Source organism: Carcharodon carcharias, chromosome 17, assembly GCF_017639515.1.
Source record: "Carcharodon carcharias isolate sCarCar2 chromosome 17, sCarCar2.pri, whole genome shotgun sequence".
In the NCBI taxonomy this organism is placed as follows: domain Eukaryota; kingdom Metazoa; phylum Chordata; class Chondrichthyes; order Lamniformes; family Lamnidae; genus Carcharodon; species Carcharodon carcharias.
The window spans coordinates 103,119,792-103,386,899 of record NC_054483.1 but is presented as its reverse complement, the minus strand read 5'-3'; the positions used below and the strand labels follow the sequence as shown (position 1 = coordinate 103,386,899).

Below are 267,108 nucleotides of genomic sequence, written 5' to 3'. Positions count from 1 at the left end.
CTGTTCATTTTTGGACCAAGGCAGTAATGCGATCTAGAGCTGAGTACCTCTAGCAGAATCCAAACTGTGCATTGCTGAGCAGGTTATTGGTGAATAAGTGAATAAGTACCACTTAACAGCACTGTTAACAACTTCCATCACCTCACTGATGACTGAGAATAGACAATGGGGCAATTATTGGCCATAATGGATTTGTTCTGCATTTTGTACCTGAGCAATTTTCCACATTCTCAGCCAGATGCCAGTGTCATAGCTGTACTGGAACAGTTTGACTAGAAGTGAGGCTAGTTCTGGAGCAGAAGCCTCTAGCATCAAAACTGGGAATCTGTCGGACACATTACTTATCCTGTGCGCTCAGCCAATTCTTGATATGGCCTGGGGTTAGTCAAAGTGGGTTTCCGTTAAAAGTGTTTTAGCACAGTGTGTGGTGCTGTGGTAGTCCAGAGGTGGAGGTAGGAGGATCCATCAACAGCTAAACCAGATTGGCTCCATCTGCAAAAGTCCCTGTGAAAGTTATTTCAAAATTGTTTATTAGTAAACCAGTTGGGAAAGGAAACCTTGAAAATTGCTAGAAACATAGAAACTAGGAGCAGGGGGAGGCCATTCAGCCCTTCGAGCCTGCTCCACCATTCATTATGATCATGGATTATCAACCAACTCAATAGCCTGCTCCTGCTTTCTCCCCATACCCTTTGATCCTTTTCACCCCAAGAGCTATATCTAACTCTTTCTTGACGACATACAATATTTTGGTCTCAACTACTTTCTGTTGTAACAAATTCCACAGGCTCACCACTCTCTGGGTGAAGAAATTTCTCCTCATCTCAGTCCTAAACGGTCTACTCCATAACCTCAGACTGTGACCCCTGGTTCTGGACTCCTCCACCATCGGGAACATCCTTTCTGCATCTACCCTGTCTAGTCCTGTTAGAATTTTATAAGTTTCTATGGGATCCCCCCTCATTCTTCTGAACTCCAGCGAATATAATTCCAATCGACTCAATCTCTCTTCATATGTCAGTCCCACCATCCCAGGAATCAGTCGGCTAAACCTTCGCTGCACTCCCTCTATAGCAAGTACATCCTTCCTCAGATAAGGAGACAAAAACTGCACACAATATTCCAGGTGTGGTCTCACCAAGGCTCTGTACAATTGCAGCAAGACATCTCTGTTCCATACTCGAATCCTCTGGCTATGAAGGCCAACATACCATTTGCCTTCTTTGCCTCCTGCTGCACCTGCATGCTTACCTTCAGCGACTGGTGTACAAAGACACCCAGGTCTTGTTGCACATTCCCCTCTCTCAATTTATAGACATTCAAATAATAACCTGCCTTCCTGTTTTTGCTACCAAAATGGATAACCTCACATTTATCCATATTACACTGTATCTGCCATGCATTTGCCCACTCACTCAGCTTGTCCAAATCACACTGAAGCATCTCTGCATCCTCCTCACAGCTCACCCTCCCACCCAGCTTTGTATTATCTGCAAATTTGGAGATATTACATTTAATTCCCTCATCTAAATCATTAATATATATTGTGAATAACTGGGGTCCCAGCACCAATCCCTGCGGTACCCCACTAGTCACTGCCTGCCATTCAGAAAAAGACCCGTTTATTCCTTCTCTTTGTTTCCTGTCTGTCAACCAGTTTTCTATCCATCTCTATACACTACCTCCAATCCCATGCACTTTAATTTTACACGCCAATCTCTTATGTGGGACTTTGTCGAAAGCCTTCTGAAAGTCCAAATAAACCACACCCACTGGCTCCCCCTCATCAACTCAACTAGTTACATCCTTGAAAAATTCCAGTAGATTTGTCAAGCATGATTTCCCTTTCATAAATCCATGCTGACTCTGTCCGATTCTGCCATTGTTTTCCATGTGCTCAGCTATTAAATCTTTTATAATGGACTCTAGAATTTTCCCCACTACTGACATCAGGCTGACTGGTCTATAATTCCCTGTTTTCTCTCTGCCTCCCTTTTTAAATAGTGGGGTTATATTTGCCACCCTCCAATCTATAGGAACTGTTCCAGAGTCTATAGAATCTCGGAAGAGGACCACCAATGCATCTATTATCTCTAGGGCCACCTCCTTAAGTACTCTGGGATTCAGATTATCGGGCTCTGGGGATTTATCAGCCTTCAATCCCATCAATTTCCCCAACACCATTTCCCTACTAATACTGGTTTCTTTCAGTTCCTCCCTCTCTCTAAACCCTGTGTTCCCCAACATTCCTGGTATATTATTAGTGTCCTCCTTTGTGAATACAGAACCAAAGTATGTATTTAGTTGGTCAGCCATTTCTTTGTTCCCCATTATAAATTCCCCTGTTTCTGACTGTAAGGGACCTACATTTATCTTCACCAATCTTTTTCTCTTCACATACCTATAGAAACTTTTACAGTCCATTTTTATGTTCCCTGCAAGTTTACTCTCGTACTCAATTTTCCCTTTCTTGATCAATCCCTTGGTCCTCCTTTGCTGAATTCTAAACTGCTCCCAATCCTCAGGTCTGTTGTTTTTTCTGGCCAATTTGTATGCCTCTTCCTTGCATCTAATACTATCTCTAATTTCCCTTGTAAGCCATGGTATGGCCACCTTTCCTGTTTTACTTTTGCACCAGACAGGAATAAACAATTGTTGCAGTTCACCCATGCGCTCTTTGAATGTTTGCCATTGCCTATCCACCATCATCTCTTTAAGTAACGTTTCCCAATGCATCATAGCCAACTCATGCCTCATACCATCGTAGTTTCCTTTATTAAGATTCAGGACCCAAGTCTCAGAATCAACTTCGTCACTCTCCATCTTGATGAAGAATTCTGTCATATTATGGTCGATCATCTCCAAGGGGCCTTGCACAACTAGATTGCCAATTATTCCTTTCTCATTACACAATACCAAGTCGAGGTACCTGTTCTCTCATTGGTTCCTCAATGTATTGGTCCAGAAAAACATCCTGTATACACTCCAGGGATTCCTCCTCTACGGTATTACTAATTTGATTTGCCCAATCTATAACCAGATTAAAGTCATCCATAATTACAGATGTTCCTTTATTACATGCGTCTCTAATTTCCTGTTTAATGCAATTCCTAACATCACCACTACAGTTTGGGGGTCTATATACAACCCCCACTAACATTTTTTGCCCCTTAGTGTTTCTCAGCTCTACCCATACAGATTCCACATCGTCGGAGCTAATATCTTTCTTCACTATTGTGTTAATTTCCTCATTAACCAGCAATGCAACTCCACCTCCTTTTCCTTTTTGTCTGTCCTTCCTAAATACTGAATACCCCTGGATGTTCAGTTCCCATCCCTGGTCACCCTGCAGCCATGTCTCTGTAATGCAGACTATTTCATACCTGTTTACATCGATTTGCATGGTTAATTCATCCACTTTATTGCGAATGCTCCTTCCGTTAAGGCACAAAGCCTTAAGGCTTGTCTTTTTAACATTACTTGTCCCTTTCCCACTATTTTTCACTGAGGCCCTGTTTGATTCTTGCCCTTGATTTCTCTGTCACTTTTCTTATTCCGCTTTCCGTCTTTTATTCTTGTCTTTGATTCCCCTTCCTCTGATTTCTTGCATAGGTTCCCATCCCCCTGCCATTTTAGTTTAAATCCTCCCCAACTACTCTCGCAAATGTCCCCCCGGAACATCAGTCCCGGTCCTGCCCAGGTGTAACCCGTCCAGTTTGTACTGGTCTCACTTCCCCCAGAACCAGTCCCAGTGCCCCAGGAATCTGAAACTCTCTCCCTCATACCATCCCTTCAGCCACGTATTCATCCAATATATCCTGCTATTTCTACTCTGACTGGCACGTGGCACTGGTAGTAATCCTGAGGTCCTACGTTTCAAGTAGGTGAAGGATTTAAAGTTAACACTTGTGAAGACAAATTCTGAACTGAAACCACAAAGTATTTTGTCACACAAAGACCAATCAGTCTATAGAATGGAATTTAAGAATGCAATGAGGCAAGATTCCCTGGAATCATTTATGACTCAATTATGAGCTGCATGGGTGAATGTTGGAGTACTGCTGGATGGGTGAACTGAGAAGAACCAAACAGCTTTCTGTATCTGTATCTGTAATATTTTATGATCATGATTAGAATGTCTCTATGCAATCTTGTGTGAATTAAAAAGCGAAACCGAGCTTCTGTATTATACACTTGATACAAACAGCCTACTGGAATTTACTCACTTGGGAAATCAGCCAGTGCTTCCTGTTTACTCCAGACTGCAGCAAAGATGAATAAACCTTCACGAACACATTCTCCTTGGTAACAGCTGATTCTATTCTGTAGTTTTGTTATCATTGGTCAATGGCAGTGAATTAATCCTTGGTTGCTATATTCCCAAATTAATTGTTCTATTTAGGGGACAAGTTTAGAGACAGAGGGCGGAATTTTCCAAGCCCACTGACGGCAGGCGGGTAGATGGTGTGCGTGGGAAATATGGCAGGACCCACTTCCACTCAGCTCGCTGACAGCTGGCCGCGTTTCCCGCCTCACTCAGCAGGGAGCTAATTGTAATACATTAGCATATAATTAAAAGGCCATCCCGCCAGCCTCTTGGAACCCCGCCATGTCATCCATCCACGTCAGCGGGAAAGCACACCAACGTGATTCACAACAGCACGCAAGCAACATGCACTTAGCGGCCTTCACTTTGGGGGAACTGAGGTGACTGAGCAGCAGCGTTCTCCACAGCTCGCCCGTTGTTTACAGGCCTCGGGGCGCTGGGGAAGGGGACGGGATGGTGGGGGCAACTGATGCCTGTCCCCGCAGGTGTCCGGGGGCAAGTGCTGGCCAGCCTCGGAGGTGACTGCTGAGTGGGAGTTGTCTGGGGGCAAGTGCTGGCCAGCCTTGGAGGCAACTGCTGAAGTGGGGGGGGGGTGGTGGTCAATGTTATCCTGGCGCTGCATGGCGTGCACAGACAATCAAAGTGGGGGGCAGGGTAAGCGAGGGAAGTGGCCACACATTAGGGACATGTGTATAAACTGACCACGCCTCTGCAACTAAGTGAGATCAGGAGCAGCCACGGTGATATGATTGGGGTCAGGCTCCTAGCCTGCCTGTCCATGCAAGCATCACAGAGGCACCAAAGGACCACCAAGCACTCCATACTTTACCACCCCCCCACCGCACCACCCCCCCCACCCCCCCCCCCCACCCCCCCAACTCCAGACACAGACTTCGAGTCCACCACCACTTTATTGGACTGCGGAGCAGTTGGACTGCACACGTTGTACAATCTCCTCACCAACGCTGGCCATGTAGCAGTCACTGCTGGAGACGCTCACAGCACCTTGCAATCTCAGCATCCTGGTTTGGACCAGTGTCCCCCACGTGGCAAGTTGACAGGGCAGCCATGCACTCACTTCCGGCCATCCAAGGGGGTGGCCAGCACACTCCGGGAAGTGTTAAGGGGCAGTCACACAGGGCAAGGAAAGGTACTAAATACACCCATGATAACTATGTCTCTCTCTCTCTCTCTCTCTCTTACATGCTGCAGGAGGACTGCGTCAGGATCATGGATCCTGGTGAACTAGCTGTATGCCTGATGGTGTACCTAGACGTGGAAGGCAGAGGAGAGAGTGACTGAGGCACCTGACCACACAAAGGCAGGAGCAGTAGCCTCATGAAGACGAGGGCAGCAGGGGCTCCTGCACACTTTACCCAGGAGCGACCATGTGCAGTGGCTGGTCTGCGCCTAGTGACACCCAGGGTCCATAGACACCGCCTGCCATTCCTGCAGATGACTGAGAACCAGTGTCGCTGACAACTGGTCATGTCCAAGGGCCTGGTGGCTTACATCTGCCATTAATACAGGATTTGGCGCCAAGGGCACATGGAGGGCATCCAGTGCCAGTGGCTGTGAAAGTGACCATGGTGCTCAATTTCTATGCCAATGGCTCCTTTCAGGGTTCCACAGGTGACCTCTGTGGGATTTCACAATCCACCACTCACAAATGCATCCATGAGGTAATGGGTGCCATCTTCTCCAAGGCACACAACTTTGTGCATTTGTTTCTTTTGGATTATATCATTCACAGCCAGTTGCTTGCTCTGCACTGCCACCTGCTATTGCAGTTCATGTAATGTTTCAGGATTACTGAAAATATATTTTTTGAAGGTTCCAGAAAGTTCCCTGCCTCTCTGGTGCACTTGTGTGATATATTCGAGTATTTTTCCCTTTTGGTGCTTTACTGGGGTTTTCTGTGACTCTTTTAAAGCTCTGTGCGCTCCGCAACATGAAGATTAAAATACTTGTCAAAGGCCTTTAATATCTAATCAAAGCAGGTTGAAAATTCATCGATGCCTTCCATTAGGATTATTTCATCTTGCCACAAAACTATCTTACTTTTCATAATATTATTGTGGAGTATTTTGAAGTAGCTTATGTTTGCCTGTGTGTGGATGTTTCTGTCTGTGTGACAGATTTAATTAAACTATAGATGGATAGACTGCAAGGGTATTTGAAATGCTAATGAGTGAACTAGGGTAAAGTCTCAGCAGATAGGGTGTGAATGAAATTTGGATTTTAGGATAAGAGGAGAGGTGTTTGGTTTTTAAAGAGCCATGGTAGGATGTTTACAACTAACAAGATAAATAAGGCATAATTATAATTATGATTAAATAAGGATAATTATGACATTGATTTTTCCCTAAAGTGCTGACCATAATGACAACATAAAAGATGTTTATATTATGAGAAAAGTAAATTCCAAAGACATGGGGAAGCAACTGGATTTACAGATTAAAGATGAAGAAATATATTTAAAGAAGGTTTGGAAGGCCATGGGGTGTGACAGGTACTCCATGTGAAATAGACCTGGGGAAAAGCCTCTAGCCGCTTTGCAGAAATCTGCTTTTACAGTAACTGAAGTTGTGTTAAAAGCCTTTAGAATTCCATTGTCGAGTGGGTGTTTGTGGTAACCTTGCTGGATTGTTGCTATAAATTTAAAATCTATTTTGGACTGTTGCCTTAAAGTGAGTGTGTAGTTGGGCGTCTGGTGAAAGAGGAAATTTGGGAATTGTTATAATATTAAGTAACCATGTAATTGGTAATCTTGTGTATGTGTTTTACTCTTTTATTTAGTTAATAAATATTTTAATCTAATGTTTTAAATCTCCAAAGGTGTTAGTAGACTCATTATTTCTGAATTCGGTACACAAATCTTCTTGCAACAAATAGAAATTGCAAAACTGTTGTGATAGCATGGCCAAGTTTGACTTGTGGATTTGATCAGCCTGGCAAATACCATCAGGTGTATCATAACAATCTGCAACTACACCAAACAAGCATTAAAATCTATTAACTTGTACTACTTCTGATTTCTGACTTAATCCTAATTTATTCCCGCAATTTATATTTTTTCTCCATAATGCCCAATTTTGTGTCTGGTTTGGCCCTTGCATGAGCTCAAATTGGTTTCATAGTTTTAATTTAATGCCCGTAGCTGTTTTTTAAAACAGAGGAGTTCCTCTTTAATTTTTCTTTCTCTTCAACATGGCTCCCCAGAAGCCAAATACTTTCTAACCATGTTTGCTGGCTTTCGATGGGCTCCCATTGCCCTGATGGGGTCGTTTTTAAAAATTCATTCTTTCTGCAGAAAACCTTCAAAACAAGTCGCCTGGGCCAGTTACTTGCCTTTTTAAGCCTGGGGATCAAATGGATGGCGATTTTCAGCTCTGCCAGCAATTTGAAAAAACTTTTTCTTTATTCAGGTGAGCACGGCCGCCAAATGTGTCGGCTGTGGACCCATTGCTGCAGCTGTCTTATAGCTGTGCTCGAGTTTGCTATTGCTGATCCTGATTGCTGCTGATTTTAAAAGGTAAATTCTGTTTTTTTACTGGATTTTGCTCACCCTTTTGTGATCCAGCCAGCTCCCTTGCCTCTGTGTTTGCTCAGGTTCTCCTTTTTATCTGCACAGTGGATTATTCTTCTGCCTTTCAGCCTTTTTTAATTTTTTTGAATTTTGCTCAGCCTTTTGTGACCCGGCCAAGTCTCTTGACTCTGCGTTTACCCACATCTGGCAATGCAGCTTTTTAGGCGATATCCAGCTGTGTCTTCGATTCAGGCACACTTCTCACAGGTCAGCCTGCAGTTTCTTTACTTTATCATGCTTTCAGGATTTCAGAATCCATCCTTCACTACCACTACGTTGTTTGGTGTCTCACTAGGAAGTTGGGAGGCTCAAATTGTTAAACAACAACTTATAAACAGCATATAACTATATACATCCCCAAGATACGGCCCTAAATGGGTGCTTTCACTATGCTGGCTCCTTCCAGACTCTCGATATCATATTGTGGGTGGTACTGTTCTCCAGTCCCACATTAAACCTTGCTCTGCCTGAACAGCCTAATATTACATCTTAGAGGCAAAGTGGGCTTTGCTTCCCTATTCTGGAGACCTATTCCCTATTCTGGTTGACTGCATTAACCTGTATCGTTTATTCATTTATCCAGTGCAGATAAAGTGAAAATCGCCAAAGTCCCAGAGGGCTGCTCTCTGATCACGACTGGGGTTGAGTTTAACCTGAGGGTCACCAAAGGGAGAGGTTGAGAAGACGGAGCCTTCATGGTGACCTCAGTACAGGGATTGAACCTGTGCTTTTAGTGTCACTCTGCACCAGACAACTGAGCTAACCAACCCCCCAGATAAAGTACTTATTGATTTAAGGCCTATGTGAAAATCAAACTGACTGTTTTTATTTTATTCTTTGGATGTGGGCATCGCTGGTTCAGAGGGCATTTAAGAATCAATCACATTGCTGTGAGTCTGGAGTGACATGTAGACTAGGCCAGGTAAGGATGGCTGATTTCCTTCCCTAAAGGGCATGAGTGAACCACATGGTTTTTAACAATAGTGTCATGGTCATCATTAGACTTTTATTTATATCGAATTGAAATTCCATCATCTGCCATGGCAGGATTTCATCCCAGTTCCCCAGGGCATTACCCTGGGTCTCTAGATTACTAGTCCAGCGATAATACCACGTTGCCTCCCCAGCTTGTCCAGTATATGGTCCAAAACAAAGTATTTTCTGACAATGTGTGGCATTTTCTTGTAGCAAGTTTACAGAGTAATCTCTCTTACTTTGGATCTCGGGGTCATGCGATCATTCCCATGAGGAATGAAACAGAGAAGGACGCACTCCAAATCATAGGGGTCATGAGGTCGATTTACACAAGGGACCTGTGGCAATGAACCCAAAAAATTCCAAATACTGACAGCATGGCTAATCCAAACTGTATATAGTATTTACAGCACAGAAACAGGCCCTTCAACCTACCAGCTACTGAATGGTTCTTTGAAAGCTCTCCAATCACAGTGTGATGTAATTTTTGTGACATTGCAACATCAAAACACTGAACAGCCTTGGTTTGTACCTGCCAATTGCCACTAATCGTACCAATTCTAATAACCTTCACTGGGTGTGGAGTGGTGCATGCAAATCACAGTTAAGTGTCTCCATGTAATATTATGTGAATCAAAAAGTCATTTCATCACACTTTTGAAAAATGGAGGCTCCAGGAATTTCCCATTCCTCAGTTTTGTCAAACAGTTGAATGATCTAGTGCTTCCTGTTCACTCTGCATTGCAGCACAGACGAACAAACCTGAACTAACACAATCTTCCTGGTAACAGCTGATTCTATTTCACAGCTTTGGTCACTGGTTCCACATTTATTCCTGGTTGCTACATTCCCCAGGTTATTTGTGTTGAGGAATCCTGTGTGAAACAAACAAGAAGTTAAAGAAAAGGAGAGAAGAAATCACACTGGAGCCAGTCTGACTAAGCTCGGTTTAGGCTACCTGCCAGAATAACACTTCAACCATCACCTTACTTCATAAGACCACAAGACATAGGAGCAGAAGTAGGTCGTTCAGCCCATCAAGTCTGCTCTGCCATTCAATAAGATCATGACTGATCTGATAATCCCCAGCTCCACTTTACTGCCTTTTCCCCATAAACCTTGATTCCCTTACCGATTAAAAATCTGTCTGTCACAACCTTGAATATGTTTAACGACTAAGCCTCTACAGTCCACTGTGGTAAAGAATGCCACACATTAACCATCCTCTGAGAAAAGAAATTCCTCCTCATCTCTATTTTAAATTGGCGACCCTTAATCTGAGATTATGCCCTCTGGTCCTAGGCTCTCCCACAAGGGTAAACAGCCTCCCAGCATACACCTTGTCTAGTGCCTAAGAATCTTATATGTTTCAAAAAGGTCTTCTAAGCTCCAATGAGTACAAGACCAACCAACACAACTTCTCCTCATAAGAAAATCTTTCCATGCCCGGGATCAACCTAATGAAACTTCTCTGGGCTGCCACCAATGCCAGTATATCACCCCTTAGATAAATAAGAGCATCAAAATTGTTCACAGTATTCTAGGTGTGGCCTAATTAGTGCCTTCTATAATTTCAGCAAGACTTCCCTATTATTATACTCCATTCTCTTTGAAATAAAGGTCAACATTTTATTTGCCTTACCTATTACCTGCTCAACTTGAATGCCAGCTTTTTGTGATTCATGCATGAGAGCCTCCACGTCCCACTGTGCTGCAGCTTTCTGCAGTCTTTCTCTATTTAAATAACATTCAGCCTCTATTCTTTCTGCCAAAGTGCATAACCTCACATTTTCCCACATTATATTCAATTTGCCAAGTTTTTGCCCACACACTTAACCTGTCTACATCCCTCTGTAGACCCTTTGTGTCACTTGCCTTCCCACCTATTTTTGTGTCATCTGCAAACTTGGCGATAGTACATTCACTTCCCTCATCCAAGTCATTAATATATATTGTAAATAATTGTGGCCCCAGCACTAATCCCTGTGGCACTCAACTTGTTATAGGTTGTCATCCTAAAAATGCCGCCCTTATCCCAACTCTCTATCTTCTATTAGTTAGCCAATCCTCTACCCATGCTAATAAATTACCCCCAACACCATGGGCTCTTATCTTTTTAAGTAGCCTTATGTGCAGTACCTTATCAAACGCCTTTTGGAAATCCAAATATGTTATGTCTACTGGTTCCCCTTTATCTATCCTACTTGTTACCTCTTCAAAGGATTCTAATAAATTTGTCAGGCATGATTTCACCTACTTGAAGCCTTGCTGACTCCGCTTGATTATATTATGTATTTCTAGATGCTCTGCTATTACGTTCTTTATAATAGACTCTAACATTTTCCCAATGATGGATGGTAAGCTAACTGGCCCATAGTTTTTTTTTATATGTTTTTACCTTTTTTTTAATCTCCCTCCCTTTTTGAATCATGGGGTTACATTGGCAGCTTTCCAATCCTCTGGGACTTCTCCACAACCTAAGGATTCTTGGAATATTAGCACCAGTGTATCCACTATCTCTTTACCTACTTCCTTTGATATCCTAGGATACAACCCATCAGCTCCAGGGGACTTATCAGCCATTAGCCTCATCAGTTTCTCTAACAATAGTTATTGTATTTATTTCCTCCCCACCTTTCGCCCCTTGATTATTTTGTATTTTTGGAATGCTATTTGTGTCTTCTACCGTGAAGACTGATGCAAAGTATTTATTCAACTCCTCTGCCATTTCCTGATACCCCATTATTATTTCCCCAGCCTCATTCTCCAAGGGGCCTATGTTCACTTTGGCCTTTCTCTTCCTTTTTATATATTTAAAGGAGCTCTTACTGTCCGTTTTGATATTACTTACTAGATTACCCTCAAAGTTTATTTTCTCCCTCTTTATTGTTTTTTTGGTCAGCAGCAATGACCAGCCAGAAATGCAATCACATTGACTTGCTGACAAAGTGTCCAATGGGAATTTAACTTTGCAGCTGCATTGATGCTATCTCTGAATGTTACAAGACAAAGGAACATTAAGAACAGGACTGGGTCAATCAGCCTCTTGGGTCTGCTCCACCAATTAGTTCATTTATGGATACTCTGATAATTGACCCACCTGCCATAGATCAACATTCTCTTCCCAACAAAACTCCATCAATCTCAGGATTGAAAGCTTCAACTGACCTAGAATCCATTGCCTATGGAAATAAAGTTACAAATTTCCACGACACTTTGTGGTTTGGTTTGCATGACCCAGGTCTAATTGTTTCCCATAGAGGAAATAGTTCCTGCATATCCACCCTATCAAATCATGTTAGGGATTTAAACACCACAATCAAATCATTCCTCAAGCTTCTGTACTCAGGGGAATAGAAGCCAAGTTTTTGAAACCCGCCCTTATAATTTAACTCTCTGCCACTGTATTGTTGGGAGATTTCAAACCTACTCTGGAGGCAGAGATGTGTAGAATATCAAAGTTTATTCAAACCTATGCAAGGGAGAAGATTTTGATGACCCAAAGCACCTCTCAGTGATAGAGTTTACAACGCACATTTACAGTTCTTATCTTCCTGCTTTCACTACAATATTTCACGACAGTCATTAATCCTTAACCATGCTATTCCATCAGTGAACTAGATCATGGAGGCTCAGAAGACGTTCCCCTCAGCTCAACCTTCAGCATTAGGTCTGCTAGTTTCTATGGTCACTCGAAGATACTTGCCACTTGTCAGCCCAAACCTGGATATTGTCCAGGTCTTATTGCATTTGGACATGAACTGCTTCAGTATCTGAGGAGTCGTGAATGGTGCTGAACATTGTGCAAACCAGCGGAGAGTTTTCCCCCGGTTCCCATTGACTCATTTTGCGAGGGCTCATTAATGCCACACTCGATCAAATGCTGCCCTGATGTCAAGGGCAATGAAGGGGAGGTGGTGGCTTTTTGGAATTGTCAATGGAGTGGCAATCCAGAGACCTATGGCTGAATTTTCCCAGAATTTCACTAAGTGAGATAGCAGGTGGGTAAAATGCAGTATAAGCTGCCGATGAAAATGGCGGGTTTTCACGCCGTATCTTTCCTAGCCCGCCTCATTATATATTCACTCCCGCGAAACATGCTGTTTCCATGTCGGGCAGGTTCTGATTCATCCGCTCGCCATCACCCCGCTGTGGCATCACACTGGCCGTCATCTTTAAAAGGCAGCTGCCAGCAAAGCACTCATCACCACCACCTCACCACCGCTGCCTGGGGGAACATGGCCAGCAAAGTGCAAAAGACTGCAGCCCCTCCACTTCAACAACGGGTCCCTCGAGCGACTGCTGGATGCTGTGGAGCCCCATCGAGATGTGCTCTACCCCCACTGTGGCCACAGGATGGGTAGCAATGTCACCAACCCAGCTTGGGAGGTGGGGGCAGCAGTGATCAGCGTGAACACCCTGCAGAGGAGGACAGCTACCCACTGCCACAGAAGGAAGAATGATCTCTGTTCTGCCCAGGGTAAGTCACTCTTTTCATCACTCCCAGCTCACACACTCACAAGCCCATCACACATTCACAGGGCCCTCACTCACTGCCAGTGCTAGGGTCATCACCATTCACTCTTTCACACACACAGTCATTCTCCTCATCCCATCCATGGGACCACTCACCACCCGCACAGGCCAGGCATACTTATCATCTGGCCCGGCAGGCGTCCGGATACACTCTGCCCATCTCTATCCATGCAGGACAAACTGCCTCACAACAGGAGGGGGAGGTCGCAGACAGGTGGAGGGAAGCGGGAAATCAATGTTCTGACAGAATTTGAAAACAGAGCCATCCATCTGGCCGGCGATGACCAGGACAAGTCCTGTTCTGACGGTGAGGTCGGTGCTGCTCTACCACGTGAGGACCCACAGCGCAACATCCATCACACAACCATGCTGTGAGTGATGTGTCCTCTTTCACAGGCCACTGTCATGTACTAATCATTTCCCCTTACTTTCACAGGCACATCCGGGAAGCAGCCGATGGAATCCACAACCCAGGGCCTCCGAGCAAGTTCTGAAGAAACATTTGACGAGGCATCTGAAGGCACACTCCCTGAAGTCCCATCACGGTGCTCACCCACCACCGAGGACCCCCTTACCCTCTTCCCCATCAGTGTCCTCCTCATTGGAGGAGATCTCCATCTCCTCCATCTCCTCCTCTGTCAGCTCCTCTCCCCGTTGCAGTATTGGGTTGTAAAGGGTGCAGCAGACGACGACGATGTGTGACACACTCTGCGGACTGTATTCCGGGCTCCACCAGACCGGTCCAGGCACCGGAACTGCATCTTCAGCGCAAGATGTCAGGGGTCTGCAATCGACTCAGGGTGTAGGCATTGTGCACTCTCACTAGAAACCGTGCACATATCTGCAGGATGCCTTTCTGGTGGTTGCATACCAACTGCATGTTCAGTGAGTGGAAGCCCTCGCGGTTGATGAAATCCACTGAGCGTAGTGATGAAGAACTGAGCGGCACATGAGTGCAGTCAATCGCACCCTGCACCTGTGGAAATCCCGGGATCAGTGCGAACCCAATGGTCCTTGCATCCTGACTGTCCCAGTCCCGGGCGAAATGCACAAAGTTCTGTGCCATGGAGATGGCATCCGTGAACTCATGGATGCACTTGTGGGTGGCAGATTGTGAAATTCCACAGAGATCATTCTGTGGAGCCTAAAAGGAGCCACTGGCATGGAAATTGAGCGCCACAGTCACTTTCACACCCACTGGCACTGGATGCCCTACATGTCCCTTGGCGCCATGTCCTGCAGTAAGTGGCAGATGTCAGCCACCCTAGACATGTTCAGTCATCAGCGATACTGGTTCTCAGACATCTGCAGAAATGGCAGGCTGTGTCTATAGACCCTGTGTGTCACTAGGCGCCGACCAGTCATGGCTCGCTGTCGCTCCTGGGCAGTGTGTGCAGGAGCCCCTTCATGAGGTTGATGCTTTGTGTGGTGAAGAGCCTCAGTCGCTCTCTCCTCCCTCTTCTATGGTCTCTGTAGGCCATCAGGCATACAGCTAGTCCACCAGGATCCATGATCCTGACATGGTCCTCCTGCAGCATGAAAGACAGAGAGAGACATAGTTATCATGGCTGTATTTAGCACCTTTCCTGGCTCTGAGCTGGTCACCCCTCGGATGGCCAGAGATGAGTGCACTGCATGGCTGCCCTGTCAACCTGCAACATGGGGAAAACTGGTCCAAACCAGGATGCTGAGATCGCAAGGGGCTGTGAGCGACTCCAGCAGTGACTGCTACATGGCCAGCATTGGCGAGGAGGTTGTACAACTTGTGCAGCCCAACTGCTCCACGGTCCAGTAAAGTGGTGGCGGACTCGAAGTCTGTGCCGGGGGGTGGGGGTATTGGCGGTAAGGTGTGGAGCGCTTGGTGACCCTTTGGTGCCTCTGCTTTGCTTGCATGGGTGGGCAGGCTAGGAGCCTGAACCCAATCATATCACTGTGGCTGCGCCCGATCTGTCTCCGTTGTGGGGCATGGTCAGTGTATACAGGTGTCCCTAATGTGTGGCCACTTCCCTCACTTACCCTGCCTCCCACGTTGATTGCCTGTGCGCGGGAGACAGCGCCAGGGCAGCACTTGACCTCCCCCCACTCAGCAGTCCCCTCCGAGGCTGGCCAGCACATGCCCCAGGACAACCCCCACCCCTCAGCAGTCACCTGTGGGGCCAGGCGTTAGTTTCCCCTGCCACCCCCGGCGCTCCTGAGGCCTGTAAACAACGGGCGAGCTGTGGAGAACGCTGCTGCTCACTCACCTCAGTTCTCCCAAAAGTGAAGGCCGCTAAGTGCATGTCACCTGCATGCTGTTGTGAAACATGTTAAAGTGTCCCAAGACGATTCACAGGGCCAAGTACAAAATTTGACATTCAGTCACATAAAGAGATTTTAGGGCATGTGACCAAAAGCTTGGCCTGTAAATATTGCAGATCTCCTCCCTATCTCTGCAATCTCCTCCAGCCCTGCAACCCTCTGAGATATCTGCAAGAAGTCCAGTTTCTTGGGCATCCCTCATTTTCATCTTTGGTCACCATGCCTTCAGCTGCTTGGGCCCTAAGCTCTAAGCTCTGGACTATGCTCCCTAAACCCCACTGCCTCAGTATCTCGCTTTCCTCCCTTAAGACCTTCATTAACATCTACCTCTTTGACCAAGGTTTTGATCATCCAGTTACTCGTTATGAGGCTCTCTGTGTCATATTTTCTACAATGCTTCCTTGAATTGCCTTGGGACATTGTTATTATGTTAAATGCGCTACATAAATAGAAGTTTGTTGTTCAAAATCATGAGGGGTTTTGATAAAACAACCTTAAATACCAAGGCTGAATCATTTCCAAAAATCTTCAGCCAGAAGTGTGGAGTGGATGAACAATCTCGGCCTCCTCCTGAGATCCCCAGCATCACAGATGCTAATCTTTAGCCAATTCAATTCACTCCACGTGATATCAAGAAACAATTGAAGGCACTAGATACTGCAAAGGCCATAGGTCCTGACAATATTCCAGCAATAGTACTGAAGAATTGTTCTCTTGAACTAGCTATGCCCCTAGCCAAGTTGTTCCAGTACAGCTACAAAACAGGCATCTACCCGGCTATGTGGATAATCGCCCAGGCATAGAGTAGATACTAGAAGGATGTTTCTACATGTGGGGGAGATTAGAACTAGGGAATATAGTTTAGGGATAAGACGTCTCCCTTATTTTTCTTTCAGAAGGTTGTTAGTCTGTGGAATTCTCTTCCCCAGAAAATAATGGATGCTGGGTCATTGAACATATTCAAGGCTGAGTTAAACAGATTTTAGATAGACAAGGGAGTCAAGGGTTGTGGGGGACAGACAGGAAAGTGGAGTTGAGACCACAATCGGATCAGCCATGATCTTATTGAATAGGATGTGGGTGTCGCTGGCTGGACTATCATTTATTGCCCATCGCTAATTGCCTTTGTTTAGAGGGCATTTGGGAGTTAACCACATTGCTGCACATTGGAGTGACATGTAGGCCAGGCCAGGTAAAGACGATAAAAACAAAAAAACTGCGGATGCTGGAAATCCAAAACAAAAACAGAATTACCTGGAAAAACTCAGCAGGTCTGGCAGCATCGGCTGAGAAGAAAAGAGTTGACGTTTCGAGTCCTAATGACCCTTCGACAGAACTTGAGTGAATCCAAGAAAGGGGTGAAATATAAGCTGGTTTAAGGTGTGTTGGGGGGGGGGTTTGGGTGCGGGGAGAGAAGTGGAGGGGGGTGGTGTGGCTGTAGGGACAAACAAGCATTAATAGAAGCAGATCATCAAAAGATGTCAGACAACAGAACAAAAGAACACATAGGTGTTAAAGTTGTTAACACCTATGTGTTCTTTTGTTCTGTTGTCTGTGACATCTTTTGATGATCCGCTTCTATTACTGCTTGTTTGTCCCTACAACCACACCAACCCCCTCCACTTCTCTCCCCCCACCCAAACCCCCCACCAACACACCTTAAACCAGCTTATATTTCACCCCTTTCTTGGATTCACTCAAGTTCTGTCGAAGGGTCATGAGGACTCGAAACGTCAACTCTTTTCTTCTCCGCCGATGCTGCCAGACCTGCTGAGTTTTTCCAGGTAATTCTGTTTTTGTTTCAGGTAAAGACGGCAGATTTCCTTCCCTAAAGGGCATTAGTGAACCAGATGGGTTTTTACGACAATCAACAATGGTTTCATGGTCATCAACAAAATTTTAATTCCAGATTCTTATTGAATTCAAATTGCACCATCTGCCATGGTGGGATTCAAACCCAGGTTCCCGGAGCATTACCCTCGGGGTGGAATTTTCCGAGCCCGCTGGCGGAGGGCATGATAGGTGGCGAGCGCGGGAAATATGGTGGGACCCACCACGACTGCATGAAGGCAGGTCGCGATCTTCCACTCAGCCCACATTTCCCAACATGAGTCAGCAGGGAGCTAATTGTAATATATTAGCATATAATTAAAAGGCCATCCCGCCAGCCTCTTGGAACCCTGCCTTTTCGTCCATCCATGTCAGTGGAAAAGCAAATGATTCAGCCTTGTCTTTTAGTTTGTTTTATCAAAACCCCTCATGATTTTGAACAACAAACTTCTATATGTAGCGCATTTAACATAATAACAATGTCCCAACACAATTCAAGGAAGCATTGTAGAAAATATGACACAGTGAGCCTCATTACGAGTAACCGGATGATCAAAACCTTGGTCAAAGAGGTAGATGTTAATGAAGGTCTTAAGGGAGGAAAGCGAGATACTGAGGCAGAGGGGTTTAGGGAGCTTTTTCCAGAGCTTAGGGCCCAAGCAGCTGAATGCATGGTAACCAAAGATTAAAATGAGGGATGCCCAAGAAACTGGAATTAGTGCAGATATCTCGGAGTGTTGCAGGGCTGGAGGAGATTGCAGAGATAGGGAGGAGATGTGCAATATTTACAGGCCAAGCTTTTGGTCACATGCCCTAAAATCTCTTTATGTGACTGAATGTCAAATTTCGTACTTGGCCCTGTGAATCGTCTTGGGACACTTCATTATTTTACAAGTTACCGAAAAGGTGTAAGTTATGATGTTAAACAAAAACAGAATTACCTGGAAAAACTCAGCAGGTCTGGCAGCATCGGCGGAGAACAAAGTTGACGTTTCGAGTCCTCATGACCCTTCAACAGAACTGAGTAAAATTAGGAGAGGGGTGAAATATAAGCTGGTTTAAGGTGGGGAGGGGTGGGTTGAGAGAAGTGGGGGGTGGGGGTCGGTCGTTGGTTGTAAGGACAAGCAAGCAGTGATAGGAGCAGATAATCAAAAGGTGTCACAGACAAAAGAACAAAGAGGTGTTGAAGGTGGTGATATTATCTAAACGAATGTGCTAATTAAGAATGGATGGCAGGACACACAAGGTACAGCTCTAATGGGAGTGGGGTGAAATAAGACTAACGGCATAAAAGGTATAGATTTAAAAATAATAGAAATAGATGGGAAAAGAAAAATCTATATAAATTATTGGGAAAAAAGGGGCGGGATCGGAAAGGGGTGGGGATGGAGGAGGGAGTTCAAGACCTAAAGTTGTTGAATTCAATATTCAGTCCGGAAGGCTGTAAAGTGCCTAGTCGGAAGATGAGGTGCTGTTCCTCCAGTTTGCGTTGAGCTTCACTGGAACAATGCAGCAAGCCAAGGACAGATATGTGGGCAAAAGAGCAGAGTGGAGTGTTAAAATGGCAAGCGACAGGGAGGTTTGGGTCATTGTTGCGGACAGACCACAGGTGTTCTGCAAAGCGGTCGCCCAGTTTGCGTTTGGTCTCTCCAATGTAGAGGAGACCAAATTGGGAGCAAAAAATGCAGTAGACTAAGTTGGGGGAAATGCAAGTGAAATGCTGCTTCACTTGAAAGGAGTGCTTGGGCCCTGGGACAGTGAGGAGAGAGGAAGTAAAGGGCAGGTGTTGCATCTTTTGCGTATGCATGGGGAGATGCCGCAGGTGGGGGTTGAGGAGTAGGGCGTGATGGAGGAATGGACCAGGGTGTCCCAAAGGGAACGATCCCTACGGAATGCTGCCGGGGGTGGGGGGTTGGTGGTGAAGGGAAGATGTGTTTGGTGGCATCATGCTGGAATTGGCGGTTTGTCCGCAACAATGGCCCAAACCTCCCTGTCGCTTGCCATTTTAACACTCCACCCTGCTCTCTTCCCCACATATCTGTCCTTGGCTTGCTGCATTGTTCCAGTGAAGCTCAACGCAAACTGGAGGAACAGTACCTCATCTTACGACTAGGCACTTTACAGCCTTCCGGACTGAATATTGAATTCAACAACTTTAGATCTTGAACTCCCTCCTCCATCCCCACCCCCTTTCCGTTTCTTCCCCCTCCCTTTTGTTTTTTCCAATAATTTATATAATTTTCTTTTCCCACCTATTTCCATTATTTTTAAATCTATACCTTTTATGCCGTCAGTCTTATTTCACCCCACTCCCACTAGAGCTGTACCTTGTGTCCTGCCATCCATTCTTAATTAGCACATTCTTTTAGATAATATCACCACCTTCAACACCTCTTTGTTCTTTTGTCTGTGACATCTTTTGATTATCTGCTCCTATCACTGCTTGCTTGTCCCTACACCCACCCCCCCACTCCATCCCCACCTTAAACCAGCTTATATTTCACCCCTCTCCTAATTTTACTCGGTTCTGTTGAAGGGTCATGAGGACTTGAAACGTCAACTTTGTTCTTCTCCGCCGATGCTGCCAGACCGGCTGAGTTTTTCCAAGTAATTCTGTTTTTGTTTTGGATTTCCAGCATCCGCAGTTTTTTCTTTTTATCTAAGTTATGATGTTGTTGCCCCTCCATCTTAGCATACCTGTGAACATGGATGTACAACTCTATAGTCATTCATCTAAGTCATGAATGGATATGGCGAAAAGTTGAAGCCATCAAAATAGATCCATAGTGAGTGCCACTTACCAGATTCTGCCAGAGATAACATTCCCCTTGATCCCTACTCTCTGTCTCCTACCTTGCAACCAATTTCCACCCCAAGTCACAAGGCTCCATTTAGTTTTGTGCATTTGTGCATTTTTTCTCATCTCTTTAACGAGGAAAAGAAAAACCAGAGGCATTTGTTGTAAGTTTTACAATACGTTTAATGACAGCAATACAGATTGTTAAGTACTAGCGTTTAATATACAAGCAGAGATACACAGAACAAGGAAAGGCTTCAAAACAAAGAAAATAAAACACATTTCCCCTACACGAGTTAACATTAAAAAACATTACAAACAATTCTGAGGGGAAATTGTTCAGCATTCCGCCTTTTTAATTATTTTTTCCAGATTGTTTTTTGCTGTATAAAACAAGACAATGTGCATCTTATAATATTACTGTCTCTCTACAGATTTACAGCCAAGTAAAAAATCATGTCAAGCAGCCAAGAATTCTCTGTCTTCGTCTCGCTCTCTCTGTTCAAAGAGGTACCAGGGGTTAGATGTGGCAGGTAAAGTTCACTCAGGCAAAATTTAAATTTTGAAAAACCTTTTCAAAAAGGTACTAGCAAAGATATACATATTTCAGTAGCTATGTCCCCTTCACAGGGGTGGGGAGTGAGGGGCAAGCCCAACTGACAGTGGTATGATCAAAGTTTGTGAATGCATACAGCGACTGTCTCCATCAACAAATGGCTCAGTTAAGCCCCTCCCAAGATCACTAACACAATCTAACTGCGCAAGATTGACTTTTTGATTGATCTTGAGCATGTCAGCAGCAGACAGTAGTTTAATCCGTAGTTTTAAAGCTTTTGCAGCAATCTCTAAGTTTTGAATCTATAAGCCAATTATTCCACTGACTGTCACTTAGAGTCCTTCTGACACACCCTGACCAGAGACAGATATTGGGCAAATTGATAGGCCACATGTCCTCTGTCTGGAAAATAACCCAAGCTGATTCCTTTCTCAAACCCAAAGGTGCTGGGCTCCCCATAATCAATGTCCCAAGCTGAGCTCAGCTAACTCAGTACAGAGCAGGCACACCAGAGTTCAGAATCCTTGTGAGATACAGTGACTAAGCTTAGTGATTCCTTCTCCTAATATTTTACAGGTGGGCAGGATAATGCTGGAATTCTGATTGTGTCCCCGGCACAAAATCTCATTGCCAGAGATTCCCCACCCTCCTCTGCCTCCCACCGCCCAACCCCTTACACCTCAGTACCATTCATAAAATCAGCCTCACTGCGCGACTGCAAACTCTGTGCCAGGTTTCATCATCATGGCGCTGCCTTTTGAGTCTGGCAAGGTTACAGCACTGACGTAACTCAACTGGATCCACAGTGCAAGGGTTCAGGGCTGGTTCTAAATTGTCCCACTTGGGATGCATTGTGACTGGTACACAGAAACAAAAGACACGAGAGATGCACTGTGGGGATCTCTCAGTGCCTGAAAAGAGAAAGGGCAAGTTAATATTTTGGGTTTGGACCCTTCCTCAGAATCTAATACCACTCCATGCCAGAAACTGGATTTTGGATATCCAGAACATTGACTTGTACTTTCTACTAAATCTGCTATGTACTTCCTACATTTCCTGTTTTTATGTCTGATTTTCATTTATTACCTGTTTGAATATTACTGAAAAGGGAGACATAATGCTGAAGTTTTTCATATTGTACCTATCAGGACAAACACAATAATGCCAAATTTCAAACAATCACAACAATTTATACTACCCCTGTGATATAAGCAGTTGTGATTGTTTGAAACTTGGTATTCTTGTGTTTGTCCTGATGAGTACAAGATGAAAAGTTTTGACAACATGCCTCTCTTTTCAGCAATATTCAAGTTCTGTTCTACCAAGTGACTGTATGAACTGTTTCTTTCTTTTGTATTAATAATTGAAATCCAGTTAAAGATTCATTTTGTCCAGTATAGACCTGCACACTCTGCAATGATTGAGACTTACTTCCCTACATTTCAATAGTGATTACACTTCAAAAGTACTTAAGAGTAATTGGCTGTGAAACTCTTTGGGATGCCCTGAGGTCATGAAAGGCGCTATATAAATGCAAGTTCTTTTTTTAATATAACCCCAGAGTTTTCAAGTGCAGGCTGGAGTCAAGGCTGAGCGATCTTCCCAAGAGTGTGTGCTGCACTCTACGGAGTAGCACGTTGGGATCCCAGATGCCAACTCACAGGGTCAACGACACTGCATTCAATGTAATGTCCCAATCGAGTCAGGTCAAGAACTTGTGTGATCCTTGACCAGTTTTACAATGCACATTAAAAAGAGAACTAGTTTGTTGTGTTAGTTAAAGAGCAGATTTGAAAATATTTGCACTCCAAATGCTGAGAGGCATCCTGTATTAAAACAAAGCTTAACAAGATACCTACCTCACAGACTATAATGTTCAAGTACTGCCAAAGGCCAACAATCGCAAGGAAAATCTGTTATGTATTGAAATCTGAAATATCAGAAAGCAGTGGAAGACCTGTCAGCATCAGTCAGAACTTGGAGGGTTATCCAACACCTTGTCCAGATGGCCAGTCTTCACATATGTGCCAAGACAGTGAGTGGTAGTAGGGTATTTAACCGAGGGAGTAATCAAAGCCAAGACTGATCCTGTCCTCACATTACATCCGCACATATACACTTTCCAGTATTAATCACTGAATACAAGCCATGACCAGATGCCTTTTTTCCCTCCAGCCCAAGGGTGCTGAGGTCAAGTGTAGCACCTAAGACATTGTCCTGAGCCAGATGCCAAGCTCAGCTTGGCCCAGGAATGATACTCGAGACCTGCCTGGTCTACGTAACTCAGCTATTTAATTGCTGAAGCTCTGGAGAGTATCATCACTATTTCTATGAATACTAGCAAAAAAAAAAAGCTTAAATGTTTTTTTGAATACCATGCAATAAAATCACCAACATCCTTTGAAAGAATATGCAAGCCGTGAAGTCCATCGCTGCTGTAAAAATGCAGGGGTTTGGCAGATTCAGAAGCATGTCACTGTAGACTTCTGTCTTGTTAACTCCCTCTAAGGAGGTTCTCTGGGAATGTGGCGTTAGCAGTCTTTTTGAGGGAGAAGTAGAAAATCTGGATTCCAAGAATCAACACACCGCCCCCACCCCACACCACACCCCCCCGCCAACCCCCCACCTCTCCATCCCCAGTGTTTTCCCCCTTTCTCACTTGTCACTTAAGGTCCCATAAGCACCAGCTGCCCAGACATATGTTCCATTCTTCATGTGATCTAAGACAGTAAGTGACTGTGTGCTATTCAACCACATGGGGCATCACAATCCTGTCTTCACTCAACACCCATGCATGGGTACTTTTTTATGTAATGCATCACTGGACAGTGATCACAAAAGGAACCCCTAGCTGAGTCCAAGTGTAGGAATCTATCCCCTCCCCCAACCATATTCTCGCCCCTGCTGAATGCAGCACAGTCCAGGAAATCGAACTTTGGAACGTCCTGGTCCATACAGCTCAGTACTGCACAGGTGGCCCATTTGCCTACTGCGCCAGCTGTGGAACCTTCTAGAACAGCAATTTCTTTTCCCGCCTAGATCCAAAGTGAGAGAACGCTTGGCAGGAACGGACAGAATCTAGAATTGGGGTGAGTTTTAAATCTCCTCAGCAACAAGCTGTTGGTTTAACACTTTTTTAAAAGAGAGAGTTAAAAGGAAAATACTTTGTAGTAGCTAAAAAACAATAGAAGCGGGCATTACATCCAATAATTAGTGATAGGTTGGGAAGGAGAGACCAATGATGCTTGCGTTATTGGCTGCACAAGTTGGTTGCGCAGTGACAAACCAGCCCCCGGTACCTCCACTTGTGTTTACTTTGACAGGTAGATTTATTTTGGGTTTTGGAACAGCGCTGGCCATTTTGTGCATCTTTACTGTGAGGCCTGCGATGTTGGGTTCTCCGACTTGCTCTCTTGGCTTGATGGAGGCTTGCTGTTCCAGGGGCTGTTGGCCCCCAGCGCGGGGGAGTTGTTGAAGCTGTCCTCGTCGTCGATGCCGTTGGTCGCATCGTACTGCGTGTTCTCCAAGCGTGTGATGAGCCGCTCGTCCTCGTCGCCAAACTCGCCCCCCATCAGAGTGGGCTCACCCACCACCATCACGTCCTGTAACAGGGAGGTGACCTCAGCTCATTTAAAGAACAATTCGCGACAGGATAGACAAACAGACCCATACAAACACGCACATGCACAGAAACACCTGAACACAACAATGACTTGCATTTATATAGCGCCTTTAACATAGTAAAAACATTCTAAGATGCTTGACAGAGGGCAAATCAGAAAAAAAATTGATTCTGAGCCACATAAGGCAGCATTAGTGCAGGTGGCCAAACACTTGGTCAAAGGGGTAGATTTTAATGGGGAGAGTCTTAAAGAGAGAGGTAGAGAGGCAAGAGATTGAGGAAGGGAATTCCAGACACCCTTTGAAATCTACTCTTTGAATACGATTTGGATCGCCTGTCCAATTCTTTCCTGTGTGGCTCAGTGTCATTTTTTGCCTTTTATGCTCTTGTGATGTACTTTTGGATTTGGACAGCAGAGAGATTTAGGGAGGAAATTCCCTGAACAGCTAAAGGCACATCGCCAATGGTGAGGCAACAAAAATTAAGGATGCACAAGAGAACAGGAGTGGAGGAACGGCGAGATCTCGGGAGACGGTATGGCTGAGGTAGCGAGGGGCGAGGCCATGGAAGGATTTGAACACACAAATGAGAATTTTAAATTCGAGGAATACCAGTGTAAACATTCAAAACACAGACAGTCAAACTCAACCCAGCCACACACATAACTCCGGACACACTCCTAGATACACTGACAACAGAGAAATAACATGCCCATGGTTTTTACATGAGTCCACAGTTGACCATAGGGTTGGAGCCCATGTGCCAATTTGTTACTGTGTTCTACCCACCATTAACATCCATTTCCATCAACCCCTCGTGACCAACCCGCCTCTCACAACTCCATGCACACAACACGTTGTCAAGAAGGAAGGCGGACAATCTATTCCCAAATCTCTGCTGGTACCACCCTATAATTAGCTTGAGATGGGACCAGGTCTGCTGGACATTCTTTCTCCCTCCCATGTAGACTTTCCAATTCACTCCAGCAAACCCAGATGGTCTGAAACTCATCCCATTGGGTGACTTTTGGATCTGAGGTCAATCACCAATGCATCTCATAAGCCAACTCTTTTCTATTTATTATTTTCCCCCTAGCACCACGCCCGTCTTAAATTCTCACTCCTGTCCAGATCCTGAAGGTGTGACTCTTGCTGGGTGTAGTTCGAGGGGTGCTTGACCCCATCATCACGCCCTTGGGTGAGGTGCCTGAGTGGTCATCCCAGACCAAGGGTGCGAGAGTCTGTCATTAGTTCAAAGTTCAAAGCTGACACTGGATGGAAAGAGTGAAACAAAGTGACAAAAACAACATTAAATCCAAAGAAAATTTCCCAGAAAAAGAGGAAACTCTGGTCATTTCCTGTCCTTGTATGGTTCAGTGAGTGAAGGGCAAAGAAACGTGGATGCTTACAGGTACCTGACTGGACAGCGCAAAGCTACTGGCCGGACTCTTCTTTTTGCTGTTGCTGTTGGTGTTGGAGTTTGGGCCACTGCTGATGGTGCTGCCCCCGGACATTTTCCTTTTCCTGCGTTTGCTCGGCGCCTGTCTGGCTGGTTCAGCTGACAAAACAAGCAATCAATATCAATTGACAATTAGTAATTTTGTCAGAACTCCTTAAACCTGCCTAACAGGTACGTCCGCCTCAGCTCATCATTCTTCCCATGAGTCAGCATCCATTTATCACCCTGAGAGATGCTTGTTTTGGGAAATGAAACCAAACCACTCACTGCCAGTGACAGGTTTTTATTTCAACATCAGCCATCCTGGTGCTTCCTTGAGAACCCAGGACTTTCTAGTCTGCCTGGCTTAGAAATTGTACAGAATTGGTGTGAATATCCACAGAGGCCAATACGAACAAGGAGCAGGAGTAGGCCATTCAGCCCCTCGAGACTACTCTGCCATTTAATAAAATCATGGCTGATCTGAGAGTAACCTGAAATCTGCATTCCAACCACCCCCAATAACCTTTCACCCACTTGCTTACCAAGAATCTATCCACTTCTGCCTTAAAAATATTCAAAGACTCCGCTCCCACCAGCTATTCAGGAAAAGATTATCAAAGACTCATGAACCTGAGTGAAAAAAATTTCGCCTCATCTCTGTTTTGAATGTGCGACCCCTTATTTTTAAAAAGTGACCCCTGGTTCTAGATTCTTCCACAAGAGGATACATCCTCTCCACCCTGTCAAGACCCTTCAGGAACTTATATGTTTCTCATTATTAAAAATGGAAGGAAGGGATAGGCCAAGAAATTACAGGCCAGTCAGTCTAACCTCAGTGGTGGAGACGTTACATGAAAGAATTGTGAGGGACAGAATAAAACTGCACTTGGAGAGACACAGATTAATCAGGGACAGTTAGCATGGATTTGTTAAGGGAAGGTCATGTTTGACAAATTTGATAAAATTTTTTGAGGAGGTAACTAAGAGGGTTGATGAGGGTTTGATGTGGTCTACATGGACTTTAGCAAGGCTTTTGATAAGGTCCCTCATGACAAACTGGTCAAGAAAGTAAGAGCCCATGGGATCCAAGGCAAAGTGGCACATTGAATCCAAAATTGGCTGAGAGACAGGAAGCAGAAGGTGATGGTAGAGTGATGTTTCTGTGACTGGGAGTCTGTTTCCAGTGGGGCTTCACATGGGTTGGTGCTGGGGCCCTTGCTGTTTGTGATGTACATAATTGATTTGGACTGAAATGTAGGGGGAATGATCAAGAAGTTCGCAATTGACATGAAATTAGTAAGGCGGTACATAGTGAGGAAGATTGCCGTAAACTGCAGGGGGACATCAATGGACTGATCAGGTGAGCAGAGCAGTGGCAAATGGAATTCAACCCGGAAATGTGTGAGGTAATGCACTTGGGGAGGGCTAACAAGGCAAGGGATTACACTATGAATGGTAGGACTCTGGAAAGTACTGAAGATCAGAGAGACCTTGGTGTGCATATCCACAGATCCCTGAAGGTAGCAGGACAGGTAGGTAAGGTGGTTAAGAAAGCATATGGGATACTTGCCTTTATTAGTTGAGGCATGGAAAACAAGAGCAGGGAGGTTATGCTGGAACTATGAAAGACGCTGGTTAGGCCACAACTGGAGTATTGCTTGCAGTTCTGGTCACCACACTATAGGAAGGATGTGATTGCACTGGAGATGGTGTAGTGCAGATTTACCAGAATGCTGCCAGAACTGGAGGCTGTGAGCTATGAGGAAAGATTGTACAGGCTGGGGTTGTTTTCATTGGAGCAGCAAAGGGTAGAGAGGGAACCTGATAGAGGTGTATTAGATTATGAGGGACAGAGATAGGGTGGAAAGGCAGGCACTTTTTCCATTAGTAAAGGGGTCAACAACCAAGGGACATAGATTTATGGTAAGAGGTAGAAGGCTGAGGCGGGAGTTAAGGAGAATTTTTTTCATCCAGAGTGGTGGGAGTCTGGAACTCACTGCCTGAAAGAGTGGTTGAGTCAGTAACTCTCATAACATTTCAGAAGTATTTAGACATTCACTTGCGTTGCTAAAGCCTCCAGGGCTACGGGCCAAGTGCTGAAAAATGGGATTAGGATAGTCAGGCCATTGTTGACCAGCATGGACATGATGGGCCAAATGGCCTCATCCTGTGCTGTAAGCATCTATGAGTTTCAATCAAGTCGCCTCTTACTCTTCTAAACTTCAATGGATACAAGCCTAATCTGTCCAACCTTTCCTCATAAGGCAACCTACCCATTCCTGGTAATTAGTCTGGTAAACCTTCTCTGAACTGCCTATACAACTGAAGCATAACCTTTCTACTTTTGTATTCAATTCCCCTCACAATAAATGGTAACATTCTATTAGTTTTTCTAATTCCTTGCTGTACTTTCATTCTAGCCTTTTGTGATTCACGTACTAGGACACCCAGATCTCTCTGCACCTCAGAGTTCTGCAATCTCTCACATTTAGATAATATGCTTCTCTCTTATTCTTCCTGCCAAAATGGACAATTTCACATTTTCCCACATTATACTCCATCTGCCAGTCATTTATATAAATTATTAACAATTGAGGTCCCAGCACTGATCCCTGTGGCACACCATTCAATACATCTTGTTAACCTGAAATAGACCCATTTATGCCTACTCTCTGTTTCCTGTTAGCCAGCTAATGGGAATAATTTTTTTATTCCTCACCAGTTTTCTCTGACACTGTTCCAGAAGGAATTGACTTATTCCTGAGTTATGGCATTTACTGTAAGGAGAATGGAATATAAAATTAGGGAAATTTTACTGCAGCTGTACAGGGCCTTGGTGACACATTGAGAATACAGTGTACAGTTATAGTCTCCTTGAAAAAGGATACAAATGTGTTAGAAGCAGTTGAGAGAAGGCTCACTCAACTCATTCATGGGATGAAGGGCTTCTCCTATGAAGAAAGGTTGAACAGGTTGGGCCCATACCCACTGGAGTTTAGAAGAGTGAGAGATGATCTTATTGAAACATATAAAATCCTGAGGCGGCTTGATAGGGTGGATACTGGGAGGATGTTTCCCCTTGTGGGAAAGACTAGACCCAAGGGACACAGTTTAAGAATAAGGGTTAAGACGGAGATGAAGAAACATTTTTCTCTCAGAGGGTCATTAGTCTGTGGAATTCTCTTTCCCAGAGAGCAGTAGAGGCTGGATCACTGAATATATTCAAGGCTGAGTTAGACACATCTTTGATAGACAAGGGAGTCAAGGGTCACAGGGGGCAGACAGGAGTTGGGACCACAACCAGATCAGCCATGAACTTATAGAATGGTAGAGCAGGCTCAAAGGGCTGAATGGCCTAGTCCTGTTCCTCAGTCCTATGTTCTGTTACAGAGGTGCCAGTCACCCTGTAGCAGCATGTCTTAGTGCCAGGAATCATGTGAGTGTTGATGGTTAATGTCACCAGGTTGCATGCATTTTATAAAAGCAAAATCCTGCAGGTGCTGGAGATCTCAAATAAAAACAGAAAGTGCTGGAAAAACTCAGCAGATCTGGCAGCATCTGTGGAGAGGGAAACAGAGTTAACGTTTTGAGTACAATATGACTCTTCCTCAGAACATATTGGACTCAAAACGTTCACTCTCTTTCTCTCTCCGCAGATGTTGCCAGACCTGCTGAGATTTTCCAACACCTTTTCTTGATATTACACCAAATATTGACATGTGCAGCAGGGCTCAGGGGAGCAGGGAGCTTTCCTTTTCCTTCCCTCTCTCCTTTAAAGTTGTAGACATCAGTTACAATATGAACTCATGAAGAACTGAACCTAGATCTTTGTGGTCTATGACTCAGCTTCTCACAGAAGCATCAGGGGAACTCAAGTAGCGTTCTTTATACTTTGTGGTGGGCATTCCCTTATGCCTCTTTTCAAGCCGGAGGCTAGCCCAAAATTAGGCTTCGAGCCTCCTTCTCTTATTTGGGCAAACTGCCGGGGCCTGTCGAACCTCCACGTGCACCTTATCCATTTTGGAAAAGTCAATGTCAGGACCCTTGCCTTGCTGGTAACAGTGAGTGCAGGGATGATGGCTGGAGCAGCAACTGGAGGCAGGTTTGTGGTGGTACTGATCAAAAGTGTTGTGGGGTCAGGGAACCGCACCTCCCACCCCCCCCACCCCCACCACACCACCACCACCGACTCTGGCCACCCACCCTCCCACTCCCCACCCCCCACTTTTTCCTGGTTTCACAGGGACAGCTTTGAAAAAAGTTTTCCTTTGTCGACAGTCACTGCCGCAGCCTGATTTCAGCAGCTGTCATTAGGACCCTCATTTACAATATGTAAGTGAAGGGAGCACAACGTCTTTTATAGATGGCTGCCAGGGACACCTGACAAACGACCAGACCCAATCTTTCTATGGTCCTTTGGGTGCAGGCCACTGGTCCCTAAAATAATCTCTCATTATGCCCGCTATACGAGGCAAAAAGGTCTAATTACCCCCGTGGAAGTTTTTTTTAATGTCTAAATAGTACTTTGCTCATTTACTTTTGCTGTTACAGGCACGCAGAAACTAAAGATTCACAAAGCCTCTCATAAACTCACCAGGGGGAGCAACCATCCGCTGCCATTTTTGGAACAGGCATGTCTTGAGGCAATCCCTGGGGCTTAAGCTGTAGGTTTTATGCCTGGACATCAGCTCCTGCATTGGCTCTAAAATAACACAGAGCTGCAAGAGAGAGGAGGGAGTAAGGGGTGGCATGAAGAGGAAAATATGTATTTGTAGGAGGAGGAAGAAGAGGGGTTGATGAGCAAGAAGCAGATTTGGATAAAGGAGGGGAGTAAGGAGACAAAAGAGGAGAAGAACCAGTCATGCACCTTGATTCACAGATGATTGCTCATGACACTGATATTCTACCGTGGAGACGCAGAGGCTCTTTCCGGCCATTGAGAGTTATCATCCCAGGTCTTTCCAAATCTTAAAGGGGTAAAAATTTGTTTTGTTCTGCACAGCCGATGACAAGCTTGCATCTAACCTGGGTCTAAACAAGGCTCACACAAATTTGGCCTTCGGCCCCATGTTATTCAGGGTGAGCTGCCAATCCCATTCTACCTCCAGGGGCAGCTGATGCCACTGGTCTGAGTTTGGGTCACTTGGCTTGCCACCAGTGGCTCTTGGTGAGACCTTGAAAGTGGGAGAAGGAGAACGTGAAGAGAGATGATTGCAGCCAACAGCAGTCCATGGGAGCACTGCGGAGACCGGATCATTGATCCTGCTGGTCCCAGCTCCACAGGAGGAAAGTCTCCTGTAGGCTACAGCAATCCCACCAAAACTAGAGAGGATCAGCCCTGGATGCTGTTCTGTTCAGCACTGGTGAATCCTGCTGACGAGACCTTAAAGCAGGGTTAGGCCTCTCATTAGTATATGCAAGGAGCCTAACACCTCTTTAAGAAGCTTGTAACTCATCTGAGGCGAGTATGACATTGGACATATTTCAGGCATCATGGGACCCAGTGCATTTCCGAGAAAGACTGATCAGTGTTCCCCTGTTTGACCGCTGGGGAAAGGGACAAACAAAGATCAAACTCTACCCAAAGTCTGAAAGGGTAGAATTTGAACTCAGCGAAATGAGCCAAGAATCCATCATCATATATTCTAGCACTTTAGATAGTGTAAATTCTATTCTAAAACATTTTACTTCACATGAACATACTTTACAAACCTCCCACAACCTCCCTCCAACACAATAAGATTCTGAATCAGCTGTCCTGGCAACCAAGCTCCCAGTATTGCATTGCCCACGTCTATCGCTCCATTGGCCAATTAGGCAGGAAAGTTTTCCTACAACAAGAGGAGCTTGTGCAAATCAGCCAGAATCCCTGCCACTAAGTGTGGAAGCTGTTGAAAGAAAGCTAACAACTTATCACTGCATTATATGCAGATAAAGGAATTAGCTCTCTGCACTGAGTCCAACACCACCATCTGTTCTAGAAACCTCAAAGCTTTGTCAGTGACATCCACATTCCAAAGGACGATGAATTAAAACACTGTAGGACTACAATAATCCAGGGTATTAATGCTGTCACATCCCAAGAACAAATTAAAATAAATTGGAGCAAAGGAATCTGCTTTTTTTAATCTTTCTACCTTGACATCAGTGAGGTCACTTATAAAATCTAAATAAAGTTTCTTAATAATTGCATATATTTCTAATTGCAGATACTATGAGGTTCTGATGTTTTGATTCTTGATTTTTTTTTTGTAAATTATCACAAGTGAGTGGTTGGCTCGGCAACATTAAAGCCCAGTTGGAACTAGATTGGCCTTCTTTTCACTGTCATTGGGTCAAAATCCTGGAACTCCCTTCCTAACAGCACTGTGGGTGTACCCACACCACATGGACTGCAGCAGTTCAAGAAGGCAGCTCACCACCACCTTCTCAAGGGCAATTAGGAATGGGCATTAATAGCAACACTCTCATTCTAGGAATGTATATTAAAATCATGTACTGTGTGACCAGAGATACCTGAAGATGAGATAGGTTCCCTTCCCAGCAGGACATTTCATTTTTTAAAAAATTATAATTAAGCAGCTTTGTAGTCATTTCTTCCTGGTACCAAACCAGATTTACCAAATTCAATTTTATAATTTGTCCATGCTAGGATTTGAACTCAAACAGGTCCAGTACCACAAACACTACACCACTCTAACCAGAAATGAAACACCTATGTTTGGGACAGCCCATTCTAAACTCCCAGACCCCCAGGTTCAAACGAGTGAGAAGTATAAGTAAAATTGTGCTTTGCTTCCTGGGCAATGAGGACAAAAGCTCAGGAGCCACAGTTTGGCAACCCTTGCTGTAGGATATCGCAGTTAGCACAGTGCTCAACAAATACTATTAAAATCTGTCACTCTCTGTTAAAAAGTTCTCGAACTGCATTCCCTGGTGTTCTCTCATGCACAACAGTGGGAGAACAGCACTGGAATCGAGCAGTAGCTAAGGACCACAGGAGGAAATCCAAAGCACTTGGTTCTTTGGGGCTGTGCCTTTCTGCAGCTACAATCAGTAGCCGCATCCCAATTTGGTGCCTTCCCCAGTCTAATAGTTGGCTGGCTCCACATTGTTCAAGGCTCACACTTGAAGTGTGGCCATCTTGGTGAAGTACCCAGAAAGTACGTGAGCCCAAGAAATATGGCAAACAATTTTACTGCTAAATGATGGGAAACCCACTGCTATAAATATTTAATATATTCAGCAAAAGTTGAAATTTCCTTTCAATTGTCATCTTCTAAAGAACACGTAGGGTTTAGTAGTTGATATGGAGTAAAGAGTCACCAAGGGACAGTGATGTCTTGTTTCTACATGGCAGATTTTTAAACTAGAACACTTTACTTTAAACTGTCCTTACTCGGAGGTAGTTGAGAGTAGAGTTGGACAGACCACATCTTGTGATGTTCTTTGACAGCTGATCCAACATCTGTGGGTCCTGGGACTGTTTAAAAACAAGGAATATAGATTAATAAGCAGGTTGTTGAGGCTCAGCTGTATAAATGCAAAACCTCAGATTCTCCCACATTACCAGAAACTCGGAGCAGGGTCATGAGTTTATTGTCAAAATTTGAGTTTGTGGTTTTTGGGGGTGGGTGCAGTGGGGAGTGTTATTGATTCATTCTTACTGACCATTATCATCAAGGCATCAATGGCCTCTAATTACTTTAAAAACGCAGCATGTATCAGTACAAGGAAGAGTTTTACATCTTTACTGATGATATGACAGTGAGCTGCTTCCTCATTGGAAACATTTCCATTTTTGAGTTAGAAGATGAGTGATTTAAGGCCCACTATAGACAGCGCGGATGAATGGAAATGGAATGTGGTCTCTAATTCCTGGGTTGACATCCAGGAGGACTCATCACATCCAGACAAAATGACCTCTTGCTCCGGGGTAGCGTTCCCGCCTTCGAGTTAGAAGGGTTGGCTTTGGATCCCACTCTAGATAGCCCAGTGGGAACACAGGAGTCTGATGGGCTTAGGTGAGCCCCTGCCATTGTAAAGGATAGGAGGGGATCTTGGTCTTACTTAGAACCCATCTTGGAGTAAGTCCTCTGAAGATAAAAACTATGAGGAAGGCATGGGGAAACCACCTCAGCTATTGCTTCCCTAGAAAGTGGCTCAATCATCTCAAAATTTTGGAGTCTTAGGATTCATGAACATAAGAAATAGGAGCAGGAGGACGTCATAGGACCCCTTCAGCCTGCTCCACTATTCAATAAGATCATGACTGATCTTTGACCTCAACTCCACCTGCCTCACAACACACAACAGAATAAATTGAGAATGTAATGTTCCATTTATGGAGGTTAAATCACACATTAAATACAGTAAGAGTTTTTAATCGAAATATTAATTGAAGAGAATGTTCAAGTATGAAAACATTCCAAAGACACAACAATAGCACTGAAACTGAGTGAACCTACTTAATCGAGCTTTTCACCCCTCAAATCAAATCAATTACTTCATTCACTTCTGTCCAATTAGCTCATTGAGACCAATGGGAAATAATTTTATCAAACTTGAGGCATCAACCAAAATTCATTCACAAATTTGGTATTTGTGAGTTACCAGTTTAATTCATTTCTTGCACACAAAGTAGCTCAAATCACTTTACAAGAAGCAGATACTTTTTTAAAAAAGGATCGCTCCCTGCAAACAATGTTGGGGTTTTCTCTCAAAGCATCTGAAGTGGAACTGGAAGAGCCAAATCTCTGGAGGAAGCTTCCTTCTGGGTTTTGGCATTTGTTAAGTTGAGGGTTGGAGAGTTGAACATTTGCTCATTTTAACAGACCAGTGTCAACAGTGAGTGTTCCAACCCACTGAGTTTAGAGATCTGAGTGAGTGAAGGAGTCCGGGCTCGGGAAGAAGATACTCACATTCATTGCGAGGATGCTGCGTGGGATCAGCTCACGGTGCTGCCGAATATTAAAATGCCAGGTCTTGATCCTCATCATATCATCAAACATGAACTCCAGATATAACCGTCCCTCCACACATACCTAACAACAACCATCAAGTTAAATTACAATGGTACTTCATTACGTGTGTCAATTCTAACATTACTGTATCTCATAGTTAACAGTCCATACATCCCAGCTTCATTATAAATCTGTTAACACACCCCACCCTCAGTTTCTTTCATTCTTGAGATGTTACAGGAGTATTTATAGCCATCCGGAGTCTCTGTGGGAAAATAGTGCTGGGCCTTCTTCTTGAAAAAACTTTGTGCCGTTGTTTGTCAGGATGTCGGCCTCCAAAAATGGCAGGTTGCCACAATGAGTTAGTGGAATAACACAATAGTGCCCCGAGTGTCAGACAACACCCAGCAAAGTGGAGGGAAGCACAGAACTGGTTGAACTGTTAACCCTGGACAACTCATGTGCTTTTTAATGTTTAGTGTCAGCGCAGCAACTGTCTGGAAATAATTGCCCCCCCTTCCACTCTTTCACAAGGATGTTGGTATGCCAGAGAGAGAGCAAAAAAAGGGGCAGAAAAATTACACAGACCCCCATCTCTACAAATTTAACTACGGGACCAGGGTTTAACTCCAGCCTCACCTGATGGGTGCAAGTCTCACTTGTTTATTTGCTGTAAATAGAGTTGCCAACTCTGGTGGAGGTTTCATCATGTTTACCTGCCTCCAGTTTCCCTCCTTTGACCCCCCACCCCCCAAATCTTCCCCCATCTAGTCGAGCTACTTATTTTGTTTATATTAGAGATGGGGGGGGGGATGCATTCAAAGTTTTTTTTTTCAAATCCTCTATGATTTTTCTCCCCTGAGTTGCTTGCAGCAGTGTCCAGGAGATTAACCCCTTAACTGCTAGGGATTCCAGGGCAATCCTGCAGGGGCAGCAAGCTTAACCATAACGGTCCTGTGTAATGAGTTTAGGTTAGTTTCAATGAAGTTATGAGTGTGAATGGTTTCATGACATGGAACAGATCTTAATTTGGCAATCCCTCTCAGGAAGACCACAATTTTGGAAGACCACAATATGGCAATAGGGAATATCCCAGCCATAAAGGAGATTCCCTGAGCTCTTGCAGTACCACATAAATCAACATGCCTCATTTCACAGGGCGGAATCCCTACAGAGAGCCACAGCAGAGACACAAACCCCTGCACCCTGCCTGTGATAAATGTCAAACGGGGATTCATCTTCCCCATGAGTGAGAGCCCTGGGGCAGCAACATGTACTTGGTGTGTTTCCCGATTCAGGCCATACCTTCGTGAACATGGGCTTCCCATGCTGTGTCACCATTGTGCACTGGTCACAGTCCAAGGACACAAAATTATTGTGGAATGACTCCTTTGGGTGCTTGAGGACATAATACAGGTCAGTTGCCCCTCCCTCGAAGATACTGCGAAAATAGCGTGGGATCAAAGTCCGGCCAATAGCTGTGGGAGAGACGGAGCAAATGGGAAATTATTATTTGATTTGAAGGTACCTATCTTGCTCCAACAGAAGTTCCTCTGGTGCCAGTCTTCCTCCAGCACTTTCCCCCAATCACCATGAGAGAGTCTGGGCAATGAGTGTCAGCAGGGTTGTCAAGAAAGAACTTGCATTTCTGTACAGCCGTTCATGTCCTCATGACATCCCAAAGCACCTACAGCTGATTAACTTCACTTTTGAAATGTAGTCACTGCAATAAGAAATTGGTACCAATTTGCGCACAGCCAGGTCCCACAAAGAGCAATGAAATCTCTGACACTACATAATGTATTTTTAGTGATGTTGGTTGGAGACAAATATTGGCCAGGATACCAGAGAGATCTCCTTGCTCTTCCATGAAATAGCGCCATGGGATCTTTAACATCCGCCTGAGAGGGCAGACAGAGCCTCAGATTAACAATCCACCCAACAAACAGCACCTCTGACACGGCGGCACTCCCTCAGTACTGGGCTGAAATGTGAGATTAAATTGTGTATTCCAGTCTCGGGAGTGAGGCTTGAACCCACGAACTTCAGACTTGGCGGCAACAGTGTGATGGAATGAGCTAAACTGGCAGCTTCAACCACTGGGAAGGCATCGGGGTTGAATCTGATCCTGTCTCGTTCAAACTTTGCATCTCCCTGAAGGGACCATGGGATGGTGGTCAGCACCTAAAACCTTGTGGGATTTCCTCCCTCCCGCCACCCAAATGCAAATCATTGAATTCAATGCAGACCAGGAACTGAACCTGGGAGATCTATCTCTGGGAGTTGGTGGATCATTGAGTTCTTTATCAGATAGTACATCAAATAGCTCTCAGGAGAGGGCTCAGCTCTGAAGAAGTCACATGGACTCGAAACGTTACCTCTGTTTGTCTCCCCATAAATGCTGTCAGACCTGCTGAGTTTTTCCAGCATTTTCTGTTTTCATTTATGAGGGCTCAACTACACCGGCTTCATATCTGACAATTCTGCGGGAGCTCACTGCTGGTGTAGTGAACGGTTGGGAGCATGACACCAGGAAGAGAGGAAATGGAGAGTTTATTGGGAAATAGAATAATGGAACTGCTGTACTTACTGTATCGCTTCGGCCCATCTTCCAAACAGAAGGTGATGGTTAACATGGCATCATCTTCAAAAAACTCTGTGGTAAAGGCATCCCACCAGAGATTGTCGCATTCCTAAAGAAAGCAAGATTCAGTTAGAGGACTGGAATGTGAGAATGAAGAGAGAGAGTGAATGAAAATGTGTAAATGAAAAACATCAATGAGGTGGAAACCAAATGAAAGAATAAGAGAACAAGTAAGAGCGCAACAGAATGAGAGTAAGAATGAGAAAGATTGAGTGAAAGATGAGAGGAAACAAAAGAAGGATTGAGAGATGTAGCAATCAAGCAAGATCGTACAAGAGAGATTGAGAGAGAGGACAAGAGAGAGCGGGACAGAGGAAGGATAAGAAATACTGTGTTTGAGAGACAGTACGAGACAATGTGATAGAGTGGGAGAAAGAATGTGGGTAAGAAAGGCAGGTGCATTACTTCATCCCAAGTTACTTAAAAACTATAGCCAGACTGCATTAATGTTCACAATCCTCACTAGTGTTCTAATGTCTCTGCCTGCTGATTGATGTAGTTCATTGAAACAAATAAAATTCTAAAGATGATGAAAGAATGTTATCCCTGGCTTGGGAGTGTTGACCTAGGGGGTCACAGTCTCAGACTGAGGAGTCGTCAATTAAGACTGAGATAAGGAGGTTTCTTCACTCGTCTATGATCCTTTTACAAGCTAGATGGGCTGAATGGCCTGCTCCTGTTTCTTACATTCTTATCTGGTTCTTGACCCATTGTTATTCTTCAATTCCTGATGTCCACACACAAAACCAGCTACTAGGCGGTGGTCTCTGATAGTCTTTATCCAGCTGGGGCACATTCCATCGCCTTCAATGTGTCAGATTTCATTAATATGTTTTCCAAACGTCTTCTTAAATAAACCCCTTCACCAAAAATAGAGACCGAACAGCCAGGAGTTTGCAGTCAGTCCGTGGGAAGTGTGGCGAAGTGTACTGAACAACATCCTCCTGATCCACAACAAGCTGGCACCATTGTCACTATATTTCACTTTGACAAGTTTCAAACTGATCTGATCATTCAGGTGATTTAGGGGAAGCTGGATAAACACATGAGGGAGAAAGGAATCAAAGGGTGATGGGGTGGGGGGAGGCTCTTGTGGAGCGTAAACGCCAGCACAAAGCAGAGGGGCCAAATGGCCTGTTTCTAAGCTGTAAATATTCTAACTTCCAAATGAGGCATACTGAGCAGGTTGGTTCCAGTTCATTCCAGGTCTGAACTGAGTCAATCTCAACAGGGCAAGGGTGAAAGTAAAATAACTGATCTCAACACCCATGGATTAGAAACCAGAGAGGAAAAAAAATCAGACAGAGTTTGTATTCCTGCTTTTTGCAGTCCAGAGATAGATGGGACAGTGTAAAGGGAGCTTTACTCTGTATCTAACCCCGTGCTGTACCTGTCCTGGGATTGTTTGATGGGGACAGTGTAGAGGGAGCTTTACTCTGTATCTAACCCTGTGTTGTACCTACCCTGGGAGTGTTTGATGGAGACAGTGTAGAGGGAGCTTTACACTGTATCTAACCCCGTGCTGTACCTGTCCTGGGAGTGTTTGATGGGGACAGTGTAGAGGGAGCTTTACACTGTATCTAACCCCGTGCTGTACCTGTCCTGGGAGTGGTTGATGGGGACAGTGTAGAGGGAGCTTGACTCTGTATCTAATCCTGTTCTGTACCTGTCCTGGGAGTGTTTGATGGGGACAGTGTAGAGGGAGCTTTACTCTGTATCTAACCCCGTGCTGTACCTGTCCTGGGAGTGTTTGATGGGACAGTGTAGAGGGAGCTTTACTCTGTACGTAACCCTGTGTTGTACCTGCCCTGGGAGTGTTTGATGGGGACAGTGTAGAGGGAGCTTTACTCTGCATCTATCTCGGTGCTGTACCTGTCCTGAGAATGTTTGATGGGGACAGTGTACAGGGAGCTTTGCTCTGTATCTAACCCCGTGCTGTACCTGTCCTGGGAGTGTTTGATGGGGACAGTGCACACAAGATCATACGCACAAGCATACACATTAGGAGCAGGAGTAGGCCATTCGGCTTCGTGAACCTGCTCTGCCATTCAATAAGATCATGGCTCATCTGACTGTGGCCTCAACTCTCACTTTCCTTCCTAACCCCTATACCCGTTGACCCCACTTGTCAATCAAGAATCTAACTCAGCCTTAAAAATATTCAATGACCCAGCCTCCACCGCTCTCTGAGGGAGAGAGTTCCACAGGCTCTCCTCTGGGAGAAAAAATTTCTCCTCATCCCTGTCTTAAATGGGCAGCCCCTTATTTTTAAATTGTGTCCCCTAGTTCTAGTCTCTCCCACAAGGTGAGACATCCTTTCAGCATCCACCCTGTCAAGTCCCCTCAGGATCTTAAAAGTTTCAATAAGATCATCTCTCAATCTCCTAAACCCCAATGGATACAGGCCCAGTCTGTCCAACCTTTTCTCATAAGGTAATACCCTCATCCTAGGAATCAGTCGAGTGAACCTTCTCGGGACTACTTCTGATGCAGTTGTGTTTCTTCTTAAGTAAGGAGACCAAAACTGTACTCAGTCCTCCAGATGTGGTCTCACCAACGCCCTGTAGCAATTGTAGCAAAGCATCCCTATTTTTATATCCCATTCCCCTTGCAATAAACGCCAACATTCCATTTGCCTTCCTAATCACTTGCTGTACCTGCACACTAACTTTTTGTGATTCATGTACAGGACACCCAGATCCCTCTGTACCTCAAGAGTTCTGCAATCTCTCTCCAGTTAAATGATATGTTGCTCTTTTATTCTTCCTGCCAAAGTAAACAAGTTAATATTTTCCCACATTATACTCCATCTGCCAAACTTTTGCCCAGTCACTTAACCTATCAATATCTCTTTGTGGACTCTTTATGTCCTCTTCATGGTTTACTTTCCTACCTACCTTGGTGCCATCATCAAATTTAGCAAACATACCTTCGGTCCCTTCACCCAAGTCATTAATATAGATTGTAAATTGTTGAGGCCCCAGCACTGAACCCTGTGGCACTCCACGCGTTACGTCTTGGCAACCCAAAAATGTCCCATTTATGCCTACTCTCTGTTTCCTGTTAGCTAACCAATCCTCTATCCATGCTAATATGTTACCCCCTACATCATGAGCTCTTACTTTGTAAAGTTACTTTTGATGTGGCGCCTTGTCAAATGCCTTCTGCAAATCTAAGTGCATCACATCCACAGGTTCCCCTTTATCCACTTTGCTTGTTACTTCCTCAAAGAACTCCAATGAATTAGTCAAACACAATCCCCCTGTCAGCAAACCATGTTGACTTTGCCTGATTTTCTAAGTGCCCTGCTCTAACCTCCTTAATAATTGGTTTCAGCATTTTCCCTATGACAGATGTGTTAAGCTAATGGTCTGTAGTTTCCTGCTTTTTGTCTCCCTCCTGTCTTGAATACAGAAATTACATTTGCTATTTTCCAATCTGATGGGACCTTTCCAGAACCTTGGGAATTTTGGAAAATTAAAACCAATGCATCTACTACGCAGTGGCTACTTCTTTTAAGATCCTAGAATAAAGTCCACCAGGACCTGGGGATTTGTCAGCGTTTAGTTCTAATAATTTTCTCAGTACTGTTTTCCTGGTGATTGTGATTATTTTAAGTTTCTCCCTCCCTTCCACCTCCTGATTCACAATTATTTCTGGGATGTTATTTGTATCCTCTACATTGAAGACAGACACAAAAAACTGCTCAATTCATCTGCCATTTCCTTATTTTCCATTATTAATTTCTCATTCTCTAGAGGACCAATGACCACTTTTTTTACTCTATTCCTTTCAAATACCTGGAGAAACTCTTATTGTCTGTTTTCATATTTCCAGCTCTTGTACTCCAATTTCTCCCTCTTTTTTTACCCATTCTTTGCTGTTCTTCCATATTCTGTCCAATCTTCTGACCTGCCACTAACCTCTGTGGAATTATACACATTTTTTTTCAACTTGTTACTCTCTTTCACTTGCTTAGTTAGCCACAGATGATATGTCCTTCCCTAGAGTCTTTCTTTCTCACAGGAATGTACCTTTGCTGAGTATTATGAACTATCTGTTTCAATGTCTGCCACTGCTTCTCTGCTATCCCTTAACCTAATTTCTCAGTTCACTTTAGCCCTCATATTTGCCCTTATTTAAGTTGAAAGCACTAGTCTTAGACCCACACTTCTCTCCCTCAAGCTGAATGCAAAATTCAATCATGTTATGATCACTGCTACCTAGGGGCACCTTTACTATGAGGTAATTAATTAATCCTGTCCTCTCTAGAGGGAGCTTTATTATGTGTCTAACCTTGTGCTGTACCTGCCTTGCGAAGTTTGATGGGACAGTGTAGAGGGAGCTTTAATCTGTATCTAATCGATCTGTACCTGCTCTGGGGCTGTTTGACGTTGACACTAAGTACCTGATATAGAAAGTGTAACATTCTCCTGCACTATAATTCCCTCCATTAATGAGCAAAGGTTACAGAAACAAAGTATATTAAAGAGTGAATTATGTTTTACCTCTGCCCAGTTCTGTAATCGTTTGTTGAGTTCGAATATCCTGTAGTCGGTTTGGTTCATGTAAGGTGTGTGTCTCCTGTCATAGAAGAGAACAATTGCTGAACAAAGCACCTCATTCACAATGAATCTGCTTTTCTAGTATTTGTGTAAATGTTCAGAGTATTCTTTTAGTTTCCCATCTCTCTTTACTTCTCTTTTTAAATTCAGTCATGGTATGTGACCATCACTGGCAAGACCAGCATTGATTGTCCATCTCTACCTGCCCTTGAGAGTTGGTGTTGAGCTGCTGCCTGCACTGCTGTAGTCCATGTGGTGTATCTACACCACAGCACTTTCCTCTCCAGCTGTTTGCTACACTGAGTGGCTTGCTAGGCCATTTTGAATCAACCACATTGCTGTGGATCTGAAGTAACATATAAACCAGACCAGGTAAGGATGGTAGGTTTCTGTCCTTAAAGGACATTAGTGAATCACATGGGCTTTTATGACAATCTGGTCACTAATGATCATTAATAGTGAGACTAGCATTTTATTCCAGATTTGTTAACTGAATTTAAATTACCCCCAGCTGATGGGATTTGAGTGCATGTCTATGGAACATTAGTCCAGGCCTGTCTCCTGAAGGCTTCTATCTCACTGAAAGTCTTAGACTTATCTTCATTTCAAACTCCTTTCATCTGCTCTGATGAAGAGTCACAGGGACTCGAAACGTTAACTGTGTTCCACTCCACAGATGCTGTCAGACCTGCTGAGTTTTCCCAGCTATTTTTGTTTTTGTTTTCCTTTCATGATCTTCAGTTTGACACTGCACCAAGGCCTGAATATATGCTACCTGCCCACTGCCAGGATTGGGGGCAGCCATTCTGATGCCTGAGGCCTGAGTGTGACTCTTTTGTAGCTGAAGACGGCAGCCTCGGACCGAAGGCTTCCTGGTGAGGAAATTCGCTGGTGCGCCAACAAGCTGATTTCAGGATTCCAATTACAAATCCCCCTGTGGCCTGGCCTCACACAATGTCCACCGGCCTTATTTTCCCCACATGTCCCTGACCAGCTGTGGCTCAGTTGGTAACAGCCTCGCCTTAGCATCACAAGGTTCTGGGTTCCTGTGGACTCGAGCATCAAGGCTAACACATCCCCGGTGTAGCACTGAGGGTGGATAAAGCTCTGCACTGTCAGAGGTCAGACAGCAATCTGAGGCCCTGCCTGCTCTCTCAGGCGGACACGAGATGTCCCGTGACACTATTGGAAGAAGAGCAGGGGGGTTACCCCTGGTGTGTTGGCTAATATTTATCCTTCCATTAACATCACTAAAAACAGACTGCCTGATCACTATCACATTGTTGTTATTGAGAGTTTACTGTGAGCAAATTGGCTGCCACATTTCCTACATTACAACAGTGACTACATTTTAAAAGTACTTCATTGGCTGTAAAGTGCATTCAGGTGTCCAATGATCGTAAATGGCGCTATATAAATGCACATCTTTCTTTTTTCCCTTTCTTCACTCCGCGTCACTCACTACGCCCTCTGCTCCACCGTTGTGTCCACTCCTTCAGCCCCTATGGGATTCTTTGCCTTCAACTTATCCACTCCATTCCTGCTTGCAAACCTTCTTAAAGCCCCTCTCTTTCACCCTTCCTTTGGTGTCTCCCCCACCCCCCCGCCTCCTCCCCCCAACTCAATCTCCATTTTACCTTCCCCCTCTCCTGCTTGGCAACATCAGTTTTGAGATTCCTTCCGGTGCACGAAGTGTCAAATAGAAGTGCACGTCGTTAGAGAAACTCATGAATTGGGGCAGGAAGGGGGTAGGCAGGGCTGCCTGTTGCTGACTTGGCTCCTTGACAAGAAAGCCACAAGATCACTTGACAAGAAAGCCACTAGATCACTTTCAGTTATGAAGGGCATCAACCTTCAAAATGGCTTCCACAAATCCTGACAGTGAACAGATAACAAGGATTCAGGCCTCGGTACACCAATCTACACCTCTACATCAGGGCAAGCTGGCAATGTAGGCTGTTGCTACCTGGGAGAATAACATTAGGTTGTGTGTCACTTGCCAATATGTAAATTGGCCTGTGCTATATTATTTGAGCGTTTCACATCAAGACATTCCCTGGTTTCTAGCGAAGAAATCCAGAGATACTTTGAAAGTTCAGACTGTATTTGGAGTACTGGACACCGGGCCTCAGAAAAGATATACTTCCTTCAAGAAGGCGTAACACAGTTTCACCAGAATGATACTAGAGCTAAAATGGTTAAATTACAAGGACAGATTGCATGAATTTGTCTTGTATGGCCTTGACTTTAGAAAGTTAAGGGGTGATCTTATCGGAGGTATTTAAAATGAGAAAGGAATTCATACAGGTAGATAGAGAGAGAAACTGCTTTGTTCAGTGAGAGAATACAGAATGGGGGGGCACAATCTTAAAACTAGCACAAAGCAATTTAGAAGTGAAATCAGGAAATACTTTTTTGCACAAATGGTGGTGGAAATTGGGTAATATCTCCCCCGGTAACTGCAGATGCTGGGGTTCAGTTGAAATTTTTAGGCAGAGGTTGATAGTGTAAAGGAATCAGCCAGGGTATATCTCTATCTTCCTTCAGTGACCTTTGCTGGAAACATTGAGAGTTCTCACAACGCCTGTATCTCAATGCAGCTTCTTGTTTGTGGAGTGAGTGCGCCATGAAACAGCTTTCAGGTCTGCTGAACAGAGATTCTTTGTAAAAGATGTGAGAGATCCTTCAGCCATGTCTTGGACATCTGGGGTATCTTGCTTGGTCACGATTTATTGTAATAAAACGATTCAAGAGCTTAAGTGGGCCAGATAACCATGGCGACAGAATCATCGGGAGAGACTGGGATGAACATGAGTGTATTTTCTTGGAACCATGTTAACTGAAATTTGAATTGATTGCCTTTTGATATATTGTAGTTTAGTATTAGTATTGTATGAAATATAGAGATTAAAGGTAGAATTGGTATAAGCATTTGGAGCAAAGCACTTCTATTGTCATGCTGGAATTGTAAAAGACAGTACCTGAGTTCTTAGAGTGAATCGTGAGCTCACAAATAAAGGATTATATAATTATATTGAGTCACACCATATTACTTGACTTATATTGGATTGTGTAACATGAGCTTATTAAGGATAAAGATGATTCTGCTGTTGTTACTTTAGATGTCAGTAATGGTGAATAAAAGTAGAACTGGAAAGAAGTCCAACACATGTTAGGAGATGTTGGGTGAGGATCGGATCAGCTCTCTGCCTTTGATGACTTCTCTTGGTGAAAAGCTTGATCCACTGTCCTTGGCCAACACCTGTAGAATGGGCAGTCAGGCACCTTAGCACAGGTTTTGAATCAAACATGGAAACTTCCAGCTCTGTGTGTCCCAATACCACAAGATCTATCCAGCCGAAGGCCAAACTATTATTACAATTCTGCCACTCACCCAATGCCAGGCTCCAGGTATGTCGGAGGATACATCGGTGTCGGACTGTCAAGAGGAAGAAAAAGTACATAGGATAGTTTAAAATACAGGAATATTCAGTTGGATTCACTTTTCATCAATAACTAACCCCCTGCCCCCACCATGGCAACTCTCCAAAGCTTCTTGAACCAAACTTCCCAAACCCGTGACCTCTGCTCCCAAGGAGGACTGACAGGTGGCACCATTCACAACAGCACAAAGTGAAAAAGTGTTCCGTCTCTGTACACAGCACAAACATTCACTCCAAAATAAACACTGTCACGCGCCTGGTCAGATACTCTCAGGGTGAAATTCCCTATTTTCAGAGTTCATCCAAACCCTCCCCCCCCTCCCCCTCCCCTTCCTCTCTGGAACTGATGCTCTAATGGGCTGGGTAGTGTTTACCTGATTAGAGGGAATTCTAGGACTTGGATATACTCTAGCTATGATATCCTTTGTAATACTGGGCTTTTTTCAAAGTCATTAATTGGACGTGGTCACCACTAGCAAGGCCAGTATTTACTGCCCATCCTTAACTTCCCCCGAGAAGTGGTGGTGTCCCCACATCCTACGAATGGCAGTGTTGAGATTGCAGTGAAAACAAAAATACCTGGGAAAACTCAGCTGGTCTGGCAGCATCTTTGGATCAAAGAAACGTCTAGCACGGTGGAGGCCATTTGGCCCATCGTGCCTGGGCTAACTCTTTGAAAGAACAACCAAGTTTAGTCCCACACCTGCTTTTTTTTTGCCCATAGCTCTGTAAGTTCCTCATTCTCAGGTATCTGTCCAGCTCCCTTTCGTGAATTCATCCGGTGCACTAATGCCTCTTTAGGGAAGGAAATCCGCCATCCTTACCTGGTCTGGCTTTCATGTGACTCCAGACCCACAGCAATGTGGCTGACTCTGAACTGCCCTTGAAATGGCCTAGCAAGCCGCTCAAATTCAAGGGCAATTAGGGATGGGCAACAAATGCTGGCCTTGACATCCCACCCAATAAAAAAAAGTTAGATCATACAGAAAGAGGAGAAAGACTAGAGGCAACAGCCAAAATGATGACTGTGGCATCTTGAAGCAGGAAGCTATTGAAATGAGGGGGTGCGGGGAGCAGAGGTGGAGGAGGAGATGGAGGCGAAGCCTAATGTGGCAATTATAGGCCATTCAATAATTAGGGGGACAGTTGGCATCCTTTGAAATCAGGATCAAGAGTCCCTCATGGGATGTTGCTCATCTGGTGCCAGAGTGAGGGACATCTCAAACCGTTCAAAAGGATATCAGGTGAGGCAGCAGTATGCATTTATTGTGAAAACTGATCTGTCTGAATCTACTTTGTTTTGGAATGATGCTGAACATATAAATATGATTCTTGCACAACTTCACCCACCTCGCCATTTAAAACTCCAGGAATTTTGCTTTTCGCAAATGTTTGAAAAGTAACCTCCTGCTGGACTGTTGCTTTTGTGTTTAATTAGAGTTGAAGTACTTGCAATTTCTGGAATGCTTTTTTTTGAGAGAGGTTCCAGTCATTGTGATCCATGCTGGGACCAACAACATAGAGAGGAGTGGGCGAGAGGTCCTGTTTGGAGAGTACCAGGAACTTGGAGCTAAATTTAAAAACAAGGCCTCAATCTTATAATCTCTGGAATATTACCTGAGCTACACAAAATTTGGATGGAGATAAGCAAGTTATGGAAATCAATGCATGGCCGAAGAAATGGTGTGAGGAAGAAGGTGTTTGATTTCATGGGGCATGAAACCAGCGCTGGAACAGAAAGGAGCTATACTGTTAGGACACGCTCCACCTGAACAGGGCTGGAGCAGTATCCAAGCAGGAAGGATAAATAGGACAATCACAGGATTTTCAACTAGTAAATCAGAAATTGTTTTATTAATCGTTCTATGTAAAGGAAAAACAAAAAAAATGCAAATTAATTAACCCAGGAGGGAAATTTAAAAATGTGCATGTAAAACGTTAGAACTGAAGGAGAGGTTAGGGTGCGTAGATCAAATAGACGTTCTTTATACAAACACACACAGCACAGGGGGCAAATCGAATGAATGACGGGGGCAAATTTATGGTAGCCATTACTGAGACGAGGCTGTTAGGTGGTGAGGTCTGGAATCTAAACACACCAGGTTATAAGATCTTCAGGAAAGATATGAAAAATGGCAGGAGGGAGCAGGAGCCTTCGTAATTAAAACTGCAATCGCTTCAATGATACAAGAGAATATAACGGTGGGGGGCAACCAGACGGTGGAGACTTTATGAGCCACATTAAGAAATGGAAAATGATTTAAGGCTGGCAGTTGTGTAGCTGTTGAGAAGTAGTAGATTGTATAAAGATAGAGATTAGACAAGCATGTAACAAGGGCAGTGTGGTTTTAAATGGGGAATTTTAATTTTCATATCGATTATCTGGGATAAGCAGACTAACACGTGTCAGAAAGGTAGTAAATTACTTTTGGGTGTGTCCAGAAAGTTTCTGCAACAATGCGTGGTATTTTATCATCCTAGTCTCCAGCACAACAGCACGACCATTTTTTGACAGTGAATCCAATCTCTTGATTAGCAGTCCTTCTGGCTGCTCTTTACCAGTTGCTTGCCTCTGAACTTCCCGAACAATCAGGGAGGCTGGGTGAGATGATGCGAGCATTTTATCAGAGGAAGGATTTCACTTAAAGGGGCCACAACATGTTTCAGAAAAGCTCAGCAACACTTGGATATTTGAGGCTCCATTTGAGATGGAGTGGAAACCTAGAATGGGTGCCCCCCCCCACCTCTACCAGGGGGTCTCACTCTCACCTGGAGGTCCCGCTGGGGGGGGGGGGGGGGTGTTGGAGCTCTCCCAAGAATGGCAGGGGGACAACAACATCTCCAATCTGGCAGACGTGGATGGATGTGGCTGAGGAAGTGAGCAGCGCTCCAACCTGGAGACATTGCACCAAGAAGATCCATCACCTCAGGAGCACAGGGCAGGGGAATGATGAAACACTGTCAGCTGCCAATCCCCACACTCTGACTTTCCCAGCACCATCACTCCTCAGACAACACCTTGCAACTCCACTTATGGCTTTGTTTGTAGGCACCTCACATAGCCGCCTGAGCAGCCAACACTCATTATTGTCCTCAGCCTAGTGCCCTTTGACCAGGCCTCACAGTGACCTTCACAAATGATGTCCTTCCCTCCTCTGCACACAATCCATTACCAACACTCATGCCTCCCTTCTTTCTCTCCTTGCACAACTTGGGCACAGTGGATGGGAGGATGTAGGGGATTTGTCCTCCAGTGACAGGCACCCTGACGGCCACTGGTAATGCATGCCTACCTGATCCACTGGGAAGGAGGTCTTGCTCCATGAAGATGCAAATGTCAGTGGCAACCAGTCCTGATCCTCCAGAGAGACTGGTACTCAGACATGTCAAGAGAGTGTGTGTTCAGTGCCCCAGCTCCGATCAGCTGGATCTCAGTGTCCATCTCCTCTGCACTGTGGACGTGTTTGTAGCTGAGGGGAAAGCAGTTGATTCTGCTGCTGGTGTTGTTCCTGCTGGAGCTATTGGCAGTGGTGATCCCCCTGCCTTTGACCCTCAGCAGAGATGGAAGGTGGATCTGTATAAACTGCTCCCAGCAGGGAAGTGCAGCTGAAACTGAGTGAAGTGCCAGACAGATGAAGGTGTCTTCCATGCAAGTGGGCAATCACCTGTTGAGGAGTGAAAGTATTCTCTGAGAGGAGTGCTTCGAACAGCACACTCTCACCTGGCCATCACCAGAGTTCTTCAGTGTAACTGATGAAAGCTTTCACAGTTCATCAGCTTCACTGAGGAAGCTCTTCCTGCTTTGCTGCTGTCGCGTCTCCAGCCTGCCAGGCTGCAGACCCAGCGTGGAACTCCTACACTATTGGGAAAGAGGGAATCCATGTGCAAGATCCGTCCCAAATGATTCCTGAATACTTCAATTGGCTTCTCGCCTCAGCCATGAGAGTTACCCCACGGCGTTCCCAATCCGGCCCTGGAAAGCTGTGAGGGGGGCAGGATCAAGTCAGAATCTGGCCAAACATCTTTTTCTGCAATCTCCCTGCCTCCAAACAGAAAGCTGCTTCCATTGGACTGGGAAAATTCCACCCAATATGTCCTGGATCCAACAAAGGAGTGGGGGGCGGAGGCGGGCAGATCATGTCACATTTAGTAATGTGCAATGATCCAGTGAACAATGATCAAATAGCGATCATAATATGATCAAGTTCAACACAATGGTTGAAAGGTAGAAAACAAAACAGTGACTAAGATTCTAGATTAGGTTGACTTCAAACTGATGTAACAGAGACTGCCCACAGTGATCTGGGCAAATCTGTTCATGGGTAAAACAACAGTGTATCAGTGGGAGATGTTCCAAAAAGAATTTGTCATACTGAATCAGTTCATATCGCTAAGGGACAAGAGCTCTACTTGCCAAAAAAAAAAACAGCCAAGGACCAACGAAAGAGATAAGAGGCAACATAAAACTGAAGGAAAAGGCAGAGAAACGTGTAAAAATTAGCACACATCCTGGTGGATGGGAAAGAAGCAAAAATAGCACTAGGTGACAGAACGGATAGTAAGGGCTACAAAAGCAGTGTGAGCAGGATCTTGCAATGGATACCAAAATGGAGAGAGTGATAAACCCCAAGGAGCAGATGGTTTCCATCTGAGGGACCTGGACGAGAACAGTGCAGCTGCCCTAACAATAATCTTCCAAAATTCTATCAATTCAGGAAACGTTCACAAATCCTATGTTCCTTTAGACTAGAAAATTGTGCATGTCACTTCGTCTTTTAAGAAAAGGTGTTCAGGGAACCAAGGAATTTTAGACCAGTCAGCCTAACATCTGCTGTTGGGAAATTACTGGAATCTATGCTTAAGGGGAGAACCAGCATGGACCTAGGGAAAGGTCATGCCTGACAAACCTGATTCAATTTTTTAAAGAGGTGACCAGTGTCCCCTCTAATTCTTTTTGTTGCCTGCAGCCTGACCCTTTCAATTTTTTTTGCACAGCCACACACAACGGCTGTTAAAGGGGACAAGTTATGAGCAATCTGCGTGCTACCTTCTGCGATGTTGTGTGGCCACGCACACATGCAGTTTATGAAGAACATTGGAGATGACAAAGAATAAAGGAATGTCAATGGATGTTATTTAAATGGACTTCCAGAAGGCATCTGATAAAGTTCCATGTGACAGACTTTTGGCTAAAGTTGAAGCTCATGGAATTGAAGGCAAATGATTAACCTGGTTAGGAAATTGGCTGAGCGACAAGAGACAGAGAGTAGAGATAATGGCAGTACTCTCACTGGCAGGATGCGACTAGTGCTGTCATGCAAAGATCTGTGTTGGTTAGCTTTAACTATTCACTATATTTATTAAGGACTTCAATAATAGGATTGAAAGTCCCATACCCAAATTTGCTGGTGACACAAAGATGGGCAGCACTGTAAGAAGTTTAGGTGGAAGTGTAACTTTACAAAGAGGTATTGCTAAATTAAATGAATGGCAAAACTGTGGCAAATACAAGGTCACCCACTTTGAACCTAGAAAGTACCCTGTTCTATCCAGTGAAAAGCTAGAAACAGTGGAGGTCTAAAGATGATTCTGGTTTACAGATCATGAAAATGTCATGAACCAGAACAGAAGGTAATCAGAAAGGCTAATGGAATGCTAGCCTTTATATCTAAAGGATCAGAACTGTAGAGGGTAGAAGTCATGCTTCAGCTACATAAAGCCCCAGTTAGACCACACCTGGAGTTCCGGACCCCACACGAGGAAGGACATATTGACCTCGGAGTGATTGCAGCATAAGACGTAGGAGCAGAAGTAGGCTATTCAGCCCATTGAGTTTGCTCCACCATTCACTGAGATCATGGCTGATCTGATAATCCTCAACTCCACTTTCCTGCTTTTCCCCATAACCCTTGATTCCCTTACTGATTAAAAATCTCTATCTCAGCCTTGAATATACTTAACGACCCAGCCTCTTCAGCTCTCTGCGGTAAAGAATTCCACAGATTCATTACCCTCTGAGAGAAGAAAGTCCTCCTCATCTCTGTTTTAAATCGGTGACCCCTTACTCTGAGATTATGCCCTCTGGTCCTAGACTCTCCCACAAGGGGAAACAACCTCTCCGCATCTACCCTGTCAAGCCCCCTAAGAATATTATATGTTTCAATAATCTCATTCTTCTAAACTCCAATGAGTACAGGCCCAGCCTACTCAACCTCTCCTCATAAGAATATCCCTCCATACCTGGAATCAACCAAGTGAACCTTCTCTGGCTGCCTCCAATGCCAGAATATCTTTCCTTAGATAAGGGGACCAAAATTGTTCACAGTATTCTAGGTGTGTGGTCTAACTAGTGCCTTGTATAGTTTCAGCAAGACTTCCCTATTTTTATACTCCATTCCCTTTGAAATAAAGGCCAACATTGCGTTTGCCTTCCCTATTACTGCTGAACTTGTATGTTAGCTTTTTGGGATTCATGCACAAAAACTCCCAATCCCTCTGTGCTGTAGCTTTCTGCAGTCTTTCTCCATTTAAGTAATATTCAGCTCCTCTATTCTTCCTGCCAAAATACACAACCTCACATTTTCTCACATTATATTCCATCTATCAGGTTTTTGCCACTCATTTAACCTGCCTATATCCCTCTTTAGACTCTTTGTGTCATCCTCACCACTTGCCTTCCCACCTATTTTTGTGTTATCCACAAACTTGGCAATAGAACATTCACTTCCCTCATCTAAATAATTAATTTATATTGCAAATAATTGTGGCCCAGCACTAATCCCTGTGGCACTCCACTAGTTACAGGTTGCCATCCTGAAAATGCCTCCCTTATCCGAACTCTCTGTCTTCTATTAGTTAGCCAATCCTCTACCCATGCTAATATACTACCCCCAACACCATGGGTGCTTATCTTACTAAGTAGCCTAACGTGCGGTATCTTACTGAACACTTTTTGGAAATCCTGGTAGCCCTTTATATATCCTGCTTGTTACCTCCTCAAAGAATTCTAATAAATTTGTCAGGCATGATTTCCCCTTCATGAAGCTTTGCTGGCTCTGTTTGATTATATTATACATTTCTAAATGCTCTGCTATTACATCCTTTAAATAAATTTCACCATCTGGTATGGTGGGATTTGAACCCAGGTTCCCAGAGCATTACCCCGGATCTTTGGATTGCTAGTCCTGTGACAACGCCACTATAGATTTACTAGAATGATACCAAGGGTTAAATTACAAGAAGAGATTACACGAAGCAGGGTTGTGTTCCCTGGAAGGTGAGAAATGAGTTGAGCAAAGTTCTCAAGGCATTGAGGGGAGCAGATGGAGTCAATAGAGAGAAAATATTTCCGCTGATTGGGGAGTCTAGGACTAGGGCGCACAGTCTAAAAATTAGACCCAGACCTTCTGGGAGTGAAATTAGGAAAAATTTCTACATATCAAAGGGTGGTAGAAGTTTACAACTCTCTTCCACAAATGGCAATTGACGCTAGGTGACTTGTTTTAATTCTGATATTGATTATGATTTTTGTTCGCCAAAGGTATTGGGGTATATACGATAATGGCAGGGAATTGGAGTTAGGGCACCGATCAGGCACAATCTCTCGGAATGGCAGGACCAGGCTCAAGGGGTCTGTTCCAAGGTCCCTAAGGTGAGGCAGTGAAGAGTGTAGATTGAAGCAGAAAGTTGCAAGGATTAAATGAGTGAGAAAAATGAATATAGCTCAATGTTGGAAATTGTGAGATCATCCACTTCAGGCTTAAGGGAAATGGTGCAGGGTATTTTCTAAAATTTCAGAAGTTAGGAAAAAATGTAGCACGTATTTTGACATCGGAGCTGCATTACTCATCGCAGCTGCCCTCCGATTTGAGGATGACATCTACTCAGAGTCACGAGTTTCTTCTCGTGGATCATCTTGTGTCTGAACAAGGCTGATTCTCGACCCACAGATCTTTGGGAACATGGGGCACGACGTCCCATGAGATATTGGGATCTGAAGTGCCGGATTTGCTTCCTTTTCTATTTCTGCATTACCACCACATGCCAGTGCATGGCGCCGCAGCAAATTGCAGAACTGCACTACCGCAAATGGCCAGCAGGTGGCGCAGTTTTACATTATTGTTGCAGAGTCAGCAGCCCTGCCATCAGGCGCTCTGCGGTACTGCAGCTCATGAAAAAAAAATTCACCTTTCATATCGTATTGTCTCGACAGCATGTGCATACTGCCTGCACATAAAACTATTTTTGAAACCTGAATTTAGAAAGTGGGTGTTGATAAAAATACGGAATCATTAGCAGGTAATTGCTCCGCGCGTTTTATGCTAAATTTTCCCCCAAGCTTCAATCCCAGGCTGAGAGGAATTCTGTAAACAAGCCATTCCCAGGCCTTTCATTGTATCTGTCAATCAGCAGATAAACAACAGCAGGCCCCAGTGGCTCCCTCTGACTTTCAGGAAGGAAAGGGTCTCTAAAGCAATTGGGACAGGTATTACAACTGGTCCTGGTGTCAGTTATGAAGGATACAAATCAAGCAGGGGAGGGGGCTCTCTTTATATTCCAACGACACACCGGACTGGAATATGCAACATTGGGTGCTGAGAGTCAAGCAAAGTTGCGATGTCCCCCACAGTCACAAATCTTGTGGCTATTCATTGTCTGGGCTGTTTTAGTGACAAATGGGTGAGGCAGGAAAAGATGTCTTCTATCTGTTGAACCATATCCCAGCACGAGGAAGTGCGTTTGGAAGAGAGGGAGAAGCCTAACCAAGGATATAAATATACACACAGCATCGGATCCTTGGGACTGATCACAGGCTGCAGCAGGAAGTAGAGACACCAGCTTTGAAGATATTGTCCATGACATATGGGGTTCAAATAGTCGTTTGGTGGTACAGATCTTGAGTATTGCTGAATAAAGACATTTTGTCGAAGCTTTTTGTCCTGCACTCTTCAGGACAATCGCAAGAATACCGATGTCAGGGGAAGCAACAACTTTATACTGTATGAGAAGTGAGTGCTGGATGGTTGGCAAGCGGACTCTGATTGGTGGAGATGTTGCCATGGAGAATGCAACAGTGAATGGTGACTGACAGTTAACTGCCAAGCATTGTTTGAAAGATAAACCAGGAAACTTGACACTGATTGGTCAAGGCGTTGCCCTGGGGAAATGACCCAGCGAATGGCTGTCACTTATTTTGTTTAACTGAAACAGGCGAGTTTTCATACTTCAAATCATTCTTGGGGAGATGCAAGGTTTTCCACTGAGTAGAGACATGACCAGCAGAAATTTAGGACCCAGGAGAACAGGGTGTTTCTTACGGGGCTTGTCAGCTTGAACAGCAGCTTTCCTATTGCCTTCCTATGAGTTTGATCTACATACAAACATATGAATTAGGAGGAGGAGTAGGCCATTCGGCCCCTCGAGCCTGCTCCACCATTCAGTAAGATCATGGCTGATCTGATTGTGGTCTCAACTTCACATTCTGCCTACCCCGATAATCTTTGACTCCCTTGTCAATCATGAACTTATCTAACTCTGCCTTAAAAATACACAATGACCCTGTCTCCACCACTCCCTGGGGAAGAATGTTCCAGACTCACGATCCTCTGTAGTAAAAAATTTCTCCTCATCTCCATCTTAAATGGGAGAATTTTTTTCTCTCAGAAGGTCGTGTGTCTGTGGAACTCCTTCCCAAAGAGTGGTGGAGGATGGAATGTGTTACTCCCCTCAGTTCAACTGTTGACTCTTCACGTTAAGGTCAAATATGGTGTCTGAGCAATTGGGTACACCCACAGTGTTGTTAGGAAGGGAATTCCAGGATTTTGATCCAGCCACAGTGAAGGAACAGCGATATATTTCCAAGTCAGGATGGTGAGTGGCTTGGAGGGGAACTTCCAGGTGGTGGTGTGCCCATCTATCTGCTGCCCTTGTCCTTCTAGATGGTAGCAGTCGTGGGTTTGGAAGGGGCTGTCTAAGGAGGCTTGGTGAATTCCTGCAGTGCATCTTATAGATGGTAAACACTGCTGCTACTGTGCATCGGTGGCGGGGAGAGTGAATGTTTGGGGAAGGGGTGCCAATCAAGCAGGCTGCTTTGGTCTGGATCTAATCAAGGGGTTGGGTGGTTTATATAGCCAAGTGGTTATGGTACCGGGCTTGTAACCTCAAGATCAAGAGTTCAAATCTCACAATGGCAAACTATGAAACAACGTAACTTCATCTGAATAGGAACAGATGGAAACGGGTTTGTACTCGAAAGAGTTACAGATACCCAGGAGTGAGTGAGCCTAGAGACAGTGTCAGAAGGGAATTCAACTTTTGGGGGCATCATAAATAATCTTGATCCAACACTCAAACACACACATAGTGACAAGGACAGGAATTCTGATTGGTTTTCCCCTCTGCCTCCCTGAGATAATTGTAGATCCACAAGAAACACCCAGAGCTGAGATCCACTGATTCGGCAGATTCAGAGGCCTTGCTGGTCAGTTTAGCTTAGTATCATACATGACATTCACCCACTGAGATATCACATACAACGGAGATGAGAAGTTTTTTTAAACCACTTCAGCACTCTTTAAATACAGAACAAGAACTGGTATTTCTATAATACCTTTCGTGACGTTATGAGAGCCCAAAGCATTGTCAAACAATTAAATACATTCCACAGTGAGAGTCAGTGTGTGGGACCCGTACCCCAGAGAGAGTCAGTGTGTGGGACCTGTACCCCAGTGAGAGTCAGTGTGAGTGGGATCTGTATCCCAGTGAGAGTCAGTGTGTGTGGGACCCGTACCCCAGTGAGAGTCAGTGTGTGTGGGACCTGTACCCCAGTGAGAGTGAGGGTGTGTGGGACCTGTACCCCAGTGAGAGTCAGTGTGTGTGGGAGCCATACCCCAGTGAAAGTCAGTGTGTGTGGCACCTGTACCCCTGCGAGAGACAGTGTGTGTGGGACCTGTACCCCAGTGAGAGTCAGTGTGTGTGGGATCTGTATCCCAGTAAGAGTAAATGTGTGTGGAACCCGTACCCCAGTGAGAGTCAGGGTGTGTGGGACCCGTACCCCAGTGAGAGTCAGTGTGTGTGGGACCAGTACCCCTGCGAGAGACAGTGTGTGTGGGACCTGTACCCCAGTGACAGTCAGTGTGTGTGGAACCTGTACCATCGTGAGAGTCATCGTGTGTGGAACCGGTACCAGGTGAGAGTCAGTGTTTGTGCGACCAGTACCCCAGTGAGAGACAGTATTTGTGGGACCTGTACCCAAGTGAGAGTCAGTGTGTGTGGAACCCGTACCCGAGTGAGAGTCAGTGTGTGTGGGACCCGTTCCCCAGTGAGAGTCAGTGTGTGTGGGACTCATACCCCAGTGAGAGTCAGTGTGCGTGGGACCCGTACCCCAGTGAGAGTCAGTGTGTGTGGGACCTGTACCCTAGTGAGAGTCAATGTGTGTGGAACCCTAACCACAGTGAGAGTCAGCGTGTGGGACCCGTACCCCAGTGAGAGTCAGTGTGTGGGACCTGTACCCCAGTGAGAGTCAGTGTGAGTGGGATCTGTATCCCAGTGAGAGTCAGTGTGTGTGGGATCTGTATCCCAGTAAGAGTAAATGTGTGTGGAACCCATACACCAGGGAGAGTCAGTGTGTGTGGGACCCGCGCCCTAGTGAGAGTCAGTGTGTGTGGGACCCGTAACCAAGTGAGAGTCAGTGTGTGTGGAACATGTACCCCAGTGAGAGTCAGTGTGTGTGGGACCTGTACCCCAGCAACAGTCAGTGTGTGTGGGACCTGTACCCCAGTGAGAGTCAGTGTTGTGGAACTTGTACCACAGTGAGAGTCAGTGTGTGTGGAACCCGTACACCAGTGAGGGTCAATGTGCGCGGAACCCGTACCCCAGCAACAGTCAGTGTGTGGGACCCATACCCCAGTGAGAGTCAGTGTGTGTGGGACCTGTACCCCAGTGACAGTCAGTGTTTGTGGGACCTGTACCCCAGTGAGAGTCAGTGTGTGTGGGACCCATACACCAGTGACAGTCAGGGTGTGTTGGACCCGTACCGGAGTGAGAGTCAGTGTGTGTGGGACTCATACCCCAGTGAGAGTCAGTATTTGTGGGACCCGTACCCCAGTGAGAGTCAGTGTGTGTGGGACTCATACCCCAGTGAGAGTCAGTATTTGTGGGACCCGTACCCCAGTGAGAGTCAATGTGTGTGGAACCCTAACCGCAGTGAGAGTCGGTGTGTGTGGGACCCATACCCCAGTGAGACTCAGTTTGTGTGGGACCCGTACCCCAGTGAGAGTCAGGGTGTGTGGAACCCGTACCCCAGTGAGAGTCAGTGTGTGTGGGACCCGTACCCCAGTGAGAGTCAGTGTGCGTGGAACCCATAACCTAGTGAGGGTTAGTGTGTGTGGAATCCGTACCCCAGTGAGAGTCAGTGTGTATGGGACCCATACCCCAGTGAGAGTCAGTTTGTGTGGGACCCGTACCCCAGTGAGAGTCAGTGTGCGTGGAACTGTACACCAGTGACAGTCAGTGTGTGTGGGACCCGTACCCCAGTGAGAGTCAGTTTGTGTGGGACCCGTACCCCAGTGAGAGTCAGTGTGTGTAGGACGCGTATCCCAGTGAGAGTCGGTGTGTGTGGGACCCATACCCCAGTGAGAGTCAGTGTGTGTGGAACCCGTACCCCAGTGAGGGTCAGTGTTTGTGGGACCTGTACCCCAAGGAGAGCCAGTGTATGTGGAACCCAAACCCCAGTGAGAGTCAGTGTGTGTGGGACCCAGACCCCAGTGAGAGTCAGTGTGTGTGGGACCCAGACCCCAGTGATAGTCAGTGTGTGTGGGACCCGTACCCGAGTGAGAGTCAGTGTGTGTGGGACCCGTTCTGCAGTGAGAGTCAGTTTGTGTGCGACATATCCCAGTGAAAGTCAGGGTGTGCGGAACCCATACACCAGTGACAGTCAGTGTGTGTTGGACCCATACCGGAGTGAGAGTCAGTGTGTGTTGGACCCATACCGGAGTGAGAGTCAGCGTGTGTGGAACCCGTACCCCAGTGAGAGTCAGTGTGTGTGGAACCCGTACCCCAGTGAGAGTCAGTGTGTGTGGGACTCATACCCCAGTGAGAGTCAGTATTTGTGGGACCCGTACCCCAGTGAGAGTCAATGTGTGTGGGACTCATACCCCAGTGAGAGTCAGTATTTGTGGGACCTGTACCCCAGTGAGAGTCAATGTGTGTGGAACCCTAACCGCAGTGAGAGTCGGTGTGTGTGGGACCCATACCCCAGTGAGAGTCAGTGTGTGTGGGACCCATACCCCAGTGAGAGTCAGTGTGCATGGAACCCATACCCTTGTGAGAGTTAGTGTGTGTGGAATCCATACCCCAGTGAGAGTCAGTGTGTGTGGAACCCGTACCCCAGTGAAAGTCAGTGTTTGTGAGACTTGTAACCCAGTGAGAGTCAGCCTGTGTGGAACCCAAACCCCAGTGAAAGTCAGTGTATGTGGGACCCATACCCCAGTGAGAGTCAGTGTGTGTGGGACCCATACCCCAGTGAGAGTCAGTGTGTGTGGAACCCGTACCCCAGTGAGAGTCAGTGTGTGTGGAACCCGTACCCCAGTGAGAGTCAGGGTGTGTGGGACCCGTACCCCAGTGAGAGTCAACGTGTGTGGGACCATTACCACAGTGAGAGTCAGTGTGTGTGGGCCCCATTCCCCAGTGATAGTCAGTGTGTGTGGAACTGTACACCAGTGAGAGTCAGTGTACGTGGAACCCACACCCTAGTGAGAGTCGGTGTGTGTGGAACCCGTACCCCAGTAAGAGTCAGCGTGTGTGGGACCCATACCCCAGTGACAGTCAGTGTGTGTGGGACCCATACCCCTGTGAGAATCAGTGTTTGTGGGACCTGTACCCTAGTGAGAGTCTGTGTGTGTGGAACCCAAACCCCAGTGAGAGTCAGTGTGTGTGGGACCAGTACCACAGTGAGAGTCAGTGTGTGTTGGATCCATACCCTAGTGAGAGTCAGTGTGTGTGCAACCCGTACCCCAGTGAGAGTCAGTGTGTGTGGGACCTGTACCCCCGTGAGAGTCAGTGTGTGTGGAACCCGTACCCCAGTGAGAATCAGTGTGTGTGGAACTCGTATCCCAGTGAGAGTCAGTGTGTGTGGGACCCGTACCCTAGTAAGAGTCAGTGTGTGTGGAACCCGTACCCCAGTGAGAGTCAGTGTGTGTGGGTCACGTACCCCAGTTAGAGTCAGTGTGTGTGGGACCCGTACCCCAGTGAGAGTCAGTGTGTGTGGGACCCGTACCCCAGTGAGAGTCAGTGTGAATGGGACCTGTATCCCAGTGAGAGTCATTGTGTGTGGGACCCATACCCCAGTGAGAGTCAGTGTGTGTGGGACCTGTACCCCAGTGACAGTCAGTGTGTGTGTGTGGAAACCGTCCCCCAGTGAGAGTCAATGTTTGTGGGACCCGTAACCCAGTGAGAGTCAGTGTGAGTGGGACCTGTATCCCAGTGAGAGTCAGTTTGTGTGGGACCCATACCTCAGTGAGAGTCAGTGTGTGTGGAAACTGCACCCCAGTGAGAGTCAGTGTGTGTGGAACCCGTATCCCAGTGAGAGTCAGTGTGTGTGGAACCTGTACCCCAGTGAGAGTCAGCGTGTGTGGAACACATATTTAAGGCTGTTTGGTGAAATTCAGGGGATTATTGTCTCCGAAGGAAAAGAGCTGAGAGTCAGAGCATGCCAAGTTGTCAGCCACTACTAGAGTGAATAGTTTTTCAAGGAAAGGAGGCAGCACTGAGAGTGTCCCCAGGAGGCTGACACTTACCCGACATCGCGATCCAGCATGCTGCCCGGGTGGTAGGGGGGAAATGCGTTGCCGTTTGGGGGTTCCTTCGGCGAGTACAGTTTGAATGACTTAGACGAACACCCTGGAACAAGAGGACAGATAAATACTGTCACAGATATGCAAATACATGAAGTTCTTCAGATGAATCAGACCGTACCCCCAACCAGCATCACCACTTTCTCCTTTTGCCCCCCCACTTCATACTGTGTGGAAATCTGGTCTTGGTTAAGAGCACAGGTTCACCAGGACATTAGCAGGGCTTCAATAAGTGAGATTACATAAACTAGGCTTATATTCCCTGAAATATAGAGGGTTAAGGGATGATTTGATCGGGTTTTTTAGTATTTGAAAGCAGCTGATAGGGTAGATCAAGAGAAACTTTTTCCGCTGCTCAGGGAGTCTAGGGCAAGGGATGTAACCTTAATTTCAGAGCCAGATCGTTCAGGGGAGGAGCCGGGAAACTCATCTTCAGACAAAAGGGGGTACAATCATGGAACTCTCTCACAAAAAATAGCAGATGGTAGCTCAATTGATTATATTAAACCTTAGATCAATAGGTTTTTGTCATACAAGGACACGAAAGCATGTGGATTAACACAGGTGGATGCAGTCATGATACAGCTCGGCTATGATCTCAATGAATGACAGAACAGACTCGAGAGTCTGAACAGCCTTTTCCTATTCCTATGTTCCTAATGGTAACCCTCCATATCATGAGGCCAAATCATAGGATGATATAGCACAGGAGACCATTCGGCCCATCCTGGAGGATTCCAGGACAAACTTATAATCAGAGGTAGGCCATTCAGGAGAGAAATCAGGAAGACAGTTTTCACAAAAAGGGCAATGGAAATTTTAAATTCACTCCACCAAAGGGCTTTGGATGTTGAGGTCAAATGGAATTTTCAAAACTGACATAGATTTTTATTAGTACGGAGCACAACGCAAGTAAATGGAGTGGAGATACATGACAGGCAGGATCTAATTAAATGTCAGAACAGGCCTAAGGGGCTGAGTGGCCCCCGCATGTTCCTATCACCTTTGTAAAACACACCAAAGTGACGTTGCGACTTGCAGACTGGGGTGGGGGGAGCAAGCACAGGATCCAGACTTCTCAGCTGACTGAGTGTCATCTGCAAACCTGGGTAAATAACTCTTCATTCCTTTATCCAAGTCATTAGGTAAATATGGTGAAAAACTGGGTCAAGAGCAATTCCCTGAGGTACGCCCCTTGTCACATCCCACCAACCAGTCTCCTATCACCCATTCAATTACCAAACCATATCATCAGTTAATGTGCAATTCCATTTTCTTTAATTTGTCATAATCTCTTTTGTGGAGTCTCATCAAATGCCTTCCTCAAGTCCTTGTTGGAAACATCCATAAACTGTCTCCTAAATGCTGTGCTAGTGACCTCCTCAAAATCCTGAGAGGCTAAAGCAGCATTGCACTGTCTGCAAATCACATGCAACAGACTCACCGAGATCTGTGTTATCTCCCAGCCACTGTCAACAATGCTAACTATCACATTCTGAAACACGTACAAGCAAGAGAGATGACAGAACAATGAAAAAACCCAGCCCTGTTGACTATGCAAAGTCGTCCTTACTAACATCTGGGGGCTTGTGCCAAAATTGGGAGAGCTGTCTCACAGACTAGTCAAGCAACAGCCTGATATAGTCATACTCACAGACTCATATATTACAATTCCCCAGCCATCATCACTAATCCTGTCCAACCGGCAGGATATGCCCAGCAGAGGTGGCAGGCACAGTGGTACATATCAGGAGGGAGTTGCCCTGGGAGTCTCCAACATCGACTCTTGATTCCCTGAAGTCTCATAGCATTACGTCAAACATGAGTAAGGAAACCTCCTGCTGATTACCGCGTACTGCCCTCCCTCAGCTGATGAATCAGTACTCCTCCATGTTGAACACCACTTGGAGGAAACACCGAGGGTGGCAAGGGCACAGAGTGTACTCTGGGAGGGGCACTTCAATGTCCATCACCAAGAGTGGCTTGGTAGCGCCACCACTGATGAGCTGGATGAGTCCTAAAGGACTGGCATACCTAAAAATGAGGTGTCAACCTGGTGAAGCTATAAAACAGGACTACATGCGTGCCAAACAGCATAAGCAGCAAGTAATAGACAGAGCTAAGTGATCCCACAACCAACGGATCAGATCAAGCTCTGCAGTCCTACCACACCCAGTCATCTATGGTGTGGGCAATTAAACAACTAACAGGGGGAGAAGGCTCCACAAATATCCCCATCCTCAATGATGGAGGAGCCCAGCATAACAGTGCAAAAGACAAGGCTGAAGTATTTGCAGCGATCTCCAACCAGAAATGCTGGGTGGATGATCCATCTCTGCCTCCTCCGGAGATCATAGAAAATAGGAGCAGGAGTAGGCCATTTGGCCCTTTAGTCCCCAGCATCACAGGTGCCAGTCTTCAGCCAATTCAGATCACTCCACATGATATCAACAGACAGCTGAAAGCACTGGATACTGCAAAGGCTATGGGCCCTGACAACATTCTGGCAATAATACTGAAGACTTGTGCTCCAGAACTTGCCGCGCCCCTAGCCAAGCTGTTCCAGTATAGCTAAAACACTGGCATCTACCCGGCAATGTGGAAAACTGCCCAGGTATGTCCTGTACACAAAAAGGACAAATCCAACCCAGCCAATTACCACCTCATCGGTCTATTCTTGATCATCAGCAAATTGACAGCAGGTCTCATCGACAGTGCTATCAAGAGGCACTTGCTTAGCAATAACTTGTTCACTGATGCTCAGTTTGGGTTCCACCAGGGCCACTCAGCTCCTGACCTCATTACAGCCTTGGTTCAAACTTGGACAAAAGAGCTGAACTCCCGAGGTGAGGTGACTGCCCTTGACATCAGGGATGCATTTGACCAACTGTGGCATCAAGGAGCCCTAGCAAAACTGGCGTCAATGGGAATCAGGGGGAAAATTCTCCATTGGTTGGAGTCATACTTGGCACAAAGGAAGCTGGTTGTGGTTGTTGGAACTCAATCATCTCGGTTTCAGGACATCACTGCATGAGTCCCTCAGGGTAGTGTCCTAGGCCCAACCATCAATGACTTTCCTGCCATCATAAGTCCATTTCCATATGCAGCAAGACCCAGACAATGTCCAGTCTTGGGCTAATAAGTGGCAAGTAATATTCATGCCAAACAAGTACTAGGCAATGACCATCTCCAACAAGACAGAATCTAACCATCGCCCCTTAACATTCAATGGCATTACCATTGCTGAATCCCCTACTGTCAACATTCTGGCAGTTACCATTGACCAGAAACTGAACTGGAACAGCCATATAAATACCGTGGCAGGTCACAGGCTGAAAATTCTGTGGCAAATATCTCACCTCCTGACTCTCCAAAGCCTGTCCACCATTTACAAGGCACAAGTCAGGAGTGTGATGGAATACTCTCCACTTGCCTGGATGAGTGTAGCTGCAACAACAATCAAGAAGCTTGACACCATCCAGGACAAAGCAGCCCGCTTGATTGGCACCCCATCTGCCACCTTCAACATTCATTCCCTTCACCACTGGCGTACAGTAGCAGCAGTGTGTACCATCTATAAGATGCACTACAGGAACTCACCAGCTTCTTCGACAGCACCTTCCAAACCCATGACCACTACCATCTAGAAGACACATGGGAACACCACCACTTGGAAATTCCCCTCCAAGTCATTCACCATCCTGACTTGGAAATATATCGCCGTTCCTTCACTGCCGCTGGGTCAAAATCCTGGTACTCCCTCCCTAACAGCCTCTGGGTGTACCTACACCACATGGACTGCAGTGGTTCGGAAATATATCGCCGTTCCTTCACTGCCGCTGGGTCAAAATCCTGGTACTCCCTCCCTAACAGCACTTTGGGTGTACCTACACCACATGGACTACAGTGGTTCAAGAAGGTGGCTAACCCCCACCTTCTCAAGGGCAATTAGGGATGAGCAATAAATGCTGGCCTAGCCAGTGACACCCACATCCCATGAATTAATTTTAAAAAAATAAGTCCTGAAGCTATGATAAATCCCTGATTTGCAAGGTTAGTGTGTTAGAATGATAGTCCTCAAATTCTACATTCATCATTAAGCACTCGCATGAGTTAGATACAGAGTAAATCTCCCTCTACACTGTCCCCATCAAACACTCCCAGGGCAGGTGACAGCACAGGTCAGATGCAGAGTAAAGCTCTCCATACTCGACTAAACTTGGAAAAATATCTCATGTTTCTTCGGTATGACATTTCCCCATTTCCATTTGTATGACTGACCATGGAAACTTCCACCACCAGTTTTGTGTCAATGTAAGGACAGTCAATGCTGAACGTGTCAATGGATGCTCCTACTTAGCCACTTAATTTTTTTCATCCCTGGGGTTTAGGCATCACTGGCAATGCCAGTGTTTGTTGCCATCTCTAACTACCCTTGAGAAAGTGATGATAAGCTACCTTCTTTAAACTTTGCAGACCGTGTGGTGCGGGTACACCCAAAGTCTGGGAGGGAGCTCCAGGATTTTGACCCAGCGACAGTCAAGGAACGGCAGCGATACAGTTCCAAGTCAGGATGGTGTGTAACCTGGTGCAGGGCTGTGGGGGGGTTGATGGTGGTGTGGGAACTTGCAGGTGGTGGTGTTCCCATGCATCTGCTGCCCTGCTCCTGAGGTCCCGATATTCATGGATATTAGTAAACAGTCAATTCAGCTCATCCTATGTTACATTAAAAAGCAGCTGAGTGCACTGACACAGTAAAGTAGATGATGGCACCCAACAATATCCAGCTGTAGTAAAAACCTAACGGCTGCCTCCAAGCTGCTTCAGATAGCAAGGCTACTGTCATCACCCTGATCACATAGAAGTTTGGCCAGATCCGACTGGCCTAGCCACAAAGTACAGGATAAATCTAGCCTGACCAATTGAAAATCAAGAATGAAAAAGTTTTACTTATAAAGCCCCTTTCACCATCTCAGGAAATTCTAAAATTCTTCAACAGGTCCATCATTTAGGACTGGAGATGAGCAGAAATCTCTTCACTCAGCGAGTTGCAAATCTTTGGATTTCTCCATCCACAAGCAGTGTGGATGCTCAGTCGTTGATTATATTCAAGGCTGAGGTTATTAGATTTTTGGATGCTAAGGGAATCCAGAGATACAGTGATTGGGTAGAAAAGTAGCATTGAGCTGAGAGATCAGCCATGGCCTTAATGAACAGGGGAGCAGGCTCGAGGGGGCCACTTCCTTAAGTTCTAGTTGAATTGTTGCCACTATTGTAATGTAGGAAATGGGGCAGTCAATTTGACTCCCACAGACAACAGCAAGATAAGGAATAAAAATCTGTTTTAGTAATGTTGCTTAAGGAATAAATATTGGCCAGCGCACTGGGGGAGAAATTCCACACTCATCTTCAAAATAGTGTTGGGGATTCTTTACCATTTACCTCAGAGGGCAGATGAGGCCACAGTTCAATATGTTATCTGAAAGACAGCACCTCCGACAGTTCCCTCAGTACTGCACCAGGGTATAAATGTTGATGGAATACAGTTATTAGTCTGTGATGCCAACACAACCAAAGCAGAAGCTGAAGCAGGAGTCGTCAGCTTGGATTATGGGTCTAAGTATCTGGAGTGGAACTTGAATCCACTACCTTCAGTCTGAGGCGAGTGTGTTATGCATTGAGCTTTATTTTACAAATATATTTACTGCAGTTAAAAATCAACCTTTTTTTAAAATATTCATTCATAGGATATGGAAGTCGCTGGCTAGGCCAGCATTTATTGCCCATCCCTAATAGCCCTTGAGAAGGTGGTGGTGAGCTGCCTTCTTAAACCACTGCAGTCCATGTGGTGTAGGTTCTGGGCAGTTAAGAGTGAACCACACTGCTGTGGGTCTGGAGTCACATGTAGGCCAGACCAGGTAAGGACAGCAGATTTCCTTCCCTCAAGGACATTAGGGAACCAGATGGGTTTTTACGACAATCGACAATGGTGTCATGGTCATCATTAGACTTTTAATTCCAGATTTTTATTGAATTGGACATCTGCTGTGGCGGGATTCAAACGCGGGTCCCCAGAGCGTTACCCTGGGTCTCTGGATTACTAGTCCAGTGACAACCCCACCAAGCCACTGCCTCAGAAATAGGCCATACTGCCCAAATATGTCTGTATCAATATTTTACATTCATCTTGGGCCTCCTCCTTCTCATTTAACTCTATCAGCATAAACCTCTATTTCTTTTTCTGGAGATTCCGTTGTTCGGAAGGGGAGGCAAGATAGGGAGGGATGAGATCATGGAGAGGTTTGAACATGAAGAGCTTAAGTAGCAGTGTTTTTACTTGTTTTATAAGCATGACAGCAGAGGTTTATCACTGGCACTTTTGAGCAGAATCAGGGCTGTATATGTCTAAAAAAATCACCAGGACAAACTCACCATCCCACCTGTTCCAACAGATGTCTCTTCACCGAACAGGAGCACCTGTCGACCTGCTTCAGGTGCTCAGTCCTTTTGGTACAGAGTACTCAGAATACTCAGTAACCCAATCACCATTCTGGGAGATAACTCGCCAAGGATTCACCAAAAGATTAAGTTTTAAATTATTATGTGGGAAGCAGGAGGAGGGAGCAGTGCCTTAACCCGAGACAGATAATAATTTTCCTTTTTGAAAGTCATTAGCTGGTTTTAAACCATTTTCACAAACACCAACAGGTAAAACAGTTGATGCCAAGTGGCTCAAAAGAATGGAAAGAATAATAAAGATCTCACACTCAAACAGCACCCCAAACGTCCACTCAAACAGCACCCCAAATGTCCACACAAACAGCACCCCAAACGTCCACACAAACAGCACCCCAAACGTCCACACAAACAGCACCCCAAACGGCCACTCAAACAGCACCCCAAACGGCCACTCAAACAGCACCCCAAACGGCCACTCAAACAGCACCCCAAACGTCCACTCAAACAGCACCCCAAACGTCCACTCAAACAGCACCCCAAACGTCCACACAAACAGCACCCCAAACGTCCAGACAAACAGCACCCCAAACGTCCACACAAACAGCACCCCAAACATCCACTCAAACAGCATCCCAGACGTCCAGACAAACAGCACCCCAGACGTCCACTCAAACAGCATCCCAGACGTCCACTCAAACAGCACCCCAGACGTCCACTCAAACAGCACCCCAAACATCCACTCAAAGAGCACCCCAGACATCCGGACAAACAGCACCCCAAGCGTCCAGACAGCACCCAAGTGTCCAGACAGCACCCCAAGCGTCCAGACAGCACCCCAAACATCCAGACAGCATCCCAAACGTCCAGGCAAACAGCATCCCAAACGTTCAGACAAACCGCACCACAAAAGTCAACACAAACAGCACCCCAAACATCCAGACAGCACCCCAAACGTCCAGTCAGCACCCCAAACGTCCAGTCAGCACCCCAAACGTCCAGGCAAACAGCACCCCAAACGTTCAGGCAAACCGCACCCCAAACGTCCAGACAAACAGCACCTCAAACGTCCAGACAAACAGCACCTCAAACGTCCAGACAAACAGCACCTCAAACGTCCAGACAAACAGCACCCCAAACGTCCAGACAGACAGCACCCCAAACGTCCAGATAACAGCACCCCAAACGTCCAGACAGCACCCCAAACGTCAAGACAAACAGCACCCCAAACGTCCAGACAAACAACACCCCAAACATCCAGTCAAACAACACCCCAAACATCCAGTCAAACAGCACCCCAAATGTCTAGATAGCACCGCAAACATCCAGACAAACAGCACCCCAAACATCTACTCAAACATCACCCCAAATGTCCAGACAGCACCCCAAACATCCAGACACCACCCCAAATATACACTCAAACAGCACCCAAAACATCCAGACAGAACACCAAACATCCAGACAGTACCCCAAACATCCAGACAGCACCCTAAACATCCAGACAGCACCCCAAGCAGCCACTCAGACAGCACCCCAAATGTCTAGACAACACCCCAAACATCCAGACAGCACCTCAAACATCCAGACAGCACCTCAAACATCCACTCAAACAGCCCCCCAAACGTCCAGACAAACAGCACCCCAAACGTCCAGACAAACAGCACCCCAAACGTCCAGACAAACAGTACCCCAAACGTCCAGACAAACAGCACACCCAAACATCCACACAAACAGCACCCCAAACGTCCAGACAAACAGCACCCCCAAACATCCATACAAACAGCACCCCAAACATCCAGACAAACAGCACCCCCAAACAACCACACAGAACCCCAAATGTCCAGACAAACAGCCTCCCAAACGTCCAGACAAACAGCACCCCAAACATCCAGACAAACAGCACCAAACGTCCAGACAAAGCGCAGCCTAACCGTCCAGACAAACAGCACCCCAAACATCTAGACAAACAGCACCCCAAACATCTAGACAAACAGCACCCCAAATGTCTAGACAGCATCCCAAATGTCCAGACAAACAGCACCCCAAATGTCCAGACAAACAGCACCCCAAACGTCCAGACAGCACCCCAAACATCCAGACAAACAACACCCCAAATGTCCAGACAAACAGCACCCCAAACGTCCAAACAGCCCCCCCAAAACATCCACACAGCACCCCAAACGTCCAGACAAACAGCCCCCACAAACATCCACACAGCACCCCAACCGTCCAGACAAACAGCACCCCAAACATCTAGACAAACAGCACCCCAAACATCTAGACAAACAGCACCCCAAACGTCCAGACAAACAGCATCCCAAATGTCCAGACAAACAGCATCCCAAATGTCCAGACAAACAGCACCCCAAATGTCCAGACAAACAGCACCCCAAACGTCCAGACAAACAGCACCCCAAACGTCCAAACAACATCCCAAGTGTCCAGACAAACAGCACCCCAAACGTCCAAACAGCCCCCCCAAAACATCCACACAGCACCCCAAACGTCCAGACAAACAGCCCCCCAAACATCTAGACAAACAGCACCCCAAACATCTAGACAGCATCCCAAACGTCCAGACAAACAGCACCCCAAATGTCCAGACAAACAGCACCCCAAATGTCCAGACAAACAGCACCCCAAACGTCCAGACAAACAGCACCCCAAACGTCCAGGCAAACAGCACCCCAAACGTCCAGGCAAACAGCACCCCAAACGTCCAGGCAAACAGCATCCCAAACGTCCAGGCAAACAGCACCCCAAACGTCCAGGCAAACAGCACCCCAAACGTCCAGGCAAACAGCACCCCAAACGTCCACTCGAACAGCACCCCAAACGTCCACTCGAACAGCACCCCAAACGTCCACTCGAACAGCACCCCAAACGTCCACTCGAACAGCACCCCAAAAGTCCACTAGAACAGCACCCCAAAAGTCCACTCGAACAGCACCCCAAAAGTCCACTCGAACAGCACCCCAAAAGTCCACTCGAACAGCACCCCAAAAGTCCACTCGAACAGCACCCCAAACTTCCATTCAAACAGCACCCCAAACTTCCACTCGAACAGCACCCCAAACGTCCACTCGAACAGCACCCCAAACATCTAGACAGCACCCCAAATGTCTAGACAGCACTGCAAACGTCCAGACAAACACCCCAAATATCAGACAAACAGCACCCCAAATATCCAGACAAACAGCACTCCAAACAACTAGACAGCATCGCAAATGTCCAGACAGCACACCAAATATCCCAGACAAACAGCACCCCAAATGTGCAGACAGCACCCCAAACATCCAGCATTTTCCCTATCTGCCAAAAGGCACTAACACCTCTCCCCCCCTGTATCATCTGAGACGCCAGCAAAACAATGAACCTTTTACACGAGCAAAGTTCTCAACACAACTCAGTCACTGCCAGGGCAGTTAAAGGGTTAAGACGCCTTTTAGAAACTAGCACAAAAGCCAGACTGAGCTGAGGATATCAGAGGCAGAAAGGGATGCAAAGGGGGAATAATGGCGTAAACTCACCCCGCTAGACTCTTGGCGTTTCTAGATAAGATTATCTGCTCAATAACTCCTGTAAAACATTGCCCATTTAACACATCACATGGGAGCCGTACAGGATCCAATACCAACCCCCTTTTCCCATTTTTGTTTTGTTGTCTATCAATGACAGGCTGTGCCTTTCTAGCCAGGCCTTGATGCTCTTTTTTTTCCAAATCAACCTTCGTGCCTCCTGGCAGCCCACCAAATCAGCTCCTGTATATTTATCTTTTAAAATAAAATCAGCTACAAATAGCAAGCAAGAGATGCAGCAGAATTTTTTTTTTCACAGCACCGAGCCTCTGTCAGGCCTGAGACCAAACAGCAGCCCCCCACCTCTCCCACCCACCCCTTCCCCCTCTCTCCCCCCTACCCCCCCATACAGCCACACCAAACGAGGGAGCTCCTCAGCTTTATTCCAGCCTCAGGCCTATAAGCTCCCTCTTTATGTCTCTCAGCAGCAAAGTTAAAACAAATAGAAGTGCCAAGAATGTGAGGGGCAATCACACGCACACACACACACACAGACAGACACACACACACACACACAGAGACACACACACACACACACACACACACAGACACACAGAGACACACACACACAGACACTAGAGCAACAAGAAACAGTAAAAAGAAGCTTTCTTTTTACCTTAGTAGAAGCTGATCCAAGGGGGGGGGGTGGGGGGTGGGAAACCAAGAAATCCCTCCCCCAAAGAATAAAACACTTCAGCAATATAATCTTATTTATTTATTATTTCTTCAAGCCAAAACCCTGAAGTGAGGTGGAAATGTCTGCTCTCTTTCTCTGCGAACCTTCCCAAGTCTTTTGTTCTGTGGAGGGGAGGGGAGGGGGGGGGTGGTGGTGAGGCTGCTGTCAGCAAACAACAATAGCCGTGTGGAAAGGCCCACTCTCTCCCTCTCTCTCTCTCTATGTCTGTGTGTGTGTGTGTATATGTGGCCCCGGTTTGCACTGAATCACAGAGGCTTTGTGGCAGACAGCTGGCCATTCTCAGCACCTCCCCCTGCTCCGAAGCAGACAATACCAGCCAAGGACCCTGGATACTGCACCCCCCGCCCCCCCTCCCCACACCTCCAGCAGCAAATCATTCTGCCTCCCCAAGGGAAACAAGCTGCCTCTCTGCCTGCTCAGAGCCTCCAAGACAAAGAAAGAGCCAACATACATACATCTGCAAATGCAAAAAAAAGTGTGCAGTTAAGGGACTAAAATTGTATCTGCCAATGCAAATAAATAAATAAATAAAACAGCATTCAGGCCTTCACAGGGGCGACAGTTATGTACCTTCCTTTTTGTTGGTGACAGTCAACCTGGCAATTTACATTCCCAATGCTGACCAAAAATACAGTAAAAATAATCAGCGTGTTGATCACATTCAAGGGTGTCTGAATATCAGGTTGAACTTACTTTCGTTTCTGCCTCTGAGCATTAAAAGAAACTGAAATGATCCTGAATGTTTCTGTCATGTGTGAAAATGGGTCAGGCAATGAAATGAAAACCAAACCATTACCTTTAAAAATGTTCCTGCAAAAAATTACAGAAATTAGATATTTATTGAGGTATGGAAATAAAATGGCAGTCGCCCATTATTCATCCTTAGTCAAGTTTAGCAACTGTTCTGTTTGCCTTTGCTCACATCCTTGCCTTAAACATTACATCTGCTGAGCAATCTTATTTTCTAAATTTAATCCGGTAATTTTTCTTGCTTTTCCAAGTGACATTGTCATTGTGCAGCCTGAGCCACAGAATCAGTGACAGAAACACAGACCTTATTTTAATTGTGATTCCTTTCATTCACCATCCCCACCTACTCTTCATCGATCAATATTCACTGTGCCCACCCCAGATGACTATATACCAACACCCGCCATCAATATCCACCACCAATGAACATCCATCCCTCGCCCTGATCAATATGCACTGACACACCCAATCATTCTCTCTTGCTCCCTTGACTACTATCCCCTACCCACAATCACCATACTCCCTCCCTCAATATCACCACTCTGCAGTTATTGTCAACTAACCCTTCCCTTCGCCAATCATTATGCAGCTATTTTCTGATCTTAAGCACCAACTGCTCACACCAGTCTGTATCCTGCAATCCTTACACTCGTCAGCTATGCAACCACCTTTGAGGTGCACCCATGGACCTCGTCTGGAGGAAAGATCAGGCACTGTTGTGATACCTCCTATGGCTGAATTACCCCATGACATTCACTGACGGTGTTTACAGGTGGAAAGTGGCCACCGGATTAAGATAGCAGAGACCAATTGGTAGCTGTGGGAGGTTGGGCTGCCAACAACAGTTTGAACTCAGCTTCAAAGGATGAATGGATTAAGAACAGCAGGATGCTCCCCCCTGCCTGTCCTCACATAGCTTACAATAAGACAGTCCTAAAAGAGTCATAAATACTGACGCATAAACCACAATCATATTACAACATTATAATCATTAAGAATCAGAAACAATCTTTCAAAGGAGAAAGGAGGCCAGTCATTTCCTGCGACATTGTCTGACCTTGGGGTTTATAAGCAACCACCAGTCTATGAAGAAATAATTAATCCTCAAATTACCTTCATGGAAACGGACCCTCAACCACAACAACAACCTGCATTTATGTAGCATCTTTATCATGGTAAAATGTCCCAAAGGGCTTCACAGGTGTGTTATCACAAACAAGTGCGATATTATGACAAATGACCAAAGGCTTGGTCAAAAGAGGTAGATTTTATAGAGCATCTTAAAGGAGGAGTGGGCGCTGGAGAGGTTTAGGGAGGGAATTCCAAAGCTTAAGCGTTTGGATTTTGAAGGCACGGCCACTGATGGTGGAGCAATTAAAATCAGGAATGCATAAGGGGCCAGGGATAGAGGAGCACAGAGATCTCAGAGATTGGAGGAGATGGCAGAGATAGGGAGCGATTGAGACTATTGAGATATTCACAAACAAGGATAAGAACTTTAGTATTAGGATTTTGCTGGATTGTGAGCCAATGGTGGTCAGCGAGCACAGTGGGTGATGAGTGAATAGGAGTTGGTGCAAGTTAGGATACGGGGAGTAGAGTTTTGGATGGGCTGAAGTTTATGCAGGGTGCAAGGTGGGAGGTTGACCAGAACAGCATTGGAATAGTCGAGCCTAGAGGTAACAAAGACCTTGATGAGGGTTTCAGCAGCAAATAAGCACAGCAGGGCAGAGACGGACAAGATTGTAGAGATGTCAACGGATGGAGCACATAGAGCAGCAGAATACTACATCACATGTTACACACTATAACTGTGCTGTCCTCATACATCAGATACAACAGCACATTCCCTATATTAATATAAGCAGGGCCACATGTGGATCTTCTTGACAGGAGGGACTACATCATACCCCAGTAAGAGTATTGTCACAGAATCACAGAATTGTTCTGGTGTAGAAAGAGGCCATTCAACCCTGTGTCTGCACCAGCTTTCTGAGCATTTTAACTTAGTGCCAATCTCCTACCTCTTCCCCATAAACCTGCACATTGTTTCTATTTAGATAATCATCCAATGCCCTCTTGAATGCCTCAACTGAACCTGCCTCAACCACACTTCCAGGCAATGCATTCCGAACCCTAACTACTTGTTGTGTGAAAAAGTTTTTTCCCATCTTGCATTTGCTTCTTTTGCAAAACAAGTTAAAACTGGGCCCTCTGGTTCTCGATCCATTTACCAGTTGGAACAGTTTCTCACAATCTACTCTGTCCAGGGCCCTCATGATTTTGAGAACTTCTATCAAGTCAGCCTTCTCCTCTCAAAGGAAAACAGTCCCAACTTCTCCAATCTTTCCTCATAACTGAAGTGTCTCATCCCTAGAGTCATTCTCGTGAACCTCTTCTGCACTCGCTCCAATGCATTCACATCCTTCCTATAGTGTGGCACCCGAACAGTACATAATAGTCCAACTGAGGTCTAACCAACGCCTTATATAAGTTCATCAAAGCCTCCCTGCTCTTGTACTCTATGCCCCTACTAATGAAGCCTAGAATACTGTATGCTTTAGAAACAGCTCTCTCTCCTCGCCCTGCCACCTTTAACGACTTATGTACATATACACCCAGGTCTCTCTGCTCCCGTACACCCTTTAGAATAGTATCCTTTATTTTATACTGTCTCTCCACGTTCTTTGTACCAAAGTGTATCACCCCACGCTTGTCTGCATTGAACTTCATCTGCCACCCACCTGCCCACTCCACCAATGTGTCAAGGTCCTTTTGAAGTTCTACACAGTCCTCCTCACAGTTTACAATTCTCCCAAGTTTTGTGTCGCCCGCAAACCTTGAAATTGTCCCCTGCACACCAAGATCCAGATTATTTATCTATATCAGGAAAAGCAAGGGTCCCAGTACCGACCCCCCGGGGAACTCCGCTACAACCTTCTTCCAGCCCGAAAAATGCCCATTAACCATTACTCTCTGTTCCCTATCCCTCAGCCAATTTTGTATCCATGTTGCTACTGCCCCTTTTATTCCATGACCTATAACTTTCCTCACAGGTCTGTTGTGTGGCATAATATGGGATACTGAGCCATACAGGTCAGCAAGCTCCCAGGCTCCCTGTTATTCACCTGATCATTACCTAAGAGGGTGGGGGTTGATTAGCCCAATGGGCTAGATGGCTAGAGTTGATGCAGAATGATGCCAACAGCGCAGATTCTATCCCTGTACTGTCTGTGGTAGTTCATGGAGGCCTGCCTCCTCACCTTGCCTCACACTCGCAGACTGGTGCCCTTCAAGCTATATGTAACCAACATCTCTCTCTAATGGAGAGAGAAAACTATGGCCCTTTGCAGACTTTGGACAATTACTTTACCCAAGCGGGTAGCAGAGGTGCCACCATTGTCCTCAGTGCCCCCTTGGGCAGGTGGGGGCATCCACCAAACCCCAACTGCACTGTCAGAGGAGCTGCTTTTCGGATGAGATGTTAAAATGAGATCCCATCTGCCTTCTCGGGTGGATGTAAATGACCTGATGGCATTATTTCAAAGGAGAGCAGAAGAGTTCTCCCCAGTGTCCTGGCCAATACTTATCCCTCAATCAACAGCACTAAAAACAGATCATATGGCCATTATCACATTGCTGTTTGTGGGAGTTTGCTCAGTGCAAATTGGCTGAAGTGTTTCTTACAACAGGGACTGCATTTCAAAAAGTACCTCATTGGCTGTAAAGCATTTTGAGATGCCTGGTGATTGTGAAAGGCGCTATATAAATGTAAGTCAGTCTTTCTTCAGTTTACATACCTCCAGCCTTGCAATCCTCCTCCATCACTCTAAAACAGTTCCTTGAATGAGTATTCCTTTTAACATATATACTTTTTTAAAAATTGAGACTCGCTTGTATGGTAGATCTGTCCTAAGTAGAGCTCTGCACTCGGACGAACGACTTCAAATTGCTTCCCCTTGTTTAACTGTTGACTGTTAAAGGCTACAGATAGGATGAAGATGGGGTGGAGCTGGAGGGAGGGCAGGGGTAGCTGAGTTTTTCTGTGTATTGACTGACCGCCCAAGGAGGTGCTATCAGATCAGTATGTGTGCCACTGAAGTAGGGTGAGTAAGCAAGACCACAATGAGGGCCTCCTCACTCCCACAGCTCCCAGGCACGGAGTTGGAAAACCACAGGCAAAAGCCTGGCCTATACTGATAACAGCTCCATCAGATTGTTGTGTCTCAATACACTCAATACATAAGTGGAGCGGGCATGGAAGTTTAACCCAAAAAGTACAAAATTGTTGAAGTGTTTGACATTTTTGAGTATGTACAGACTACATGCATGAGGCACCATTTTCAGCTTAGTTTCTGAACATACATTTAGGATTTCCTTACTCATTCTGTCCTCTACATGACTCCAGTCCTACACCAATGTGATTGGCTCTTAAGTGCCCTCACCATCAACTTCACAGGGCAACAAAGGATGGGCAATAAATGTCAGCCATGCTAGCGCTGCCCACTTCCCAAGAATGAATTTTAAAAATACTGATTCTGGGATATGATTTTGCAATGTTGTTTTTCCCTACCCCTAATTACATTTACTCAGAAAAGTGCCATGATAGAAAATTATTAAGCCTGAAATAGGAACAGGAGGTCATTCAAACCTTGGAGTCTGTTTTGTCATTCAACTCGATCATGGATGATCTGTATCTTAATTCCATTTACCCTCCTTTGCCCCAAGTTCCTGTACACAATAATTACCCATTGAACGAGCCCCAAAGTTTACTTACCCACCTTATCCGCATATCCTTTAACACCACCCACCCAACTTCTCACAATATCCCTCAACCCCAACCAGCACCTTCTCTGCTTATCCCTCAGCCTCACCTGCTCACCATATCTCTCTACTCCAACTACCCATCTTCTCCACATCTCTCTGTCCACGTTATTTCCAGAAATACATCTAGTTGTCTCTTGACCCTTGGCTCTACACTGCCCACTTCAGTGTCCCTCCCTGGTAACAGGTTTCAAATCAATGACAACAATTTGCATTACATACACAGCACCTGTAACACTAGGCCCCAGGCTTTTGCGTTCAAGGGTGTAAGCCCGAAAGATTAAATTGAAAAGCGGCCCACTTGGTCATTAGAAATATAGGAAGAGGAGGAAACAACTTAGCCTCTCAAGTCCTATTCCACCATCCAGTGAGATCATGCTTGATCTACAACCTAGTTCCTTATGTCTGCCTTTGCCCTATATCCCTTAATATCCTGAGCTAACAAAAATCTTAATCAATCTCAGATTTAAAACAAACAATCGATCTAGCAACAATTGCCATTTGTCATTCAGAAGAGAGTTCCAAACTTTTACCAACTTTTGTTTGGAGGCGTCTTTCCTAGTTTCACTCCTGAAAGGTCTGGCTCTAATTTCTAAGCTATGCTTCCTAGTCCTAGACTCTCCAACCTATGGAAATAATTTCTCTCTCTTTACCCCAACAATTCTTCTTAATATGATTTCAAAAGAAAACTATGCACAAGCTTTAGGAGTATCCTGGAAGAGATTCCTAAATGAAACTTTTATTTCCCAGTTTAGAAGTCCTGACCTGCCAGACAGGCTGCTGATCAGAAGCCCAGGGTTGCTAAAGTGTAGGTATGTTTCCCTTTTAGGGAACAGAATATAATTGATTAAAAAAAATAAACTGGGTGAGTTCATTGATTAAAAGGCTATAGATATTGGGGTTCTCATATATCCTGTTCCTGGAGAACTTTACTGTTCATTCCAAATGCTGCCTTTGTATCTTATATTGTTTTTCCCACAAATGACACAGTAATTTGATTTGGACAGTGTGTGATGTTTGGAGCATGGCAGACAAGAGGTGCAACAGACATAGGGCAGAATTTTCCAGTCGGTGAATGGGAGCGGGCCCAACACGCCAATGTGTAAAATGACGCGCGATATTTTGTTCGATAGTCATGTGCCGGAGTCAACTGCGCATCCACCCATATGTAAACAGCCTATTAAGGCCGTTAAGAAAGCAATTTATGAGAAGGATGAGATTTCCTAAAGCTTTTATTAAATAAATGAAAAAGTTTTCATAAAAATAAAAACATGTCCCATCTCAGTGACGGTCACATGAGGAAACATGTTTAAATAAATCATTTATTTAATTATTTTAATATCCATTCAATCTCCCCGAGGCAGCTCGTGCCTCAGGGAGTTTGAAGCGCTCTTCAGGGTATGCGTGAAAGAGCGCTGGCCCCGACTCTCCCTCTTCCCCCCCACACCCCCAAGGCCCACACAGGTAGCACTGAGCGCTCCCAGTCGCGTATTATGCTGGGCGAACCTTAATTGGCGGCGATCAACTCCACACTCGCCCCCACCCGCTCCTGCTCAGCCCATCCGCCATACGAAAGATTCTGCCCATGGGCCAGGATTTTCCCGTCAGGCGGGCACGGTGGGTGGGCCCAGGAACAGCCACCCGTGGCATGAGCACTTGGCACGTCATAACATTCAAGGCTATGGGCCTAGTACTGCTAAATGGGATTAGGTAGGTCAGGTGTTTCTCCCGTGTCGGTGCAGACTCGATGGGCCGAAGGGCCTCTTCTGCACTACGTGATTCTGTGATCAGGCTCCGACCGCGATTTCACACTGTTTGGCCCATTAACGGCCAGTCAGCATGAAACGCACGCTAAGAGCCTCGGCACTACTGGGGTGGGGGTGGGAGGAACGCCAGCACTGAAGTTCATGCATGCGCGGGGGAAGCGCACCCGGACAGCTCCCTGAAAGCACAGAGATGCCTCAGGGAGCTGAAGAATTTTAAAGTGAAAAATAAACATTTAACAAATGATATTAACATGTCTCCACATGTGATTCAGTCATGTGAAGAGGGACGTTAAAAATGATGTTAAAAATTTTACTTCATTCCCTTTCGGGTCAGGCATGCGCCCGCCCGCCCGCGGGACAAAACATTCTGCCCATGGAGCACTTTTTGAAGTGTGGAAACTGTTGTAATGTAGAAAATCCGACACCAAACTCCGGCAGCAAACTCCCACAAACAACAGAGATAAATAGTCATTTGGTAGCACAGAACTTGAGTATTGCCGAAAAGAAAGGAGACTTTTTTCATCAAAGCTTTCCGTCTTGCACTCATCAGGACAATTTGCAAGAATACCAATTGTAAAGGGAGCAACAATTTATACTGCATGAGAAGAAAGTGCTGATTGGGTGGCAAATGGATTCTGATTGGTCGAGGCATTGCCATTGAGAGTGCACTAGTTGGTGGTGACTGACAGTTAACTACCAAGCATAGTTTGAAATTTAAACCAGGGAGCATCACTCAGACTGGCCAAGGTTTGGCTTGAGGAATGAACCAGCAAATGGCTGTCACTTATTTTGCTTAGCTGGAACAGACAGTGTGTGTACGTGTTCCTTCCATCCGTAAAGAACAGGGCCCTTTGTATTAATGTATGTAGCTGCCAGTACATGCAAATGTACCACACTGCGAGCCTGACTGACAATCTTAAAGAGGTTGTCAGCGTAATTCTTAGCACCCTGAGGATTATTTAGTTATATTGTCCAATTGTGGAATCACATCTAATGTTGGACACTGTGTTTTGAGTTTTGCAAGTACAGGCTGGTTGGCTACGGTCAGTACTTTGCCCGTAGAGAACAGCGGAAGGTACATACTGTTTGACATGATCTGCCAGTCTTTGGGACATACGACCTACATACCTAGCATCACACTGGCACTGAAATTCATACACCATTTTACTCATTTGTGTGATAGGCATAACATGTTTTTAGCTTGATGGCAGCATCTTGTTAGTGGTGAATACCTCTCATGTTGCTAGTGCAGCGTGAAACTCACCTGTTGCTCAAATTTTTGAGATACCTTGCCCTTCCAGGGTAATCTGAGGTAGGCTGGGCACTTCTCAGGCCGAAAGTGATGATCTTAGGCCCGCTCATGAGTTTGTGCAATATACGTGAAATGTTCTGATCAGGATAGTCATTATCCCACAGGATGCCTTTGATGCGCCCTATTTCAGCAGCAAGCTTGCATGTTGAGCAAATGGCTTGGCCCCAATTTACAAGATTGTCAACAAGAGCAATCTTAAAGCGTGTGCAACTGTAAGGATCCCAACGAGTATAATGACCAGTGAAGGCAGACTTGCAGTAAACTGTGCTAGAGAAACCCCTGGCAGATTTCTCAACTAGTACGTCAAGGAAGGGGAGATCATTTGGCTGCTCCATTTCAAAGATGAATTTGAGCACAGGATGGAGCCCATTAAGACATATAAGAAAATTATTACATACAGCTGTGGTTTTAAATATAGCAAATATATCATCCACATATCGGAAATATGCAAGTGGTAGGAGGTTAGGTGTCATTCCATCAAAGACACATTTCTCATGGAATCCAACAAAAATGCTTGCAAGGGCTGGGCCTAGAGGGGATCCCATGGCAACACCATCTATTTGGGTCTACATGGTGTCATTAAAACTGAACTCAGCTGTGTGAGTTGCCGAGTTCATAAATTCAATGAATATTGATTCGCGCAACGGTGGTAGGTCTAGATCACCACGATAAAGTTCTATAACACAAACATCTATGGCTTCCTTAAGTGGAACATTGGTGAATAGGCTAGCAATGTCAAATGAGCGTATGGACACAGCGTTGCTATCGATATGCAAGTCCTGTATGGTCTTCGCAAATGTGAAGGAGTCCTTCACTGGGTATGTGGAAAACTTGTTGTAACAACTCACCCAACCATATGGCCAATTCACGCTGTGCAGAACCAGTCATAGATAAGATAGGGTGTAAAGGGACATCACCTTTATGTCTTGGGCAGTCCATACTAACATGGGCGCAGTGAGCTGTGAGGACAAACCCTGCCATATATTTCACATGGCAGCTCATCATTCTCACACAAGTCCAGCAAACATTTTCTCAGCTTACTTTCGAGCAAGGCAGTCCGGTCCTGTTGAGCAGCAGGTCCAACGGTTATGAATTTGGACCCGTCATAAAGAATGGCATGAATTTTGTTGATACAGTCACGCTTATTAAGGAAGACTATTCCCTTCCCTTTTTCAGGTGTGCAGCTGCATGTAATAATTTCCTTGCAAGTCTTAACGGGCTCCATCCTGCGCTCAAATTCACCTTTGAAATGGAGCAGTCAAATGAACTCCCCTTCCTTGCCATATTGTTCAGAAATCGGCCAGGGCGTTCCCTATCATGGCCTAACGCAAGTCTGCCTTCACTGGTCAATATACCCGTTGGGATTTTTACAGTTGACACACTTTAAGATTGGCCTTATCGGCAACCTCATAAGTAGGGCCTGAGCCATTTACTCACCATGCAAGCTTGATGCCGAAATAGGGCTCATCAAAGGCATCCTGTGGGATAATGACTAACCTGATCAGATCATTTTGCGCTGTATATCACACAAACTCATGAACAGGCCTAAGGCTGTCACTTTTGGCCCTGAAAAGTGCCCAGTCTGCCTCAGATTACCCTGGAAGGGCAAGTTATCTCAAAAATTTAAACAACAGGTGAAGCTAACTGTTTCATGCTGCTACTGTGCAGTAGCAACACAAGTGGTATTCGCCACTAACAGGATGCTACCGTCAAGCCAACAAGACATTCTGCCTATCACACAAATGAGTAATGTGGTTTATGAATTTCAGTGCCAGTGTGATGCTAGGTGTGTAGGCCATTCATCCCAAAGACTGGTGGATCGTATCAGCATGTCCCTGCCGCTGTTCGCAATGGGTAGGGTACAGACCGTACCCAACCAGGCCGTGCTTGCAAAACTCAAAACACAGTGTCCAACATTAGATGTGATTCTGCGATTGGACAACATTTGCTAAATAATCCTTAATGTGCTAAGAATTACGCTGACAACCAATTTAAGATTGTCAGTCAGGCTTGCAATGTGGTGCATTAGCATGTACTGGGAGCTACAAAAATTAATACACGGGGCCCTGTTCTTTACAGACAGAAAGAACATGTACACACACTGCCCCTGTTTCAGCTAAACAAAATAAGTGACAGCCATTCACTGGCTCATTCCTCAGGGCAATGCCTTGGTCAATCAGGGTCAAGCTGCCTGGTTTAAATTTCAAACGATGCTTAGCAGTTAACTGTCTGTCAACATTAACCGGTACATTCTCCATGACAACACCTCTACCAATCAGAGTCCACTTGCCAACCAATCAGCACTCTCTTCCCATTCAGTATAAATTGTTGTTTCCTTTACATTTGGTATTCTTGCAAATTGTCCTGATGAGTGCAAGATGAAAAGCTTCAATAAAAAAGTCTCCTTTTTAAGCAAAGAGATAAATGATAAGATAATCTTTTTAGTAATATTGGTTCAGGGCTAAGTGATAACAAGGTCACTGCTATTCATCAAAATAGCACCACTGGATCTTCTATGTTCACCTAAGAGTGCAGACATAGCCTCACTTAAATGTCTCATCTGAAATACAGCACCTCTGACAGTGCAGCACTCCTTCAGTACTCTGCTGAGTTTATCATCCACCTTCTCAAGGGAAATTAGGGATGGGCAATAAATGCTGGTTTTGCCAATGAGACCCACATTCCAATAAATAATAAAAAGTGCCTAGACATAGTGGGTTCAATTTTCTGGAGTAGGGTTTAAACCCATGACTTCCTGACTCAGAGGCAAGTGTGCTACCCACAGCCAACTCTGCTACATGGAGTGAAGAAAGTAACTTGGAGAGATAGTCAAGCCTTAGGCAGCTCATGTGGAGCCTGAGATCAGCTACAGAACCAAGTAGAGGCACCTAGCTAGCTCCCATCAGCTGAAGACTCTGGACGGAAGACCAGGCATGTAAAACATCCCAAGGCGTATCACAGAAGTGATCATACAAAATTTGATACTGAGCTACATAAGAGATATTAGGTCAAGTGACCAATAGCTTGGTCAAACAGATAGGTCTTAAGGAGCATGTTAAGGGAGATAGGGGGAGCGAGGCAGAGAGGTTTATGGAAGGAATTCCAAAGCTTAGAACCTAGTCAGCTGAAGGCACGGCTGTCAATGGTAGGAGCACAAAGTCAGGGATGCTCAAGAGGTCAGAATTTGAGAAATGTTGGTAACTTAAGAGAGAACAAGCTGAAGGGCCACAGTTGCGATAGGTGGAATATCCGACCCACACTCATTTTCTGAGAACATATGGAGAACATGGACTGAACTGAGGAAAGAAAATAAATAAATGAGAGGGAGGGAAAGAGAGCAAGTTAAAGCTGAATACAGAGGAAATAGAGAGTTTACTTCAGTGAACACCATCTTATTCATTTCCATGGCAACTGGTAAGTAATAAGCCAGCTGGTAATTAATCTCTGCCCCAAACCTCAGGGTCAAGGATCCTATTAGTGCAGAATAATTTCAGAGCAGAACTGAGCTTCCTCATGTTTGTGAGCGAGTGGTCCGCAAGAACCTTGCTAAACTTTCCTGCTCAGAAAATGTTTAGGCCCAATAATTCTTCATCATTGATTAACAGCACCCATCTGCTCACCATATCCCTCAACCCTACCTCCTCCCCGCATCCCTTGACCCCACCTACTCCCCATGTCCCTCGAGCCCACCAACTCACCATTTCCCTTGAGCCCACCTACTCCCCTTGTCCCTCGACCCCACCTACTCCCCGCGTCCCTCGACCCCACCTACTCCCCGCGTCCCTCGACCCCACCTACTCCCCGCGTCCCTCGACCCCACCTACTCCCCGCGTCCCTCGACCCCACCTACTCCCCGCGTCCCTCGACCCCACCTACACCCCGCGTCCCTCGACCCCACCTACACCCCGCGTCCCTCGACCCCAACTACTCCCCGCGTCCCTCGACCCCAACTACTCCCCGCGTCCCTCGACCCCACCTACTCCCCGCGTCCCTCGACCCCACCTACTCCCCGCGTCCCTCGACCCCACCTACTCCCCGCGTCCCTCGACCCCACCTACTCCCCGCGTCCCTCGACCCCACCTACTCCCCGCGTCCCTCGACCCCACCTACTCCCCGCGTCCCTCGACCCCACCTACTCCCCGCGTCCCTCGACCCCACCTACTCCCCGCGTCCCTCGACCCCACCTACTCCCCGCGACCCCACCTACTCCCCACGTCCCTCGACCCCACCTATTGCCCGCATCCTTTGACCCCACCTACTGCCCGCGTCCCTTGACCCCACCTACTGCCCGCATCCTTCGACCCCACCTACTGCCCACGTCCCTCGACCCCACCTACTCCCCGCATCTCTCAACCCCACCTACTGCCCACGTCCCTCGACCCCACCTACTCCCCGCATCTCTCAACCCCACCTACTCCCCGCATCTCTCAACCCCACCTACTCCCCATGAGCCTCAACCCCACCTACTCCGTGTCCCTCGACCCCGCCTACTCGCCGTGTCCCTCGGCCCCGCCTACTCGCCGTGTCCCTCGACCCCGCCTACTCGCCGTGTCCCTCGACCCCACCTACTCCCCGCATCTCTCAACCCCACCTACTCCCCATGAGCCTCAACCCCACCTACTCCCCATGAGCCTCAACCCCACCTACTCCCCATGAGCCTCAACCCCACCTACTCCGTGTCCCTCGACCCCGCCTACTCGCCGTGTCCCTCGACCCCGCCTACCCGCCGTGTCCCTCGACCCCGCCTACTCGCCGTGTCCCTCGACCCCGCCTACTCGCCGTGTCCCTCGACCCCGCCTACTCGCCGTGTCCCTCGACCCCGCCTACTCGCCGTGTCCCTCGACCCCGCCTACTCGCCGTGTCCCTCGACCCCGCCAACTCCCCGTGTCCCTCGACCCCACCTACTCGCCGTGTCCCTCGACCCCGCCTACTCGCCGTGTCCCTCGACCCCGCCTACTCGCCGTGTCCCTCGACCCCACCTACCAACCGTATCCACCGACTCCACTTCCAACCGTATCCATCGACACCACCTACTCACCATATCCCTCAACCTCATCTACTCACCATATTCTTCAACACCACCTAGCCACTATATCCCTTAACCCCACGTATCCATCCTCTCACCATATCCCATCCCACCCGCTCACTATATCCCTCAACTTCACCTGCCTTCTCACCATGTTAATCAACCCCTTCTCTCTCCACACATATCTAATTGTTTTTAAACTTTATTTACACCATGCACCTCACCAATGGGGCACCTTTGGCTGGAATTCCTCATATTATGATAGTTTTAGACATATATAGGTTGGAATTGGTCTGCATAGAGTGGGTTATGAATGAGAAAGAAAATCAGTCAAATAGCTTGTCAATCACCAACTAGAAATCAAAAACACAGTAATAGAATGGTCAGCACATATTTCAAAAGGGAAGGTCATGCCTGACCAAACTTATTCTTTGAAGAAGTAATAGATAGGGTGGAGAAGGGTAAAGAAGTAGATGCAATAAAAATACTTCGATAAAGATACCAATTGCGTGGTAGACTCATGACTAAGGTCAGAACATGTGGAGTCAGGGGACAATTAGCAGAATGGATAGCAAGCTGGATACAAAAGAGAAAACAGAGAGCAGGGTTAAGGCTAATTACTCAAACTGGAAAATGGTGGGAAAGTGGCATTCCTCAGGGATCAGTGCCGGGACAACTGTCATTCACAATTTACAATAATCGTTTGGACTCAGGAGTATAATTTCGAAATTTGCAAATGATACCAAATTGGGAGGCTGTAGTTAACTCAAAGGAAGAATGTGGCAACATACAAGGAGCCCTCAATAAACTAGAAGAATGGGGATGTAATTGGATACGTGTTCAATATGTAGATAAGTGTGAGGTGGTGCATTTTGTTAAGAAGAATAAGGAGGTCTCATATTACTTGGATAATGAAAGTCTAAATGGGATTGAGGAACAGAGAAATCTGGGATTCTGATTTACAGATTGTATAATTCTTGAAAATGGAAAAGAGCGATACAGGTTAATAACAAAAACAAACCATTTCTAAAGGGATAGAATTAAAAAACTGAGAAATTGTGTTAAAGTTGTATCAAAGATCAACTGGACCACACTTGATCTTTGAGCTATGAACTGCTCTCCATATTATAATAAGAGAATAAAGGCACTGGGGAGGGTGCAAAAAAGAATCACAAATTGATTCCACAGGGAATGGCTGAGGTAAGTAGCAAAGATCATTTCAGGGAAGCTAGACAAACACTTTAGGGAGAAAGGAATGGAAGAATAGGCTGATAGGTTAAGAGGATTGGGGGGAGGCATGTGTGGAGTATAAACAGTATCACCTGTCCAACTGGGCTGAATGGCCCATCTCTGCATTGTATTCTGTAGCTATTAGCCGTGAAGCCGGCAGCCACCATCTCAATGCAGTTTAATACCTCAAAGTATCAGCAGTGTGAGGGAGGGGCTGGAAGTGGTGATGAGGGCAAGGCTGACTCTGGGAACTAGAAGTGGAGATTGAGAGGATTAAGTACTAAATGGAATGGAAGAGAGAACACAAGGTCAAGTGGGGCAGGATTATTAATAGACATTTGAAAAGAATTAGACAATCAGATTTACCAACTGACATTCCCGAAACATATTGATGGGGTGGCAATTGCCCCACAGAATTAAAGGAAGAAGCACAACAATTTACTTTATCCTTCCACAATGATCCGATGAATGTACTCAGTTTTCTCAGAATCTTCCTGGTTGTCCTCCCCACCTCCTCTCAAGGACAGTAAGATTCTTCCTGTTACTAGATTCTGAGAACGACACATCAGGATAAAATTCCAATTCTCTGCTCGCCAGCCAACAATCTTCTGCCTTTTACATCTCAGATTTTAAAAACCTTGTCGTTGCATTCAAATCCCTCCATGGCCCCGCCCCTCCCTATCTCTGTAACTCTTCCAGCCATACAATCCTCCAAGACATTTGTGTTACTCTAAATCTCTTGCACATCACCAACTTTCATGGCTGTACCATCAGCGGCCATGCCTTTGGCTACTGAGCCCTAAGCTCTGGAACTCCCTTCCTAAATGTAGCCACCTCTCAATCCTCCTTTGATACCTTCCTTAAAGCTATCTCTTTGACCAAGCTATTTTGTCAGCCCTCCTAGTATCTCCTACCCCAGTCCAGTCAGAGTCAAGAGGAGAGGAAATTGCAGAGATAAAGCGAGTTTGCAGAGTCAGATGTTTTCAGTTAAAAGGGAATGAAAACAGATGAGGACCAGTCTTCTACTTTAACAATAAACTCGGTACATGGTAGGAATCTATTTCACAAGAAGGTAGACTTTGGTGAGGCTGGTAGAGCTTTATTAATCTTTAATAAAGCTGTGTGTCCCTCATGGAGCATGTTGTGAAGGGTTGGATCCCTTTTGTTAAATATATAATGGCAGTGTGAAATTATTGATGTAGTGTGTTTTGATAAAGGGGCACTGGAGATAGACAATATGCAAAAGGATACAGAGACTCTCTAACACAACCTCACACCACAAAACCATTTCACCTAAAAATGACCGATTGGCAGTCTCCTCCATCCAGGTTTCTCCACAATTGTCTTTGGGATTCAGTTCGTTCCCCCCTCTTCGAGTCATGCCATAGTTCACTGTGTAGCTCCCTCGCCTCTGAATCAGAAGGTTGTGAGTTCAAGCCCCACTCCACAAACTTAAGCAAGTAATTCAGGCCAATGCTCCCAGTGTGGGGTTCAGCACTGTGGAGTTATCCGTCACTCGCATGAGGTGTTAAACTGAGGCCTCACCTGCTCTTTCAGGTGAAAGTAAAAGATTCCATGATACTGAGTAGAAGAAGAGCAGAGGTCAGAGGTGTTCTCACTGGCGTGCTGGACCAATGTTTAATTTACAATCCACATCACTAAAACAAATGATCTGGTTATTGTCACACTGCTGATTGTGGGAGCTTGCTATGCACAAATTAGCTGTTGTGTTTCCTACATTACAGTGACTACACTTCAAAAGGATTTCATTGGCTGTAAAAGCACAGCACAAGCCAGCAATAGGAAGCCACCATTCAACTCTTCCATTCAGTTGGATCATGGCTGATGTTCACCTCAGCTCCATTTTTCCACTGAGAGAATTTGTGAGTCTTTAGGAAAACTATGCATGTGCTCATGAGTCAAAAAAAAGGTAAAACTGAAAATTAGAAAAGAATAAGACGTTGGACGGAGAAAGAAAGAGAGAACAAGAGAACTTATGAACCTACGAATCAGGAGCAGGAGTAGGCCATTCGACCCCTTGGGTCCGCTCTGCCATTCAATAAGATCATAGCTGATCTGATTGTGGCCTCAACTCTACATACCGCCCGCCCCCAATAGGTGGGGGAACTTGGTGGAATGGGATACCAGGAAAAATGGAATTAAAAGGTTAAATATTATTGTCTTTAAATTGCATCCTACATATTTATTTTTATAGCATAAAACTAAATCTCCAATTCCTGGTGTTTGAGTGGCCAATTTGCGGTAATGAGAGTGTTTGTTTCAGGGTCACAGTGTGTAAGCAGAAAGTTGTAAAATAACGCTCAGTCCAAGGTGACTGAGGGCATCCCAGATTCTGGCACAGTATTAAGATGGCTCTTCATCAAACCTTTCTCTCCTCCTTTCTCCAAAGGCCTGCTCTCCAAAGGGAAGCTTTGCATTATTTGCACCGACAGAGTTACAGCGTCTGCATGCATGGGTACACACTTAACATCACAGTGCACGTATCAGAGTGTTTATCCTATGCTGGTCACAGGATCAAAATCCTGGAACTCACTTCCTAACAGCCTGTGGGTGTACCTACACCACATGGACTGCAGCGGTTCAAGAAGGCAGCTCACCACCATCTTCTCAAGGGCAATGAGGGATGGGCAATAAATGCCGGCCTACCCAGCGACGCTCACATCCCATGAACGAGTATGTTAAAAAAAAGGAAGATTAGCAAATACAAATCCATGTTTATCTCTGTGCATGTACGTGTGCCTGCCTATGTGTCCACCAACACTGTATTGTGCCTATATGTAGGTGGGCATGTATGAATGCACAAACGTGTATGTGTGCACAGGAGCGGGCAGATGGTGTATGCATATTTTTCTGTATGCTTTTATGATTGTGGGTGTGTACATATTTGTGTATATGTGAATACTCTGCCATCTACTGGGCAGTTTTGGAAGCTTCACCCAGGTGAACTGCTGAAGGGTGATCAGTGACACATATTGAATAGGCCCAATTGAACCCTGAATGCAATATGGAGGGATGAATGGAGAGAGAATGCACCCACAAGCTCTACCCATTTGCATCATGCGTTAAGCTGCCTAACCAGCAAATCTTGAGGGGACTACTGGAGGTTGCTCAGAAAATTGCCAAAGGTTTCTTAAAAGATTTTGCGGCCTCTTTTGTAGGGTCAAGGGAGAGCCAACAATAAAACTTCTACTGTGGGGCACCCCTGAGTAGGATGAGGGGCGGGGAGGGAAAGGCACAGGGAAGCCAGGGCCCCTGCCCTTGATCGGGATCCAACAGACAGGCTCCAGCTGGGTTATGAGATCCTCCTCTGTCTCCGGTAGTTAGCCTGCAGCCACTCACCATCATGCGCCAGGCGTGATCACACTGGCTGTTTGAGTGAGGTGTCCAGAGTGAGCCAAGGGAAGGAGGGAAAGAGAGAGAATCACAAAGAAAATCAGAGAGAAAAGAAAAGGACAAGAAGAGATCATTTAAAAAGGAAAATTGCAAAAATAATATTAAATATGTACAATCCACTTCAAACAAGTCTGTACTTTATCTGAAATTTATTAAGCTGTGGTTTAAATCTTCTTTATAAAATGCTAATGAAAAATTTTACATTGAATCCATCATGCACTTGGAGCTGCATTTTTTATTTGCTCTTGGGATATGGTGTTGTTGGTCAAGCCAGCATTTATTATCCGTCCCTAACTGCCCTAATTCAGACGGCATTTAAGATTTAAGGCCCATATTGCCACAGATTCGAACCCGGGTCCCTGGGGCATTACCCGGGATCTCTGGATTCCTTGTCCAGCGACAATACCACTACGCCAATGCCTGCCTTATCGCTTCTTGAAGTAATGCTGGCATCAACTTATTACTTCAAAAGTAATTAGTTGGATGTGAGATGAATTATTAATTCTCAGGGTGTGAGTATCCCTGATAAGGTATTTAATGTCTCTATACAGATGGGAATTGGCCTTCTTCTCGAACCACTGCAGGTTCAGTGCCCTGCTCCAGGGGGTAATTTAGAGTCAACCATGTTGGTGAGGGGACTGGAGTCACAAAAAGGCCAGACCAGGTAAGGATGGCAGGTTTCCTTCCCTAAAGGACATTAGTGAGCCAATTTAGGTTTTTTATGACAATCCCTCAGTTTCATGGTCACTTTTAATGGATAACAGGTTTTTTATTTCCAGCTTTTTAAAAAACAAATTTAAATGCTCAATAAGGTGATGGGATTGTGAACTTGTACCCTCAGGGTTATTAGTCTAGTAGTAGAACCCAATACACTTTCAGGCTCACTAATCCTGAAGACAAGACACAGTGCTGCATTAACATATTGTGTGCCAGGTGAAGGACATTTTCTTTTTTAGTTTTTGTCCTGAATTTGTTTTGTTGCACTAGGCCAATCATTGCTCTATCGTGCAACTGTCTGCTCTTGATTTGTGAGGCCAAAACATCAAATGGGTATTCAACTATTTAAAGCATCCCAGAATCAGGCAGGACAGAAGGAGGCCATTTGGCCCTTGATGCCTGTGTCAGCTCTCTGCAAGAGCTGTTTAGTTTAGTCCAACTTCTCCTGCTCTTTCCCCATAAGCCTGCAAATTAGTCCTCTTCAAGAACTCCTCACCCAATACACACACATACACTCACAGACACACATTCAGACACACACACTCACAAACATGTTCTCACACACACACTCACACACGCACACTCGCACACTCTCACACACAGACACACTCTCACACACAGACACACTCTCACACACAGACACACATGCTCTCAGACACACACACAATCAGCAAACAGGGAGCCGCACCATGAGGAGCCCCTGGATTGATTTTGTCCCTTCTCTATTCAGGAGTGGTTCAAATTTATGTGGAGCTCAAAACTCTCAATCTGACAATCTAGAACACACTAAACGGGATGGAGAAGGTTTCATTTTTTTGTTAGTACCCAAAACTCACTTGCACTTCCCAAGAATTTTAAAAAATTTCTTGCGGTCATATTTGTAAGAATTCTTTGCCATTCCAAGAATCAGCTCTGCAAATCCTGGGATTGTTGTTAAACAACCAGATTTGGCAGGGCTCTTTCTGATACAGACTTCCACCCTGCTACGACTGTTAAAATTTAAGAAAGGGAAGCATTTAATTAAAAAAAATAATTACTGCCAGTAATAGTGACAGCAGAAGAAACACTGGGAGCCCCTCACTAAGGATATGAGGAAAAGTCAAGGGGAGTGCTCTTGGGCACTGTGTTGGTGTTGTACACCTTCTGTATCCAATCATGGCATCACTACTCTCGGAAGGTTCATTCCCTAGCAGTCCCTCAAAGCAAGGAGGACGTTTGTCATAGAGCCCATGGCAAGAGTTTGCTCGTGGAGTCTTTTCACATGGGGAGGCTGTTACACTGCAGCTACTGCACGGTTCTGGCTGATCAGTAAGTTCTCCTGCTCTCACCAATTGCCATAGGTGTATCAGAAGGATTTAGAGGTTGACAACTGGTCATACCACGAACACACCCTCTGTGGCCATCAATTTCTGGGGTGGGTCTCGAACCCAGAGTTTCTGGCTCAGAGGTAGGGACACTACCAAATGCACCACAAGTCCTCTCGCTCTTTGAAGACCAAACAGCTGAAAATAGGAATGCCTCAGATATCAACCAGGGAGGTTCCACATCCTGAATTAACTGACCCAAGTTGGGAAGTATACTTCATGCTCACCTGAGAGGGCAGACAGGGCCTCTGATTAAGATCTCATCCAAAAGCCAGCACATCTAAACAGTGCAGCAGTCCCTCAGTGCTGCACTGGGAGTTTCAGCCTGGATTTTATATTCAAATCTCTGGAGTGAGATTTAAACCCCCACCCTTCTGACTCAGGGGCAAGAGAGCTACACAATGTGCCATGGCTGACAATTGCTTTCCAAGCTCACGTATAAAAAAATTTGAGCTTTTACTTCAGATGTCCAACATCCACAGCAATTTTTCTTCATCTAAAGAATAATTACCTTGGTGAGGCAGTAGAGAGCACTAGTGGAGCCATACCACAAGGATTGTCGGCACCAGAGAGTAAAAGGGTTCGGGTGATAAAAAAATGAAACCTGGGAACAGCCCAGATTGGGATATCCTGAGACATCTGGGTGTGAGGAGCAGAGAAAAATCCATGTTTTTACAGCATTTAAGAGGTAGTAACATATAGCCCATAATCCCATCAGCCTCCTCCCCAACTCATGTTATATTTTTTAATTTATTCATTTATGGGACGTGGGCATTGCTGGCAAGGCCGGCATTTATTGCCCTACCTTAATTGTTCTTGAGAACACGGTGGGTGAGCTGCCTTCTTGAATATGACTGAGTGACTTGCTAGGCCACTTCAGAGGGCGGTTAAGAATCAACCACATTGTGTGGCCCTGGAGTCACATATGGTCCAGATTGGTTAAGGATGGTAGATTTCCTTCCCTAAAGGACACTTCCCTAAAATGAACTAGATGAGGTTTTTAACAAGAATCTGGTATTGTCATGGTCACTAGATTTATTTAATTATTTGAATTTAAATTCCCCCAGCTGCTGTGGTGGGATTCGAACTCACATCTCTGGTTCACTTGTTTAGGCCTCTGGATTACTAATCCAGTAACATACAGCATGTGATAAAATATCTCTATGTTACCGTTAAATCCTCCATCTTCCATAAACTTCAACTCCAGCAGCAAATTCTGTTCACACTATATGTTCACCCCATCACTCATAAACCTCCACTGGCTCCCAACTCTCAAACTTCAAATACAAAATATTTCTCCCTATGGCCTCATTCCACCCCACTACTGTAGTCTCCCTCCGGCAGAGTCAAAACCATGGAAATTAAGAACTGTAGGAACCCCATCAACACACGCGCTGCAAGGGTTCACCAATACCTTTCTCAAGGGCAAACAAGGATGGGAAATAAATGCCAGCCTTGCTACATTCCAAGAATGAACTTAAAAATAAAATCCTCTCCTGCACCCTTCATTCATCTGAATCTGATCCCCTGTGTGCTCTCCATCCCCACTCCCCTATCCCAACCCTGGTAACAAAATCTTTGTTTTATTTTGTTCTTGGGATTTATCCATCCTTATGTACCCTGGCAACATGAATCATAGGGAATTTAGGCGGTATAGTGTACGGTCACAGATATTCTAACACTCACCAATTTTCGTTTGCCCAATACCTTCTTTATTCACTGACCTATGTTAGCTCTCAGCCTGGGAATGCCTTGATTTCTAAATTCTCAACCCTAACTCTGTAACTTGCTCCATCCCTACAAATCTTTGGGATTTCAGAGCCCCTTCAGTTCTGGCCTCTTGCGCCTCCCTGATCTTAATTGCTCCACCATTGGTGGCTGTACTTTCAGCTATCAGGGTTCCGAGCTATGGAATTCCCTCCCTCAGCCTCTCTGCTTCTTCAACATATTCTCCCCCTTTAAGATGCCTTGTAAAAGCTACTACTTTGAGCAATTTTTTGTCACCTGCTCTAATATCTCCATGACGCTCAATGTCAAATAATATTTGAAATTATCAAGGTACATCAATGTAAGCACAGGAACAGGCTATTCAGACCAATGGGTGTATGCCAGTGTTAATGCTCCACACAAACCTCCTCCTACCCCTCTTCACCTCACCCACCAACATATCCCTCTATTCCTTCTTCCATCCTGTGTTTACCCGGCTTCCCCTTAAATGAATCTACACTATTCACCTCAACCACTCCCTGTGATAGCAAGTTCCACACACTCAGCACTCTCTGGGTAAAGGCGGTTTCTTCTGAGTTCTCTTTTGGATTTATTAGTGACTATTTTATATTTATGGCCTCCTAGAAATGGAAATATTTTCTCTACATCTACCCTGTCAAACCCACTCAGTTATGGTATCATTCTTGTGAATCTGTTTACACCTTTGCAGTATCTCTATATTCTGTTTATAAAATGAAACCCAGAACCGAGTCCAGTAATGTTCCTGTGAAGCACCTTGTGATGCTTTACTATGTTCACGGTGTGACACACATTGAGGTTATTGTTGTAGGGGGTGGCAGGTTTCCATCCGCGGGGAACACAACTGAACTACTTGGCTTCTTTAACAGCAATCCGGCAGCTTTCCTTTCCATTCCATCTGGTAGCTGTCCATAAATTATCAGAATCATTCTTACTTCACTTTCGCCACTTTCAAAAGTGCAATTTGATCTCAGAATTGCCAGGTCAATACCATAATCACAAGAATAGCGAACCCACAATCGCCCACCTTGACTCTCTGGAATTCCCTATTCAAAGCCCTCCTCTCCACTTCTCTCTAGTATCAACCGTGGCTCCATGGGTAGCACTCATGTCTCTTGAGTCAGAGGTTGTGAGTTCAAGTCTGACTGCAGAGACTTAAGCACATAATCTAGGCTGACATTCCCAGTGCAGTACTGAGGGAGTGCTACATTGTCAGAGATGCTCTTTCTAAAATGCGCTTTAAACCAAGGCCCCATTCTTGCAGCTCAGATGGATGTAAAAGATCCCAGAACACTACTTTAAAGCACAGCGGGAAAGTTTTCCTGGCATCCTGGTCAATATTTATCCCTCAACTACATCACTACAAAACAGGTTATCAGTTCATTATCACATTGCTGTTCATGGGAGCTTGCTGTGGGCAAATAGGCTGCTCTGTTTCTGTTTCTTACATTAACAAAAGTAATTACATAGCAAAAGTATTTAATTGGCTGTAAAGTGCTTTGGGATGTACTGAAGGCCTGAAAGGCACTATAGAAATACAAGTTCTTTCTTACACACTTTAATATCCTTTACAAACTTCCTTAAACGTCTCTTTTGACCGATATTAGGCCATAAGATCATAAGACATAGGAGCAGAAATTAGGCCAATCAGCCCATAGAGTCTGCTCCGCCATTCAATCATGGCTGATAAGTTTCTCAACCCCATTCTCCCGCTTTCTCCCCATAACCTTTGATCCCCTTACCAATCAAGAACCTATCTATCTTGGTCTTAAATACACTCAATGACCTGGCCTCCACAGCCTTCTGTGGCAATGAATTCCATAGATTCACCACTCTGGCTAAAGAAGTTTCTCCTCATCTCTGTTCTAAAAGGTCTTCCCTTTACTCTGAGGCTGTGCCCTCGGGTCCTAGTCTCTCCTACTAATGGAAACATCTTCCCCACGTCCACTCTATCCAGTCCTTTCAGTATTCTGTAAGTTTCAATCAGATCCCCCCCTCATCCTTCTAATCTTCATCGAGTATAGACACAGAGCCCTCAAACGTTCCTCATATGTTAAGCCTTTCATTCCTGGGATCATTCTTGTGAACCTCCTCTGGACCGTCTCCAAGGCCAGAACATCCTTCCTGAGATACGGGGCCCAAAATTGCTCACAATATTCTAAACGTGGTCTGACCAGAGTCTTATAAAGCCTCAGCAGCACATCCCTGCTTTTATATTCTAGTCCTCTCGAAATAAATGTCAGTCAATATATCAGTTACCTTTACAAACTCCCCAACCAGAGCTCAGAATCCATATTCTTCTCTCATTTGATTCATTTTGTGAAGAGCCTTGGAATATTTTGTTCTTTACAGTAAGAAAAAAAACTCACATTTATAGACTCTTTCATGTAGTAAAATGTTCCAAGGCGTTTCACATAAGGAGATATTAGGACAGGTGATCAAAAGCTTGGTCAGGTAGGTTTTAAAGCGCATCCTGAGGGAGGAGAGAGATGTGGAGAAGTTGCTTAGGGCCCAGTAGATGAATGCACAGTCTCCAATGATGGGGAGCAAAGGGAATCAAAGATGCGCAAGAGACCAGAGTTGGAGGAGTATAGATATTTCAGAGGGCTGTCGGGCTGGAGGAGATTATAGAGATAATGAGGGGGTGAGGCCATGGAAGCATTTAAAAACAAGGTTGAGCAGGAAACAAGGCTGGTTTACTCCTTCACCAGCTCAGGGCCATTGAACACACCAGTAGGACTCTCGGAAGATAGGGAACCGAACCTGTAACGCTCTTCTGTAGGGCAAGGCACAACACCTCGAGCACCCGTGTTGTACAAGCTCGCGTAAAGCCCTGGGCCTAACACACCTTCTGTTCCCGAAACCTTACTGACTGTTTTATGAAAAAAGGGCAAATAAATATATACGTTATTTATCGGAATCAAACGGAGGGCAGGCATCACAGTTACAAAAGCAAACGAGAATTACCAGTCACATGATGCACTTTTGCGTAAGCAAGTGTAAAAGTTTACAGATGACGTGACTGCTAGGGGAAATTCTAAATCCTGCTTTTTTTTTGCGTTTTACAAGCTTACTAAATAAGCAATAACCACAAGTACAACATTCACATGTGTGTGCACGTAGAAATCTAAAATAAAACATTCATCCGACATCATTTTGTTACACACTGCGTGTGCTATTACAGGAAAAAAAAATCCTCGCAGATCAAATCTAAAATGGGTTCAACCACAAAAAAAAACACATTAAGGATCTTTTTCCCTCTCTCTGCTTCCACAGCTATGCCTGAACTGAAAATAATGTGGAGCCACAGGCCTCAACCCAGCCCCACATAAACCACACATTTCCACATCAATAAAGTTAATTGGTTAGCCATTAGTTACTGGAGTATACTGTACTCACCAGGACATGAGCAACCTCCTGACATTTTTCACATCTCTGAACTCCCTTCCTATATGTATATATGATTTTTTTTAAATCCTTTTTTTTCTCCTGATTGCAACAAGCAGACAGCCAGCCTCTCTCTACTTCATGGTGTCCTGTGTGTGTTGATGTCACGTACTGAAATCTCTGGGAAGGAGAAAAAAAAGAGAGAGAGGGACCATCAGAGAAACAGGAAGCAGAAATTATTCGTCCCTGAAAGGCGGAATGCCTCTACTCATTAATATGCAAATGCTAAATTCAGTGGGTGGAGTATATGTCTGGCAGGGTAACCCAGGAAACAAGAGATGGTAAAGCAACAACAAGCATGTGACCCAGATTTTCTCTCTCGCTCTCTCTAAAAGGTTGTTCAGGTTGTTTTCTGCACTGAAAAAACCCTGCTCCCATCAAATTCCTTTCGCCATCCATCATTGCCCTCTCAACAAGGAGAAACCTTAGCTCCTTTCAGCTAGATCAGTGGTGTTTATTCATCGAATAGAAGTCATTCACCTTCCCCCTCTCTACCCTGCTCCTCCTTCTCCCTCTCACCTCTCCCCCACTACTAGTCCAGGATCTGGGAGATGAGAATGTTAACCCTTTCTGAACCGTAGTCCAAAATAAGAAAAAATACTATTTTTTGTTCTCCTCTTTGCTTTGTCCAGAGAGGTCATACAGCACAAATTCAGTGAATAACTGCGCTGCCCACTGCTGTACTGGTAATAACAGACTGCAAGGTCCCATCCTTGATATCCCAGTTTGAGTTAAATAATGAAAGGCTTCCCTCAGTGGAATAGGAAGGAGAGAAATCAGCCTCCTTTCCTACTCCTTGGGGTTGTAACCCCTCCAGGGTCACCTGGAGTTCCCATGAATTGAAGATTAATCCCCAGGATACTGTTGCAAGTAAAAACCTAAGAGAAAAGTCATAAGGGTCTTAATAAAATTGTGAAATTTTTCATTTTTTTCAACACATTTGCTAATTTGTTATTAAAATCTTGGAAAATATGGGGGATATAGGCTGTTTGACAGACAACTATTGGATAACAAAAAGTCTATTCACTTTTGGCTGACTGTGGGAAGAGGGTGGACTGTGTAAGTGGACATATCAGGTGAATAATAATGGGACCATTGGGGGTCAGGATATGGTTGGAGGCAAGAGGTCATGTGATGAAGCCCCCATGGCTACGTCCAACCACAGTTGGAAGCCGTACTGCCGAAGGTCCATGTGTGGTCAGCCGTGGCCCAATCCAAGATTCAAGCACCAAAGTCGAAGCTCACACTTTGCTATTTAATATGATCCATAAACAAACCTCATGTGAGAGATAAGCTGATGCCCAAGGGAATACAATATAAACTGCTTTTGGTGCCATCGCTTTGAGGTGACTGAGAATCTCCCAAAGTTACAGGGAGAATCCCTAATGAAATTCTACCACCCTATTCATTGAAGGAGGAACATTGATCAGAACATTGGGAGAGTTCTCTGCTCTTCTTCAAATGGTGCCACAGGATTTTTGAGGTCCATGACAACAAACAAATGGGGTTATGTCCCATCCAAAGGATTGTAACTTCCAACAGCACCACCTCAGCTGAGGTTTGAGCTCAAGTTCTGGAGCTGGGTTTGATCCTACAATCACTAATGAGAGAGCTTCAGCTCACACAGAACTCTGTGTGTCTTCAACTTTGGCCTCATGTGCATTACTCACTTCCTTCATTCCACCATTGTAGCCATGCCCTCTTTTTGATAGATAATAATGACCTGGACTTTCAGATTCTCTTCTTGCAGGTGCCAGGCCCTAAGAGGGCATTGGCAACCATGAACCTCCATTGGGTCTGGCAGCATCGGCAGAGAAGAAAAGAGTTGACGTTTCGAGTCCTCATGACCCTTCAACAGAACTGTTGAAGGGTCATGAGGACTCGAAACGTCAACTCTTTTCTTCTCCGCCGATGCTGCCAGACCTGCTGAGTTTTTCCAGGTAATTCTGTTTTTGTTTTGGATTTCCAGCATCCGCAATTTTTTGTTTTTATGAACCTCCATTGGATTGGTCCATGATTATGCTTGGCAAAATACTGCAATGGTTTGCCATTGCCTTCTGCAGTATGGCTGACCAGGAAACTCTCCCACTCTTACCACCTGCCATCAGGTGTATTGGAAGGATTTACAGGCCGATAATCAGCTTGGTTGGTCAGGTTCTGAATGCACCTTCCGTGGCCATCAAGCCTCGGAGTGGGACTTGAACCCAGAGGTTCTGGCCCAGGGATAGGGAAGTTATCACTGCATCACAAGATTGCCATTTTGGACTTTCATACACAGGGCGTAATTTCTATTGATATGTAATTCAGAAATAAACAGTGAAGGGGAGAGTAACAGGCTTAAGGAGGACCCAGACAGACTGGTGAAATGGGGAGACACATGGAAGATCAAATTCAATGCAGGGAAGTGTGAACTTATTAATTTTGATAAGAAGAATGAGGATAGGCGATATAAACTAAATTTAAAGGGTTCAGGAACAAAAATGTATGTACACAAGTCTTTGAAGGTGGCAGGGCAGATTTTTTTTAATTATATTAATTCATGGGATGTGGGCATCACTGGCTGGGCCAGCATTTACTGCCCATCCCCAATTGCCCTTGAGAAGGTGGCGGTGAGCTGCCTTCTTGAACCACTGCAGTCCATGTGCTGTAGGTACACCCACAGTGCTGTTAGGGAGGGAGTTCCAGGTGGTGGTGTTCCCATCCAACTGCTGCCCTTGTCCATCTAAATGGGAGCGTTCGTGGGTTTGGAAGGTGCTGTCGAAGGTCGAGAAAGTGGTTAAAAAGTCACATAGGATTCTTGGTTTTACAAATAGAGGCATGGAGTACAAAAACACCAAAGTGATAATAAACGTTTATGAAACACTGGTTATGCCCCAACTATATTATTCTAATCAATTCTTGGTGCTAGACTTTAGAAAGGATGTCAAGGGTCCTTACAGAGGGTCCCGTCGAGATTTGCCGGAATGGTACTAGGAATGAGGGACTTCAATTACGTAGAGGAACTGGAGAAACTGAGTTTGTTCTCCTTAGAGCCGAGGTTAAGGGGAGATCTCTCAGAATTGTTCAAGATCATGAATGGTTTGATAGAGAAAGTAAGGGGAGAATGTTTCCAGTGGCACAAGGCTCAATAACCACATAACATAGATTAAGGTGATTGGCAAAAGAACCAGGGAGGAGGAAAAGACATTACCTATGATTGCGATGATCTGGAATGTGCTGACTGTAAGGGTGGTGGAATCAGATGCAGTAGTAACTTTCAAAAGGGAACTGGATAAATACTTGAAAAGGAAACATTTGCAGGGCTATGAGGGAAGAGCTGGGGGGAGGGTGGAACTAATTGCATAGTTCTACCAAAGAGCCAGCACAGGCACAATGGGCCGTTTGGCCGCCTCATATCCTGTATCATTCTGTAATTCTAAATCTGTATGGCTATTTACAAATTTACATTTAGACTGAATCTGGCACCTTACTGATCTGCTGGACTCATTATCATAACCAGCAATATCTGTATCTGCCAAGCTATTATGCAAAGTTAAACCAAGCTGCATCTGAGCACATCATGTGGTTGGCTTAAATCTCTCTGAAAAAGATAACCTTGCACTTCCATAGTACCTTTCATGACCTCAAGACTTTCCAAAAGCACTTTAAAACCAATGAAGTACTTTTGAAATGTAGTCACTGTTGTAATACAGGAAAGGCAGCAGCCAAATTATGCACAAAAAGATCCCACAGCAGCTACGTAATAGATGACTAGATAATCAGTTTCGGTGATATTGACTGGGGGGCTAAATATTGGGCAGAACACCAGGGAGACCTCCTCAGTATTACACTGGGATTATCACTCTAGGTTATGTGCTTGAGTCTCTGGAATGAGTCTTAAGGCCATAACCATCTGACTGGAAGGTGAGAGTGCTACTCATGGCTGACACCTTAAATTACAACAATGCAAGCAAGCAGTAGACATTGCTCACTTCAAGGAGGCACAGCGTGTCACCTTGTTGGTTAATGTGATCGCAGGGCTTGGATTCTAGTCTCTGCTTCACCCCTTCCCTCCTCAAACTTAAATGGTTGTTAATCATCTTCAGTCCTCCCTTCCTGCCAAGAGTTGAGGCATTTTTCTCAAGGTCAGATTCTTCATTCCAAACAAGACATTCCTAAGGATAATGGACCTTCAAGTAATTTTGCTCACGAACACAAGGAAAGTTCTGTTCAGACTGATTGCCTTGGGCAGACGGCCAGAACTGCATTACACAGTGGGAGGTCTCCATAAGACCAGGCATTACGTAACACACAAGGGAAAAAACATCCAGCAGCGGTACTGACTAAAACACTTAGCCACACAGGGAGCGGTGTGTGCTGAACAGTGTGTTACACAGAGAGGGTTGTGTATACTGAACAGTGTTAAACAGAGAGACCTGTGTATACTGAACAGTGTGTTACACAGCGACGGCTGTGTGTACTGAACAGTGTGTTACACAGAGAAATCTGTGTGTACTGAACAGTGTGTTAAGCAAGAGAGTTGTATGCACTGAATAGTGTGTTAAACATATCTGTGTACTGAACACAGTGTGTCAAACAGAGAGAGCTGTGTACTGAACAGTGTGTGACACAGGGAGAATTGTGTGTATTGAACAGTGTGTTAAACATAGCTGTGTACTGAACACAGTGTGTCAAACAGAGAGAGCTGTGTACTGAACAGAGTGTGACACAGGGAGAATTGTGTGTATTGAACAGTGTGTGAAACATAGCTGTGTACTGAACACAATGTATCAAACAGAGAGAGCTGTGTACTGAACAGTGTGTGACAAAGGGAGAATTGTGTGTATTGAACAGTGTGTTAAACATAGCTGTGTACTGAACACAGTGGCTGGAATTTTCCGGCACCATTGGCGTCAGGTGTCATGGTGGGCGGAGGGGAGAGCATTATGGTGAGAATGCCAAAAATTGGTTTTACGCCATCATGAAACCAGTTTACGATTATCCACTCCATCCATCTGACAGCATCTGTGGAGAGAGAAACAAGAGTTAACATTTTGAGTCTGTATGACCCTTCTCCAGAGCTAAATAGAAGTAGAAATGTGATTCTCCTCTACGTTGGGGAAACCAAACATTGACTGGGCGACCGCTTTGTGGAACACCCTCGGTCTGTCCGCAAGCATGACCCAGACCTTCCTGTCGCTTGCCATTTCAACACACCACCCTGCTCTCATGCCCACATGTCTGTCCTGGGCCTGCTGCAATGTTCCAGTGAAGCTCAACGCAAATGGAGGAACAGCACCTCATCTTCCAATTAAGCACTTCACAGCCTTCTGGACTTAACATTGAGTTCAACAACTTCAGATCATGAACTCTGTCCTCTATTCCCACCCCTTTTTAATCCTTCTTTAAAATTTACTTTTATATTTTATCTATTTATTTTTATTTTTAGTTATTTTTATTCATTTATCCACTGTTTTATCCCCCTTTTTATCCTTTTTTCTATCCTTTTTCCCCCAACTACCACCCCCTCTACCCACCCACCCCCACAAGGGCCACCTGTTACTTGTTCCATGTTGTTCTTTCACAGAGCGCTGACCCTTGTTCTGCTATTAACACATTCTGCTTTCTTACCTTTATGCCACTATCAGCACCTTCTTTAGCCCTTACCACTACCATTAACACTCCCTTTGTCTCTTTGTCCATGACGTCTTTGTCAATCTCTCCTTGGCCCCCACCTATCGCTGACCTTCTATCCAGCTTCACCTGCTCCATCCCCCTCAAACAGTATAAATTTCATCACATTTCTACTTCTTTTTAGCTCTGAAGAAGAGTCATGCGGACTCGAAATGTTAACTCTGTTTCTCTCTCCACAGATGCTGTCAGACCTGCTGAGTTTTTCCAGCATATTCAGTTTTTATTTCAGATTTCCAGCATCTGCAGTATTTTGCTTTTATCTGCGACATGACCGAGTCCAGAAGCTCTTCATCTGACTCGGAATCAGCAGATTTCTGGCTTCCAGCAGTACTCCTAGTGCCAGTGACCTGGGAAATCACTGCCACCGCCTACTATAGACCAGACAGGGCGATGTGCTCACCAGATTGTGACCCTGAGGCTACTCTAGAACTGGGTCCTACTGAGGTATGTGTCTGCGCTGGTGGAGGATGTGGGTGAGCGCTGTGGCGGGTCTTCAGTTAGGGTGTCACTAGATTCTTCTTCTGAGGTGCCTTCGGGGCTTAATTCAAGGACCTGGCTCGTGGACCCTCTCAACTGCTTCCCAGATGTGGCTGCAAAAGCAAGGAGAGATAATTAGTGCATGGCAGGGGATTGTGGAACAGGAGAACTCACACACAGTATGGTTGTCTGACGCATGTTGCACTGCTGGATCCTCACTTGGTATAGCACTGTCGACTTCACCGTCAGCACAGGAATGGTCCAGATCCTTGCCGGCCAGCTGGATGAATCCATCTTCAAAGCCTGTGAAGACTTTGATTTCAGGCATTCCTCCACCAGTCTGCGACCTCTCCCTTTTGTTGTGTGCCAGCTTGATCTGCATGAATGCACATGGAGAAAGTGTAAGCAGGACACCTGACAGACCAGATGATAAGGATGCCTGGCAGGTATGGGTGGTGATTGGTGCCATGGATGGGATGAGAACACAATCCATAGGGCAGATGAAGCAGAGATTGAATGGTGATGTCCATTGAACTGGCAGTGAGTGAGATCCCTGTAGTTGTGTGATGGGTTTGTGAGTGTGCGAGTTGAGAGTGATGAGAAGAGTGACTTACCCTGGCGGAACGGAGGAGATCATCCGTCCTCTTTCGACACCGGGTGGCTATCCTCTTTTGCAGGGCATTGGCGCTGACCCCTGCTGCCACTGCCCCCCATGCTGGATTGGTGACCTTGTTTGCTTGTCTTCTCCCACAGCGGGGGTAGAGGACTTCACGGCAGGCCTCCACAGTGTCCAGTAGGCCCCCGAGAGAGGCATCGCTAAATTTGAGGTCAGCATGTTTCCTCCCTTTGGCAGTCATGACTTTCCAACAGCTTCCAATGCCTGAGAGAGAGCTAGCTCTGCACAGGGGCGCCCTTTAAGTGTGGCGCCCGGATTACTGAAGGTAAAAGCAAAAAACTGCGGATGCTGGAAATCCAAAACAAAAATAAAAATATCTGGAAAAACTCAGCAGGTCTGGCAGCATCTGCAGAGAGGAACACAGTTAATGCTTCGAGTCCGTATGACTCATCAACAGAACTAAGGAAAAATAGAACAGAGGTGAAATATAAGCTGGTTTAAGGGGTGGGTGGGACAGGTAGAGCTGGATAGAGGGCCAGTGATAGGTGGTGATAACCAAAAGATGTCATAAGACAAAGAGATGTTGAAGGTGATGATATTATCTAAGGAATGTGCTAATTAAAGGTAGAAAGCAGGACAAGCAAGGTACAGATAGCCCTAGCGGGGGTGGGGTGGGGTGAGGGAATCGAAATAGGCTAAAAGGTAGAGATAAAACAATGGATGGAAATACATTTAAAAATAATGGAAATAGGTGGGAAAACAAAAATCTATATAAATTATTGGAAAAAAAAGGGGGGAGTGCAGATCGGGAAGGGGGTGGGGATGGAGGGGAGAGGTCATGATCTAAAATTGTTGAACTCAATATTCAGTCTGGAAGGCTGTAAAGTGCCTAGTCGGGAGATAAGGTGCTGTTCCTCCAGTTTGCGTTGAGCTTCACTGGAACAATGCAGCAGGCTAAGGACAGACATGTGGGCATGAGAGCAAGGTGGAGTGTTGAAATGGCAAGCGACAGGGAGGTCTGGGTCATGGTTGCGGACAGACTGAAGGTATTCTGCAAAGCGGTCACCCAGTCTGCGTTTGGTCTCTCCAATGTAGAGGAAACCGCATTGGTAGCAACGAACGCAGTAGACTAAATTGAGAGAAGTGCAAGTGAAATGCTGCTTAACTTGAATGGAGTGTTTGAGCCCTTGGACAGTGAGGATTACTTCCCCTCTCCTCACCGTCCAAGGGCCCAAACACTAGTGCATTCATTGCTCCCAATGTGGTTTCCTCTACATTGAAGAGACCAAACACAGACTGGGTGACCTCTTTGCAGAACACCTTCGGTCTGTCCGCAAACATGACCCAGACCTCCCTGTTGCTTGCCATTTTAACACTCCACCCTGCTCTCATGCACACATGTCCGTCTTTGGCCTGCTGCATTGTTCCAGTGAAGCTGAACGCAAGCTGGAGGAACAGCACCTCATCTTCCGACTAGGCACTTTACAGCCTTCCGGACTGAATATTGAGTTCAACAATTTTAGATCATGAACTCTCTCCTCCATCCCCACTCCCTTTCTGATCCCCCTCTTTTTTTCCCCAATAATTTATATAGATTTTTGTTTTCCCATCTATTTCCATTATTGTTAAACGTATTTCCATCCGTTGTTTTATCTCTACCTTTTAGCCTATTTCGATTCCTTCACCCCACCCCCGCTAAGGCTATCTGTACCTTGCTTGTCCTGCTTTCTACCTTTAATTAGCACATTCCTTAGACAATATCATCACCTTCAACACCTCTTTGTCCTTTTGCCTATGACATCTTTTGGTTATCCCCACCTATCACTGGCTCTCTACCCAGCTCTACCTGTCCCACTCCCCTCCTTAAACCAGCTTATATTTCACCTCTGTTCTATTTTTCCTTAGTTCTGTTGAAGAGTCATAAAGACTCGAAGCATTAACTGTGTTCCTCTCCGCAGATGCTGCCAGACCTGCTGAGTTTTTCCAGGTATTTTTATTTTTGTACTGAAGACCTGAGTTGACACCGGGGCAGGTGAATCAGTGGCTGCCCCACCCGTGACCCAGTGTGTTTCCTGGGAATGCATTATTAATGAGGAGGGATTCACCGGGAATGGGATGGTATGGTGTGAAAAGCTGCCATTGTGGCCAGAGGGTAAAACTTCCACTTTCCTGCCTGCTATTGCACTTTGTGCAAATCTGGAATGGTTCTGCCCAGTGTGTTAAACAGTGAGAACTGTGTGTGCTGAACAGCCTGCGACACAGGGATGTGTGTGTACTGAACAGTGTGTCAAACAGTGAGAAATTTGAGTACCAAACAGTATGTTAAACAGTGAGATGTGTGTACTGAACAGTACATTAAACAGTGAAAGCTTTTTGTATTGAACAGTACGTTAAAGTGAGAGCTGTGTGTACCGAACAGTGTGCTAAACAGTGAGATCTGTGTGTACTGAACAGTACATTAAACAGTGAGAGCTGTGTGTACTGAACAGTGTGTGACTCAGAGATCTGTGAGCATGAGAGAACTGGCGAGTGGGAGGGAGAAGTTGAGCAGGAGAGGTGACAAGGGTGAGAGAGGCATTGAGTGGGAGTGTCGGGGAGGTGTCTCACACACTGTTCAGTACAGACAGGTCCCTGTGCAACACACGGTACTGAACAGTGTGTGACACAAGAAACTGTCATCTGGGAAGCAGTGAGTGGGAAGTAGGCAGTGAGTGGGAGAGGTGGCAAGCATGAGAGAGGCATGAGCAGGAGTATCAGGAAGGGAAGCGATAAGTGGGAGGATGGTGAGCAGGAGAGAGGAGGCGAGGGGAAGGGTCAAGAAGGGAAGCAGCGAGCAGGAGGGTCAGCGAGCAGAGGGTGAGTGAGCAGGAGGGTTAGGAGGCGAATGGGAGAGTCAGTGAGTAGGAAGGCTCGGGAGCAGGAGAGCCGGCAAGCGGCAGAGAGGCGGTAATTGAGAAGGTCATTGAGTACAAGGGTCGGAGAGCAGGAGAAGCAGTGAGTGGAAGGTAAGTAGAAAGAGTTAGTAAGTTATTAAGAGGTAATAAGTTATTAAATACATTAGTAACTGTACACTGGGTGTACAAATCTGTTTACTTTTTACAATTTTATTTGTGTTTTATGTACCAAGATACCTTTTTGAAGAAATAAATCACGATGAATCAAAAAGTATTTTTAAAATTCTACTTGTGGCATGATAAAAAATTTCCAACATCCCAGCTGGCCCCCACTAGTATTCTAGAGAAAACTACTGGTTTAGAGGTTGAGAGTGGACCTAATCAAGGGCCGGGATTTTCCAGCCCCACTGTGGGGGCACCCACCATGGGGATGCGGTGGCCCAGCCAAATGTACATTGACTTGCGGGGGGACCAGACAATCCCGGTGGCGGTTGGGGCTGGAAATTCCCGCCCAATGTGTATAAAATGATAGGTGTGAATTTGGTAAATGTTATTTCATGCAAAGTGGGTAGAAATCTAGAATTCTCTTCCTAAAACATTATGGATACAGGGGACAAGTGGCACTTTCAATACCGAGGTTATTAGATTTTTGTTGGACTCATTTGAGTTTAGGTGCAGATCAGCCATCATCTAATTGAATGGCAGAACACGCTAAAGGGGCTGAATGGCCTCCTGTCCCTATGTGTGAACAATGCTGTACCTGTCCTGGGAATGTCTGATGAAACAATGTTGAGCAAGCATTATTATATACCTACCCGTGCTGCACCTGCCCTGGGAGTGTTTGATGGGGACAGTGTAGAGGGAGCTTTACTCTGTATCTAATCCTATGCTGTACCTGCCCTGGGAGTGTTTGATGGAAACAGTGTAGATGGAGATTTATTCTGTATCTAATCCTATGCTGTACCTGCCCTGGGAGTGTTTGATGGAAACAGTGTAGATGGAGATTTATTCTGTATTTATCCCTGTATTGTACCTGCTCTGGGAGTGGTTGATGGAGACAGTGTAAAGGGAGCTTTACTCCATATCTAACCCTGTGCTGTACCTTCCCTCGGAGTGTTTGATGTATTGTAAATATGATTCCTATAATACACTGTATAATAAAATGAGCCTTGGATAAGGTACATTTTGAGAATAAATCAACCAACTGCTTGCCCTTTCTCCAGGATGTGAGCTGGCCTCACACAGCCATTTACAAATGGAAAATGCTGATTGCAGCAGATTTGCCTCCTGCTGATCATACCCTGGAGGTGAGAGATTTATTATCACTCAGTTCCACGGGAATTTTCACCATCTCTGGGCCTGCTTATGCAGGAATTCCAGGGTTTGGGCTACACATCAGCCAAGAACAGTTTCTTGGGTTTTGTTAAAAAGAACTTGCATTTCTATAACATCTTTTTCAACCTCAGTCTGTTCAAAGTCCTTTACAGCCAAAGGCATCCTTATGAAATTAAGCCACTGTTGTGATATCATAAACACAGCAGCCAATTTGCACACAGCAAGCTCCCATTAACAGCAGTGTGATAATGATCAGATCATCTGTGTTTTGCCATGATGCTGGTTGGGGGATAAATACTGACCAAGACACCAGGTGCATTACATGGTCCTCTTTATGTATTGGCCCTGGGATCTTTTACATCACCAGAGACAGAAGAGGAGGTTTTGGTTGAACAATTTGTCCAAAAGGCTTCAGACAACACAGTGCTGCCTCAGTACTGCACAGGACTGTCAGCCTGGATCATGTCCTCAAGCCTCTTAATCTTGGGACTAATGACTTTCTGACTCAGAGACGAGAGAGCTACCCACTGAACCAAGGCTGACCCCATAATAACATAATATGTTTGCAGAGGTTTCATTGATTGCATTTATAGGAGGGAGACAGGCAAAAGTGGATTCCCAATCCTCCAGGATTGACTTGGAATCTCTAGGCTTGAAGGTCAATCTCCAGGACACTGCTGCAAACAAACCAGTGAATTTGTGCATTGCTATTGTCTGTGTTGCTGTCGGTGAATTTTGGCCTTAGCTTTTTATGTTTTTTGATCCTATTTTAGGGAACAAATTACTTGTTTGTTTAGATTTAATATGTTCTTCAGCTCTGCTCCTATAATTATTTCTCGCATTTTTGTATTTTATTGAACTGAGGGGTGTCCACAAATATCCCCATCCTCAATGATGGGGGAGCCCAGAACAACAGCGCAAAAGATAAGGCTGAAGCATTTGCTACAATCTTCAGCCAGAAGTTCCGAATGGATGACCTGTCTCGGCCTCCTCTGGAGGTCCCCAGCATCACAGATGCCAGTCTTCAACCAACTCACTTTACTCCATATGATATCAAGAAACAGCTGAAAGCATTGGATACTGCAAAGGCTATGGGCCCTGACAATATTCCAGCAATAGTACTGAAGATGTATGCTCCAGAACTAATCATGCTCCTAGTCAAGTTGTTCCAGCACAGCTACAACACTGGCATCTACCCGGCAATGTCAAAAAATGACCAGATATGCTCTGTCCACAAAAAGCAGGACAAATCCAACCCAACCAATTACCGCCTCATTAATCTATTCGCGATCATCAACAAATCGATGGAAGGGTCTTTGACAGTGCTATCAAGCAGCACTTACTCAGCAATAACCTGCTCACTGATGCTCAGTTTGGGTTCTACCAGGGTCACTCAGCTCCTGATCTCATTATAACCCGAATCCAAACATTGTCAAAAGAGCTGAACTCCAGAGGTGAGGTGAGAGTGAATGCCCTTGGTATTAAGGCAGCATTTGTTTGGGTGTAGTGTCAAAGAGCCGTAGACTAATGACCCTCTGAGAGAAGAAATTCCTCTTCATTTCCATCTTAAATGGGAGACCCCTTATTTTTAAATTGTGCCCCCTAATTCTGGATTTGCCCACAAGAGGAAACATTCTCTCAGCATCCATCCTGTCAAGCCCCCTCTGAATCTTAAGTTTCAATAAGATCACCTCTGAATTGTCGAAACTCCAATGAGTATAGGCTCAAACTGCCAACCTTTCCTCATCAGCCTAGTGAACCTTCTCTGAACTACTTTCAATGCAAGTGTATTCTTCCTTAAGTAAGGTGACCAAAACTGTAAACAGTGCTGCTGCAGATGCAGTCCCACCAATGCCCTGTACAGCTGTAGCAAGACTTCCGTACATTTATATTTCATACCCCTTGCATTAAAGGCCAATATTCATTTGCCTTCCTAATTACTTGCTGTATCTGCATGCTAACTGTTTTTCTGATTCATGTACAAGGGCACCCAGATCCCTCTGCACTGCAGCACCTCTCCATTGAAATCATATTCTGCTGTTCTATTCTTAATGACAAAGGGGACACCTCATTTTCCCACATTATACGTCTGCCAATTTTTGACCGCTCGCTTAACCTATTTATATCCCTTTGTAGACTCTTTGCATCCTCCTCACAATTTACTTTCCTACCTACCTTTGTATCATCAGCAAATTTGGTTTACAATGCAATCTATCACTTCATCCAAGTCATTATATAAATCGTAAATAGTTAAGGTTCCAGCACTGATCCCTGGGGCACTCTCCTAGTTACAGTTTGCCAACCTAAAAATGACCCATTTATCCCGACCCTGTTTCCTAATCGTTGGCCATTCCTCTATCCATGCTCACATATCACCCCCAATAATATGTGTTCTTATCTTGTGCAGTAACCTTTTATGTGGCATCTTATCGAATGCCTTTTTGAAATCGAAAATACACAATATTTACTGGGTTCCCCCTTTTCCATGCTGCTTGTTACATCCTCAAAGAACTCTAATAAATTTGTCAGACATGATTTCCCTTTCACAAAACCATGTTGATTCTGACCGGTTGTATTATGATTTTCTAAATGTCTTTCTATGACGTTCCTAATAATGGATTTTAGCATCTTCCCAATGATAGATGTTCTAACTGGTCTATGGTTTCCAGTTTTGCTTCTCCCTCCTTTCCTGAATAAGGGTGTTACATTTGCAGTTTTCCAAACTGCTGGGACCTTAAAGAATCTACAGATTTTGGAAGATTGCAACCAGTGCATCCACTATCTCAGTAGGCACTTCCTTCAAGATTCCAGGATTCAGATCATCAGGTCCAGGGCACTTCTCAGCCATTAGTCCCATATAGTCCTAGTACTTTTTCTCTCATGATTGTAATTGTTTCTCCCTTTTGCCTCATGATTTTTGACTATTTTTGGGATGTTTTCTGTGTCTTCTGTTATGACATACACAGGAGTGTTACACCCGACCACACAGCGTGTGTTGTCATAATATATATGGGGACATTATACACAGTAACTCACAGTCTATTGTTATAGTGCATGAGTGTTACACTCTCATTTAGAGATGTACTGATTTTACCCATCAGAGGTTTCTTCCTTATGCATGAAGCTCTCACTCTGTCCACCCTGAAGGTATAAGCTTGAACTTCATCAACTGGAAATTTTGGAAGAGCTGAGACAGTCTCCAATCTGTAACTATTTCCTCAGGCATGATAAAGCTAACTGGATATTGTGGAGAAAAACTCCTCTGATATTTGTTCCCAAGGGCGTTGCTGTCTCTAGACAAAATGCAGTTTGCTGTTCAGTGATCAACGAAAGGATAACAAAGCAAGAAACAATATGGTGCTGTCCTTCAAACCAATTGTTCCTCAGACTAGGCATAATACGCTCTGACATGGACTCCACCCAACCCATTGGATGTTTCTCTCTGCTTGAGCAGATAATTAACCAAGCACACAAATTAAGTTTCATTTTACGCCTTGAATCAGTCTGATGTCTTAATGATTGCATCATCTCAGGAACCCCCAGCCTTTGTATATAATCTATTCAAGGTGGGGACTGAACATATGCTGTTGGATTGAAATGCCTTCATTCACTTTTAAAACCTGCACTGAAATCCTGCCCAGTTTAGGAAATTAATTTAAAGCCAGTCCTGTGACGTCCAACTTTGGAATGTCTTCCAAACTTTATACTATTTCCCATGTCACTCCCCCATCTCCCAGCTAGAGTGGGTTTGTCCTTATACAACCTGTGCGTTAGTTATTTGTAATGCGAAATGAATTGTGTTCCACTGTTACCTTCCAGACAGCCCGATCTCAGAGCGCAATGTTGTACTGAGGAACACGCCATTAGATCCAACCTCCACTCATCACTCTGGCTCGGTGTTACCAGAGAGCAAAATCATTCCTTTGTTTCCCTAGTCACCATTTTTGATCCAATGTTCTTCATTTTATGATGCTGCAAATTTGGCCAATGACTGTTAAAATTCCCAACTCCCATTCTCCCCAAATGCCAACCTATTGGTGTTTGGCATGATACCAATTCACACGTTAAAAATCTCACCAATCCTCTCTTGCTTTTCAAAGGACCATTTCTTCCTCTATGCTACTGCAACAGCTGACAACAACTTACATTTTTCACACCTTTCACATAATAAAATGTCCCAAGGCATTTCAAAGCAGCAATTATCAAAACAAATTTTGACACTCAGCCGCACAAGGAGACATTAAGACAAATCACCAAAAATCTTGTTCAAAGAGGCAGGTTTTAAGGAGTGCCTTAAAGAAGAGGAAGGTGGAGAGAAGGAGCAGTTTAGGAAGGGAAGTCCAGAGTTTAGGCCTCTGGAAACCCAAGGTACAGCTGCCAATAGTGGCTAACTGCAATTTCAGAAGAGCATAAAGGTTGGACCGGCTAGGCTTGTATCCATCGGAGTTTAAAAGAGTAAGAGGCAACTTGATTGATACACATAAGATTTTGAGGGGTCTTGACACAGTGGATGTGAAAAGGATAAAAGCAAAATGCTGCGGATGCTGGAAATCTGAAACAAAAACAAAAATTGCTGGAAAAACTCAGCAAGTCTGACAGCATCTGTGGAGAGGAAGACAGAGTTAACGTTTCGAGTCCGTATGACTCTTCATCAGAACTAAAGAGAAATAGAAATGTGGTGTATTATAAGCTGTTTAAGGGGGCTGGGACAGGTGGAGCTGGATAGAGGGCCAGTGATAGGTGGAGGCAAAGGAGAGATTGCCAAAGATGTCATAAACAAAAGGTCAAAGGGGTGTTGATGGTGGTGATATTAGCTAAAGGTTGTGCTAATGGTGACAATAAGGGTAGAAAGCAGGATGAGCAAGTGGCAGATGGCCTTCGTGGGGGTGAGGTGGGGGGAAGGGATCGAATTTGGCTAAAAGGTGGAGATAAAACAATGGATGGAAATAAATTTTAAAAATAATAGCAATAGGTGGGAAAAGAAAAAATATATAAATATATAAATATAATAATTATTAGAAAAAAGGGGATCAAAAAATGGGTGAGTATGGAGGAAGGAGTTCATTATCTGAAGTTGTTGAACTCAATGTTAAGTCCGGAGGGCTGTAAAGTGCCTATTCGGAAGATGAGGTGCTGTTCCTCTAGTTTGTGTTGAGCTTCACTGGAACATTGCAGCAGGCCAAGGATAGACATGTGGGCATGAGAGCAGGGTGATGTGATGAAATGGCAAGCGACAGGAAGGTCTGGATTATGCTTGCGGACTGACTGAAGCTGTTCTGCAAAGCAGTCACCCAGTCTGCGTTTGGTCTCTACAATGTAGAGGAAACTGCATAGGGAGCAGCGAATGCAGTTGGGTAAATTGAGGGAAGTGCAAGCAAAGTGCTACTTCACTTGAAAGGAGTGTTTGGGCCCTTGGATGATGAGGAGGGGAGAAGTAAAGAGGCAGGTGCTGCACCTTCTGCGGTTGCATGGGAAGGTGCCGTGGGAGGGGGTTGATGGAGGAGTGGGCGAGGGTGTCCCGGAGGGAACGGTCCCTACGGAATGCCGACGGGGGGGTAAAGGGAAGATGTGTTTGGTGGTGGTATCATGCTGGAGCTGGAAATGGCAGAGGATGATGAGGACAAGGGGAACCTTATCATGGTTCTGAGAGGGAGAGGAAGGTGTGAGGGCGGATGCGCGGGAGATGTGCCGGAGACGGTTGAGGACCCTGTCAAGCACAGTGGGTGGAAAATCTCGGTTAAGGAAGAAGGAAGACATGTCAGAAGTCTTAGGAAAGTGGCATCATCGAAACAGATGCGACGGAGGCGAAGGAACTGAGAGAATGGGATGGAGTCCTGACAGGAAGCGGGGAGTGAGGAGCTGTAGTCGAGGTAGATGTGGGAGTTGGTGGGCTTGTAATGAATATTGGTGGATCACCAGAAATTGAGGCAGAGAGGTCAAGGAAGGGAAGGGAAGTGTCAGTGGTGGACCATCTGAAAGTGATGGAGGGGTGGAATTTGGAAGCAAAATTAATAATTTTTTCCAGGTCCAGCTGAGAGCATGAAGAGGATGTGAAAAGGATGTGTCCCCTTGCAGGAGAATCTAGAACTAGGGGTCACTGTTTAAAAATAAAGCGTTGCCCATTTAGGACAGAGATGAGGAGAAATTGTTTCTCTCAGAGGGTCGTGAGTCTTTGGGACTCTCTTCCTCAGAAGATGGTGGAAGCAGAGTCTTTGAAAATTTTTAAGGCAGAGCGAAATAGATTATTCATAAGAAAGTGGGGAAAGGTTATTAGGAGTAGGTGGGAACGTGGAGTTGAGTTACAATCAGATCAGCCATGATCTCATTGAATGACAGAGCAGGCTTAAAGGGTTGAGTGGCCTACTCCTGCCCCTAATTCACATGTTCATATGGATTTCCTTCCAGTACTGTGGACAGCCCCACTTCTGTGTTGTGTTCACCAACCTAGGCAGAAAGAAAAATTGAGAGGGAGGTGATGAATGAGTGGGCAAGTGAAACTGCCCTTAGTTGTGACTTCCCCATGCTGGAATGCCTTTCCATATTAGACTAACTATCTGCGTCATCTTTTACATAATGAACTTGTAGTCAGTAGATGTAAAACAATTAATCAGCCAAAGTTAGTTGTTTCCTACAGCACAAAAGTGACTACAGAGAACTTCATTGCCTGTAAAGCACTTTGAGACATCTGGTGGTTATGAAAAGTGCTTTATAAATGCAAGTCTTTATTTTCTTTAAGATGACAACAGGCTTGGGGTTTAAAAGCTTTTGGGCTGTATAAGGAAGGAGAGGCTTAAGTGAGGAGTTCCTGATTTGATGGTCTGGGGAAGAATAAACTGGAGGAGGTGCTGCTCACCAAGAGGAAAATAAATGATGAAAATGATAATGGGCCTTGTGACATGTTGTAATTATGGGGTAGGTATTTGGGTTTTGAAATGCCATCATTACCACATGTCCTATCTGGCTTGCCATAGTCATGTGACCTCTTGCATGAGGGACGCCCTGCAGGCAGCCATCTTATGTTCAGTTTAATAAAGACATTAGACACGAAAGACTAAAGTCTTTGAGCTCGTAACAGTAGGGGTGTATAACTTAGAAGGAATAGCACAGAAACAGGCCATTATGCCCACCCTGTACAGGCTGGTGTTTATGCTCCACTCAAGCCTCCTCAATCTATCCTTCCCTTCTCCCTCATATGTTTATCTCGTCTCCTCTTAAATGGATCTATACTATTCACCTCAACCACTCCCTGTGGTAACGAGTTCCATATTCTGACTACTTTTTGGGTAAAGAACTTTCTCCTGAATTCCCTATTGGATTTCTTAGTGACTATCTTATGTTGATGGTCTCTAGTTTGCTCTTCCTCACCAGATACATTATGTATCTACTCTATCAAAATTGTCATAAATTTAAAGATTTCGCTTTTCAGGCCTTGTCATTCCTTCCTGTTTGGTATAACCTTATATTTCTGGTATCATCCTTGTAAATCTTTTTAAGCATCCTCTGTATATCCTTTTTATAATATGGCGACCAGAACTGGACTTCAGGTGTGGCCCAGCCAAACTTAAAGTTTGGTATAACTTGTCTATTTTTCAATTCTATCCTTCCTATGCTTGATTTTCATTTTTAAATGGCATTAGACAGCTCCCAAGTTACAAGAAACTGAACAAAGATGGCAGCTATTTGGCCTATCTTAGTTCACCTATCCGAAAGGGCCTTGCACTCCCTCGTTGCCGCATCTAAATATTTCTAAATTGAATTTAGTGCTTTCACCAGCACCACTGTCCATTCCAAGGTCAGAATTTTACATCCTGCGGGTTGGGTGCACCGAACTGACATGAAAATAGCGCGAGATGACATTGAGCAAGCGTCCCGGCATCATTGCGCACTTGTGTGATATTTTGCTGGGCGGGTGTGCACCCCAGTTGGAAGTGGGCCCGTTGACAATTAAGCGGACAATTAAGCCCACTAACAATGCAGTCAACAGCGATTTTACATGGCCCGTCCACACATACATTTGGCAGATGGGCCATTCTCCCAGACGGCTTTCACATTTTTGCTCAAACCTCAATCCAGGGTGGGATGAAATCTCTATGGGGAAATAAAATAAAATATTCGGATATATGGGTACTGGTTTTTTTTAAGAGGTATGTTTTCAGGTGCTTGGTTGCGCTGCATGGACATATGTTGCAGCACTTTTGTTGTATCCTTTAGTCTGTAGAGGTCTGCAGCTCCCTGGACAGCTGTCAGCCTTCAGGGAGCTCTCTCGAAGCGCTCACCCTCACCCTTGGTTATGTCGGTGCCCGCCCTCATCCTGCCCCCACCCTGGCAGCGCTGAGCATTTTAGCATACGTTTCATGCTGGCTGACTGTTAATTGGCCAGACAGCGTGAAATCGCAGCCAGTGGCCCATTTCCCATCCATTCCCGGACCCACCGATCGCGCGCGCCCGACAACCAAGAAATTCAGGCCCAAGTGTTGATGACTATCTGTGTGAAGAAGAACTTGACGTGCTGAATCCGTCAAAAGAAGGATTTCTAAGCAAAAAGATCCTGGGATAGGTCATAAAGTCTGAGCTGGGCATGGATCCTTGAGGCTGCAGCAGTATCAGGGAGAGTGGAGGGCTTGGAAAGTTGTTGTCCCGGATCTCTCACTCTCAGCTAGAGGTCCTGCTGCAGGATTTGAGGTGCTGTTTGCATAGGACAGGAGAAAGGGGCCAGACTCTCAAATCAAGCATGCGTGCAAGGAAAGGTTATGAAAGGCACTGGCAGGAATGTGGTCCACCAAACTGGAGACAGTGTACCAAGAGGATCAAAGATCTCAGAAGGTCGGAAAAGGTGAGTGACGGAACACTTTCAGGTGCCAAGCGCTGCACTATGATTTCCCCAGTCCTCTCTTGCAAAGTAATCCTCAGAACAACACACGATGCAAGTCCACTTGTTTGTCTCTCTCCAGGCACCTCCTCACATGTGGACCACCAACACTCACCTTCATCTTCATGCCATCTCTCACCCATGCCTCAAAGTAACCCTCCACAAATATTGTCTGTCCCTTCTTGTGGTAATCTGAGATGTAATACACCTTTAAGAGAGTGTGAGCAGATTGACCGTGTGACTGTAAGGCCCAATAGCTGTGTAGCGCTGGCTACCAGGTTAATGTTAGTCTAGAGTAGGGTCTGGCTGGAGAAGCACACATCATGTTAACGCTCTGGTGTTTGTGTAAATAAAATAGTACGTGCTTCACTTCATTTTGGTCTCTGTGTCTGCTGTACATTGTAATCGACTCACCTGCCGACAGATAAGCGTGCAACCGGTTCATGAGCAAAGCGACCCCATAGTCAAAATATAACACTTCTCTTCACACAATCCATTTTTACCACTCATAACTCAGCATTCTCTCCTTGCAGGAGAAGGGAATACACAACATCAGGGAAAAGTAGAGACCTACGGCTGGCCGTCCAATGACAGGCACTTTGATGGCCACTGGTAATGTGTTTCCACCTGGTCCACTGGGAGGGTGATCTTGTTGTAGGAGGCTGCAGATGTCAAAAATGACTTGCCATGAAAGCCCAAGCCTCCTGGGGCACTGGTGCTCACATATGCCAAGAGCGCTGATCCTCTGCTCGTAGACCATAGGTTGGGAGTCTTGTCTCCTTGAGGTGGATCTCTGAGACCGTCCCCTCTGACCTGTGGAGCGACATGTTGATGAGGAGAAGGCAGCTGGTGCTGCTACTGTCTTCTTGCTCCTCATCAGAAGTCTACAGCAGAACTGCATAAGCCATTTCCAATGCACTGTGAAGACTGACAGCAGGGAAATGCAGCTCAAGGTGAGTGAAGTGCAAGATGGGTGAAGTGGCTTTCAAGTTGGCAAACACCTGTTAAGCAGTAGGAGCACAGTCTCAGAAGGGGTGTCCTTTCCACTATCTACAAGATGCAAGGCAGGACTGGGTTGGAATATTCTACATTACACAAATAAGTGTAGCTCCAATAATACTGAATAAGAGTGACACCATCCAGGACAAGGCAGCCCTCCTCATCGGCCATCTACCACCTTGAACATTTACTCCGTCCAACAGCATGTACACCATCTACAAGATGCACTGCAGCAATTCGCCAAGGCTTCTTTGACAACACCTTCTAAACCTGTGGTTTCTGCCACCTAGAAGGATATGGACAAAAAGCACATGGCAACAGCACCAACTCAAAATCTCACATACCATCCTCTCTTGGAAATGTATCACCGTTCCTTCATCATCACTGGTTCAAAATCCTGGAACTCCCTCTCTACCAGAGGGAGAATGTCTTCACCATACAGATTGCAGCAGTTCAAGAAGGTGGTTCACCACCACCTTCCCAAGGGCAACTGGGATACCCATGTCCCGTGAATGAATTTTTTTTAAAATTCCCTCTCTAAACCTTTCTGCTTCACTCTCACTTACTCTAAGATGCTCCTTAAAACCTACCAACTTTTTGGTCACCTGTTTTAATATCTTCTCCCTTTGGCTCAGTGTCGATTGTTTGATAATGCTCCTTTGAAGCATCTTGGGATGTTTTACAATCAACATTCTGCATCCTTTGTCGATTTCTGTATTGGTTGGCTATGTTGAGTTTGCTAAAAACCCCCTGGATCTCCTTCAACTTCAGCTGTGGCAATTTCAGGACTATAACTGAAGTATGCATATTGCTTTACATTTGTCTGCTTTAAATTTCATCTGTTATTTTTCTTACTTGCATATCTGGCTTAATTCATTATGTAATTCCTGGGCTGTCTCTTGGTTAGACCAGACCTGGAGTTACTATGAGCAGTTCTGGGCATCACACCTTGGGAAGGATATATTGGCCTTGAAGGGAGTGCAACGTAGATTTACCAGAATGATACGTGGACTCAAAGGTGTCATGACTGTGTACGAGAGGGGTCACATGGGTTTTATGGCTCTGAAAAAGAATCATGCCTGGAAGACTGTGTTTTTAAATAAGTGGATTTTGGTTTTGCTTTTAGAAGAGAAGGACCAACTGCTTGAGAAGGAAGACAGCAGCCTTTTTGCAGTCCAGAGCCAGTCCACAGCCAGAAGTGAACACAAGCTGCTCCTAAATTACTATATGCTTCGATATAGTACTTGTGAGTGGTCCTCGAGCCCGCCTGAAAAGCAGTGCCAGAGTCATTGACTGTTTCACAGAGTAGTGCTGAGAGACCAATTGTATAACCCAGATGCTATTTCAAGGGCTCCACTGTCTATCTTTAGCCTTTGACTTTTAACCTTGGCAGAATTCCTCCATTTCTACTTTTATTTCATTGTTTTGTGTATGTGTCTGTGTGCGTGTCTGTGATTGAGACTTAGGGTATCTCAAAAGAGTAATTAATATAATTTCATATTCCATACTGTATGTTGATAAACTTTGCCTTTCTATTTGACAAGACTGGTTTATAATAAATTAATAAGTTTGTTGTTTATTGAAAGAAGCCTGGTTAAAGTCTCTGTTATTCTGGGTACTGGTAGCGAAGGTAAACAATTGGCCATTTTGGTGAGTAAATTAAACCTTTAAACTAATGGTGTGACCTGTGGAGTAGTGGGGCTAGATCATGGCATAGAACATAGAAAACATAGAAACTAGGAGCAGGAGTAGGCTATTCGGCCCTTCGAGCCTGCTCCGCCATTCATTATGATCATGGCTGATCATCCAACTCAATAGCCTGCTCCCGCTTTCTCCCCATACCCTTTGATCCCTTTCACCCCAAGAGCTATGTCTAACTCCTCTTGAAAGCATACAATGTTTTGGTCTCAACTACTTTCTGTGGTAACAATCAACTGCACATTCCTCTCATCCCGGTCATAACAAATGGTTAAATTAGGAGCAGATATTTCACAAACTAGGTTTGTAATTTCTGGAATTTAGAAGGCTCAATGAGTGACTTGGTTGAAGTTTTTAAGATATTATGGGGAACAGATAGGGAGAAACCATTTCCACTGGTTTGGGAGTCTTGGACTGGGGTGTTGGGGGACAGGGGGCATAGTCAAAAATAGATTCAGAACTTTCATAAGAGAAAGTACGAAAATTAAACTGATAGATTTTTGTGAACCAAAGGTATTTAGGGATATGAGGCAAAAATGGACAGTCACAGATCAGCTATAATCTCATTGAATGGCAGTACAGGTTCAAGGGATAAATGGCCTACTCCAGTTCCTGTATTTGATTGCAGTGTCCTTCTGCCTTGAGTTTAAGAATCCAAGACATTGATGTAGATCACAAGTAGGAAATGGCCCATTGGAGGTCCAATCAATACTCCCCATCACCCTCAAATCAACAGTATAAGGAAACAGTGACGTAGTGCTAATGCCACTGGACTTAGTAATCCAGAGGCCCAGGCTAATTCTCTGGTGATGGGGTCAAATCACACTATGGCATCTAGCAGAATTTAAATTCAACTAATAAAATCTGGGATTGAAAGCTAGGATCACTAATGGTGATCATCAAACTATAATCACTTTTTGTAAAAACCCATCTGGTTCTCTAATGTCTGTTAAGGAAGAAAATCTGCCGTCCTTACCTGGCCTGGCCAACATGTGACTCCAGGTCCACAGTAACGTGGTTGACTCTGAAATGACCTAGCAAGCCACTCAGAGGAAGGGCAATTAGGGATGGGCAACAAATGCTGGCCTTGCCAGTATCGCACATGTCCTATGAAAGAGTAAAGAAAAAAACTGTTGTTTTCTACCCTTCTACTGATTTCCTATACTAAGATGTTAACTGTGACATTTCAAATGTTAAGCACTTCGGGAAATCCATAAGTTGTGAAAGAAAAGGCATTATATAAATACAAGTCTTTCTCCCTATTCCTATTTATCCTGAACCCTACAACTTTGTGTTTTAATCTTTAAGTGGAACTTTCTCAAATGCCTTTATTTTTTAAAAGTTTAATTCCAAACATTGTAGGATTTACTAGTTTCGGGGGTTGTAACTTTCTTAAAGAAATCAAGGATGTTGCACAGGCAGATAAGAGAGAATTCAACCATTACCCCTTGACATTCAATGGCATTACCATTGCTGAATCCCCCCCTATTACCATCCTGGTGATTTGCATTGATCAGAAACTGAACTGGACTAGCCATATTAGCACTGTGGCTACAAGAGCAGGTCAGAGGCTAGAGATACTGTGGCAAATAACTCACCTCCTGACTCCCCAAAACCTGTCCACCATCCACAAGTCAAGAGTGTGATGGGATACTCTCCGCTTTCCTGAATGAGTGCAGCTCCGACAAGACTCAAGAAGCTTGATACCATTCAGGACAAAGCAGCCCACTTGACTGTTTGTGGATGGGGTGCCATTCACTCGCTTCACCACCGAAAGCGATAGCTGTGTGTGCCATCTACAAGATGCGCTGCAGGAATTCACCAAGCCTCCTTAGGCAGCAACTTCCAAACCCACGACCGCTACCATCTAGAACGACAAGGGCAGCAGACGCATGGGACCACCACCTGGAAGTTCCCCTCTAAGTCACTCAACATCATGTCTTGGAAATATATTGCCATTCCTTCACCGTCGCTGGGTCAAAATCCTGAACTCCCTCTTTGACAGCACTGTGGGTGTACTTTCGCTACATGGACTACAGCGGTTCAAGAAGCAGCTCACCACCACCTTCTCAAGGGGCAATTAGGGATGGACAATAAATGCTGGCCTAGCCAACGACGCCCATGTCTCATCAATGAATAAAAATAAACAATCTTCCCCGTCTAAAGCTGTCGACTGATTTGTACTGATATTCCACCAATTTACTTCTGATAATTAATTCCATTATTTTTACACAGAATTTACATAAGATCTAATGTATATTTTTTCAGCGTTTGAACACAGGCATAATGTCAACGTGTTTCTGATTTTGGAACATCCCCAATGTCCATTGACTCCTTCATAATAATAGTTATGCCCTACAAATCTTGCTGGTCTCTTGACACTCAGTGATAAATTCCATATATCCCTAGGGATTTATTCACTTTAAGCCCTTTCATGGTTGGTTAGGTCTTCCACCTCAATTATATTGAATTATGTCTTTTGGGGGTGGGGGGGATCTTGGGTATCCGTTGAAAGTTGTTTTTTCATCTACAGCAGGCGCATAATTCAGTAAATTTGTACTGTTGACACAATTAAATCATTAGATAGAGAATTACATTTGGGAGTAAACATGGCTCAGCAAAGAACTCAGGAAGACAAGGAAGCTTCCAGGCTTAAAGCCAGAATGCTTTAATTGAATTTTTTAAAAGAAAACAATGGGGCTGTAATTACAAAGTGACATTAAAAAGCGATTGAATAGTCTCATCTGATCTAGAGATTGGGTGTTACTACCATTTCTTCCACAAAAATGAAGTTGTTGAATATTTCCCCCTCCCCCATGAGCACACTGCCCTTTCAAAATGGGAAACAGGCTCCCACACGACTTAATGATAAGCATAGCAAGTTAACGATTGGAGGAGTAAAAAGAAGAGATCAGTTGCCATGGAAATTGCTGAAGGAGCAGGTTAAATAACAACTGAGCGATTTATTTTTTGCCCTTCCTCCCTCTGCTTCATAAATAGGTCACTGGAGGTTGGGGGAAGCATCTGCACATGCGCAGGATAAAATCAAGCTTCCGCTAACTGCGCATGTCCTCTCCATCGCTCTACCTCCGTGGGAATGGGCCTGCAGCGCATGCGCGGCGCCGTTTCCCAGCTCAAGAGCAATTGCTGCGCCTGCGCAGTATCGCAGCGCAGCAGCCACCGCTTTTATAAGTGTAGGGTAAAAAATAACATCAATATCGAAGCAGAGGTTTGAGGGCTCGGAAATCACCATAAAAAATTACAAAAAAAATAGATAGCATACTAAAAGAAAATATTTAATGTAAAATACAAGGACTTTGCAAAATAAAAATGGGCGTTTTAACAAACCGGTTGACACTGGTTTCAGGCGGTTTCCGCACTTGCGCAGTCGCGTCACACCCAGCTCCCAGCATCCTCTCTAGAACAACAAATATATAAATTTTTAACATACCGGATTGGAAAATAGAAAATAAACATCGGCGGTTGGATGAAACCAGCAGGAATACGTTAATCTACCTTCACTTCAGCAAAAAAGTCATTTTTCCTGTCATGCGCTTCGAGGCCCAACGATGACGCACATGCGTAGTCTGCTTCCCGTCAGCCCCTGGCGACAATGAGCGATTGTAAAACAGCGAAATAAACATCAAATCTGGAGGTTTCTGCTCTGCTGCTGATGGCGGTGTTTAGAGGAAGAGCTCTAGATGAAATAATATCGCCGTTTCTGTGCTGAGGCGGGGCGGTGGTCGGTACTGCGCATGCGGAGAGGGTGGGGGAGGGGAGGTCCCAGAGTGCTTTGGGGGACAACAAGGGACGGAAGCAAAAAATCGCGAGCGGCTGTGAGGAGAAAAAAAAATATCATTAATTAATATAACAAAACCGCCGTGCGGTTATTACTTTATAAATATAGATTTTATTTTATTTTTCTTAAAAATTACAGCGTGCTGTTCTGTTGGAGGGGTTGTGGGGAATTGCCCAGGTCGATGCGCGGGTCCTGTCGCTCCGAGCTGGCGATGGTGCAGAAAGAGAAGGCGGCCGGAGTACTGGAGCAGGGCGACGCCGACCCCATACCCCCCACTGACTCCAGCCCTGCTGCCGCCCCGGCACCTGGGCCTCCCGTATCCGAGACCGGCCACACACTCCCGTCCGGCGACCCGGCCGCCGCCGTCGCTGCCACCGAGCCGGCCCCCCAGGAGACGGCCGCGGCTAATGGCGGCCTGGATAACCGCCCTCTACCCCAGGCACCCGATCCGACTGGCGATAAGAAGAAATTTCTGTGCGGTGTGGTGGAAGGTAAGGATTAATCAAACCGTTCCCTCTTCTCCTTTCCCCCTCTTCTCCCCCCCCCCCCCCCCCCCCCGCGGACTCTGGCACAAGCTCTGTGTATTTAACTCCAGGTAGGATCGAATATGTTTGAAACGTTTTTTTTTAGTGTGTCGAAAGTGCGGTTTGTTTTGGTGTTTGGTTGTTTTCTTCGTGGCCGGGGGTGGGGTGGGCTGCTTGTGACATCACAATAATAGCCTCTGCCCCAGGTAAGAAAGGTCTATTCTCTTTATATAGAGGCCATTGCATAGGGAAGAGGGCTGGGGTAATTGGTCGATCTGTGAGATCAACTGACATGTATGGGCTGTCATTGAGTCCCTACCAATTTTTTTGTGGGGGGGGGGGGGTGTTCACAGTTTTCCTGTCTCTTCCCGCACTTCCCACAGCAGAGTTTGATGTTTTATTGGGCCGTGTTCTGTTTGATATGGAGACAAGATGAGGTCCCAACTCTAATCTTATGGTGAGCTAATTGTATCTACCTAGGTGCTGTACAAGGAGATTTGGAAAAGTCCACAGGTTTCTCTTTGTTCAGAATAAATGATCCTCGGTGGAAACTGTGTGGATGCTGGTGAGACTACCTAAATGGGCTATGATCTCTTCTGTTTTTCCTATCTCAAATAGGCTAATGATGCTTCCTAAAAGGGCTTGTGAAGACTGGAGGGTTGCTGTTACTTATTGAATACAAAGCTAGTGAACTTAGGAAGAGGGGAGAGGTAAAATTTGGCCAAATCCATATTAATAAAACTATATATATCCATATAATCAAACATTTGCAGGGCTATGGAGAATAGGCGGGGGAGTGGGACTAAGAGAGTTGGCATGGGTATGGTGGACCCAAGCCCTCATTATCTGCTGTAACCATTCTATGGTAGTAATAAAGTGTTAACAGTTTTCCATGGTGCTCTCTACAAGAGTGAGCTTTACCTTCATGTAATTTGTTCCTTTTGGAATAGTTGCTTTTGCTGTACTTGTCCCTCTGAAAAGCTATGTGTTCTGATAGTTATTGTTAAATCTTATTAAAATGAGATTGCTATGTTTGTGTGAGCTCAGAGACATTTGAGGTTTGTTTATATGTGGGCTGTAAGTAAGGTTTTGCCATGGGATATTGTAGCAATATGAACAATTTCTGTTAGTCATGCCAGAAATGTGTCTTGTTTTCCATTTTCAATCTTGGGAGTGTGGGTTAGAAAGATTTTGATATAAAAAGGGCATAACTGGTAATTAAAGTGTTATGTCTGTTTGATGAATGGAAACTAACTTGCCTATGGTGCAGCTTTTTCATCTTAAAAAGATCCATAAACTGTCTAGACAGTTACTTGGTGATAAGGATGGGAGAATTGTGGAGGCATGTGTATGTAAACCCTGTTAACTCATGAGTTAAACCTACTGATTTGCAAAATACATTGCTTATTTCAATAATTCCACCTTTTTAAAAAAAAAGCTTAGTTTGTAAATCATATGAGTCACCTTGTTTTTTTTTAAGTGCATTCTTTTTCAGGTTGTATTTAGTCCAAAGTGATGTTTGAACTAAGCTTTAGTGGTTGAGTTTATCAGTAAATAGAAAGGATGAAAGACATTTGATTTATTAAATAAAACCTAATGGCAGGGTAGTGATTAGATTTAGATGAGCTGTGTTTCAGTCAAAATTGATTTTCAGAAAAATCAACTGATTTTGAGTGGAATACTGTTGCATAAATTAATCCTAAGGAATGTACTTCGATTCCAAATATATTAACCATGCTATAGTCCAGTATTGGGGCTTAAGTTGAAGATGTGTATGAATGTTCACTTTGGATGGTTGTCACTTCAAAACCTGTGATATTTTGAATATACTATGAATTGTTTAAGTATGTGGTCAAAGATAATTGGGTCTAACTCCTAGAATCCCCACTACCTCCCAAAATAGTATTCTAAGTGTGGTCAGCTAATGCAATAATGTAAACAATACATTAATTCTTCAAGCCCAGTGCAGAGGGGTATCTAACAGTAGAAATGAGCTAGCCCATTGCCATTGATTTGATTTAGTGGGCTATTGAATAGGAGATGCTTGAAAAAGCAGCCATGTTGGAGGTAATGTCACGACATCTATCTTGTCATCTTTGTAGGGAACAGGACAGTATATTGTGTGTTGGCTTGTGTGGTATTTGTGGAACTAAGTATTACAGAAAATGGTTTTGCAGACCGTTAAACAGATTGTTGGAATTGTAGTTCTGAAATTGGAGAAGCTCTCATTTCTTTGGGTATGCACTTATTGCTCACACATGGAAACAAATTTGGCTTTTTGGAGAGCTGAGTGGAGCATTCTGTTTATATGTATAAATGGCTGAAATATTTCAGTATTCTATTACTGCTAATTCTGGAACAGCTATTTGACAAGTTCTGCTTGAAGAAATGAATTGTTGAATATAAATTCATGTTTCAATGATTCATGAGTAAAATGAAATATGTAAAGTTTTGCATTGGTGATCTTTATTTGAAATCTTTGTCTTTTATTCAGAATCAATTTAAAAGGACAGTTTCTAATGGGATAGCATGTGCTAAAATTCCCTTAAACAGGAGAGTATTTGCTATAAAATGAAAATTAAGCCTTGGCTGACAGACATAGAGCACTTGACTTTGGAATTAAAAGGAAGTATCTTAAAATAGGGTTATCTGAGGATCCAGTCGAAGGGAAATGTCTCTATATAAATTAGCAAATCTTTCCCTTATGATGACCACTTTCAGACTCAGGTTTTTAAGCAGCTCACAGGCAGACATTTTGTTTGAAATTCTCTTGATGTGACGACTTTAAAGTTCTGCTTCAGTGATGACAGGAGTAGAGACAGAGGACAGCACACAAGATGTCTGCTCTGAAGTCTTAAGCCAATAGTATTTGAGTCACAATACAGACAAAGGACGGCCTTTGAGATAATGTTCTGTGTCAAGATCTAGATTTTTATATAAAAGGATTTTGACAACAGTCTTATTGCAAATTTTAGTATATCTCACTTAATGAAATCAGCAGTACTATCAGATTTTCAATTTCCTTTTGCAGCCTGCTTTAAGAAACAATTTTGGGAGCTTTTAAATTCTCTATCTGATTGAAACTGAATTGTTGTGTGCTGCAACTCAGTGGTTTGCTGTGGATTTATTTGAACATTTAGGTTAGTTGGTCGAAGATTAGTGCTTTTAATTGTGTTAAATGATGGCATAAAATCATTCGACCCATCGAGTCCATGTTGACTCTGTAGAGCAATCTGGTCAGCCCCGTTCTCGCACTGAAAACTTGCAGAGATATGGTATAGTTCTTTTGAGTTTGCATCCAATTTCCTTTTGAAATTATTGATCGTCTTTGCTTACACCACCCTTGTGTTCATTCTGAATTTTGGTTGAATCCCAAAAGCAAATTAAGGATAGATAGGAGAAAAGGCTGATGGAAAAACAATAACTTTTGAATCTGAACTTGAACTGTCTGGTTGCATAATTTTTTGTACATTTTTTTTCCTCCATTCCACTTTGTATCTTTTTAACTAAATATAATTGCCAACTGTTCATTTCTCCATGTTTATCATTTTAGGTTTGTTTTTGTAAGCACTTGCACTATTGTGTCATATCATGGAAAGATGCAGGGAGAGGATTTAACATTTATTAACTTGTCTTGTACAATTTCTTTTAACTTTTCATTTTGACCCTTGCTGTACTGTCCTTTGCCTTTATCCTTGTGTGCATCCCTGATCACTGCTGACAGAAGCTTCAGCCTTATTCACTGGAGGTCCTTTCCTATCATTTTGTCTTGTGACCTCTGTTGCCATTAAAGCTTCTGTAGTATAGATTGAGTTTAGCTTATAATCATGCTTAGAATTGTACAAAGTAGATATGTAGAAGGGATCAAATTTTACATATGTAAACTTTTGTAGTAATGTACTTCTGGTTGCTTATGTATTGATAGGCAACAAAATTGTGATACTGTATACCCCAGAATAAGCTACTGTATACCCCAGAATAAGCTAACGGTGGAGCTGAAATTAAGATGTTAACACAGTGTTGACATTTTCCATTAAATCAGCTTGCTGCTCACGTCAGTGCTAGTGTCTGTTCAAATTTTGCTTGTGTAGTTCAGTCAACTAACTTGACCAATGTCCTAGCTTAAAGGCACTATACCATGGTTGGTGATCATTTGAGCATGCACATTTGCAGGGACATTAGTGTCAGTAAAGTGGAACAAGTGAGGATTTATGACTTCTAAATTAAGATGGGGGCATAGTCACTTTCCTTTCAAAACCCTGATGCCAAATCCAGTTAACCTGCAATGGTCTTCAACCTACAAATGTGATCTTAGCAATGAAATATTTGAATTATAAAATAAGAATTGGTGAATTGTTGCTTCATAAATTTGCAACAGTTCTAGGTTCTGCAGTGATTGTTATGCTTACTAGATGGGCCACCATTGCCTATAACGCTTACTGACATCAGAGACCCTGAACAGAATATTGCTTATGTCTGTGAACTTCGAAGTACAAGTACCACTCTAAATAAAGGTATGTGGGTGACAAGGCTGTAAGCCCTTTGCTTTGGTTGATATATTGCAATATGTTGTGTTCTTAGATAGAAAGGTGTTTAAGAACTGTTGCATATTTCTTTCTCTGGTAGTTCAGATGTGCTTTGGAAGAATATGGTCATTTTACTGGAAGTGAACTAATCCTGTTGCTAATAGAACTCCTCACACAAAGCCACGTCTCTTAATAGAACTATTTGACTCCAAATTATTTTAAAACTTTCTGTAAAATTTAATGTAATTACTGGTTAAGGGTTATGATCAGTGTGTAAAATGCTTGGAGTGTTGCTGCTTCTCTTTCTCTTCTCTCTCTCTCTTTCCCCCCCCCCCCCCCAAGGGTTTGTGAATTAAATTTGCTGATGCAGTTTTGCCATGTCACTGGAATCTGCTTAATCTGTTGTAGTCTGTTTGCTGCAGGAGGCAGGGGCTTGCAGTTTGTGTTCTGACACATTCTCTTTTTCACAAAACTTTAAAGGAATGGTAGCTCATGATTAATCATCTTCATTGGGTCCCTGCATCCAAAACACATGCAAGGTTCTGTATTCAGCTGCGTGCTTCCGAAAAGAGAAGTAGGGCCTGGGGAAATGCATCTGTATACCCTGATTTACTTGACTAATTAGTCCAATTGTTTTTATTCATATTCTTCTTTGTTATAAATCTGGGTGTATCTCTGGTCTATTTTGTACTGTGAAACATCACTCTAGTCAACGATTTTTGTAGTTGTGATGCAGTTACCCATGTAACAAATTTACCTCAGCCACATTTAGAGAACATAAAAGGCACCAAATTGTATTTGGAAGCTAGTATTCTGGCAGCATTTCCCTGATGGGTGTCCAGCAGTATTCCAGCTCATTATGCACTGATGACAAGTGTGTTGCTTTGTTCCAAAGATGCGTTTGCCACATCATTTTAATTAATATTGTCCCCTCTCTGCTCCCTGATTTCGGCTTCTGTGATGTACAGGTGTGTCTGAAGTGATACACTTTTCATCTGGGTTTCATTCCCTTCCTGTGGGTATTTACCTGGTTTTGTGGTGGCTTGCTCTTCCTGTGAAATGTGTCCTTTCAAAGCTGCCCCAGACTCTTAATTTTGATAATTTTATTTGCAAGACAAACTGTATTATGCTGTCTATAAATGTTCATGGGAAGGAAATGGACTTTCACCAAAGACTTAAATGTGAAAACAGAGCCATCAATTTTGACTGTAATCCATTTCTGCTGACTAACTAGGATGGAGTACAGGATGCCTAAAGAATCTCTGCCTCTGTGCACTTCAATAGAAAAACTGCTTTGGAAGCACTTCATTGTCTTGGAATATAATAGGCTGTTTGAAAAACATAGTCTCATTTTTCTAGAATTCTCTACTTGATTTATTACTGACAGCTATCTTATTTATGATGATTCATTTAGGACCCTATAAGTGGTGACATTTTCTGTGTGTCTCCTGTCAAACTCTTCCAGGATCACTTACAAGTCTTTTTTAGAGATAAGAGCCTGTTGAGCTCTTATGATTTGTACATCATCTCAATTCCAGTATTTCTTTTGATTGGCATACTAGCAGAATTAGGAATTCATCATCACTTTTTACGGGTTTTTCCTCCCTCTTCTTTGCCTATTGTAAAACTATTTGTGATCACTTAGATACTTTGGGGATCTCTCAAAAACTATTCTGTGGTAGAGCATCTTTTCTGTGTGATTCTCCTATTCAGTTTTCTCCCTTATAGAAGGAACCCAGCTGTTGCATGGTATCGTTACAGCTGAGAATAGTAATTGGAGTGTAAAACCACTGCTTCTTCTTGTTCTTCTCTATTTTTATGTGAAAGGTTTGGATTTAAGATTCATTCCCAAGATGTATTTTGGAAGGGAGAAAAAGAATTATTCAAAAATGTGTCAGCACTGAAACATTCAAAAGTGGAAATGCTTATTAGATTGTATCAAGAGCGAGGTTTTGATTCTTGCGGTTAAAATGAACATCAATGGAGATTTTGAATTTTTGTCTTGCATGTTGGGGTGAAATTCTGAGAGTACAGTTGATACATTGTTTAGTCCAAATGACCAGTGATATGTGAACCCAGACAGCAAACATCATTCAGAGACTCTCCAAACCTGGGGGGCAGAGGGCTGTAATGATTTGGGTTAATCTTGCCATGTACATGTTTATGGAGTAATAATAAAACTGGAAAGATTGGCTGATTTGTTTTCCTGCATTCCTTTCCATCCCAAACTCGGGCTAGTTGTATCTTGCAGACTTTTTGATTCTATACAGGGAAGCGGCAGTGGTTTAGCATTGTTCAAATACAGAGCTGGAATGCATAGACATGATTGCCCTTTAGTTCCATACAATTTTCCCCCTCAAGATTACTAAACCATCACCAACCACCCTTCCAATTTTGGCTGAATGTGTATCACACTTCGTACACATTTATCTGCTGTGCAGTTGGAAACTCGATTCAGATTCTTTCAACCGTAATTTCTTGTGTTACCATTGAGAATCATACCATGTTGTTGAATGCTAATTATCTTTCCATTGATGATATTTAAGAGTGTCAAATATTTTGCTGAAACCTCTCTGTCCCTCTGCAGGAGCAGAACAATAGTGCTGTAATGTAGATACTGCAGAAAGGTGCCACTATTAACCAGCTGATTTCCTTTGAGCAATGGAGGGGTAATATTTGCAATGAAAGCCAATAAAACCACAATACTAATAGAATAATTTGAGACATGGTGACATGTATAATTTTAGTTTCCTTTTTTCTTATTCATGATAGAGATAGGCAATTGGTGGATTGATATGCCAGGTGGTGACATGGAACATTTATGGTGGGTTCATTGACTCTTGGGTTGTTAAGGAAACAATTGTTCTGCACTGTGGGGTTCAAGAACAGCTGTTTGAGTGTAAGTCAGTGTGGTGATCACAGTTTAAATCATAGCGTGATGTGTACAAAAAACATTTGAAAATCATATCTGAATATTCCAATGACCTCGGCAATGTGAAAAATGTCAGACTCTTAGAGCACCACAGGAGGCGGCGGCAATTTGGCCCATTCTTTGAAAGAGCTGTCCAATTAGTACCACTTTCCAATTTTTTTCACCATAACTTTGTGTATTAGTTCTCTTTTAAGTTTCGCCCAGTTGCCTTTTTTGAAGATCTTAGAAATCTGATTCCACCATCCTTTCAAGTTGTGTGTTATGGCTCTTAACACTTTGTGTAATATAAAATATTTCTCTTTATTTCCCACTCTTCTTTAGCATTTTAGATGTATGATCTCTGGTTGCCAACCGATGTGCTTGAGGAAACAAACTATCAACACCCCTCATCATTTTGAATATCTCTGTCACAATAAGAAGTTGTGGCAGAAGAATTAATCCAGGCTGGTTTATTGGTTCAAGCTGGTTTATTTTCAAGACAACTCCTCAGTGCTACTGACTTCCAAATAGCTTCCACACAGTATTCCACCTATATCTTTTTGTTCTGTTTAGATGGGATAATCAATGCCCATCACCTGTTTAACTAGCAATTGCCTAACAAGGTGATTGCCACGTTGACATCTGCTAAACTTCTCTCGTCTGGGGTGAATAATCCTAGCACCTCCAATCTCTTCAGATCACTGAAGTCCTTCATCTGCTTTTTCATTCTGGAAACCCTCCTCTGCACTATATCTAGGGCCTTTACATCCTTCCTGAACTGTGGTGCCTAGAATTGTACACCATTACTCCAAGGCCTAACCAGTGGTTTGTAAATGTCTGGAATGTCTTTGACTTTGTAAATAAGGGCATCGAATACAAAGCCAAGTAGCCCATACATTTTCTTAATCAACATATCAGCTTTGCCTGCCCCTTTCAAAGATTTGTGAATGTGCTGTTCCCCTTTCCTTTTGCATCCACCTCATATAGTTGTAAAAAGAAATGCCATTAGTTCAGAATCTCTGGAACTTTCTGCTAAATATGCACTGCTCAACTGTTTGCCTTGCACAAGTGGCATTTTGTCCTTGGCTGCCTTGCAATTTCTAAGATCCCGTTGAATTTGCAAGTAATTTTCCATTGAAGTCACTGCAGATAGAGCTGATAATTAAGAGCTCAAATGCCTCTTTTGTGATAGGATAGTTGTTAGTGCATTGCCAATCAATCTCTCCAGCTAGTCTTGTCTCATTTCTGAATTCACCAAATATTAAAGATTTTCAAAATTGCAGTTTAATGTTTTTTTTCCTTTGAATCCAATTCTACTTTCTTTTTCTAGCCCTGTCATATGAACTAAAGTAAATAATTGTTCCATGTGCCAGATCACTTGAATATCAGATTCTATATGTGTAGTTTATTGCCACAGTTGTTAATGTTCAGCGCCGTGAGGTACTTTTTGTTAAATAAGCTATGTGTGTGTGTGTAATTCTCCATGTTGGGCATGTTTCTAAAGTGTACCAGAGCTAAACTCCGTGCTTAGTGCAGCCCAGTGTTTTTCACATGAAGCTTTTATGGCTTTTATAAGCCTATTTGCACTGAATATTGATGGGAGAGAGGGAGAGGTTTCTGTTCAAAAAGAAAAAACACTTTTCTCAACTTTGGAATGTCCTAAGGGCACTACCGTCAATGAACTGTAGTTAATATTGGCCAGGGCACCAGGAATAACTTGCCAGCTCCTACTCTTTAAAATATGCAATAGGTTTTTTAAAATGTTTCATGGGGTGTGAGTGACATTGGCAAGGCCAGCATTTGTTGCTCATCCCTAATTGAGCGTGATGAGTTGCTACCTTGAACCGCTGTGGTCCACATAGTGTTAGGTTGGGGGGGGTGGGGAGGTGTTGCTGGAAAGGAGTTCCAGGGTTCTGAACCAGTAACAGTGAAGGAATGGTGATATAGTTCCAAGTCAGGATGGTGTGTGGCTTGGAGGGGAATGTGCAGGTGGTATTATTCCCAAGCATCTGCTGCCCTTGGCCTTCTAGTCATGGAGGTCATGGATTTGGAAGGTGCCACTGAAGGAGCCTTGGTGAGCTGCTAGAATGTATCTTGTAGATGGTGCATGCTGCTACCACTGTGCATTGGTGGTGGCAGGTGTGAATGTTTAATGTGTTGGTGGATGCCAAATGAGCAGGCTGCTTTGTCGTGTATTGTGTTGAGCTTCTTGAGTGGTGATAGAGCTGTATTTGTTATTGCAAGTGGAGAGTATTCCATCAAACCCCTGACTTGTTGATGGTGGACAGACCACCTAAGGGCAGAGCGAGCCTCTGTTTAACATCTGAAAGATGGCATTCCTGACAGCGCATCTCTTCCTCCATGCCAATTGTATATGAATTGTTTAATTCTATGCATGTGCTGGGGATTCACTTGTAGTTGGATACAGACTGAAATTGTGGTCGGTGTTAGGAGGTACATGCTTGCAATGTGTAACTATCCATGAATGCTTATAGAAGTGTGTAAAATAAATAAAAATTGGATCCTGTTCTTCGGCAACTCTCTTTCCAGACTGTAGAATTCAATACTGCACTGAAGTGTCAGCACTGGATTTCATGTTTGATTCTCTTGAGGCTTGAACCCATAATGTTGAGACAGTGGCAAGAGCGCTGATATTTTTAAGAAGTAGAATATATGTTTTGTGGCTCCTGCTAGAACAAGCAATGTTAGTTTGCTAGCCTTACGGTGTCAGTCTTTTCACTGCTCTACAATGTATTGGCATTGATGGATGTTTTGTTCTTGTATTTCTTTTATTTCCTATTTAATAAAATGTAAAACTATGGATGAGCAGCATCAAACTTTCGGGCACTTTTACGAACCAGATCAGTCAAGTGGAACTGAGTGCACTATTTTAAGTGTTTGCTTTTATATTTTAATGTGCGACTTTTTTTTTCTAGGGTTTTATGGCCGCCCCTGGAGCATGGAGCAGAGGAAGGAACTGTTTCGAAGGTAAGAATTCGAGGACAAGTTGCCTCTGTTTTGAGGTTGGGTGGCCCTTTAAACCCATGCAGTTAATTAAACTGTCATTTGACGCTGCACAAGAAATCCCATAATTAATTAGAATAAACTCCTGACTTTTCTTTTTTTGGTACTTGCTTTCTCCTCTGGGTTTCTTAACTGAATTCTTGTCTTGCAAGGAAACTATAATGGTATAAATAAAAATGATAAAAGCCATTTGATCCATTTCAGGTTATCTATCCAGCTTGGTGATTCCAAGGCTTTCACCTGCTCTGCTTTACCAAGAAATTAATTCCCTGTATTGACCACCTTCCTGTGTGAAGATCTTCATGACATTAGTCCTAAATTTGTCTTTTTGCTCATTGAACTTGTGCCACTTTTGGTGTGGTTCTCCTAATTTGGCTTGCAGTGTTCCAGTTTTACTGTATTCTGTTTTTCTCTTTTAAATAGCTACATGATGTTTCCTCTATGTTGGCGCTTTTGAGATGGAATATCTTGGAGTTTTCAAATCTTTCCCCTCAGTTTGGTGATTGTATCCCAGTTTGTGTCCAGCACGGTAGCATTGGATGCTTTTAATGAGGGGGTTTAATTTGTACATCTAATGTTGGTTACATTATTCAACAGAATGCGCAAGTGGGGATTGAACACATACCTGTATGCACCAAAGGATGATTACAAGCATAGGATGTTCTGGCGGGAGATGTATTCTGTTGAAGAAGCAGGTGAGTGCTGTCGCCATGATATTCCCCTGGTGTTAGGCACTATCTTGAACATTAATTTCCAATTTATTAAAGCCCTGTCTCTTGTTTGTAGATCTAACTAAATGCGACAGTAGTTACGAGAGATAGCAGAATGAGCAGGAATAGGCCATTCAGTAATCTCATGGTTGATCTTATACCTCAACTTCACTTGCCCACCCTATGCTCATATCCCTTGATTCCCCCTCAGTGTCCAAAGATCTTCCAATTGCATTCTTGAATTTTAGTCACTACTATCTATGATGAGTATTAAGGCAGTCACTTCTTATTATAACCGACCTTCAAAAGAACATGATAGTTTTGAACTATTGTAGCCAATATAACCAACCTTCCATTTTATCTGCTTTTGTATCAGCTATGCTTGGCTTCCTTTTAACCAGCAGGAGTAAGTTTGTGAAAACAGACCTGCATGTGGCAGTGAAATTTAAAGGCAATATTGCTCATCTAAGCGTGAACAAATTGTCTTTGTGGCATCTATATAAATGTATATTTAGTTAGTTGTTAGAATTGGTTCAGGTTTAGCAACAATTATGCAGAGGTTGTTTTGTGCTACAGTGTGTATATGAGTGCGGTGAGGCTGGCATTAAATACCTTACTTAAATTGAGAAAGTAGTTCACTAATTTGGGACTGAAGTTCCTAGTTTGCAGTACATGTTCTGGCTTAATTTATTAGTTTTGGTTGGGTCCTATATTGGCTAGTAATATGAAGACAGCAATACTCGCCTCTGTGGCTAGTGATATCAACCAGCAGACTACAGCCAACAGAATGACAAGCTGGAATCCAATGTCAGCTGCCCTTTTTGTTTGCTATAACATTAACAGGGTCCACAACTCACTATTGGATTCGATAGTAAGATTGTTAAACATGACTAATTGTCCTTCACTCTGTAAGACCTTATAACTAAAACCTAAGAGGAGATTGGCAAGTTGCTATCCTTTCCCAAATCCCTTACAGCAAGCTGCTATGCCTGGATGTTTTTGGGATTACATCATTTCCGTCCAGGGTTCCTCTGCCCATCCTGAACAGCGTAGTAGTGTGAGCAGCTACTAATTCATGCCTTACCATGCTTCTGTGCATCAGCATACACTGCTGTCTGTCCAGTTAGCTCTGCTTCGTTTGGGAATTGTCTCTTTCATTCTAGCATTGTGATTTTCTTTTCTCTCTTTCTTTGATGATTATTCATAATGTCATCCCTTATGTTCCAGAACAATTGATGCAGCTAATTTCTGCTGCCAAAGAGCACAGTATTGAGTTCGTCTATGCCATATCTCCTGGTCTTGATATCACGTTCTCAAATCAAAAAGAAGTTGCTACCCTTAAACGCAAATTGGATCAAGTAAGTGTTTTTCTGATCTATTAGTTCTTTTAGATAAAGTGATTATAATCACTTTTTTCCTTACACATATGTTGATAATTGAAACAAATTGTTTATAATAAAATAATCTTACTTGCCTTTCATTGAATGGTGTAATGGATCTGTTGTGGTAAAAATGACCACTCGAGTCTGAGATTCAAGCAAGCAGAGATTTATTTCAAGCACTTGCAAGCGAGAGAGAGCCCTCAGTCAGCCAAGGACACACAAAACTACAGGGTTTACAGCACATATTTTTTGTCATTATCATCCTACTTTTCATTAAAATGTTTCTCATTAATTTCTTAACTAACCATACAATTCCATCAGGCAGATGTTCCCATTATTTCAGCTTTGGGTATGGCCTTTAGTTCCCCCATCACCATGTTCTGCATAACTATGAATAGGCTGTTTATATAGGCTGTTAAGGGAGTAATTACTAACTACTAGTCAGTATCCCCATAGTAACTTTGGTCAAGCCTAGAAAGAGCTCTCATAACTACCTTTGCCTATTCAAAGCTATTAATGTGCCTTTTAGTATCAACAAATATGAAATCAGTTCAGTTATCCCACTTTAGATCTTTTATGTTCACCTGAGAGGACGAGTGGGCTTGCAGTTTAATCTGAAACCAGGCACATTGCGATGATGCTTGTGCACTTGCTGGTAATTTAATTCCAGTGCAATACTGAAAAAATATGCACTTAAGTTTCTGGAGTGGAGCTTGGACTCATTGATCTTTTGAAGTAAGCATACTAAAGAGCCCAGGTTGACTCTTAAACTCATTCTCTCTTTGGTCCTGATATGTGCTGCAGTGCTTACCTTGATGATTTTCTCTTGCTCCCCCTCGTTGTTTTTGATACTTTTTTTTGTTCACATGAGGACATTGCTGGCTAGGCAAGCATTTATTGCCTTTGAGAAGCTGGTGGTAAGCTGTCTTGAACAGCTGCAGTCCGTGTGGTGTAGCTGCACCCACAATACTGTTGGGGAGGGAGTTCCAGGATTTTGATCCAATGACAAGCAAGAAGGTTCTTGGTGATGTGATTCTCCATCTTCCTTTCTTCCCACCTCACCTCATTTTGAGAAGGCACCCCTCTTCTATGGCGGGTGCCTTTCCCAATGCACCATTTAAACATGCATGCTTAGACTTTTCTTGAATAAAAAGAGCAGTTTACTTTTCTCCTTGATCCCTTTCTCTTTCTACCCATCAAAGAAAGCTCACATGGTGTTTTAAGTGTGCAGCAATGCTTCTGAACATCGCATTTCTGTGTTTTATAGGTGTCACAGTTCGGATGCAAGTCTTTTGCACTGTTATTTGATGACATTGACCACAATATGTGCCCAGCAGACAAAGAGGTATTCAGCTCATTTGCACATGCACAACTGTCCGTTACTAATGAGATCTATCAGTACTTGGAAGAGCCAGAACATTTTTTATTCTGTCCTACAGGTGAGTGGACAGCAGCAAATCAATCACTGTCGCAGTGCAGCCTGTGGGCAGAAATTCTGTTAGCAGTGAGCCTGTAACAGTTGTACCTCCTTTAAAACGTGTTTTTACTTTGTTCTTGGTTGGGGGAGAAAAATCTCCATGCACTGCTGTACCTCTTTTACATTTGACATTGGACAGCTCCACAGCTGTGCTGAACTCAATACAAGGACCTGTTTACTGGTGTGTAGTAAGCATGTAGAATTGGCTGCTCTGCTTTGCAATGCTACAGGGACAGTCTCCAATCTGACAGTTTGTAAGTACACATTTCCTGAACTTTGTGTTATTAACATTAAGGCCACAAGGCTGGCTGGCTGCATGCTTCAGTTGTAAAATTGCCAATATTGTCTTTTGGATTTCACTTCTACCGTAATTGCCTTTTACTTGGTGTGGTGGAGCTCCAAATGGATCTTTGTATGAATGAGCAACCACCTCTGGTAGAATTTGTGCCTGAATTTGATACTAACTAACGTATTCTGAAGAAATTCAGATTTCCTTGTGTTTCCCAATGTTTCTTAGACCACCTGCAATGTGCTCTGCTGTAAAATAATCTGAGTAGCAGTGAAGCATGAGTTTCATGTTGCAAGTGGGAACTTCGCTGAGTTCATTTTTATAAATGCATTGACTGACTGGAGCCAGTGTAAATGAGGGCATTGTGGGAAGATTAAATAGAGTTTGATGTACTACACACTTTGTTGTGTATCCAAATCAGATTTGGTTTATTAGAATAAAGTATAGAATGCAGCCACAGCCAAGTCTAGAAGCATAACAAAATCCAAAATGAAACATTAATCCTATTCCCATAGTTTCAGTGCTCGTGTTACTGAAAGTGAGAATGTGTCTTGGTATCTTTGTAAATAGTGATTCTTTGTGGCATTTTTCATGGTGGGTTCATTAATTTGTTGCTTACAATAATATCAATGTTGTATCAGGTGCTGCTAGTCTATCTCCTGTGGTGTTCTACATGGTGGGGTGGTGGCAGAGTGGTATTGTTGCTGGACTAGTATTCCAGGTAATTGCTCTGGGGACCTGGGTACGAATCCCACCATGGCAGATGGTGAAATTTGAATGCAATAAAAATCTGGAATTAAAAGTTTAATGAAGACCATGAAACCATCGTCAATTGTTGTAAAAACCCATCGGGTTCACTAATGTCCTTTGTGGAAGGAAATCTGCCGTCTTTACCTGGTCTGATCTACATGTGACTCCAGACCCACAGCTGTATGCATGTGGCCTACATGTGACTCCAGACTCACAGCAATGTGGTTAACTCATAAATGGGCAATTAGGAAAGGGCAATAAATGTTGGCCTAGCCAACAATGCCCACATCCCATGAACAAATATAAAAAAAACATGGGGAATCAAGACCAAGTTGAAGCACTTAGAGGGCAAGCGATAATTGGACCACCATTGCAGATGCACTTAGTCTTCATTTTTAGCCATGCCCTCTGTCTTAAATTATATAAAGTAAAATAATTGAAACAAAACTTGTGGCATTTGAGATGCAGAGAAATAAAATTGGTTGGAGCATGGGATCTCTACAGGCTGGAAAATGCAAAACATGCGGTATGGTATTATCTACCTGTGTAATGTTGCGTACTGTTTTAATATCTTGAAGTAATCTTGTAAAAACATTAAACCAAATAGTTTAATCTTGACATTTACAAGTCTTTCTCTTTGAGGCTTTGATAAATGTACATATTAACTGAGGTTATTGTTGGAATTTAGTACTGATTTTTCTTTAATCTTGTTCAGAGTACTGTGGAACCTTTTGCTACCCCAACGTTGCACACTCGCCATACCTTCGGACTGTTGGGGATAAACTACTTCCTGGCATTGATGTGTTGTGGACTGGTGAGCTCAATACTCTAATAGTGTGTCTGTGCATTTTGGGCTGGCAAGCCAAATTCACTAATGTTGTAACTATGCTAACTTGATAATTGCATCTGCTATAGAGCAGTGCGGGTAACCTCTGCAAATATTGGCATATGTTCACAGACTTCTGAAATATTGAGTCAGCAATCCAAAGGAAAACTTATGCTATTATTTTAAAAAAAAGACATCCTGCTTGTGATTTATTGCAGCTATGTGAACACAAATCCACATTTGTGGACTTCAGTTGGAGAACAGCTTTGGCTTGGCACTGAATTTATGGCCACGTCCACTCTTAATGACAGCTGTCTAGACCTTCCAAATTGCAATAGCACCACTACTAAGTCCAAAATCTTTGTTAGATGGTGAAGCTCTCCTGCCCCCTCCCCAAGTTAAGTGATAAGAACTTGCAGCTGAGTATATTGGAGCAGAGAAAGTTAAGGGAGAAATCTAGTAGAAGCCATAAGTGGGTTGAGTATGACCATGTAACTAAGGGAAGATTTGCATGCAGTGAATCAGCAGAAATGAGTTTAAACCTAAGTTTAGTAGAAATATAGGATCTTTCCAGATAAACGGTTGTTGAAGTAATGGAATACATTACAAGTGGCGTGGAACTGTTGGGCCGAAAAGTATGTTTAACTATCAAAGCTGAGCCAGTGTCGATCAGCAAGTTTTAAAAGGAATGAAGTATAGGTTTTAAGGATCCTATTAAAGGATATAGGACAAAAGTGGGGAAATAACATTAGACTGGATTGTACTGGGAAGGAAATTAAAACATCCACTATGGACTTTGTGGGTTCCTATGGTGGAATGCCTAATAAGTTTAATGTAATTGTCTATAACTAAAAATTTGCTGGAATTTTCTTTATTATGGGAAACCATGGTACTTGCCAAACTGGTGATCTAAACCATGTTTATTGAGAGAAAGTGATCATTTGTCCCTGGGGAAGTTGTTCATTCATTTCAAGCAATACTTTTCTGGTTGGGGTACACACGATAATCAAGAGTGGGCCTCTGGCCTAGCTTCCTTAGCCTGGAACAATGAAGTTGGCTTTAGTTGCCCCACTACTGCTTCAGTTGAGATCAGCTAGAATCAAACCTGGGCTTTTCTAGTCTATTTTAATACAGCACCATGATATTTGTTAACCGTTGCGATATTGTCATAATGGAATGGATTTAAATTTTCCTTATTTTAAAACCTGTAAATTGTGCAAAATTTACTGTTTGTGGGAAACTAAAGTTTTCTTGATATTCAGGTCCAAAAGTAGTCTCAAAAGATATCTCTGTGGAATCCATCGAAGAAGTCACCAAAATACTGAAGAGGGCTCCTCTCATCTGGGACAACCTGCATGCTAATGATTATGATCAGAAGCGCCTTTTCCTTGGACCATACAAAGGGCGGTCAACTGAACTCATTCCACGGCTGAAAGGAGTACTGACAAACCCCAACTGTGAATTTGAAGGGAACTTTGTCGCCATTCACACCCTGGCTACGTGGTACAAATCCAACATGAATGGTGTGAGAAAGGATGTTGTGATGAGTAAGTACATTGTATGAAACTCTGCTTCTGCTTTGTATTGTCTGAGGGAAATTGCACTACTCTAGTTTTGCATGTTTTTAAAAAGGCTTTCATGGGGTTTGTGCATCACTGGCAAGACCAGCATTTATTGCCCACCCCAATTGCCCTCAAAGTTGGTAATGAGTTGCTGTCATTACCCATTACATTTTTTAATCATAGAGGTCTACAGCACATAAAAAGACTCTTTGGCCCATTGAGTCTGCCAGTTAAACAAGTACCTACTTATTCTAATCCCATTTTCCAGCTCTTGGCCCATAGCCCTGTATGCTATGGCATTTCAAGTGCTCCTCTATAAATACTAAAATGTTGAGGGTTCTGGCCTCTACCACCCCCTCAGGCTGTGTGTTCCAGATTCCAACCACCCTCTGGGTGAAAAATCTTTTCCTCAAATCCCCTCTAAACCTCCTGTTCCTACCTTAAATCAATGCCCCCTGATTGTTGACACCTCTGCTGCGGGGAAAAGTTTCTTCCTATCTACCATATCTATGCCCCTCATAATTTTGTATACCTCTATCAGACCTCCCCTCAGCCTTCTCTGCTGTAAGGAAAACAACCCTCTCTTCATAGTTGAAACGCTGCAGCCCAGGCAACATCCTGGTGAATCTCCTTTGCAACTCCTCCAGTGCAATCACATCCTTCCTATTGTGTGGCGACCAGAACTGCACACAGTACTCCAGCTGTGCCCTAACTAGCATTTTATACAGCTCCAACATTACCTCTCTGCTCTTATATTCTATGTCTTGGCTAATAAAGGCAAGTATCCCATATGCTGCCTTAACCACCTTATCTACCTGTGCTGCTACCTTCAGGGATCTATGGACATGTACACCAAGGTTCCTCTGAACTTCTTAGGGTCCGACCATGCATTGTGTATTCCCTTGCCATGTTCATCCTCCCAAAATGCATCAGCTCTCATTCTCAGGACTAAATTACATTTGCCACTGCTCTGCCCATCTTACCAGCCCATCTGTACTGTCCTGTAATCTAAGGCTTTCCTCCTCACTATTTACGGCACCACTAATTTTTATGTCATCTGCAAACTTAGTGATCATACCTCCCATATTCACGTCTAAATCATTAATGTACACTACAAACAGCAAGGATCCCAGCACCAATCCCTGCGGTACACCACTCGTCACAGGTTTCCAATCGCAAAAGGAACCTTCGACCATCATACTCTGCCTCCAGCTGCTGGTTTGCCAAATTGCCCTGGGTCCCATGGGCTCTTACAAACCTTGACCATTCTCCCATGCAGGACCTTGTCAAAAGCCTTGCTGAGGTCCATGTAGACTACATCAACTGCACTACTCTCCTCTACATAACTAGTCACCTCCTTGAAAAATTCATATAAATTTGTTAGACATGATCTCCTCCTGACAAAGCCATGCCAACCATCCCTGAATAACCCTTGCCTCTCCAAGTGGAGATTAATCCTGTCCCTCAGAACTTTTTCCAGTAGTTTCCCTATCACTTATGTTAGACTCTCTGGCCTATAATTACACGGTTTATCCCTACTACCCTTCTTGAATAATGGTACCACATTCACTGTCCTCCGGCCCTCTGGCACCTCTCCCATGGCCAGAGAGTTTTTGCAAATTAGTGTCAGAGCCCCTGCAATCTCCTTCCTTGCCTTGCATAGCACCTGGGATACATCTCATCTGTTTTTTATGTAATCCTAAGCAAGTAATAGGTTTTCAACATGAGGGCATCACGGCTAAACCCAGTCCTGCACCAACACACACTTTCCAAGAGAGTGAACAGGAATGTAAACTTGGTCAGATTTGTGGACATCTTTTGCCATTTCCCCAAGGCACAGACTGTTGAAAATGGGTGGATAGGTGTAATAATTGAGATCCTTTAACTCCAGCCAGTTCGGAAATGGAAGCTGGGATCTTGCTGCTCTGTGTGTCTCAGTGCCATGTTCTACCATTGCGTTCCACCAATATAAAAAGTGCGATATAAATGAACTGTTTGGCTAGACGTCAGTGATTCCAATAGTTCTGCCATTTCCTGGTAAAGCATTCTTGGTTATCTGTACTTAATTTGCTGTGTTGATGTTTGGCAAGGAGGTTCATTGTCCCATTTTGTGTTTGTGTTCTCTCCTGTGGCTGGAGTTGGTCGCTGTCACATCTGTTTCATGCGCATTCTGATTCCTTTTTGTTTTGACTTTTGATGTTACTTTTGGCTCTATAATGCAGCATACCACTTTTTCCCCCTTCAGCTGACACAGAGGAGAGCACTGTATCTATCCAAATCAAACTTGAAAATGAAGGTAGTGATGAGGAGATAGAAATGGATATCTTGTACAGCCCTCAAATGGCTTTGAAGATGGCTATATCAGAATGGCTGCAAGAATTTGGAGTGCCACACCAGTACAACTGTAAGTGTGCTGTGTTTGTGTATTTTCTCATCCTTCCTTGAGTTTTTCTACAGTTGATCTAAGTTTTGCACCACTTGTATCAAAGAGAAAAATGATGGGAGACAGTGGCGTAGTGGTAATGTCACTGGACTAGTAATCCAGAGGCCCAGGCCACTGCTGTAGGGACATGGGTTCAAATCCCTCCACAGCAGCTGGTGGAATTTGAATTCCGTTAATAAAATCTGGAGTATAGAGCCGGCCTCAGTAATAATGGCCATGCAGCTATCATTGATTGTTGTTTTAAAAAAAAACCTATCTGGTTCACTGAAAAAAATGAGATCTTCCCAAATGTCTAACAGTACCTCCCTCTTTTTCTGCTTGCTCGAGTGCAAGGAAAAATTGTTTCTCCCCCATCCTGCTCCTTCTAAAGGTTTTGCTGTTCAGCTTGACTGGACTGCTGAATCAAATCTACATCTCACTAGTCTGCATGTTAGCACTACTGGACTGATTTTTTTGGTTTCTAGTTGGAGTGTATTGTTTTGAATGCAAGGAGGGACCTACATCCAAATTGAACACAGTAAGGGAGAGTTCATAAAAGCAAGTTTGAATACACTGACACAGTGATGTTCTTTGAAATGGGAGCATTGTAAAGGTTGCAGTGATATTTAAAGCTGAACGCACAGTGGATTAGATTAGGAGATAATCATAGGGGAATAGATTATTTTTTGTTAATTACGGTGTTGTTTGATGCCTAGTGATTAAAGGTACATGTGAATGTAGAATGAAGGCTAGCAAGTCTGGAGCTTAATATTTGCCCTGACAGGGATCACGTGTCTTGACACTGGTCAGGATTTAAGTCCCAGTCCGTGTGAATTGGTGCTGAACAGAGCTGCATCTTAATCCACCAAATCACTGGCCGAGATTCTTGCTGAACCTAACTTTTGCCATTAGTAGTTGATGTGTTCTAGTTTATTGTTTTTTAAAAAGCACGTTTTTTTTGTTCCCAGATCGAACAGTCCCTCACAGCGGCGCAAAGACAAATGCAATTGGTGTAGAAGCACTAGACACGCCCTGCCTGAACTCATCCACAACAGTGACTACAGTCTACCAACAGCCGATCATGAGTCAGGGAAGCCCACTGAGTGGTGAGCAAGCCCCACTGGCTAAGGAAGAGGAGGAGAAGAAACAGCAGTCTGATGAAGAACCAATGGAGATGGTGGTGGAGAAACCTGATGAGCAAGAAGCCAAAAACGTTAATCAGATCCTTACAGATATTGTCAAGGCCAAAATGTCTGAGGATCTCAAACCCATGGAGATGGACAAAGACAGTATTGCTGAATCCAAGTCTCCTGAGATCTTCATGCAGGAAGACTCTGGAAGTGACATTGCACCCATGCAGACAGATGAACAGATGAACAAGGAGCAGTATGTCCCTGGTCCCAATGAGAAGCCATTGTACACTGCTGAAGCTGTGACCCTCGAAGACCTAAACCTCTTGGCAGAAATGTTCTATTTGCCTTATGAGCATGGACCCAAAGCTGTTCAGATGCTGAGGGAATTTCAGTGGCTTCGGGCTAACAGTAGTGTCGTTAGTGTGAACTGTAAAGGAAAAGATGCTGAAAAGGTGAGTGTGCTTGTGTACACTCATGAATGAGGCTGCAAATAGATTGATTTCAGAATGTCATAGAACTGGAAAGGGCTAGATGGTGCAGTCAAAAACACTGGCCTTTCACCTCTGGAACTTGACTTTGAATTCAACCCAGGTGCATGCCCAGGGAGTCTCCTCTTTTGACGACTTAATCTGGGCAGCCCAAAGCCAGCTCCATGCAGGCACCAGCCCTCTTAGACAAATGGAATGGCTGTGGTAGTTCTTGATCGTGGGAGTTGCTAACTGGTTGAGAAGTGAAAAAAGATGCAGTTGTATGACCACTACTTGGATTAGGGCTGAGGCATACTGGGAGAAAAGCGAGGAAGCCGTACACTCCTGTCCAGTTATTCCTGGACTGAGAGTGTTTGATAACTTTGGACGATTGAAATGTTTTGTTTCATTGCCCAGGGCTGGCTGTCAGTAAGACAAAGTTTAATTGTTGAAAAAGTAATGCTGCATTTGGAAGCTCATAGTTTGATTTTATACAGGGGGTTAAAATGGATTTTTTTTTTTTTTGCAGGCAGGAATGTTGAAGGTGTCTGCTCTATGAATAAAATGCAACCTCTGCACCTTGTCAGCATTCTGTGCTTATAGGGCATGTATAACAATGGTTAGAGTAGAGCTCCCTCAACACTGTTCCACCTCCATGATACCCTGGTCCACTCTTCCATCACCCCCAACTCCTCCTCATCTTCCCATAAAATGGCAGAAGGCAAGAGTGCCTGCCCTTTTTACCTTCTCTCTCTCTCTTCCCCCCTGCCCTCACCGTCCAAGGCCCAAAACACTCCTTTCAGGTAAAGTGGTGCTTCGCTGCACCTCCTTCAATTTGATCTACTGTATTCGCTGCTCCCAATGCGGTCTACTCTACATTGGGGAGACTAAACGCAGACTGGGTGACCGCTTTGCGAACACCTTCGGTCTATCGGCAAGCATGACCCAGACCTTCCAGTCACTTGCCATTTCAACACACCATCCTGCTCTTTTGCCCACATGTCCATCCTTGGCCTGCTGCAATATTCCAGCGAAGCTTAATGCAAACTGAAGGAATAGTACCTCATCTTCTGATCACACACTTTACAGCCTTCCGGACTTAACATTGAGTCAACAGCTTCAGGCCATGAGCTCTCTTCTCGATCTTGACTCCTTTCTAACCCCACTTAACTAATTTATTTATTCATTGTAAAAAAAATAAATAAATAAAATAAAATTTTTATAATTCTTCCCCAACCCCCCTCACCACTTCCACAGGGCCAACTGTCACTTTTTTCTATGTGCTGCTTTCACAGAATGCTGATCCTTGTTCTGCTATCAACACATTTTGCTATCTTACCTCTATGCCACTATCAGCATCTTCTTTAGTCTTTAACTTGCCTTTGTCTTGTGTTCATGGCATCTTTGTCAACCTCTCCTGAGCTCCCACCTATCTCTGACCTTCTATTTTGCTCCACCCCCTCTTAAACAGTATAAAACCCATCGCATTTTTAATTTAGCTCTGAAGAAGAGTTATGCGGACTTGAAACATTAACTCTGTTTCTCTCTCTGTAGATGCTGCCAGACCCAAGTTTTTCCAACATTTTCTGTTTTTAGTTCAGGTTTCCAGCATCCACAGTATTTTGCTTTTAACTTAATAGATTCAGGATTCTGATTTTTACTGTTTTTAATTTACATGTACACATGTCTAGGGGCCCAGTGCCATGCCACACCATTCGTTAACTGATCTCGAGTGCAACCTGATTTTTTTGTTGGGAGTATTGTGGATTTGTCAGAAAAATCTTCAGTATAAATGGGTGCATCTGTATGAGCAAGCACTTGTTCACAATGGTACATGTTTGGTTGCCTACGGAAAGCTTGGTATTCACTCAAGGTCAGCTTCTACAGACACTGCTTCCACCTACTTGTTCTCGGACCTACTTTTATTTGTCTATTTTTCTGACTTCTTGCAAGGATTTTTTTTGGGCTCAATGTTATCTCTTCCTGTCAACAAACCTGGATGCAGCTCAGAGTCAGGCCTTTGATATGGCAGCATGGGATAAGGATTAGGCACTTGTATATTTCTCAAAGCAGTGAATTCTGCCCATTAATACTCCAAAAGCATTAAGTCTCCTTTCAAAGAATGAGGAAGGCTCTTTCTCCAGAGGAAGATTTGGCATATGTAGGGGAAGGGTGCCTTTGAGCTGGATGTTGGCTTTTAGAATTGCAGTCTGTGTATAAGCTTGTAAAATTTTGCTTCACTAACTTTTGCATCCAGCATATTTTCAGAAGCTATAAATTGATCTGGTTTTTGTGTTTCAGATTGAGAAATGGCATTTCAGAGCTACTAAGTTTGAAGAGATGTGCTGTGGCGTAATGCAGATGTTTACCCGTCTTGCCAATTGTGAAAACCGATCCATTCTATATGATCTGTACCCATATGTCTGGGATATAAAGGGTGTGGTATCTATGGTGAAATCCTTTGTCCAGTGGTTAGGTAGGTAACAGTGCTGAGTGGTCTCATTCCCTCATGCTCTTGGTTTAAGAACCTTCAATTCTGTCAGCCCTTGAAAAATGTATCTTTTAAAACAAGTATCCAGAATCCATATGAATGTGGGATAACCTATTGAAATGCTCCTTATTTTTAATTCTGCCACTCCCCCCACCATCCTCAGTTGCAGTTTTATCTAATTATCCCACAATTCTCTTGATTTTGTTTTTTCCCCTTCATTTGTCTGTTCAGTGCAGGATATTGGCACGTTGATGTTCTGTTTCTAAACTTACATTTGACACCATTGCCAAGGCTAATTTGGCCAATTTGAGGGTGTTGTTTCCAAGGCGCTGATATACTTTTTCTGGCCATTTGTGTTTTTCAGAGGCTGATGTAATTGTTCCCTATTCTAAGCACATAAGTAGATTTTTTTTTTAAAGATACGCCCCATTGCATTTTATTTTTGTGTTGTCTCTTTTTCTGGGACTGACTGTGGACTGCATCACATCGCTAGAACTTGCAAAATGCAAAATTGAACAATTTTTGGGGGGGTAAAAAGCACAGAACTGAAATGTACCATGATCATGCGGAGCTGTTGGGAGCTGCTTGCTGTGTGTTTTGTAACAACATTACTGTTTTCAACAGAACAGTGGCAGGCCAGCAGTTGCAGCAATCCGAAGGCTTGGAACGCAGCCTCCAGGCCAGCGCGCATGCGAACTTTATAAAAGGCGCAAGGCTATTCTGGTGTCTGCTGGTTCAGCCAGAGCTTCAAATGTGCGTTCAGTTCCAAGAAATAAGATGGGGATCTTTTCCAGAACTAAAACTGGAGGGACTAATCTGCCTTTACAAAAGCAATTGGAAAACAGTGGGGGAATGAAACAGCAGTAATGTTGACATTTATTACACATATATTGATTGGGATGGGGAAGTGCAGGCTGAGTAAGGCACCAGCATGGTCTGGGTTACAACAAGTAACCAAATTTTATTCACAGGTTTCTACGCAGATGGCAGGGAATATGGCGTGGATGCAGACTTTTAAAACTGATGCAGCAGGCAGCTCAACTAGCACTGTGATCATGGCTCGGGTTCAGATCATGAGTCAGCTTTGGAATGCTCAGGGTTAGCGATTCTATTTGTTTAAGACAAGCATTGAGTACACACTATAAAAAGGGTGGTTACCATTGAGCAGTATGGAACGAGTGAGAAGAGGGCTCCTGTCTACTAAAACTGTTGCTTAGGATTTGATATATAAGTTTAGCAATTTGATTAGCAGTGAGATCCAGACACACTCCAGGATTTTATTTAATAAATTAATCTCATGCAAAATTAGTAATGCTGAAAGATTCTTCCCATGGAAAGCACTTGACCTATATATCTGAGAACTCGGAGAGGTAAAAGTTTCAACAAAACATAAGTGCTTCTAGAAAACATATTAAGTTCTTCACTGTGAACTCTGATCTATAGTTCCTGTAATCGACAAATGTGCATACAACAGTTCATTGCTAGGTAGCAAACACTAGATTCCATTTATTCCACTACTGGACATGCGTGGTTTTGACAGGGGCAGTAATCAGGTTACACAAGGGGACATTGGTTCTATTGAAGTTGTTGGAGAGAGAGTCCTAGTGCATATGGTGGTGCAGTTCACATTCTGCCATAACCTGAGTGTGATACTGTGATGTGACGGGTTACTAATGGCCTCTTCTATTGTCTTGTCTTCTTCCCTCATTGTGTACAGATGGAAGAATCCTCAGCACAAGTTACTACAGCTGTGGGATCGACAACGCCAGATGTACGAAGCGTGGCGCGATTATTCATTAAGATTAGAATGATAGTCAGTGAGGCTTCTTAAAAGAAAATGTATTGAGAAGTTTTGAAGTCACATTTGCGCAGCTAATATTATAAGAAATGCTTTAACAATTTCTTTTATTTGTAGAGCGCTTATGTTAACCTAGATAGCCTTTGAAATCAAGGCTAGCTGTGCTACTGTCCAAATGTACCCGTTACGAGCTTTTTGAAATTTAATTACTACATATTTTGTGGTCTGTTAATAATGCATGAGAAACAATTTCTGAAACTGCTGATATTTTTAGAAATGGGTTGTGTCTCGTAAGATGACTTGTATATGAACAGAAACCAGTTGCAGCTTAAAACTAGAGTTTTACAAGCTTTCCACTGGCCCCAAAAAATTATTGAAGTTTCAGTAAAGTATTTGCCTACCATTCTTCACATACTTCATTTTCGTAAAGTTTGCATCATCCATCTCAACACAGCCTGTAACTTGGGTACTGGTCAGGACTGTATCTCACTAGTGAATTGAGAGGGAACGCTTCCTTATTCTTAGCCAGGTTTCAGACTCGTTTTGCATTGATATATTGATTTAAAACGAGTGAGGCCCAGAAATTGAAGCTTTTCCTCTTGCATTGCTGCGCTGATCCTGTCAGATGACTGAAATGGTATGGTACTGTACAGCCATGATCATCTTTGTTCACATATTTGGGATGCTGAGGGAAAGAAAGTGAAAGTAAAGTGAGTTGATCCAGTAAGTCCTGCAATAAAAACTATGGAAAGTTCTGACTTTGTAGTTGTTGGAAAGAAGAGTTTGATATAGCTTGTAGTGACAAATCGAGAGCCAGAGTTCCCGAAAACCATGCAGAGATGATTTGTCTTTGTACGTGTGAGAGCTCAAGGATCTGTACTGCAGGAACTGAACCTCTGTCGTTTTGTTCACTTTGAAATGTTTGATGCCTTTGTTCTTTGTGTTGTTTTTCCATCAGCCTTGCCCACAAGTATGTGTCTACAAGGGTTTTGATTCTTTATGTCTGCTGTCGACCCGCTCTTAAACTGCTGAATTGCTATTTTATGAGGAAAAAGCCTTTGACTGGTTTGGAGTTGTACTGAGAATTTCTTGACAGTCCAATCTGACTCTCAATACAATCCATTAAAGTGAATGAAACCAATTCTGAAATGTCTGCTCAAATCTACTTCTTTTCCTCCCCTATCCCAGTGCCCCCCCTCACCTCTCAACACTTGTCCTATAGTTGAGTCTCTACTGGCCTGTTAATCAACACAATCATAACATAACGGAGTAGAAGTAGACCTTGCAGCCCCTCAAGGCTGTCCTGCTGTTCAATAAATTTGTGACTGATCTTTTCCCATCACCTCCACTTTCCTGCCCTTTTCCCATATTGTTTGGCTCCTTTAGTATCCAGAGAGTTTTTGAACTGACACCAGTGAAAATTTGGTGATACACCTGAGGTTGGAATCTTTGAATTTGCCCATTACATGATTTGAGTCAGAGCCCTCATTAGGAGACAACTTCAAATTGTCATGCAGTTTGATTTAATGTAAGCGGGTACTTTGATAAATTACCCAGGAAATGAATTTCGTAATAGACATCCAAAAGCAATTTGTTTGGTCTTTGTGTTTATCTATTAGGCAGTCTGACCAAAATGGTAGATGGACATGGATTCCGTGTCGTTCGCCAAGACCCCTGTCATTGGATAATGTTACAGAGGAGTCGTCTGTAAATACGGAGGGATATCAATGCACAATTCTAAGGATTTGTAACAAAAAAACTCCCTTTTTCATATGAAATGCCTGTTGCTTCTGTCATAACTTTCTAAATGGTATTTTATTATCTTGCAAGCATGAATTAATTTTTTTTCTTCCCATTTGCTTTCAAATGTCTGCTTCAGAGTTTGAACAGAGTATATACTTGGCAATCTAGTAGAAGTTTGAAGGTTCATCTTTTCGACACAACTTAACTCTGACCAGGTTGGCCTTTTGCCTGTTCATGAAGTGACTGGGCAAATGTACAAGTCAATATAAGCTGTGACCCTAACCTTTTTGCTAGGTCAATGATGCCCTGATGGTTTGGCTGTTAACTTCGAAGTGCCAAAAGTTTCCTTTCTCCATTCGAAGGAAGATTTTTAGTTCTGTGTCACTTAATAGCTATTGATACTATTCTGAACTTGAAGCTGGACCAGAATGTTAAACAGAAGAAACAAATCTTTGTGCTACAATGGAAGATTAACTGTAGCCAACTCCCTTCAGACTGCACTACTTTCCATCACACCTGTTCAGTTTGAAAAAAAATCACTTCCTTCTCTCTGGTCAAGTACCATAGCAATAGGCTGTTAGGGGTTTGTTTACATATACAGCTTTGATTCTTTAGTTGCCACAGCCCGCAGTAATCCTAGTTGATTAACTAGCTATGTTATGTGGGAGGCCCGGCTGTGGCAACAACAACTGTGCAGCTGCCTATGTGACAATTTCAGCAAGCTATATATTTCTTCTCCTTTTCATGGTTGGAATGAAGATAATCTTGCTGATGGCTCATAACTATGGGACAACGACTGAAGTTCGGTCCAGGACTAACCACAATTTTGTGTTGTGGCCCCAGAGGAAGCCTGCACCTTGGCCCAGCCTCTTGTGCTACTTCTTTCTTCATTGTGTACTTGTTAGAGAATCCTTGTCTCAGAATAATTTGTCTGATCAGATTTCAACAATCATATCTGCATGATGGTTTTACCCTTCATTCTTCTAGTTGCACATTCTAAACTTATGCATTCAATACCTAGTTAAGGAAGCACACCTATGCCGTCATTGTTCTGCTAACCATTGGTTGGGTCTCATTGTCAGCTGTGGCTCAACAGGTAGTTACTTTTATTTGTTCTGGGGATATGAGTGTCACTAGCCAGGTCAGTATTTATTCCCTATCTCTAATTTCCCTTGAGAAGATGGTGATGAGTAGCCGTCTTGAAACACTGCAGTCCATGTGGTGTAGGTATACTCAGTGCTGTTAGGAAGGGAGTTCCAAGATTTTGACCCAGTGACAGTGAAGGAAAGGCAATGTATTTCCAAGTCAGGATGGCGTATGAGACTTGGAAGGGATCTTGCAGGCGGTGGTGTTCCCCTGTGCCTGCTTCCTAGTCTTTCTAGGTGATAGAGATTGAGGATTTGGAAGATGCTGTTAAAGGAGCTTTGGCAAGTTGTTGCAATGCATCTTGTAGATGGTAAGTATTGTGTTCAGTCCGATGATGGTGGATGGGGTGTCAATCAAGCAAGCTGCTTTGCTTTGGATGTGCACTCGCTCAGGCAAGTGGGGAGCATTCGATCACATTCTTGTTTTGCGTATCTTGTAAGTGCAGAATATCCAGGCTCTTTGTAGCCAAAGTGTTTTTTATGGCTGGTCCAGTTAAGTTTCCGGTCAAGGTAATCTCCACGCAGTTGATGGTGGGGATTCAGTAATGGTAATGCCATCAAACGTCAAGCAGAGATTTTTGGCGATGGCCATTGCCTGGTACTTGTGGCATGAATGCTACTTGCCACTTATCAAATTTGTTGTCCAAGTCTTGCTGCATGTGGGCATGAGCTTCTTCAGCATCTGAGGAGTTGCGAATGGTGTAATCATCAGCAAACATCTCCACATCTGATGAAGGGAATGTCAATGATGAAGCAGTTAGGTTGGACCTAGGACACTACTCTGAGGGAACAGCTACAGCAAAATCCTGGGACTGAGATGATTGATCAACAACAGCCACAAACATCCTCCTTTGAGCTCGATATGTCTGCATACTTAGACTGCCAACACCCCTGCAAACCCCCAGCCCCAGCTGATTCCCATTACATCAATTTTCTTCGGATGTTAATGAGCAGGTTGTTGCTTAGTAAGTTCTGCTTTATTGTACTGTCAGCATCATTTTTTTTAGTGTAGGGTGATGGGGAGGCAGTTGATTACATTGGATTTGTCCTGCTTTTTGTGGACAGGACATTTTTCTACATTGTCATTTAGGTGCCAGTGTTGTAGCTTTACTGGAACAGCTTGATTAAGGATGCAACTAGTTCTGGAGTTTGTCTTCAATACTATAGCCGGATGTTGTCAGGGCCCATAGCCTTTGCTCCAGAGTCCAGTTTCTTAATGTCACGTGTAGTGGATCACATTGGCTGAAGACTGGCATGTGATGTTGGAGGCCTCAGGAAGAGGCTAAGATGGATCTCGGCTCCCCATCTGGTTAAAGATGGTTGCAAATGTTTCAGCTTTGTCTTTTGTACTGATGTGTTGGGCTCCACTTCAGGATGAGAATGTTTCTGGAGTTGGTGCCTCCTTCACTTCTTTAAGTTAGAAAATTACAGACTCATTTTCTACTTCAAAGATTTAAACACAAACATTGAGCTTGACACTCCATTGCAATACTCAAAGTGCTGCAGTGTTGGAGATGCCACCTTTTGAATGAGATGTTAAATTGAGGGTGCATCTGCATCCTCAGGTGGATGTAAACTATTCCATGGCACTATTTTGAAAAAGAGCAGGGAACTTCTCCTTGGTGCCCTGGCTAATATTCACCTCTATATCAACACATTGCTAAAATTAATCTGGATTATTAGAACATTATTTGTGGGGAAACTGCTGTGTGCAAATTGGGTGTTATATTCCCACATTAAAAAGTGACTGCAACTTTTTAGAAGCACTTCATTAGCTGTAAATTGCTTTGGGACATCCAGATTGTGAAAGTTAGTATATAAATACAAGTTGTGATAACTGAAGATTGCCCCAAAATTGCTAGACTTATTTTCAATTTCTGCATAACTTGGAATTGTTTGATTTCCGTGTGAAATTACCAAAGGTTAATTTGAAGCCAATCTATTCGAATGTAGAATTGTTCACAGTATGCTTAATGATCTGAGATGTCCTGCTTTCAACAGGCATCAGTTCATTGAAGCATACTTGTGTTTTATGCTGCAGTACTCAGAAAAGACATCTCTTTTAATGGGACAAATACTGAGCAGGAGTACAATTCGGGCATTCACATTTGCATATAAATATTTGACTTTGATTATGTACAGATCCAGAAAAGTGCAATTAACTAGTTTCAAGCAAGGTGAAAAATTAGAACAGCCACATATCATCTGAGTTTCCTTTAAGAGTTACTAATAAAAATACCATCAGAAATAACCTGAAAACTGGTTAGAACAGAAAGTGAAGATCATTTGACAAAAGCGTAGGCAGGGCTGGTATAATATTCCAATGGAATAATGTTTCTCTGCTATTAGAACCATGGGCTGATGCCTGACTATGCGAAAGTCTAGATCTTGTGTTTCTCTTGATTACCTTTTGAGATTGGAAGAATTTATCTGGACTTCTTGAAAGATAGAAAAGGTAGCTTTAAGTATGTGGTGGAGCATATTGTACATCTTTTGTGGAAGAAACCAGCTGGTCAAGAGAAGTGATATATAAATGCAAGACTTCCTTTTCTCATAGCCCTGTGGTTGCCCAGAACAGGAGTGAACTTAAGGTGGCATTGCCGATCTATTGTGTAGAGGAAACATTACCCAGTGTTGACTCTATTTTAATGTGCTGACATTGAATATTTGCTTTACAGTATGGAGTTTTTCACCCATTGAAAATCTTCCAGTATACAGAGGTTCAGGGCAGGAGATGCTGTCGGTCACTGTGAATGAGTTTTCATTGTGACGACGATTTTGCTGATTAGGTCATTTGAAAACAAGTTGGTTTGGTCAATTCACAGAACGAAGCTCGTACTATTTTTGGCCTAAAACCTGTGCAGGTCAAGGAAGTGTTTGTTTAAAACAAACATATCCTTATACCAAATGTCATCTGACAAGAGGAGCACCTGAATGTGACTTCAGTTAAATTAAGATATTTCCAATTTACTTAGGGCTGCAATGGAACCTCTGGGGAGGCATCCTTTCAATATTTGAGATTTATCCAAGGTACCCAAAAGATAGGGAAAATTGGAATTAATCCTTGCACAAGTTTTTAAAAGAACATTGTAAATTGAATGCCATTGCAGACCATTCCTTGATTTGCAGTGGGGCTGGATGAGTTGACTGTTGGATTTTGAATATTGTGGCTTCCCTTTTTAAAAAAAAAAGTAACTGGGCGCAAGAGTGATTCCTGAATAATGTGAATCATTACAGCCCTAAATTTTTTTGAGAGAGTTCTAGGTCAGATAGGACATTTCTTGTTGCGCGCTTTTTCTTTCTGTTGAAAAGGTGGTGTGTTGCTTTTGCGGAAAAGTAAGACCACAGGAAGCCCCTACGTAACATTCTCCGCTTGGATCTGATCAACAGGGTGTCGTAGTCAATCTTCAGCACAGTTCTTGAGTGGCGACCAAGAACCCTGGGCCTTTAGAGGTGGTCTAGCAGGAGAGTTTCAGGTATTCTACGAATTCCCGGTGACTGATGTTTTTTTTCATTTTGAGAGAAAGAAAACTTGTACAAAAAGAAAGGATTGGTCTGTTGATGGCTAGCTGGTTTCCCTAACAGAATCTGGTACATTTGGTACTGGCACTAATTTGCTTTCTTTTCAGTTGGAAGGAGATGCTGGAATCCCATTGCGCCCGCGCGCGCTGCAAATTTTAGTTTGTATGTGTCTTTCACAAAATGTTCCTTTGCAGGTCGCGCAGCGTTTACTCAGCGCTTGCGCTAGCGCGGCTTGCTTGCTTTGGTTTCGAAGTTCCATGAACAAACATGACCATGTTATAAAGTGAATATTCAGCTTCTAAATTAGGGGTGGGTTGGGGGGTGAGGGAATGCACAAAATTAAAGTGAAGTGAAATTTAGTTTGATTTGTCAATTGTAAACATAGGTGTTCCTCAAATGTGAGGGATGATGGAGAAAGATGTTTTTGTCTTGGATATTGCTGAATCTTCCTGGTTTTGCTAAAATATTCATGGAGTTTCGCTGCGCTGTTTTTCTTTTCTTCCCTACAGGTGCTTTTGCGCGCAGCCTGCGAAACCGCGCTTGCGAAGAAGCTTGGGATGCACGGCTTCGTCAGCCAGTTAACCCTCTCCAGACCAAACCTCCTCCCTGAAATTTCCTTTCTCCCCAGAAGAGTTCATTTTTTTCTTTTTTTAAAAAAAAACCCTTAAACAGAGAAATTTTGCATAGTAAGTACATTTATATCTTGGCGTATTTGCTGCTGTTGATACTGGTTGCCATTCGGCGTCGTTTAAAGAGTAAAATGTGGCCCTTTTCAGAAATGAGCAGTTCCCCACTTAAAATGCTTAATTGATTCCTCTGTTGGTGCCTTCAGTAGCAAATGAGTTTGAAATTGGAAAGGTATCTTGTGTGGAACAGATGTTGGTTTCCAGATTCTGAAGTAAGCCATTTGTTCTTCACAGCGTTTGTTGCCAATTGAGGGGGCAAATGACCTCTTCTACCAGCCACCACCACCCATGCCTACCTCAAAAGTGTACACAATCAGGCCATACTTTCCAAAAGATGAGGTAAGTTTACTAACTATATACCTGAGTACAGTTGCTGTTGAAGTGCTGTTAATTTTGATATCTAGTTTTGTGTGCTAATGTAAACTAGGACAAACTGTAAACTTCAATCTGGTTACAATACCCTCCCCAACTCCCAATATTGTGAAACCTGGTGCTGTAGTTAGTCACAGCTTAATATCTCTGGTGACTATAGTTGAGCCAGATTCCCCTCATGGAACCATAGAAGTTTGCAGCACTGGAGGTTTTTATTCACTCTGGTGTCTGTGCTGGCTCTATGCTAGAAATAATTTTTAGTGAAAAGAATTTTCTCCTAACTTCCTTTGCTCTCTTATACTTTTAAATCTGTAACTCCCTTTGTTACTGCCACTACCAGCAGCTGTTGTTTTATTTCCCTTTTCATAACATCTGAATTCTTTATATTTTCAGAGACTTTGTCCTCTTAATCATCTCTTTCACAGCGAAAATAGTCCCAGGATCTCGAGTCACCCCTCAGCCCCACACTCTTCCTTTGGCTTTGGTTGCTGAATTAGGAGTCGGGATACTAGCATTTTTGTTTAGCTTCACCTGCTGAGTCCAATTGAACCTTGATTCTATTAAACATTTGAAGCAGTGGAAGTTGCAGAGTTGTGGGGAAGTGGGATTAGTTTTCTATTTTTCCGGCAAAGACCTGCCACAGATACAGTAAGCCATATGGCTTCCTTCTGTGTGGTAAACATTTCCGGTTCTTATTACAATGACACACTGGTTGAATCAGATCTGGAACAGTCTTGACCTGCAAACTTGAGGGGGGCATGGTTTCTGATATGCTGTTGCCTATCAGTATCTGAAACTGCCGTATTTAAGTTTATCAAGGGAATTGATGACTGGGTTGTAGTATGTACCAGTCTGTATCCAAAAGATTCAACACCGTGATTTAAGCCATGCAGACTTGCAGGCTTATCCTTTTGCTCTGTTGGTATCAAAAAATAATCTCTCTCTGAATGTGGATAACCTTGACTCCTATTTTGGTAAGGAGCAAAATCGTATGGTTTGCTTTGGCAGGACTTCAGACTCCCTGTACCTTACCTGAAAAAGAACAAGTGGATCAGTCGCCTACTCTCTTGTCTCAAGTGCTTGATGGTTAATCTGCACAACAGAAATAGTGATAAACTGATGCTTTCAGGTAAAGAAATCTGGGAACCTGGAATGCTATGAGATGAAGGATTTGTCCTCCATGGTATCGTACAGGCAGAAATCATCACTGATATGAATTTACTTGGTAAGTTTGATATCAGATTGGACAGCTACAGTCATCCTTCCAAGAATTGAGACTCCAGTCTTGGTAGTGACTCTGGTACCTAGCAAGTACCCACCTCTGTTGAAATCACTTCTTTGTGCTGATCTCTGGATGTTGGATCTTTGGACATCTGTTTCAGAGTATTGCAAGCACTACTTTGACATTGATTTAAGACTAGACCTGCTGTGATTTAGGTTTCTGCCAGCCAACAAACTGAAAGATTTGGACCTGAGCAGGGTTACTTTCAGAATATATTTCTGGCTGCAATATTCTGGCACAGGCTTTTAAAAGACCTTTAAATAGTCATTTGGTTACATGAGTTTGCTATTACTACTGCTCAAAAGTTAATTCTTGCTGTTTCTTGAATTGGAAGCAGGGAAGTAATTTTGGAGGTTTGTTAATTTGCTTAAAAATTCTTCTAGCTATCAATTACTTGAGGCTCCTTTCCATTTGAGATATTTGAAGATTACTCCAGTTCTCCTGACTGGAAGCATAGGAGTATCCTGGGCTCAGACCTAGTGAGAGATGTTGCAGGTCACCATTCATTTAATCCTGTTAAGTGCCTTACTGGATCTGAGAATGCACAAGTTGCACTGCATAAGGGTTTTATTGAAGGGATACCAAAATGACAAATGGGAAAATGTCAAGATCCCCCCTTAGACATGCTAACTTAGATTCGATATATTATAGACAATCCATTTGACGGTTTGGGGAACAATTCTGCCGGTTTCTTTGCTCTGCAAAGATGCATCAAAATATCGAACCAAGTCCCATACACACAGCTTTGACTAGCTCTGTCTTGACATGATATTCCATGATCCCTGTAGCTCGTGACATTTGATCAGTTTTCCATGTTTCTTGAGGTGTTAATAGGTACATTATCTGCTTCAGTTGGGAGATTATTCTACCTATCCACTATTTTTTGGTGAACAAATTCCAGCTAATAGTCTGTGAGACTATAAAATAAGGCTTACTGTTTTTGACCTTTGTAGTATCATCTGAATACCCTTCCACAACTCCTAGTATATAAGATTGTTGCTGTCACAGGATTCAAATCTGGTTTTGAAAAAAAAATTAGCAATTTTTTTGCATCAGTGCAGTTGGTGGCACATGCCCAAGATGTGCTCTAAACATGCCTGATTTTCAGGTGGGCACCAGGAATCAGTTGAAGATTATCCAAACTGTTCAATATTGGTGTCGTCTTGCTATCCTCAATCTCTTAATGAAAGTGAGGTGAAAGGCCCCACACCGGAAGCTTTATCGCCAAAGGAATTAGTGTGAGTCAAGATTAAGACCACGTTTAGCATTCCTTTATATTGGCTTTAATTGGCATCACTGCCAAGTCAACCTGTGACAAAGGCATTAGAGAAATGGGAAAACTCATTCACCTGTAGTCAATGCCATTGGAGTTTTAAAATAGCCCTTCTCTGCTTGCTTAGTGGGGATAAGTTTCTTGCATTTTCATCATCCTCAGTGCTGACCAAGTCACCTTGTCAGTCACTACTTAACATCTGTTTCTTGGATCTTGCAACCCAATGATGAACAGATCTGTTACCATTCACAGGAAGATGGACTAAATTTGCTTGAGAATCCCTTCCTCAGCCCTCTAACCTGAGGCTGCTTTTGATGTGTGATACTCTTGGACACTACTTCACTTCTATGTTTGGCATTGGATGGATTAGCCTGTGCCAAGACCAGAGATGTAGGTCACTGCTCCTTAACCCTGCCTAGTACCTTACTGGTGTACTGGTTTTATTGCATAGGGGTGAAGTGATTTCTTTCGGTTGTGTAGATGGTGATTTTCAGTTTGCAGAGAATCAATCTGGAAAGTTTTAACTTTCCAGAGATTTTGTGTTAACCTAGGTTCTCATTTTGTGTTGTTGTATTAGCCCTTTACAAAATTCAGATTGGAGTAGGACCATCTATTTTTTCCCTCCCACCCAGTTCTTGTGGAAAACGTTGAATCTGCTAGGATCTGAACAGACATTGGACGTTTTGATACCTTGGCAAACACCACAAAAAATCTGGTCTTTATTACGTTGCTGCTGTGGAAGTTTGCTGTGCAAATTTAGCTTCCCTGTTTCCTACATGACATCAGTGACTACAGTACTTCAATTCCTGTAAAGGCCATTCAGATGTCTTGTGTTTGTGAAAGAGGCTATATAAATTCAAGTCTTCCTTTCCAAAGCGACCATTATTTGTGTATGAATCTTGGATGGTAACTATTGGCACCCTAACAAAGCTTGGTCATTTTCTCATCTGGTATATGTACATGGGCGCAAACACTTCATTAGATTGACATGGGAAGACTTTTGAGTCTCCCTCTTTCTCCCATAAACTAAGGATGTGAGATGAATTGTGATGCTGTTCCTCCAGCTCTGGCTGAGATCAACTAACTCATCATAGACCAGAGACTGAAGCTGGGCACTTCCTGATATTTTTTGCTTCATAATCTCATGGATAAACTTAAGTCTTTGGAGGTTCTCAGACAATACTAATGGTACATGCATTTCTGCTGGATATGTGCTGCTACAGTTTTACCTTTTAAAAAATTTCTAAATGGAATAGGAACATAATTGTCTGCACTGAGGGCTTTTCCCAGATGTTGCTGTCACTGGAACTCTGAACCTATGATTGCAAGGAATAACGCAGCATTATTACCTGTTGCACCAATTGGAGTTTAGGATCAATGCAAATTCTTCTCGTTACTCAGCAGCCAGCCTTTCATGAGACTTCTGCTTTTTATTTCCTCCAGTGTCATTCCATGGGAGGCGATTTAACCCCCAGATGTGGACAAAGGTGGCATTTTGCAGAATCATTGCTGCTATTTAAGGCTCTCTAAAGCCTGCCCTTAGCGTTTTTGCAAAGTCACTATGAGCCTTCAGTAAGTTCCATTGTCTGCCTTCCTCCAACAGGAAGGCTGTTATTTGACAGAACAGTACTTGTACCTGTATACAACGTAATAAATTAAGATTTAGTCTATTCCTGCCCTTCAATGTAATTTTGTATTTAAGGTATGCTTAATGTTACCTTGTTTGGTATTCCCATAGCTCACTTAAATGAAATGCATTTCTTGGTGGGTTCTGGGTTTTGGCAACTCAAATGCAAAAACAATTTGATTGGTCTCATCAGAAGCTCTGAAAGTGACCCTATGGCCCAGTTTGGTTGCTGGTAGGTAGCTTAAATAATGTAGGCCATTTCCATGGCCCACCAAGGAGAAGACTCTTGGTGCCTGCATAGCTCAGATCAGCAGAAACCCCAGCTGAAATGTATATTTGTGTGTTTTATCAGAAACAGTTCCACTGTATTACTGTATACCTGATGTGTAAAAGTACCAAGAATTAGCAGGTTTGCTTTTATCCACAGGCTTCTGTGTACAAGATATGTAAGGAGATGTATGATGATGAAATGGATGGTGACTCGATGTCCTATCAACCAGATATCATTGGTGACAGGTGAGTGTATAATGTGTGGATGGAGGGGGCTACCTGTTTTCTCTTCTCATAGTGATTGTATTGTGGTATCTATTGGGATCTTGTTCCACAAATGCTGGCCTAGTCAGTGACGCCTATCTCCCATGAACCAACTAAAAATAGTGCATGCCCCCGCCCCCAACAAATAGGACAAATCCAAAGAGATAAAAACAAAAAACTGCGGATGCTGGAAATCCAAAACAAAAACAGAATTACCTGGAAAAACTCAGCAGGTCTGGCAGCATCGGCGGAGAGGAAAAGAACTTAGTTCTGCTGAAGGGTCATGAGGACTCGAAACGTCAACTCTTTTCTTCTCTGCCGATGCTGCCAGACCTGCTGAGGACAAATCCAATCTGGCCATTTACTGCCCCATCAACCTACTGTGAGTCGTCATCAAACTGATTTAAGGTGTTGTCAGTGCTGCTACCAAACACCACTCAACTTGACAATAATCTATTTACCAATGCTCAGTTTTGAAGCTACCAGGACCGCTCAACTTCAGGCCTCATCACAGCTTTAGTCCAACTTGACAAAGGAGCTGAATTTGAGGTGTGAGAGTACAGCAATTATTTCTTTCATGAGATGTGGGTCAGCATTTGTTGCCTATCCCTAATTGCCCTTGATCAGAGTGACTTGCTAGGCCATTTCAGGGGGTAGTTAAGGATCAACCACGTTGCTGGAGTCACATGTAGGTCAGACCAGGGAAGGACAGCAGATTTCCTTCAAAGGACATTAGTGAAGGGTTTTTATGACAATCAATAATAGTTTCATGGTTGCCAGTACTGAGACTAGCTTTATTTTCCAGATTTATTAATTGAATTTAAATTCCACCGGCTGCCATGTTGGGACTTGAACCTGTGTCCCCAGAGCATTAGCCTCATTGGATTACCAGTCCAGTGATATCACAATGCCACTGTCTCCCCTGACCACCCACACATTGACAACATGTAGCACTAAGGAAAATTGAAATCTCAGAATGGATTGCAGCTCAGAAGGAGGCCTTTCAGCCTAGAATGTCCTTGTCAGCTCTGTGCAAGAGCAACTCAGTTAATCCCGCCCTTTCCCTGTAGCTCAGCAAATTCTTTCTCTTCAGCTGCTTATTCAATCCCTTTTGAAAGACATGGTTGAATTTCCCTCCACCACACTCAGGCTGTACATTCCAGACCCTAACCATTTGCTGCATTAGAACTTTTCCTTCATATTGTCATTGGTTCTTTGGCTAATCACCTTAAATTGGTGCAGTCTGGTTCTTGACTTTCCACCATGGGAGTAGTTTCTCTTTATCTATTCTGCCTACACCCCTTGTGACTTTGAACACCTTTATCAAATCTCCTGCCATCCTTCCTTCTGTAAGGAGAACAGCCCCAGCTTTCCACATGTCTGCATTCCATCAAGTCAGTGGGAATTGGGTGGGTGGGGGTTCAGAAACTCTCCTCTGGCTGGAGTCATACCTAGCACAAAGGAAGTCAATTATCTTGGTTCCATGACATTACTGCTCCTGAGGGTAGTGTCAAGGCCCAACCAGCTTCAGCTGCTTCATCAGTGACCTTCCCTCCATCATAAAGTAGGTGTGTTCGCTGGTAATTGTAGTGTTCAGTTTCATTACCAACTCCCATGTGCGCCAAGACCTGGACAGCATTCAGGCTTGGCTGACAAGTGGCAAGTAATATTCGTGCCACCCAAGTGCCAAGCAATGACAATATAAAGATAAAAGTAATCCAATGACATTACCATCAGCATCCTTGGGGTAACTTGACTAGTCACAAATACTGTGGCTACAGGAGGTCAGAGGCAGAGAATTCTGTGATAAGCACCACCTAACTCCTTGAAGCCTGTCCACCATCTATAAGGCACTGGTCAGGAGTGTGATGGAATACTGCCCACTTGCCTGGATGAGTACACCTCCAACAGCACTCAAGAAGCTCGACACCATCCAGGACAAAGTAGCCTGCTTGATTGGCACCCCATCTACTACCTTAAACATTCACTCACTCCACCACCACTGCACCGTTGCTGCAATGTACCTAAATTACAAGATGCACTGCAGCAGCTCATCAAGCTCTCTTTGGCACCTTCCAAACTGCAATCACTTCCTCATAGAACAACAAGGGCAGTGGACAGTTCAATAAGGTGGCTCATCACCATCTGCTCAAGGGCAGTTAGAAATGGATAATAAATAATGGTTTTGTTAACTGTGCCTACATCCCATGAATGAATAATTTTTAAAAAGTGAAGGTCAACACTGACTGCAGTAGAACCTGGGCGCTCCTGTTATGTATGACTCTTTTTTTTGTTGGCTTTTTTAATCTGACGCATTAGCTGACCCTTAAATCTGATTTTTTTTAAAAAGGAAATTTAAAAGTTTACTACTTCTCGTAATTTCAGAGGATGTTAATACTTTCTGGGAAGGTTATTTGACCTGGGGAATGGAATGCTTTCCCCATTTCTAACACTTTCAAGTCCCCCGCACTTCCAGCTGCAGATTGAAGCTTCCTTAACTGTTTTCCGGCTCTGCTTTAGAAGAAATTCTTCTAACATGAATTAATGTGATGTCATCTTTTCCCATCACATCAGCCATCTGCACCTACATTAGGGGGCATTGTGGCATAGTGCTTATGTTACTGGACAAGTAATTCAGCAGCCTAATCTAATAATCTGGAGGCATGGGTTCAAATCCCAGCACAGCATCTGGGGTTTTTTAACTCAATTGAATAAATCTGGAATTAAAAAGCAGTGACAATTAAACTACTAGATTGTTGTAAATACCTCTTTGATTCACTAATGTCATTTAGGGAAGAAAATCTGTCACTCTTACAAGTATAGCCTTTTTGTGATTTAAGACCCACAGCGATGTGCTTAATTCTTAACTGCCTTCTGACATGGCCTCACGACTCAGTTGTATTCAAAAAAGCGGCTCATCAACTTTTCAAGGGCAGTTAAGGATGGGTGATATTGCCAGTCTTGACAGCGACATCCATCATCTTTTGAATACAGAAAAGTAAAAGCCCAGTTGTAAATTATTATTTGTCGAATTAAAGGTAACTATATGGGAGCTGGGTGGAAGTGGCTAGAGAATTCATTTCTAACAGGACTGTTATAGGCAACAGAGTGAAAACTTCATCTGGATAAATTTAGCTGCAAGTTGCAGAGATGCAAAGACTGTACCTCGCGCTCTGCCCAAAGGCAGGTCCTTGGCTCATTATTTGCTGATGCTTCACCCTGAACCATTTTCTTGGAAAGTTTTTTGTCAGTGCTGGTTTGCCATTGCCTTTTCACTCTTGGGCAGGTTTGAAGCCTACCTCAGCCAGAACAGGAATTGAACCTGCACTGTTAGCATTATTCTGAAACACTTCCTAACCATCTAGCCAATTGAGCTGACTGGCCCCCACTGCACTCCATACATGACTGAACATCTGAAGATAAAACCATGCAGTCTAGTGTTCAAGTTTAAAGTTTACTTTCCACACTGTGAGTGAGCTACTTCTGTACTGTGCATCCAGAGAAATGAGGCATGCACTTGTTCATTTGATGCTCGTTGTTCTAACTGGTAAGCTATTTATTGCCAATTCCTCCCCTGAAAGTTAATCTTCTAGATTTGGGCTGGAATCACTGGTAGATGAGACCAGATTAGGGCAGCAGGTTCTCCTCCCTGCAGGACATTAGTGAGCCAGTAAAGTCTTTTTCTGATATTGATCCACAAATTACCAGAATTTTATGTTCAGTTTTGTGCTAAGATTTGAATTCACAACTGTGTGACTAATCCAGTTACATAAATACTAAGCTACTTTACTGTCTACCCTTAAACCAAATCTACAGTGTCACCTGATATTGTAGAGGAAACCACTTAATACAAAAAATTAATATAAAAAGGCTTTGTTTTAATTAGGTAGCTTGAGTGGCAGTACGATTGCCACAATTAGTGTCAGTTTCCTTGGCTGCTCAGAGGACAAAACAACCAAGATTTCTGCTATGCAGTGTTCTTGCAGAGGGTGCCAAGTGAGAACTGGCTTTGTTTTGCCTGTTATAAGCACCATTGTCAAATAGCCTGATGTGCAGTCTAACCATCTTAGACAAGACTCTAGAGACAGATTGCCTATCCATGTGAACTTGTAATTAAGCAGGATTTTGTCTTACTGAGAGAGAATATCTAAATGTTCCTGTACCTTTTAGATGCTTGTTCTGTGTTTTATGGCTAACGGAAAGTTTCAGTATGAGTTGGTGCTTTGTACCTATATTGGTTTTTAGTGTCAAGTGCTGTTTTTTCTGTTTGCAGTTTGGTGGGAGGTCTTCTGACACTGAGCCCGGATTATTGCTTCGTGTTAGAGGATGAGGGCAGTATATGTGGTTATGCCCTTGGAACTGTGGATGTGAAACCATTTTGTACAAAGTGCAAGGTCTCCTGGATACCCGCTATGCGGGAGAAGTATATTAAACCAGAGGCTAGCAAGGACCTTTCAGAAGAACAGGTATTCGCATTTACAGTAAATTCAATGAGTGATTTTAAGAGAATCTTAAAGGACTTCTATTATCTCAATCCTGGTGCAGATTCTTGTATCTAAAGAATTCTAAATTGAGCCTGTCTTTTTCTAGATGTGTCTTTAAACAATATTTCTATCTGGAGTCTTACAAGAAGTAACTCACCATTTCTTTCTGATACTTAGTCACAATCTGAGCCCTATGGGTGAATTTCAGAGGATCCATTGGGTGTCACAGTTGTGGAAGTAGGGGATTGATTTTTTTTGTTGATAGCCAGAGCACTTGTCAAAAATAATTACAACAAAATAGCTGTTCTTCCACATCTAATACCTGGAGGTATATTTGTCTCATGCTGTGGGCCTGTCGCAATGCGACCTAGCCCAGTGTAACAGCACTGATGTACAAATGCACTTTGATAATGGTCATAGGTATTTTTAATGGAAATTTCTTTGTATCTTCCTAGCTTTTCTAACATCTGGCTCCTTTCTTCCTGAAGCACCTGGGGGTGTATTTTTCCCTGATTTAAAAAGCTTTATATAAGGCTCCAAAATTCTTTCAGGTGGGCAGTTAGCAAGTGTCAATGTTTTATTAAGACTATGCACTTAATAGCCCTTTCAATGCCTCTGCTAGAGATGGTCAATGTGCCTCGAGTATAATCTCTTTAAAAAATTGCATTTATATAGTGCCTTTTATGACTACTGCACATTTCAAAGTGATTTACAGCCAATTAAGTACTTTTGAAGTGTAATCACTTCAATGTAGAAAACATGTCAGCCAATTGTTTACAGCAAAATCCAACAGCTTCGTGATAACGGTCAGATAATGTTGTTGCGGTGTGGATTGAGGGATATATTTTGGATAGGACTCTGTTTGCTTTGGGTAATCTTGGTGTGCCATTAACAACTCATTGAACCTTTTGCATGAATCGTAAAAGGCTAGTTGGCAGGTATAGCAAGTATTTAGTAAAGCTAATAAAATGTTATCGTTTATTGCGAGAGGAATTGAATACAAAAGCAGGGAGGTTATGCTGCAGTTATACAAGGCATTGGGTTAGACCACATCTGTAGTACTATGTACAGTATTGGTCTCCTTATTTAAGGAAGGATGTGAAGGCATTGGAAGCAGTTCAGAGAAGATTTTACCACACTAATACCAGAATGGGTGGGTTGTTTTATGAGGAAAGGTTAGACAGGCTAGGCTTGTATCCACTGGAGTTTAGAAGAGTAAGAGGTCACTTGATTGAAACATATAAGACCCTTCACCCCACCCCCACTAGGGCTATCTGTACCTTGTCCAGCTTTCTACCCTTAATTAGCACATTCCTTAGATAATATCACCACCTTCAACACCTCTTTGTCCTTTTGTCTATGACATCTTTTGGCTTATCTCCACCTATCACTGGCCCTCTATCCAGCTTTACTTGTCCCACCCCACTTTAAATCAGTTTATATTTCACCTCTGTTCTATTTTTACTTAATTCTGCTGAAGAGTCATATGGACTCAACGTTAACTGTGTTCCTCTCCGCAGATGCTGCCAGACCTGCTGAGTTTTTCCAGGTATTTTTATTTTTGTTTAAGACCCTGAGGGGACTTGTCAGGGTTGATGTGAAGAGGATGTTTTCTCTTGTGGGAGAATCTAGAACATGGGCTCACTGTTTTAAAAAAAAAAGGGGTTGTCTTAAATGACAGAGATGAGGAGAAATTTTTTCCCTTAAGGTTCATGAGCTTTTAGAACACTTCCTGAAAAGGCGATGGAAGCTGAATCTTTGAATATATTTCTAAGGCAGAGCTAGACAGATTCTTGATAAGCAAGGGGGTGAAAGGTTATAGGGATAGGCAGGAATGTGGAATGGAAGTTGCAGTCAGATTAGCTGTGATCTTATTAAATGGCAGAGCAGGCTTGAGGGGCTGAGTGGCCTACTCCTAATTCGTAAGCTTGTATGTATGTAGCATGCAAACAGATTATTTAACAAGTATCTGTCTGGTGCTATTGACTATTGTTCATCTTGTTTTTTAAAATCCCCCTTTTCCCCTCCAGTCCATCTTTAAAAGCCATAAAGATTAATTTATCATATTAATTTATTAATAATCTTATTGATTATCCATTAAGCGTTCAAGCATAGCTGGTGCCAGTAAAAGAGCTTGAATTTATTCGGCAACTTTTATGCCTTTAAAATGCAGCCCCAAACCTGTTTCTCACAGAGAATGAATTACAGCTGGACAGTTACTGTTTAATGGGCAAACATAACAGCAGGGTTCCACTGGTTCAGGGCACAATATTGGCCAGGACAAATAGGAGTGTTCCTACTTCCTCATTGAATTGTGCTGTGGGATCTTTAGAGTTGAACAAGCTGATCCTTTAACTTTTGACGTGTCTAAGTGAACTCTGCCCTTTAATGAGTAAGTCTGTAAGTCACTTGTCTTTGGTTCCCATGTAGAAAATGATGCTGAGTTTCCATGAAGAGCAACAAGGTTTGCCGGAAAGCTTCCTTGCCACCTTCCCCTCGCTAATTAAAGTGGATGTGCACTCGAAAGTGACGGATCCTAGTGTTGCTAAGAGTATGATGGGATGTTTGCTTTCGTCGTTAAAAGCTAATGGTAAGTGTAAATGTTTTGCCTCCTTATCTGAAGAGAAATCATGGTGCTTGCTAATTATTGGAAGCAAGTGTTACACTGGATCAAGTGGAATAAATCAAATGATTACCTGCCAAAATATTAATTTTTTTTTTGGTTTTCCCTCATTCTCAGAAACCATACAAATGAATTGATTACTATTCAAACATGAAATTCTGGACAATGTCCTTTTTAAAAATATACCCCCCTCACAGCACTGTCTCTAGGGTAAGGGGCTACAGTCATGAAGGAAAATTAGAGAAGTTAGGTTTTGTTTTCTCTTGAGCTTGGCATGGTTGAGGTGAGCCAGTAGAAGCCCTTGGGGCTGTGATGAGAAGTAGTGACATTCTTTCCATTGGTTGGTATGATATGAAATCTTGTGCTCTAGGTTTTGGCAGCCAACTGTATTTTACGAATGTGTGTCTCTTCTGAAATAAGGTCCTTGGTCAGAACGAATGCTAGTTAGCTAGGAGATGATCCCTAGCCAGCTTACATTTGAAGTATGTGATGAACAGTGACTCTCGGGGAGCTGAGAATAGAGCATAGTATCGGGCCAGGCCAACGATCGTGCAGCATTGGTATCTTGGCCGATCTCCCAATAACTTGTAGCTCTTTTCAAAGATCCTGAAGGCCAGTGCCGAGAAAACATTTGCAGCATCTAGGAGTGGTGCAAATATCACCTCGGTGTGGGGGTGGTGGCAGTGGAATTGCATAATTTTCCCACTGAAGGACTTTCCACTAAGGAGAGGTGGATGACCCCTCTATTCAGTGATATCCTGTCCTACTTGGTTATTGCCCTATTTCAATGGCAGCCTGTGGGTATGGCAAATTGTATCCAAAACTGACGCATTTGTCATGAAACGTTAGTACTGTGGACAGTGAATCACATCATATGTTGAATGTAAAAGTTGGTGCGATGTCTTTTTGTGCAGAATAACTTGCTATAGTTAGAGAGTGAACATCAATAAAATAATAAAGAAATTCATGATAATAGAAGCCAAGATTATGCAGTCTAAGTCAGCTGCTTTTTAAAAAATTCCTTCACAGCATGTGCGTGTCGCTGGCTAGGCTTGCATTTGTTGCCCATCCCTAATTGCCCTTGAGTGAGCTGCTGCCTTGAACCATGTTATGCATGTTCATTCATCTGGAACACATTCAATGAAGAATAATGCCCTGAGATGTACAGATGACAGTTTGGTTTTGGTACATTTTTAATAAGCAACCGAGGCATTGTTGCTGTAGCTTTGTTTCCTGTTTTTGGGCCCCATTTCTTCTCTTTGATTCGAACTGCTGGAAATAGTGTTTAGATATTTGCTTATCTAACTGATTGACATCTCTATAATTGAAAAGCTGTGTTTTAATAGTGCAGTATTTGCATAAACATATATGCGAGGACTGGAAACTATGTAGTGTCAAGCACTTAAACATCAGTGAGCCTAAGCAATATCTAGGGCCACTTTGAAACACTGCTCTTAATTCTATCTTGCAACACTGAACTTCTTAATCCTAAATTTGTTTGGTTCAAGGCCCATATTTCAGGAATGCTGGAATGTGCTCCTCTAGCAAGCAGTATGCCTAAGGTGCCTTGCAAATTCTGGATTTCACCTGAGATTGAATGTGTGGGGGAGGAATGGGGAAGAGGGAACTTGGTTGTACTGACACTTTCTTTGTACTGGGTAGCAATAGCAAGGGAATGTCACTGACTTACAGCTTCAACATAATAGCAACATTTTTATAGTGTTGTGCCTTTTTATAGCACCTTGAATTCAGTTAAACCTCCCAAGGCGCTTTACATGAGTGATTATCAAACAAAATTTGACACCAAGCCACAAGATACTAAGATAAGTGAGCCAAAGCTTTTTCAAAGAGGTAGGTTAGTCAGTTAAGTCACTGATGGAGTCTCACATTGACAGCGGATGGTGGCCTGTGATGGATCCGGGTATATTAAGACTGCCCATTCCTCTGCATGTTGTTTGCAGTGGGTTTCGATAAGTTAACTCTACTTATTTCCATCCTTATTTTTTTAGGATCCCGGGGAGCATTCTGTGAAGTAAAACCCAACGATCGACGAGGTCTGGAATTCTACAGAAAGCTGGGCTTCTTGGAGTTAGCTAAAATGGAGGGATTCCCGAAAGAGATGTTGGTTCTGGGAAGGAATTTGTAACGGGCGCCCTGTGCAACGTAGTGTAATTAAAGGATGTGTATAATTAAATGTATCTAAATTTAGCCTTAAGCTGAATAACCTGTGTTTAATAATGTTTTATATTTTATCTTTTTTTATTTGCAATACATAATAAGGTGAACTTGATCTAGATGGCACTTTGTGAGATGGGTGGAGCTCCACTGATGCAGTAACAAAGCATTGTCTTCTCTCTCTTCTGTTTTTACCCTTTTCTATCCTTCCAATCTTCCCATCTTACATAAGAATTTCTCTGCTATTAGATGGGAAGGTGGTAACCAGTTTCTCTCATTTCTGATGCTACTCCCAAGCTGATGGTGTTTGCTTGCTGTGCAACCATTTAAACTATCTTGTCATAATGTTGCTTTGTTTATAACTGACCATCACACACACTTGGTGGCTTGCGGTGACAAAATGAGCCCAGTTCAATTTGATTGGGTGAGGTTTTGGGACTTTAATTGGTGCCTTGGAGTTTGCTTTCTGCAATTTTTATATTCTTTTGTGAAAGCTAATGGTCTTTTGGACTCTAAATTGATACCTCTCTTTAAAAAGGCACCTTATACATGGTGATTCTTATAATCTCACTCGGCATTTTATAGAATTGTTTCTGGATAAAAGAGCAAACTGTAAATGTTGTAAATCTAAAATAAGTGCAGCAGTGCTAGGAATACACAGCTGGTTAGTCAACATCTGTATAGAGGAAAGGCAAACTAATATTTTGGGTACATACTTTCAGAACCTGATTAAGCTGTACATCCAAACCATTTAATTTGGTGGGAGAGCTTCTTGTTTGTATAAAGAGTGCCTGAAGTGTAACTTGGAAGTGGTCCTGCACTGGGTTTCACCAGCAACAACATAGGGCTGTAATCACTTCTTTAATATGGTAAAATAGCCCAAGGTAATTTCAAGGCCTGTCCTATATGTGACTTTACCTTCCCATCGTGTTAGCATTAATGGCTCTTTAATGAAGTGATGGATGTGGGAGATCCTCTTTTGTCTCTTCTTTCCCCCCTCCACACAGTCCACAGTAAATTTGAATAACCTCCTGGACATCTTTCCTAACTCCTGTGAATAATTGTTTACTCTGCCAAGAAGACCTCATTGCAGAAGTTGATACTTCTCTGGTTTCATGGCCTGGTTTGTTGTATGGACCAGCAATCATTTGCATTGTGACCCATTTTCTTACATTAGATTCCAGTATCTCTCTGTGTCCATGGTACATCTCCGGGCTGGGGGTGCACAACAGCCAAACTGATTCTCCCAGCCAGCCGCTGGGAGCAGTCTGGTCTTCCATTTGGTTCCCAAGACCAGTGTGCTAATGAGGTCACATCATGATCTACTCCTACACCTGTTCAAGCAACCCTACCTACCCCTGCATTGATTAGAAGAACCATGTCCAGGAGTATATTCTTCAACTGTCTGTGACAAAACCATTATCATAGTCTGCTCCATTTTCACTTTCCAGTCCTATGACTCTTGTTTTATAAAATGCTCTCTACACACTAAATTCTTTCTTTGTTAAACTTTTGCTTATATGCTTGAAACATTAAGTCATGGGGATAAATAATGGCATGTTTTAAATATTCAGTTTGTATTGACATCAGGAGAAAACACTGAACACTGCCCTGATGTGCAGCATTCTTGTTTTGCTTTATTCCACAATTCATAAGTGCTCATATCTGTTAACTGAGGTTAAGATTTCACTGAGGTCTCCTGGCTAGCTTTGTGCAAACTGGGGTGGAAGGATTGAACAAGAAGATGGGCACAAATACTTACTGACTGAGCCAGCTACTTTATCCTCATTTTATAGTTTGTAATGTTTCCAGTAGCTGGGAGTAAACAAATTTGTTTTTCTATCTGCACGATACTGACACCAGCATTCCTGCAACCACTACCTCTACTACTACCTCTCTCCAGTTCTGAAGAAGTGTCATATCGGACTGAAACATTAACTCTGTTTCTTTCTCCACAGATGCCGCCAGACCTGCTGGGTTTTTCCAGTATTTTCTGTTTCCATTACTGCAACCAGTGTCTGTTGTCGCAACCTGTGTCTGGGATAGCTTTCTTTTCAATTCTCCATTCACTTGTCACACTCGGTTCCAGAATCTTGGATTGAGTGAGAATTAGCTGTAATTCTTGTTAAGTTCCATCCTCTCTTGCCTGAATATTTTTCCAAACACTTATTAGTCTGCAACAAAATCTAGCTTTTCCATTTACTCCTACCTTTCCTGGCTTCATTAAACTGATCAATACGTTAAGAGTGCGGTCAAAGTTTTCAGATCTCCCACTACCCGCCCTAGCCATCTCTCTGAAAATAATTCATGCTGTATGTGCTATCCTCGCAGCTCCCCTCCAGTCAGATATAAAGGCTATCTCAATTGGGTAATGTGCACAGAATTGGACAGAAATAATGTTGCTATTTGAATGAATACATGAAAAAGATGGAATACAAAGTTATCCAGATACTGCTCCAGTCACATTCATGGATCTAGATGGATAGAAATCTGATTTTACAGACTTAAGGTCTATGGACCAAAACTGTTTGAAAATCTGTTTTATAAAACCTGATTAATACTTTTTCTTTACGTCCCTTTCCGCCACGTTTCTTCCCTGCCCCATCTTGCCTCCCAAATACACCGGAACATACTTCTGTATTCTAACTGTTTCTTGACTGCATACTTAAGAACCGCTGCCGCTTGCCTGCTTCCTTTGAAAACCTACTGGTGTTTTCTGCACAGTCAATAGAAATTGTTGTGGTAGAGTGGGGTTGCTTGAAGATATGAGGGCTGTGCTGAAGTATCACTATTTATAGAAAGTTTGTGGGACTATGGTTCCAGAAACTGAAAGCATGACAAAGTGTGCACAAAACACTGCTGAAAATCTGAAATGGAACTAGGTACCTAACAAATTGGATAAAGTTGCCTGCCTGCTAGATAACTTTTTCTCTCTCTCAAACATCAAGCTGCTGTGTATTCTGGTGCACGTTTTTTTTTTTTGCCCCGTCGACTAAAATGGCAATGGCACCTTAATGAACATTTCCCTCACTTAACTGCCTTTGAGAAGGTGGGGATGAGTCACCACCTTGAGTCATTACATGTACTTCATGCAATGTAGGTACGCACAAATGCTGTAAGCTCCAGGATTTTGACCCATTGACAATGATATATTCCAAGGCAGGATAGTGTATGACTGAGGGAAATCCGCAGGTGTTGGTGTTCCCATGTCCTTGTCCTTGTCTTAGGCAGTAGATGTTGAGACTTTGGCTGGTGATTCTTGAGGCAGGTTTCAGTGCCTCCCCCTCCTCTAGGGATAAAAATCATTAAGTATTTTGTCACCAGGTAAAATGAGGAAGGGTGATTTTCTTTTTTTACACTCTGGGCACCCAATGGTACAGTTAAAGATTCTAGTTTCCCAAAAGTACAGTGTGGCTGATGCAAATATTAAGCTGTATAACAATGGGATGAAAATACTAGTTTTACAGAACTACATTGGGGTTCCATTTTGTCTTGTCACACACTATAAAGCATATTAACTCTGATCATTACTGTAATATTGCAACACCTGACTCCAGGTGTCAACACTTCATTTATTTCTGTAACTCTAACATGGGAATTTAGCCATGCTTCTCCTTTACCTTCTGCAGCCCCCCTCGCCAAAACTTCTGACACTCATCAGTGGAGAGCAAGCCCAGACAAGGAAAGAACTGTGTACATATAAATCTTTTTAAAAGATCATCTTTTGTGTGTCTTTTGTTTTAAAATGTGTGGATGCAGGATAGAAGTAACTAAAGGTATGCTGCTGGTCTGTTTTCTGAATCATCTCCTGAAAGCAGTGAATTCAACAACTGTTGATATGGAAAAATTAAACTAGTCCTGGGGTGAGGGAGGAGAGGCACCCCGAAGGCAAATGCTCAGAGGGATAAATTAAATGAACATGAATACTTGGAACTGAAAGTTCCCATGGTTAATTCCTGCTTTTGGAGTATTGTTTGGGTAAAGCTCAATTCCCTCAAAGTGATTGTGGTTCGACATCATTGGTAGGGAGCTCTATCATCTCTGACCCCAAGGCTCTGGTTATTGTTTCCTGTTTGAACTGAATCTCACTCCTGCAGGTGGCATTGCTGCTATTTTGGATTGGCTCAGTTTTAATTTAGTAGCAAAGTATTTATAGTTGGATTAGCCACATTGAAAATCATTCCTGAGCAAAACCTTATATTACCAGAGTAGGCACTACTTTCACTTTATTCTGGCCAGAACTGTGCTGCACCACTACTTTTATAATCACATCTCATGCCTGGGCTGTGCATGCACATATCATCTGGCTGAAATGGGAGTAATCTGACTGGTTACAGAATATTCTACTTACTGTCTGTTTTGGGGGGGAGGGTGGTTCCTGATTTTTCTGTGTGCCCTTAATGTGATTCAATATTTTTGAACTATGGTACAATTGATGGGGAAGAACATTCAAACATCTTGCAAGCTATTTTGTAAAGAAAACGTATTTCCTAACCAGGTGAAGTTTATCTGAGACATGACTTGTGTTCCTAGTGAGCATCAGAGGGTGCCATCCTTTGTTGTTGCCAATAATTAGGAAAGCACGTGAATAGTTTCAACTTAACTGCTCCAAATTTAAAAACCATTCTTGTTTCAAAAAGTTTGATAATGTGAACTAAAGGGACAGAGATCAAAGGCAAGAAAAGAGCAGTGGAGTGGGACTAATTGAGTAGCTCTTTCAAAATGCTGGCAAAGACATGGGCCAAAATGCTTCCAATGCTGTATGGTTCTAAAGGATACAGAGCAGCTATAATCTAAGTGAGTGGCTGAATGGCCACCTGTTTTTCAATAATCTTGGCATGTTGGTTCTGTTTTGTTGAACAGGAGTTACTGGCTCGGCCACATGTAATGAAGAAGCTGTAGGGTATCTGTTGAATCTTGGGATGCACTGATACTCGGAATGTTGCTGAGACTGTCATTTTCTGTAGCCTCTTGATTCTGACTTTGGTAATGCACTGTTGTTCCCACTTATCCCTCCAAAGATGTTGTCCCTTTGTTCCCTGTGAAGGGAGCGAGCTTTCACTTGGTTCAAGTCCCAGTCAAACGCTTAAGCCAGGCTGGCACTCCGTATGCGGTATCCAGAGTTGGTGTGTTGTCTGAAGGTTACATCTTTGAAATGAGACATTAAACCATGACCCCTCAGCTAGTTGTAAAAGATTGTGTATGACACTATTTCAAAGCAAAGTTGGGGAGGTCTCCCAGTATGAAGACCCAACATCTTATCCCCTTAACCACCGTAAAATCAAATTAACTATCCATTTACCTTGCTGTTTGTGGAACCTTATTGCATGCAAATTGGTCCCTGTGTTTATCTCTGACAATAGTGACACGGTTCAAAAATATTTAATTGGCTGTGAAGCGTTTTCTGATATCCTGATGTGAAATATATGGATAAATGCAAGTTCTATCTTCTATGTCAGCCAAAGTAGCCTCTTGATTGCTGTTTGTTGAACCAGTGCTGAATGGAGTTGGGCTTGGGTTGTGATGCCTGTCATAGTGAAACATCTTGCTGTAGCCCACTGTTGATGAGAAATGGCCCACTTGGCTGAGTTATCACCGAGACCGTCTTCAACTCCACAAGAAAATTGGAGAAGGAGGAGGTCATTCAGCTCCTGGAGTCTATTCCACTATTTAGATCATGGCTAACCTGTATCTCAACTCCATTTACATAGTGCTCCAGTCATCATAAATGGGGTGCATTGTAACCCGAGTGAAAGTGTGGGCATTTGATGCAGAAGGGGAAGGTGCTGCTGTTTTTTCTGGAATAGTTGTAGTGGCTTGTGTAAGCTGTAGGCTAAGTATTTTAAAATGTTTGGTGTTTTGGTGCTTAGTTCAAGTTAGAGTGCAAAAAAAAAAACTTAAGTAAATATATTAAGTAATAGTGGCAGAGCAGGCTGTGCATCTGGATTGAGAGAGCTTGTGGACATGAGTGAACAACATCTCTGGTTTGGCGTCAGTGAGCTGGACTGCGAGTTGGAGACCTAGGGAGGGAGAAAGCATCTGCACAGTTTGTTTCAGACCGTCTTCACACCTCTTAGATTTGAAGTATCAGAATGAGGTCAGTGTGACCAATGGTACATATGGTAACGGGAAATACAGATGCGATAATGAGGATTCACAAACTGATCCTGTGGAACAATGTATTGTTGAGCATAAAAACACTCAGAACAACAGCCAGACTGTAGACCATGGCATCTTGGAGCAGTAGGCTGTCTAAAGGAAGAAGGTTGCAACACAAGATGGCAGTCTGCAGGCGTGCACTGGTGTGCGTGTGCATGGAAATTAGTGACGTTTGTTGCACCCAGTCTGCACATGTGCAGTTATGGCCTACTTGAGTAGGGCTGCATAAGCATGCATGTGAGAATTTCAAAATCAGTTCTCAGGGAATATGTCATTAGGCACAGGGTGTTGTCGGCAGTGTTGGGCAGTATTTACAGGGACCCCCTTGTGAATTTGAAAATGTGAAGGTGTCAACGTTACAGATTTGAGCCCAGCAAGTCAACAAGGAAGAAATTTTAATTAACTGCTCACTGCGGGACTCAGCTGCTAAATTGTGATGATTTGAGCAGTGCTTTGGTCCTGGATGCTGCGTACACCGACCCCCTCAATGACAAATTGTGTAAAAGAGTCAAACAATGCATGCACCACATGGGCAGCAAATGCAGCTATGTTTCAATTCTAGGGGATTGGATAATTAGAGGGGCTGATAGCATCAGATATTGGCTACCTAATTCCAGGGAGAGGGACAACTCTATCCAGTTTGAAAGGATATTGGGGGAGGATTGATTCTTTTCTGATCATAGGAGTAGGCTATTCAGCCCATCGCGCCTGTTCCACAATTCAATATAATCATGGCTGATCACCCACTTAAGTGCCTTTTTCTCTCACTATCCCCATATCCCTTTATGCCATTGGTATTTAGAAATGTCAATCTCTACCTTAAACGTACTCAATGACTGAGCTTCCACACCCTCTGGCGTCAAGAATTCCAAAGATTCATGACTGAATTGAAAAAAAAAAATTCTCACTTCGATACTTATTTTGAAATTGTGTCCCTTGGTTCTAGGCTCCCCAAGCAAGGGGAACATCTTACCTGCATGTCCATGTTGGGGCTGACAACATAGGAAAGAGTAGACGGGCCCTGTTTGGAGAGTATCAGAAATTAGGGCCTCAAGGGTTCTAATTGCTGGATTATCACTTGAGCCAAGTACAAATTCATGTAGGGATAAGCAAATTAGGGAGGTGAAAGTGAAGCTAACAGAATAATATACATAAATTGTGTATTAGGCACTACAAGTAAAGGGAAGACTAAAAGTTATAATTTAAGCCAGGTGAGAAATAAATGTAAGTAAAGAACAGATACATTAGGGTGAATGAATAGCAAGCTCAAATTCTAACTGGAGGGTATGACACAACAGCCATTACTGAGATATGGCTGGAAGGCAGTCAGTGCTGGGAACCAGATTTTATAGTTGATAGGAAAGATGTGGAAAATGGTAGCGGGGAAGAATAACTGATTTAAGGATGTGATCACTTCAATGATAAAGTTAAGCAGACAGTAGAGACTTTATGGGTAGAATTAATAAGTAGAAAAGATTATAAGACTATTTGGAGTTGTGTATAGCAACACTCCCACTGCCCCAAGCCTATCCCAGTAGCAGCTAAGTGGTAGAATGTATAAATATAGAGATTAGGCAACTATGTAACACAAGCAGAGTGGTTTCAATGGGATTTTAACTTTCATATCGATTGGAATAAGCAAACTAATTCCTGTTAGACAGATAGTGAATCTGATTATTTAGGATAGTTTTCTGAAACAAATTGTCTTAGAACTATTGAGAGGGAAGACCATATTAGATTTAATAATGAATCAGATTAGGTTAACACCTGAAAAATGTGAAAATTTATCTAAAAGCCGCCATAGCATTTGAAAGGAAAAAGCATGAAACAGCTACTAAGATTCCAGATTTGGGCAAAGCTGAATTCAATGTGATGTGACAGAGACTGTTCACAGTAAAATGGGCAAATCTGAATGGGGAAAATAGAAGATGACTGAAAGGGAAAGGATTAACATAAAACTGAAAGAAAACCAGTTTAAAAAATGCAAAACCTGGAGATCCTGGTAACTGGGAGAAATACAAAAAACATGAGAAAGCAATGACAAAAAGTATGATAAACTAGCAAGGGATAATAAATAATCATCTTTACACTTAGTAAAAAGAGTAGCCAAGAGTAATGTGGCGCCCTTTGAAAACTGATGGGGAATTTGTCAAAAAATTAGTAAATGGTGAACATGTTGAGTAATTAGTTTCTCGGCATTTACAGTAGATGATTTACAATAGCATGTCAGGTGTCATCCCAGGGGGGAAAAAAATACAGAATCGGATAGGAATACACCAAAATTAATGTTAGCAAAGTAACTGTCATGGAAAAAGTAATGGCACCATACGGTGACAAAACCCTGGGACCAATGGTTTCCACCCCAGATTTTATATTATGGCCCATCATGTCTGCACCACCATTCAGTGTGATGGCTGATCTGCCACAATTCCCCTTTCCCGGCTACTCCCCATATGCCTTAGTTCCCAAGAGACCAAAAATATATCTTGGCCTTAAGTATATCCATAAGCATCCATAAACCTCTGGGTAGAAATTCCAAAGATACATAACGCTGAGTGAAATAATTTCTTTTCATCTCTGCCGCTTATCCTGAGATTGTGGCCTTGTGTTCTAGATTCCTGAGGCAGGAGAAAAAAATGCGTACCCTTCAGCATCTTGTATGTTTCAATGAGTTCACCTCATTTTTCTAAACTGCAGGGTCCAACTACTCAGCCTCTCCTAGGCCAACCCCCTCATCCCAGGAACCAATCTAGTAATCCTTTGCTATACCGCCTCCTTCCTTAAATGTGGAGATCAAAACTGCGTAAAGTATTCCAGGTGTGGTCTTGTCAAAACCCTGTACAATTGTAGCAGGACTTCCTTATTCTAGTACTCCAATCCTCTTCCAATAAAGAGCAACATGCAACTTGTCTTCCTAATTGTTTGCAGCACCTGCATATTAATTTATGGGTATACTCAAGTACCTCTGACTGTCAACAGTTACAAGTTTCATGCTTTTAAAAAAAAGTTCCGCTTTTCTATTACTATCAAAGTGAAACTTCCCCACAGCATGTTTCACCTGCCACCTAGTTGCCCATTAACTTAACCTGTCTATCTTGGCAGTCTCTGTATACTCCTTACAGCTTACATTCCTACCCAGCTCTGAATTTATCAGCAAACTTCAATACATTATACTCATCAATATAGATTTGAAATAGATAAGGCCCCAGCACACATCCTTGCTGCACTTCACTCGGCCTGTCAACCTGAACATACCCATTTAACCCTACTCTCTGCTTGTCCACTAACCAATCCTCTTTCAATGCTAATATACTACCCCCTTCTACTCCATTGTATTCTAATCTTTTATCTATTGCTAATATATTCCCTAATATATTACATTCAGAGAATCCAGGGCTCGGGGACATTGTCTTAACAGTTGAAAGGCCCACCTCTAATAGTGAAGTTAGGAAACACCTCTACGTGGAACGAGTGGTACAGCTTGCAATTCTTCCACAAATGGCGACTGATACTATGTTAATTTTGAATTTTTGTTAACCAGAGATATGAAAGGATATGGAGCAAAGGTGGCTGTATGAAGTTAGGTAACAGATCAACTGTGGATCTTACTGCATGGCAGAAAAGGCTCAAGGGGCTAGAAAACTTTCAATCTCAGTCTTGAATGTTGTAATTCTCACCCAGCCTTTTGGGAGAGTTCCAGGTTTCCTTTAAAAGTTAGTGTGGGGCTTTTACTTCTAAGATTATGGCTGTTCTTTTTTATTCCCCCTCTGAGGAAATCATTCTTTTGAATCTACTCTCAACATTCATACTTCAATCTCCTGTCCTGGTCGCAATACTGGGATTGAACCTGCAGTGTATGGCTTCTGACTTGCTGCAACAACTGCTCCTATCTCCTCACACACAATTTATGAAAACAGGTACTGATATATAGTCTTACCACCCCCAACAGAAAGTTGGTAGCCATGTCGTTATCAACACTCCTCGTACTGAGTGTTAATTAGCAAGTCCCTTTGGTCAAAGGTTTCTGATTCTCACGAGTGTGAATTATGTCTGTGAACTCATCAGGAATGTCCCTACACCAGACAGAGAGAGAAAATCGGATCCTTGTGACTGTGAGGAGCTCGTGTTGCACCTGTTCATTAACCAATGGATAAGATACATCAGCCTCACAATGTTTAAACTCATTCTAAGGAGAGTCAGTAAACTTCAGGGTGATCACAGACTGCTGGAGGAGGGAATTTAACCCTTTAAAAGGAGCACAGTAGTGAAGTGGCTGCATAATTGGATGCAATCCTGACAAGAATTTGAATTAAGCTTAAAACAAATCGAGTGACTGTGAAGCTGGCATAAAACCCAACTGGTTTACTAATGTCCTTTAGGGAAGGAAACCCGCTGTCTGTATCTGGTTTGACCAATATGAGGGGGAATGGAGATTCAGCCTGGTGTAGTCCAGGAGTTGGTGCTGCAGAGCAAACAGATGTGCAAAGATTTAATATTATTAATTGCATTCCATGACATGTCAGTAAACTGATAACATCACAGCCTTGTCCAGCCTCTGGAGAACTGTACAGAATCACATCGACATAAGCCTGGAGTGGAATTACCCTGTCATTCACTTGATTAGTGTGACTTTATTAAACATACAAACACATAGGTACACTGAGTTACAAATAAATATGGATTAAGTCGTCAAATCTTGCTAAAAGAAGACTTTTTTCTGTGTTCATCCACAGATCTGGAAAGAATTAAAATTGTGGAAGAGTCCATGTGTGGGAAACACAATTCACTCCCTTTGCCCTTTATTTTCTCTGCCTGACACAATGACTCCAATTGTTATAGGGTCACTCAGGTGATGGGTAGCCTCCCCCCAAGTCTGGATAGCAGTTATCAGCAGGTTATTCTACTGTGGAGGGTATCACAGCTGAGCCTGATGCTGCCTTTGATTAATGTCCACACACACTTTCCATCAGAGGGTCACTGCAGAGTAAAAGAAGGATCCTATATGATTTCTTATGTTGTTAAGAGCTAACTTAGTGTCTGACCGTTAGCTGACCTGGCTAAAATCAACCAACTCCAGTACAAAGTTAAAAACAAAAAACTGCGGATGCTGGAAATCCAAAACAAAAACAGAATTACCTTGAAAAACTCAGCAGGTTTGGCAGGTCAACTCTTTTCTTCTCCGCCGATGCTGCCAGACCTGCTCAGTTTTTCCAGGTAATTCTGTTTTTGTTTTACAACTCCAGTACAAACCTGGGGTAGGCCCTTCCTGGACTTTCAGTTATGCACCCACCAAATAAAGATTAGCTTCTAATTGTATGCCTGTCAAGTGACCCACATTCCTCTTGCAATGGTAATGATTTATTCTGTGCACAAGGTGGCAACAATCTTGTTTCAGCTTCGACCGAACAGCAGCCATTCTGGGTAAAGTTGATCTACATTAATGCAGCTCTTCCCCACTCAACCCCAAGGGAACAGTGAGGCTACTTCTTAAAATGCACCTCAATATTGATGGGGTTCATATACTTTAATTGTACTTAAGATGATTAGAAGGGTTGACAAGGTAGAGAGAAACGGTCTCCTCTGGTGGGAAAATCTTGAAAAAGGAAGCATAACCTTAAAATTAAGAGCTAGACTGTTTAGGGATGATGTCAGGAAGTACATCAAACAAAAAATCTGGAACAATCTCCCCCAAAAAGCTGTTGAGGCTGGAGGTCATTTGCAGCTTTCAAAATTACATTGATAGATTTTTGGTGGACAAGGATTTTCAAGGTTATGAAACCAAGGTGGGTAAATGGAGTTAAGACACAGATCACCCGATCTAATTGAATGGCAGTACAGGTTCATAGGAACATAAGAAATAGAAGCAGGAGTTGGCCATTTGGCCCCTCAAGCCTGCTCTGCCAGTCAGTAAGATCATGACTGATCTAATCTGCCTTAACTCCATTTTCCTATCTGTCCCTCAAAGCCCTGGACCCCCTTGTCAATCAAAAATGTGTCTAACTTAGCCTTGAATATTTTCAATGACTCAGCCTCCACTGCTCGCTGTGGGAGAGAATTCCAAAACACTAATGATCCTTTGAGAGAAGAAATGTCTCCATCTCCATCTTAAATGAGACCCCCTTTGTAAGCTGTGCCCCCAGTTCTAGATTCCCCCATGAGAGAAAAAATCCTCCCAGCACCCACCCTGTCAGGTCTCTTCAGGATCTTAGATGTTTCAATAAGAACAACTCTCATTCTTCTAAACTTCAACCTTTCCTCACAAGACAACCCCTTCATCCCCGGAATCAGTCAAATGAATTTTCTCTGAACTGCCTTCAGTGCAAGCATGTCCCTCCTTAATATGGTGACCAAAACTGTACACAGTATGCTAGGTATAGTCTCACTAATGTGCTGTATAGTTGTAGCAATTCTTCCATACTTTTATACTCCATCCCCCTTTCAATAAAGGCCAATATTCCATTTGCCTTCCTAATTGCTTGCTGTACCTGCATGTTAACTTTTTGTGACTCATGTACAAAGACACCCAGATCCCTCTGTACTGCAGCATTCTGGAGTACCCCAATTTAAATAATACTGTTTTTCTGTACTTCCTGCCAAAGTGGATAACCTCACATTTTCCCACATTATACCCCATCTGTCAAATTTTTGCCTGCTCACTTTAACCTATGAGGACATTGGAGCAGGAGTAGGCTATTCAGCCCCTCGAGCCCGCTCTGCCATTTAACTAGATCATGGCTGATCTACCTCAAAATCATCTTCCCGCACTATCCCCATATCCCTTGATGTCATTAGTATCTAGAAATCTAACAGTTTATGTTGTGTACATACTCAATATCTGACCCTCCACAGCCCTCTTGGGTTGAGAATTCCAAAGATTCACCACTCTCTGAGTGAATAAATTCCTGCTCATCTCAGTGCTAAATCGCCTGTCTCTTATTCTGAGACTGTGACCCCTGGTTCTAGACACCCTCAACCAAACCAGGGGAAACATCATTCCTACATCTACCCTGTCAAGCCCTGTAAGAATTTTATACATTTCAATGAGATCACCTCTGATCCTTCTAAACTTCTAAGGCCCAGTCTCCCAATCTCTTCTCATTGGACAATGCCGCCATCCCAGGGATTAGTCCGGTGAACCTTTGTTGCACTCCCTCTATGGCCAGTATATCCTTCCTTAGGTAAGAGACCAAAACTTTTTTATTCATTCATGGGATGTGGGCTTCGCTGGCTGGGCCAGCATTTATTACCCATCCCCAGTTGCTGTTGAGAAGGTGGTGGTGAGCTGCCTTCTTGAACCGCTGCAGTCCATGTGGTGTAAGTACACCCACAGTGCTGTTATGGAGGGAGTTCCAAGATTTTGACCCAGCGATCCAGCGATAGTGAAGGAACGGCAATATATTTCCAAGTTAGGATGGTTAGTGACTTGGAGGGGAACTTCCAGCTGTGGTGTGCCCATCTATCTGCTGCCCTTGTCCTTCTAGATGGTAGTGGTTGTGGGTTTGCAAGGTGCTGTTGAAGGAGCCTTGGTGAATTCCTGCAGTGCACCTTGTAGATGGTACACACTTTTGCTCGTATGTGTCGGTGGTGGAGGGAGTGAATGTTTGTGGATGTGATGCCAATCAAGTGGGCTGCTTTGTCCTGGATGGTGTCAAGCTTTTGAGTGTTGTGGGAGCTGCACTCATCCAGGCAAGTGGGGAGTATTCCATCACACTCCTGACTTGTGCATTGTAGATGGTAGACAGGCTTTGGGGAGTCAGGAGGTGAGTTACCTGTCACATGATTCCTAGCTCCTGACCTGCTCTTGTAGCCACAGTATTTATATGGCTAGTCTAGTTCAGTTTCTGGTCAATGGTAACCCCCAAGCTGTTGATAGTGGGGGATTCAGTAATGATAATGCCAGTGAACATTGAGGGGCGATTGTTGGATTCTCTCTTATTGGAGATGGTCATTGCCTGACACTTGTGTGGTGAGAATGTTACTTGCCACTTGTCAGCCTAAGCCTGGATTTTGTCCATGTCTTGCTGCATTTGGACATGGACTGTTTCAGTATCTGAGAAGTCGCAAATGGTGCTGAACGTTGTGCAATCATCAGCGAACATCCCCACTTCCGATCTTATAATGGAAGGAAGGTCACTGATGAAGCAGTTAAATATGGGCCGAGGACACTACCCTGAGGAACTCCTGCAGTGATGTCCTGGAGCTCAGATGACTGACCTCCAACAACCACAACCATTTTCCTTTGTGCTAGTTTAAAAGGACATGTTTAAAAAGATTGTGGAGAGCAGGAGAGACTTCAGTTTAAAAAGGGCGCGGAGAGCGGCAGGGACTTCAGTTTGGGTATCTTGGGTACCTTGCTGGGAGGCGGAGCAGACCTGCGGGAGACAGTCGGGAGATGAGAAGCGCACTGTTTCACTATTTGAGCTGCTGTGAGGCTACAGTCTGGGAAAAAGAAAAGAAGCAACTGTGATGTCACAAGAAGCTAGTAGGTCGATTGGCTGGTAAGTGCTCAGTCTAAGGGACAGTGTGTGAGAAACAGACAGGTGAGTTAAGGTAGTTCAATAAATAAAAAGAACAAAAACTTTAAAGTAATAAACCAAAATTTGAAAACTTTAAACTTAAAATCAAACAATAAAGGTAAAAAAGAGCAATAAAAATAAAGTAATTTAAACAAACATCTAAAACATATACCTTGTAGTTAAGTATATAACCTTTAGCTGTCAGTGGTACTAGCATTCAATAAACACAGTAAATTGTAGCATACATAGGAAGAAAGTAATTAAAGTAAATTAACTAAATTACATAAGTTAGAATGGTGGGACAGGTGTTATGTTGCAGCTGTGAAATGTGGGAACTTTTGGACGCCAAGGCAATCCATGACAAACACGTCTGCAGGAACAGCTTGAGGAATCCCGGATCAGGATTATTGATCTGGAAGCCGAAATGCAGACACTGCGCAACATGAGGGGAGAAATACCTGGATACGTTGTTCCAGAAGACAGTCACGCCTTTTGGAAGAGGGTCATCTGTTTTGGTCAGCAGTGAGGGACAGGAGGATGTGACTGTCAGTGAGGCAGGTAATGGGCAAACGGTAGGGGAGGAGCCTCTGGCTTTGCAATTGTCAAATAGGTTTGAGGTGCTCACAACCTGTGTGAATGAAAGCGAGGTCTGCAAGATGGACGAGCTGGCTGGCTCTGTGGTATAGGAAGCCATTCAAGCGGGGGGAGCAAAAAGGAATGTAATGGTAATAGGGAATAGTATAGTGAGGGGGATTGGCACTGTTCTCTGCAGCAAAGAGTGGGAGTCCAGATGGCTATGTTGCCTGTCTGGCGCCAGAGTTTGGGACATCTGCTCAGGACTGGAGAAGAACTTGCAGTGGGAAGGGGAGGATCCAGTTGTCGTGGTCCATGTAGGTACCAATGACATAGGTAGAACTAGGAAAGAGATTCTGTAAAGTCAGTATGAGGAGCTAGGTACCAAATTAAGAAGCAAAACCTCAGGTAATAATCTCTGGATTATTACCTGAGCCACGTGCAATTTGGCATAGGGCAAATAAGATTAGAGAGACGAATGTGTGGCTCAAAGACTGGTGTGGGAGAAGTGGGTTCCGGTTTGTGGGGCACTGACATCAGTACTGGGGAAAGTGGGAGCTGTATTGTTGGGACGGTTTACACCTGAACTGTGCTGGGACAAACGTCCTCGCAAATCGCATAACTAGGGAAGTGGAGAGGGCTTTAAGCTAAACAAGAGGGGTGAAGGATCGAGCTTGGGTAGGGGTAGCAATTCAAGGTATAATCAAGGCAGGAGAGCAAAATAGTGATATGAGAAAGGAAGGTCAGAGAATGGCAGGAAGGGACAGAGAAAAAAAAACTATGAATACATCAACAGTCAAGACTGGATGTTACAAAGGTATCAAAAAGACAAAACTGAAGGCTCTCTATCTGATTGCATGTAGCGTTCACAACAAAGTAAATGAATTGATGACCCACATTGAAGTAAATAAATATGATCTGATAGCAAAATTACGGAGATGTGGCTGCAGGACAACAAAGATTGGGTCCTGAATATTGAAGGGCACATGACATTCAAGAAGAATAGGGAACTAGGTAAAGGTGGAGGGGTAACACTGTTAATCAAAGAGGGCATTGGTGCAATAGTTAGACATGACCTCAGTTCAGGAGATCAGCTTGTAGAATCAGTTTGGGTGGAGATGAGGAATCGTAGGGGAAAAAAGTCATTACTGGCAGTGGTCTACAAGTCCCAACAGTAGCTACAGTGTAGGACAAAGTATACAGGAGAAAATATTGTGTGCTTGTGATGAAAGGATGGCAGTAATTGCACTGGAGGGCTTGTAGAGGAGATTCACCAGGATGTTGCCTAGGATGAAATATTTAAGTTATGAAGAGTGGTTGGATAGACTTGGGTTGTTTTCGTCGGAGCAGAGAAGACTGAGGGGCGACCTGATCGAGGTGTACAAGATTATGAGGGGCATGACAGGGTGGATAGGGAGCAGCTGTTCCCCTGACGAGGGGACACAAGTTCAAGGTGAGGGGCAGCGGGTTTAGGGAGGATGTGAGGGAAAACCATGGAGACGGTCTGGAATGCGCTGTCTGGGAGGATGGTGGAGGCAGGTTCGCTCACTTCCTTTAAAAAGTACATGGATGAGCACTTGGCACGTCATAACATTCAAGGCTATGGGCCAAGTGCTGGTAAATGGGATTAGGTAGGTAGGTCAAGTGTTTCTCAAATGTCGATGCAGACTCAATGGGCCGAAGGGCCTCTTCTGCACTCTGTGATTCTGTAATCATGAGTGATTTTAATCTACGCATAAACTGGAAAAATTAGATTGGTAGTAGTAGCCTCGATGAGGAGTTCTTAGAATGCTTTTGAGATAGTTTCTTAGAGCAGTATGTTCTGGAACCAACCAGAGAGCAGATTATATTAGATTTGGTATTGTGTAACATGACAGGATTAATCAATGACCTCAGAGTAAAGGAACCCCTAGGTAGCAGCAACCACAATATGATTGAACTTTACATCCAGTTTGAAAGGGAGAAGAGCGGGTCTAAGACTAGTATCTTAAAATTAAATAAGGGCAACTATGTGGGGATGAAAGCTGAGCAGGCTGAAGTGAACTGGGAAACTAGGCTAGAGGATAGATCAATAGAGAAGCAGTAGCAGACATTTAAGTGGATATTTCAGAGTATTCAGGATAAGTACATTCCTACTATAAAGAAACATTCTAAGGGGAGGACCCACCATCCATGGTTAGGTAGAGATGTTAAGGAAAGCATCAAACTTAAGGATAAAGCATACAACTCTGCAAAGATGGCAGAACAGACGATTAGTCAGAATACAAAGAATAGCAGAGAATAAAAGCTTAATCGGGAGAAGGAATTAAGAATATGAGAGGAAGCTAGTTAGAAATGTAAAAATGGATAGCAAGAGTTTCTACAGGCGTCTAAAAAGGAAAAGAGTAAGTAAAGCGAATGTGAGTGACAGGGGGGAGTTAATAGTAGATAATAAGGAAATGGCGGAAGAAATGAACAAATATTTTGCTTCTGTGTTCACTATAGAGGATACAAAAAACATTCCAGTAAAGCTGCAAATCAGGAGGTGAACAGGAGAAAGGAACTTGGTGAAATTGAAATCATTAGGGAAACTGTACTGAGCAAATTGATGGAGCTGCAAGCTGGCAAGTCTCCGGGTCCCAATGGACTACATCCTAGGGTCTTAAAAGAGGTGGTTAATGAGGTAGTTGATGCGCTGGTGTTAATATTCCAAAATTCGCTAGATTCTGGAAAAGTTCCATCAGACTGGAAAGTAGCAAACATAACCCCTCTATTCAAGAAGGGAGGGACGCAGAAAACAGGAAACTATAGGCCAGTTAGATTGACACCTGTTGTGGGGAAGTTATTAGAATTAAGGAGGTTATAGCTGGGCACTTAGAAGAGCTCAAGGCAATTGGGAAGAGTCAACATGTTGCGTGAAAGGAAAATGTTTAACCGATTTATTGGAGTTTTTTGAAGGAGTAACATGCGCAGTGGATTAAGGGGAACTTGTAGATGTACTGTACTTGGATTTCCAGAAGGTATTTGGTAAGATGCCACATCAAAGATTATTACGGAAAATTAAAGTGCATGGTGTAGTGGGTAACATATTAGCATGGATAGAAGATTGGCTGACTGACAGAAAACAGAGAGTATGCATAAATTGGTCTTTTTCTGACTGGCAGGATGTGATGAGTGGAGTCCCACAGGGGTCTGTACTGGGGCCTCAACTTTTTATGATATACATCAATGACTTAGATGAGGGGAGTGAAGGCATGGTAGCTAAATTTGCAGATGACGCAAAGATAGGTAGGAAAGTATGTTGTGAAGAGGACATGAGGTTGCAGATGGATATAGATTGGTTGAGTGAGTGGGCAAAGATTAGGCAAATGGAGTTTAATGTGAGAAAATGTGAAGTTGTTCACTTTGGCAGGAAGAACAAAAAAGCAGAGTATGACTTAAATGACTTATGGTTGCATAATTCTGAGGTGCAGATGGATCTAGGTGTTCGAGTACGAGTCACAAAAAGTTAGCATTTACATACAGCATGTAATTAAGAAGGCTAATGGAATGCTATCCTTTATTACGAGAGGTATTGAACATAAAAGTAAGGATGTTATGCTTCAATTATTCAGGGCATTGGTGAGATCGCACCTCAAATACTGTGTGCATTTTGGTCTCCTTATTTAAGGAAGGATGTAAATGCATTGGAGGCGGTTCAAAAGAGGTTTACTAGATTGATACCTGGAATGAGTGGGTTGTCTTATGAGGAAAGGTTGGTCAGATTGAGCTCATTTCCACTGGAGTTTAGGAGAGTGAGGGGTGATATGACTGAAGTATACAAGATCCTGAACGGCCTTGACAAGGTGGACATCGAAAGGATGTTTCATCTTGTGGGTGAGTCCAGAACTAGGGGGCACTGTTTTAAAATTAAGGGTCACCCTTTTAGGGCAAAGAGACATCAGCCTTGCCTTTTGTGCTGATGTTCTGGGCTCCCCCATCATTGAGGATGGGGATATTTGTGGATCCTCCTCCTCCAGTGAGTTGTTTAATTGTCCACCATCATTCATGACTGGAAGTGGCAGGACTGCAGAGCTTAGATCTGATCCGTTGGTTGTGGGATTGTTTAGCTCGATCACTTGCTGCTTATGCTGTTTGACACACAAGTAGTCCTGTGTTATAGCTTCACTAGGTTGACACCTCATTTTTTTTCGGTGTGCCTGATCCTGCTCCTGGCATGCCCTCCTGAACTCTTCATGGAACCAGAGTTGATCCCCAGGCTTGGTGGCAATGGTAGAGTGGGGGATATGCCGGGCCATGAGGTTACACATTGTGTTTTGAGTACACTTCTGCTGCTGATGGCCCACAGTGCCTCATGGATGCCCAGTCTTCAGTTGCTAGATCTGTTCGAAATCTATCCCATTTAGCACGGTGGAAGTGCCACACAAAACGATGGAGGGTATCCTTAATGTGAAGGTGGGACTTCATCTCCACAATGACTGTGCGGTGGTCACTCCTACCGATACTGTCATGGACAGATGCAAGTGCGGCAGGTAGGTTGTTGAGGATGAGGTCAAGTAATTTTTTTCCCTTTTGTTGGTTCCCTCACCACCTGCTGCAGACCCAGTCTTGTAGCTATGTCATTTAGGACTTGGTCAGTAGTGGTGCTACCAAGCCATTCTTGGTGGTGGACATTGAAGTCCCCCAACCAGTGTACAGTCTGTGCCCTTGCCACCCTCAGTGCTTCCAAATGGTGTTCAACATGGAGGAGCACTGATTCATCAGCTGAGGGAGGGCGGTACGTGGTAATCAGCAGGAAGTTTCCTTGCCCATGTTTGACCTGATGCTATGAGATTTCATGGGGTCCGGGGTCGACAATGAGGACTCCCAGGGCAACTCCCTCCCAACTGTATACCACGGTGCCCGCCACCTCTGCTGGGCCTGACCTGCCAGTGGGACAGGACATACCCAGGGATAATGATGGTGGAGTCTAGGACATTATCTGTCAGGTATGATTCTGTGAGGATGACTATGTCAGGCTATTGCTTAACTAGTCTGTGAGACAATTTTGGCACTAGCCCCTAGATGTTAGTAAGGAGGACTTTGCAGGGTCGACAGGGCTGAGTTTGCCAGTGTCATTTTTGGTGGCTGGGTTGATGCCAGGTGGTCCGTCCAGTTACATTCTTTTTTTGTCACTTTGTTGCAGTTTGTTACAACCTAGTGGCTTGCTAGGTCATTTCAGAGGGCATTTAAGAGTCAACCATATTGCTGTGGGTCTGGAGTCAGACCAGGTAAGGATGACAGATTTCTTTCCCTAAAGGACATTAGTGAACCAGATGGGTTTTTACAACAATTGACAATGGTTCCATGGTTATCTATTCAAATTCAAATTCCACCATTTGCCATGGCAGGATTGGAACCTGGAATCCCAGGGCATTACCCTGGGTCTCTGGATTACTAGTCCAGTGACAATACCACTGCGCCATCATTGCACACAATATTCCAGGTGCAGTTTCACCAAGGGTCTATTCAACTGCAGCAAGACTTCTTTACTCCTGCACTGAAATCCCGTTGCAGTAAATGCCAACACACCATTTGCCTTCCTAATTGCTTGTTTCATCTGCAAGTTAGCTTTCAGTGACTTATGAACAAGGACACCCAGGTCCCTTTGGATATCAGTACTTTCCAATTTCTCCCTATTTAAGAAATACTCCACATTTCCACATTTCTGTTTTTCCTACCAAAGTGGATACCTTCACTGCACTGCCGCCACCCCCCCCCCCCCCAATAGTCCACCTGCCATGTTCTTGCTCACTCACTTAGCCTGTAGAAATCCGCTGGAAGCCTCTTTACAACCTCCTCACAACTCACATTCCCACCAAATTTTGTGTCATCAGCAAACTTGGAAATATTACATTTGGTCCCCATATCCAAATCATTGAAGTAGATTGTGAATAGCTGGGGCCCAAGCACTGATCCTTGTGGTACCCCACTAGTCACAGCCTGCCACTCTGAGAATGATCCATTTATCCCTACTCTCTTGTTTTCTGTCCGTTAACCAATCCTCAATCCATGTCAGTAAATTACTCCCTTATATTACCTATGTCGCTTTGCAGAGTTTGTATCCTCCTCACGACTTGCTCTCCTACCTAGCTTGGTAACATCAGCAATTTGACTACACTACAGTTGGCCCCTTGATCCAAATTATTGATATAGATCGTAAATAGTTGAGGGCCCAACACTGATCCTTGTGGCACTCCACTAATTACAGTTTGCCAACCTGAAAATGATCCATTTATCCCGACTAGTTACAATCTGTTTCCTGTTAGTTAGCTAGTCTTCTATCCATGGTAATATATCACCACAACACCCTATGCTCTTACCTTGTGTAGTAATATTTTATGTGGTACCTTATGGAATGCCATTTGGAAATTCACAGAATCTTTACAGTGCAGGAGGCCATTCGACCCATCAAGTCTTCACTGACTTTCTGAATGATCGTTCTACCTAGTCCCTGCTCCCCTGCCTTATCCCTGTAATCTTGTACATTCTCTCTTTTCAGATAGCAATCCAAATCCCCCTTTGAATACCTCGATCGAACCTGCGTCCACCATGCTCTCAGGAAATTTGTTCCAGACTCCAACCATCCGCTGGGTGAAAAATATTTCCTCATCACCTTTACTCCTTTTGCCAATTATTTTGAATCTGTGCCCTCTAGTTCATGATGTTCTCTTAAGGATCTTGAATATCTCTATCACGTCTCCCCTCAGCCTATCCAAATGTACCACATCTCTGGTTCCCCTTTATCCACCTTGTTTATTAAATCCACTTTAATAAATCAGTCAAATATGATTTCCCTTTTACAAAACCATGCTGATTTGGATTGATTATTTTGTGATTTTCTAAATGTCCTATTACCTCTTTAAAAATGGATTCTTGCATTTTCACAATGATACATGTTAGACTAACTGGCCTATAGTTTTCTGCTTTCTGTCTCCCTCCTTTCTTGAACAGAGGTGTTACATATGCAGTTTTCCACTCCGCTGGGACCTTTACAGAATCTAGGAAATTTTGGAAGAGTCAACGATTAAATGTATCCACTATCTTTTCTTTTAAGATCCTAGGATGCAGGCCATCAGGTCCCAGGGACCTGCCAGCCTTAAGTCCCATTAGTTTTCCCATTACTTTTTTTCAAGTGATAGTGATTGTTCTAAGTTCCTCCCTCCTTTTTGCCCATTGATTTTCAACTATTCTTGGATGCTTCTTGCGTCTTCTACTTTGAAGAAGAATATAAAAGTCTTGTTCAAAGCCTCTGCCATTTCCTCATTTCCCATTAATTCCCCAGTCTCACCTTCTAATGGACCAACTCACTTTAGCTACTCTTTTTCTTTTTATATGCATGTAGGAGCTTATAATACCTGTTTTTGCAGGAAGAGCTTTCAAAGGGATGAATGGGTTCCTCCTGTTTTTAATTGTCAAATGCATGTGGGATAGTGGGTTGTTGTTGGCTCCTTGGGAGGTGGGAGTGTGGAGCGGAGATGGTGAGCCTGACTTGTCCAGTGACTGTGTGAGGTCCACAGCGCAGGGGCTGTAGAGACAGCTGCACTGTCGAGGGCAGAAAGTCACCCAGGATCTGAGGGATTCAACAGGCAAAAACGGATGAGGTGAAGCAGATGGCAGAGCCATAGAATCATACCACAAGGGAGGCCATTTGGCCCATTGTGCCTGGCCAGCTCTTCGAGAGAATGATTCAATTAATTTGCCTTCCCCTACTCTTTCCACTCTGCAATCTTGGAAGTTATTATCGAGTCTGCTTCCACTGATCAATCCAGATCATAGCTCATTGCGTAAAAAATCTCATCTCCCTTCCAGTTTTTTGTTAATTACCTTAAATCTATGACCTCTAGTTACCAACCCTCCAGCCAGTGGAAAAATCGATTCACTCTAACCAAAACCCTAATGATTTGAACACTTCTATTAAATCTCTTATATTAAGCTTCTTGGCTCCAAGGAGAAAAATACCTGCTTCTCCAGTATCTCAACATAACTTAAATCTCTCATCCTTGGTACTACTCCAGCAAATCTCCTTTGCTCCCTCTCCAAGGCCTTGACATTTTATTTAGAAGTGGCCAGAACTGCGCACAGCTGAGGCCTACCCAGTGATTTACACAGATTTAGCATACCTTCCCTATGTTTGTACGCTTTGGCCCTGTTTGTAAAAAAATAGGCCACTTTCTTTTTTCAGACTGTAAAGCTCACCGAAGGTGAACTGTTATTTTGTGTTTTGGATGCATAAAAACCACTCAAAGTAGGCAGTTCAGCACAGACCAGGAGCTGAACCCTGCGTGTTCCTGGCAAATGTGGTTCAGTGCCACACTGGGTGATGCATTCACAGCCACAGCCAAATAAGGCCTCTGCCATCCTGCAGCAACACATCACCAGTCCCTCTCACATGGCTCCCTATACGGCAGTCCCAGCTGCTCAAAGATGTCTCGCTCGGATGTCGTAGAGATGGTCACACCGGTGCTGATCTTGGCACACCCCATCCTTAGGACATGGCAGTTCAGCGAGTGCTCCGATAGGCTCATGCCCTTTGTCTTGGCCAATGCCCGCATGGACCGGTTAAAATGTGCAGAGCCGGTGAAGTACATCAGGGCGCAGGCAAACTCACTGTATGGCACCACGATGATGTCGAGCCGCCGGTGACGATGCCCAGGACCTGGAAGCCTGCAAACCCCCAGGTATTTCTTCTGGTTCCCACTGTCCTCCTGACTGACCAGGTCATTGGTGAGAAACCCTTTCAACGGAAAATTCAGAAGTCAAACTTCAGTCAAAAAAATGTTGCGCTCGTGAAACTGAGAGATCTCTGTGTAAAATCTACTCAGGACAGTCTTAAGTCAGGTACACCAAGGTTAAACAAAAACTGAGAATGCTGGAAAAACTCAGCAGGTCTAACAGCATCTATGGAGAGAAAGACAGAGTTAACGTTTCGAGTTCGTATGACTCTTCTTCAGAGCTAAAGAGAAGTAAAAATGTGATGAAATTTATACTGTTTGAGGGGGGTGGAGCAGATGAAGCTGGATTGAAGGCCAGCGATAGGTGGAGGCAAAGGAGAGATTGACAAAGATGTCATGAACAAAAGGACAAAGGGGTATTAATGGTAGTGATACTGGCTAAAGGAGGTGCTGATAGTGGCATTAAGGTAGAAAGCAGAATGTGGTAATAGCAGGACAAGGGTAAGCACTCTGGAAAGAACAACATGAGCAAGTGACAGATGGCCCTAGTGGAGGTGGGGTGGGGGGAGGGGACAGTGGTGGAAAAAGATCAAAAATAGGATAAAAGGTGGGGATAAAACAATGAATAAAAATGAAAATAAATAAAAATAAGTGGATAAAAATTTTAAAAAAAGAATATTGAAAAAAGGGGATTAAAAGGAGTGGGGATGGAGGAGAGAGTTCATGATCGAAGTTGTTGAATTCAATGTTAAATCCGGAAGGCTGTAAAGTGCCTGATGTGGTGTGTTGAAATGGCAAGCGATAGAAAGGTCTGGGTCATGCTTGCGGACAGACTGAAGGCGGTCTCTCCAACGTAAAGGAGGCCGCGTTGGGAGCAGCGAATGCAGTAGACCAAATTGAGGGAAGTGCAAGTGAAGTGCTGCTTCACTTGAAAGGAGTGTTTGGGCCCTTGGATGGTGAGGAGGAAGGAATTAAAGGGGCAGGTGTTGCAACTTCTGCGATTGCATGGGAAGGTGCCGTGGGAGGGGTTGAGGTATTGGGGTGATGGAGGAGTGGACCAGGCTGGCCCGGAGGGAACGGTCCTGACGAAATGCCGACAGGGGGGTGTCCTCATCTTCCGATTAGGCACTTTACAGCCTTCCGGACTTAACATTGAGTTCAACAACTTCAGACCATGAACTCTCTCCTCCATCCTCACCCCTTTTTTCTCCCCTTTTTTCAACATTCATTTTTATTTATTTTTATTTTTTATTTATTTTCAGTTTTATTCATTGTTTTATCCCACCTTTTATCTTATTTTCGATCTTTTTCCCTCCACAGTCCCCTCCTCCGACCCCCACTCCGGCCATCTGTCACTTGCTCATGTTGTTCTTCCCAGAGTGCTTACCCTTGTCCTGCTTTTACCACATTCTGCTTTCTAACCTTAATGCCACCATCAGCACCTCCTTTAGCCAGTATCACTACCATTAACACCCCTTTGTCCTTTTGTTCATAACATCTGTTGTCCTTTTGTTCATGACAATCTCTCCTTTGCCTCCACCTATCGCTGACCTTCCATCCAGCTTCACCTGCTCCACCCCCCTCAAACACATTTCATCACATTTTTACTTCTCTTTAGCTCTGAAGAAAAGTCATATGGACTCGAAAAGTTAACTCTCTTTCTCTCCACAGATGCTGTTAGACCTGTTGAGTTTTTCCAGCATTCTCTGTTTTTGTTTCAGATTTCCAGCATCTGCAGTATTTTGCATTTTGCTTACACCAAGGTTAAATACAGAGTAAAGCTATCTCTACACTGTCGCCATCAAACACTCCCAGGGCAGTTACAGCACGGGGTTAGATACAGAGTAAAGCTCCCTCTACACTATCGCCATCAAACACTCCCAGGATAGGTACAGCACGGTGTTAGATACAGAGTAAAGCACCCTCAACACTGTCCCCATCAGCTACCCTCAGGGCAGGTACAGCATGGGATTAGATACAGAATAAAGCTCCCTCTACACTATCCCCATCAACCACCCCCAGGACAGGTACAGCACGGGGTTAGATACAGAGTAAAGCTCCCTCTACACTGATCCCATCAAATAACCCCAGGACAGGTACAGCACGGGGTTAGATACAGAGTAAAGCTCCCTCTACACTGTCCCCATCAACCAACCCCAGGACAGGTACAGCACAGGGTTAGATACAGAATAAAGCTCCCTCTACACTGATCCCATCAAATACCCCCAGGACAGGTACAGCATGGGGTTAGATACAGAGTAAAGCTCCCTCTACACTGTCCCCATCAAACACTCTCAGGACAGCTACAGCATGGGGTGACTTAGAGAGTAAAGCTCCCTCTACACTGTCCCCATCAAACACTCCTAGGGCAGGTACTGCAGCGGTTTGTTATGGATGATTTACTCCAACAATGTATTTTAGTCCCAACCTCAGATAATTGCTTATACTGCACTAATTACAGCGGTCGTAGCAACCAGCAGACGCTAGCAGACCACCCAGTCACTGCACTGCCCCTCAGGCTCATCACTGGCAAATCCAAGGGGCCCCTGATGATCTGTTTATCACTGATTCCAAATTTAGGCCTAAAAGAAAACCTTGCATTATTTTGGCACCTTTCTCAGTCTCAGGACTTCATTGACTGTAAAATACTTTGGGAAGTCCTGGAGTGTAGTCACTGTAGTTGTAATGTCAGAAACACAGCAGGCAATTTGCACACAGCCATTCCCACTAGCACTAATTGATCAGATAATCTGTTTTAGTGGTGTTGCTTGAGGGGTAAATTTTGATCAGCAGCCCAGGTATACCTTCGCTGGACTCCTCTGATAAGGTAGCAGTAGGATCTTTTATGTATACCTGAGAGGACAGTTTGGTTTAACGTCTTATCCAAGATTTAACCTCCAAAGGTGTAGTGCTCAGTAGCTCAGTATTCTCTTTTTTTTTTATAATTCATTCACGGGATGTGGGCTTCGCTGGCTGGGCCAGCATTTTATTGCTCATCCCTAATTGCCCTTCAGAAGATGGTGGTGAGCTGCCTTCTTGAACTGCTGTTAGTCCATGTGGTGTAGGTACACCCATAGTGCTTTTAGGAAGGGAGTTCCAGCAACAGTGTAGGCATGTGATATATTTTCAAGGCAGGCTGGTGAGTGACTAGGAGGGGAACTTCCAGCTGGTGGTGTTCCCACCTATCTGCTGCCCTTGTCCTTCTAGATGGTAGTGGTCGTGGGTTTGGAAGGTGCTGTTGAGGGGGCCTTGGTGAATTCCTGCAGTGCATCTTGTAGATGTTACACACTACTGCTATTGTGCGTCGGCGGTGGAGAGAGTGAATGTTTGTGGATGTGATGCCAATCAAGTGGGCTGCTTTGTCCTGGATGGTGTCAAGCTTCTTGAGTGTTGTGGGAGCTGCACTCATCCAGGCAAGTGGGGAGTATTCCATCACACTCCTGACTCGTGCCTTGTAGATGGTGGACAGGCTTTGGCGAGTAGGAAGTGAGTTAATCACCACAGGATTCCTCGCCTCTGACCTGCTCTTGTAGCCACAGTATTTATATGGCTAGTCCAGTTCGGTTCCTGGTCAATGATAACACCCAGGATGTTGATAGTGGGGTATTCAGTGATGGTAATGCCATTGAATGTCAAGGGCCGATGGTTAGATTCCCTCTTGCTGGAGATGTTCATTGCCTGGTACTTGTGTGGCATGAATGTTACTTGCCACTTGTCAGCCCATATCATCCAGATCTTGCTGGATTTGGAGATGGACTGTGTCAGTCCATGTCCAAGTGTACTGAAATGTCAGGCTGGATTAAGTGTTCAAGTCTCTGGACTAGGGATTGAACCCTTGATCCCTCTAAGAGTGGTAAGAATGCTACCCACCAAGATCCTGCCTGGGAGCATTGTGAGCTTCACCTCTAGTACCGGACACTGAGGAGGCCTATGCTTCATAGCTTGTACTTGTACCCTTACCACATTTATTTGTCACACTCACCTGTGTCCCTCAGCCCAGCAAGGATCTTATTGAAGACACCTTTGTGCGATTTTCCATCTGGATGTGTGATGAGAACGTCCACATCCCCACAGGTGGGCTTCCCGCGGCGATATGAACCACAGGCCATGGCAATCAGGGTTGGATTAATCGAGTGAGCCATATCACTCACCTGGACAGCACAGATAAGATTGATATGTACATACGAACATACAGATTAGGAACTGGAGTAGCCTGCTCCACCATTCAATAAAATCATGGCTGATCTGATTTTAACCTCACTCCATATTCCTGCCTATCCCTATAACCTTTCACCCCTTGTGTATCAAGAATCTATCTACCTCTGCCTTAAAAATGTTCAAGGTCTTTACCTCAACCACCTTCTGAGGAAGAGAGTTCCAAAGTCTCACAAGACTATGAGAGAAAATTTTTTCATGTCTTAAATGAGCGACCTCTTAATTTTAAACAGTGACCCATCGTTCTAGATTCTCCCACAAGAGGAAACATTCTCTCCACATCCACCCTGTCAAGTCCCCTCAGGATCTCATATGTTTCAATCAAGTCACCTCCTACTCTTCTAAACTCCAGTGGATACAAGTCTAGCCTGTCCAGCCTCTCTTCACAACACAACCCGCCCATTCCAGGTATTAATCTAGTAAACCTTCTCTGAACTGCTTGTAATGCATTCACATCTTTCCTTAAATAAGATGACCAATACCGTACACAGTACTCCAGATGTGGTCTCACTCGTGCCCTGTACAACTGAAACATAACTTCCCTATTCTTGCATTCAGCTCCTCTTGCAATATACAATAACATGCTATTAGCTTTGCTAATTACTTACTGCACCTGCATCCTAACCTTTTGCGATTCATGCACTAGGACACCCAGAATCCTCTGCATTGCAGAGCTCTGCAATCTTTCACTGTTTAAATAATATGCCTTTATTTTATTCGTCCCACCAAAATGGACAACCTCACATTTTCCCACATTATACTCCATTTGCCAGATCTTTGCCTACTCACCTAATCTATCTATATCCTTTTGTTACTTCTTATTTTCCCACCTATCTTTGTGTCATCAGCAAATTTAGTAACCATATTATTGATTCCTTCATCCAAATCATTTATATAAATTATAAAGAGTTGAGGTCCCATCACCAATCCCTATGGCGCACTACTCGTCATATTCTGTCAACCAGAAAATGACCCATTTATACCTACTCTCCTATTCCTGTTAGCTAGCCAATCTTCTATCCATGCCAATGTTACCTAATACACCATGAGCTTTTATTTTCCACAATCTTTGATGAGGCTCCTCCTGAAAGTCTAAGTACTGTACACCCCTTTATTCACAGCACCTGTTACTTCTTCGAAGAATGATTGATAATGACCAACACTGGATTACAGCTCATCCCCCTCTCTACTCTGACACTGGGGTACTGTTCACCCCCTCTCCATTCCTCTGACATGGTTTACTGTTGATCCCCCCTCTCTGCTCCTCCATCACTGGATTACAGCTCAACCCCTCTCCACTTCTCTGACACTGGATTACAGCTCAACTCCTCTCCACTCCTCTGACACTGGATTACAGCTCATCTTCCCCCCTCTACTCCTTGGACACTGGATTACAGCTCATCCCCACCCCCCCCTACTCCTCGACTCCGGATTACTGTTCATCCCCCTCTCTACTGCTCCGACACTGGATTATATCCCCTCCTCCAACACTGGATTACTGTTCAAACCCCCTCTCCGCTCCTCTAACATTGGATTACAGTTCAACCCTCTCCACTCCTCCGACACTGGATTATTGTTCATCCCCCTCTCCCCTCCTCTGTCACTGGATTACAGCTCCGCCCCCTTTTCATTCTTGGTTATTTCTCCATTCCAATCTCTTTGGCACCATCTCTCTCCCCTCTGCCTCATTATCTTCCTTCCTTCAGTTAGAAAGTTCTTAACTCCTGCTGCCCTGATCGTGCTTTTCAATTTCTCGCGCCTCCTCCTGAATATATTAATGTATGGAGTTTGCAATGAAGCCATTGATGGTAACTGTATTGTCAGGCAGCTAAGCTGATAGAATCTTGACAGTTTCAGTCAAATCTAGCTAATTCGTTTGACATACAGATAGACAGTTTAATCCTGTTAATCCCTTTCTCAACGCCTTATAGCCTCACTAGGGTCCCAGTCATTGCTGTGAGTAATCCTATCACTGAACAATGGGCTTTGCTCCCCTCGAAATGACAACTGTTGGGTCTTCTGATTGATTTGAGAGCTGAAGCTGGTGTTCGCTCCCTCCAATCCAGGATAGGAGGCCCAATCCTTATTTATGCTGCACAATGAAGTGGGAAAGGCAGACTGCATCCCCTCCTGCCCCCACCGAGTCACATTCCTTAGGTTTGACACTCCATGGCGGGTGCCACGGTTTTGAATTGCTCGTTGTTCCCATGACAACTGTTGGGGGCAGCTGTGAATGTGCGGGCATGCTCAGCAGGACCTGCCAATCACTGTAGAGTGTACATCTCTATTACAGCGCAGCTTTTAACCGTGCAGATAGAATCCTTTATTTCTTCATCTGTGCAAAATACTCCTGGGTTCTCTAACAATTTCAATTAAAATGCTGGGAATTTTGAGCTGCCCTTGTTTGCCTTGGTATACCTGTTTTGAGGCAGGGATTGGTGTGTTTCCCTACACTTCAACAACAACAACAACGTGAACTTCTATAGCACTCTAACCTGGCAAAAGGTCCCCAGAGGCTTCACGGAAGCACTATCAAACAAAATTTGACACTGAGCCATACATTTGGACAGATGACCAACAGCTTGGTCGAAGAGGTAGGTTTTAAGGAATCTCTGGAAGAGGGGAGAGAGGTAGAGAGTGGAGAGGTTTTGAGAGAGAATTCCAGGATGTGGGGCCCAGACAGCTGAAGGCATGGCTGCCAATGGTGGAGTGACTAAAATCAGAGATGCTCAAGAGGTCAGAATTGAAAGAGTGCCAAGATTTCAGAAGACTGTGGAACTGGAGGAGATTACAGAAATAGGCCATGAAGGGATTTGAAACCAAGGGAGAAAATTTAAAATTAAGGCGTGGCTGGATTGTGAGCACAGGGTTGAAGGGTGTTGATTCGAATATGGGCAGTAAAGTTTAGGATCACCTCAAACTTCTGTAGGATGGAGGACAGGAGGCCAGCTAGGAAAGCATTGGAAGAGTCAAGTATAGAGATAGCAAAGGCATGGATAAGGGTTTCAGCAGCAGATGAGCTGAGACAGGGCAGAGCTGGGAGGTATTACAGAAGGCTTCATACTTCCCAATATTTATTTGGAGAAAATTTCCGCTCATCCAGTGCTGGATATCGTACAAACAGTCTGACATATCGGAGATGGTGAGGTTGACAGTTGTGGTGACGTAGAGCTGGGTGTTGTCAGTGTTCATGCAGAAGCTAACATTGTGTTTTTGGGTGATGTTACAGCATGTAGATGAGAAATAAGAAGGGGCCAACAATAGATCCTTGAGGGACACCAGAGGTAACAGTGCGGGAGCAGGAAGCAAAGCCATTCAAAGTGATTCGCTGGCTCTAATTTGATAGGTAAAAATGGAACCAGGTGAGGACAGAGGAGAAGCATCAGTGGAGGATGATGTGGTCAACCATGTGAAAAGCTGCAAACAGGTTATGAAGGATGAGGATGGAAAGTTTACCATGGCCACAGTAACATAGGATTTCATTTGTAATCTTCACAAGTGCTGTTTCAGTGATGTGTCAGGGCCAGAAACCTGATTGCAGGGTTCAAAATATGCTGGAAACCAGCTGGAAAAATTGACACAGACTTCAAGTACTCCATTGGTTGTGAAGCTCTTTGGGACATCCTGAGGTCATGAATGGTGCTATAGAAATGCAGGTTATATCTTTTTATTCAAGGCACAAACTGAAAAAAATAAACATGACCTCTACCATGAGAGAATGTCTGGGGGCAACCAAGATACATTCAGTTCAATAAAGTCACTACACTAGACATGCTGCAGTCTTTGAACTCAGCATGGTGTCAAAAATGGAACTGAGATTGAGTTTTGAAAAGCCGGAAGAGAAGCCACAGCTAAAAGCTGCTAAAAAAAGCACAGGCAAGGAGAAGCTAACACAAACTGAAGGCTTCAAGTAAAATAGTGGGTGAAACAAAAATGGCTGTAAATTTTTGACTCCCAGCTCCTACTAAATTAAAGGAGATACGTGGCAGAGCTGGCAATTTTTCTATTTCCAATGACAAAACTATGAGATTGCAACAGATTTAATCAACAAGCTGTAGCCAATATGAGTATCAATACTTTTAACACCGCTGGGGAGAGACTGCTACAAATTGTATTCCACCCTAAATCTATCCGAAGAACAAAAATAACAGATGGCAGAGATTTTGAAAGCTTTGAAGACACTCTTTGAACCCCAAGCGAATGTAACTTATAAATGCTATATATTCAACACTAGGGCTCAAATATGGTGACTGCAGTAACACAGAATCATGTGAATTTAGGCAACTAAAAGATGATTTCATTAAAGATAGAATTGTCTTAGGCGTGAGATCTGACAGTGAGAGCAAGATTACTGAGAGAGGAGAAGCTTACTCTCAAGAAAGCGATAGACATGTGCAGAAACGTAGGGGTTGTAAAACATCAGCTAGAGCACATGTATAGCACAACAAACCTACGCTGAGAGACATTCCAGGCCGAAAGAGCAGAACAATTGCAGACAAAAGGCTGGAAGCAAATAATACGAAGGACATCATACAAAAGAAAAGAAGGATTGTCCAGTGTGGGGAAAGCAGTGTTTTAATTGCAAGAGGCCAAATCATTTTACACACAAGTGTTTGGCTAGAAAGAAGCAAAACAAGCCTATGCAGATAGCCACTGGAGAGATATTAACCGAAGAGTCTGATACAACAGGCTGGCTCCATCAAATTTATTAGTAATGACTTGTTTGTGACTGTTACAATGATGATCGCAGAAGGAGAACATCAAGTTAACAAGAAGTGTCAGATCCACACTGCTGCATCATGCAACATCATGACCTTCACAGGCCTGTGTGAAGTAGCTCAATATGGCAATCCAAAAATGAAGCCCTCGAAAGTAAGGTTGAGGCTATATGATGGCACGATACTCATACTGAGAGGACAAATTAGTTTGACAGCCCAATGCAATGGCAAGAATGAAGAGCTGGAGTTTCAGATCATAGACAGTATGCAACAGCCACTCTCTCAGCCAGAGCAAGTCTAAAGCTCTGACTGGTAACCCTAAACATGCCAGCAGAGATTTACAATGTGTCGCAGCACACTAAACCATTGACTACTAACAGATCCTAGAGGAGTACAAAGATGTGTTTATAGGATTGGGATGTCTACCTGAAGAATATCATCCAGAATAGATGAGACTGTAAGACCAATTCAGTATCTGCCGAGAAGAGTTTCAGCTGCCCTCAAGATGGTTGTGCGTGCCATTTAGCATTTCCATGGCTGCAGAAGAGTATCAACACAGAGAGCATGAGATAGTCAGTGATCTTCCCGGAGTGGAAGCCATAGTGGATGATCTGCTATTCTATTGATGTGGAAACGCAAAGGAAGAAGCCATAAATGACCATGATCAGAATTTAATACGACTAGTAGAGAAAGCTTGCCAAATGAACCTGAAACTGAATGAGAAAAAATTGCAATTGAAGATGCGTGAAGTCAAATACATAGGTCATGTACTAACAGCAAAAGGTCTTCGCCCAGATCCTGACAAGGTGAGAGCTGTAGCAGCGATGCAGCAACCAACAGAAGTGAAAGCAGTGCAATAATTTGTTGGATTCATGAACTGTTTAGCAAAGTTTTTGCCTAATTTATCGTCGGAGTGTGAAGCATTATGCAAGCTCACAGCCAAGGATGTGCAGTGGTATTGGGGTACAGAACACGAATCAGCGTTCAATAAAATCAACAACAAGTGACAACAACACCAGTGAAGTACTATGACTTCAATGAAGAAGTCGCCTTGCAGTCTGATGCCAGCGAAACAGGTCTTAGAGCAACCGTGATGCGCAAGGATCACCAGTCCCATTTACACTGATGCGCAAGGACCACCAGTCCCACTTGCATCCAGGCCATTAATGCAAACTGAACATTAGGCTTAGATCGAGACACAGTGCCTGACTATTGCTTTTGATTGTGAGCATTTTCATCAAAGCCTGCTTGGGAGAGACAACGTAACGGTGGATCCAACCACAAGCCACTTCAAAGCATTCTCCTCAAACCACTACTATCTGCTCCAAAGTATCTGCAAAGAATGTTACTTCATTTACAGAGATATCGCTTTTTTATTAATTCATGGGATGTGGACATTGTTGGCTAGGCCAGCATTTATTGCCCTTGAGAAGGTGGGGGTGAGCTGCCTTCTTGAACCCTGTACTCCAGGTGCTGTGGGTACACCCACAGTGCTGTTAGGGAGGGAGTTCTAGGATCTTGACCCAGCGACAGGGAAATATATCGCAGTTCTTTCAAAGTCAGGATGGTGAGTGGCTTGGAGGGAAACTTCCAGGTGGTGATGTTCCCATATCTCTGCTGCCCTTGTTCTTCTAGATGGTAGCCGTCATGGGTTTGGAAGGTGGTGTCGAAGGAGCCTTGCTTAGTTCCTGGCAGTGCATCTTGTGGATGGTACATACTGCTGCCACTGTGCATTAGTGGTGGAGGGAATGAATGTTTGTGGATGTGGTGTCAATCATCTGCACGTGACATAGAAGCAAAGGAAACAGATGTACATTGCTGACATGCAGTTGAGAGCAGCACTCCCCATGAAGAAAGTTGAGGATGTTACAACAGAATGTGAGATCTTCTAGATTCAAAGTGAAGCAGCAGCTCGACATGCTCTGGAATTCATCAACCCAGCAGAGATGATGAATCTGACAGACAAGCGCCTTGCTCGAATCAAGCGATCTAACCAACAAGATACAATCTCCAAGTGTGCAAGAATGGCCTGAGAGCATCAAGGACACAACTGTGATCACAAGAGCATTTTGGGCATACCGAGGTGAACTGATAGCCCAAGATGGCATCTTGAACAAAGGAAATAAGAGTCATCATCCCTAAGGGAAGAAATGTTGAAGCACATCCATGCAAGCCACCAAGTAAATGAATTGAGTCTGAGAAAAGCAAGAGAAATGCTCTACTGGCCAAACATGAGCAATGAAATTAAAGACCACATTAGCAAGTGCGGTGCTTGTAATGAGCACCAACCTAAATCATTCATGAGTGAAGAGTTCAGCCGTTTCACAGGATTGGAAAATTCAACACTATACATCATCTCTGCACTATCCCTGGTTGAATGGAAAGACTGAGGTGGCAGTGAAAATTGCCAAATGAATTATCAAGAAATCGAGTAAATCTAGCACAGATACATACATGGCAATCCCCGAGTGGAGAAACACACCAACTGAAGTCCTGGAAAATAGTCCAGTCCAAAGACTAATGTCAAACTACTCTTCTAATATCAAAAAGCTACTGAAGCCAGAAGTAGTAACAGGCATGTGTGAAAATATCAAGGAGAAACGGCAGAAAGCTAAATTTAATTTTGACAAGACTGCCAAACCATTGGTAACGTTGAGCATTGGAGAGCCAGTCAGGGTACAAACCTTCAATACTCTCAACAGGAGCCAGCCCACGTGGAAACTTAGGACGTACATAGAACAGTTGTCACCTCGATCGTACGCGGTAGACATGAACAACCAAATATACTGCAGACACATACAAACAACTAGAGAAGCTGTTCCTTCACTGCAGGCAGCCGATCAGGAAGATGGGATCCCACCAGCTGCACAGAATATAGAACGGCCATCATTCCCAGTGGTCCACCAGTCCCCACCAACAGAAATGGAACAACAACAATCATTACCACGGCAACAAGGGCCATGGGAACGTTGCCCCCATCCCAGAGAAGGAACATCACCCAGACGAACAGCCAATGACGACATGCACATGTACCATTAACAGACCTGCATGATTTAATAACTATGCGTGCAATGCATTTGCAGAGTCTGACTAGAATGACGAACAGCTTGTTAATGCATGAGAACAGTTGTGGCCTAATGGGTAACGCACAGTTTCACATGATAGTGCATGCAAATTTGTCTTCTGTTTGTTATGGACAGGAGGATGTTTAGGTTTTGAAATGCAATCATTACTAAGTGTCCTACCTGGCTTCATGTGACCTCTACCATAATGGAATGTCTGTTCAATAACACTAGACACATTGAAGTCTTTTGAACTCGTAACACAAATGACATAGAAATAAATGTTTCTACAGCACCCCCTTGCATTGTTAATGTGACTCAACATGTCAGACAACAGATTATTTTGAAGGAAGGACTGCTGTTATGTTGCAAAATGTAACAGTCACCCTACTACCTGCAAAGAGGGGCGTTTGTTTTTATTATAATTTGCCCTGATGATGTGGGTAAAGTTGGCAAGGCCATTTATGACCAAATCTTGGTTGCTTTGAGGAGTTATTGATGGGCTTTCTTCCATTTTTATAGCCACTATCTGTACCATTGAAAGGTTTGTTGGGCCATTGCAAATTGGGTTTTAAGGGAATGGACAGAAGTGAAAGGTTTCTTTCCTCGAAAAGATTACTGAACCGCTTTGGATTTTAAAAAAAGCTTCCATGGTTACTGTTTCAGATTTATTGAATCCAATTTCACAGCTGGCCACAGTGGAATCTGAATTCACAAATCCTACCCTAAAACATTCTCTACCCCCACGAACATCCCCAATCATGGCTTTGCATTTGCAATTCTGCTCCTGCAACCCAATATACTGCCTCCATACATCCATTACCCCTGGAAAATCCTCAATCCCTACCAGAACATTCCCAAATCCCAGCCTGCATTACCAAAGCCCACACATCATCAAATCCTGTCCCCACATCCACAGACCCCACTCCACATCCCCACATGCTCTTCATTCCCAAATCCCATCCCCACTTCACCAAATCCTGTCCCCATATCCCTAAATCCTAGTCACGCCTGTCCACACACTCCCAAACACAGTCATGCAACTTTTCCACACTATGAGAGTGGGGATGATCAGAGGTTGCATTTGTTGAGGGGGGCATGGCAGGAAATGTGAACAGTTCTTTCAGAGAGCCAGCACAGATACAATGGGCAGAATGGGTAAGGGAACGGAACTGAGGGGATAGCTCTCTCAGAGAGAGGGCACAGGGAAGATGGGCCTAATGGCCTCTTTCAGTGCTGTAAAATTCTATGATTCTCTCCAGAGGGTGCCTTCTCCCCTCTGTCTCCATTAGACTGAAATTACTATTGTGAAAGAGCAGTGTAAACAGAACCTCAAAGTACTCACAGTTTTTTCAATCTTTGCAGCCTCATCCCTGGGCATTCGGTCCAGGAAATCATGGTAGTGTTTGAGGCCAATGGTCTGCTGCTTAGTGAGACTAGCTTTTGTGTGAATGTCATCTAAAGTTCTGAATCCCTGTAAAACAGGTAAAAGTACTAAAGCTTCACAATGTAGTTTACAAAGCAATAATAGGAATTCTTTCTTTTTACCAGAAGAATGAGCACATGGAACAGGTTACATGCAAAGGGGTGGAATTGGATAGAATCATCAACAAATGAGATTATTAGAGCTTCAGCAAGGGAATCCTACGGATAGGTGGATTGGCTGGCTGAAGGTTATCCAACTGCTTGCAGATTTTAAAGAAAGAACTTGCATTTCTGTAGCACCTTTCATGACTTCAGGATGTCCCAAAGTTCTTCACAGCCAATGAGGTACTTCTCAATTGTCGTCGCTGTCGTTACTATGTAAACGTTAGCAAAGGCAATGGAGACTCACTCCTCTACGGTCTCCTCTACATTGGAGAGACTAAACGTAAACTGGGCGACCGCTTTGCAGAACACCTGTGGTCTGTCCACAAGAAAGACCCAAACCTCCCTGTTGCTTGCCATTTTAACACTCCACCTTGCTCTCTTGCCCACATGTCTGTCCTTGGCTTGCTGCATTGTTCCAGTGAAGCTCAACGCAAACTGGAGGAACAGCACCTCATCTTCCGACTAGGCACTTTACAGCCTGCCGGACTGAATATTGAGTTCAACAACTTTAGATCTTGAACTCCCTCCTCCATCCCCACCCCCTTTCCGTTTCTTCCCCCTTCCTTTTGTTTTTTCCAATAATTTATAAAGATTTTTCTTTTCCCACCTATTTCCATTATTTTTAAATCTTTTATGCCCTGCTAGTCTTTCCACCCCACCCCCACTAAAGCTGTAACTCTTTCGAGTACAAACCCGTTTCCATCTGTTTCAGATGAAGTTACATTGTTTCATAGTTTGCCATTGTGAGATTTGAACTCTTGATCTTGGGGTTACAAACCCAGTACCATAACCACTTGGCTATTTAGGCCAAGCACTAAAGCTGTACCTTGAGTGCCCTACCATCCATTCTTAATTAGCACATTCGTTTAGATAATATCAGCACCTTCAACACCTCTTTGTTCTTTTGTCTGTGACATCTTTTGATTATCTGCTCCTATCACTGCTTACTTGTCCCTACAACCACACCACCCCTCCCACTTCTCCCCACCGGCCCCCACCCCCACCTCAAACCAGCTTATATTTCACCCCTCTCCTAATATTCACTCAGTTCTATTGAAGGGTCATGAGAACTCGAAACGTCAACTCTTTTCTTCTCCGCCGATGCTGCCAGACCGGCTGAGTTTTTCCAGGTAATTCTGTTTTTGTAATGGAGACTCACAGTTGCCTTTGTCAACATCCTGAGGTTAGAGGAAATTCTTGGAGGGAAAAATCAACCAGGGTTCCTGCTCCTGATCCAGGATGAAATGGAAGCATGTGGATGAAGACAAGATTTGATGTGTGACTGTGAGCCAGTGATTCCTGTGCAGCTGAAGCCCAGCAAGAACCAGTAACTTTGGGAAAAGATGAGGGAGGGGAAAAGGAGAAAAATCACGTTTGGTTTGGTCTGGCATACAGGAAAAAGGACAACTTTATTTCCTGCTGTATCAGTGATGTTCTTGCTGGATTTCCCAATGTTCAATATCTCCCCACATTGGGAAATAAGCATGTGGGAATCACCACATCCAATCACTTCATGCTGCAGAGTGACAGGCCATCGTTACTCCCCAACGAGGTCAAAGAATTGTACGAGCGTTTCAAATTGCCTCTAAAACAGGAATTCTCCAGGGATCCCAGCCAACATTTCCCCTCACTTTGTGAGTTCTCTATATATTTATATTACAGTCACCTCACTTCAAAGTAATCTAATTCTATATGAAGCACTGTGAGATGTTATGATCAGGTAGTATAGAAATATCAGGCTTCGGTATAACATGCTACAACTTGGGAGCCTGGTTTCTGTAGTCTACCGGCTGTAACTCTATCAAACAAGGTCCAGGAGACCATGAAGGCAACAACAGTAAACCCAAGCATCTGCTCAAAGAATAGAAAACGCTGCATAACCTGCATCCCACCTGTTGGTACCACATCTGAGCTGTCTTCACACCAGCTCCCCAGATGTTCGAGAAGGTTTCTAGCACAGGGACGCTCTCACTGATGTAGTCAAGCTTGCGCAGGTGCCCGCTCTGTAGTATCTCTCTGATTTTCTCAGCCATGCGTTTGCCAATGCCAGGGATCTTGCAGGCTTCCTGTGAATGGCAAAGGGGAAATCAGCTCCAAAATAAGTTTACAAACACAAATCAAGCCAAGTCTTTAAGGTTGTTAAAAAAGTGAATGGAATCCTTGACTTAGAACATAAAATCAAGGAAGTTATGCTAAATCTAAAGACAACACTGATTGGGCTCCAGTGAAAGGTTTGTGGCCAATTCTGGGCACCATTCTTGGAAGGTTGTCAACCTTGTGGAGGGTGTAGAAGGGATTTGCTAGATTGATACCAGGGATGAGGAACTTCACTTATGTGGAGAGTCTGGAGAAACTGGAATTTTTTAAAAATTATTTGTGGGCTTTGCTGGTTAGGCCAGGGTTTGCTGCCCATCCCTAATTGCCCTTGAGGAGGTGTTGGTGAGCTGCCTTTTTGAACTGCTGCAGTCCATGTGTTGTGGTAAAAGCCACAGTGTTATTAGGAAGGGAGTTCCAGGATTTTGACTCAGTGACAATGAAGGAATGGTGATATAGTTCCAAGGCAGGATGGTGTGTGACTTGGTGGTGCTCCCATTCATCTGCTGCCCTTATTCTTCAAAGAGGTAAAGGTCACAGGTTTGGAAGGAGCTCTTGAAGGAGCCTTGGTGAGTTGCTGCAGTGCATCTTGTCGATGGTACACACTGCTTCCACTGTGCGTCAGTGCGGGAGGGACTGAATGTTGAAGGTGGTGGGTGGGGTGCCAATCAAGTGGGCTGCTTTGTCCTGGATGGTGTCAAGTTTCTTGAGTGTTGTTGGAACTGCACCCATCCAGGCAAGTGGACAGTATTCCATCACACTCCTGACTTATGCTTTGTAGATGGTGGACAGGCTTTGGGAAGTCAGGAAGTGAGTTACTCGCCACAGAATTCCCAGCCTGTGACCTGCTCTTGTCACCACAGTACTTATATAACTGGTCCAGTTCAGTTTCTGGTCAATGGTAACCCCCAGGATGTTGATAGTGGGGGATTCAGCAATGATAACACCATTGACTGCCAAGGGGAGATGATTAAATTCTCTCTTATTGGAGATGGTCATTGCCTGGCACTTATGTGGTGCAAATGTTACTTGCCACTTATCAGCCCAAGCCTGAATGTTGTGCAATCATTGTGCAATCATCTGTGAACATCCTACTTCTGACCTTATGATGGATGGAAGGTCATTGATGAAGCAGATGAAGATGGTTGGGCCGAGGACACTACCCTGAGGAACTCCTGCAGCGACATCCCGGGACTGAGATGATTGGCCTCCAACAACCACAACCATCTTCCTTTGTGCTACGTATGACTTCAACCAGTGGAGAGCTTTCCCCCTGCTTCCCATTGACGTCAGTTTTGCTAGGTCTCCTTGATGCCACACGAGGTCAAATGCTGCCTTGATGTCAATGGCAGTCACTCTCACCTCGCCTCTTGAGTTCAGCTCTTTTGTCCATGTTTGGGCCAAGGATGTAATGAGGTCAGGAGCTGAGTGGCCCTGGCGGAACCCAAACTGAGCATCAGTGAGCAGATTATTGCTGAGTAAGTGCCGCCAAATAGCACTGTTGATGACCCCTTCCATTGCTTTACTGATGCTGGAGAGTAGACTGATGGGGTGGCAATCGGCCGGGTTGGATTTGTCATGCTTTTTGTGTACAGGGCCTAGCTAGGCAATTTTCCACATCGATGAGAAGATGCCAGTGCAACAGCTTGGCTATGGGTGCGGCTAGTTCTAGATCACAGGTCTTCAGTACCATTGCAGGAATGTTGTTAGGGCCCATAGCCTTTGCAGGATCCAGTGCTTTTAGCCATTTCTTGATATCGCATGGAGTGTATCAAATTGGTTGAAGACTGGTATCTGTGAAGCTGAGGGCCTCAGAGGAAGGCTGAGATGGATCATCCACTCGGCACTTCTGGCTGAAGATTGTTGCAAATGCTTCAGCCTTGTCTTTTGCACTGATGTGCTGGGCTTCCTCAATCATTGGGGATGGGATATTTGTGGAGCCTCCTCCTTTAGTTAGTTAATTGTCTACTGCCATTCACAACTGAATCTGGCAGAACTGCAGAGCTTAAATCTGATCCATTGGTTGTGGAATCATTTAGCTCTGTATATCACTTGCTGCTTGTGCAGTTTGGTATGCAGGTAGTCTTGTGTTGTAGCCTCACTAGGTTGACACCTTATTTTTAGTGCCTGGTGCTGTTCCTGGCATGCCCTTCTGCATTCTTTATTGAACAAGGATTGATCCCTGGCTCGATGGTAATGGGAGAGTGGGAGATATGGCGGGCCACAAGGTTACAGATTATGGTTGTATACAATCCTGCTGCTGATGGCCCACAGTGCCTCATGGTTGCTCAGTCTTCAGTTGCTAGATCTGTTCTGGATTTAGCACGATGGTAGTGCCACACAACATGATGGAGGGTATCCTCAATGTGAAGATGGGACTTCATCCCCACAAGGACTAAATGGTGGTTACTCCCATCGATACTGTCATAGACAGATGTATCTTCAACAGGTAGATTGATAAGGATGAGGTAAGAGTATGTTTTTCCCTCTTTTTGGTTCCTTTAGCACCTGCCGCAGACCCAGTCCAGCAGCTATGTCCTTTAGGAGTTGGCCAGCTCGGTCAGTAGTGGTGCTACTGAGCCACTCTTGGTGCTGGATATTGAAGTCCCCCAGCTAGGGTACATTCTGTGCCCTTGCAACCCTCAATGCTTCCTCCAAGTGGTGTTCAACATGCAGGAGTATCGGTTCATCAGCTGAGGGGGCTAGTAGATGGTATCAGCAGGAGGTTTTCTTGCCCATGTTTGACCTGATGCCATTAAGTCTGGAGCTGATATTGTGAACTCCCAGAGGGCAACTCCCTCTCGCCTGTTTACAACTATGCTGCCACCTCTGTTGGGTCTGTCCTGTTGGTGGGATGCCAGTACTCCTCCATGTTAAACACCACTTGGAGGAAGCACTGAGGGTTGCAAGGACACGGAATGTACCCTGGGTGGGGGACTTCAATGTCCAGCAGCAAGAGTGGTTCGGTAGCGCCACTACTGACCAAGGTGACCAGTGGATCCCAGGGACGGTGATAGCGGTGTCTGGACATTGTAAGGTATAGTTCTGTGAGTACGGCTATGTCAGGCTGTTGCTTGACTAGTCTGTGGGACTGATCTCCCAATTTTTGCACAAGCCCCCAGGCGTTAGTAAGGACGACTTTGCAGGGTTGACAGGGCTGGGTGTGGCATTGTTTCTGGTAACTAGGTTGATGCCGGGTAGGCCGTCTGGTTTCATTCCTTTAAGGCTTTGTAGCAGTTTGAAAAAACTGAGTGATTTGCTTGACCATTTCAGGTGGCAGTTAAGATTCAACCACATTGCTGTGCGTCTGGAGTCACATGTAGGCCAGATTTTCTTCCCTAAAGGGCATTCGTGAACAAGGTAGGTTTTCATAATAATCAATAATCTTAGACTAGTTTTTAATTCCAGATTAAATAACTAATTTAACTTCCACCAGCTGCTGAGGTAGGATTTGATCCAGATGTCCCCAGAGCATTAGCCTGGGCCCCTGGATTACTTGTCTAGTGATATTACCATTGCTCCATCGCCTCTTTTCTCCTTGGAGCAGAGAAGGCTAAGGTTAATGGAGGGGTTCAAAATCATGAAGGGTTTTGGAAGAGTAAGTATGGCGAAAATGTTTCCACTGGCAGGTGTGTTGGTAACCAGAGGACACAGATTTAAGATAATCAGCAAAATAGCCAGGGAGTTGGCGGGGGAAAATAAGGAGAAATTTTTTACATTGCAAGTTGTTGTGATCTGAAATGAGTTGTCTGAAAGGGAACTGGAAGCAGTTTCAATTATAACATAGTCATAGAATGCTTAGAGCACGGAACGAGGCCATTTGGCCCATCATGTCTGTACCGGCTCTCTTCAAGAGCAATTCGCCTAGTGTCGCTTCCTTGCCTTTTCTCTGTAGCCCTGCAAATCTTTCCTCTTCAGATAATTATCAAATTCTCTTTTGAAAACCTGCCTCCACCACACTCTCAGGCAGTGCATTCCAGATCCTAACCATTCCCTGTGTAAAAAGGTTTTTCCTCATGTCTCCATGGCTTCTTTTGCGAATCATCTTAAATCAATGACTCTGGTTCCCCATCCTTCCACCAATGGGAACAGTCCCTCCCCATGTACCTTAGTCCAGACCCCTCATGATTTTGAATACCTCTATCAAATCTCCTCTCTTTAAGGAGAACAATCCCAGCTTTTCCAACCTATCCATGTAACTGAAGCTCCTGAAACCACTCTCGTGAATCTTTTCTGCGTCCTCTCTAATACCTTCACATCCTTCCTAAAGTGCAGTGTCCAGAACTGGTGCAATACTCCAAAACTCTGTGCCCCTATTAATAAAGCCCAGCATCCCTTAAACTTTATTAACTGCTCTCTCGACCTGCCTTGCAACCTTCAATGATTTATGTACATATATCCCCAGCAACATTTGCTTTAATTTTTTCCATCTATGTGTATTAAGAATTTTGTTACGTGCACCAATATCAAGGTAATGTGCGGATGAACGCTGCCAGGAGAAACAAAAAACTCTCTATAATATATACTTTTTAAAAGTTACCATAGGTATGGAAGAAGAAAGAATACCAGCCCCAGCCATTGACACATTTGACACCTTAAAAACATAAGGGTATTTTTAGGGAGTTTGTGACCAGTTTTGGATTCCTAACTCTGATCTCCAAAAAGGTTCTCATGGGACCATAAGGCCATAAGATGTAGGAGCAGAAGTAGGTCATTCGGCCCATTGAGTCTGCTCCACCATTCAATGAGATCATGACTGATCTGATAATCCTCAACTCCACTTTCCTGCCTTTTTCCCATAACCCTTGATTCCCTTACTGATTAAAAATCTGTCTATCTCAGCCTTGAATATACTTAACGACCAAGCTTCTACAGCCTTCTGCAGTAAAGAATTCCACAGATTCAGTACCCTCTGATAGAAGGAATTCCTCCTTATCTCTGTCTTAAATGGGTGACCCTTTACTCTGAGATTATATCCTCTGGTCCTAGACTCTCCCACAAGGGGAAACAACCTGTCAAGCCCCCTAAGATTCTTATATATTTCAATAAGGTCATCTCTCATTCTTCTAAACTCCAATGAGTACAGGCCCAACCTACTCAACCTCTCCTCATAAGAAAATCCCTCCATTCCCGGGATCAACCTAGTGAACCTTCTCTGGATTACATCCAATGCCAGTTTATCTTTACTTAGATAACGAGGCCAAAACTGTTCACTGTATTTTAGGTGTAGTCTAACTAGTGCCTCATATAGTTTTAGCAAGACTTCCCTATTTTTATATTCCATTCCCTTTGAAATAAAGGCCAACATTCCATTTGCCTTCCCTATTACCTGCTGAGCTTGTATGCTAGCATTTTGTGATTCATGCACAAGGACCCCCAAATCCCTGTGCTGCAGCTTTCTGCAGTCTTTCTCCAGTTAAATAATATTCAGCTCCTCTATTCTTCCTGCCAAAGTGCATAACCTCACATTTTCCCACACTATATTCCATCTGCCAAGTTTTTGCCCACTCACTTAACCTGTCTATATCCCTCTGTAGACTCTTTGTGTCATCCTCACCACTTGACTTTCCACCATTTGAAACCATATATACTTCCAAATACTACCTCCCCTCAAATCAATTTAAGATTACTGGTAATATTTCCACTGAAGGAGAGAGGGAAAAAAGCACATTTGATAGATTACATTCTGAAGAGTTTTTGATAGAGTATACATTTCCTATGGGAATTCAGTGATAAGAGGGGTGGAGTCACCAATTTAAAATCATCGTTAAGAGAGTGATGGGAAAGGTTAGGAGAAATGTCTTTACGTTGTGTTATTGGAATGTTTTGGCACTGGGAACATTTGAGGCAGAGACACTAGCATTTCTTCAAGAGGGCATTGGTCAAAAAGCAAAACTATAACAATTGGGATCATTTTAACATGAGATCAAAGGATGGTAAAATCTGGCAAAGTGCAAAACGCTGGCACCAATCAGTTTCCTGGTGGGCGGTCAGGTTAAAATTACCCTCAGTGTAAATGGAAGTTCCTCTACTTGGGGAGAGAGGAAAAAAAGGCAGAGACTTTACCTGAAAGGAGGACACCGGCTTCTGGTAACTCTTCAGGGCGTTGATGGCCTTGGCGTATCCCAGCGCTCTCCACTTGTCACCTTGATGTGTGTATGCAGCTGCCAGCACCTCCAGCTTGTCTGTGATGGGCTTGTTGTGGTTTTGCTTCTTACTTTTGGACGATTGGGCACACACCCACTTGCCACTGACAACTGGTTCACTGGGATCAGACTCACTGGGCGAATGGCTGTTTCCGGACACCAAGGCTTGCAGGTCATGCTCGGAGACTCCGTCATCTTCAACATCACTTCTGTCTTCATCTTCAGATAACTAGGGAGACACCACAGTAAAAGGGGTGACTATTTCACCAACACATCACATTTAGAGATAGCTGCCTCCCAACACTCCTCATGGGTTCAGTTTGTAAATTTGTAAGAAAGACTTGCATTTCTATAGCACCTTTCACAACCTCAGGACACTCCAAAGTGCTTCACAGCAAAATAAGTACTTTTAAAGTATAGGAATTGTTGTCATGTAGGAAATATGGAAGCCAATTTGCACCCACAGCCAGATCCCATAAACAGCAAAATGACATTGACCAGAAAATCTGTTCTAGTGATGTACGTTGAGATAAAAGTTGCTCAGCATACCGAGAACTCATCTGCTCTTCTTCAAAACAGTGGCCATGGGGTCTTTTATGTCAATCTAACAGGGCAGAAGAGGCCTCAGTTTAATGTCTCAGCTCAAAGATGGCACTCTCTCAGTATTGCCTCTTCGACAGTGCAATATTCTCTCAGTACTGACCCCCTGAAATTGCAGTGTTTCCTCAGGACTGCCCCTCTGACAGTGCAGTGCTCCCCTAGTACTGCACTCCCTCAGTACTCCCTCTGACAGTGCGTCACTTCCTCAGTACTGGCCTCCTAACAGTGCAGCGCTCCCTTAGTACTGACTTTCCAACAGTGCAGTACTCTTTCAGTACTGACCTTCTGACAGTGTAGCCCTCCCTCAGCACTGACCCTCCGACAGTTCTAACCACTGGGAGTCGGAACCTTGGTTGATTCCCAAATAGCTCTCTCAATACTGCCACCTCCAACTGTGTAGTGTTCACCCAGTACTGCAATGGAAGTGTCAAATTGGATTATATGATCAGATTTCTGGAATGGGACTTAAAGCAATGTGACTCAGAGTTGAAAGCACTACCCATTGAGGCACAGCTAAAACTACATACCACACAGGGGACTGTTCCATCTCATCATGCCTCACTGACGCATATAAAAGGGACAATAGGCAAGTGTTTTATTTAAAATCAATTTTCAAAAGGGGCTTGGAATGGGCAATCAGCATCCCCACCTGAGACAGGTTGTTATCAGTATTTAAGATGGGGTCCTAAGTTGATCATAGAATCAATGCAATGTTTGAGTGCTAGCGGGAATGCTAGTTAGCCCCTTCTAAAAACTACAGAGGCAGCAGCCTGTGCCTCCTCATATCTGTGACCCCCTGCCCCTCCCCAGGGTTACCCTGCGACCCCACCCCCCAAACCCGTTTGTGGCTGAGTTAAATGACCACTGCAGGGCAGTAGCTCTTGTGCTGCTGCAACTGGCCACAGTGGAGAAAGGGGTTTTGGAATCAACTAAGGTTCCCACTCCCGATGGTTAATTTCCCTTGCGGAATGTTGATTCCCACTCTGGATGGATGATCGTTTTCCAGATGGTTGGTTCTCTATCCGGAATCTGGCTCCCACTCCAGAAGGCTCTCTACAATGACTCCTTTCAGAATATTTACTCACCTTGGCTCAGGATAGGGTTACCTCAGGTTAGGTGCCATGAAAAATGCACAGGTGGATACTTTGGAGAATCCTTCACAGAGTTGAAATAGACAACAACAATTTGCATTTATATAGTGCTTTCAATGTAATAACTCATCCTAAAATGCCTCACAGAACCGTTATCAGACACAATTTGACACCAAGACCCTTAAGCAGACATGAGGACAGATGGCCAAAAGCTTGGTCAAAGAGATAGGTTTAAAGAGGTCTTAAAGGAAGGGAAAGAGGTGGAAAGGTGGAGAGGTTTTGGGAGGGAATTCCATAGCTTGGGGAATGCACAAGAATGCACCGAATTTAGGGTTGCAGAGATCGAGGAGAATAGTAGGGCTGGAGAGCTTTGAAAAGGAGATGGGAGTTACTCTACCTGTGCTGCAGAGGCTTGTACTGTTTCACTGTTTTCCTCAGGTGTGGTCTCTCTTGGCTGCTCAGCAACCGGTTTTTCTGCCTCCGTACAGTTCAACTTGGCCTTTGACTGTCTCCCTGATTGACAGCTGATCTCTGTATTCCCTTGCTGACCCTCGCATCCTGACCCTTGAGCCTTTACCCGCTGTTCAGGCTGCAAGTATCTGTCTGGGATGAAGACACTGTAGCCCGCAGTGCTCAGAATTCTCTTCTCCGAGAGGCATAAACTGAGCCACGTAGCTTGCACCAGCTGAACGTTGGGAGGCAGCACCTCCAGCTTCAGAAGGCGAAAGGCACGTTCACAATCCATCCCATCATTGATGATCACGTGGGTAATGGCAGGGGAGAAAGCAAGGCTGACCTCTCCACCATTCCGTATAATCTGCTTCCGAAAGATTTCTGTCCGAGCCTTACCAATCCCTGCCTGGAGAATATACACTGTCAATCCACTCAACCAGGCCTCTGTTGAAATGAGATAAAGAAAAGGAAAGATGAGCTAATGTCAAATGCCATGTGGCAGAATGTGTTCTTGACCTTTGAAGGGAGATGGGACCATCCGTTCTTGATGTTACTTTGTGTGGAGGAGGCAAAATTGAATCTGTGGTGGTCGGGAGGGGTGGGGAAACAGAGGTGCATTTGGGGTGGGGGCGGTAGCTTACATGATTAGTGAGTCGATAACTAGAGGTCACAGATTTAAAATAATTAGCAAAAGAACTGGAAGGGAGATGAGGAGAGTGTTTTTCACACAGAGGATCATTACTATGTGGAAGGTACAACCTGAAAGTGAGGGGGAAGTAGATTCCACAGGAACTTTCAAAAGGCAATTGGATCTGTACTTGAAGAGTATATTATACAGGGCTAAGGGGAAAAAGCTGTGGGACCAAATTGAACAGTTTTTTCAAGAGACAGCACTGCATGATGGGCCGAATGGCCTCCATCTGTGCTGTATGATTCTATGATAACAAAGTGAGGAAACAGAAACATTCCTCTGACTTACCAGCAGAAACGTTAGGGGAGATCTGCAATTTAACATTTGCATTATGCCCAGTAACCAATTGTATGATACCACACAAGTTTTGTTTCTTTGCTATAATGGAGATTTTGGGAGTGTTTTGTAGCAGGGCTGTGGAGACTGTGTTGTCCACTGAACTCTTTCTGCATTGTTTCAAAAGGGAGGCTAAAATCGATTATTGAGTGTCACTGTTCAGCAGCAGGTCTGATCCCACTTCTTGATAGGATGGAATTCTGGATGGAATTGGGTGTAGGAGTTTGTGAAGAAAGGGAGAAGAACAGAACTCCAACGCTCCATCCTCAACCTCTCTCACTGCGAGGGTTATCCTATTCAGCAGCTTACTGCAATGCTGAGGGCATAGCATTATTGGAAGTGCCATCTTCCAGATGAGATGTTAAATCAGAACCTGCTTGTGTAAATCGACAGACTGAGGAAAAGCAGGGAGTTCGCCTGGTATCCTGGTCAACATTTCTCACTCAGCTAAATTCTACCAAAAGACAAATTAATAGGCCAACCACCACAATACTCTTTGTTTGGGATTTTTTTTTTATTCATTCACTGGATGTGGGCATTGCTGGCTAGGGCAGCATTTATTGCCCATCCCTAAATGGGATACAGGGGAAGTTGGTGAGTTGGATCCAAAATTGGCTCAGTGACTGGAAACAAAGGGTAATGGTCGATGGATGTTTTGGCGAATGGAAAGCGGTTTCCAGTGATGTTCCATAGGGCTCAGTGTTGGGGCCCTTGCAATTTGTTGTATTATTAATGGATGGACTTAAACGTAGGAGGCATGATAGGGAAATTTGCAGATGGCACAAAAAATGGCCGTGTAGTTGATAGTGAAAAGGATATCTGTTGTCTCCAGAATAATATCAATGGTTTGGTTGAGTGGGTGGAAAAGTGGCATATGGAATTCAATCCGGAAAAGTGTGAGGTCATGCATTTGGAGAGGGCAAACAATGCAAACGGGAGAATATTGAGAGGAGTTGAGGAAGTGACAGAGCTCAGAGTGCATGTCCAGAGGTCCTTGAAGGTGGCAGGACAAGTGGATAAGGTGGTAAAGAAAGCAATGCTTTCCTTTGTGGGATGAAGTATTGAATACAAAAGCAGGGATGTAATGACAGCCTTTTACAATGCTGCTTAAGCCACAGCTGGAATTTTGTGTACAGTTCTGGTCACCAAAGGACATAATTGCTCTGGTGGAAGAAGAGAGGAGATTTACAAGAATATTGCCAGAGCTTGAAAATTGCAGCTATGTGGAAAGATTGGATAGGCTAGGGTTGTTTTCCTTAGAACAGAGGAGGCAGAGGGGTGACCTAATTGAGGTGTACAAGATTATGAGGGGCCTATATAGGGTAGACAGGAAAGATCTGTTTCCCCTAACTGAGGAGTCAATTACCAGGGGGCACAGGTTTAAGGTGATTGGTGGAAGGATTAGAAGGGACATGAGGATAAACTCTTTCACCCAGAGGGTGGTGGCATCTGGAATTCACTGCCTAAATTGGTGGTTGAGGCTGAAAAGCTCAACTTATTTAAAAGGTACCTGGATCTGCCCCTGAAGTGCTGTAACCTGCAAGGCTACAGACCAGGTGCTGGAAAGTGGGATTAAAAATGAGCTGCTAGTTTCTTTTATCTCTTTTTTGGCTAGCGCAGACACAATGGACTGAAGGGCCTCTCTGCGCTGTAATTTCTCTATGGTTCTTGGGGTGGTGATGGTGAGCTGCTTTCTTGAACCACTGCAGTCCATGTGGTGTAGGTGCACCCACAGTGCTGTTGAGGAGGGAGTTCCAGGATTTTGGCCCAGAGACAGTGAAGGAACTGAGATATAGTTCCAAGTCAGGATAGTGTGTTGCTTCTCATGCAGGTGGTGGTGTTCCCATACATCTGCTGCCCTTGTTCTTCTAGGTGGATCTTTCTGTGCAGAAAATGACTTGTGTTTGCCTGCTTGGTTTGCATTGTGCCTTGACACGTTTCTGAAAGATATGTTAAAATGCTAAATAAATAAAGACTTGGAATTGTATAGTGCCTTTCATGATTTCAGGAAGACCAAAAGTGTTTTACAGCTAATGTATTGCTTTTGAAATGTAATCACTGTTGTAATGTAGGAAGCACAGCAGCCAACATGTGCACAGAAAGATCCAACAGCAATGTGATAATGACCAGATAATCTATAATAAATACACATCTCTCTTTCATTATTCATCTCCAGATTCTGCTTAGTTTCCATCTGTTCCAACATCTGCACTACAAGGGCGAAGGTCACAACTTGTTCTACCTTTACAGACTTCATCCGGCTTTGCTTTCTTCTGGGACACTCCGGCAGCTGCTAGCGGGGCGTCCTGTGCTCGTTTCACCTTCCGAAATGCCTTTACGATTCCCTGCAGCTCCATACGCTGCACGACTGACTCACAGTCTGGCTGAACTGTGAACCAACCTGTTCCAACAATCAAGATTTTACTTCCACACAAGAAAAAACTCAAATACCCCATGTTCACCTCCATTTTCTCATCTCTTCGCATCCTATCTAAAACGTGTCCAGAATTGGACAAAATACTTCAGCTGAGGCCTAACCCATGGTAATTGGTTTAGTATAGCTTCCTAATGCTTCAGGATTAAGGCATTTCCTACTTGCCAGAACTATGTAACCACCCCCCAGGAGAGGTTTAAAACAATATAAATATCCAACTAATTCCAGGAAAAGGAAATCTGGAAAATTCCTCTCCCAACTTCTTAAGGCAATCAAAATACACTAGGAGACCACACTGACCATGACACATGTTAGTTGGGTACCCGCCTGTTGTAAGACTTGATATCTGGTCTCATTTGATGATATTGAGCGAGTCAGCATTCACCAAATGAGCCAGGAACTTCTTCCATAGGTCTCATTTTTCTCTGGGAATTGAACCATTTAACATGTAACGGCATTCTACTCTCGGGTTACTTACAGCGTGACCTTCGGTCCTCCACAACATAACTAACTGAATTTAAAACGAAACCCTTCATTATTTTATAGACTGTGATTAAGTTTCCCCTATGTCTACATTTCTCAAAAGCGTACAGAGCCAGTTTTTTAAATCTATCTGGACTGCTAGGGTGTTTTAATCTGATGATCGCAGACAAATACTGACATGCACTTTTCAGCAGGAATCATAAAGACAAGTATTGAAATTCCTTGATGACTTTTCCCTTCTTTCTTCTGGGCTGATTCATTCTCCAGGTCACTGTGGAGCAGTGACTGTTAATCCTTTGTGTGTGGCTTTGTATTCATTATGAATTATGTTAATATTGGGCAACAGAACACTTCCGTTCAAGTGCCTAGTGTCAGCAGCAAACGCGTTCAGATGATCTATAGTGTGATTCGACACAGGGTAATGCTGCCTCCACTCAGCCTCAGCTCAAAAAAATACTCTCTAATACATCAGTATACCTTTTTTGTCATTTCCCACAATGGTCATCCCTCACAGCCACTCTGAATGAGACTGGGAGCATTGGTATCCACTCACTTTGTGCTGTGGCTTCAGGTTCAACAACAACTGTATTTAACTTTTCTGAAACTTTTTCATGCATTTATTCACTTTAGGTGTCAGCCATGGTTCAGTGGGTAGCACTCGCAACTGAGTCAGAAGGTTGTGGTTTCAAGCCCCAGTCCAGCGACTTGATCACAAATCTAAGCCAACCCTCTCATGGCAGTATTTGAGGGCATGCTGAACTGTTGGAGGTGCCATTTTTCAGATGAGACATCAGAACTGTTCTGTCATGAGCAAAATACTGATTTGGTGTTCTGCTGAAAGGTCATTGACCTGAAACATTAAATCCGTTTCTTTCTTTGCAGATGATGTCTGACCTGCTATTTCTAGCTCATTCTGTTTTGATCTGAGAATTTTAAAACAAAGTTTTAGTCACTCTTGTTTGCAGTTATCTGATTTTAGCCTGACTCCAGGTAATTGTTTTTGCTTTGGATTTCCAGCATCCGCAGTTTTTTTGTTTTTATAACTGTTCCTATTGTTAGGTGCAAGAAACAAACACACAATTAAATAAGTGGTTAATATAAAATAGACAAATTTTCACCCACAAACCCTCTTCTATTAGACTTTAAATTAAGTGACAGGCCAATCCCCATTGGGAGAGAAGCAGCTAATCAGGACCCCAATCCCACCCAAATCCTATTAGATAGAATCCTCTTGGTGATTAATGAACAAAGGAGGAAAGATTCACAAGAATTGTTCCAGGGATGAGGAAATTATGATGAAGCTAGATTGGGGAAGTTGGGACTGTTTTCCTTGGACGGCTGAGAGGAGATTAGATAGAGGTATTCAAAATCGTGAGGGGTCTGGACAGAGTAGACAGGGAGAAACTGTGAAAGGATCGAGAACGAGAGGGTGCAGATTTAAAGTAATTGGTGAAAGAAGCAAAAGCGACTTGAGGAAAATCTTCCTGGCGCAGCGAGTGTTTTGGTGGGGGTGGGGGTGGGGGGTGGTGCTCTGCAGTGCACTGCCTGAGAGGAGAGTGTGGTGGAAGCAGGTTCAACTGAGGGGTTCAGAAGAGAATTAGACGGTTCGGCGAAAAGGGAGATTGTGCAGGGTTGCGGGGGGGAATAGCCCTGAGGAAATTACTCACTCAGAGAGCCAGTACAGACGTGATGGGCTGAATGGCCTCCTGCGCTATAACGATTCTGTGATAATGAAACGACTTAATAACGAGAATTTTCCAGATTTTTAAACCCAGTTAAAGCGGCTGAAAATATTTAAACATCTGATCACTCACCCCGCGCCGGAAATGAATTTAAATACAGCCTGTCATTTCCGGCATGTTTTTTAAAAAAAAAATCAATGAACTAAACTGATGGAATAATATTTATCATTATTATTGATAATAAAAGAATATTTATAATCACCGCCGACACAATTGGATTTCCATTAAAACTTTGATTAAATCAGTGCAGTGACATCACTGCGGCCGCGGGTCACAGGGTCGATGGGCGGTGAGTGACGTATGGGCGGCCTACGGTTGTCATGGAGACCGGGCAGGTGCGGTAAGATGGCGGCGCAGAGTTGGCTGGAGAGACTGAGGGGAGCGAAGAAAACAGCGGTGGTGCAGGACGGTGAGCCCGGGGCCCAGAGGCCGTGGTCGGCGTCAGGGAAAGGGAGAGAGAGAAAGAGAGAGAGAGAGAGAGAGCGAGCGACTGAGTGGAAGCGTCGAGATGGAAAGAGCATGGGTCAGAGAGTTTAAACAGGCTGTTAGAGAAGGAGAGGTGTTGGTGCTTGGGAACGGTATAGGGTGCAAACTCTGTAAGCAATGTAATGTTAGAGTGTAATGGAGAGAAGAGTACAGATAAAGGGACTCGGTTGAGGCATCAGGAAATAAACTATTTCTTACAAATGCAGAAAGAATTGGTGGGGGGGGGGGGGGGGGTGGTGGGGGGAATGCGGGCGGTGGGTGTCATAGAACCAAAGAACACAATCTCAGGATAGCCATTTAGGACTTAGATGAGGAAGAAGTTCTTCAGAGGGTGGTGAATCTTTGAAATTCCCTGCTCCAGAAGGTGGTGGAAGTCACTGAGTGTCTTCAAGACTGAGATCGATGGATTTCTACATATTAAAGCATCAAGGGATACGGGGATAGTGCAGGAAAATGTTGAAGTAGATCATCAGCCGTGATCTCATTGAATGGTGGAGTGGACTTGAATGGCCTACTCCTGCTCCCATTTCTTATGTTCTTGCCATGGAATGTGTGCCAAGGTTGGGGTTGGCAGGCAATCAATAAAGTTTAAGATTTAATCTGTAACACTGATGATTGACAAAACGTATGTAATTTTGCAGCATGTGACCAAGTTGATTGTAATTCTGACTCCTGAGTGACTCTGATTGTATCTCTCTTTGTTACCCCCTCACCCCTGACAAGGTAAGAGGAAAGTACATTATTTGTTTCCAGATGGCAGTGAAATGGTAGAAGAGCATGAAGTCTCCAACGACCAACTCATGGGTAAGGACCACATCGCTTACTGCAGGCTTTAATTTCCTGTAACAGTATGTTGGTTAAAGGACTTGTTTTATATTTCTTTAGCAAACTATATTAATCAGCCATTAGGAATAAAAAAAAGCACATCAGAATAGAACAGAAGGAAATTTTGCATGAATTTTTTTTAAACTTGTCCTTAGGAGTTTGCTGTCAAGGGCAAGTCTGCAATTTTTTGGCCATCCCTAGCTGTCCCTATGGTGTTGATGGACCTTCTCTTTGAACCACTGTGTCCACAATGGTGTTGGCTGGGAAATTCCAAGATCCTAGTCCAGTGACAAAGAAATGGTAACAAATGCCCATGTCAGGATGGAGAGGAATTTGGAGGTGATGGTACTTCCACAATATTACTGTTCTTGGTGGGAGAAGTCACAGGGAGTGGACTGATGTTAAGGTAACTTGGAAAACATTGAGAATCCTAACACACTCATGATTTGACCGTTGTAGGTGATGGGTCAGCTTTGAAGGGGTCCGAAGGTGAGCTTTGTGTCACAAAGTATCCCGTATTAATATAGCTAGTCCTGTTTACCTCCTGGTCAGTGGGATCCCTGTGTTGTTGGATGGGGTGTTGGCAAACTCATTAATGATGATGCTGTTGAAAGTCGAAGGGTAATAGCCAAGATTTTGCCTGTTGCAGGTACATCCATGGCACAAATGTTAACTGCCACTTTTGTGCCCATGCCTGGTCCTGCCATAGGCCAGCAAGGACAACTTCTTTTTCTTCATTATCAGAAAAGTTATGATTGCAGCAGACCAACTGATTCTTAAGAAATGTGAGAATGTATGTTATTTTAAAATATTTTTGGGAATATTGTGGTGTTCTGTGGAAAAGGCTGTTTCTGTGTTTGTGTAGATTATTTAATTAAGCTGGGGCAAGGTTAATTGAAGATAGGTTGTCTGGATGGTTTAATACCTGAAAGGGTAGAGGTGTTAGGTCTGCGCATTTGTAATAAGATATTATAAGGAGTTTGAGATACAAGCGAATAGGTTGGATCCAATATTTGCATTTTTAGAAAGTCGAGAGTTTGTTTGAATATCAAAAGGAAGTCAGAGGTAATGAGAAACATGTTTCATCTTGTAGGAGTTCCATTGGTATATAGAAGCAGATATATTATATTTTATTGACCCAAAAGCAGAAACAAAATAGAAACATGAAAGATTTTATATTTGGAAGAGGTGTGAGAACAATGGAACCGATGAAAGGAGGAAAAAAGTATTTTTGGAGTTACTGTGGAGAACTTAAGGGAGCTGTTACTGTAGCTGTGGGCTATTAGTTGTGTGAGGAAGATCTGCAAACAGCACTAGGCTGGAAAATGATGTAGTTTGAATCAGCCAACTAGTCAAGCCAGAAAAGTCTTGGGTTACAATAAGCAGTCTTGCTGTGAAGTTTTGGATTGCCACAGTAGTCTGGGAGGGAGTTTGAGGCATGTGGTATGCCTTTATTAAAGCTACAGCAGTTTGCCTTGATTAATATTGCTGGACTTTTATAGTTAAACATCTATAATGGAGTGTTGCCTGGAAGGCGTTTACTTGTGAGTCTGACCAAATAAGGGAGTCTTTTGGGGGAATATTTTTAAAGACTAATTTTAACTGTGTAACTGTAATCTTGTGTGCTTAAGTTTTCTTTTCTTTTTGTTAATAAAACTTGTCAATTTTTAAAATCCCAGATGTTTTACAGAACTTCTTGCTGCTGAGATTAGTACGTTTTCTTGTTTTCAGAATACAAAAAAAAAGGTATGGCCTGTAAGCCAAGTTTCCCTATGGGATTTGGTTTGCACAGCAATTAACATCAGCTGTGGTCATAACAGTAAACAGCTCTGTTCCTGACCTTTTGATGGTGGGAAGGTAATTAGTGAAGAAGTTGAAGATAGATAGACCAAGGATCCTCACTTAAAAAGCGGTGATATTCTGGGGCTGTTGTTGACCTCTCAGGGCACCACCACCTCCAAGTGGCACAATGGACTGACTTGAACATATTTTGCCTGTCCCCTCACTGGGACAATATCTTGGAACACCCCGTTCCATTGTGGGAGCATCGTCACCACACAGACTGTCACAGTTCAAGAAGGCTCCCCATCACCCTGTCAGAATGGGCAGTAAACACCGTCACAAACAAAAACAAAAAATGCTGGAAAAACTCAGCAGGTCTGACAGCACCTGTGGAGAGAAAGACAGAGTTACCTTTTTGAGTCTGTATGACTCTTCAGAGCTAATGGGAAATAGAAATGTGGTGAAATATATACTGATTAAGGGGGGTGGAACAGGTGAAGCTGGATAGTAGGCTAGCAATAGGTGGAGGCAAAGGAGAAATTGCAAAAGATGTCATAAACAAAAGGTCAAAGGGTTGTTAATAGTGGTAGTACAGGCTTAGGGAGGTGCTAATTGTGACATTAAGAGTGGAAAGTAGAATGTGATAATGGCCGGACCAGGGTAAGCACTCTGGAAAGTGTCAGATGGCCCTAGTGGGGGTGGAGTGAGGGGAGGGGACGGTGGTGGGAAAAAAGATTGAAAATAAGCTAAAAGCTGGGGATAAAACAATGAATAAAAATGGAAATAAATTTTAAAAATAATGAAAATAAGTGGAAAACAAAATTTAAAAATAAAATCGAATATAGAAAAAAGAGGGATCAAAAAGGGTTGGGGATGGAGGAGAGAGTTCGTGGTCTGAAGTTGTTGAACTCAATGTTAATTCCAGAAAGCTGTAAAGTGCCTAATCGGAAGATCAGGTGCTATTTCTCCAGTTTGCGTTGAGCTTCACTGGAACATTGCAGCGGGCCAAGGATGGACATGTGGGCATGAGAGCAGGATGGTGGGTTGAAATGGCAAGCAACAGGAAGGTCTGGGTTATGCTTGCAGACAGACCGAAGGTGTTCCGCAAAGCAGTCACCTAGTCTGCGTTTGGTCTCTCCAGTGTAGAGGAGACCGCATTGGGAGCAGCGAATGCAGTAAACCACATTGAGGGAAGTGCAAGTGAAGCGCTGCTTCACATGAAAGCATTGTCTGGTTGTCTGGGCCCTTGGATGGTGAGGAGGGGGCAAGTAAAGGGGCAGGTGTTGCACCTTCTGCGATTGCATGGGAAGATGCTGGGAGGGGATTGAGGTGTTGCAGGTGATGGAGGAGTGGACCAGAGTGTCCCGGAGGGAATGGTCACGATGAATTGCCGTCGGTGGAGGGTGAAGGGAAGATGTGTTTGGTGGTGGCATCTTGCTGGAGTTGGCAAAAATGGCGGAAGCTGGTGGAGTGAAAAGTGAGGACAAGGGGGACCCTATCATGGTTCTGATAGGGAGATGAAGGTGTGAGGGTAGAGGCGCGGGAGACGGATCAGATACGGTTGAGGGCCCTGTCAACCACCGTGGGTGGAAAACCTCGGTTAAGGAAGAAGGAAGACACTGTTTTGAAAAGTGGCATCATCAGAACAGATGCAACACAGGCGAAGGAACTGAAAGAATGGGATGGAGTCCTTACAAGAAGCAGGGTGTGAGGAGCTGTAGTCAAGGTAGCTGTGGGAGTCAGTGGGCTTGTAATGAATATTGGTGAACAGGCTATCACCAGAAATTGAGACAGAGAAGTCAAAGAAGGGAGGGGAAATGTCGGAGATGGATCATGTGAAAGTGATGGAGAGGTGGAAATTGGAAGCAAAATTGATAAATTTTTCCAGGTCCAGACGAGAACATGAAGAGGCAGCGAAACAGTTAATGATGTACCGTAAAAAGAGTTGTGGGAGAGGGCCTGAGTAGGACTGGAACAAGAAATGTTCCACATACCCCATAAGGAGACAGGCATAACTGGGGCCCATGCCACACATTTTATTTGGAGGAATCCCCCACTATAAACACGGTCAACCTTGATGGCTACACTCTGACAAGATTTTTTTTTGGAAGAATCGTTTGTGCTGAGGTGTCAATTCACTCTTGTCTTTTCCCAGTGCTCAGGTCCGTGTGATTAAATTTGACAACATTTGGCAAACATTTTTTAACAATTAGATATTTTTGGGGTTTTTTTGTGATTTTTGGATTAGTGCTTAGGAAGGAAGCACTTCTGTTTTGGATATTTAGTGTCACTAAAGTTAAGTACAGCATGTGGTTAGATACAGAGTAAACATTTGAACATGTGAATTAGGAGCAGAAGTAGGCCACTCAGCCCATTGAGCCTGCATCGCCATTCAATAATATCATGGCTGATATGATTGTAACCTCAACTCTACATTCCCACCTACCCCTGATGACCTTTCATCTCCCGCTTGCTTATCAACAATCTATCTAGCTCTGCCTTAAAAATATTCAAAGACTGCTTCCACCACCTTTTGAGGAAGAGAGTTCCAAAGACAACCCAACAAGAGACACAATTTTTCCTCATCTCTGTACTAAATGGGGGACCCCTTATTTTTAAACAGTGGCCCCTAATACTAGATTCTCCCACAATAGGAAACACCCTCTTCATATCCAACCTGTCAAGACCCCTCAGGATCTTGATGTTTCAATCAAATCACCTCTTATTCTTCTAAACTCCAGTGGATACAAGCCTAGCCTGTCCAACCTTTTCCTCATAACACAACCTACCTAATCCAGGTATTAGTTTAGTAAGCCTTCTCTTAACTGCTTCCAATGCATTTACATCCTTCCTTAAATAAGGAGACCAATCGTACATAATAATCAAAATGTGGTTTGGGCTGACAAGTGGCAAGTAACATTTGTGCCACACAAGTGTCAGGCAATGACCATCTCCGCCAAGAGACAATCTAACCAATGCCCCTTGACATTCAATGGCATTACCATCACTGAATCCCCCACTTTCAACATCCTGGGGTTACCATTGACCAGAAACGGAACTGGACTAGTTATAATAACACTGTGGCTACAAGAGTAGGTCAGAGGCTAGGAATCCTGTGGTGAGTAACTCACCTCCTGACTCCCAAAGCCTGTCCACCTTCTACAAGGCACAGGAGTGTGTTGAAATACTCTCCATTTGCCTGAATGAGTGCAGCTCCAACAACACTCAAGAAGCTTGTCACCATCCAGGACAAAGCAAGCTGATTGATTAGCACCCCATCCACAATCATTCACTCCCTCCACCACTGACGCATAGTGGCAGCGCTGTGTACCATCTACAAGATGCACAGCAGAAACTCACCAAGACTCCTTCAACAGCACCTTCCAAAACCACAACCACTACAGTCTAGAAGGACAAGGGCAGCAGATACTTGGGAACACCACCACCTGGAAGTTCTCCTCCAAGCCACACACCATCCTGATTTGGAAATATATCACCGTTCCTTCACTGTCGCTGGGTCAGAATCCTGGAACTCCCTCCCTAACAGCATTGTGGGTGTACAACATGGACTGCAGCAATTCAAGAAAGCAGCTCACCACCACCTTCTCAAGGGCAATTGGGGATGAGCAATAAATGCTGGCCTAACCAACAAAGCCCACATCTCATGGACGAATATGAAAAAAAAAGCCTGTAAATACAGAGTTCTGTTTTTTTTTTAACAATTTGCAGGGTTCCTTAGGATGTTACATTCGGTATTTTGTATTTGTTGGTTTATATATCGATCACATTAAGGCTCTTTTATGCTCATAGTCAGAAAGTGGAGGCAGAAGAGTCAACTGGGATCCCGGGGACCGTGGCAGGTCGAGGTGGGGGAAACATTTCCTGGAGCAGTCGGGAGCCTAGAGCAGCAGCTGATACAGGAAAGCAGCAGCAATGTAAGTAGATTTAAACAAGAAACATAAATGACGTGGTTAAGTTCTATGGATTTAATTCCTTGGTGGATGAGTGCATACTTCTTATTGATTACTTACGTGACTGAGTTTGGTGCACTGATAGTTGACTTCTGACTTGACAAATATATTGTTATGATGTCTGCTAATAAGTTAACGCTTGTATATCATTTTAAAACTTATTGCAGCCTATTTTCACAAGGAAAGACACCAAGACGAGCTTCCAGTGGAGGATCCGAAATCTGCCGTACCCCAAAAATGTCTACAGTGCCACGATTGACCCAGACCAGAGATGTTGCATTGTGAGGACATCCAACAAAAAGTAATTTGTTTTAAAGTTCGGATGAAAGTTCTGTGCTTAGGGCTTTGTGTCCTCTTTGAGAAACCTCTGAACCAGTCGTATGTTTCCACATTTTCTCATTTTATTTTTAATTTTCCAATTTTTTTTTTTTTTTTTGTTTTCACTCAAGAGATTCCTTTCGTCAGTTCCTCCTCCTCCATCAAACCCTTGTTAGATGGTGCTGATCCTGATTGGTCACAGATTCCACAGGCACAGGCTCCTTTCCAAAGCTCATCCAATAGCCTGTTCTTCTTGTGAGCCCATTTGTGGAATTACTTGGAATATATGACACAGAAACCTGCATCTGACCCAACCAGTACTTGCCGATTATTTTTTGTTCCACTCGAGCCTCTTCCTGTTCTTCCTTGTATAACTCTACCAGAACAACCCTTCATTCCCTTCTCTCTTATGTGCTTTTATAGTTTGCCTTTAAATGCATCTACTATTTGTCCCAAATGTTCCCTGTGGTAGTGAGTTCCACATTCTCAGCATTCTCTCAGTAAAAATGTTTGTCCTGATGATTGTATTGATGGTCTCTAATTTTGTTCTTCCCCACACGTGGAAATGCTTTCTCTGTGTCTACTCTATCAGAACCTCTCTTCATTTTAAAGATTTCTATTCGGTCGAGGTGAGGTCATAAAAAATAGGAGCAGGAGTTAGCCATTCAGCCCATCGAATTGCTCCACCATTCACAAAGATCATGGCTGATCTAATTGTGGCCTTAACTGCACTTTCCTGCCTGTCCCCCATAACCCTTAAATCCATTGTCAATCAAAAGTCTTTTGTTCAGCCTTGAATATATTCAATGACCCAGCCTCCAGTATGCTCTGGAAGAGAATTCCAAAGACTAACTACTGAGAGAAGAAATTCCTCCTCAACTCCCTCTTGAATGGGTGACCCCTTATTCTTAAACTGTGTCCCCTAGTAGTAGATTTCCTCAGGAGGGGAAACATCCTCTCAACATCTACAATGTCAAGCCCCCTCAGTATCTTTTATGTTTCCATAAGACAATCTCTCATTCTTCTAAACTCATAGAAACATAGAAAGTAGGAGCAGGAGTCAGCCATTCGGCCCCTCGAGCCTGCTCTGCCATTCAATATGATCATGGCTATCCTCTATCTCAATGCCATACTCCCGCTTTCTCCCCATACCTCTTGACACCTTTAGTGCCTAGAAATCTATCTATTTCTTTCTTAAATATGTGCAGTGACTTGGCTTCTACAGCCTTCTGTGGTAGAGAATTCCACAAGTTCACCACCCTCTGAGTGAAGAAGTTTCTCCTCATCTTGGTCCTAAATGGCCTACCCTGTATCTTGAGACTGTCATTCCTTGTTCTAGAGCCTCCTCCCAACCCCCCGCCCCAGCCAGAGGAAACATCATCCCTGCATCCAGTCTGTTGAGCTCTGTCAGAATTTTATGTTTCAATGAGATCCCTTCCCTTCTAAACTCTAGTGAACACAGGCCCAGTCAACCCTCATACGACAATCCTGCCGTCCTAGGAATCAGTCTGGTGAAGCTTCACTGCACACCCTCAATGGCAAATATATTCTTTTAATAGGTAGGGAGACCAGAACTGCACACAATACTCCAGGTGTGGTCTCACCAAGACCCTGTACAGCTGCATAAGACATCCTTGCTCCTGTACTCAAGTCCTCTCGCAATGAAGGCCAACATGCCATTTGCCGCCTTAACTGCTTGCTGCACCTACATGCTTGTTTTTAGTGATTGTTTCAGATTCCTTTGTACACCATCGTTTCCCAATCTATCACTATTTAAATAATAATCTGCCATTCTGTTTTTCCTACAGAAGTGGATAACTTCACACTTATCCACGTTATACTGCATCTGCCATTTTATACTGCATCTGCCATGTATTTGCTCACTCACTCAACCTGTCTAAATCGCCTTGAAGCCTCTTTACATCCTCTTCATCTCTCACATTCCCACCAAGTTTTGTGTCATCAGCAAACTTGGAAATATTACATTTGGTTCCTTCATCCAAATCATTGTTATATATTGTGAATAGCTGGGACCCAAGCACTGATCCCTGCGGTACCCCACTAGTCACCACCTGCAACTCTGAAAAAGACCCATTTATTCCTACTCTCTACCTTTCCTGTCTGCTAACCAATTCTCAGTCCATGCTAATAAGTTACCCCCAATTCCATGTGCTTTAATTTTGCACACTAACCTCTTACATGGGACTTCATCAAAAGCTTTCTGAAAATCCAAATACGCCACATTCTCTGGTTCTCCCTTATCTATTCTGCTAGTTACATCCTCAAAAAAACTCCAACAGGTTTGTCAAATGTGATTTCCCTTTCATTAATCTAGGTTGACTGCCTAATCTTGCTGATATTTTCTAAGTGTCCTGTTGTCACATCCTTTATAATGGATTCCAGCATTTTCCCTACTCCTAATGTTAGGCTAACCAGTCTGTAATTTCTTGTTTTCTCCCTCCCTCCTATTTTAAATAGTGGGGTTACATCTGTCACCTTCCAATCTGCCAGGATTGCTCCAGAATCTACAGAATTTTGGAAGCTAGAACCATAAAAAACTTACCGTGCAGAAAGAGGCCATTCAGCCCATCATGTCTGCGCTGGCCAAAAAGAGAAAAAAGGAGAAAACGAAACTAGTTGCTCATTTTAATCCCATTTTCCAGCACCTGATCCATAGCCTTGCAGGTTACAGCAGTTCAGATTCAGAGCTAAATGAGTTTAAATGAGTTGAGCGTTTCAGCCTCAACCACCAGTCTGTCATCATAGTTGTAATTTTCGAGCCCTGGCAACATTCTTGTAAATCTCCTCTGCACTCTCTTCAGAGCAATTATGTCCTTCCTGTAATGTGGTGACCAGAACTGTACACAAAATTCCAGCTGTGGCCTAACCAGCTCCATCATTACAATGAAGAGTTCTGATGAAGAATCATATGGACTAGAAATGTTAACTGTGTTCCTCTCCACAGATGCTGTCAGACCTGCTGAGTTTTTCCAGCTATTTTTGTCTTTGTTTCAGATTTCCAGCATCAGCAGTATTTTGCTTTTATCCATCATTACATCCCTGCTTTTGTATTCAATACGTTGCTCAACAAAGGAAAGTATTTCAAACGCTTTCTTGACCACCTTGTTCATCTGCCCTGCCACCTTCAAGGACCTGTGGACATGCATCTCAATGTCTCTCACTTCCTCAACCCCTCTTAGTAATTTCCCAATTATTGAATATTTCCTTTCTTTGTTTGCCCTCCCCAACTACTTTATCTCACACTTTTCCAGATTGAATTCCATTTGCCACTTCTCCGTCCCCTCAACCAAACCATTGATGTCATTCTGGAGTTGACAGCTGTCCTCTTCACTATCAACTACATGGCCAATTTTTGTGTTACCTGCAAGATGACAACCAACACATCCATGATTTGTGTATTTGTACTCCCAGATTCCTTTGCTCTTCTTAGATTCTTATTTGCTAAGTGATATGTGACCTCATTTTATCACCAAAATATAATACTTCACATTAATCAATGTTGAAATTTATTTGCCATATGCCCGTTCCACAAATGGCTAACCACAGGTTGTTGGAGTATGTTGGTCCTGAGGACCGAAGCTAAGCTTGTCTGTCTTCCCAAGCAATTTACGTTTACAGATACATTCTCACGTTCATGCTCACACTTATTCGACCTCGTGTCCTACTTTGCCGTTCTGAGATTTGTCAAGCCATCATTGTGGAACGCAGGACTGTCCAAGTCCATGAAACCAACTGTCACACTAATCAATGCAGTTACCTATCGAGGAGCTTGAATTACATTTTTGAAAAATACATATTTTTTTAAAAATCAGGATACACTGTTCCAACTGGGCTGCCTACCTCAACCCTTACCACCTCCTTGAAACATTCAATCAGGTTAGTGAGAAATATCTTCTTTCTCTGAAGCCACACTCAGACTCTTTAACTCTTCCTGTGTCAAGGTGGTTATGCAGTGTATCTCTAATGGTTTCTTCTTGCAAGCTGCTTATAGTCCAAGTCAAGCTAACAGACCTGCAATTTCCTGATTCTGTCTTGTTGTCCTTTTTAAATATTGGCACCACATGTGGGCCCCTCCTGTCCATAAGAACAGTCCTAAACCCCAGCAAATTGTTGACTATCTCAGTACTGTCCCCATTTCTTTGAACATCCTTGGGTGAACGGCATCACGACTAGCAGCCTGATATGTTTTGAGAATCCTCGATCTGGGCCAGGACCATATCCACGTCCACTTGGATAAGTGCAACTTTAGCATCAACCCTGCGATATATTCTTGGTAACTCAAAATAGTTTTCTGTAATAATGCAAAGTTGCTACATGCTGGGAGTCTATCTGAATCTGCCCTGAGGAATCCTTCCATAGCCCTAGAATGTCATGTTGGTCTCTGACTCCTAACAGCTGAAAAATCCCTTGCTAATACTACCCCAGCTGGCCACCATCATCATCTTCAATGTCCTTCTAGCCGATCTGCTTATACAGTTTTCTTTGCCGTTAGCTAAGATTGACTCCTCACCATGCTCTCTTGAGACCTAAATCATTAAGCCACTGCTTGAGTATAATTTGCACACGATCCACTGACCAATCTAGTTTTGCTTTACCATGCACCCATTTTTTTGTTTTTTTACAAATCTATGGACATGTATGGCCTCCTTTGGAAGGATCTACAAGTGACTCTTCCTCACAAACAGAAATAAACAGGAGACAGGGATATTCTATTAGAACATTTGCCTTTTTAAAAGGGAGAGAAATTGTCTTGGGATCTTTCATATTCACCTGAGAACGCAGATGGGGCTTCAGTTTAATGTCTTGCCTGAAAGTTGATACCGCTGACATTGCGGCACTCTATCAGTACCGCACTGGAATGCAGGCAGTCACAGAGGATGTCATCCATCCTCACAACTATCATTCATCCTACACAATTGCCATATTCCTGGAATTTAGAAGATTAGGGGATGATTATATCAAAGTTTTGAAGATATCAAGGGGAACAGGCAAGGTCGATGGAGAGAAACTATTTTTGCTGGCTGGGGAGACTTAAGACTAGAGGGCAATTAGAGCCACACTTTTCAGGAGTGAAATCAGGAAATACTTCTACATACAAAGGGTGGTAGAAGTCTAGAACTCTCTTCACAAACAGCAATTGACACTAGTTCAATTGTTAATTCTAAATTTGGATTGTTCAATTTTTGTTATCCAAAGATATTAAGGGACAGGAGACAAAGGTGGGTATATGAAGTTAGGCCGCAGATCAGCCATGATCTTGTTGAATGGCAGAACCAGCACAAGGAGCTAAATGGCCTACTCCTGTTTATTACTTCATAACTTTGCTTAGGGCTGTTTCATTGCTGTGGGTGGAGTAGAAATCTAATTGGAAGGATTAAACGGAGTTGAAGGAGAGTGGGCAAATATTTGGGAGGCTCAAAGACTTGAAAGAGGGAAAAAAAGTTGGCAATAGGGTGAGTTTGCAAGGACAGAGGAGTCGATAAAAGGTGTGGTTTTCACGGAAGGCCTAAAGATGCTTTTTTGAATGGGAATAGGACGGTGCTCAAGGAGAGGGAACTTACCTACAATGTCAGCTTGTATGACGTCAGGAACGAAGTTAGGTAGTCAACAATAATTTTCCTTTTAAAATTTAGTTGTGTGTGAGCAGTTTTCCAGTGCACAATCTCTTTAAATTCTTTTGAGTGGCTGTGCATTTCCATATTCTTCATAGAACAGGGTCTATGCACTACTTTCCAGGCATCCATGCAGCTTAATGGGAATATTGTTCAACAGTTTAGTGACATTGAAGTCATGGGAGCAGGAGTTGGGTCTCACTGAGCATAGGGAAAGGTGAAAAATTAGATGGGGGTCCAGTGCTTGGGCCAGGGGAGAGGAGGGAGTCCTAAAGTGATGTTTTACTTGTTGAGGCCGTTAGTGGGGGATATGGGGTGGTGGGGTTGCTGGCAGAGAAGCAGCCAGCTTCTAACTTGGTGACACTGAAGTCCATGAGCACTTCATACTTATTTTTGGAGATTAGGGTGGATGGGTTTTAGCTAATACTTGATAAGGGAGGAAAGAAGCTGGGGTAATCTTTGCTCTCCAAGATTATGCGAAATTAGTGAGCGATCTTTGCAGAGAAAGGCCTGATGTGCTCCAGTCAGATTTGGATTTTCACAACAGCAAAGCAGGAGAATTGTTTGCTTCATAAACCTTTCTATTAACATGCACTCTAGTGTATGTATCTCTTGATCTATTTAGACATTATTTTAAGTAGGGCGTACACTACTTATACACAACCTTGCTACTTTTTACTGGAAAGATGAAAGCCATGGTCTTTGGCCTCCAATTCACTCCTAAGCATCTGACTGAAATAAACTGTACAGACATGACATTTGGTTGACTCAACTGTGATTCCAACCTCATCACAAAGACCACCTTTTCTTTATTCATTCAGGGGTTGTGGACTCTGATGGCAAGGCAAGCATTTATTGCCCATCCCTAATTGCCCTTGAAAAGGTGGTGGAGAGCTGCCTTCTTGAACTGCTACAGTCCATGTGGTGTAGATACACCCACAGTGTTGTTGGGGGGGTGGGGGGGGGAGAAGTTCCAGGAATTTGACCCCGTTACAGTGAAGGAATGGCAATATATTTCCAAGTCAAGGATGGTGAGTGGCTTGGAGAGGAACTTCCAGGTGCTGGTGTTCCCATGTATCTGCTGCCCTTGACCTTCTACCATCTGGTAGTGGTTGTGGGTTTGGATGGCGCTGTCTAAGGAGCTTTGGTGAGTTTCTGAAATGCATCTTGTAGATGGTACACACTGCTGCAACTGTGCTTTGGTGGTGGCGGGAGTGAATGTTTGTGGACGGGGTGCCAATCAAGTGACTGCTTTGTCCTGGACAGTGTCAAGCTTCTTGAGTGTTGTTGGAGCTCCACTCATCCGGGTAAATGGGGAGTATTCCATCACATTCCTGACTTGTGCCTTGTAGGTGGTGGACAGGCTTTGGGGAATCAGGAGGTGAGTTACTCACTGCAGGATTCCTAGCCTCTGACCTGTTCTCGTAGCCACTGTATTTATATGGCTAGTCCAGTTCAGTTTCTGGTCAATGGTAACACCCAGGATGTTGATGGTGGGGGATTCAGTGAGAGCAATACCATTGAATGTCAAGGGCCAATGGTTAGACTGTCTCTTGTTGGAGATGGTCATTGCCTGGTACATGTGGCACGAATGTTACTTGTCAGCCCAAACCCGGATGTTGTTCAGGTCTTGCTGCATTTGGACATGGACTGCTTCAGTAACTGAGGAATTGAGAATGGTGCTGAACATTGTGCAATCATCAGCGAACATCCTCACTTCTGACCTTATGATGGAGGGAAGGTCATTGATGAAGCAGCTGATGATAGTTGGGCCTAAGGCACTACCCTCAGGAACTCCTGCAGTGATGTCCTGGAGCTGAGATGACTGACCTCCAACAACCACAACCATCTTCCTTTGTGCTAGGTATGACTCCAACTAGAGGAGAGTTTTCCCTCTGATTCCCATTGACTCCAGTGATGCCACACTTGGTCAAATGCAACCTTGATGTAAAGGGCAGTCACTCTAACCTCACCTCAAGAGTTCAGCTCTCTTGTTCATGTTTGAACCAAAGATGTAATGAGGTCAGGAGCTGAGTAGCCCTGGTGGAATCCAAATGTCAGCGAGCAGGTTATTGCTAAGCAAGTGCTGCTTAATAGCACTGTTGCTGACCCCTTCCATCTCTTTACTGATGATCGAGAGTAGACTGATGGGGTGGTAATTGGCTGGGTTGGATTTGTCCTGCTTTTTGTGTCCAGGACATAACTGGACAATTTTCCACATTGCTTAGTAGATGCTAGTGTTGTAGCTGTACTGGAACAGCTTGGCTAGGAGAGCAGTAAGTTCTGGAGCACAAGTCTTCTGTACCATTGCCAGAATATTGTCAGGGCCCATAGCCTTTGCAGTATCCAACGGCCTTCAGCCATTTCTTGATATCAAGTGGAGTGGATCAAATTAGCTGAAGACTGGCATCTATGATGCCGGGGACTTCTGGAGGAGGCCAAGATGGATCATCCACTTGGCATTTCTGGCTTAAGATTGTAGCAAGCGCTCCAGCCTTATCTTTAGCACTGACATGCTGGGCTCCCCCATCATTCTAACATCACTTGTTTCTACCTCTACCCCAGCCCACCTGCTGAAAATCTCACTCAAGCTTTTGTTACCTGCAGACTCGATTATTCCAATGCCCTGCTGACCAGCTTCCAATCTCCCACGCTATAAACTTCAGCTCAGTCAAAATTCTGTGTGCCATATCCTCACTCGCATCAATTACTGTTTACTCATCTTCCCGTGTTCGTTGACCTACAGTGGCTCCAGTGCCTCACACTTGCATTTCTCACTTATGTGTTTACACCCCTTCATATCCTTACCCCTCACTATCTCCGCCTTGCAACTTCACCCACACCAAACCAAACTTTCCATTCCTGACTCCAGCCTCTCTGACAACCTCCCCTCTTTGGTGAAGCAATTTGGTTGCTTCAAATTGTTGGCTCCACACCAGAGAATTGAGCAATGTTAGAATGAAGCTTCAGTGCAGTATTGAGGGAGTGTCACATTGTTGTAGGTGCTGTCAAAACAAGGCCCTGTCTTCTCTTGGGTGGGTTTAAAAAACGTCACAACACTATTTGAAGAAGTCGCAGAGTTATCCGATGTTCTAGCCAATATTTATCTCCAAACCAACATCACTGAAATAGATAAAAACAAAAAAACTTTTGTTTTTATCTCTGTGTTTAATTGACTGCCACTGCTCTTCAAGAAATGCCTACCTCCTTGAAGAAGTTCTGTTCCTCTCTGCGACAAGATTTCCGTATTTCTCTGTTGTCTTGCTCACCTTCCTTGCTTTCCATTTCCCTCCTAGTGTTTGACAAGGTGTTTACTAAAACCCGCTTTCACAGCCATATCTCCTTTCTCAGTGACTGTCTCTGTCTCCGACTTACCCCACGTGGATTTCAACTGAAATTCCACCCCTCATGTTTTGAACCCACCCAGGATTACAGGTATCTCCGGGACATAAAACGTTTCTCGGACTGCTGTTCCACCCACGGTCGTTGACAGGGCCCTCAACCGTGTCCGGCCCATCTCCCGCGCATCCACCCTCACGCCTTCTCCTCCCTCCCAGAAACATGATAGGGTCCCCCTTGTCCTCAATTATCACCCCACCAGCCTCCACATTCAAAGGATCATCCTCCGCCATTTCCGCCAACTCCAGCATGATGCCACCACCAAACACATCTTCCCTTCACCCCCCTTATCGGCATTCCGTAGGGATCGCTCCCTCCGGGACACCCTGGTCCACTCCTCCATCACCCCCTACTCCTCAACCCCCTCCTATGGCACCACCCCATGCCCACGCAAAAGATGCAACACCTGCCCCTTCACTTCCTCTCTCCTCACCGTCCAAGGACCCAAACACTCCTTTCAAGTGAAGCAGCATTTCACTTGCATTTTCTCCAACTTAGTCTACTGCATTCGTTGCTCCCAATGTGGTCTCCTCTACATTGGAGAGACCAAACGTAAACTGGGCGACCGCTTTGCAGAACACCTGCGGTCTGTCCGCAAGAATGACCCAAACCTCCCTGTCGCTTGCCATTTTAACACTCCACCCTGCTCTCTTGCCCACATGTCTGTCCTTGGCTTGCTACATTGTTCCAGTGAAGCCCAACGCAAACTGGAGGAACAACACCTCATCTTCCGACTAGGGACTTTACAGCCTTCCGGACTGAATATTGAATTCAACAACTTTAGGTCGTGAGCTCCCTCCCCCATCCCCGCCCCCTTTCTGTTTCCCCCTTCCCTTTTTTTTCCAATAAATTATAAAGATTTTCCTTTTCCCACCTATTTCAATTATAAAAAAAAAAACCCCCACTAGAGCTATACCTTGAGTGCCCTACCATCCATTCTTAATTAGCACATTCGTTTAGATAATATCACCAACTTTAACACCTATGTGTTCTATTGTACTATTGTCGTTGACATCTTTTGATGATCTGCTTCTATCACTGCTTGTTTGTCCCTACAACCACACCCCCCTCCCCCCCCACCTCTCTCTCTCTCTATCTCTCCGCCCCCCACACACACCTTAAACCAGCTTATATTTCAACTCTTTCTTGGACTCGAACTCAAGTTCTGTCGAAGGGTCATGAGGACTCGAAACATCAACTCTTTTCTTCTCCGCCGATGCTGCCAGACCTGCTGAGTTTTTCCAGGTAATTCTGTTTTTGTTCACTGAAATAGATCATCTGCTGATTATGTCATTACAGTTTATGGGCGATGGCTGCATGCAAATTAAAAAGGCAGTACATTAATCATGGGTGACTTGAATCTTCATGTAGATTGGGAAAATCAAATTGGCAGAGGTAGACACGAGCAAGAATTCATTGAACGTATTCGGGACAATTTCTTAGAACAATATGTTGTGAATCTAATCAGGGATCAGGCTGTTTTGGATCTGGTAATGTGTAATGAGGCAGGTTTAATAAATGATCTCAGAGAAAAGAATCCCCTATAAAACAGTGACCATAATATGGTAGAATTTAGCATTCAGTTTGAGTGTGAGAAAGTTGGGTCAGAAACAACTGTGCTAAACTTAAATAAGGGTAATTACAATGGAATGAGGGCAGAGTTGGCTGGAGTGGACTAGGAAAGCAATTTAGCAGAAAAGATGGTTGATGAACAATGGCAGACGTTTAAGAAAATAGTTCATGATTCTCAACAAAGATATATGCTAGCAAGGAAGGATTCAAGGAAGGGGATAAACCAACCATGGTTAACAAAGGAAGTTAAGGACAGATCAAATTTAAAGAAAAAACATACAATGTGGTAAAGATTAGTGGTGAGCCAGAGGACTGGGAAAGGTTTTAAAACCAACAAAAGATGACAAGAAAAAATAGAGGGAGAAAATAAACTTTGAGGGGAAACAAGCAAGTAATATAAAAATGGACGGTAAGTGCTTCTTTAAATATATAAAAAGGAAGAGAGAGGCCATAGTGAACATAAGACCCTTAGAGAATGAAGCTGGGGAAATAATGGGGAACCAGGGAATCGCAGAGGAGTTGAATAAACACTTTGCTTCAATCTTCACGGTAGAAGATCCTAATAGCATTCCAAACATACTAAATCAAGGGGCAAAAGTGGGGGAGGAAATAAATACAATAACTATCACGAGAGGAAAAAGTACTCGGGAAACTAATGGGGCTAAAGGCTGATAAGTCCCCTGGACCTGTTGAGCTGGATGGATATTAAAGGAAGTAGCTACAGTGATAGTGGATGCACTGGTAGTAATCTTCCAAGAATCCTTAGATTCTGGAAAAGTCCCAGAGGATTGGAAAAGGACCAATGTAACACCCTTATTCAAAAAGGGAGGGAGACAAAAAACAAGTAACTATAGGCCAGTTAGCTGTGTCATTGAGAAAATGTTGGAGTCTGTTATAAAGGATGTAATAGGGCATTTAGAAATACATAATCTGATCAAGCAGAGTCAGCATGGCTTCATGAAGGGGAAATCATGCTTAGCAAAGTTATTAGAATTCTTTGAGGAGGTAACAAGTAGGATAGGTAAAGGGGAACCAGTAGACGTAATATATTTGGATTCCTAGAAGGCGTTCAATAAGGTACCGCACATGAGGCTACTTAATAAGATAAGACCCCATGGTGTTGGGGTAGTATATTAGCATGGGTAGAGGATTGGCTAACTAATAGAAGACAGAGTTGGGATAAGGGGCCATTTTCGGGATGGCAATCTAACTAGTGGAATGCTACAGGGATAAGTGCTGGGGTGTCAATTATTTAGAATGTATATTAATGACTTACATGAGGGAAGTGAATGTACTATCGCAAAGTATGTGGATGACACAAAAATAGGTGGGAAGGCAAGTGGTGAGGGTGACACAAAGTCTACAGAGGGATATAGACAGGTTAAGTGAATGGGCAAAAACTTGGCAGATGAAATATAATGTGGGAAAATGTGAGGTTATGCACTTTGGCAGGAAGAATAGAGGAGTTGAATATTTAAATGGAGAAAGACTGCGGAAGGCTGCAGCACTGAGGGATTTGGGAGTCCTTGTGCATGAAGCCCAAAAAGCTAACATACAAGTTCAACAGGTAATAGGTAAGGCAAATGTAATGATGGCCTTTATTTCAAAGGGAATGGAGTATAAAAAATAGGGAAGTCTTGCTGAAACTATAGAAGGCACTAGTCAGACCACACCTAGAATACTGTGAACAATTCTGGTCCCCTTATCTAAGGAATGATATACTGGCATTGGAGGCAGTCCAGAGAAGGTTCACTAGCTTGAACCCAGGTATGGAGGGATTTTCTTATGAGGAGAGGTTGAGTAGGTTGGGCCTGTATTCATTGGAGTTTAGAAGAGAGGCGACCTTATTGAAACATGTAAGATTCTTAGGGGGCTTGAGAGGGCAGATGCTGAGAGGTTGTTTCCCTTTGTGGGAGGGTCTAGAACCAGAGGGCATAATCTCAGTATAAGGGGTCACCCAGTCAAAACAGAGATGAGGAGAAATTTATTCTGAGGATAGTCAATCTGTGGAATTCTTTACCAAAGAGAGCTGTAGAGGCTGGGTCGTTAAGTATATTCAAGGCTGAGATAGACATTTTTAATCAGTAAGGGAATCAAGGGTTATGGGGAAAAGGCAGGAAAGTGAAGTTGAGGATTATCAGATCACCCATGATCTCATTGAATGGCGGAGCAGACACAAAGGGCTGAATGGCCTACTTCTGCTCGTACATCTTATGGTTGTTGAATTTCCTACCTGACAGCAGTGACTACAATTCAATAATTCATTGATTATGAGGCGCTATGGGGACATCATGTGAACGTGAAAGGTATGATTTACGCACGTTTGTTCTTATTTGTATGTTAATAACATTGTATAAATGTAAGATGTGGCCTTGAAACTGACCTGGGCTCCCTCTTGCTCTATCCAGGTATTACAAGAAGTTTAACATTCCGGACATGGACCGGTGCAGTTTGCCCCTGGATAGTTCAGCGCTCAGCTTTACACATGCCAACAACACCCTTATCATCACTGTGAGTACTTTTGTTTTCTGTACCGTACCTGGTAGAGGGCAAGTGCAGAGTTTGGCTGCACATCATTGATGCCTGATGGTGCTTGATGTGGCCCAGCCAGATTTGATCATTTTTAAACCCATTGTGTCAGGTGCACTCAAGCCTGCACCCCTTGGGTTTGAGGGAATGTAACGGAAGCCAGTGCAGGAAAAATGATCAGGATGGGAAAGAATATGGGTTTTGCTGAGACCTGCCCGTCAAAGGTGGCGATGAGGGAAGTAGACCAATGGTTGTGTAATTATGGTGGTTATGACTTTGGAAGGTGCTCACCAAACCTCCTGAGACAGCACCTTCCAAACCCACAACCACTACCATCTAGAAGGACAAGGGCAGCAGACACATGGAAGTTCCCTTCCAAGTCACTCACCATCCTGACTTGGAAATATATCGCCGTTCCTTCGCTGTCGCTGGGCCAAAATCCTGGAACTCTCTCCCCAACAGCACTGTGGGTGTACCTACACCATATGGACTGCAACAGTTCAAGACGGCAGCTCACCACCACCTTCTCTAGGGCAATTAGGGGGTAGGCAATAAATGCTGGTCCAGCCAGCGCGCCCAGATCCCATGAATGCATAAGAAGAATTATAATGGTGCATGGAGGAACATAGGACTTAGGAGCAGTAGGCCACTCGGCCCTTCAGGCCTGCTCTGCCATTTGATAAAATCATGGCTGATCTATTTGTGGTCTCAACTCCACTTTCCTGTCTGCCCTCAATTACCCATGACTCCCTTGTCTATCAAAAATCTGTCCAACTGTGCTTTAAATAAATTCAATGACCCAGCTTCCACTGCTTTCTGGGGAACAGAATAACAACCCTCAGAGAAAAAAAATCTCATCTCGGTCCTAAAAGGGAGAACTCGTTCTTAAACTGTGTCTCCTAATTCTAGTTTGCCCAAGAAGAGGAAACATCCTCCCTGTATCCACCCTATCAAGACCCCTCAGGATTTTATATGTTTCAATGTTTCTGCTAAACTCCATTACGTATAGGCCCAACCTGTTTGACCTTTCCTCATAACATAAGGCTTTGTTGCCTGCCTGGCACCAGGGTTCTTATTTTTATTCATTCATGGGATTTGGGGTTCACTGGCTGGGCCAGTATTTATTGCCCATCCCTCATTGCCCTTGAGAAGGTGGTGGTGAGATGCCTTCTTGAACCACTGTGGTCTATGTTGTGTAGGTACGTTCACAGTGCTGTTAGGAAGGAAGTTCCAGGATGTTGACCCAGCAACAGTGAAGGAATGGCGATATATTTCCAAGTCAGGATGGTGAGTGGCTTGGAGTGGGACTTCCAAATGATGATGTTCACATCCATGTGCTGCCCTTGTCCTTCTAGGTGATAGTGGTTGTGGGTTTGGAAGTTGCTGTCAAAAAAGCCTTCGTGAATTCCTGCAGTGCATCTTGTAGATAGTATACACAATATTGCTACTGTGCGTTGGTGGTGGAGGAAGTGAATGTTTGTGGCTGTGGTGCCAGTCAAACGGGCTGCTTTGTCCTGGATGGTGTCAAGCTTCGTGAGTGTTGTGGGAGCTGCACTAATTCAGGCAAATGGGGAGTATTCCATCATACTCTTGACTTGTGCCTTGTAGATGGCGGACAGGCTTTGGGGAGTCAGGAGGTAAGTTACACGTCGCAGGATTCCTAGCTCTGACCTACACTTGTAGCCACAGTACTTATATGGCTAATCCAGTTCAGTTTCTCATCAATGGCAACCCCCAGGATGTTGATAGTGGGGAATTCAGTGATGGTAATGCCACTGAACATCAAGAGGCGATGGTTAGATTCTCTGTTTTTGGAGATGGACATCTGCTCAGGGCTGGAGAGGAACTTGCAGTGGGAGGGTAGGATCCAGTGGTTGTGGTCCATGTAAATACCAATGACTTAGGCAGGATGAGGAAGGAGGCTCTGCATAATCAGTATGATGAGCTGCGCACCAAATTAAGAAGCAGAACTGTAAAGGTAATAATTTCTATATTATTACCTTAGCAAATCTGCAAATTAGCACAGGACAAATAAGATTAGAGAAATGAATGTGCGGCTCAAAGACTGATTTGAGAAAAGTGGGTTTCAGTTTGTGGGGCACTGGCACCAGTATTGGGGAAAATGGGATCTGTACCGTAGGGGTGGTCTATACCTGAACCATGCTGGGGCTGGTGACCTCGCAAGCTGCCTAATTAGGGAAGTAGAGAGGGTTTTAAACTGAATAGTGGGGGCAAGGGATCAAAGTTGAGAAGATATGGTAAACCAAAGAGTAGAGACAAGGCAAGAGAGACAGGTATCATTATGGGAAATGATAAACTGTGACAGGAAGGGACAGAGTACAATTCTAAGATTAAATCAGCAGATAAGGCTAGACGCTACAAAATAATAAAGGGACAAAACTAAAGGCTCTTTTTAAACATGTAGCATTCAAAATAAAACAGATGAACTGATGGTGCAAATAGAAATAAGTAGGTACGATCTGATGGCCATTACAGACATGGCTACAAGATGATATAGATTTGGATCTGAATATTGACGGTTATGTGACATTTAGGAAGGACAGGAAGTTAGGAAAAGGTGGAGGAGTGGCTCTGTTAATTAACAATGGTATTATCACATTAGAGATTGATGACCAAAGTTCAGGAAACCAGGATGTAGAAGCGGTTTGGGTTAAGATGAGGAAGGATAAAGGCAAGAAGTCACTTGTAGGAGTGATATACAGGCCCCCTAATTGTAACTAGGCAGTAGGACAGTGTGTAAAAAAAGAGATAATAGGAGCTTGCCAGAAAGGTACAGCAATAATCATGGGGGATTTTAATCTACATATAGACTGGAAAAATCAGATGGGCAAAGGTAGTGTAGATGAGTTCATAGAATGTTTTGGGGGTAGTTTCTTAGAACACGTTCTGGAGTCAACCAGAGAGCAGGCTATACTAGACCTGGTATTGAGCAACGAGATAGGATTCACTTCCTAGTGAAGGCACCCCTAGGTATCAGCAATCATAATATTTCATTTTGAGAGAGAAATGAGTGCATCCAAGACTAGTATTTTAAACTTAAACAAGGGCAATTATGAGGGCATGAAAGCAGGGCTAGCTAAAGTGAACTGGCAAATTAGGTTAAGGGATATGTCAAAGAAGTTCAGTGGGAGACATTTAAAGGGATATTTCAGAATACACAGAATAAATACATTCCAAAGGGAGAAAAAAATTCCAAGAGGAAGGCCCACCATCCGTGGTTAACTAAAAAAGTTAAAGGCAGTATTAAAATTAAAGGAAAAGCATATAATTATGCAAAGATGGTTTGCAGGTCAGAAGATTGGAAAGAATATAAAACATAGCAAAGAATGACAGGAAAATTAATAAGGAGGGAAAAATTAAAATATGAAAGAAAGCTAGCTAGTAATATAAAGAAGGATAATAGTTGCTATAAATATTTAAATAAGATTAGAGTTAACAAAGTGAGCATTGGTCCTAAAGAGTGTGTGTCTGGGCAATTGATAATGGAAAGTAGGGAGATGGTGAATGAATTAAACAGGCATGTTGCTTCGGTCTTCACTATAGAGGTCACCAGCCCCAGCATGGTTCAGGTATAGACCACCCCTACGGATACAAGTAACATCCCAGAAATAGCTGTAAATCAGGAAATGGAAGGGAGGGAGGAACTCAGGAAAATTACAATCATAAGCAAAGTGGTATTGAGTAAATGGTTTTCCAAAATTCCCTAGATTCTGGGAAGGTTCTATTGGATTGGAAAATAGCAAATATAACTCCTTTATTCAAAAAGGGAGGGAGACAGAAAGCAGGAAACTATAGGCCAGCTAGCCTAAAATCTGTCATTGGGAAAATGTTAGAAGCTATTACTGAAGATATCATAGCAGGGCACTTAGACAAATTCAAGGTAATCAGGCAGAGTCAATGTGGAAGCAGAGTCTTTGAATATTTTTAAGGCAGAGCTAGGTAGATTCTTGATTAACAAGGATGGTAATCAGGAGTAAGCAGGAACGTGGGGCTGAGGTTACAATCGGATCGACCATGATCTTATTGAATGGCTGAGCAGGCTTGAGGGGCTGAGTGGCCTACTCCTGCTCCTAATTTGGATGCTCATCCCAGGAATGAGTCAAGTGAACTTTCTCTGAACTGCTTCAAACTCAATTATATCTTTTTTCAAATAAGGAGACCAAAACTGTGTACACTATTCCACATGTGGTCTTACTGAGGTCCTTTACGGCTCTAATAAAACTTCCTGACTTATATACTCCAATCCCTTGCAATAACACCAACATGGCACTTGCCTTCCTAATCACTTGCTGTACCTGCATACTAACTTTTTGTGATTCATGTACTAGGACACCCAGATCCCTCTGTACCGAGTTCTCAATCTCTACTGTAAATAGTATACTGGTTTTAAATTCTTCCTGCCAAAGTGGACAAGTTCACATTTTCCTACATTATACTCCATCTGCCAAATTTTGCTGACTCACTTAACCTGTATGAGTCCTTTTGGCGATAATGCAGTGGTACTGTTGCTGGACAATAATCCAGAGACCCAGAGTAATGCTCTGGGGACCCGCGTTTGAATCCTGCCATGGCAGATGGTGGAATTTGAATTCAATAAAAATTAAAAGTCTAACAATGACCATGGAACCATTGTTGATTGTTGTAAAGACCCATCTGGTTCACTAATGTCCTTTAGGGAAGGGAATCTGTCGTCCTTACCTGGTCTGGCCTACATATGACTCCAGACCCACAGCAATGTGGTTGACTCTTACATGCCCTCTGAAATGGCCTAGCGAGACACTCAATTGTAATAAACTGCTACAAAGTCACAAAAAAGGAATGTAACTGGACGGACCACCCGGCATCAACCAAGGCACCGGATCGACAACAGCAATCTCAGCCCTGTCAACCCTGCAAAGTCCTCCTTACTAACATCTGGAGGCTCGTGCCAAAATTGGGAGAGCTCACAGACTAATCAAGCAACAGCCTGACATAGGCATTTTCACAGAATCATACCTGACAATGTCCCAGATACCACCATCATCATCGCTGGGTGTGTCCTGTCCCACTGATAGGACAGGCCAGGCCCAGCAGAGGTGGCGGCACAGTGGTATACAGTCAGGAGGGAGTTGCCCTGGGAGCCCTCAACATTGACTCTGGACCCCATGAAGTCTCATGGCATCAGGTCAAATATGGTCAAGGAAACCACCTGCTGATTACCACGTATCTCCCTCCCTCAGCTGATGAATCAGTGCTCCCCCATGTTGAACACCACTTGGAGGAAGCACTGAGGATGGCAAGGGTGCAGAATGTACTCTGGGTGGGGGACTTCGGTGTCCATCAAGTGGCTCGAAAGCATTGCTACTGACCGAGCTGGCCAAGTCCTAAATAGCTGCCAGACTGGGTCTGCGGCAGGTAGTGAGGGAACCAACGAGGGAAGAACATACTTGACCTCATCCTCACCAACCTGCCTGCTGCAGATGCATCTGTCCATAACAGTATCATTAGGAGCGACCACTGCACAGTCATTGTCGAGACGAAGACCGGCCTTCACATTGAGGATACCCTCCATTGTGTTGTAAGACATAGGAGCAGAAATTAGGCTATTCGGCCCATCGAGTCTGCTCCGCCATTCAATCATGGCTGATAAGTTTCTCAACCCCATTCTTCCGCCCTCTCCCCGTAACCTTTGATCCCCTTACTAATCAAGAACCTATCTATCTCGGTCTTAAATACACTGGTACTACCACCGTGCTAAATGGGATAGATTTTGAACAGATCTAGCAGTTCAAGATTGGGCATCCACAAGGACTGTGGGCCATCAGCAGCAGCAGAATTGTACTTGAAAACAATCTGTAACCTCATGGCCTGGCATATCTCCCACTCTACCATTACCATCAAGCCAGGGGATCAACCCTGGTTCAATGAAGAGTGCAAGAGGGCATGCCAGGAGCAGGAGCAGCACCAGGCACATCTAAAAGTGAGGTGTCAACCTGGCGAAGCTGTAACTCAGGACTACTCGTATGCTAACAGCATAAGCAGCAAGTGATGGATATGGCTAAGCGATCCCACAACTAATGGATCAGACCTAGCTCTGCAGTCCTGCCACATCCAGTCGTGAATGGTGGTGGACAATTAAAAAATTCACTGGAGGAGGAGGCGTCACAAACATCCCCATCCTCAATGAGGGAGGAGCCCAGCACTTCATTGCAAATGATAGTGCTACAATCTTCAGCCAGAAGTGCCGAGTGGATGATCCATCTCAGCCTCCTCCTCCAGAGGTCCTCAGCCTCCTCCGGAGGTCCCCAGCATCACAGTGGCCAGTCTTCAGCCAATTCGATTCACTGCATGTGATATCAAGAAACGGCTGAAGGCACTGCATACTGCACAGGCAATGGGCCCTGACAATATTCTGGCAATAGTACTGAAGACTGGTGCTCCAGAACTTGCTGCGCTGCTAGCCAAGTCCTGGTACAGCTACAATACTGGAATCTACCTAGCTATGAGGAAAATTGCCCAAGTATGTCCTGTACACAAAAAGCAGGACAAATCTAACCCGGTCAATTACTGCCCCATCAGTCTGCTCTCCATCATCAGTAAGGGAAGGGGTTACCAACAGTGCTATCAAGTGTCACATGCTTAGCAATAACCTGCTCACTGATGCTCAGTTTGGGTTCCACCAGGGCCACTCAGTCCCTGACCACATTACAGCCTTGGTTCAAACATGAACAAAAGAGCTAAACTCCTGAGGTGAGGTGAGAGTGACTGCCCTTGACATCAAGGCAGCATTTGACCAAGTGTGGTATCAAGGAGCCCAGCAAAACTGGAATTAATGGGAATCAGAGGGAGAACTCTCCACTGGTTGGAGTCATACCTAGCACAAAGGAAGATAGTTGTGGTTGCCAGTCATCTCAAGCTGCAGGACATCATTGCAGGAGTTCCTCAGGGTAGTGTCCTTGGCCCAACCATCTTCAGCTGCTTCATCAATGACCTCCATCCATCATAATGTCATGTCGGGATGTTCGCTGATGATTGCACGATGTTCAACACTATTTGCGACTCCTCAGATACTGAAGCAGTCTTTGTCCAAATGCAGCAAGACCTGGACAATATCCAGGCTTGGGCTGACAAGTGGCAAGTAACATTCGCACCAAACAAGTGTCAGACAAAAGACCATCTCCAAGAGAGAATCCAACCATCGCCCCTTGATGTTTAATAGCATTAGCATCAGTGAATCCCCCAGTGTCAACATCCTGGGGATTACCATTGATCAGAAACTGAAATGGACTAACCATATAAATACTGTGGCTACAAGAGCAGATCAGAGGCTAGGAATCGTGCGACAAGTAACTCATCTCCTGACTCCCCAAAACCTGTCCACCATCTACAAGACACAAGTCAGGAGTATGATGGAATACTGAATGTGAAATTTTATCATGTTATGATTGCTGTTGCCCAGAGGTTCTTTTACCATGAGGTTATTGATTAATCCTGTCTCATTGTGCAATACCAGGTCTAGAATATGTTGTTCTCTGGTTGGCTCTAGAATGTACTGCTCCAAGAAATTGTGCTGAATTCACTCTATGAACTCTTTCCAGGCTACGTTTGCCAATCTGATTTCCCCAATCTACATGTAGATTAAAGTCACCCATGATTATTGCGGTACCTTTCTTACAAGCCCCATTTATTTCTTCTTGTACTCTCTGTCCTACAATGTAATTACTATTAGGGGGCCCATTAACTACTCCAAGTGACCTCTTACCTTTCTTATGCCTTACCTCTACCCAAACTGATTCTACATCTTGCTTTTCAAGCTAAAGTAATCTCTTACTACTGTACTAATGACTTCCTTAATTAATGCAGCTACCCCATCACCTTTTCCTCACTTCCTGACTTTGCAAATGCCATAACGGTTAAGATGTTTATTTTATATGTTCTTGGGATTAGAGCAGCTTTTATAAGGCAAGCTTTAATTGCCCATCCTTAATTGCCCTTGAAGGTGGTGGTGAGTTGTTATCTCAAACTGCTGCAGTCCATATAGTGTAGGTACACCCACAGTGCTGTTAGGGAGAGAATTCCAAGATTTTGACCCAGCAACAGTGAAGGAACAGCGATTATAGTTGCAAGTCAGGACAGTGTGACTTAGAAGAGCAACCTGCAGGTGGTGATGTTCCCATGCATCTGCTGCTCTTGTCCTTCTAGATAGTAGAGGTTGTAGGTTTGGAAGGTGCTGTCAAAGAATCCTTGGTGAATTGATGTAGTTGATAGTTACACAAGGGAAAGATGTTTTCCCAAAAATGGATGCAGAAGAAAAGTGGTGTGTTTGGTGAAGAAAATTATACGGTCGTTGTTAGAGATAGACTTGGCTGTGATTGAAATCGTGGGGGTTTAGAAGTTACAGGAGTAATGATATGGTTGACGTATCAGATTTTAAAATATTTTGAATACGTTAACTGAGATTCTTTTTCCCCTCAGTATAAAAAGCCGACAGAAATCTTGCAGCTGGAACAGGAGGTGCTGCAGGAGCTGAAGAAGGTAAAGGTGGCTGAGGATGGAGATGTGGACTGTAAAACACAGTGAATCTGAACACTCATCATCAGAAACACTCTGACCTGTCTAAATCAACTCCAGTGCAGAATCCTACTTTGAGGGATAAGGCAGTGGAAGTAGTAGGGTGGGGTGGTGGTGGAGAGAAGTGGTGTCTTCATACAATAAAGGAGCTGAATACTGTAGAACCATCTGTGCTGCTAAACATGAAGCCCCATGGCCAAGATCATCAGAGTGTACAACATAGTGGGCTCTTAAATTAAATAGCAAACTAAATGGAATGGTGTTATTGGCTTTGGAGGGGTAAAGAAGCTCTCAGTCATGTGTAAATTGCAAAACATCAATAAAAGTTTTTTTTTTACTAAACTTGCAATGTGTGATCTCTTAACCTCAAGACTACTTGGCCAGTCTCACTGGCAGAGGAGCCCTTTGTTCTAGGGATCTACTGATTTCGGACGCTCCAGCGAACCAACTGATGGTCACCTCACTATGGGGGAGGAACGTAGGGTGAAGGGAAAAAACACATTTAACATATCCTTCCCCTTGAATCTCTCTCTTTTCTAACTATTCAATGTCCCAGCTCCTTTAAGAAATTATTCATTTTATTTGTTTCTCATGCCGAGGATCAGGGTGGTGAGGTAGGGGAGAGTTACTGAACCTGACAGTCTGATAGGACTCAGTTCGTGCACTGTATCCCAGATGGTTCAATGCTCTAGGACAGGAAGGGGAGAAAATCAGATGTTAATCCTCCTGCCAATCATAACCAAATCACATTATTCCTTTAACTCAACATTTGCCAATCCCAGCACATCTATAAAATGAAAGATTTTGATTTAGGAGGTTCATCCTTTGAAAATGCACGATGGGCTGTAGTTAAGTAACTCTGTATGTTTTTGATTGCATGTTTAAGTTTTTATTGACTATTTGCCTCAACTTCCCACATTTTGATATAAAAAGTTACAGATGCTCCTGGTTGTAGGATCACCTCAGTTTCACAAGGTAGTTATAGATACGTAATCAGTCTGAATAAGTTTAGAATCGATCTTTGCCTCAACTCCTACTGGCAACATGATGGATCTATAGTGACATGCTTTTTTAAAAAAAAAAATAGCCTCATGGTATTAAAAACATATTTAGGATTACATTTTTGTGCATTTTCTTAAACACAGCACTTTAAGGTTTTATTCACCAAAACCAACCTCCTGTCTTTCAAATACAAGACCCAGCGGTTCAATGTCTGACCTACAAATCACCCTTCCTGATAACTAATTCTAGCTGATGATTAACAATGACACCTGGGTCCTAGGCTTGCACTTCATGATCCAGATCCTGTACCATCAGCCTGCTTTTTTCCAGAAGTATTGTTCTGTTTTTAAGTTGAAGGTATCTTTTCACCCTTGGGACCTGGATTGGAATCAAGGTTTCACTAATTCCCACTCTGCTGCCTGCATGGGTCTAAAAATAAAGGAGTATATTTAGGTTGATCTGCTCACTACTTGGAGTGGGTCCCTGGCAGTACCTGTTGTCCTATGCCATTTGGCGATCTGACTCAGGCAGTAAACAGAAAAGGCTCAGGTATAGGAAGAGATGCTGAGGTAAATTGTTTAAATAAAAATGTTGAAGTGAATAACTCATCCAGCAATGTTTGGTGGGACAGTGTAGAGGGAGCTTTACTCTGTATCTAACCCTGTGCTGTACCTGCCCTGGGAGTGTTTGATGGGGACAGTGTAGAGGGAGCTTTACTCTGTATCTAACCCCTATGCTGTACCTGCCCTGCGAGTGTTTGATGGGACAGTGTAGAGGGAGCTTTACTCTGTATCTAACCCCGTGCTGTACCTATCCTGGGAGTGTTTGATGGGACAGTGTAGAGGGAGCTTTACTCTGTATCTAACCCTGTGCTGTACCTGCCCTGGGAGTGTTTGATGGGACAGATGAGAGCTTTGTGCTGGGATACAGATGCAACATTTTGGTACCTCACCCAGGAATTCATTCTTGAGCCAAGACTATGTCCACCAAGCTTAATTCACAAGGAGAAAATGGCAGATTCTTTTCGCCATCATAACTCAAGGGAACAATGTTAGTGTCCATCTCAGCTGACACTTCACAGCAGCGCTAAGGGAGTGCTACATTGCTTCACCATCTTATTCAAAGCTTTGACATGCCTGCTTAGAAAACAGCAAGAAGTTCTCACAGTTTTTATGGTCCAATGTTTCTCCATGAATCACCACCACTGAAAACAAGAATTACTGGTTATCTTTCATCCACTGTTGGCGAAATCTTGTTCACAAATTGACGGCTATATTTTCCTACACAATAACAGTAATTACACATGAAGCACTGTGGAATGTTTTGAAATAAGACAGTGTCCCGTAGAAATGCAAAACATTTTTTTAAAATTTGCTTTCAAACATCAGGACATCACTCCAGACCTTGGCAGCTCCTTTAGGTGATGTTATTAACAGGAATCAGTTGAAGAGAAATTACAAACGATTAGGCAAGTTGTATAAAATTTAATGCAAACAAAGGATTTGTCCTGTATTTAAAAAAAACAAAAATTGATTCTTAAAGGGATTCCAGCATTGAAAGTGTGAATGGGCAGTTCCTGTCTTGAAGTATTGATGGACAATGTGTTGGCTTCTGATGTGCAGTATTGGGATCCCCACTTTACAATGGTGCTCACCCGTTTATTTCCCGTACTGTGGTTGAGAGATTGTAAAATCCAACATGTAAAGTGCATGGGCTAAGGCGGTGTACAGGTGTGAGGTAGTGAATCGGAGGCAGTACACCGGGCTACTGCTAGGAGAGGAGAGAAAGAAAACCTGGAGGAAAAGAAACAGAGCACTGGTTAGTTTCACCACCTGTACTTTGCTGTTATTTACATAGGAGACACTGCTCTATACGGAGGGACAGTAGACTCCTGTCTAGGATGAGGAAGCATTGGTTCTCCTGATTCAATCTCCATGTTTGCTGCCCTCTGCTGGGACACAGGAAACCCCTGCAACTTCTCTCAATCTCTCATTCCTCCTGGGAGTGTGGACATAGATCGGCTGTGGTGAATATCCCCATTAATATAGGCTATGTTGTGCATGAAGAGCTGTGTGGTGTATGGGCAGTGTGTTCCAATGCATTAGAAATGTTTCATCAATACCTAAGGCTCTTTAATAAAAACAAAAAAACTGCAGATGCTGGAAATCCAAAACAAAAACAAAAACAGAATTACCTGGAAAAACTCGGCAGGTCTGGCAGCATCGGCGGAGAAGAAAAGGGTTGACGTCAACTCTTTTCTTCTCCGCCGATGCTGCCAGACCTGCCGAGTTTTTCCAGGTAATTCTGTTTTTGTTTTTGTTCCTAAGGCTCTTTGATGTTTGAAGGGTACAATAGTGGGGAACAGGCTGGGGTCATTTCTGTAGAAAAGAGACTGAGAGATGACCAATAAAGAGGTTTAATGGTTCCACTTGTGAAGAAGTCCAAAAATAGGGGCCATAAATATAAGATAGTCATTAATAAATCTAATTAGGGATCTCAAGAGAAACTTTTCCTTACCCAGAGAGGTGTAAGGATGTGGAACTCAACCACAGGCAGTAGTTGAAGTGATTGAATGGATGCATTTAAGCAACAGCTAGATAAACACATGGAAGGAACATAAGAAATAGGAGGAGTAGGCCATTCGGCCCCTCAAGCCTGCCCCACCAATAAGTTCATGGCTGATCTGCCCCTGGCCTCAACTTCTCTTTCGTGCCAGTTCCTCATAGCCCCCAACTCCCCGATATTTCAAAAATCTATCTACCTCCTCTTTAAATACTTTCAGTGATCCAGCCCCCACAACTCTGTGGGGTAGAGAATCCAGACATTCACTACCTTCTGGGAGAAGAAATTCCTTTGCACCTCAGTTTTAAATGTGTCCCCTTATTCTGTAACTATGTCCCCTAGTTGGAGATTCTCCCTCTCACAAGTGAAAACATCTTCTCAACATCTACCCTCTCAAGCCCCCTCAGAATCTTGTACGTTTCAATAAGATTACCCCTCATTCTTCCAAACGTTAATGAATAAGGGCCTAACCTGTTTAGCCGTTCTTGATAAGTCAACCCCTTCATCCCAGGAATCAGCCTAGTGAATCTCTTTTCAACTGCCTCCAATGCCAGTATATCCTTTCTTAAATATGGAGACCAAAACTGTACAGAGTACTCCAGGTGTGGCCTCACCAACACCCTGTACAGTTGTAACAGGACTTCCCTGTTTTTAAACTCCAACCCCCTAGCAACACAGGCCAAAATTCCATTTGCCATTTTAATTACTTGCTGTACCTGCACGCTAACTTTTTGTGTTTCTTGCACAAGAACACCCAGATCCCTATGTGCTGCAATTTTTTGGAGTCTCTCTCCATTTAAATAATAGTGTCCCTTTTGATTCTTCCCAACAAAGTGCATGACCTCACACTTTCCTACATTAAACTCCATCTGCCAAGTTTTTGCCCACACTGTCAACCTGTCTATATCCCCTTGCAGATTCCTTATGTCCTCATCACAACATGCCCTCCCACCTATTTTGTATCATCAGCAAATTTGGATACATTGCACTCTGCCCCCTCCTCCAAGTCATTAATATAGATAGTAAATATTGAGGCCCAAGGACTGATCCTTGTGGCACTCCACTAGTTATGTCTTTCCAACCTGCTAAAGACCTACTAATCCTGACTCTCTGTCTTGTATGTGTTACCCAATCCTCAATCCATGCTAATACATTACCCCCAATACTGTGAGCTCCTGTCTTGTGCAATAACCTTTTATGTGGCACCTTATCGAATGCCTTCTGGAAATCCAAATACACTACATCTATCGGTTCCACTTTATCAGCTCTGCTTGTTATATCTTCAAAGAACTCTAGCAAATTTGTGAAACATGATTTCCCTTTCACAAAACTATGCTGACTCTGTTTGATTGCATTAAGCTTTTCTAAATGTCCTGATATTTCTTCCTTAATAATGGACTCCAGCATTTTCCCAACTACAATGTTAGGCTGACTGGCTTATAGTTTCCTGCTTTTTGTTTCCCTCCCTTATTGAACAGGGGCATCATATTAGCAGTTTTCCAATACTCTGGGACCCTCCTGGAATCCAGTGGGTTCTGGAATATTTTGACCAATGTCTCCACTGTCTCTGCAGCCACTTCCTTTAAAACCCTTGGATGCAGGCCACCAGGTCTTGGCAACTTGTTTGCCTTTAGTCCCATTAGTTTGGCAAATACTTTGTCCTCCATGATAGAGACCATTACAAGTTCCTTTCTTATCTGATATCTTTAGGATGTTTATAGTGTCCTCCACTGTGAAGCCTGATGCAAAATATTGGTTTAAATTATCTGCCATTTCCCTGTTCCCCGTTATCAATTCTCCAGTCGCAATCTCCAAGGGTCCCACGCTCACTTTAGCCACTCTCTTTTTATATACCTGTAGAAGCTCTTGCTGTTTGCTTTTATATTTCTTGCCAATTTACTTTCATAATCAATTTTCTCCCTCTTTATTAGCTTTTTAGTCTCCGCTGCTGGTTCTTAAAAAATTCCCGATCCTCTGACCTACCATTACTTTTCACCACTTTATATGCCTTAGTTTTCAATTGGATACTCTCCTTGACCTCCTTTGTTAACCACGGGTGGTTCATCCTTCTCATCGAGTCCTTTTTTTTGACCAGGATAAATTTTTGCTGAACGTTACGAAATATCTGCTTAAATGTCTGCCACTGCTCATCCACTGACCTTCCTCTTAGTTTATTTTCCCAGCCTGATTTAGACAACTCTTTCTTCATACCTCAGTAATTGCCCTTATTTAAGTTGAGAACACTGGTTTGAGACCCAAGTTGCTCACCCTCAAGATGAATTTGAAATTCTACCATGTTGTGATCGTTGCCACCTACAGGATCCTTAACTACGATATCTCTTATTAATCTCACCTCATTACACATTACTACATCTAAAATAGCCTGTTCCCAGATAGGTTCTACAATGTATTGCTCTAAGAAACAATCCCTGATGCACTCTACAAATTCGTCTTCCATGTTACCCTGCCAATCTAATTTGTCCAGTCAATGTGCAGATTAAAATCACCCATGACAATTGTAGCACCCTTCTTACACACCTCCATTATTTCCCGATTTATACTTTGTCCCACAGTGAGGCAGCTCCTCGGAGGCCTATAGACGACTCCCACCCGTGAATTCTTCCCCTTGCTATTCCTTATTACCACCTAAACTGATTCTACATCATGATCCAATATCTCTACTCACCACCGCACTGATACCTTCCTTTATTAATCCACCTCCTTTTCCGTTTTTCCTATTTTTCCGGAAGTCAAATACCCTTGAATATTGAGTTCCCAGTCTTGGTTACCCTGCAACCACGTCTCTGTAATAGGTATCAAGTCATATTCATTTATTTCTATTTGTGCTGTCAACTCATCTATCTTGTTACAAATGCTGTGTGCATTCAGTTAAAGAGCCCTAAGCTTTGCCTTTTTACAATTATTACTCATTCTGGTTCTAATTTTTGCTGCACTATTCTGCTTATATTTTCCGCCCCTTCCTGTCACACTTTGATTATCGTTCACCTCTTTGCTACCATGCACCTCTGCTCTCGTTTCTTTTAGATTTTTCAAACTTCCCTTCAATTGAACCCCCTCCCCCCCACCAATTAGTTTAAAGTTTCATCTGCAACCCTAGTTATATGATTCGCCAGGATATTGGTCCCAGCATGGTTCAAATGAACCCTGGAGGGAAAGAAATAAAGATTATGCTTATATGGTGAGATGAAGTAAAGTGGCAGGAAACTCGTGTAGAGTATAAACTGGCACAGATCTGTTGGGCTGAATGGCCTGTTCTGTGCTGTACATTCTATATAGTAACTACATTGTTTGCTGTGATACTGAGTCCTTACAGACCTTAAAGAGAAATCATCTTTTCTTAGCAATAAGTGGAATCTGTGTCTTTGGGGCAGCAGCCTGTCCCTGATCAGCAGAACTGTGGATAATGGAGAGAAGGTGATAGGGGACATTCCTTCCCAAAGTCACAAAGCTCAGTATCGCTTGCTGACCAGGTTCCTGCATGAAAAAAGAATGAACTTCCATTTCTGCAGAGCCTTTCACCATCTGAGAGTGTCGCAAAACATTTATAGACAATGACATACTTTTTAAAGTGCTGTCATTGTTGCAATGTAGGAAATTTGACTGCCAATTTACATACAGCAAATAGCAGTGAGATATCGACCAGATAATCTGTTTTTTGTGATGTTGATTGAGGATAAACATTGGCCCAGGACATCAGGGAGAACTCCCCCTGCTCCTCTTCAAAATAGTGCCGTGGGATCTTTTATATCCACCTGAGAGGGCAGATGGGGTCTCAGTTTATCTAAAAGACAGCACCTCTGACAGTGCAGTGCTTCGTCAGTGCATCACTGGAAATGTTGAATGCATTATGTGCTTAAGTCTCTGGTGTGGAACTTGAACCCACAACCTCTTCACCGAGGGAAGAGAATGTTACCCATTTAGTCACAGCTGGCACCAACAGAATGATGTTTGGGGTGAAGCACCAATGGGTGGTCAGCACTCTCAGGAAAGGCAGTGGCAGGGTGTTGGAGGGCAGTGGCATTCAAGGAACATTAGCATTCTTACCATCAGCAAGACTAATCTCACCTGCAGACTCTTTGTTTGCCTCTTGTCCCAGAGACGCACAACACCATAGCGAGAGGAGCCACTGGCGATCATGAAGTTTCCGTCACTCTGCAAGCAGTAGAGTGCACAATCATGAGGTTCTTCCCACTCCATCACACTGCGCCTGCAACAACAGTGACAGTATCGCAGCCGGGATTGACAGAAGAGACGGCAACATTGCTGAGCCCATTAGCACTGCATGTTTATATAAGCATCCAACGTATACTGCAACTGCTCATCATGATTTACAGACGGATAGGAGAACAGAGAGCAGGAGATGCAAAAGAATAAGGGAGAAGAGAGACAAGTGGGAAGAAAGAAATAAAGATAAGATCAACAAGCTTTTAACAGGCTTTTGAAGGAGGGGAGGGAAGTAATGAGGGTTAACGAGAGGGGGTGTTTAGGAGGAAGAGAGATAAAGACGGAGCTTCCATTCCTATAGTGACTTTCAACTTTAGGACATCCCAAAGGACGTTACAGCCAATTAAATATTTCTTTGAAGCACATCATTGTTGTAATGTGGAAAACGTGACAGCAAACGTGTGTACAGCAAAACGCCAATGCAATAATGACCAGATAATCTGTTTTAGTGATGTTCTCTGAGGGATCATTATTGGCCGAGGACACTAGGTAAACAGTGGTCCTGGTACCAACCCTGGGATTACCCCACTATGTACCTTCCACCAGCCTCAAAAACAACCATTCACCATTACTTTGTTTCCTGTCACTTAGCCAACATCATATCCATGCTGCCACTTTTCCTTTTATTTAATGGGCTTCAACCTTGCTGGGAAGTCCATTATGTGGCACTTTATCGAATGTCTTTTGGAAATCCATAAACATCATATGAATTGATTCTCTAATTTACTGATGCTAAGCTCTCTTCTCAAGGGCAATTAGGGATGGGCAAAAAATACTGGCCTAGCTCACATCCCATGAACAAATTTAAAAAGTTCCTTCCTCCACCACTCACTTTTCAAACGTTCAATTTCCCTTCTCAACAGATACCGATCCAGCTCTTTTCAATGATGCTGACTAGTCTAAGTCTCGAGAGTTCTTTAGCTGTCTCCCCGAATCCTGTTCAGGACTAGTAGCTGTTTTAAGTCCATCTCACCTATGCGTTTCATTGTTTTAAAAGGCCTGTATTATAGGTGGGGAGAGGAATTTAAAGATGAGGACAATCAAAATGATACAGGGCAGAGGGAAGCCATTCATCCCAACATGCATGTACTAGCTCTTAAAAAAGCTATCCCACTCCTCGGCTTTTTCCCCTGAAAATTTTTCCTTTTCAAATATTTATTCGATTCTCTTTTAAAAGTTACTATTGAATTTGCTTCCACTGCCCTTTCTGGCAGTGCATTCTAGATCACAACAACTCGTTGTTTAATTTTATTTCCTCATGTTGCCTTTGGTTCTTTTACTGAATACATTCAAGTTTCTGTGGGGAGAAGAGACAGGAAGTAAGGAAATAAACATGCAATAAGAGAACCACTGCCAGCATTAGGCAGCTTGAAGACTCAAGCTCACTATCTCAGCATTGATGAAGACAGCCTCATTAACTCAGAGGAGTCAGCTGACAGTGCAGTACAGTGACAGGATCACTGCTGTGTTTACTATGAGTGCTGGAGATGAAATGAGTATCAAGAGAGCTGTAGACTATGCAAGAAGCCCATTAAAAGCTGATTCCCAAGTCCATTAAAGCATCCTCAACCAGGGACAGTCTAACTCATCTCCTTGCTGTATTTATTCATTCATTCTCGGGAGGTGGGCGTCAATGGCAAGATCAGCATTTATTGCCCATCCCTAATTGCCCTTGAGAAGGTGGTGGTGAACTGCTTTCTTGAACTGCTGCAGTTCACGTGTTGTAGATACACCCACAGTGCTGTTAGGTAAGATGTCTTTGACCTAGCAACAAAAAAGGAGCGGCCAATATATTTCCAAGTCAGGATGATGTGTGACTTGGCGGCTTTAACCCTAACAGTTCTGGCCCAGCTTTTTATTTGCTTCATAAACTTCAGATCCAGCCAGGAAGAAAGATTAACAGCCTTCATACATTTTTAGACATCTCAAATTAAAAAAAACTGTTACACTAGATAGGGGAATGCCAATTCATACCACTGATAACCTATGTTCAATCTCTGATCTCACCAGGATAGTGGTGGGAGGGCTACAAATTCCCTCTGGATCCCCCTGAAGATGTCAAAGGAGCTCCTGCTCAGAAGTGCCTAGATGGATGTTTGAACGATGACTCGTTTGCGATTCTCTCCTTTAATGGAATGACCTGACACATACACTAAGTGGGGTGGGTTACTAGAGAACAGCGCAACAGGAAACAGACAAAAGACATGAATTTTTGAGAGAAACTGTTTCCACTGTCAAGAGAGTCAGTAAATAGAGGACATGGATTTAATATGATTGGCCAAAGAACCAGAGCAGAGATGAGGAGACTTTTTAAAATCATGTTGAGTTATGATGATCTGGCTTGGAACTATATCGCTGTTCCTTCACTGTCACTGGGCCAAAACCTGGAACTCACTCCCCATCAGCACTGTGGGAATACCTACACCACCCACACTAGTGACAGCTCACCACCACCTTATCAAGGGCAATTAGGGATGGACAACAAATGCTGGCCTTGCCAGTGATGCTCACATCCCATGAACGAGTGAAAAAAAAGATGGGGAAAGCAGATTCAATAATAACTTTCAAAAAGGACTTGGGTAGGGTGCTTGAAAAAGAAAATTTGTAGGAGGCTCTAGGGAAAGAGCAGAGGGGGAGTGGGACTAATTGGATAACTCCTTTCAAAGAGGCAGCACAGGCAGAATGGGCCAAATGACCTACTTCTCCACTCTATCATTTATGATTCTATGTTAATCCAGACAAGAACAGAAGGTTGGTGCTGGGGTCTGAGATCACTGATCGTCAATCTCTCTTCTGTGTTTTACATGAGATAAGACTCTATACTGGATACAACGCACTGTTTTACCCAGCCGTGTCGGTTTCCTACATACAATATGCTACCACCTGGGATGGTCTTTCTCCTGTATATAATAATTTGTTTCACTCGGGTTAGCTCCTGTATTTGGTGCATCGAGGATATGTGTTTTAGCAAGGATGTTGAGACAGTAATCATATTCGCTGTTAGCTTAAACCTATGCAACTGTATTGTCTGTATCTCTCTCTGTGCCATCCCGTTGCACACCCTTTAAATTAGGCAGCCCCCTGGGAGCCCTGTAGTACACACAAGCTTTACGAATGTCAGGAGGCTTTCTGGCAATTATCACTTTATGGGAACAGCAAGAGTGGCAGAACAGGGTGGTAACCCTCAGACTGTCCATAACAAACTGCCCTCAAACCAGCTGCATCTGCCTGATTCCTGGCCACCCCCACCCCATCTTGGGAACTGTTATCACTTAAAAACGCCCCTGTGACAGACAGGGGCAAGGAAGTTCTGGTGTTAGAGTGGCTTCTTTACAATTACTTAATACCGAGCTAATCTTCTAAAGGAAGTTGCACAGATCAGCAACTCCTGTCATGAAATTCACTTCTTATATCTCATTCTGCCCCATGTTCAAAAGGATTTACACTTCTTCATAAAAGCAAAATAAAGGTAAAATACTGTGGATGCTGGAAATCTGAAATAAAAACAAAGAATCCTGGAAAATCTCAGCAGGTCTGGCAGCATCTGTGGAGAGTGAAACAGAGTTAATGTTTCAAGTCTGTATGACCCTTCTTCAGAACCATGTTTGAAAGAATTTACACTTTTTTTTATGGTGTCCATTTAAAAACAAAAATTGCAGGATCTGGGGGATGCAGGGAAGACCATTATTTATTATGCACCCCTAATTGCCTTGAGAAGTTGGTGGAGAACAACTTTCTAGAACTATTGCAGTCCTGCTGATAAAGTTACTCTTGCATTGTTACATCTTGAGGGCATTCCAGGATTCTGACCCAGTGAAGACGAACAAACTTGGAGGTGGTGGTGCTCTTGCGCACCTACTCACCTTGTCCTTTTAGGTGGTGCAGGTTGTGTTTACCTCCATAATATTGAGGCAGAGAGAGTCGGGCAGCTTATCTGCTGCTGAAACCCTCATCCATGCCTTTGTTAGCTATAGGTGTGACTATTCCAACACACTCCTGGTTGGCCTCCCTAGTTCTATCCCCTGTAAACTTGAGCTCATTCAAAACCTTGCTGCCTGTGCCCTAACTCACACAAACACCCGCTCACCCATCTCCTGTGTTCGCTGATTTGACTCCCAGTTAAGCAACACCTTGATTTTAAAATTCTCATCCTTGTTTTCAAATTTCTCGATGCCCTCATCCTTTCCTATCTCTGATCTCCTCCAGCCTTTCAGCCCCCTGAGATATCTAGACTCTGCCAACCTAGCCTCCTGAGCATCCGACAATTTTAAACTCTCCACTACTGGGCGCTGTGCCTTCAGCTGCCAAAGCCCCACTGACATCACCTGACCTAATTATTTTTTTTCCATTCATTCATGGGATGTGGACTTTGTTGGCTGGGCCAGCATTTGTTGCCTGTCCTTAGTTGCCCTTGAGAAGGTGCCTCCTTGAACCGCTGCAGCCCATGTGGTGTAGGTACACCCACAGTGCTGTTAGGGAGAGAGTTCCAGGATTTTGACCCAGCGACAGTGAAGGAACGGCGATATATTTCCAAGTCAGGATGGTGAGTGGCTTGGAGGGGAACTTCCAGAAGTGGTGGTGTTCCCATCTATTTGCTGCCTTTGTCCTTCTAGATGGTAGTGGGCGTGGGTTTGGAAGGTGCTGTCTAAGAAGGCTTGGCGAGTTCCTGTGGTGCATCTTATTGATGGTACACACTGCTGACACTGTGCGTTGTTGGTGGAGGGAGTGAATGTTTGTGGATGGGGTGTTAATCAAGCAGGCTGCTTTGTCCTGGATGGTGTCAAGCTTCTTGAGTGTTGTGGGAGCTGCACTCATCCAGGCAGGTGGGGAGTATTCCAGCACACTCCTGACTTGTGCCTTGTAGATGGTGGACAGGTTTTGGGGAGTCAGTGGGTAAGATACCCTCCACAGGATTCCTAGCCTCTGACCTGTTCTTGTAGCCACAGTATTTATATGGCTAGTCCCTTGAATAAATCTAAAAAATTTGAAATAATAAGGCAACAGGGAACACTACACTGGCTCCTCCATGTCTATGACCCTCCCTATCTCTGTTACCTTGTCCAGCTTTGCAAACCCCAAGGATCTCTGCACCCCTCCATATGCCAATTTTCATTACTGCACCATGGTGGCTATGCATTCAGTTGCCTAGACCCTAAGCTCTGGAATTCCCTCCTTAAACCTCTCTGCCTCTCTAACTCACTTCTTCTGTAAGCTCTTTGACCAAGCTTTTGGTCATCTGAACTAATATCTCCTGCTGTGGCTCGGGGTCAAATTTTGATTGATAATCACGCCTGTGAAGCAAATTAGAAGTGCTGTATAAATACAAGCGGTTGTATCTAACCCTGTGTTGTACCTGCCCTGGGAACATTTGATGTGGACAGCATAAAGGGAGATTTACTCTGTATCTAACCCATACTTTACTTGCCCTGGGAGTTTGATGGGGACAGTGCAGAGGGAGCTTTACTCTGTATCTAACCCCGTGCTGTACCTGTCCTGGGAGTGTTTGATGGGGAGGGTGTAGAGGGGGTGTTACTCTGTATCTAACCTGTGCTATACCTGTTCTGGGAGTGTTTGATGGGAACAGTGTAGAGGGACCTTTACTCTGTATTGAACCCCATGCTGTACCTGTCCTGGGAGTGTTTAATGAGACAGTGTAGAATAAGTTTTACTCTGTATTGTGCTGTATTGACACTGTCTTCCAATACCTCACTGCCAGTAACTGTTAATTCAATAAG

The 267,108-nt window shown here is 43.8% G+C and overlaps 5 protein-coding genes across 16 annotated transcripts in view; 2 read left to right on the top strand and 3 right to left on the bottom strand.

Moving 5' to 3' along the window:
* Positions 1–23,541: 23,541 nt before the first annotated feature.
* On the bottom strand, positions 23,542–123,070 carry LOC121289594 (LIM domain-binding protein 1). 5 transcript variants are annotated; one of them, XM_041209183.1, is made up of 13 exons: positions 122,842–123,070; positions 122,674–122,743; positions 96,717–96,884; positions 60,381–60,483; positions 45,537–45,581; positions 42,086–42,161; positions 37,524–37,626; positions 36,239–36,411; positions 34,892–35,014; positions 33,370–33,453; positions 30,565–30,688; positions 25,945–26,087; positions 23,542–24,510 (listed from the first exon to the last, which is right to left on the bottom strand). In XM_041209183.1, the coding sequence occupies exons 3-13, from the start codon at positions 96,739–96,741 to the stop codon at positions 24,280–24,282; spliced, it is 1,230 nt and encodes a 409-aa protein (XP_041065117.1). In that variant the 5' UTR covers positions 96,742–96,884; positions 122,674–122,743; positions 122,842–123,070; the 3' UTR covers positions 23,542–24,279. The 5 variants fall into 5 exon arrangements, with proteins under 5 accessions (XP_041065117.1, XP_041065112.1, XP_041065113.1 ...); XM_041209178.1 differs by having other exon boundaries at positions 25,939–26,087; positions 122,842–123,069; XM_041209179.1 differs by lacking the exons at positions 122,674–122,743; positions 122,842–123,070 and having other exon boundaries at positions 25,939–26,087; positions 96,717–96,959.
* A 55-nt stretch (positions 123,071–123,125) lies between these two features.
* oga (O-GlcNAcase) lies at positions 123,126–174,600 on the top strand. 5 transcript variants are annotated; one of them, XM_041209175.1, is made up of 17 exons: positions 123,126–123,615; positions 134,022–134,073; positions 134,707–134,804; positions 136,047–136,177; positions 137,469–137,640; positions 139,433–139,531; positions 140,806–141,090; positions 143,351–143,509; positions 144,496–145,112; positions 147,429–147,603; positions 149,336–149,389; positions 155,695–155,780; positions 156,747–156,851; positions 161,494–161,582; positions 165,874–166,066; positions 168,515–168,674; positions 170,717–174,600. In XM_041209175.1, exons 1-17 carry the CDS (start codon positions 123,306–123,308, stop codon positions 170,851–170,853), a joined length of 2,922 nt encoding a protein of 973 aa, XP_041065109.1. In that variant the 5' UTR covers positions 123,126–123,305; the 3' UTR covers positions 170,854–174,600. The 5 variants fall into 5 exon arrangements, 3 of the variants coding, with proteins under 3 accessions (XP_041065109.1, XP_041065110.1, XP_041065111.1); XM_041209176.1 differs by lacking the exon at positions 149,336–149,389; XR_005945614.1 differs by lacking the exons at positions 165,874–166,066; positions 168,515–168,674; positions 170,717–174,600 and adding an exon at positions 157,893–158,109.
* An 18,284-nt stretch (positions 174,601–192,884) lies between these two features.
* poll (polymerase (DNA directed), lambda) lies at positions 192,885–224,419 on the bottom strand. 2 transcript variants are annotated; one of them, XM_041209027.1, is made up of 8 exons: positions 224,404–224,419; positions 222,062–222,220; positions 218,737–219,236; positions 216,569–216,877; positions 210,301–210,474; positions 208,164–208,292; positions 198,806–198,974; positions 192,885–194,885 (listed from the first exon to the last, which is right to left on the bottom strand). In XM_041209027.1, the coding sequence occupies exons 2-8, from the start codon at positions 222,174–222,176 to the stop codon at positions 194,524–194,526; spliced, it is 1,758 nt and encodes a 585-aa protein (XP_041064961.1). In that variant the 5' UTR covers positions 222,177–222,220; positions 224,404–224,419; the 3' UTR covers positions 192,885–194,523. The 2 variants fall into 2 exon arrangements, with proteins under 2 accessions (XP_041064961.1, XP_041064960.1); XM_041209026.1 differs by lacking the exon at positions 224,404–224,419 and adding an exon at positions 222,915–222,973.
* A 345-nt stretch (positions 224,420–224,764) lies between these two features.
* Positions 224,765–253,899, top strand: dpcd (deleted in primary ciliary dyskinesia homolog (mouse)). 2 transcript variants are annotated; one of them, XM_041209876.1, is made up of 6 exons: positions 224,765–224,887; positions 225,688–225,768; positions 231,382–231,506; positions 231,710–231,843; positions 244,873–244,975; positions 253,469–253,899. In XM_041209876.1, exons 1-6 carry the CDS (start codon positions 224,779–224,781, stop codon positions 253,571–253,573), a joined length of 657 nt encoding a protein of 218 aa, XP_041065810.1. In that variant the 5' UTR covers positions 224,765–224,778; the 3' UTR covers positions 253,574–253,899. The 2 variants fall into 2 exon arrangements, with proteins under 2 accessions (XP_041065810.1, XP_041065811.1); XM_041209877.1 differs by having other exon boundaries at positions 224,786–224,887; positions 225,718–225,768.
* A 2,136-nt stretch (positions 253,900–256,035) lies between these two features.
* Positions 256,036–267,108, bottom strand: part of fbxw4 (F-box and WD repeat domain containing 4) — a 140,097-nt gene continuing 129,024 nt past the window's right edge. For both annotated transcript variants that reach the window (XM_041209632.1, XM_041209633.1), the window contains 2 exons: positions 261,215–261,356; positions 256,036–256,359 (listed from right to left, as the gene is read on the bottom strand). In XM_041209632.1, the coding sequence (XP_041065566.1) occupies positions 256,225–256,359; positions 261,215–261,356 (277 nt within the window). In that variant the 3' untranslated portion in view covers positions 256,036–256,224. The remainder of the gene's footprint in view (positions 256,360–261,214; positions 261,357–267,108) is intronic.

Excerpts from the sequence above, each read along its gene's own strand:
- LOC121289594 (XM_041209178.1), bottom strand. The coding sequence starts at position 96,741 with ATGTCAGGAGGTTGCTCATGTCCTG. Across the intron at positions 37,627-42,085 it reads GATTACAGAACTGGGCAGAG|GAATGCGACAATCTCTGGTG; the intron begins GTAAAACATAAT and ends TGCTTTCTTTAG. Across the intron at positions 24,511-25,938 it reads CGCTGTCCAGTCAGGTACCT|GACGTGATGGTGGTGGGTGA; the intron begins GTAAGCATCCAC and ends TCCCTGTTACAG.
- oga (XM_041209175.1), top strand. The coding sequence starts at position 123,306 with ATGCGCGGGTCCTGTCGCTCCGAGCTGGCGATGGTGCAGAAAGAGAAG. Across the intron at positions 155,781-156,746 it reads GTCTAGCAGGAGAGTTTCAG|CGTTTGTTGCCAATTGAGGG; the intron begins GTATTCTACGAA and ends TGTTCTTCACAG. Across the intron at positions 156,852-161,493 it reads CATACTTTCCAAAAGATGAG|GCTTCTGTGTACAAGATATG; the intron begins GTAAGTTTACTA and ends TTTTATCCACAG.
- poll (XM_041209027.1), bottom strand. The coding sequence starts at position 222,176 with ATGGAGCTGCAGGGAATCGTAAAGGCATTTCGGAAGGTGAAACGAGCA. Across the intron at positions 216,878-218,736 it reads TACAAGCCTCTGCAGCACAG|TTATCTGAAGATGAAGACAG; the intron begins GTAGAGTAACTC and ends GTGTCTCCCTAG. Across the intron at positions 194,886-198,805 it reads TGCTGGGCTGAGGGACACAG|GGTTTCTCACCAATGACCTG; the intron begins GTGAGTGTGACA and ends TTCCGTTGAAAG.
- dpcd (XM_041209876.1), top strand. The coding sequence starts at position 224,779 with ATGGGCGGCCTACGGTTGTCATGGAGACCGGGCAGGTGCGGTAAGATG. Across the intron at positions 224,888-225,687 it reads AACAGCGGTGGTGCAGGACG|GTAAGAGGAAAGTACATTAT; the intron begins GTGAGCCCGGGG and ends ACCCCTGACAAG. Across the intron at positions 244,976-253,468 it reads ACAACACCCTTATCATCACT|TATAAAAAGCCGACAGAAAT; the intron begins GTGAGTACTTTT and ends TTTTCCCCTCAG.